General features: G+C 38.7%; 7 protein-coding genes, 1 long non-coding RNA gene and 1 pseudogene across 12 annotated transcripts; 4 read left to right on the forward strand and 5 right to left on the reverse strand.

Moving 5' to 3' along the window:
• Nucleotides 1–47,369: 47,369 nt before the first annotated feature.
• LOC132132788 (melatonin receptor type 1B-B-like) lies at nt 47,370–74,304 on the reverse strand. The gene is made up of 3 exons (XM_059545314.1): nt 74,000–74,304; nt 73,648–73,896; nt 47,370–48,375 (listed from the first exon to the last, which is right to left on the reverse strand). Exons 2-3 carry the CDS (start codon nt 73,841–73,843, stop codon nt 47,528–47,530), a joined length of 1,044 nt encoding a protein of 347 aa, XP_059401297.1. The 5' UTR covers nt 73,844–73,896; nt 74,000–74,304; the 3' UTR covers nt 47,370–47,527.
• Nucleotides 74,305–83,382: 9,078 nt separating this feature from the next.
• Nucleotides 83,383–149,239, reverse strand: LOC132132696 (protocadherin Fat 3-like). The gene is made up of 29 exons (XM_059545179.1): nt 145,960–149,239; nt 140,005–140,322; nt 130,545–130,606; nt 127,949–128,263; nt 127,623–127,833; nt 127,008–127,079; nt 126,228–126,364; nt 125,522–125,797; nt 124,924–125,134; nt 120,603–124,697; nt 119,889–120,085; nt 119,252–119,399; nt 118,330–118,563; nt 117,647–118,039; nt 116,789–117,003; nt 116,367–116,504; nt 115,939–116,082; nt 113,863–114,060; nt 112,905–113,182; nt 111,400–111,941; nt 110,523–110,654; nt 109,232–109,389; nt 108,486–108,960; nt 108,210–108,363; nt 104,618–105,420; nt 103,069–103,170; nt 101,285–101,344; nt 86,772–86,810; nt 83,383–84,077 (listed from the first exon to the last, which is right to left on the reverse strand). Exons 1-29 carry the CDS (start codon nt 149,237–149,239, stop codon nt 83,497–83,499), a joined length of 13,968 nt encoding a protein of 4,655 aa, XP_059401162.1. The 3' UTR covers nt 83,383–83,496.
• Nucleotides 90,046–92,755, forward strand: LOC132132421 (uncharacterized). 2 transcript variants are annotated; one of them, XR_009429036.1, is made up of 3 exons: nt 90,046–90,711; nt 92,394–92,535; nt 92,652–92,755. It is a non-coding gene; the product is annotated as an uncharacterized LOC132132421 (long non-coding RNA). The 2 variants fall into 2 exon arrangements; XR_009429035.1 differs by having other exon boundaries at nt 90,046–90,552; nt 90,641–90,711; nt 92,394–92,699.
• Nucleotides 149,240–150,303: 1,064 nt separating the features above from the next.
• On the forward strand, nt 150,304–153,488 carry LOC132132134 (cysteine and histidine-rich domain-containing protein 1). Its single transcript, XM_059544418.1, has 11 exons — nt 150,304–150,497; nt 150,867–150,916; nt 151,024–151,080; nt 151,169–151,326; nt 151,539–151,642; nt 151,730–151,788; nt 151,888–151,958; nt 152,078–152,183; nt 152,403–152,522; nt 152,704–152,766; nt 153,145–153,488. Exons 1-11 carry the CDS (start codon nt 150,434–150,436, stop codon nt 153,304–153,306), a joined length of 1,014 nt encoding a protein of 337 aa, XP_059400401.1. The 5' UTR covers nt 150,304–150,433; the 3' UTR covers nt 153,307–153,488.
• Nucleotides 153,489–154,678: 1,190 nt separating this feature from the next.
• On the reverse strand, nt 154,679–156,769 carry LOC132132352 (importin subunit alpha-5-like; annotated as a pseudogene).
• Nucleotides 156,770–158,779: 2,010 nt separating this feature from the next.
• Nucleotides 158,780–184,715, forward strand: LOC132132523 (metabotropic glutamate receptor 5-like). 3 transcript variants are annotated; one of them, XM_059544929.1, is made up of 9 exons: nt 158,780–158,892; nt 160,062–161,063; nt 165,028–165,277; nt 170,519–170,754; nt 171,902–172,148; nt 172,336–172,504; nt 173,137–173,263; nt 177,046–177,985; nt 182,541–184,715. In XM_059544929.1, the coding sequence occupies exons 2-9, from the start codon at nt 160,379–160,381 to the stop codon at nt 183,424–183,426; spliced, it is 3,540 nt and encodes a 1,179-aa protein (XP_059400912.1). In that variant the 5' UTR covers nt 158,780–158,892; nt 160,062–160,378; the 3' UTR covers nt 183,427–184,715. The 3 variants fall into 3 exon arrangements, with proteins under 3 accessions (XP_059400912.1, XP_059400913.1, XP_059400914.1); XM_059544930.1 differs by having other exon boundaries at nt 158,785–158,892; nt 160,325–161,063; XM_059544931.1 differs by lacking the exons at nt 158,780–158,892; nt 160,062–161,063; nt 165,028–165,277 and adding an exon at nt 166,392–166,688.
• Nucleotides 184,716–187,884: 3,169 nt separating this feature from the next.
• On the forward strand, nt 187,885–220,315 carry LOC132132353 (ras-related protein Rab-38-like). Its single transcript, XM_059544729.1, has 3 exons — nt 187,885–188,361; nt 217,849–218,129; nt 220,172–220,315. The coding sequence occupies exons 1-3, from the start codon at nt 188,151–188,153 to the stop codon at nt 220,313–220,315; spliced, it is 636 nt and encodes a 211-aa protein (XP_059400712.1). The 5' UTR covers nt 187,885–188,150.
• Nucleotides 220,316–241,044: 20,729 nt separating this feature from the next.
• Nucleotides 241,045–249,738, reverse strand: LOC132132275 (transmembrane protein 135-like). The gene is made up of 15 exons (XM_059544651.1): nt 249,538–249,738; nt 247,859–247,986; nt 247,388–247,480; nt 246,920–246,953; nt 246,651–246,716; nt 244,558–244,604; nt 244,374–244,415; nt 244,056–244,223; nt 243,144–243,213; nt 242,742–242,909; nt 242,521–242,584; nt 242,361–242,437; nt 241,594–241,692; nt 241,399–241,466; nt 241,045–241,312 (listed from the first exon to the last, which is right to left on the reverse strand). The coding sequence occupies exons 1-15, from the start codon at nt 249,676–249,678 to the stop codon at nt 241,180–241,182; spliced, it is 1,398 nt and encodes a 465-aa protein (XP_059400634.1). The 5' UTR covers nt 249,679–249,738; the 3' UTR covers nt 241,045–241,179.
• A 1,077-nt stretch (nt 249,739–250,815) lies between these two features.
• Nucleotides 250,816–260,000, reverse strand: LOC132132251 (T-complex protein 1 subunit theta). Of its 2 annotated transcripts, XM_059544603.1 has the most exons (16): nt 259,835–260,000; nt 258,786–258,876; nt 258,623–258,702; nt 258,350–258,499; nt 257,876–258,056; nt 257,713–257,774; nt 257,477–257,614; nt 257,163–257,341; nt 256,970–257,036; nt 256,749–256,836; nt 253,111–253,226; nt 252,946–253,017; nt 252,703–252,867; nt 252,487–252,606; nt 252,235–252,367; nt 250,816–251,058 (listed from the first exon to the last, which is right to left on the reverse strand). In XM_059544603.1, the coding sequence occupies exons 1-15, from the start codon at nt 259,892–259,894 to the stop codon at nt 252,260–252,262; spliced, it is 1,677 nt and encodes a 558-aa protein (XP_059400586.1). In that variant the 5' UTR covers nt 259,895–260,000; the 3' UTR covers nt 250,816–251,058; nt 252,235–252,259. The 2 variants fall into 2 exon arrangements, with proteins under 2 accessions (XP_059400586.1, XP_059400587.1); XM_059544604.1 differs by lacking the exon at nt 252,235–252,367 and having other exon boundaries at nt 259,835–259,998.
• Between the last annotated feature and the right edge of the window lie 2,736 nt (nt 260,001–262,736).

The raw sequence follows: 262,736 nt of genomic DNA on the forward strand, positions 1-262,736 counted from the left end.
AGAGAGTGAATGAAATACCTGTAAACTATATGTATTGTTCCCGTGTAGCGTTTGTCCCGTGATTTTTTAGAGTCCTGGTAAGAAACAATGGAAGGTATTATTGGTTCCGCTTAGGGTGGGAATCTACCATTTATTAATTGAGCGTGGGGGTTTCAGGGGCAACGTGGCCGAGTTGTTGCTGTTATTTCCTGTTTAATGTGAACGAATTAACATCAAAGTAGATATTTTATCTGGTGCTGCGACTTATAGTCAGGTGCGACTTATTTATAAAAATTAATTTGACATGAACCAAGTGAAATGGACCAAGATAAAACATTACCGTCTACAGCCGCGAGAGGGCGCTCTATGTTTTCAGTGTAGACTACAGGAGCACTGAGCAGCATAGAGCGCCCTCTCGTGGGTGTAGACGGTAATGTTTTCTCTTGGTTCTAAATGAATGTGACTAATAGTCCAGTGCGACTTATATGTTTTTTTCCTCATCATGACATATTTTTGGACTGATGCGACTTATACTCAGGTGCGACTTATAGTCCGAAAAATACGGTAAGTTTCCTTTTATAGAAAAAAAATATTTTTATTTCTTAAATGCATAGAATGCAATGCATACATCAAAAATAAACATTTAATTATTACCCATTGTTTCTCTGTATGTACTTGTACTGTGAACAATGACAAGAAAGTTGACAGATGAATTAAGTGCATTTAAGTGCCATTCAGTTGGGGTTTTAAATAAAGCATTTTCTGAGATGCACATTAAACATTAAACACATAAAAAATTAATTTAATTTCTCTTTTAATTATTGAAAATTAACTTTTTGGTAAACAAAGGGGATTTACTATTAAAAATAAAACATGGAAGAAATGTTGTGTGATTAAACCTTTAAAAAAATAATAATGTTTGATTTTTTTTTTTTAGTGGTAGGCTATTTTTTTTTTTAGTGGTAGGCTATGTACATTCTGCTGAACAATAGTCTTTAACCGGTCTTTTATTTTGACGGGTTGACGTACCTTTACAGTTCTGTGTATGTGATGTGATGCTAGTTTTACTCAAATCAAACGGTCAAATGCTCATGAAATGACGGTCAGCGCAGTTCTGGAGATGTTGTTCATGTGTTCACGTCCTTCTTTAGAGAGACAGCAGACGCTGAAATTACCGCGAGCGTCACGCACGCTTCAGTGTGTTTAATGAATGAAGATGCGCTTCTGCTCCATTCATTAACACAGACATGCAGAACATGCAGGATTCATATTTAAATAGATTGTTCTGGCTTAATATTTACAGATATTAGTCCATATCGTGATTTGATGTAAGTGCAATGACCTATTTTTGATTAATTCATTCAAAATTTGGCAAATTCCACGCCATTCCGCGTTTAACTGTACATTCCGTTTTTATGACTGGATTCCGCAATTCCCTCCGCATTTTCTGCATCGCGGAAATCACAGGGCCCTACTTGTGGTATGCCAGCTCTATCTTGCAATGGACACAAGCCACTACGTTCTCTTTACGTTTGCCCACGCCCTCAAATCAAAACACTACTGACTCCTTGCAGTATGTGATTTCGGACTCAGTGCTTGTGTCTCCTTCCGCTTTGTGGGTGACGTAAACGCGTTGTGTCACATTTAAAAAATCATTGCAAAAGAACCTGACGTGAGATTTAAAATAAATTAAAAGAGGCTTCGAGGCAGAGGAATTTCCCTCGATCATTTTTTGTAATCGAGTTACTCGAGGAATCGTTTCAGCCCTGCTCACCAGGAAAGCAAATTCCGCCCAAACAACGCTGACAGGATATTTGTATGCATTATACTTGCTCCTGTTTGCAGTAGCGCTACTGTGATATAGCATGGTGTACAGCTGTACTGGGCAACGCTGATAAAATGATACCTTCAGTGACACTCTGCTCATATGCTCTGATAATAATAGCTTTGTAGGACCATAAATTATTTGAATAATTAGTTCAATAAATAACTTGTATCTGATTATGTTACATAGAAGTGAATATTTAATATTATGTTATGTACCTTCTTTAATGAATCCACAGAAGTCAAAACAGTCATTTTTCTCTGGTATTCTGATCCATTTCGGGTTCCCTTTACACTCGACTTGGACCAGCATTTCTTCAGAAGGACACTCTCACTATTAAGATAAACTAGCACATTTATTAGGTCTTTTGCCACTCACCTAGATAACGCCAATATGAAAACCTAACACACACACACACACTTACACACAAACACCGTTACATCTAACTTGTAAAATAAACTTTTTAAACCAACTATGCAAGTTTCGCTTATAAATGATTAAATTGAGTGACGTTTTGGTGATATTGCTCATGTTTAACTTACATCCACACAAAAGCAAATCCTGCAGCACCCATAATAAACACCTTAAACATTTTTCGACGAGGTTTTAAGACAGGAACTCTCCTAGCTGACACATCCTGAAGCTGGTCAAGCTACATCTTTATAACAACGTGTGACATTGCGCGCCTGCCCACCAATTTATAGTGCGTCACGGCTTCATCGGCCTATTAGGCCTCAATTCTTTCAATAGTTTTTAGCACCTGAAAATTCTCCTCCTGTCCTTGATATTTTATCTTTTTGTACAACTCAGCGTTTTTACAGTTACAAACATTAAATTTGTTCTGCTCATGATCAACTGTGTGGTTTTAATCTGTAAAAGGCGTAATGTAGAGAAGGGAAGCATAAATGTCGTGGCGACAATTTAGAAATTTGTTTAATAAATTTATGATTTATTAATACGTATATTCGTTTTAGGTAAATAACGGACAGATAACTTTGTCCACTATTTTAAATCGCGTACATAATCTGAATTACTGAGGTATCAAATTAGTACAACGTGACCCCGATTTCTCTTAATGAGGAAACGATTTGATCAAAGTTGTCCTTGACATCTACTCATGTGCATGGCCCCGTGAATATAAAAAATTTACTTAGCTATTTACTAATAAATTTATTTATTAATTTAGCTATATCGTGTGAGAATCTGATTTACCTGCCTTTTCTTCGCCTTCAGCTTCAACTGAAAGAAAATGGCATACACAGACTGGTGGCCTAGCGTTAAGTGGAGGCGTGGCCTTTTACTACACTTTGGGTGAAATTTGAAAATACACTTAAATTTCACACTGACACTGTCTAACAAATAACAACAGCAGTAGGGTTGCCACCTGTCCCTTAAAATACGGAATCGTCCCGTATTTGAGAATAAAATAGCACGTCCCGTTTTGAATCAATATGAGACGGGGTTTGTCCCGTATTTTCGGAGTTGTCTTCAATCAATGAAGCATCTCATACAAAACCCCCCACCGGCGTTCTGTTGAAGACTCGTCCTATTCTTCCCATGATTGGGTAAGACTCGCTGCCATCGTTGGTTTGATTGGTTTGTTTCAGGTTCATGGCCAATCAGAGTCAGAGGAGGGCGGGTCAATTTGTCAGCGAGTGTTCTCTGTTGCGCACGGTGGCTTGTCAGATGTGCGACAGCATGCCTCGGGAGAACGCAATCATCTCCTGAGGCAGATAGTGTAATGACAGTTTTTTAATCAGCTCAATAATTTTCTGGTTGATTACATTAGATTTCATTGGCTTCCTATTTGTTAAGAAATAATGTTAAAAATGATAATAATTCATGGTATGGCATGATTTGTTGGTAACACTTTCAATAAGGTTCATTTATTAAACAATAGTTAATGTAAAATGAATTGAACTAACATGAACTAACAATGAGTAAGTAATACATTTGTTACAGTATTTATTAATCTTTGTTAATGTTAGTTAATAGAAATAGAACTGTTCATTGTTTGTTTATGTTAGTTCACAGTGCATTAACTACTATTAACAAGATTTTAATAAAGTATTATTAAATGTAGAAATTAAAATGTACAAACATGAACAATTGCTGTATAAGTGCAGTTCATTATTATTTAATGTTAATTAATTAATTAACTAACAGTCAGACAAAGCATTATTTTTATAAGAGATACGAGAGATATATAATAATAAAAATATAGTGCCTATGTGACGCAAATAAACAACTTTATAAAAAACAACTGTATAAAAAAGATTATCTTACCGATAAAAAAAAAAGTTGTGTGTTTTACATGAATTTAGAAATGTTTGTAGATAAGTTGTTTATTATGTGGTTTCACTGTTTGGAAGTTTTACTGTCTGCAAACAATTACAAATATTTTATCCAAAATCTGTGTTTCCGCCACCTTATACAATTACTAAAGTTCATTAGCAATTTCTCATCCTACTCCTTTCTAGGTTACAGCAGCGGAGTTAACGCAGGTGTACCACACGTTTAAAAGTTATAGCTGAGGTTGTGTTTAACCGTGTGGTATTTTTTATGAAAACATGTTTTAAATTGTGATTTACCATCACTGGCACGTCATCGGACCTGTGGTCATCGTGGCCCCGAGGGGTGTCCCCCCCAGGCATCCCTTATTTTTCTGTATTGAAGGTGGCAACCCTAAACAGCAGTGTTATTTTATCACCATGTAGTGTTAAAACAATGTCAACACTGTTAATTTTACACCGTCCCTGAAAATTTTACACCAGAGATTTTGCTGTGTATGCAAGTCTCAAAACCAACTCCATTGCAGAGCCAGCAAAAAAACCCAAAAGGGATTTGTCGGAGGAAGTGAAAAAAGAAAGAGAGAGTCTACTTCACGTCTGGTTATTCAAATAAAGAGGCTCTGTTACTTTACAACCTTGTATAGGCTATTAACCCTCTGGAGTCGATTAACGCGTATACGCGTTATGAAGCATTTTAAAAGAACTTAAATTACACTTTCAGTTTTGATCATACAGATACGAGCAATACGTCAATGGAATCTGTAAAGGGTGGACTTTTTTTGTACATTATGGCTGCATGATTATGCGGACAACATTTGATTCTATTATACAAATTACACCCGTTGCAAAGAATGCTACATACAAACTATGCAAGCAAAAAAAAAAAAAAAACTAGGAGAACACTACCGCTCTTTTTGTAGTTTTAAATTCTGGAGTAACAATAAATACAAATATTAATAACGTTTGTAGAACATGGTGTAGCATAGGCTACTTTACCTGGTCAGTGGACATGGTTTCGCTGGACCTCACTCGCACGATTTTGTATGATTAGTAAAAGTGTAAAGACCCCAGTGATGGGTAGGTTTAGGGACGGGGTTCACTCAGAAATTGCTAGTAAATTTCACAATTAAAAAAGAAACAACATGTAATGCACTGAATAAAACAGCATATACAGTATTAAAAAAATATATAAATTGAATAATCTGCATAAACTCTTGAGTTGACACAACTTAAGAAATATTAGTTACATTTACATTTATTAATTTAGCAGACGCTTTTATCCAAAGCGACTTACAAATGAGGACAGTGGAAGCAATCAAAAACAACAAAAAGAGCAATGATACATAAGTGCTATAACAAGTCTCAGTTATCTTAAACACTGTACACATAGCAAGGGCTTTTAAATAATATAATAAATAAAAAGAAAACAGAATTAAAAAAAGAATATAGCAAGCTAGTGTTAGAGGTCTTTACACACACACACATACACAATGTGTACAATTTTTTTTTTTTTTTAAGAATAGAATTAGAATAGAACATTTAATTTAAAGTCCGTAAAAGTGACTTTGTGCTTCTTTGGGATGGCACAATCAAGCGGCATTCACTTGGAGAACGCAAGCTTCTAGAGGGCACATAAGTCTGAAGTAATAAATTTAGGTAAATGGGTGCAGAGTCAGTGGTAGTTTTGTAGGCAAACATCAGTGCCTTGAATTTTATGCGAGCAGCTATTGGTAGCCAGTGCAAATTGATAAACAGAGGTGTGACGTGTATTCTTTTTGGCTCATTAAAAATTAATCTTGCTGCTGTGTTTGTAGTTTGCTTTAAATGGTTACCTATCAAATCATATAACATTTTAGGTCATAGCAGCTTGACATATTTAGTTTAAAGTTAAAAGGTTTGAAAATGGCAGTGCAACAGGTGGTTTGTAGGGACAAGCATCAATGACATCGCTTTGACATGTCAAAAAATCTCATCTTACACAACACGCAGGAGAGGTGTTCACTCATCTGCTTTGTCCCCACCCTCATCACAACCTTTTTTTATTTTATTTTTCCATTTCTCTGGAGGCACATCATTGTGGTTGACAGTCAGAATAACTAGTGTTACAAAGTAGATTAAAAAGTCATTTTACGACATTGTAATCTTTTGTTTCCTTGCAGGAAAAGAAAAATCTAAGTTTGGCTCACACACAAAGCCAATTATAGGCTCAGTAAAGTGACATTTTATCAGGCGGCAAAGCCGTCTATCACAGATGTAGATGGTTTGACTGGAGTCCCTGCTTCTCAATGAGCAGGACATTAAGTTACATAATGACTTAATTTTATGTTGCAGGAAAGCCAAATGTCGCAAGACAGTTTCATTTTACAAAATGAATGCTTTACATTATATCAGTGGTTCTCAATTCCAGTCCTCGTCCCCCACTGCTCTGCACATATTGTATGTCTCTCTTTGTTAACACACCTGATTCAGATAATCAGCTTCGTTAGAAGTGAGCTCCGTTCATGTACTGTGTTCCGATTGACATGGTCTCTACACAGTATTTACTGCTCCCTACTCCCTGAGCAGGGGAAATCTGTTGAAGTTTACTTCACTTCGGCACATTCATTCGCGGCACATTCAACGTACGTCTGCACACAGGGACAAGTGTGAAATCATATAACTCTGTAAATCAATACAATTTAAATTCACATCTCGCACACTTCAATGCACTTCGAATGGAACATATACGTTCGCTTCGAACTGGAGTCATGGTGGAATATCGTTTGATGTCCAAATGTCTGAAGCCATAAGAGAAACGTACAAAATGTGCAGAGCAGTGGGGCGCGAGGACTGGAATTGAGAACCGCTGCATTATATGTCCTATTTGTACCAGCTTAGCTTCTATTGAACAAAAACATTATCTTTTATCGAGTTTGGTGATGCTTGTGTCTGCTCTTGTACCCGTATTCTTTTCAATATATTTAATAAAAATGTATTATTGTACAATGTACAACCTTCAGTTTATACATAAATGCCTGTATTTTATAAAACAATTCAGTATAATTTATAGATGTAATTTATAATCTACATTAATGAAGCACTTTACAGTGAATGTGTTTGAGGGCCAAAAGCAATATCTCGTTAGTGGTGTCAAATTAATTTTCTTACTCTGACATAAATCACTTTGCAATAACATAGTGTCCTCCAAAATCTGTATCAATTTGTGTACTATTTAATGCACATGACAAATTGACAAGAAAGGGAGAGGGAAAGGGCCAGTGCAAAGGAAAGAAGGGTTTGACAAATAAATCATGACAATAAACAGCGTTGGGGGGTGTAAGTTTATTTGCTGACATCTTTGCTGATTTCTATAGTCTCCCACTCTACATTATGCAACTGTAATACTGCAGTTTTTCCTCCATTACTTGCTTAACTTTTAATCCTATCTTAAAGAATTAGATTTTAATCATCATTAATCAGTAATTTAATTAATATAACACACTCTAAATATTGCAGAATAGGGAATCTGCATCCTGCATGTTATCATCCAAATGATATAATCAGAAGTGACTCATGAGTTGATTCCTCCAGCATCTCTAAATAAAATCCAGCTGAAGTATCGACAGCTGTATGTTGATGCTCAAGGAACTTAAAGAAATTAAAGTAAAATCCTGATAAGACTTACATTCATACAGACATGCAGAGTCATCAGTTCAAGGACAGATATGATTAATCTAGTAATATATATATATATATATATATATATATATATATATATATGGGAATTTTAGCACTCAAGAAAAGTCCAACTCCATGAGAACTTAAAATAATTTTAACCTTCTGAGTGCTGAATAGTAATGCTTACAGCTCATGACAACGGTTCATACATCATTAAAGCTTTTGAAGTTTGAAGTTTTGAAGTCAAATTTTCTTATTACTTTGAGTTACAGGACTCTCTCTCTCCATCCCTACACTGTTGGCAAATGATGTAATTTTACAATACATTTTACAACAATACACTGTATTCATGGTTTTTATTGTAAATGCTAATGCATGATGGGAAATTGAAGGACAGTCCTGTAATATTATTGTAACTTCACTGTAGAAGCATTGTTTTACAGACACCACAAAGCATTGTGAGATAGCATTAAAACTGGTACTTTCATATTCTTTCTAACATAAAAAAGTCCAGTTTCCATATTAGTATAATGTTATTTTAAGGTTAGTAAAATGTTCCTGCAACATTCTCTCAGTCATTCAAACACCTGCTTTGAACAAGCAAGAAAGAAAGAGAAATAAGAACACAAACTACAACTTTCTTCAGCCACAACTCCACAAACAGCATTACCAGCTTCACTTATATTGGAAAATGTTTTTTTGAGATCACCATCATAGAGATCAGGGTTTGCTTCAGTTGTGCTCTTGACCCTCAACTTTTGCTGCAATACTTTTTTCTGCAGCAGTTGCAGTTGTTTTCAGAAAACATTTCTGCATATATAAAGCAGATTAACAAGTCTGTTTCAATAGCAACCTACTGACTGGACTAAAATGGTTTAAGTGAACCAACTGATATAAAAATAAGTAATTTAAAACACTGTTGTGGTTCGTACACTGATGTTTAACAGTGTATAAATATTGTCTTTGCTAACTTGTTGTTTAAAACATGTTTTAGGTTATTTATAAACTCACAGACATCAACATTTGGCGTATGAAACACAAAAATGGTGACATGTTTCATGCCAGCATACAAAACATGTTCATGGCTCCCAGCATGCATTGCTGCAATTTAGTTTTTCGGGATTGTCACCACTGTTGAGGATTGTACGACAACAATACAAAATACAACATTTTATTGTATTAATGCTACTGTAATCACAGCAACACTGCTGTATAAACACAGAATTTTATTGTATTAAATCAACAGTATGTTTCTTGTATATTACTCGCTGTAAATTCACGGCAATTAGTTGCCAGGAGTTTCCTGTAAAAATACAATACATTTTTAACAGTATACACATTGGCTGCATATCAGTTTGCAAACTTAAGTACTATGCATTAAAAGTATGTGCTTCACTGATTACAGGAAAGCCTTCTTCTGAGTGTGACCACCTTTCAGCATTTGTATTGGGGTGGAAGTGTTAGCATAGCTAAGCAATAGGAACTTTTAGAACCATACATCAGTAATGGGACATGTTAGTAAGTCATAAACTTGTGTCTTGATATCATAGATAGCCTTAATTTTGACATGTGTGATTATATGTGACCCTGGATCACAAAATCTTAAGTCGCTTGTGGTATATTTGTAGCAATAGCCAAAAATTCTTGGCTATTCTTTTATGCAAAAAATAATTCAGATATTGACTAAAGATGATGTTCCATGAAGATATTTAGTAAATTTTCTACCGTAAATATATCTAATTAAATTTTTGATTAGTAATATGCATTGCTAAGGATTTCATTTGGACAACAGCAATTTTCTCAATTTTTAGATTTATTTTGCAAAATTTACCCTTATGACTGGTTTTGTGGTCCAGGGTCACATACTGTATGTATTAGATGTAAGTGTACATCTTAGCATAGCTAAGTATTAGAATCTATTAAGTATATCAGTTTACAATATGATACTATGTAATAAAGCTGTGCCTTATACCACAGACCCCAATTTAATGTTTTCATTCGCATTTAAGTGTTAGGATTTCTAAGCATTAGCATCTATTACAATATTACACCAGTGCTGAGACATGCTAACAAGTCATAAACTTGACTTGATATCACAGACTCCCTAAATTTTGAGATTTGTATTAAGTGTTAGCATATCTAAGCATTAGCATCTATTAAGATAGTATTACAATACAATAGTATTGGGACTTGCTAGTAAGTCATCACAGACTATGTTAGCATAGCTTTTAAGTGGTTCCAGATAATAAAGTTTTTCTGATACCACAGACCCCATTTCAATGTTTGCATTTGCATCTTAGCAGATACAGTAGTATGGGACATGCAAAAATTTATGCATGGATATATGAAAATAGTGACGATCTTTGGCATACTAACATACCGTGATTTAGAATATGCTAATATTCTCACATATATAATGTGTCAATGACTATGACCAGACAGGGACATCCATAGAGCAGCAGGAGACGAGCTTTGGTTTCGTTGGTGAGGTGGGTTTGGAGGTCTGACAAATTCTGTTATATGTGTGCTGTTTCACAGACGTTTGATGACATTGCGATATTTGTAAAAGAGAAGATCAGAAGATCAGTACAGGAGGACTCTCTCCAGATGAAAAGGATAATGAGAGAGATCAATCACTCTCTGTTTCTCAATGTCTCTCTCTTATACACACAGATCACCCATGCATTCCAACGTCGGCGTGACCCATGAACGAGTGCAGTGCACATTTGCGACCAAACTGATGCCAGGCCTGCCAGTGTCCATTTGTCAGTGCATGTGAATAATGAGTTTAATCTCTCCAGAGACTGTGCATTTATATGCTGTGATTGGGCCTGAGCCACGTCAGCTACAGGATCTTAATCCCAAATTGGCCTTTAATGTTTAAACTAATTTATGCAACAGCATGGAAGATGTACCCGTGCTGTTCCCACCTTTATCTTTGTACCTCTCTGCTGAGGAAGCCTTTGGATTATTTATTTATTTCCAGCAGATAAATGATACAGAGAATGGCCATCTGCGAGAGTAATGTTTCTTCTTCAGTCAGTAAAAATGTGAAAGATGCCTGGTTCCAGGAAGAAGTGTAATGACCGGCTAATGTGTTGAGATGCACACATTCATGCATGAACTCACAAACACACACTCCTCATTCCAATTATCTTGCACCTGTCTGACTTTCAATATGAGAGACTTTACTAAAGTAATGTTCCCAGCATGGGTCTATTTTTAGATCCATGCTGACACAGCCTGGATGGCCCTACTAGGTCAGATAGGCCTGAATGGCACATGCTGCAAACTAATGAGCTCATTCCAAACCAAATATAGAAAATATATGATCAATCCATCACAGATATTAGCTTTCTCATATAGACCATTACGAGCATTAGTTCACTTCTGAATGTGCGGGTAATGGTCAAAATTATTTGAATATGTTCATCTGGATGTATTTTACATAACCATAACAAATCCCAGATATCCATATTTATGTACTGTATACATTGTTCAGACATGAAATGTGTGGCAAAGTAAATATTTAAAAAAGGCCCTTGATGCAAAGCCAGCAGGATGAATATACAAATCTATCAAGAAAGAGTTTACAAATGTAGACGGATGATTAGGAATGGAAATCCAATGGCAGGACAAAGTAAATTAGCACAAAAAAATGGCATAAAAGAGCAGTGACATTTTAATTAAAACTATTTTAAGCGGCTTGGTGACATTGCAACTATGTTGATTGAATTTTTGGTTTCACGTTATTTTGATGGTCCCTTTAACACATTCTGTAAAGTTGCACCTACAGGTACATGTCTACTTATAAGTCTACATGTAGACTTGTAGGAATAGGGTTAGAATAAGTTGACATGTACTTGCAAAGTTACTTATAGTCAATAGAATGTCTGTTGGGAGACCATGAGAATAAAGAGTTTGCAGATATTAAGCAAACATTCTACTTGTACTTTGATGAGAGTTAGTAGACATATAGGTGCAATATTACTGGTCAACAGAGTGTTCAAAGGGGACCATCAAAACAAAGGGTTACCAATTTTTTTTTTTAATGAAAGGTTCCCTTTGTGCACTATATAGATGTTGTGCAACATAAATGTTAAATGTTCTTCATGCAGACAAAGGCAAATGACAATAAAAGGCATTTATTTTTAAGAGAGTATGAGGAAAAGAAATTCAGTCCTTGACTGTTGGGACTCTTTCAAGAAAGCAAAAGAAATGTAAGTAATTTCTTATAAAGATAGGTTGCTAAATAATTCTGAACCTTTCTTCAGCGCACTATTCATGTGTAAGTGTCAAAAAAACTCTCTCTTTCTTTATTCTCCAGAGTATATGCATTGAATAGTTAAACCTTGGATTGCCTTTATACTCCATTTACATTGTGAATGTGTTCAGCAATGTTTTTGATATTCTGAACATGTTCAAAGAGCTCAAAATATTGAAAGACATTAAACATTAAATATCAGCTTTTGCATAATTAAACATTTGATCTTGCACTTTAAATTGTTGCAAAGGCTTACATTTTTTTTTATATCAAGATTATGTAAGAGGTGTTTTGTGGCAAACTACTTTTTAATCAAAGAAGCTTGTGCATGAGAGAGCAAACAGAACAAAAAAAAAAAGAAAGAAAGAGAGGGCGCATAGAAATGTCCTCTGGATTGACAGATTAAATGATAGTTTTAAGATAACTCTGAAGGATCTGAAATTACAGTTGTTAACTCATTTGAAACCAGGTTGATCTGCAGATCTACAGCTTAGAGATTAAACGTGTCTGATATGGTAATCAGGGTATTTCATCTTACCATCGAGGGCCACTCAGTCCACATGTACGTAGGCTGTAGCTTTACTTTACAGAACATCATGTCATTTAAGTATTGAGTGCTTTTTGACTTGAACCATTTGAGCCTTTGGAATATGCAAAATAGCCTTCAACTTTTTAAAGATTCACAGATTTGCATAATAAATAAAAAGTGATTTAGACCCTACAAAAAAAAATTGTTTAATAACTTTTTTTTTAATACATTTGTTTAAAAATAAATGAATGGTTGGTAAGGGTTGTTTATTTAAATATACATACTTTATGCACATAAATATGTTTTCTGCCTTTTTTAAGTTAAAATGGCACTGAAAATATTTGCAAAAACTCCTTATTTGTGTAATAAGCAGAGTGTACATGCATTGTTCACCCGCCTTTAGGCACATATTACTAACATGCTCTTTAATTAACAAAAAATATATTGCACCATTGACTTTAGACCAGGTTTTAGTTGGTCACTGGTGCAGTTCAGTTGCCTCAAAATAGCAACGAGCCAACAATGTGCCTGAACACACCTCATTTTCAGACCAGCATCTCTATGGGCACACAAATTCATTGGCTATTTAAACAACATGGCGCAGGGCATGAAAATGATAACTGCACTGGGCTGAAACTAGCCAAAAATACTTGCGTCTCATCTGGTGTCGCATTGCGCATAGATGTATGATAGGGCCTTGTGTGTGTTTTTTGTGGAGTCATCAGGCATTCAGTGTTGTCATGGTATTTATCCTGCGCTGAGCACTAAAGTCCTGCCTCAAAATTAATATGTTGTCATGTGTAGAGTTTTAGCTCACACTGACAGATCTAACACACTTTTAAACTTGGATTAGTGACTTGAACAAACTTGCGATTTAATATAATAATTTAACTAATATGTTACACTCACTTGAGGTTTTTTTTTTTAGCGTAACTTTTGTTTAAACTTTCTCTTCTGTTTTTTTCTATTCCATTAACATGGACACAAGTGCACTTCAAATACTCGAGTCCCCTCTTTCCCTTGCCACTGTGTTTTCTTTTATCCTCTCAGACACAGAGGACACAAAGCACACACCCAGACAAACACAGTATCTGACAGAACCAACCAGCTTAGGTGGAGGCATCATTTAGTATTTATAAAACAAGTCTGTCGGAGTGTGTTTGTGTGCATCCGTGCAAGCGCACGTCTGAGCAAACACATTGCCTTCAAATGCACCTCAATGAGGACAAGTAATCCTTTGTTAGCAAGACATCACTCCCCAAGATGGGCTTCATTGGTGTGTAAATGGACCTCATTACTTCCCAGCTGGGACGATTCTGGCAGATGGACAGTCTCAAATCACCATCTGGACAGGGACCAAAAGAAGTCTGAGTGACCTTAGAAGCCTCTTTTTCCTCTTTGTCTTCCTCATGGCATTTAATTTTGTACAGTTTCAAACCTAGGCAATGAGTGATTCTTGAATATGCATTCTCACAATTATGCTGTTATGCTGGAGGAAAGTAGAAGAAGTGCATGGATAATGATTAGGTTGAGACATTTGGCATAACATATCACATAACATAACAACAACATATCTGTCTGTCTGTCTGTCTCTTTTGCTCTGTTTTTACTGTATTTTATTCACTATTTTTTTATTGTTACTTCTTGTTATTTATTGACCCCTTTGCAGCTCAGTTGAGACAAATCTTAGTTTTGCTTTTTTTCAAATGTACAAACTGAAAATGACGGCAGTGCTAAAATGATTCAGGAACCTTGGCATACAACTTGTCTAAAAAAAGCTGTTTACTTTGCTCTGTTGAATTTATCAAGTGTTTACAGAGCTCTAGCCTAAAATATTTTGCCAATTCTACTTCCACAAATTTACAAATAGCATCATCACACTTTTCTTATGTTTTAGAGATTAATTAGTAATGAGAAGTCTGGCTCATATCTGTAAATTGGTTCTTTTAGAAGAAGTAGTTTTGATGAACCATTTAAAAAAAAATGATTCAGTTGTTCTTTTGCATCACTGTTCCATGTTCCCTGACTCCTGGTGTGCCAAATTAAATGTTCTTACAGTACACATTCTCATACTGACATTTTAATGCACAGATTGTGGCTTATTGTTTTTTTTTTTTTTCTTTTTTTCTGATTAACCTAAATTAGAGTGTTTATTGTAATTCCATGCATTCAAGTTCAGTTTAAAGCCCAGTCTTAAATGGAGATTAGTCATCTTGCCACATAATATCCTGTTACATTCAGTGCTTTGCCTGCACATTGATTATGTTTGATTAAATATATTGATTAGGTCTTTCATATGTGCTTAAACCCAGCAGCACAACTTGTGAATGCATGTGAATTGGGTCTTAAAACATATTAAAAGAAGAATTTTCCCTAATCAAATGTGCATTTTTACAGCAGCCACGATTTAGCTCATAATATCTTCCAGACATGTAGTCTGCATTTAAATTAATCAGTCTTTGCTATATGCATTAATATATATATATATATATATATATATATATATATATATATATATATATATATATATATATATATATATATATATATATATATATATAAAACACTGTCTTTTTTAATGTTTTTAAAATATATTAACTTAATTTGTTATTTTATTTTACATATTCAGCCAAGAGAATAGCCATTCTATTCAGTTTTTTATTTCATTTTCTTTTTTTCTATTTAACTTTTAATTATTTTTATTTTTATTAGTTAAAATTATTAGTTAGTCAGCAAGGCTTTTAATGTTTATATTTTATTTAAGCTTTATTTCAGTAACTGAAACCAGTTTTTAATAGATTTACTGTAGTGGGACTTATTTGGTTTCATTCATGAACAAATCATTCAGATGGGTTTTGTGAACCATGTGAACTGATTCAGTAATAAGACTCAGTGAAGAATCATTTGTTACCAAACTGCACACTGATCTGTCAAAATTTTCTTTTGTGAATGGAGATTTTCATTCATATTAACTGTTTAAAGATGTTTGGGTGTAATTGCAATGGTTTTTACACTTAGACTAAGCGTGTGGAAAACTAAGCTTGATGGGACTGATGTGCTAATGTAGCTAATTCATGCTAAATTAGCTTAAAATTTGTCAAATTGGCTGAGAAGCACAACGCCTGTGGTTTAAGTGCTTATTTCATGGAGTTCCCTCCCAACCTGTTTCACGCTGTCAAACTTGTGCATTACAGAGATGATTTAGATGAAAGAACTGGTGTTTAAAAAAAAACACTGGTAACAACATTCAGTGTCCTTCAGTTCAGCAAGCGCTCGCTCTGTCATTAACCTGACAGGAGATTACTCTGAACTGCCAGAGGCTTCCAAGGGCATTTGAGTATGATGAACGTACTCAGAAATACTCCATCAGAAGCCTCTGCCTGACCTCCAATCATTGCCCATTTCAGATAAACTTGGTTTAAAAAAGTCTCTCGTTTCTATTCCAAGGTCTTGCATCACGTAATGGCTTTGCACTTTCTCTTTGTTTAGAGTGGGAGAATGCCAGAGGAGAGGGAGAAAGTGACTGTGAGATATGTGTCCGTTGCAGTATGTCATGAGGGCATGACAGGGTGATCTCTGCACACAGGCATCACCGAGACATTTTTATTGTGCGGTTTTAATAGAGGCAGGAACAGTAAGGATACTAACTCATGAAAATATATATTGAATGGTACCATGTTAGTAGCCTACTACATTTCCTTTGTACCATGGAGTATACTGTTAATACCATAGTACTTTAAAATTGTCATCTTATAGTATCTCAGAAGTATAGTATATTTAAAATGAAAACTGTAAGCAGTCTTGTCTGTCTTCTCTGTAAGCAGACTCCTCACAGTCCTGGATGAGGTTGATGACTGTTGGGTTGTCTGCAAACTTTGTGGCTGTTTGACGTGTGCTTCCCCAGTTTCACTGGCTATCTGTCAGAAAGCTGGTGATCGACTGGCAGATAGAACTAGGAACAGAAAGCTGGGTTAGTTTGGTCTGGAGGAGTGTTGAGATGATGATGTTGAAGGCTGAACTGAAGTCGACAAACAGGATCCTCACAATAGTCCCCAATTTGACCAGATTCTGCAGAATGAAGTGCAGTCCTATGTTCGATCTTTGCAGATTACATAATAATAAGAGTTTTGTTTTTGATTTGAATTATTTTGTATGGAGTCATTTAAAGCTTTCTATAGATATATTAATTTTATCTGCAAGGAAAATATTTGGTGGAAAATAGCCTATGTTTCATGCATTTTTGTGAAGTGCTCCTGTTTAAAGACCGAGATGGCAAGCGGATCCTATTTGTTTTCTTAATTTACAAAAGCACAAAGTTTTCTTGAAATTATGAGTGCAAACAAATAAAAATAAACCCTTTACAGTTCTGAACTACAACCCGAATTCCGGAAAAGTTGGGACGTTTTTTTAAATTTTAATAAAATGAAAACTAAAAGACTTTCAAATCACATGAGCCAATATTTTATTCACAATAGAACATAGATAACATAGCAAATGTTTAAACTGAGAAAGTTTACAATTTTATGCACAAAATGAGCTCATTTCAATTTTGATTTCTGCTACAGGTCTCAAAATAGTTGGGACGGGGCATGTTTACCATGGTGTAGCATCTCCTTTTCTTTTCAAAACAGTTTGAAGACGTCTGGGCATTGAGGCTATGAGTTGCTGGAGTTTTGCTGTTGGAATTTGGTCCCATTCTTGCCTTATATAGATTTCCAGCTGCTGAAGAGTTCGTGGTCGTCTTTGACGTATTTTTCGTTTAATGATGCGCCAAATGTTCTCTATAGGTGAAAGATCTGGACTGCAGGCAGGCCAGGTTAGCACCCGGACTCTTCTACGACGAAGCCATGCTGTTGTTATAGCTGCAGTATGTGGTTTTGCATTGTCCTGCTGAAATAAACAAGGCCTTCCCTGAAATAGACGTTGTTTGGAGGGAAGCATATGTTGCTCTAAAACCTTTATATACCTTTCAGCATTCACAGAGCCTTCCAAAACATGCAAGCTGCCCATACCGTATGCACTTATGCACCCCCATACCATCAGAGATGCTGGCTTTTAAACTGAACGCTGATAACATGCTGGAAGGTCTCCCTCCTCTTTAGCCCGGAGGACACGGCGTCCGTGATTTCCAACAAGAATGTCAAATTTGGACTCGTCTGACCATAAAACACTATTCCACTTTGAAATAGTCCATTTTAAATGAGCCTTGGCCCACAGGACACGACGGCGCTTCTGGACCATGTTCACATATGGCTTCCTTTTTGCATGATAGAGCTTTAGTTGGCATCTGCTGATGGCACGGCGGATTGTGTTTACCGACAGTGGTTTCTGAAAGTATTCCTGGGCCCATTTATTAATGTCATTGACACAATCATGCCGATGAGTGATGCAGTGTCGTCTGAGAGCCCGAAGACCACGGGCATCCAATAAAGGTCTCCGGCCTTGTCCCTTACGCACAGAGATTTCTCCAGTTTCTCTGAATCTTTTGATGATGTTATGCACTGTAGATGATGAGATTTGCAAAGCCTTTGCAATTTGACGTTGAGGCACATTGTTTTTAAAGTTTTCCACAATTTTTTTACGCAGTCTTTCACAGATTGGAGAGCCTCTGCCCATCTTTACTTCTGAGAGACTCTGCTTCTCTTAGACAAAGCTTTTATAGCTAATCATGTTACAGACCTGATATCAGTTAACTTAATTAATCACTAGATGTTCTCCCAGCTGAATCTTTTCAAAACTGCTTGCTTTTTTAGCCATTTGTTGCCCCCGTGCCAACTTTTTTGAGACCTGTAGCAGGCATTAAATTTTAAATGAGCTAATTAAGTGGATAAAAGTGTAAGATTTCTCAGTTTAAACATTTGCTACGTTATCTATGTTCTTTTTTTTTCAACTTTCATCTTTATTGGAGTTTTATGACAGCCATAACAAGAATAAAATTAAATAAACAATAATACATTGAACCAAATCAAAGGAGGACAAGGAGGAGGTATCTAGTACATTGAAGACAGAAATAAGTCAACTTGTAGTCTTTGGAAATACTGATAAATGAACCACCCATCTACCTGAGTTCTACCATCTTTTGTGCAAGTTTACCCAATCACCATCCGTAGAGTCTTACAAACTTAAAACACACCGTACAGTCATATTGGGAGAAACAATTAAGCTGATTCTAATGTCAGAAAATTGGACCACTTTTCCCATTTTTCTTTAAATAATGAATCCTTTAATCGTATAGTGTAGGTTAATTTTTCCATTATAAAAATGCTTTGAATTATGCTTGTCCATTGCTGATGATCTGGGATGCTTGGTTTGAGCCAAAGTCTAGTAATAGCCTTTCGTGCCGCAGATAACAAAATCTTGGTTAAATAAAGGTCCTCCTTCCGCACGCTTTCTGTGATGTTTCCAAGGAACATAACTTTACAATCCTTTGGGATCGTGTATCCCAGCACCTTCTGTAAAGAATTGTTAACCATAGTCCAAAATGGTTGAATTTTAGGACATGTCCAAAAGATGTGGGCGTGATTTGCCTTACTACTACCACAGTTCCTCCAGCAGTCTTGAGGTATCCCAAGTTGTTTACTCTTCAGGTAAGGAGTGATGAAAAACCTTATACTACACTTCCAATTAAACTCTCTCCACTGTTGGGAGTTCGTCGAGGTCTGGAGTAGACTGCATGTTTGATACCATTCCTCCTCTGTGAGAGCAGTTTTTAATTCACACTCCCATTTTGCTTTTACATAGAGTGTAGTGTTTTTCAAGTTCTCCAGCAGACTGCGATAGAGTTTAGACACAATCTTGTTAGTCTTTTGTTGATAAGCACCACACATTGTTTCAATAAGAGGGTTTACCACGTCGGAAGAAATCCCCTTAATTTCCTTGCAGTAATAATCTCTCAACTGAAAATACCTGAATAGATCATGGTTATTTAGATCAAAACTATCCTTTAGCTCCTGGAAACTCTTCATCTTGTTGTTTTTGATAGCTATGCAGAAAGCCGTCAGGCCTCTATTCATCCAATCCTTAAAAGTCCTGTCATAAGTACCCGGCTTAAATCTATTGTCCATTGCGATCCATCTCAGTATTTTTTGATCATTTTTAAGTTTAAATTGCTTAATCAGAGAGAACCATATCTCAAGGGAAAACTTAACTATCGGATTCAGACCCTTCCTTAGATTGTCGTCTAGGCCTTCCTCCCCCAACAGGGTTTGAACATTATAGTCTGGTACATTATAAATCTCAATATCTTTCCATCTTGCAATATAAGAGTTATCACACCAAAGGCATAAAGGTCGTAGTTGTGCAGCTTGAAAGTACAGTTTTAAGTTTGGCAAAGCCATCCCACCTTTCTCTTTTGGGAGATGCAATGTAGAGAGACGTATTCTGGGGCGTTTCCCCCCCCATATGAACCTTGACACCATTTTGTCCCATTGTGCAAATTGTTGGAGTGGTATTTCGACTGGGAGCGACTGAAACAGGTACAGGAGCCTTGGCATAATATTCATTTTAATTACATTTATTCTGCTACTAAAATCTAACGGGTAGGTCGACCATCTCTCCAAATCTTTTTTTATGTTATTATTTATTGGCTTATAGTTTGCTTTGTATATCAGCTCAGGGTTCTTTGTTATGTTTACACCTAAATATTTCAGTGTTTTTGTTTTCCAATTTACATTTAATTTATTTTTAATTTCTTCTCCTGGACAGTAATTAAAATGAATAATTTGAGTTTTTGTGATATTTAGTTTATAACCAGAGCAAGCATGAAACTGTTCAATCACCTCTAAAAGTTTAGGGAGAGAGGTGTCCAAGTCCTGCAAGTATAGCATAACGTCGTCAGCAAACAATCCTATTTTGTGCTCCATATGTCCCATGGTGATACCCTTTAATCCCTCCTCTTGTCTGATAGCCTGTGCCAGTGGCTCAATATACAGAGCAAAGAGGATGGGGCTCAGACAGCAGCCTTGCCTCGTTCCTCTGCTCAAATAGAAACGATCTGCTAGAGACCCATTTACCTTGATTCTGGCAGTAGGCTGTTGGTAAATTGCCCTAATAATTTTTATTGAGTCTTGATCGAATCCAAATCTTTCCAGCGTCTGATACAGAAATTCCCACCCCACCCTGTCGAATGCCTTTTCAGCATCCAGACTTATAAGAGCTGCACTTAATTTATCTCTCTTGATTTTTCCGAGTATGTGTAGGGTTCTTCTAATATTATCCTGTGTTTGTCTCCCTGGAATGAACCCACTCTGATCTTCATCGATCAAATCTGTAACAAATGATTCCAGTCTTTTAGCAATAATTGAAGTATACAATTTATAGTCCACGTTCAAAATGGAAATGGGTCTGTAATTAACACAATCATCTCTATCTTTCCCCTCTTTAGGAATCAGAGACACAATGGCCTCTTTCCAAGATGGTGGAATGCGGCCTTCCTTTATCGTCCAGTTAAAAGATCTTAATAAAATTGGGTTCAGATTGTCACGAAATTTTCTGTACCATTCCGCAGGAAACCCATCACCACCCGGAGTTTTATTAGTCTTCATTTTACCCAGCGTTTTATTTAATTCTTCTAGTGAAATCTCTTTGGTGATTGTTTTGTTCTGTATCATCCCAATGCTAGGTAAATCTAATGAATAGAGAAAATTCCTTATGTAACACTTGTTCACGGTCTCGTCTTGTGAATAAAGTTTTTGATAGTAATCTCTAAAAATCTTTTCAATCTCCTCAGGCTTAGTTTCAATTTTCTGTGATATTGGATTTTTAATTTTATGAATTGCAGTATTCATTTGTTGTTTCCGCAATCTACGAGCAAGTAACTTTGCTGACTTGGGACCAAGTTCATAATAACTTTGCTTGACGTATCTTGCCTTTTTTTCTACTTCTTGATTAAGTAATTCTTCTATTTGTGTTTTTACTTCCATTATCTGTTTTTGTGTATCTAATTCTCTATTATGTTTAAATTTATTTTCTAACTCTTTCAAAGTATTCATCAATTTTTCATATTTCTCTTTTCTAACTCTCTTGAGTTGTGCATTTATAGCTATTAGTTTTCCCCGCACCACAGCCTTCAACGCATCCCAAAGAATTAAAGGGTCAACTTCCCCATTATCATTTTCTCTAAGAAATGTATCAATTTCCTGCTTAATATCATTCACAATTTTTTCGTTGTTAAGAATACCCACATTGAGCCGCCAAACAGAGTTTTTGGGTGCAACGTCTATTTGGATAGTTAAGAAAATTGCATTATGATCAGAGATATCAGCGACTCCAATTTTACAATCCAACACTCTGTAGCATGTTTCCTTTTGCATTAGAAAATAATCAATCCGCGTATGTACAGAGTGCGGAATAGAGTAATGTGTATAGTCTCTTTGCGTGGGGTGTAATAGCCTCCATACATCTACAAGTCCTGTTTCTTTAAGTGTATTGTTTACAAATTTTCCAATTGATTTTTTATTTCTGGTTTGACTAGTTGTGTCCAGATTATAATTCAGTATTACATTGAAATCCCCACCACAAATACAAATTCCCTCAGATTCTAGGGAGATCACATCAAATAAGTCTTTAAAAAAAGATCTATCACTATTTGGAGGTGCATATATACAAACTAAAGTCAATATGCTATTTCCAACTTTGCCCTTCACTATAACAAAGCGCCCCTCTTTGTCTTTTATTTCTTTATATACGTCTAGTTTCAATGACTTCGAGATGAGGATGGCTACACCTCTTTTGTGGCTTTGAACATGAGAGCTGTAGTATATTTCCTCATATCCAAATTTTTTTAGTTTCTTGTGCTCTTGTGGTGACAAATGGGTCTCCTGCAGAAAGATAATTTTGAGAGATTTTTGTCATTACCTTTGCTCTTTTGATTGCATTTCCAAGACCGTTTACATTCAGTGACAATATTTCAAGTTTTTGTACCATCACATAATAATAAAATAAAATGTAGTTTTTCCTTCTCCCAAAGCCTCCAAAACAAAAAGCAACAAAAAAAAAAAACTAAAAAACACACCGAAGTACATTTCAAGTGAACACAATGACTTCCAAAATGAGGTACTGAAAGTACACTCAGGGTTATAATCCCAACATTAAGTGAGGGGGAAAAGCCTTGCACAAAGCGAGGGCCCCCTTCCAGAACTAGTGATAACGTCCAATGAGTTTCACTCATTCCAGCTCGAGCTTGTCATCCTCAAAGTAGGGTAACGTAAATATATTCCTAAAGCCTATAATAGAAACTTTATAAACTACAATTGTAGATCTAATCAGCAAATGCTTTATGTGTGGGATATTGGTCCCAAAATAAACAAGCGAGAAGTACCTGTAGCACATGTCGAAATTTAGTTAACTGCTAGGGCGAGGAACGTTGAAATTCCTGCAGTCGGCCGCGTACGCGTTTGATTGTTCCGTTGTCTCCGTGACGAGTAACGGGTTGCCATGGTGACGCGCTCTCCAGCTGATCCAGCAGGACAGCCGTGTCAAGACCTCCGCGATCCCGGGGCTCCTCCACCTCGATTCCCCGATCTCTCATCTCACGCATAGCCTCCGCCGGGGTGTGACACAGCCGTGGGCCCGAGTCCCAATGGATTCGAAGGTTAGTGAAAGGTGATTGAAATCGGATGCCTTTGGCCTTTAGCGCGCTCTTTATATGTTTATAAGCTCGGCGCTGTTGCACCACAGCCGTGGTATAATCATGGTCAAACGTTACGGGCTTGTCTCGTATGAATATCTTCTTCTGCCACGCGTTTTTCAGTACAGCCTCCTTGATCTTAAATTCAAGAAAGTTCACGATGATGGATCGTGGAGGGGTATCCGCGGTGGGTTTGGGGCCGAGGGAGCGATGAGCTCGTTGTATTTGCGTGTCAGTACCCTCGTTGATCAACCTTTCACTTCGAAGTAAGTTTTCAACGAAGGTTATTGTAGAGTTGCCCTCTTCTCCTTCGCGGACCCCATAAATCCTCAGGTTATTCCTTCTCCCTCTTGATTCCAGGTCATTAATCTTGTCTATCATCTTCTTTTGTTCCTTTAGTGATTGTTTGAGTGCGTCATTAGCTGCCGTTGACCAAGCCTCAAGCCCTCCTATGCGATTTTGAGCTTCTTCGAGTTTTTCACTCTGTTCCTGCACCGCTAGCTTTGTCACTGTTAGTTGCTGGTTGATGTCATGTTTAAGAGTATTCATCTCTTGTTTGATGTCCGCTTTGAATGCATCCAGATCCGATTTTAGCTCCGACCGCAGGTCACTTATCTGCTTGCTAATACTTAGCATCGTCTCGTGTAAGGTCTGCGTTGATGCCTCGCCGTCGCCATCTTCTATTTCTGCGTTCGCATGTGCTTCGTCTTCGTCATCTTTTTGCATTCTCCTAGGCCCTTTCTTGCTTCCCCCTGGCATATTTTCAGACAAAATTTGTCTTTCAACTGTAATCAACTTGAATTTCAGGGGAAAGTACAACCCAACTTTGAGGAGCTCAAAGACTAATCCGCCATACTAATCAGCCGTCAACCGGAAGTCCCGTTATCTATGTTCTATTGTGAATAAAATATTGGCTCATGTGATTTGAAAGTCTTTTAGTTTTCATTTTATTAAAATTTAAAAAACGTCCCAACTTTTCCGGAATTCGGGTTGTATGTATTATTCTTACCTTTATGAGCAAAAATGACGGCATATTTAGTATTTAGTGATATGCTTTAAGTATTTTATATCTATAAATTTTATTTTCGACATCGTATGACATAGTCTAATATGATGCTCATAAGTTTCTTCATATTGCGTTTGTATCTGATAACACCTTGTAACGGTGGTGGCCGCCCTAGCTTAAATTTTTAAAGAAAATGTTTGGGCGCCAGACAAGATAAATCCTGTCAAATTATAAAATTAACCCAGGATAGCAAACTAAGAAACCACCTGTTACAATAATAATAATAAACAGTCCAAGGAACATTTCATAAGAGAAATGTATTCCATCAGTCCATGAAAGAGGAAAAAAAAAAAAAATCATGACAAAAGATCATTAAAAAAAACAAAGTTCACAGCTTTTCACTTCACACGTGAACTTAGCTTGCCGTGTAGAAAACGTACTCGGTTACTAAACGTAACCTCGGTTCTCTCTAGAAGAGCAAACGAGTACTGCGTCTTAGCTAAGACGCTACGGGAAAAGTCTCTTTTCACGAAATACTGAAGCAAAAAATTATCCTTAATTTTGTATTTTTGTAAAGCGCATTAGCAGCAGTACACAGCCATAGGCGAGACGGCTCGTTCGCTCATTGGCTTGTTCTGCGGCAACTGCACAGCCTATCGAGCGCAGGCTGATGCAACATCAGACCAATAAGCTTCTTGCCACTTCCCGCCGAAACGGGTGTGGCCCAACCTATAAAAGGAGCTCGAAAAGGCTGACTCACCTGATTTATTTCATCGCCGAAGCGAACCAGAGTAAATCGTCGACGGCAGAGAACGCAGTACTCGTTCGCTCTTCTAGAGAGAACCGAAGTTACGTTTAGTAACCGAGTATGTTCTCTTACGAGAGCTCTCTCGTACTGCGTCTTAGCTAAGATGCTACGGGAACCCCATACTAAAAATGCCGTGCGCGCAGGGATCACACCAATAAACCTGAAGCAACGCCCAGGATTTACAGTGCACAGTCACCTGAGGGACTCACAGAGAGTCCAGGACAGAAAGGGGGAAAGCCCTCCGTCCCATATCTAGCAGCATCCGTAGATGCGGCAATATGACATCACACAGCCGAGGCAAGGCCTGACCAAATGTGGAAATGCGGGTCTTACCCAATACTGCCCATATAACAGTCGGCATCGCATAGCGTTCGTGAACTCAGAATTCCCCTCAGGGCCCTGATTCGACTATACCGACAGCAGCCTTGCTTGCAAGGCGGGAACCTCCAGGTTATAGAACCTGATAAATGTAGACGGCGAGGCCCAACCTGCCGCCATACATATATCCTGCAAGGAGATCCCAGTAGACCACGCCCACGACGAGGCGACGCCTCTTGTGGAGTGTGCTCTGACGCCCAACGGGCACTGAAGGCCCCTGGAAGCGTAAGCTAATGCTATGGCGTCAACTATTCATCTGGATAGAGTCTGTCTCGAAATAGCCATTCCCTTGGAACGTCCACCAAACGAGACAAACAGCTGCTCCGTCTGCCAAGAGGCAGCAGAGCGAGACACATAAGCTCTTAAAACCCTGACAGGGCAAAGAAGACTCGAGTCTTTATCCTCTCTTGACACCGGCAAAGCAGACAGGGCAATAACCTGAGCCCGAAACGGTGTGTTGAGGGATTTCGGCACATAACCGTGCCTAGGTTTGAGTATGACCCTTGAGTCATTGGGCCCAAACTCCAAGCACGACTGGCTCATCGAGAGTGCGTGCAAATCACCCACACGCTTCACCGAAGCAAAAGCCAACAAGATTATTGTCTTGAACGACAGATGCTGAAGGCTAACCGATTGGATAGGCTCAAAAGGGGGACCCTTCAAGGCCTCCAAAACCGCCGCGAGGTCCCACATAGGGACTGACGGAGGTCTGGGAGGATTCAGCCTCCTATATCCTCTAAGAAACCGGATGACTAAATCATTCCTTCCTATTGACTGACCGAGCGCCGTTTCAGAAAACGCCGCGATGGCCGCCACATAAACTTTGAGCGGGGATGGGGCTCTGCCCTTATCCAACAGCTCCTGTAGGAAGGAGAGGACCTCAGTCACCTCACAACTAAGGGGTGAATAACCTCGAGCTGTGCACCAGCTGGAGAACACCGACCACTTCGAGGCATACAGACGTCGTGTCGACAGAGCTCTAGCCTGAGTGATGGTATTTAGCACTCCCACTGCGAGATCAGCGGGTAACCGTTGAGCGCCCACACATGGAGGGACCACAACTCCGGTTGAGGGTGCCAAATCGAGCCCCTGGCCTGCGAGAGGAGGTCCCTCCTCAACGGTACAGGCCACGGGGCGATATCTGCTAACTGCATCAAATCTGGGAACCATGGTTGGTTCATCCAAAGAGGTGCTACAAGCAGTATTGAACATCTCGTTTCTCTCACCCGTTCTATCACCTGCGGAAGGAGGGAGACGGAAGGGAAAGCATAAAGCGGGCAGCACGGCCATTCCCGTGACAGCGCGCTTTCGTTCTTGGAAAAGAACGCAGGGCAGTGAGCGTTTTCGTGGGACGCGAAGAGGTCCACCTCCGCCCTGCCAAATCTCTCCCACAACAGCCGGACTGTTTGCGGGTGTAGAGACCATTCGCCCGTAGGAACATTGCCTCTGGACAGCCTGTCTGGACCCAGATTCTGTAGCCCAGGCACATGCACTGCCCTCAGCGAACGCACGTTGCGCTGAGCCCAAACCAGGAGGCGTTCCGCTAGCCTGTACAGGTTTCAGGACCCGAGACCGCCCTGGCGATTTATGTAGGACACCACAGACATGTTGCCCGAAGGGACTAAGACGTGGTGATCCTTGATTTGGGGACAAAAGCGCATCAGCGCGTTCTCCACTGCCAGCATTTCCAGACAGTTGATATGATGGAGCTTTTCCCGTTCTGACCATAGGCCAAAGGACGGTCTGCCCTCGAGCAGCGCTCCCCATCCCGAAGTGGAGGCATCCGTCGACACCATCTTCACATTTCGGGGAAGTCCCCAGGCTTACACCTGATCGGTACCAGCCGTTCGCTGTCCAAGGTGCCAGAGCTGTGACACAGCTCTGATTGACCTTGAGATGCCGCCGGCCAGACGCCCACGCTCTGCGCGGCACCCGCGTCTTCAGCCAGAACTGCAGGGGGCGCATGCGGAGCAGGCCCAGCTGCAGAGCCGGAGATGCTGAGGCCATGAGGCCCAGCATCTTCTGACAGTGTTTGAGCGACACGGTCGCGCCGCAGCGGAAAGAACTCGCTGCGCGCTGAATGCCCATCATGCGCTGTGGTGACAGCCGCGCCGTCATGGAACACGAGTTCAGAACTATACCCAGAAATAGAATCGTCTGACTGGGGTTCAGCGAACTCTTCGCCCAATTGACACTGAGGCCGAGCTTCTCGAGGTGATCGAATAAAACGGCCCTGTGGTCCACGAACTCCGCTCGTGATCGGGCCAGAACCATCCAGTCGTCCAAATAATCGTAAACGTACGAGGAGCCACGGAGGACTGTAAACTGGTATGCCTGGCCCTCGAAGGCGAATCTCAAATATCGCCTGTGGTTTGACGCTATCTGTATTTGAAAATACGCGTCCCTCAGATCTATTGACATGAACCAGTCCCCTCTGCGAATCTGCGCGAGGAGTTTCCTGGTCGTAAGCATTTTGAAACTGCGTTTCATCAATGCCTTGTTCAGCTGTCTTAGATCCAGTATGGACCTGAGACCCCCGTCTCTCTTGGGCACCAGAAAGTATCTGCTGTACAGCCCCCCCTCGCTTTGAGCTTGAGACACAAGCTCTACAGCCCCTTTGCTCAAAAGTTTTGATATTTCGGCCCGAAGTATGTGTGCTACTTCTGTTTTGACCGTAGTTTCGATGCGCGCTGAAAGGCGCGGAGGGTGTCGAAAAAACTGTAGCGAGTAGCCTCTCTTGTGAGCCCTGTGTGAAGGACTGTGCTTATATGTGGAGATGGGCACTGAGCAGTGGGCATCGTCACTACATTTATAGCACCATCGGCCGTGGCCGGGACACCAGAAATTACACCTTTTCGGGAAATATCTGGGTAGCCGTGATAACGGTTTTTGTGTGCAGGCAAGCGGGCAACCATACAGGCTTGCGCATTGCAAAAGACGCTGAAACAGTCACAATCTCTGGAACTGAAACAGCGGCGCGCTTAGGTGGGAGCCCGGCCACAGCGGAACTCGTACACCGGCGCTTCGATGAAGCAGCCATCGTGTGTAGTGCAGACGCAGCGTCATGCAGCATGCATAGATGGCTTTCCTAGGATGGCTTCGGGGCTCCCGGCCTCACCGTAATCCTCTGCCGCGGTCCCCGCGGCGCGGGGCGATGGCCGGTAGAGCAAGAACGGGGGTCTCGAGCTGCGTTGCTGAAGCTGTTGTGATAACGGCTTTTGTGTGCAGGCAAGCGGGCAACTGTGCAGGCTTGCGCGTTGCAGAAAACGCTGAGACAGTCACAATTCCTGGAACTGAAACAGCGGCGCGCTTGGGTGAGAGCTCGGCCACAGCGGAACTCGTACACCTGCGCTTCGATGAAGCAGCCATCGCAAGTAGTGCAACCGCAGTGTCACACAGCAGGCTTTAGATGGCTACACCGCTTTTGCCGCCGTCCAGCAGAGGGCGGACAAAGGTGCGTCGCTATCGCCTGTTCCACCAGCGGAAGTGATTGGTAGTTCCTGATTTTTAGCATCATCAGTGTGGAGAATGCTAGTGAGACAGACGAACGAGTTCGCGCTGAATATGGAGCGTTCCAAGCCTTCGCCACCTCTTCGTGAAGCTCAGGAAGAAATGAGGCGGGCTTTGAGAAGTATGCTCATCCGAAAGGGAAATACCATCCAGCCGGGAACGAGAGGGGGGGCGCTGGTGCAAACCACTCGCGGCCGAGACTCGTCGCGGCCAACGCGAGCATTCGCCCCGGCTCCTTCTCGATGTCAGCTCGTCTGCTGGGCTTCTGAGCAGAAGGCGCGAGATCCTCGGAGCTCGCCCAGCCCTTACTGCCCGAAGCTAGCAGAGAGCGCGTGTCCTCTTCCCATGACGCGGCCCTGAGATCGACTTCCTCGGACGACGCGCCGGCAAACAGCGGGCGCTGCCCACCGGGAAGCGATGCAGGGGGGGGCGGTGAAGCAGGGCGAACCGGCGAGCTCGGTTGAGCTGAAGACGGTTCCGGAATCCGCTGGAAGCGATGCTTTTACGGCGCCTCAGCGCAGCGGAGAATGCAGGCTCAGAGAAAAAGGCCAGGCGAGTCCTCAGAGTCACCATGGCAACAGCTCGCAGTGGGGGCATCCGCCGTCAGCGAGCGAGCGCTGCATGATCTTCACCCAGGCAGGAGACACAGATGACGTACCGGTCTCCCTCGCTCAGAAGCCCAGCAGACGAGCTGACATCGAGAAGGAGCCGGGGCCAATGCTCGTGTTGGCCGCGATGAGTCTCGGCCGCGAGTGGTTTGCACCAGCGCCCCCCCCTCTCGTTCCCGGCTGGATGGTATTTCCCTTTCGGATGAGCGTACTTCTCAAAGCCCGCCTCATTTCTTCCTGAGCTTCACGAAGAGGTGGCGAAGGCTTGGAACGCTCCATATTCAGCATGAACTCGTTCGTCTGTCTCACTAGCATTCTCCACACTGATGACTAAAAACAGGAACTACCACTCACTTCCGCCGGTGGAACAGGCGATAGCGACGCACCTTTGTCCGCCCTCTGCTGGACGGCGGCAAAAGCGGTGTTGCCATCTAAAGCCTCCTGTGTGACGCTGCGTCGGCACTACTAACGATGGCTGCTTCATCGAAGCGCAGGTGTACGAGTTCCGCTGTGGCCGAGCTCTCACCCAAGCGCGCCGCTGTTTCAGTTCCAGGAATTGTGACTGTCTCAGCGTTTTCTGCAATGCGCAAGCCTGCACAGTTGCCCGCTTGCCTGCACACAAAAGCCGTTATCACAACAGCTTCAGCAACGCAGCTCGAGACCCCCGTTCTCGCTCTACTGGCCGTCGCCCCGCGCCGCGGGGACCGCGGCAGAGGATTACGGTGAGGCCGGGAGCCCCGAAGCCATCCTGGGAAAGCCATCTACGCATGCTGCATGACGCTGTGTCGGCACTACACCCGATGGCTGCTTCATCGAAGCGCCGGTGTACGAGTTCCGCTGCGGCCGGGCTCTCACCTAAGCGCGCCGCTGCTTCAGTTTCCAGAGATTGTGACTGTTTCAGCGTTTTTTGCAATGCGCAAGCCTGTACGGTTGCCCGCTTGCCTGCACACGAAAACCGTTATCACGGCTACCCAGATATTTCCCGAAAAAAGGTGTAATTTCTGGTGTCCCGGCCACGGCCGATGGTGCTATAAATGTAGTGATGATGCCCACTGCCCATCTCAGTGCCCATCTCCGCATATAAGCACAGCCCTTCACACAGGGCTCGCGCCTATAAAAGTGACTCAGGTCGATTACGCGCACTACATAGTAGACGTGCCCACTCCTCAGTGCCCACAATCACTATGTCACATGCGTCATGTGGTTTCTGTAAAAACGAAACCCGTGCACGTTCGTCCGGCCACGGCCGATGGTGCTATAAATGTAGTGACGATGCCCACTCCTCAGTGCCCATCTCCACATGTAAGCACAGCCCTGCACACAGGGCCTGCGCCCATAATGTCGACTCAAGTCGGTCGCGCACACTGCATAGTAAACGTGCCCACCCCTCAGTGCCCACAATTACTATGTCACACGCGTCATGTGGTTTCTGTAAAAACGAAACCCGTGCATGCTCGTCCGGCCACGGCCGATGGTGCTATAAATGCAGTGACGATGCCCACTACCCAGTGCCCATCTCCACATGTAAGCACAGCCCTGCACACAGGGCTAGCGCACATAAGATCGACACAGATCGGTCGAGCGCGCCGCATAGTAAACGTGCCCACTTCCCAGTGCCCACATACACTATGTCACATACGGCGCGGGGCTTCTGTAAAAACGAGGCCCGTGCACGTACATTCTGCACAGGCAGACAGCGAGTTGAAAGTGGTAAAAGTGCACACATGCAGCCCACGGTTACTTGCAGATATATATCGAGTCCCACGGGACCCGCTCAGCCTCCCTCCAGTCGGTTAAGCACCGGAACGGGGTCGAGGAAGAGCGATCTGCCCGCTGTGATCAGCGTGCTCCCCGCCTCAGATGCGCAGCACACTCGAGCGCCGCCGTTGCCCAGTCAACAGAGCGCGTTTCACATCCAGCCCTTAGCCATTCATGCAGATGCATGGTCAGTGCTTCCAGGGGTTTCGGATTGGGTGCTAGGCATTATAAAGAGAGGCTACTCGCTACAGTTTTCTCGACGCCCACCGCGCTTTTCAGCGCGCGTCGAAACTACGGTCAAAACAGAAGTAGCACACATACTTCGGGCCTATAAAAACGACTCAGGTCGATCACGCGCACTACATAGTAGACGTGCCCACTCCTCAGTGCCCACAATCACTATGTCACATGCGTCATGTGGTTTCTGTAAAAACGAAACCCGTGCACGTTCGTCCGGCCACGGCCGATGGTGCTATAAATGTAGTGACCATGCCCACTCCTCAGTGCCCATCTCCACATGTAAGCACAGCCCTGCACACAGGGCCTGCGCCCATAATGTCGACTCAAGTCGGTCGCGCACACTGCATAGTCAACGTGCCCACCCCTCAGTGCCCACAATTACTATGTCACACGCGTCATGTGGTTTCTGTAAAAACGAAACCCGTGCATGCTCGTCCGGCCACGGCCGATGGTGCTATAAATGCAGTGACGATGCCCACTACCCAGTGCCCATCTCCACATGTAAGCACAGCCCTGCACACAGGGCTAGCGCACATAAGATCGACACAGATCGGTCGAGCGCGCCGCATAGTAAACGTGCCCACTTCCCAGTGCCCACATACACTATGTCACATACGGCGCGGGGCTTCTGTAAAAACGAGGCCCGTGCACGTACATTCTGCACAGGCAGACAGCGAGTTGAAAGTGGTAAAAGTGCACACATGCAGCCCACGGTTACTTGCAGATATATATCGAGTCCCACGGGACCCGCTCAGCCTCCCTCCAGTCGGTTAAGCGCCGGAACGGGGTCGAGGAAGAGCGATCTGCCCGCTGTGATCAGCGTGCTCCCCGCCTCAGATGCGCAGCACACTCGAGCGCCGCCGTTGCCCAGTCAACAGAGCGCGTTTCACATCCAGCCCTTAGCCATTCATGCAGATGCATGGTCAGTGCTTCCAGGGGTTTCGGATTGGGTGCTAGGCATTATAAAGAGAGGCTACTCGCTACAGTTTTCTCAACGCCCACCGCGCTTTTCAGCGCGCGTCGAAACTACGGTCAAAACAGATGTAGCACACATACTTCGGGCCGAAATATCAAAACTGTTGAGCAAAGGGGCTGTAGAGCCTGTGTCTCAAAGCGAGGGGGGGCTGTACAGCAGATACTTTCTGGTGCCCAAGAGAGACGGGGGTCTCCGGCCCATACTGGATCTAAGACAGCTGAACACGCATTGATGAAACGTAGTTTAAAAAAAAATCACGACCAGGAAGCTCCTCGCGCAGATTCGCAGAGGGGACTGGTTCATGTCAATAGATCTGAAGGACGCGTATTTTCAAATACAGATAGCGTCAAACCACAGGCGATATTTGAGATTCGCCTTCGAGGGCCAGGCATACCAGTTTGCAGTCCTGCCATTCGGCTTGTCCGTAGCTCCTCGTACGTTTACGAGGTGCATGGATGCAGCGCTCGCTCCTCTCAGACTCAGAGGCATACGAGTGCTGAATTATTTGGACGACTGGCTGGTTCTGGCCCGATCATGAGCGGAGCTCGTGGACCACAGAGCCGTTTTACTCGATCACCTCGAGAAGCTCGGCCTCAGTGTCAATTGGGTGAAGAGTTCGCTGAACCCCAGTCAGACGATCCTGTTTCTGGGTATAGTTCTGAACTCGTGTTCCATGACGGCGCGGCTGTCACCACAGCGCGCGATGGGCATTCAGCGTGCAGCGAGTTCTTTCCGCTGTGGCGCGACTGTGTCGCTCAAACACTGTCAAAAGATGCTGGGTTTCATGGCCTCAGCATCTCCGGTTCTGCGGCTGGGCCTGCTCCGCATGCGCCCCCTGCAGTTCTGGCTGAAGGCTCGGGTGCCGCGCAGAGCGTGGGCGTCTGGCCGGCTGCATTTCAAGGTCGATCAGAGCTGTGTTGCGGCTCTAGCACCTTGGACAGCGAACGGCTGGTACCGATCAGGTGTAAGCCTGGGGACTTCCCCGAGTGTGAAAATGGTGTCGACGGACGCCTCCACTTCGGGATGGGGAGCGCTGCTCGAAGGCAGACCGTCCTTTGGCCTATGGTCAGAACGGGAAAAGCTCCATCATATCAACTGCCTGGAAATGCTGGCAGTGGAGAACGCGCTGACGCGCTTTTGTCCCCATATCAAGGATCACCACGTCGTAGTCCGTTCGGACAACATGTCCGTGGTGTCCTACATAAATCGCCAGGTCGGTCTCGGGTCCCGAAACCTGTGCAGGCTGACGGAACGCCTCCTGATTTGGTCTCAGCGCAACTGAGGTCCAGACAGGCTGTCCAGAGGCAATGTTCCTACGGGCGAATGGTCTCTACACCCGCAAACAGTCCGGCTGTTGTGGGAGAGATTTGGCATGGCGGAGGTGGACCTCTTTGCGTCCCACGAAAACGCTCACTGCCCCGCGTTCTTTTCCAAGAACAAAAGCGCGCTGTCACGGAGATGGCCGTGCTGCCACGCTTTATGCGTTCCCTCCCATCTCCCTCCTTCCGCAGGTGATAGAAGATTGAGACACGAGATGTTGAATACTGCTTGTAGCACCTCTTTGGAAGAACCAACCATGGTTCCCAGATTTGATGCAGTTAGAAGATGTCGCCCCGTGGCCGGTACCGTTGAGGAGAGACCTCCTCTCGCAGGCCAGGGGCTCGATTTGGCACCCTCAACCGTAGTTGTGGTCCCTCTATGTATGGGCACTCAATGGTTACCCGCTGATCTCGCAGTGGGAGTGCTAAATACCATCACTCAGGCTAGAGCTCCGTCGACACGACGTCTGTATGCCTCGAAGTGGTCGGTGTTCTCCAGCTGGTGCACAGCTCGAGGTTATTCACCCCTTAGTTGTGAGGTGACGGAGGTCCTCTCCTTCCTTCAGGAGCTGTTGGATAAGGGCAGAGCCCCATCCACGCTCAAAGTTTATGTGGCTGCCATCGCGGCGTTTTCTGAAACGGCGTCCGGTCAGTCAATAGGAAGGAATGATTTAGTCATCCGGTTCCTCAGAGGAGCTAGGAGGCTGAATCCTCCCAGACCTCCGTCAGTCCCTATGTGGGACCTCGCGGCGGTTTTGGAGGCCTTGAAGGGTCCCCCTTTCAAGCCTATCCAATCGATTAGCCTTCAGCATCTGTCGTTCAAGACAGTATTCTTGTTGGCTCTCGCTTCTGTGAAGCGTGTGGGTGATTTGCACGCGCTCTTGGTGAGCCAGTTGTGCTTGGAGTTTGGGCCCAATGACTCAAGAGTCATACTCAAACCTAGGCACGGTTATGTGCCGAAATCCCTCAACACACCGTTTCGGGCTCAGGTTATTGCCCTGTCTGCCCTGCCGGTGTCAGGGGAGGATGGAGACTCGAGTCTTCTTTGCCCTGTCAGGGTTTTAAGAGCTTTTGTGTCTCGCTCTGCTGCCTTTCGGCAGACGGAGCAGCTATTTGTCTCGTTCGGTGGGCGTTCCAAGGGAATGGCTGTTTCGAGACAGACTCTATCCAGATGGATAGTTGACGCCATAGCGTTAGCTTACGCTTCCAGGGGCCTTCAGTGCCCGTTGGGCGTCAGAGCACACTCCACAAGAGGCATCGCCTCGTCGTGGGCGTGGTCTACTGGGATCTCCTTGCAGGATATATGTATGGCGGCAGGTTGGGCCTCGCCGTCTACATTTATCAGGTTCTATAACCTGGAGGTTCCCGCCTTGCAAGCAAGGCTGCTGTCGGTATAGGCGAATCAGGGCCCTGTTGGGAATTCTGAGTTCACGAGCGCTATGCGCTGCCGACTGTTATATGGGCAGTATTGCGTAAGACCCGCATTGCCACATTGGTCAGGCCTTGCCTCGGCTGTGTGACGTCATATTGCCGCATCTACAGATGCTGCTAGATATGGGACGGAGGGCTTTTTCCCTTTTCTGTCCTGGACTCTCTGTGAGTCCCTCAGGTGACTGTGCACTGTAAATCCTGGGCGTTGCTTCAGGTTTATTGGTGTGTGATCCCTGCGCGCAGGGCGTTTTACATTGGGTTCCCGTAGCGTCTTAGCTAAGACGCAGTACGAGAGAGCTCTCGTAAGAGAACGTACTCGGTTACTAAACGTAACCTCGGTTCTCTCTAGAAGAGCGAACGAGTACTGCGTTCTCTGCCGTGCGCACGATTCACTCTGGTTCGCTTCGGCGATGAAATAAATCAGGTGAGTCAGCCTTTTCGAGCTCCTTTTATAGGTTGAGCCACACCCGTTTCGGCGGGAAGTGGCAAGAAGGGCGCGAAGCGCCCTTATTGGTCTGATGTTGCATCAGCCCGCGCTCGATAGGCTGTGCAGTTGCCGCAGAACAAGCCAATGAGCGAACGAGCCGTCTCGCCTATGGCTGTGTACTGCTGCAAATGCGCTTTACAAAAATACAAAATTAAGGATAATTTTTTGCTTCAGTATTTCGTGAAAAGAGACTTTTCCCGTAGCGTCTTAGCTAAGACGCAGTACTCGTTCGCTCTTCTAGAGAGAACCGAGGTTACGTTTAGTAACCGAGTACGTTTTCATTCATATTCTGACTATTGCTGATGATCGCATTATTTATCATATGTATCTGTCTACAAGAGATCGCTCGTTTCTCTGTCCTGTTCATGTGTGTTTTTGTTTGGGAGGTTTTGTACTTGTTCAGAAGATGTGTAATAGCGTCCCTAGTGTATAATTGTGAAAACACGAAAAGCCGTAAAAACTCAATGGTGGGGAAGCGTTGTCTTCTAAATGATGAAATAACTCGTCAATGGCAGGGAAAGAGTCAACCATAAGAACACTGTAATGAAAAAATATATAAACAGCTTACATGTGCTTACATCTCTTTCTTTCACTGCACATCTTGATTGAAACTGATTTATGTTTTTGGTCTTCAAAAGTCCCCCTCCCATCACACTGTCCTTCCTCACAAGCTTTGAGTGCAATTACTCAAGCCTGGTCAAAGGTACAACAATAATATCCCAAGGTCATCGGCAACGAGCTGAGCTGACAGTTGGCAGGTTGCACAGATACACAGTAATTTACTCTGTCCTTCAGGATATCTGCCTTTCAAGAACCTGCCTTGCCACCAGAACAAATGCTCTGTCATTACGAGCAGCTTCTTCTCTCCAGAAGAACCCAGCTGAGTTCAGAAGTGTGTGCTTATTATTTTATTACTGTGCAGATGGCTTGCTAGTGCACCTGTGGTTTTGCATGTGCACTTATGGGCGTTGTGACTTCCGGGCATGTTAGAGCTCTGGGTTTTTGTTTGGGTTTGTGAGGTCACGGTTTGCGAGAGGATATAAAGTCGCTGGAGGACGTGAGGTTTATGATTTGAGGCTGCGGTTTCACACTTTATTACTTGATTAGCTTGTGAGTTTGCACATACAGTTAACACACACATTCCAACGTGCACAAACACACAGTGGATGCAGAAGGCATTTGTACTAGTCTTACTGTCAAAAATGGTTAATGCATAATATTATAATGCTTTATAATTTAGTACTGTTAATGTGTTAATTACATTTGACATTGCAACTTAAGGGATAGTTCAGCCAAAAAAATTTATGATTTCATGAATTACTCATTCCAGACCAGAATTAGTTTCTTTCTTCTGTTGAACACAAAAGTAGAGATTTGAAGAATGTTGGTAACTAGGCAATTTTGGTGATTTTATTGTTAAATAAATTAACAAAAGAAATAAAAATAAGCTGACACTGAGACATTTTTAATATCTTGTATGTTCCATATAGGACAGAAAGTCATAAAGTTTTTAAAATTAGTAATTAAATTTTTCATTTTTGGGAGATCTATCATTTTAATGCTCACTGTGAAATCTCAAAATCATACTCTTCAATAAATGTACACCAAACATCAAAATAGCTTCTGAATGAACATTTCTTGCTTGTGGAAATTTTTAGCTTTATTGAGGACATAGTCTTGCACAATAGAAACTAAAGAGAAATATTGTTATTGTAAACTAAAACTATTAAAGTTTTTGTTACTTGAAATAAAGCTGAAAGAATATAAAATAGAAATATTAGATGAAAAACAACTGCCAGAGGCTAAAGAAGCTGCAAGAAGCTAAATAAAATTGTTCTTGTAAACTAAACCTATTAAAATATTTTTGTTCATTGAATTATTAAAGCTGAAATAACTTATTATTAGATGAAAAAAGTAAACTTAAAAAAATGTGAAATGTTGCCTGGCAACTAACTGAAATAAAAGAAGTTTAACTGACAAAAGCAGACAACATAATTACTAAAATTTAAACTAAAATTAAAATAAATAAATAAAACAATAAAATCTAATAAAAATTAGATAAAGATAAAGTTAATAAAGTAATACAAATACAGTTTAATACAAAATTTTAGATGGTATAATAGTATATAAATAACTCAGAAATGAAAAGAAGTGTTAAAAATGCACATAAAGCTGACACAGCTAATCTAAGTAGGCAGACATTTACGCTTTTATCAAAACCAATTTGCAATTCACTTGTCAGGTTAGGTGTCTTTTTTTAAGGACACAATGGTGGGAACTAATGGATCACCCCTCGTGGGATTTGGAGCTAGAACCCAGCCAGGAAGCTAAATTAAAGCACATCCTCATGATCTGCTCCGTGAGATCACTGAAATAATCTCCAGCACACTAATTAAGAACAAACAGCAGCAATGTGTGCCACGTCCAAAACTTTATGTCATGAATTACGCCTCTTTAGTCATTAGAGTGAAGAAGCATGAGAGCAAAATTATTCTCCAGCAAGAAATGGCTTTGTATAGAAGCTGAGGAGGAAGCTTTTATCATGTCGTTCAAGATTCAGATCAACATTTGACAGGAACGGTGCTGGAACCCAGGGCGATTCGTGTGTGTGTTTGCTTGAGTGTTTTGCTTATTCATGCATGCATGTGACATTTCATGAGAAGCCAGTCTACATCAGTGCCTGTCTGTGGCCAAACAATGTTTTTCCTGTTTGCAGGTTGGCGATTCGTTATCGCATTTTCACAAGCCCAAAAACATCTTTTGTGATTCTGGAAAGACAAGGTCATGAAATGCAACATCTGAAGTTTGAGAGCGAGAGCTTACGGATGTCATTATGTGTCGTAAGCAGTTGCTGATCTCTGTCATTTCTGACACTCCCTTCCATGCGCCGTGCGGGACAGTGTGTCTGTTTGTGTTTGTTTATCCTTGTACTGCATAGCGTCACCCTGAGGCAACATAAAATCTTTTGTAAGCAGTTGTTTTCTAGATTTTCTTTAATCCAAAGTGGCACACTCATGACCACTCGCGTAGCTACGGGTGGGCCTGGGTGGGCCTGGGCCCACCCACCTGTCAGTCAGGCCCATCCAGTCATTGGCCTCACAATGTAGCCTAACAATATTCAACAATAATGTATTTTTGACACGAACATTAGTAAGTTGCTCTGTTTCATTTTAGTTTAACATACTTAGCTAAACTTCAGTGTCCCTCTGTGAAATGTGCTCGTCGTTGTGAAGGGGGGATGGGCTGTTCGCAATCTGACGCGGGCATTTCATCATCACCATGACAACCAAACACGAATCAAGAAACATTAAGATTTATTTTTATAGGTCAAGTGTTGTGATAATCGCAACAGAAGGAGTAAATTATGTTGCAATTATCACAATACAGATTGCGAACAGCCCATCCCCCCTTCACAACGACGTGGTGCACATTTCACAGAGGGACACTGAAGTTTAGCTAAGTATGAAAAATGAAACAGAGCAACTTATTAAAGTTCATGTCAAAAAGACCACGGCCGCCGCAGGAGGAAGATGATGCAGATGTTCAGGAGCCCCAGCCATCAGTCAGTAGTAAGGAGCTGAACAGCTCTGCTTGTGATTACATTAATTCAGCCATTTCTCCATCACCAGCAGTGCTCCATTCTCTAACATCTACCTCACCTACACGCCAGTATCAAATGGCAGGGCATTTCCATCACTTGTGGAGGTGCTCGATGCATGCCCATGCGATATCTTTCCAAGAATGAACCGTCTCCTGCGAGTCCTCATCACACTACCAATAACACGCTGTACTGTCGAACGTTTCTTTTCCACTGTAAATCGGATAAAAACTAGTATCAGAGCAACAATGTTGACACATAGACTGAACTCTTTGTCCCTTCTCTCATTTGAGAGAGAATTGAGTGAATCCTTGGACTATAACGAAGTCATTGCAGTGTTCAACTCAAAGCCCCGTCGTCTCCTGTTATAAGCGCATCAAAAGTAAGCCAATCTACGTTTACTATGTACACTAGTTGCCTAGTTAATGTTGTTATATAACGTGGTTTATGTGGCCGCTGAGCCAGACCAAGCATTGTTTTTACACACTGTCCACTACTGTCCTGCTGATTTAATGATGGTGTTTTTTGCATCTGTCAGATGCGCGTGTGTGTGTGGTGTGGCCACGCGCAGTGGAAATGCTTAACGTTATGTTCTTAACACTGCTTATGATGACATGATACATGCTTGTGCTCTCATTAAACTGTGGTGTATTCAAGAAGCAGGTGTACTGTAGTTGTGTTGGCCTATTTTGATAACAGATGCATTTTAGGCTGTGCCCACCTGAATTTCTCTGGGCCCACCTACTTTGTGATTCCTGGCTACGCTACTGCTCATGACATGGACAGTCTTTCTGTAGCGAACTGGGGTTTAGTGTCAGGCACAAGAATGCAAAGGTGATTGCTAATGACTCGCTCTTTTTTTTCTCTCTCATTTTTGCTTGCGACAAAGAAATCTCGCAAGCAAAATGACAAATAGTTTTATAAACTCCAAATTAATGTTTTTTTTTTTACAAAATGCAAGTTCAAAAAAATTAGATTTTTAAGTTGAGCTGAGTATTAATATTAACATTAATTATGATGCAGAAATTTCTTGATTCTAATTTGTGAGTCAGTTTGTGTCACGGTTGGTAAACCGCGATCTCTGGGTTTTGCACTTTGTGGGTGAAGTCTGTGTGTTACGCGTCAGCACTGATTAGTTTGTGGGCGTCTCCTTTAATTGTCATCAGCAACAGCTGTCACTCATTACTCATCCCTATATATTGGCTTGTCTAGCGTCTTGTGTTCGTGAGAGCGTTGTTTCATGTTTATGACCTATGCTTTGCTTTCTTGTGTGTTTCTGCGTTGGATGACAGTCCACTTAAACCAACCCACCACCAAGCAACACCACTTACCTTCGGCTCACTTCCCCGCAGTTCCTGTGTCACCCTCTCTTGCTGCCTACCAGAGGTGGGTAGTAACGAGTTACATTTACTTCGTTACATTTACTTGAGTAATTTTTTGGGGTAACTAATACTTTTCGGAGTACATTTAAAGATGGGTACTTTATACTCTTACTTGAGTAAATATTGGGGGAAATATCTGTACTTTTACTTCGTTACTGTGGGCGAGGCTCCTCTCGTTACTTTATCTTAATGCAATAAATGTTATAAATGCTTCAGTTTATTCCAAACGCGCTGTCTACTTTTCTCTGGGCAATGAACGATGCCCATTCGCGAATGATTCATTCTTTTGAGTCAATTCTGTTCAAAGGCTTGATCAAACCAATTGGCAAACGAGTGAATTGGTTCATGAATCAGTTTGAATGAGTCATTCAGTTCCCTGCCGCGCGCGCTGAGCATCTGAAGTGGTTCACTCGGAGTTGTAACGTTTAAGAACATCAGCAGCGTTGAAAACGTGGCTGGAACTGCACTGAATTGAAAGCAAATCTGCAAAGGCTATTATTTGCTAGCGATGGAGATCCTTATTAGATGAACACCGCGTGTGCGGTCTACTGTTCAACAGGTAATAACTTGGGCTACATTCGATTACATTACACGATACCACTGTGACATTAGTTTGTTGTATGTGTGTGGCTTATAACAGAGGGGAGTCATGTTGAATGCAGCTTCCAAAAGACAAAAAATAGCCGATTAAGATTTTATTAATTGTAATACAGTCACACCGCTGCGAGTACGATCAGCAAGTCCAGCTGCTAAATTCAGATCTGTGATTGCTTGCTGGTGCTGAGCCAGAGCTAGATGCGTTTATACAGCGCTGCGCATTATAACCAATCACACATGATTCTTTTTGAGCTTATTAAAGCATTGGCCAATCAGAGGTGTTCCGATGAGTCATCGCTAAAATGCCGGTGCTTCCTTCACTCGCTCCTGACTGAATACCTCTTTCTGGCGAAATGGCGAATTCTCTCGTCAGAAACAACAAAGTGCAGATGTGTGTACGAATCTTTAATTAAGATATTGATTTCACAGTGTTAACAGATTCAGTGATTTTTAATGGGAGTTTCTGAGAGTGATTGAAATCTAGACTGTCAGTGAAAATGATCTTTAATAATGTAAATGTTATTTGCTCTCTTTCAGAACAATGAAAGATTAGTAGCAATATTTATATCACATTAACTTTCAATGTTAAATTCACATTTAATATAAAGTCAGTCGTATTAAAAATGTTATGGCATGACACCTAAATCTGTTACTTGAGTAAACAGACAGGGTTTTATAATAAATTACATAAATTGGAGTAAAGGCTGATGAAATATATACATTTATACACGCACACATACATTACATACATTTTATCTATATATCTAAATAAAAATAGGCTCAGTATATATGACCCAAAGTAACTAGTAACTAACTACTTGAGTAGATTTTTTTTATCCGATACTCTTTTACTCTTACTCAAGTAACTATTCAAGACTAGTACTTTTACTTTTACTTGAGTAAATATTTCTAGAAGTACTTTTACTTTTACTTGAGTACAGTTTTTGGGTACTCTACCCACCTGTGCTGCCTACTCACCTCCGTTTTCCGGATTCGTCACTCATCACCACTATCTTGGACTGTGCATTCCTCCCAGCATTGTTTGTGTCTCAAGTACTGTCTGTATCATTGTCTTCATTAAATATCATTAATCTCACACTTGCTTCCTGCCACTCCTTCACCCAGTCGTTACAGTTGTTGATCAAACTGACAAGGCTATTTAACTTTGATATCAGAATAAGAAAGAGCTTTATTGCCAAGTATGCTTGCGCATACAAGGAATTTTTTTTAGTGACATAAGCTTCCAGTACACAGAGACAACAACACACAGGCAAAAAATTAAAAAAAAAAAAAAAAATTGCAAATAAATAAAGTCGCGTTTCCACCACAGGAACTTTACCCAGTAACTAGGGACTTTGGGCTGGCAACGCAGGAACCAGGAACTAAATAAAGTTCTGGGTAAAAAAAATGCCCCTCAGAAAGTCCCTGCTGGCGAGGTGGTACTTTTTCAAAGTTCCGGAATTTTGGGGGTGGGACTTGGGCGGTAAACATCCTGATTCGTTGAGTTCACGCAGCATTGGTTGAGTTCAACCACCATTTATTCGGATCATTTTCAAAATATTACTGTTATTGTGTCATGAAATGTAATTTTAAAAGTATTTGAGGCGAGAATGTAGTTGTTTAAAACTCAAATCTGTGGCTTATTTATAAAGACAGAGCCTATTTAAAAATGTGTTTCACCGATTTCGGAGATGTCAGCTCCACGTGTTCAGCTGGAATATATTTTAAACATAAAATATAATTTATTTTGGGTAAATCTAACAGGTAATCTTTGGTCTGTATTCAATTTATCTATTTGTTAAAATGAAAATAAAAAGAGGCAATTGATCTAATATTTCATTTCATTGTAATGGCTTGATATATACACATTTCCCTGAACTAAGTACATTTCTGCGGCTTTTATAATGTTTAAATGAAAAACGAAAGGAGGCAGTGGTATTTGATATCCTTTTTCGTTTTGTTGTAAATATACAGTGTGGAAAATTGCAGCAGCCAAGGCGAGCTGACAGATGTTATCAAGTACGCTGCTGTTTGCAGAATTACCGGATTTGCGTCATCGTAGCAGTCCGAACCGTTCTGTGTAGTCTTCTGATGTCTGATTTTTTTTTTAGCTGAACCAAACCAGACAGTTATTGAAGTACACAGGACAGACTCAATGATGGCTGAGTAGAACTGTTTAAGCAGCTCCTGTGGCAGGTTAAACTTCCCCAGCTGGTGAAGGAAGTACCTTTTTAACAATGGAAATACAAATAGAAATGCAAGAAACTTTGCAGAAGAGAACACTACTCAATGGTGACTTAGTAAGGCCCTCACCACCAAACTTGACAAGTTCTTGCTGTTTAATATTTATAAGGTCTGCATATTAAAATGCCCTATAATGTTTTTTGTTTTTTTTCTATGTATTGTCAACTTTTTCTACATTTAATAGCTCAATCAACCTTAACAATATAGTTTGTCTGACAAAATGGAAGTTGGATTTTTGGTGTCAGTAAGTTTTACATATATATATATATATATATATAACACTTTTATTCAGCACGGATGCATAAAATTATCTTTTGTAATGTTACAAAATTAGAATTTTCATCCAAGTGTATCAGTCTACAAACATGCATTGCCATATTGTGTTTACGTGTGCGTAAGTGAGGTGCACTTGTATTGTTTTAATGAAAGCGACTGTTAAATGGAAAATTTTACATTTGAAAGTGTGTTACAAAGTAATGCGTACTGAATAATACAGTACAAACAACATACATACAAAATTACATACAAAAATGTGTATTAACCTCCCCCATAAAGAATCAGTTTAACTCAGTTTTTAAATAAGGTTTCTGTATGAGTGTGGGTAAGTGTTCATACACGTGTTTGAGAAATGAAATCAAGAGCAAAGGTAAATTAGAAGGGCTTGTGGTGTGATTATTTACCCACAGGGCAGTTTCATATGCTGAGGGAACCATTAATTCTCTCACTTAACGCTGTGCTATATGGTTTCATTTGAAGTTAAAAATGACTTGTTACAATATTTATTTATTTGGGGGGGGGGGGGCAGAATAGCTGTCTGTATATTGCATTTAACAAATCCCTTTTATCTGTGCAAAATCTGCCATGAATTTAAACTGTTGTTGTGTCCAAGATCCATGATCTGATTTTACTGAATATTATATAATACATGTGATAAACCAAAGTGGAAGGTGAAAATGCAGCACAGGGTTGCCATTATACTACTATTAAAGGACTCAAAGCTTTGTATCTGTGTGTTGATTCATGATATATGAATCAACAAACCAGATTACCGTGAGTATTTTTGGTGCAGAACAGTTTTATTTTTATCTTTTTTAATTCCGTGTGTGTGTCTGCTATCTTTCTCTTTTTTTCACCCCCAGCAAGTAGCCATATAATGCATCTAAATGCTGCATATTACAGTATATACTGTATAGTACAATACAGCTCAAAAGTTTAGTCATTAAGATATTTTAATAAAAATAAATTCTGAAATAAATATCTTATGCTCACAAATACTGTTTATTTTCTAAAAAGCACATTAAAACAGTAATATTGTGAAAAATAGTTTTTTAAACTGTTATGCAATTGAATAAAAAATGTATTGAATGTTCAACATAACAGTGTTTATTTGAAATAGAAAATATTAATTTCCTATAGTATATCATGGGTTTTAATAAATTTAGAGTTGACACCCATTTTTATGTAAATGTATGTGGCCATTTGATGATGTCACTAATTAATATTGGTTATTCATTTATCAACTATTTGTTTTTTGTGCCTGAAAATTTTCCTCTGAATTATTATTTACAGTATATAATTAGATTAGTAGATATTGCCCCCTTAAGTAACTTTCAAATTAGTTAGCCTCTACTATATATGTTAGTAGAGAGCTAGGTACCTTGCTTGACTGTACATGAAACACATTAAATCACGAGTAACTTGTCTCAAAGTAGCTTGAAATTGCTGAAGACATTTATTTGCCTCACAAATAATATTCTGTTCTCCAAAGCCTTGACTGGGACAACCCCCATTACATTTCTGCTACAGTTTTCAACCAGACTCCCTCCCTGCAACCCTTCTGAAAATGCATTCAGCAAATTGACGACAAGATTGTTCTCAATTTGGCCAAGTGTTTATGTTATCAAGTACCTCAGTCCACCATCTGCTGGGATGCCAGCCACACATCCCCCATAATTCCCTGTGCAGATGTGGCCATAAGGAGCAAGCTCATCTCAATCTCCCCATGTAATCCCTCTGCAGCCCATTCATACCAGAGAGAGGTTGCACAATCACCAATAGAGTTGGCTTTCATCAGTGTGGTTCCTTTCTTTTATTCAGGTCAATGGTGAAGCATGTTCTCACACAGTACAATCCCACTGCATGGAATGTTTCATTATGGTCGGAGGATTAAATCGCACATTGTCAAATCATGTGAGGACAAGCACAAAAAACAATAATACACTCGAACCAGGTCTCGGAATACTTTCCCTTTTTGCCAGTAACCTTCATCTTAATCAAAATCCCTGATGCGTTTTACTCACAGATCACTCGTTGAAGAAAATATGTGGTTTCAGAGTCATGCACATTTCCTGGCAAAGTAATAACCCCAAAGTCATGAATGTCATTTAATATTTGAAAGATAACAGGTGAACACAGATTGAAACTGATGACTGACTGACCACACGCTGTCACCGTTCACTTTGAAAAAGCTAAATTTCTCTTTTTTTTTTTTTGCTTTATCTTGCTGTGCTGATAGCTCTTCACTCATTAAAGCTCTGTTGATGTTGCATTTAAATGAGGATGCTTTCAGAATCTCATTTGGTTTGAGATGACAAAATGATTTGGTATATCAGATACTTACTGTCAATGCATTAACGTTTGGCACCTTGAATAAATATGATTTATACATATATATATATATGTATATATATATATATATATATATATTTCAAGTTCTAAGAGTAAGGCAGAAGTTCTGAATTGAAAATGACTAAAATATGTGATGCATACTGATTTATACAACATGCATATATATATATATATATATAACAGACCCACAAAATTTTACAAAATGTCTTCAATAAATAGTCAAACAGATGCTAAATAAATGGATTAAAAACTTACTTCATTTATTATTATTATTATATAAATTGTGAGTTAAATATTTCTTAATAATGAAAGAAATGGATCACCTCAAAAATTAACAACCAATACTTATTGGAAATATGTGACTTCCTACATCTCTGCTAAAATTTACCTATACATAATACAGTTCACTGTAGTTTTCAGGTGAAATGGACACTAGAGACAGTAAAACGCCAACAGCTTTTTCCCTTTCACACAATTTATGATTATGGAGCATATTGATGAAAAAAAAAATACTAATTTCTGCACGTTTCCTTCCATATCCATAATACTATGTTATGACCTCGAAACACTTTTACCATAGTGCATTATTTCTAAATTAATATGTTTTAATGTTTGCATCACATGATTTAGTCCATTTAAATGGCTTTTCTGATATAGTAAACTTGCGTGGTAGCTCACCTGGTACATTTGCGATGTGGTGCACTCTGGAATAAGTCCTGTAAAACAAGTCATGACACTCCACAAAAGAGCTCAAATCCTTGTAAAGCCTTGAAGCTAAAATGGCATGGTTGTTTCTGCAAGTGTGTTTTTCTTACATTCGCTTAAATTTCTTAACACTTTCAGTAAGGTTTAATGTAGGTGGTACATTCATTTCAAACACAATGGAGCATAAAATTTTTTTGCACCACTCACCTGACATTTTATTTCTGAATTGCTGCATTACAAACATTACATAAAAAACAAACATTAGCATGTTCATGTTCAATAGTTTTAGAGAAAAATTAAACACGCCAGAAACTTGCTTTGAAACATGCTACAAGGAAAGTGATATTTTGCAGTTATTTTGTACCCACAGGAATGCTATTTGCATGGCACTGTACAGTTTAATAAACCTGCATCTCCAATGCAAAATCATATAATGAAATGTCTTATAGCGTTTATAACGAGGTATCATCTGGAAGGTGTATGTAACACATTTCAGGTTTTGCAGAAATTTAGGCAGTCACATATTTCCAATTTGCCTAGGTTAAAAATAAAACAAGCACCCTGAGTTGTGCATAATGGTTCTGTAGCATTAAAAAAGAGGTGTTCAGTTCAAAGCATGTAAATTTGCTTCATGCATCCATATTGTTTTTCTCTGAACAGTGATTGGTTTAAAACTAAAGTCACTCATTGTTATTGATGGCCGGTGAGGGTTTGCTCCTCATCCCATCTGTGGCAGCCCTGGAGGTCTCAGTCACAAACCTCCGAGGAATCCACACCGACGTCATGATCCGCACGTACTCCTTTCGGAAATTCCGATTGAGGAGTCCGTAAATTATGGCATTGAGGCAACTGTTGAAATAGGCCATAAAGTAGCTGACCACAAAGAGCCACTCTGGAATACGTGGAGCCATAATCTCTGGGTCAATGGCCACAACAAGGCCGATTAGATTGAGTGGAGCCCAGCAGATGGCAAATAAAACGAACACCACAAACATGGTGACAAAGTTGCGCAGGTCGCTGGGTCTTACCCTTGAGCGTTCCTCGCTTTTCACCTTTCGCCTCACCTGTATCACCAGAACCCAAATCCTCAGGTAGCAGAAGGTAACCACTGCAATGGGCATCAGGAAGTGAACCACCACCACCACCACAGTGTAGGAGCTGCTGGCAGTCTGCGTGAATGTGCAGGAGTAAACGCGGGGGTCGTAACTTAGGGAACCCACAAAGAAATTGGGAAGAATGGCCAGCACAGTGAGTGCCCAGATCAGGGCCACTAACAGCAGCGTGTTACGGAAGCTGTAGAGACGTCCGTAGGCAAAACTGTGACAGATGTAGCAGTAACGGTTGATGGCGATGCCAGTGATGTTGAAAACAGAGCCAATCACACTCAGGCCCATTAGGAATCCGCTGACTTTACACTGGGTTTCCCCCAGAGACCAGCCATCATGGAAGATTGCATACAACACCACTGGGTAGGGATAGAAAGCCACCACCAGGTCAGCGAAGGCCAAACTGACAACAAACACATTCCCTGTGCAAAACAGAGCAAGAGAAAGAGGACTTGTTAATAATCTCATATCTACTAGCATAGTTTGATGCTCATATGATAGCACAGTGCTTGTTATGACTACTGTGGCAAAATCGAAAATGTATTACCTAGGTCCCCCGTCCTCAAATCTTGCCATGGAAATCCAATGTGCTGCAGAGTTTAGCTCCAACCCTGATCAAAGTCACCTGCCTGTGATTTTTCTATTGATCCCAAAGACACTGATTGTCAGATTAGCTTGCTCAGGTGTGTTTGATTAGGGTTAAAGCTAAACTCTGCAGGAAAGTGGATCTTGAGGTCAAGATTTGAGGATCCCTGACCTAGGTATTCAGCCCTGCTCCTAGTGCCCATCTGTTCTGCAAAGTTTATTCCAAACCTGCTTCATCTCACCTGGCCTGTGATTTTTCAAGTGATCCCTGAAGTGCTTGATTAGCTGGTTCAGGTGTGTTTGAGGGTTGGAGCTAAACTCTGCAGGACAGTGGGTCGCCAGGAGCAGGGTTGAAGACCTAAGTTATTTTATGTGAATACATTTCTTTTTTTCACACTGTGGCCACGTCAAGATGTATCACAGTTTCCACAAAAATAAAAAGAAGCACAACATTGTTTCACAGGAATAAAATATATTTTATAAATATGAATTAAAATCAAAAACAGTTATTTTAAATTGTAATGATTTTTTCAATAATACTATTTTACGCAAATTTTCATAAACTTAATGCAGTTTTGGGTAGCATTAAAGGTTTCAAAGCCATTAAAAAAATAAAACATTTAACAAAACCCATACCTTATTTTTAGTTTGGATGTTAAACTTTTCTGTTGTCGCCAAAAAAAAAAAAAAAAAGGTTTCAGTTGTGCCTGTCCTGTAAGTACATTTATGTTGACTATGCCTTAAAAGCACCTTTTCGTAGTATACCTTTCACTTTTGATGCCCTGCTTCCTGCTTTTGCCCCTCCAAGCCTGTTTTATGTCTTTTAAGTTGAATTGGGGTAAACTCATGTGAACGACAAGCTGAGAACCAGAGAGCAAATAAGAGAGGAAACAAGAATCAAGAATGACAATGCTACAGAGTGAAAAGAAAAGACAAAGAATGAATCGCATCAGCTTCAAAAGCAGGATCCCCAGGGAGTGTTAAGCCTTTGATACTGTGACAACAGAAAACTATGTGCTCTCTTCAAGCCTCTGCCCTCTCAGATTAATCTCATGCATGGTCTGCTGCGTTAAAAGTTCTGTCGACCAATCCATTTACTCACTTTCTCATGTTAAACTGTCACCGTTTACAGCCCATGTAGAATCTGTTGATTGAGCCATCTAATTAATTCAGATAGCCCTTCATTCCGTGATACTGGTGGCAAATATGTGCATACAGACAAATTTTCTGTCTGCAATTTGGAGTGCAATTTTGAGGACTTCCCAGTTATTTTCCCAGGTAGAATAATCAAAATGTAAGGAAGTGGAAAGTTCAACACCCCCACCCCAAAAAAAAAAAAATTATAATAAATGTCCAGCTCACATTGTACCCCAAAATGTTATAATCAATTTCACATTACATAACGAGTCTATTTTTAGGCATTTTAATTAAATGATATGAATACTAATACAATTATCATGTAGGTAAAACTTACAAGATCTATAGCTACTCTAAAATACAATAAATATGCTGCGATGAGAATAACATTTGCTTTTTTTCATGGTAATGATAATTTTGGGAAATATGTGTAAATATAATCTTAATAAAAATTAATCTTTATGAGGCTAAAACTAAGATTCTTTTTTTTTCTTCTTAGTGAAATGTGATCTTGACATTTTCTTGCCAAAATTATTCATTTAAAAGAATAATTGATTGTATGAAAGTCATGAGTGGTGAACAGCTTCAATGAAGCACACATTTTCCTACAGCTTTTTAGACATCCAGACCATTTTAACATTCAGTCAGTGTCTTTTCTCCTCCCAGCCCTGAGACTCTGGATGAAACATGTAATGTTTAAAGTAAAGCAAAACATTTCACATGGATTTTGCCAGATATCACCAATAGCAATGCATATACAAAGCTATTTTTCCCATACTTTTCAGCAAATGCCAAAAAGTATTCCCAGCAACCCTCAGCATGACATTAGAGAGATCATAACACAGTATTATCTGCTGTTTATCACAGTGGCTTTTTAAAATGATACAAAAAGCTAAAACCTGTTTCAGCCTCCCGACACTGACTACTCTTTTCAGCTATTCCCTTTTCTTAGCTTTATTCAGAGGATAAAGCTACAATCTATGAAAAGATAAACACAATTTCTCCTCTGAGCTTTCTTCTCTTTTCATTAGACTTTTAACCCAAGCCACTATAATTAAACCAGAGATGAAGCACATTCAAGCTCATATACATGTAGCTGCTCTGTAGACAAATATGTTGTGAAATAACGTACAATGTCAACTGTTATAAATGGCACTTTTGTGTTCACGTATGTGAAGAAGCCATCCTGTGTGTAAAATTCATATTTTTAAAGATGTCATATGACGTTGCTAAAAATAAAATTATTTTGTGTATTTGGTGTAATCCAATGTCTTTATGCGGTTTAAGGTTCAAAAAACACATTATTGTCCACATAATGTAAATTATTGTTGCTCCTCTATGCCTTTCTGAAACGCTTCTATTTTTACAAAGCTCATCGTTATGAAAAGCGAGGAGTGCTCTGATTGGCCAGCCATCAAGTGCGTTGTGATTGGCTGAATACCTCAAGCGTGTGATGGAAATGTTATGCCCCTTACCACAGAGGTTCCCAATCTCAGTCCTCGCACCCCGCTGCTCTGTATATTTTGCATGTCTCTCTTAGTTAACACACCTGATTCATATAATCAGCTCATTAAAAGTGAGCTCCTTGCATGAACTGCGTTCTGATTGATATGATCCCTGCACCGTGTGCATTCCTCCCTACTCCCTGAGCAGAGGAAATCAGTTGAAGTTTACTTCACTTCCAAACATTCATTCATGGATTTGCGCTGAGCCGCTGCCTGCAGCATCTTCACAGAACACAGAAACAGACACCAGCATTGTAGGCTGCTCTCACAGGAAACAGCCTTCTTTCTTTGCCTGAACATTTGGGCAGCATTATGCAAATATTCCAACATCATGATGTAGACATGTGGGGCCGTGTTAGAATGAGCTGTTTGAGGAGGGCATGGTCGAGTCTTAACATTGATAAAGCATATCTCTTTGAATTTGAGACTTTAGTCTTTGCAACTTTACAGATATTCTTTATGCCCTAAGGGCTTGTAACACTCAATGAGAAAGGAAAATTTAAAATTGCATCACATGACCCCTTTAAAATCTCTAATTCTAGTTAATGTGTTGACTTCACAGTATAATCCTCTTACTAAAGGTAACTTTAAAGGTATAGAGGTAGAGGTAAAAGCTCCTGTTTGAAATCAACTTTTTTTTTTTTCTTTCTTTTTTTTTTCTTTATATAAGCATCTCTGAATATTTGAAGCATTATCGAGAGATAATTATGCAGAATATTGATGTGGTTCCAAACGATGCTAAATACATAAATGCTGACCACTGAGCAAGAACAATAATTTAAAAAAAAACCTAAGTCAAGTCACCTTTATTTATATAGTGCTTTATACAATTCAGATTGTCAAAGCAGCTTTACAATGTTAAACAGGAAAAAAATGTGCTGATGATGATGCAATAGAAAATAGAATAGCCAATAGAAAACAGTTTATCAGTTAGTCAGTTCATTGTTAATTCAGTGATGTCATCATCCAGCTCAGTTCAGTTCTCTTCCAATAGTGTCTGTGCAGTCAAGTCAACAAATACAACAATACAGCATAAAAAAATAAAATGATTGATAATATATTAACATGTACATAGCAACTCTCTCTGTCTTAAATATCAAAATATGATAGCTACAAAAGCTGACAATAAGAACCTAATGAGTAATGAGCCTGTGTTTGATTAATGGTGTACTGTGTGTGTGTGTGTGTGTATGCGTGTGCGTGACAGAGTGAGACACAAAGCAATCTAGTTTGATGTGAATACATGCACGTGATGTGAATAAAGTCTAGGTGAAGTAAGAATAGAAAATAGTTTTAAATTCCCATTCAGCTGGGCTCATACACTACCACATTCAAAATCATGCACCAGGGTTGCCACACATTTTTAACAAAATATTTCCATGATTTTTCTATGACTTTGTCTATTTGTAATAGCTGATAAAAGCTTTTAGATCTGAGCATATTAGAAAAATGAATGTAAACCTACATGATAGAGATTATCTAAAATTTCCTAATAATTGCAGAGAGTGACATTAAAGAAATAATAGTTCAACCAAAATTGAAAATTAGCTGAAAAATGTACTCTCCCTCATGCCATCCAAGATGAGTTTGTTTCTTCATCAGAACAGATTTCAAGAAATTTAGTATTATATCACTTGCTTTTATTATTATTATTATTATTATTATTATTATTACAAAAACACAGCTTTACATTTCAAAAGACGTTAATTGATGAACTGGAGCTGTGTGGATTGCTTGTGGAATTTTATAATGTTTTTAGCAGCTGTTTGGACTCCCATTCTGTCTGCACCCATTCACTGCAGAGGATCCATTGGTGAGCAAGTGACATAATGCTACATTTCTTCAAATCTGTTCTGATGAAGAAACAAACTCACCTTGGTTGGCCTCTGTGTGAGTAAATTTTCAGCATTTTCAGCATCCTTTAACAGCATATGAATGTCACATAGAGATACGAAGAGGAAAATGCAAATAAGGACAAGAAGAAGATGATAAAGAGAAATGTCTTAGTTATTTCCTATTTAAACCAGTTAGAGTGCAATGGAAAACCTGACAGAGGAAGCTGGGGAAAGATTCTGAAGGGAGAACAGAAGGCAAGGGTTCTTATACCATGTCTAAGGCTCATTATAAAAGCACTTGAACAGGGTAAGACAGGGTTCTCTAGAAACCCCCAGAGTATAGTATAAAATGATACGTGCATGCTATGGTCACCTGTCAAAGACTTTATGCGCAAAAAGAAGAGCTACAGCTGTAAGAGACACAGACACTTCTGCTTCAACATGCCCACAAGACAGGTGGCCTTTTTTGCTTTTCCTTACGGATCTTGACAACCTTTGAAATTTTGTGAAGCCATGCCAAGCACGATAATACATCTTGACCCTGCATTTTCTAATGATTTCTGAGTACATCCTTTATTGGGTCTAGGCATTGTGTCCACCAAGGTAAAGGATCTCTTGAGAATGAATGACCACACAAATCAACAGAATATAAGTGAATGAGATTGAGTATGGAGCACTAGTGGGTACTCTCATTTAAATGGCTATTTGACCTTTTCTTTACAATAAATTAAATCAATACTATGATAAATTCACTGTATAAAAAAACTGCGGAGTTTTAATCATGAACGTATAATAAAACGTACTCGGTTACTAAACGTAACCTCGGTTCTCTCTAGAAGAGCGAACGAGTACTGCGTCTTAGCTAAGACGCTACGGGAAAAGTCTCTTTTCACGAAATACTGAAGCAAAAAATTATCCTTAATTTTGTATTTTTGTAAAGCGCATTTGCAGCAGTACACAGCCATAGGCGAGACGGCTCGTTCGCTCATTGGCTTGTTCTGCGGCAACTGCACAGCCTATCGAGCGCGGGCTGATGCAACATCAGACAACATCAGCTTCGCGCCCTTCTTGCCACTTCCCGCCGAAACGGGTGTGGCCCAACCTATAAAAGGAGCTCGAAAAGGCTGACTCACCTGATTTATTTCATCGCCGAAGCGAACCAGAGTGAATCGTGCACACGGCAGAGAACGCAGTACTCGTTCGCTCTTCTAGAGAGAACCAAGGTTACGTTTAGTAACAGAGTACGTTCTCTTACGAGAGCTCTCTCGTACTGCGTCTTAGCTAAGACGCTACGGGAACCCAATGTAAAACGCCGTGCGCGCAGGGATCACACACCAATAAACCTAAAGCAACGCCCAGGATTTACAGTGCACAGTCACCTGAGGGACTCACAGAGAGTCCAGTACAGAAAAGGGAAAAAGCCCTCCGTCCCATATCTAGCAGCATCTGTAGATGCGGCAATATGACGTCACACAGCCGAGGCAAGGCCTGACCAATGTGGCAATGCGGGTCTTACGCAATACTGCCCATATAACAGTCGGCAGCGCATAGCGCTCGTTAACTCAGAATTCCCCTCAGGGCCCTGATTCGCCTATACCGACAGCAGCCTTGCTTGCAAGGCGGGAACCTCCAGGTTATAGAACCTGATAAATGTAGACGGCGAGGCCCAACCTGCCGCCATACATATATCCTGCAAGGAGATCCCAGTAGACCACGCCCACGACGAGGCGATGCCTCTTGTGGAGTGTGCTCTGACGCCCAACGGGCACTGAAGGCCCCTGGAAGCGTAAGCTAACGCTATGGCGTCAACTATCCATCTGGATAGAGTCTGTCTCGAAACAGCCATTCACTTGGAACGCCCACCGAGCGAGACAAATAGCTGCTCCGTCTGCCGAAAGGCAGTAGAGCGAGACACATAAGCTCTTAAAACCCTGACAGGGCAAAGAAGACTCGAGTCTCCATCCTCCCCTGACACCGGCAGGGCAGACAGGGCAATAACCTGAGCCCGAAACGGTGTGTTGAGGGATTTCGGCACATAACCGTGCCTAGGTTTGAGTATGACTCTTGAGTCATTGGGCCCAAACTCCAAGCACGACTGGCTCACCGAGAGCGCGTGCAAATCACCCACACGCTTCACAGAAGCGAGAGCCAACAAGAATACTGTCTTGAACGACAGATGTTGAAGGCTAATCGATTGGATAGGCTTGAAAGGGGGACCTTTCAAGGCCTCCAAAACCGCCGCGAGGTCCCACATAGGGACTGACGGAGGTCTGGGAGGATTCAGCCTCCTAGCTACTCTGAGGAACCGGATGACTAAATCATTCCTTCCTATTGACTGACCGGACGCCGTTTCAGAAAACGCCGCGATGGCAGCCACATAAACTTTGAGCGTGGATGGGGCTCTGCCCTTATCCAACAGCTCCTGAAGGAAGGAGAGGACCTCCGTCACCTCACAACTAAGGGGTGAATAACCTCGAGCTGTGCACCAGCTGGAGAACACCGACCACTTCGAGGCATACAGACGTCGTGTCGACGGAGCTCTAGCCTGAGTGATTGTATTTAGCACTCCCACTGCGAGATCAGCGGGTAACCATTGAGTGCCCATACATAGAGGGACCACAACTCCGGTTGAGGGTGCCAAATCGAGCCCCTGGCCTGCGAGAGGAGGTCTCTCCTCAACGGTACAGGCCACAGGGCGACATCTGCTAACTGCATCAAATCTGGGAACCATGGTTGGTTCTTCCAAAGAGGTGCTACAAGCAGTATTGAACATCTCATTTCTCTCACCCGTTCTATCACCTGCGGAAGGAGGGAGACGGGAGGGAACGCATAAAGCGGGCAGCACGGCCATCTCCGTGACAGCGCGCTTTCGTTCTTGGAAAAGAACGCGGGGCAGTGAGCGTTTTCGTGGGACGCAAAGAGGTCCACCTCCCATGCCAAATCTCTCCCACAACAGGCGGACTGTTTGCGGGTGTAGAGACCATTCGCCCGTAAGAACATTGCCTCTGGACAGCCTGTCTGGACCCAGATTCTGCAGTCCAGGCACATGCACTGCTCTCAGCGAGCGCACGTTGCGCTGAGCCCAAATCAGGAGGCGTTCCGTCAGCCTGCACAGGTTTCGGGACCCGGGACCGACCTGGCGATTTATGTAGGACACCACGGACATGTTGTCCGAACGGACTATGACGTGGTGATCCTTGATATGGGGACAAAAGCGCGTCAGCGCGTTCTCCACTGCCAGCATTTCCAGGCAGTTGATATGATGGAGCTTTTCCCGTTCTGACCATAGGCCAAAGGACGGTCTGCCTTCGAGCAGCGCTCCCCATCCCGAAGTGGAGGCGTCCGTCGACACCATTTTCACACTCGGGGAAGTCCCCAGGCTTACACCTGATCGGTACCAGCCGTTCGCTGTCCAAGGTGCTAGAGCCGCAACACAGCTCTGATCAACCTTGAAATGCAGCCGGCCAGACGCCCACGCTCTGCGCGGCACCCGAGCCTTCAGCCAGAACTGCAGGGGGCGCATGCGGAGCAGGCCCAGCCGCAGAACTAGAGATGCTGAGGCCATGAAACCCAGCATCTTTTGACAGTGTTTGAGCGACACAGTCGCGCCACAGCGGAAAGAACTCGCTGCACGCTGAATGCCCATCGCGCGCTGTGGTGACAGCCGCGCCGTCATGGAACACGAGTTCAGAACTATACCCAGAAACAGGATCGTTTGACTGGGGTTCAGCGAACTCTTCACCCAATTGACACTGAGGCCGAGCTTCTCGAGGTGATCGAGTAAAACGGTTCTGTGGTCCACGAGCTCCGCTCATGATCGGGCCAGAACCAGCCAGTCGTCCAAATAATTCAGCACTCGTATGCCTCTGAGTCTAAGAGGAGCGAGCGCTGCATCCATGCACCTCGTAAACGTACGAGGAGCTATGGACAAGCCGAATGGCAGGACTGCAAACTGGTATGCCTGGCCCTCGAAGGCGAATCTCAAATATCGCCTGTGGTTTGACGCTATCTGTATTTGAAAATACGCGTCCTTCAGATCTATTGACATGAACCAGTCCCCTCTGCGAATCTGCGCGAGGAGCTCCCTGGTCGTGAGCATTTTGAAAACTACGTTTCATCAATGCCTGTTCAGCTGTCTTAGATCCAGTATGGGCCGGAGACCCCCGTCTCTCTTGGGCACCAGAAAGTATCTGCTGTACAGCCCCCCCTCGCTTTGAGACACAGGCTCTACAGCCCCTTTGCTCAACAGTTTTAATATTTCGGCCCGAAGTATGTGTGCTACTTCTGTTTTGACCGTAGTTTCGACGCGCGCTGAAAAGCACGGTGGGCGTCGAGAAAACTGTAGCGAGTAGCCTCTCTTTATAATGCCTAGCACCCAATCCGAAACCCCTGGAAGCACTGACCATGCATCTGCATGAATGGCTAAGGGCTGGATGCGAAACGCGCTCTGTTGACTGGGCAACGGCGGCGCTCGAGTGTGCTGCGCATCTGAGGCGGGGAGCGCGCTGATCACAGCGGGCAGATCGCTCTTCCTCGACCCCGTTCCGGCGCTTAACCGACTGGAGGGAGGCTGAGCGGGTCCCGTGGGACTCGATATATCTGCGAGTAACCGTGGGCTGCATGTGTGCACTTTTACCACTTTCAACTCGCTGTCTGCCTGTGCAGAATGTACGTGCACGGGCCTCGTTTTTACAGAAGCCCCGCGCCGTATGTGACATAGTGTATGTGGGCACTGGGAAGTGGGCACGTTTACTATGCGGCGCGCTCGACCGATCTGTGTCGACATTATGGGCGCAGGCCCTGTGTGCAGGGCTGTGCTTACATGTGGAGATGGGCACTGAGGAGTGGGCATCGTCACTACATTTATAGCACCATCGGCCGTGGCCGGACGAACGTGCACGGGTTTCGTTTTTACAGAAACCACATGACGCGTGTGACATAGTGATTGTGGGCACTGAGGAGTGGGCACGTCTACTATGTAGTGCGCGTGATCGACTTGAGTCGCTTTTATAGGCGCGAGCCCTGTGTGAAGGGCTGTGCTTATATGCGGAGATGGGCACTGAGCAGTGGGCATCGTCACTACATTTATAGCACCATCGGCCGTGGCCGGGACACCAGAAATTACACCTTTTTCGGGAAATATCTGGGTAGCCGTGATAACGGTTTTCGTGTGCAGGCAAGCGGGCAACCGTACAGGCTTGCGCATTGCAAACAACGCTGAAACAGTCACAATCTCTGGAAACTGAAACAGCGGCGCGCTTAGGTGAGAGCCCGGCCGCAGCGGAACTCGTACACCGGCGCTTCGATGAAGCAGCCATCGTGTGTAGTGCCGACGCAGCGTCATGCAGCATGCGTAGATGGCTTTCCCAGGATGGCTTCGGGGCTCCCGGCCTCACCGTAATCCTCTGCCGCGGTCCCCGCGGCGCGGGGTGACGGCCAGTAGAGCGAGAACGGGGGTCTCGAGCTGCGTTGCTGAAGCTGTTGTGATAACGGCTTTTGTGTGCAGGCAAGCGGGCAACTGTGCAGGCTTGCGCATTGCAGAAAACGCTGAGACAGTCACAATTCCTGGAACTGAAACAGCGGCGCGCTTGGGTGAGAGCTCGGCCACAGCGGAACTCGTACACCTGCGCTTCGATGAAGCAGCCATCGTTAGTAGTGCCGACGCAGCGTCACACAGGAGGCTTTAGATGGCAACACCGCTTTTGCCGCCGTCCAGCAGAGGGCGGACAAAGGTGCGTCGCTATCGCCTGTTCCACCGGCGGAAGTGAGTGGTAGTTCCTGTTTTTAGCATCATCAGTGTGGAGAATGCTAGTGAGACAGACGAACGAGTTCGTGCTGAATATGGAGCGTTCCAAGCCTTCGCCACCTCTTCGTGAAGCTCAGGAAGAAAAAAGGCGGGCTTTGAGAAGTACGCTCATCCGAAAGGGAAATACCATCCAGCCGGGAACGAGAGGGGGGGGCGCTGGTGCAAACCACTCGCGGCCGAGACTCATCGCGGCCAACACGAGCATTCGTCCCGGCTCCTTCTCGATGTCAGCTCGTCTGCTGGGCTTCTGAGCAGAAGGCGCGAGATCCTCGGAGCTCGCCCAGCCCTCACTGCCCGAAGCTAGCAGAGAGCGCGTGTCCTCTTCCCCCGACGCGGCCCTGAGATCGACTTCCTCGGACGACGCGCCGGCAAACAGCGGGCGCTGCCCACCGGGAAGCGATGCAGGGGGGGCCGGTGAAGCAGGGCGAACCGGCGAGCTCGGTTGAGCTGAAGACGGTTCCGGAATCCGCTGGAAGCGATGCTTTTACGGCGCCTCAGCGCAGCGGAGAATGCAGGCTCAGAGAAAAAAGGCCAGGCGAGTCCTCAGAGTCACCATGGCAACAGCTCGCAGTGGGGGCATCCGCCGTCAGCGAGCGAGCGCTGCATGATCTTCACCCAGGCAGGAGACACAGATGACGTACCGGTCTCCCTCGCTGAGTGGGGCTCTGACGAGCCGCAGGAAGGCATCTTAAAAAGACGCGAGCTCTTTTACGAGTGTGTGTCGCAGGGCGAACACACACACAGACATAAAGAACAGCTTGGATATAACAGGATTGAAAGGATATAGGCGCCGGATAGCGCAGCAGGAACGGCAATGGAAGGCGGCGATGCCAGCAGCTTCAGAATGGCTCGTCCTGCTGATGTGCTTTCTCAGACGGCGCTTGCTTCCTCCGTGATCCAGCGATGCGTGAGCTTCGCTGAAGAGATGAAAAATCAGGTGAGTCAGCCTTTTCGAGCTCCTTTTATAGGTTGGGCCACACCCGTTTCGGCGGGAAGTGGCAAGAAGGGCGCAAAGCGCCCTTATTGGTCTGATGTTGCATCAGCCCGCGCTCGATAGGCTGTGCAGTTGCCGCAGAACAAGCCAATGAGCGAACGAGCCGTCTCGCCTATGGCTGTGTACTGCTGCAAATGCGCTTTACAAAAATACAAAATTAAGGATAATTTTTTGCTTCAGTATTTCGTGAAAAGAGACTTTTCCCGTAGCGTCTTAGCTAAGACGCAGTACGAGAGAGCTCTCGTAAGAGAACTGAACCTTGGGAAAATAAAAAAGGTCAATATATATACCAACAGAATGTAGACAGAAAATTAAGCCAAATCATCAGCAGAAATCCATGAAGTCCTTTCTGACTGATACATAGTAAGTCTTTAGACCATAAGGGCCCTATTATACGCCTGGTGCAATGTGGTGCAAGACAAAGGTGTTTGCTAGTTTCAGCCCGGCGCAGTTCTCATTTTCCCATCCTGCACCGCGTTGTTTAAAAAGCAAATACATTTGCGCCCATCTATGCGCCCATGGGCGTGCTATTTTGAGGAACTGAAGACTGCACCATAGACCAACTCAAACCTGGTCTAAAGTCTGGCGCAATTTTTTTTCTTTGTGAGTGGGTTAATATAGTAGGGTCCACAACACGCATACATGCTGCTTATTACACACACAGAGACGCACAGCAGCACACAAACATGCCAAATATTATAAATTAAAAAAAATATTATTGTGTAGGCTACATAAATATAAAACTTTCTACATGTCATAATGGTTAGTCATCGCATGTATGAGAATTAGGCTGCCGATTTGCTCGCGCACAAGCAGCTCCATTCCCTTTCTGGGCATGCGTTCTTTTTTGTGCTTGCAAATTTTGCCAGATAAATAGCAAAAATGTCATGGCACGAGTGCAACTTGCTCTTAAAGGGAATGGGAGATGAGACTCTGATTGGTTTACTGAATGTTACAACCAAAAAAAACCTCATTAAGAGAATAGGGACAACCCATTTAGACCATGCGCCTAGGTGTGCCGTCAGTTTTCCCATTATTAATCTAGCAAAAGTGTATTCAGACATGCCCTGAGTGCACCTGCGCCTTGCTCTTTAGACCATGCGCTTACATCGTTAAAATAGGGCCCTATGTGTTTCACTGCACTGTCCATGGTGCAGAAGCCAAACTAGCTAAATGCACACTAACATTAGAAGTTTTGTAATCTTTTAACTTGTTTCAAGTCTCTTATGCTCACCAAGGCTGCATTTATTTGATCAAAAATTCAATACAAATTTTCAGCAGTCATTACTCTGCTGATTTGGTGCACAAGAAAGAACTGACCAATCGGTAAGCCCCACCCCCCTTAATTACTGTTGCGAACTCGGACAAACAACAGAGTTGCTACCATAGACAGTAAAAGAAATGGACACGGCGACCCCACTGGATTCAGCGGAGACATGTGAAGTCAATTAGAAGCACGCACTTCCTGGGGGTCGAGCTTACTGCGCAGACTCAAACTGAGCTTGATGACCTTTATGTGACGTGAGCAACCTGTCTGACAATTGTTAGTCTTCTAATAGCTGTGCCAAGAGAAATCTGAATCACCCACTGAATATTGCAGAAACGGCGAGCTTGAACAGGAGCAAATTTTGGTAAGTATTCTGATTAATTATTTTGTCATTTTGCATAGTATTTATTTATTTAAAAATTTAACATCAGTATGCCATATTAAGTAAATGCATAATATTAAGAAGTTATGATATTCAAGAACTTGTGATAAGAATTCTGATTAATTATTTTTGTAATTTTGCATAGTATTTATTTATTTTAAGTACGCCATATTAAGTTAATGCATAATATTAAAAAGTTATGTAAAATGATATTCAACTTGTGATATGAATTCATAAGTTACCCAATAGGTACATGTAAGGAGATAACCAGATAACATACTAGGCACATGCTTATTATTGCTAACTAAATGCTAATAAATCAATGTCAAAAACAAAAACACTTGAACAGAAACGGTTTTCTTTATTACACATTTGGTTATGTAGGACAGGACATGTTGTAGATGGCTTCCGACAAGGATGAAAGGGATCACATTCATCTTCAAGTGTATCCTATATCGGTCAATAAATAAAGGAATAACGTTAACCGCGATTGACATTGAGATGTTTTTTTTTCTTCTTCCATAGAGCATCACAGTCCCGCCCACAGCCCGAGAGAGCTTTGGTGCTGGAAGTAAATTTCCCATTCATTTCTCCCATTTGACTTTCGGAAAAATCCTTATCTAAAGAGTTTTAGAGCATGTGTGAGGATAACCAGCTACGGCTGAACTCATAAGCATATAACATATCATTTCGAGTGAAAAAATTAAGAGAAAATCCAAAAAAAGTCAAAGGTACAAGACTGTGTACATATTTTAATTTCGAGCAAAGTAACTACTCATCCCATAAACCACCACGCCTCACTGAAGTCGACTGAAGCCACAACCGCGAAAGAGCCTTTTGAGCGACTTCCAAATCTGACGACGGCCGCTCAAACGTTTTCCACTAGTGAATTCTATTTTTATATAGTGAATGTGCAGTAATAGCAGTTCTTTCAGTATTAATCGTGTAAATAAATAGTGTTTTATATAGGTATTGTGTATTGATTTTTATATTTATCATCGTGTATTTTATATATTGTGTGCGTGTGTGAAAGCGGTTAACGATAACGTCAGCAATGGTGCAGTGCTTTGTACCTGACTGCAATCACGCCATTACACAAATGTTCAGTAAATGCACAAAAAGGTATGCCTAGGCTAAATATTGACAGTGGCATTATAAAATGCTTGATATGATTCATACCATATGAAGGCTACAGTAGCTAAAGTGGACGATAATGCTAACTAACGTTACCAACCTCCCTGCAAAACTCACCAAAACTTTGTAGGTCTTCTCCCTCGTGCTGGCCCTTACAAAACCCACAAGCTGACCCTCACACACGCTACACTCAACTAACGTTACATGACCCTATCTGAAGTGGTTTTCACCCCTTTAAACGCTTTTGTTTTCCTCCTTGAAAAAAGTCATCATGGCAGCCAAGGAGCACATGATTGCACTGATAAGTCTACCGTGCAAAAATGTAACACAGGTTTTTATTTTACTTTAATTTTTTTATTAATGATCTTCAGTCTTCACAGACCTTTGCGGGGTTTAACCAGATGGTTACACGAGTTCCACCAATCAGATGCATCACTGTGGGATTGTGGGATTGTGGGTAATGAAGTACTTATCCAAGACATTGCGAATAAAAGGCATTTATCTCAAAACAAGGTTAGTGCCCAATGAACCTTTGCCGTTTATATGAGCATATACTATCGCTTAGTACAGCCGTAGCTGGTTTTAAGTCTACCATGTATGGTTACGTTTTTATGGCTTATACCCCAACTGTCAATGCAGAAATTGAATTTTTTATTGAATTTTAACTTCCGGCACCGGCTCTGGGCGGGACTGTGATGCTCTATTGCAGTGGTCACCAATGTCGATCCTGGAGGGCTGCTGTCCTGCAGAGTTTAGCTCCAACCAGCTCCAACACACCTGTTTGAAAGTCAGTATGCCTAGTGAGATCTTGATTAGCTGGTTCAGGTGTGTTTAATTGGGGTTGGAGCTAAACTCTGCAGGACAGCGGCCCTCCAGGACCAAGATTGGTGACCCCTGCTCTATTGCATGTATAATTTCATGATAATTTCCCCATCCCCCGTTAATATAGATACCCCATTACCCATACTTCATTATTTAATAAAGTAGATAAATTATTTAAAGTTTGTGGATAAATGTTACTTCTACGTAGTGAATACTTCATACTTGCCACATACCGAATTATTTCCAATTCCTCGAAACGTTGTTGAACAATTTTGTCCCGTTGCTTTTATGGACTTTCTATGGGCTTCTCCATTGACTTTATGCCTCCACGGCCCCCCAATAGCCTCATAGACAGTAAAAGATTACCTGCGAGCTTCTCCTCCTGTCCATACGGTAATTTCTCTACTGTGCGACAGAGAGTCGCAGGTTATGACACAATCGTTAGCCTATTTTTTACAAAAACTGCTTCTACGGGGCCATAACGTAAGATACAAGGTAATGGAGCTATTTATACATTTATGTGTTTCTTTAGAAATAATTAATGGACAAATGGAGTCTTTAAATGCCTCAGATGTAAAGTTATTCGCTGTCAAAGTGACACCAAAATGAATGGGAGTCAATGGAATGCCAACAGCAGGTGAGGGTCCGCTAATCAATGGCGGCACATGGGGAAGCTTCAATAAAATATGAAACCCTGCCCCCCTGGTTGCTAGTTGACTTACAATGATAGCTGTCAGTGTGAAATCCTTTTCCCAAGATGTTTTTGAACATTTCTGGACAGAGAAGGACCACCATTCAAGTGGAACTTAAATATGCCATAGAGGGATATTTAAAAGATTTTAAAATAAATATTGTGAGTATTAATTTGTAAGCGAGGGTTTACAGATAACAACGCAAGTTACGGTCGTCATGATCATAAAGGACAGCATCCAGGATCGACACTATTCATGTACCGAAGGGTAACATTAAATTAATTTACATTTAACTAGTTCTATATGAATAGTCACTGAAATGTAGACCTTCGTTTACGTGTTTTTGACCTATGCTGTACATGACGTGAGAACAGTTAGCTATTTAGGTTTGTACGTTAGCATGGACTCACTAACTTTAACATTAGCTAGTTTTAACCAGAGATACCTTGATGAAGCACAAGGTGACATTAACGTTCTGCTTGAGGAGATGAAAATAGTAACTTAATGAGAGTATGACAACCAAAAAATTAATGTTTTCTTCTTCGTTGGGATTGGGGTTGAATGCTTAGGTACATTTTGCTCTGTTTTGTTTGGGTTTAGAAAATCACCTATCCTCTCAGGATACCTGCAATCAGTGTTACAAGTAACCCAGGTACATTGTTTTTCCATTTTTGTGGCATAAACACCAAAAAACGATGAAAGCTTGGGATCTTCCAATGTTTCTCTATGGCACTGAAACCTAAAGATTTCATGGTCCCTGTGCAGCTGATACTCAACTGCCATTCACTCATCTGCGTTCGATGGGAGGGGCTTACCGATAGGTCTATTATTATTATTGACAACTTTGCAAACTGCTGCTTAATATTTTTGTGGAATGATATGCATTTGTTCCTGTATTCTTTGATTAATAAAATAATATAACAGGATTTATTAAAAAATAGATTTTTTTGGAACAATCTAAAAGTCTTCACCTTTACTGAATTTAATGCTTCCTTGCTGAATAAAAGTGTTAATTTCTAAACACACACACACACTCTCACACACACATATATATATGCAAACATTGTGTTCTGACTTGTTTCATGTTCCTCTCATTAAACCCGAAAAGAAAAAAACCTAACTTTGAATGATTTTGCCCCATCTGGCAGGGATTATATTATTGATATGATTGGTTCTTTACTACATATACACATACAAATTTGTTTTTCATAATTATAAAGACAGAATGAGGTATATATAATTTGTTTTGATGTATCATATATTTTTTATTTATTTATTACAACATTGTTTCCATTTAGATGTTAGTGGGTGAGCTCTAGAAAAAATAAATACTTGTTCAGAGCAGTATGCAACAAGAATGATCTGCTTTATTACTCAAAGGTTACTTTCTGATTCATGAGAGAAAAATTACCTGTTTTGATCACAACCTTTTTTCATTTCAAAGGTTCTGCCAGTGAGGAGCTTAGCATTTAAAGTGTAGTTTAAATGTTTAAAGTATAATCCTTGATCCTGAAAGGTTAAAGCACTTTTTCGATATTAACACTGTTGCATGTATAGTATACTCACTCCAACAGTTACATTTTTATACATTTATTACAACAGGCAGCAGGGTGAAGGACTTGGGTCAAGGCAAATTACTGAGGAACCACTTTTCTATTCCTCTGGAGTGATATATTCACAAGGTCATTTCATTCTAGGTAAAATATGTAAATCACATTTTAAGGCTGTTACAACTATTGGATTATGCAGATGAGTACAATAACATGTGTTTATTTTATTATTATATATTTTTTACGGTTGCAAATTGTGACGGGGTCCAGTCCTTGGGGATATGAGAACAAGGAAAGATGAAAACCTGGACTGAGGACCAAATAGAGCAGCACCAAGGGCTAATCTTAATTTGTACCCTGAAGCATGCACTCTCAGTAGCACCAAATGACAAGCACTACTATTGTGCCCTTGAGCTATGGTCACTGCAGCTTCAAACAGCTGTCCTCACTTCCAAAGGATGTGAATGTCCTGTGATGCCATTATGACATGCTCTTTATTTAATGACCAATTAATGAAATACATTTATTGACATTAACTGGCATGAAATAACAGTAGAAGTAGTTAAGTTATTATTGTTATTATTAACAACAACAAAAATGCAATGATGATATTATTATTTCAATAAAACAACAGCATAGTAGTTAAAAATAATAAAACTAATAATACAACTAATATCTAGAGCCTGTCCTCCAACAAAAAACGACCATATAGGTCGTTTGTGCAAGCACCTTATTACGACCTATATTTACGTTTTAAAGTTAAGCGCCCTCTAGCAGGCGTAAAAATAATGACAGTATCGCGTTGCGCCTGTCGTCATGAAATGACATATAACATCATTACCAATCAAAATGCTTCGAATGACCACACCTAACCCCACCCCTAAACCTAACCCTCACAGAAATCATGCTAAATTATGATTTATTGAGCATATACATTTTCGTGCACATCCGTTCCCTGGGATTGAACCCATGATAGCATGATTACATATCAAGGTATAACGCAATAATCTACCAACTGAGCTACACAAAATGCAAATCAGAGTTCAAATAAAAGAGTACAAAACATTAATATGAAAACGACCTTTTGCCAATAGGGGCGCAATTGTAGTATACGCTCTGATGGGTCGTATTTCAGGGATTTGGACAAACGACATATGCGAGCATATTGGTTGGAGGACAGGTTGTTCTGCAAACACAAATTGAAAAAGACTATATTCCACCTGTCTGAAACCACACCGGCTTCCCTACAGTCCACCCTGTGATCAGCCCACTCTGAACCTAAGTGTTCCTTCCAGCCAAACACTATTACATCATTCAGCGCTCTGAACAGCCACATAAAAAACTATATCCTCGTTGAAGGCCTCTGTCAAAATGTCAAACATGTTGACCTTTGACTCCTTCAAAGTGAATCAGATGAGTAATGTAAATAAGATTGTTATGTAACAGCAGCATAATCGTCACAGTGGTGAAATCTTTGGATGATATACGTTGCATTGACTGCTTAATTTTTCTCTTTTTACTGAACAGTGTGTTTTTTTAATACTGACGTTGAAGTAAATGAAAAAAAAAGTTTTTAAAATGCTTGAGGTATGCAATCTTTGATTATATTAAAATTGGGGTTCATGAAATTCAGATTGTGTGCATCAGCCCACTATTCCCAATGATCAAATGATACAGTCCAGAGCTCTGCATTATCATCACTGGTTGTAGGGTATAGATTGGTGGATTTCATTAAACTAAAGTGATCAGATAATGCCTCGGTGTATGCATACATAAATGGATCTCAAAAATCTTGACACGTAGGCCTTTTGTGAAGCCTTTTCTGGTTTGTGAAATCAAGAAAGATGGGTTTAAAGATCATGGTGATGCCTCAGCCTGCCTGTCCAGGATTTTGCGGTTTTATCTTGTGCCAAGGAACAGTCAACATGCAGCATTCAAAAGAGAACATCTGCATAGAGAGCTAAGTAAAGTTCGCAGAGCTACGAAACCCTTCAGATTCAATTTAGCTCAGTGTAATTTAACATGCTTTATTATGGGCACACTTTTTTGGCCTTTCCACAAAAAATTATCTTGGTTGAAAGAGGCCAGAATGATTTTTTTATGTTTTTGAAAGACATCTTTTATGCACACCGAGGCTGTATTTATTTGAACAACAATACAAGCAATATCATGAAATATTACAATTTAAAATGACTGTACAGGCCACCTTCCGAAAAAATGAATGTGTTTTAAAATGTGTTTTTAAATTTCTTAGTTTTACCAGTGCGTTGTGATTGGCAAACAGTTTAGACGTTGTTTCAGTACGGTCGCCATGCTTTTGCCAAGTAAGACATGTTGCTGAATCAACATCTTTTGATGATCTTGGATCAACATTATTGTCCAAAAATATAGACTTAACACAATCCCTACCCCTAAACCTAACCCTACCTATAATTTATTCCTAAAATCAGTGGGAAATGATGGCTGATTAACAAGGGTGTAGAAGCACCTTACCCTGACTGTAAGCCTAAAACAGATATTTCCTGAAAAGTTAATATCTCAATTCAACAAGGATGTGATCCAGGAACATGTTGTACTTGGTGAAATCACGCTCGCCGTCTCAGTACTGTCACAACCCATGCCAAAGCAGCAAGTTCCGTCTGCTTCAGTATAGTAAAGGATGGTGTCAATATTGCCATATCAGTTTGAGCCGGATTCAGACACCAAGAAGATTGAACAAGAGGATAGCGAGGAATTTTTGAGCGCACAGATATTGTTAGACATTAGGATGGTAACGTTATTGTTGTTGTTGTTTTCTTGGCTAAATCATGTTTTAAATATGATGTCAACAACAGCTTATAAATAAGCTAAATAAGTGCATTTACTATGTACAGATAAGTGCAGCTGTAATATGTATTATGTTTATTGTTCTTTAATTCTAACATTATAACAGTGAAAACCGTTGAATTTATTTATACTGTAGTCTCATAATTGAATTTAAAGTGTAAATTCTTTAGATTACATTATTGTCCAGTATTGTACTGTTGTACTGTCAGCAATTTATGAAAAAAAAAGCATTTCTTCGACATGGCGAAAACTTGATGCTTCAACAGCTTATCCTGGTTTCCTCTGATGCACTAAATCTGCAGCAGCACTTCTTTGTCGTCGTCTTGTCTGATGCACTCAACCAAGTTATCTAACCACGACCTCGACCATCCCCAACCCCCAGCCATTCAAATTTTTGTAGGCGTTGTAGTAAATTTTGTAGAATTATTTTTATGATATTCTAATGGCCTACTTTGTGACATCATAATACCCTGGAAAACAATGCAGTAGTCCAAATGAGCCATTCATTGTAGTTCTTGAATTTTTTCACTCCCTTTTTTGAGTGGACTTCGAAACTTTGTTTTTTTTTTATGCCCAAACATACACACTACACACTGACTAAAATTTAAAAAGTGAAAAAGCATAATAGGACCTCTTTAATATATTTAAAAATGTAATGTATTTTTGTTATAATAAAGCTGAATTTTCAGCATCATTACTCCAGTCTTCAGTGTCAAATGATCCTTCAGAAATCATTCTAATATGCTAATTTTATGCTCAAAAAACATTATCAACATCAATGCTGAAACAGGCATACTGCTTAACATTTTTGTGGAAGCTTTTTTTTCAGTATAGTCCATTACTGTTCTGTTTGTCTTGACATAAATTGAATTTATTAACAAATATTCTATTTCTTTTTTATTGGCAATAAAGGTTATTTCTGCAAATCTGTACTATTCTATAAATATACAACTACAACTCAAGTATATAAATTTTTTCTGACTTTTAAATCTCAAAAAGTACTGTCTAAAATAAATATATTTACTATTTTAAAAACAGTAGAACAACAGCAAGGTTGACTTCTTGCTCTCAAGAAAAATCTCAGAAAGCGCAGCTAATCATGTGATACATGACGATCTTAAAGGCGTTGTATTTAAAATCCTTGGTACTGACTTTCTTTCAAGTGCCTTAAAAACCATGTGATGCTCGTCTCAGAGTAGACATTAGCCACATTAAACTGCCCTGTGAGGAGGGTTTCTAGGCACTAAATAACAGCAGGTGGACTGTTCTCTCCCTCTCTGAACAATGTACACACAAACCTCAACCTGCAATGTGCATTAAATTCACAGCTCTCTAGCTCAAACACACTTCTGACAGTTACATAAGTTTCTTCTAAAAGATTACAAAGCATTCAAGACAGATATAGTAAGTATTTGGATTTGAATGACTGATCTATTGCTGTCCGTGGTGCTGAACTGGCAGACACATGCAATGGACTCACATTATCATCTTCGTGCTTGTCTCTGAGGACACGGGATGCAGATTGTGCCAACTGCTGATGTTGCTGATGGCATTGTTTCTTTGAAGGACTCTGTTCTTCCTTTATTTCCTGCTTCCTCTAAATGTCAGACAAACAAACAACCATCCTTTTTGCAATTGGTGTTAATTTTTTTGGTCTCTTCATGTGTCTGTTTGCGTGACAGGCAGCGGTCCTTCTATACTTGTGCAGAACATGAACACCCTGGGAGGTGGTGAGGACAGCAGTTCACTTTCACAAGGTTTAAAAGCCGAGATGAGAAAAATCAACAAGGAATTCAAAATCATACACACTCACAGAGAGAGAGCAAAAGCAGATATACACCTTATATGGAATAAACCACAGATGCTGAAAGGCTTTGACAACTCTGCGGATGGACACTGACCTGATTTAAGTTTAATCATGCATAGCCCTGAGGACAACAGAAAAGCAAGAGGGCACAAAATTCCCATAGAACACAAATAGAACAAGAATCAAACAGAATATTCTGAATAAACAGAACATAATCAAAATATTTCTTAAAGTAATAGTTCACTCAAAAATGAAAAACAACTGTTTCATTTTTGTTTCAGACCTTCATTCATCTTTGGAACACAATTTAAGATATTTTTGATGAAATCTGAGAGCTTTCTGACCCTGTATAGACAGCAATGCAACTGAAACGCTTTATGGCCCAGAAAGGTAGTAAGGACATCGATCAAATAGACCATGTGTCTGTGACATTAGTGGTTTAACCGTAATTTTTTGAAGGTGCTAGAATACTTTTTGTGCACAAAGAAAAAAAATAATAATGACTTTATTCCACAATTTCTCCTCTTCTTTGTCATAAGAGTACCACAACTCATGGCACGTCCACAACAGCTTGTTGTCTAATTTTGAACGGTCTCCCTGCTGCACTAATAGTAGTAAGCCGTTCCTCGGTGTATACATATCCTTACAAGCAGAACCGATCCTTAGTATACGCAAAGTACGCAAGCTGCGTAGGGCCCTGAAACACCAGAGGCCCCATTGCTCTTAAAGATTATTTAATTTAAGTTTCAGTTTTGAATTTGGCCAGCGGTCATGAAAACCCCTTATATCGTTATTTTAATGTGGTGCGCTGTCTCCCTTTCTACATAAAAATCTGTCAAATCATGAAACATGAAGAACGTACAGTGTCTTACTTGAGAAAAAAAAAGCCATTCATTCATTCACAGTTTTGTGTAGGGTACCCAGAATTCTAGGATCAGCATTGCTTACAAGTACAATTTTAGCTGTATTATTTGTTAGCTGTATTTTTTGCCCCTTCAAAAATTGCTCTTGAGAAATGTTATGTTCACCCCCCCACCCCCAACTTTTAGACGAAATTTACGCTGCTGCACTTTCTATCTTCAATCATTTTTATGCTCTCCTGTGGTTTACAATGCCATTGCCACCAAACACATACCTCAGTGCACACAAACACGTGCTGACAGTCACACTGGCCACTGTAACATCCATACTCATGTGGCAGAACAGAGTCTACCAGGAATCTGACAACAGAAGGACTTGACACTCACCCCCCTTTCTAGACACATGATTGCATAACAACACAGGGGACAGTGCAAGGGAGAGGGGCCACTGGACAGTGATACTCCAGAAGCCCTGATTGCCATGTGTCTTCAACTGACAGCTGTTAAGAGTATTCCTGAAAGAAATATTTCACACAAAAATACAAATTTGCCAAAATATTTACTCACTCTCAGGCCACCCGAGATGTAGATGAGGGAATAGGGAATAGATTTAAAGAAATTCAGCACTACATCACTTGCTCACCAATGGATTCTCTGTGTTTGGGTGCCATCAGAATGAGGGTCCAAAACATATGCTTTAGAATTTAAACCATCGCTTCTAGCCAAAATATGAGTCCATAATCAATAGTGAAAAGGTCCAAATACCCTGTAGTCCTCTCACATCAAAATCCAAATGGTGCTTGATCTGTGCATATTTCTCTCCTGATTCAGATGAGACAACTTTTTCACCATAGAAAGCTATTTTATGGATAAAGGACACATATACCCACCCTTTCATCAGAATGTGCCTCATTATCATAAAACACTGAGATATTTACCAGTCATAGACCTTTTATCTCCACGCTCCGCATGGGGGTGTTTATGCGGTGAATCTGCAAACAGGATTCTGGGAACATACAGTTTTCCTTCCGAATACACTTGTTAGGAGAACGAGGCTGTGAGTTTCTGTCATTTCTCAGCTCTCTGCCCTTGTTAGTTCACACGGCACACACCACTAAAGATCCGTGTGCCATTCTTGTGGTAGTGGGATGGACCACACACAAAATCTGACAGTATTCATACTCAATCCAATGAGCCGTTGATGCCACCTCCATATGCTCAAATTGCTTTGGAGAGGGAAGGCAGAGAGAGTCAGCAGTGTCTATTAGAAAGACGGTGATATAAGACTGTGAGTGTGTCTTTGAAGCAAACAGGTCTGGCTCTTGCTCAATGCGTAAAAAGCATGAGCTTTGAAGTGCGCTCTTGTGTGAGAGCTCTCCACACTTATGTCCCTGCAGATGCACAAACTGTCAAGAGGTTCTGAATGCAGTCCCACTCAATTGAGTCAGCAGTGTGTGGAACAACCCCTCAAACACACGCATGCATATGTACAAACATTGTCACAGGCACTGACAGCGCTGAAATCTGTCTCTCCTCTGAATCTTTCAGAGTCACACATTACAAGCCTAACAGCACTGTGACATAATACTTCAATAGTTGTTCCTGTTGTTTTAGACAGAATTATATGTAATCACAATGTGCAGTTAGGGGTCATTCAAGTGGGTAATTAGATTTAACATCTATTTAAAAACATCAAACACATTAATTTACAATCAAATTAAGGGTCTATTAAGGCTCAGGTGGATGCCAGATTTTCACTGATGTACACGTCCAATTATGCTAAACTACAGTTGAAAGTCTTTGAAGCCCTTACTGTTGAGAGCGATAAGCCGCTGTAAATTATTCATGACATGGTCAAAGTGAAGTGATCTTAACTCTACCAAAAGCTTAAACTCAAATAAAAATAAAAATAAAAATGCTGAAACAAAGAGTTTCTCCACAAAAACGATTAAAATCTATTGATATGGTTACTGGAAGCCCCAATTTCGGCATGCATGAGCATATTCAGTGCTAAAATGTTGCTTTTTTTATTAAAAAAAAAACTTTTAGCTGTTCGTTTAAAATTGTCTACTTCCTAAAAAAAACATAGGTTTGCTGTTTTTACGAAGTGGTTACATAATGCTTTGCCAATTCCAATGGTTTTTTCTTTTTGTTGTTTTTTTTTTTTTCTTTGCTATTAAATTAATCGTTCACTAACACTACATAGGCTATGCAATACGGTGTTAGCAAACTACTCCATAAGTCGAAAGTGAGGTAAATAAATCCATTCAAATGTGAACAGTTTGTATTTAACTAACTCAAAATAAGCACGTTTTTCACCATGTACAATTTACATTTAAGACAGTAAGTTACGTCAAATAAGATTCTTGTCAAGTAAGAGGAAAGACGACTATTTACTTCATTCAGTGCATAATTCATGATCTATCCCCATTCAACTCTCGAGCCTGGTGGCACGTTAAGCGCTATATCAATGAAGATAAATAAAAGCTCACCAGCATTTCTCAGTTTCCGATTCCTGAACACCGAAATTATGACTAACAGGTTACCCAAAACATCCACTACAGTGGTGAAGATCAGCACGCTGGCCAGCACCGCTGTTGCCCAGGCGGGGCGCGCACTCGAACTCAACGCGCGCCCGACGTGCCCCAGTTCTGTGCTGTTCGTCAGAAATGCGATGTTGTCTGGCATCCCGGACCAACTTGTTCTCCGAGGTTTGGTCTGTTAAAGGTAAGTCACGCAACCTAAGGTCGTAAAGAGAAAATAAACTTAAGCATTTAAAACTAAAAGCGTACATATTTAAACATTTACAATACTATATATTCTTTCTATTTGTATTTTATGTACTTGTAAAAAGAGAGTAATTCCAGCTTGCCTTTCAACAGAAGTTGTGGATAGTTCAGCCATAAATTTCTGTCGCCTCTTGTTGATCCGCGCTGCTCTCATTCCTCTCTCCATAAATACAAGAAAGAGTCCGCGTCAACATCTCCAGCACCTCAGAATCATTTCTGTCTTGTTTCAGTTGTCCGTCTAGCACCTATTTTCACCTTGCTCCCCCCTCACCTCAAAAACACTAAGGAACAGGGCAGCCTTGGCACCGTTTTGCCCCATGGCGACCGTTACGCTCTCTCCAAGTTATTTTTTAAACCAGCTGCTCAGAATTGTAAATCCATCGCGTGATCAGAAGGGAATCTGCCCAGATGATTGGCTCGCGCTTCGAGCTGAGTCAAACGCCGCACAGTGTTTTATTTGCGCGGGAGTTGTCATAACCCCTGCACGCCTCCAACCTGAGGTACAAAAGTGGATGTGATTACACCTCGCGCGCGTGCGTGCATGTGTGTGTTTTATATAATGAAAAAAAACTATGAACTAATGATGTGTTGAATAAATGTTGTCTGCTAAAATGTACATTCTTTGAAAAAAACGTTTTCAAATGAATAGCAGTGAAAATGTTAAAACTGAACAAAACTGAAATCACAGCTCCCATTTTTACATGTAGTCAATTATGTGGAGGTTAAAGTTACTTTTGAAACTATAGCAACCGTTGGCAAATGTATTTTCTCTAAGGATCATTATTAGGCGGCTGAAAGCAAAATATGTTCCATACTTCTATAACAGTAGCTATAGCTTATAATATTTAAGAAACATTTGTATAATAAAATGTTTAGTGAGAATGCAGAAATAGTACAAATCAATTTTGTTGTAGCAAATCTCACACTCACAAATACACTGATAGCTCTTTGTGAATAGTTCAGTTGGGTAATGAATGATAGCAATTTAATATGATTTTTTTTATATCCAAAAAAGCCTTTGTTGTTCTACTTTTACTTTAGTACTCCTTTACTTTTGAAAAGCTTGAATCATGAAAATCACAACATTTTCGGTATTATTCTTCTATTAAAGTGCCCCTATTATGTAATTTTTAAGGTTGCTAATATTGTTTTATGAGTCTCCTAAAACAGGTTTACATATATGCAAGGTCAAAAAACACTTTGTTTTCTCAGAAAAAAAGATTTAATTTGACCTCATTTCTAAATGATTCATAAACGACTAGGGCAAAGCAGTTCAAAGAATCAGTCTCTATAAACCCCTCCTTTCCGTGAGCCCTTACCGCTGTGGTTGGTCAGATAGCGCAGTTCTTTGTGATAGGTCCAGACCCGTAGAGAGATTGGGTCTGGATTGGTCTACCGCATGCAGCACGTAACTATGAGATGTGATAAAACAAATTTACTCTCACAGCGTAGGATACAGTGTCTTCTCGAAATGATGTTAACCACACAGAAATTTTTACTGTGTTTATGAGCAGGCAAGTTGACGAAGTAAAACGTGTTCAAATGTGTTACTTCGTGACATAGAGCCATAACACTTACCTGGGGAACACATAGCACCAGGATGCATTATGGGAAGTCTGCAGCTATGCAACCCCATATGCAACAAACGTCGCACTGTGTATTCTGACACCTTTCCATCTGAACCATCATTAACTTCTTGAGCAATTTGAGCTACAGTAGCTTGTCTGATAGATCGGACCATACGGGCAAGCCTTCACTCCCCATGTGCATCAGTGAGCCTCTCACCGGTTCACCACTGTTCCTTACTTGGACCACTTTTGATAGATACTGACCACTGCAGAACACGAACACCCACAAGAGCTGCACTTTTGGAGATGCTCTGACCCAGTCGTCTAGCAATCACAATTTTGCCCTTGTCAAACTCACTCAAATCCTTAGACTTGCCCATTTTTCCTGCTTCTTGCACATCAACTTTGAGGAAAAAATGTTCACTTGCTGCCTAATACATCCCACCCACAGGTGCCATGATGAAGAGATTAGAACAGACTTCTGTCCTCCTTGTTGAATCAGGCAAACTGATGAGAGTTTTTTGCAGTACAAAACCCGTAAATGAGGATTATAATTTGCATTATAGCATTTGAGATTCCATTGTCCTAAAGTCAATGTTTTTTTTTTAATAATGCCTAATGTAAGGTCTGTGGTTAACACAGATCAAGATATTATAATCTTTTTATCCTACATCATAAAATATTATGTGGTTTTAAAGATTTTAAATCTTGAAATAGGTGGAGTTCAAATGCCATCATGCTGAACATGTAAACTGATCTATAGTCCGCTTTAAAAGATTTGTAGTGTTTAGAATTCCACTTTGAAAAAATATTTTAACTTATTTAATTTGATTTTTTTTATTTTTATAATAAAGACAGAAAGCATTGTCAGTGACTGTATTTAGGCTGTAAAATTCATAAAGGTTACTGAGTTCAGTAATACTGGCCGTAAGCATGTGTAATTACTCCGCATTGATCTAAGCCTTCTCACCCATGGACACTCAGGTCTGTTGAGAATATCCTCAGGGTATTTTCTACATTCCCACTACAAAGTAGCGTAAAGACTTGAATTGAGACAGTTTGGCAAGTGGTATAGTCAAAGGAAACATGGGAAACTGGAAGAGTAGAAGAGATGTGTCTGAACTCTGCTCTATACTTCACAAGCTGTTAAAATAGAGAAAACAAGGCAGCGCTAACATATGAAATTCACAGGCATAACATATGAAGCAACTGTTTCTGCTGTGCTTTGCAACAGTGCCGTGCCTTTTAACTCAGCACAAGCATCTGTTGGAGTCTTTTTCACATTGTAATGTATTAATTAAGCATTGTATCGCATAAACACCAAGAGCTGGCTGCACTACTGTACCTACATTTTTTCAGTATAATCATCAATTGTTTATAAGCCCAACCCCTAGAGACTGATGAAATGCATTGGATGATAGGGATGATTAGACTCTGGCCGAATCACACTGGCACATGAATCTCCATCACTGCAGGAGATCGGATTAATGAGAAAACTGCTATAAAGGACTTTAACATAAGAGCAGAAAACATGTACTCTGATCCTATTTACATTAATCAAAAAATGAAAGACAGATTTTTTTTCCAAAGAGAATTTTATATCTCCTCATGCAAAGGCTGTTTTAAATGCATACAGGAGCTGTTCACACACTACACTGCTTTTCAGTTTCAATGTATGAATTGTTTTTGTGCTTTATATTGTTTTTCTATGTAAACAAATCACATGTAAACAAAATCTTTAGATCTTGCTTTTTTTTTTAATTCCACTTACTAGCATTTTGTGTTTTTGCATTCTACTATGCAGCTTTTCTATGCAAACGTGTTTGATGGCAATCATGATTTTTGCACATCTCATGATATAAAAATGCTGTAATTTAGTTAAAAGTATCTAGCCTTTGTGATTTTTTTATTCCATTACCCTTCTACTTGCATTTTTGCATTTCGCTATGCTGTTTCTCTATGTAAACTTGCTAGTCGGGCGTGTTTGACCGTTGTTCTTATGTTCTAAAAACATGGTACTTTACCATTTAAAACAATGCATCTCTAGACATCATAGAGTGTTTGTTCCATTCCGCACTTTTAAATCCAAAAATGTCTTCCGCGCATAAATGAGGCTCTATGCTGCATGCCTTTAAAGATATTGTTTGCCAAACTGTAAGGCAAATGAATTATCACTGAGTAAGCAATCCCATAGTTCACTGTGAGAAGCGTGGTGAACAAAGTGAGAGATTTGTGTCACTATAGTAGTCAAACTCTATTTTAAATCCAACTTCTAGGCACTTCATGTGAATTGCTTATAGTGTGTTCAAAATGAGTCTTATATGAAGTTCCATTTCAGCTAAGATGCTACCTGTAGGGAGTAGAAAGCAAGGTAGTTCACTATATTTTGGAATAGAGCCAAAGTGTTAGAAGTGAATTCAGATCTTGACCCTCACATTCCATGAGCTTAGAGCTGTCCTTCCTTTGAAGTAAACAGGAGCTTGTAGGAAATCCATGAGTGACACTAATAACCTGCCACTTATTTATAGATAGACTGACTAAATGGGGGGAAATGGGAAATTGGTGTCACAGACTCTCAATCATTGCAATGCAGTTCTTTTTTCCAATATCAATCCCAAACCTAGCTGTGAAGAGCAAGTCAGGACAACTGCTTTGTGAAAGGTAATGGGCTGCTAGTAAGTTTTGCTCTGCAATCTCCAGGCTTTTTGTCAAAACTGCTGTTCAGAAAATGCTGTTCACAAACAAGTGAATGCATACAGTACATCCTGTCATAGAACAGGACTATGCTTTACTGGACACATCTGGCCAATTTGCCAATAAAATTGATTGCAGGCTGTGCGTATACTAGTCTAAAATAAAATAAGCATTTGGGCTAATAAAATATGATTATGCTTGTAATAGGCAATTGCTATGTATTTTAGGTTGGTGATTTAAGGACACCAAGGAGTCTCATTTAGAGCATTCTGTTATTGATTTAAATTGGATTCGTTTGTATAGCTGAAGTTATTTACAAGCTGGAACATGGCTCCAAGCTAAAAGTCAATCATCAGGTTCAACAGACAGTGTGAAACAAATAATAAAATAACAATACAATCCAAACTAGCCTCAAGCGTGCCTTAATCCAGTAGATTATTTATTTTGACAAGGTGTGCTTAGTCTTTGCCCATGGAATTATTCATGATCTGATGATAATTTGAAACAAACCGATATTATGTAACACCATTTCCCAGTCTGAGCGCTTATAATGCAGCTTAAAAATAATCATTATCTTAAACTCTAACACAATATGAAATATCAGTTTATGCTTGTTTACTCTTCAGACATTTGGTAAGTTAACTACAGTTTATGACATACTGTAAGCTTAATGTTTTCTTGATTTTTGAATCTTGTTAAACAAAATGTACAAATCAATATTCAAGTAATTTTATTTCTTTTAGCAGTTATATTAAATATTCATCCACATACACAATACATTTAATGGAGCCAGAGATATGAGAAACATAACTGAATAGTTCACCTCCGAAATTCATTTGCTTCTGTGCAGCCTGCTCTAACAATCATATAGTAATTATCCTACCAATATAAACATTTACATTGACTTTGTCTTAAGTTTCCTCAAGTTTTGTTGTTGTTTTCTGAAATGTAGGAGAAACTTTTCCCAATTATCCCCTTATAACAATTTAAAATGTCTGAGAAGGCTTTTCTCTACACGCATCAGCAAAAGACAAAAAGGGAGCATTTGGCACAACTGAGCGCTCTGCAAACATGCCTGTGTTGTCTGCACGTCTCTGTTTCTGGCGTGTGGTGTTATAAGCTTGTGACGTATTCCAGCAGCATCTGTTCCAAAGCAGTGTGTTAAGCATTCACCGTGCCACAGTGCAAATGTGTATGTTTGTGTGTGTGTGTCTGAAGCAAAAGCAGATGTTTTGCGTGGAGATGAGGCCTGGTTAGTGTGTCTAATCTGGGTATTATTCAGTAGTTTATGTGGGTATAATCACCCCTAACTCTCTCGTCTCCCAGCAGAAACGGGAACAATAATCCAGCAGCTTTCCCACACCCCTTATATAACCAACTGTCTTTCTGTCAGTCCAGCCTGCTTACACTTGTTTTAAAAGTCAAAGGTAATAGTGCTGAAGGAGTGTGGATTCTCTAGTGGTTCAGTATACTTAAAGATGTAAACAGCAGTATTCAGAGGGATTAAGACCAGCTTTATTTCCCCTGAAATTATCCTCTTTGCTTTCTGCATTGCACATTTGATTTAGTGGAACTCGACTCAGCTGGGAGATTGTGTCAGTTTGACCTTGCAGATCCATTGTACTGTTCCTAAGCTTAATTACCCATCAGTCTTTAGTACTGGAATGTGATTGGCATAATTTTGGAAAGCAAGAGACAATGGAAAATAGTGCTAGCCTATTGAGAAAAGGTGGGAATGAAACACTTAACATTTTAATGAAGCAATTTTGAGAATTATTTGTGAATTTGCAAAATAAATTCTATTTGATTAAACAAAAGTATCCAACCCAACCTCATGAAAAATCCTTACTATTTTATGAGCCATGAACTGGGAATTGCAAGAATAAGTCAAAATTCTGAGTTTACACCTTGCAGAGTTGTTTTAAAAAACAACGTGAGAATTGGGAGATAAAAAAAAGTTGCAGTTATACTTTCATTTTTTTTATTCAGGGGTGGCAATGGGCTTCCATATACAGTAAATCAGTTCTGAATTACCTTGATAGTGTAGAAAGTATCACAGTGTGAATGCATATTCAGCTGGCCATCTAACCCATTTTTCTAACCCCCCACCTCCATCCCTATACATTTAACTAACTCGGGGCCACAGTAGTTCATGAATAAACAATACACTAAATATTTACACTGTGCTTTTGAACCGTATACTTTCAAACTTGAAAAGAAAAAGCATGCTCACTTATACATCCAGAACATAAAAGCACAGAAACACAGTGTTTACAAAACCTCATCTCTGATGAAACCAATGCATTCTTGGAGAAGACCCCGAACAACAAAGTGAAAAGGCACAGAAATGAAAGCATCATTATGTTTCGATCATATAAGCTGGATTCCTGGAACTTTGCCCGTAAACAAGCTTTGGATCATGCAATCGGATTATGTTGTCTCCTGTATAGTTGTCTCTTTAAATGCACAGATGCTGCATTTGGAAATTCTACAGTGTCTTAAATAGTTTGCGTTCAGCAAAAGTGGCCTTTTGTGCACTTCTTCCACAAAAGATGGAACACAAACAATGATGTAACTACTGTATAAAAAAACTGGAACATTGTGTATAATACCGTTATCTTCAACTGTACCCTTGTGGCTTTCTGTCATGCACAGGGAAGATTGTCTTGTGCAAAGATTTGTTTAGTTCATTATGCATGATATCTTCAGTCTAACTGTTCAATTAAGTGTCAATTAGGAGGATTTTAATAAGAGTAGAAATTTTCATTCAACTGAAAAATCACATAAATTTGCATAAATGAACTAGGAGAAAAGAAGCTTCTTTCTTTTTTTACACTGGACAAAAGCTTTTATTCATACATACAAGGTGATTTCTACACATTAAATGGACAATAATCACATTTATAAGTACAACACAGGCCATCAGAACCTCTGACCAACAAGTTCATCCTGAAAACCTAATTAAAATAATCAGATTTTATTGCTTTAATAAAATATTATCTGGTTTGTTTACACAAACAAACTAAATATAAAAATAAAATAAAACTTTCCTCATATTATTTTCCTATTTGGGTATGGACTCTACAAAAGGCGCTATAATAAATTAAATAATACAAATAATAATAATTCCATAAGTCTATGCATGACTAAAATGAGGTAGTAAAAATATCCAAAATATTTTCAAGGACACACAAAACAATATTTATTTCATAATCTAAGAAAATCTTTATATTTCTATTTTTTTATTTTTATACTGTATATATTATTTGGGCAATTGCTACTGGGGATGAAGGAAAACAGATACAATAAGCATAAAAAAAAATTCAGATTCAGATTCAGAAAAAAATCCCATTTCTAGCCAAAATCTAATAGCAACCTTAATGAGAACTTTTTTCTTGTTCAAAAAGCCTATATGCTTCAACATACAGTATGTCTCTAACATCCTAAACAATTAACAGATGTTATTGAAGTGTCAAAGTTACTCCCTCCTAAACTAAATAAAAATCACAAATACAGCACCATAAACAGCAAAACACTAAAATGCCAGGTGTGCGATGAGTGAATAATATGTACTTGTCATGTCTACAAACAGCTCTACTTAAACAGCTCTTTGTAAAGAGCTCTTCATAAAGAGCTCTTTATTTATATAAATTGCACCTGTGTGCTTTCATTCCTGGAATCATTTTGATTATGCATACATTAGAGCCTTATAAACCTTAAAGCTTCAACAAAAATGTAATTACATGGTCTTGTTTTTCTCTACAGCTTCTATATAGTCCATGGAATAAAACCAGTTACCTTTCTACTTCCAACTGTTGTAATGGCAAAACACTGGCTGTCCAAGGGCAAACCTGGAAGATTTGGTCCTCCTTGGTCATAAATATAAGCAGTTCTTAACCTTCTTGACTCCAAGGCCACCCATTGTCCATAGGAATTTTCAAATTTTCAGAGGTCCACAGCAATTTTGTAATTTTCTAATTTTCAAAGGCCCTTACTTTTTTTTTTTTTACTATGTTTTATCAAATTAAGTCTTTATATCCAGCTTTTTTAAATTGTTTTACTCAATTTCTACCTGATAAATAAATATTTTATAGCATTTTAAGCATTTACTAATGTCCATCAATTTAGTATTCCACGTCTTGAAATGACACTTTTTAAAAAACCCTCATAAATTCATGTTTTCCAAGACTGTAGGAATCCTGTTTTTACAATTAAAAAAAAGATGTTGAGGGGGGAGTCAAAAAACAATATCTTCATTTTAAATATTTTCAATTCCTCTTGAGGCCCCCTTGGCAAGTTTTCAGAAGCCCCTTAGTGAGCCCCAGCCTCCTGGTTGAGAACCACTGCTGTATATGTAATCAATAAAATATGTGATTTCTCAATAAACAGTAGCATACCTACACAAACCTGTTTTTCAGATGCATCCATGGGAAAGTAATAATGTTAACAATGTCCTCTCGCATGTCTAATAAAGGCATAGTTCAACCAAAAATGACATTTTACTCACTTTCACATCATTCCAAACCTGTATGACTTTCTTCAGTAAAACACAAAGGAAAATTTAATGTCTAAAATGTCATTCTTCGAAATAAAATCAATGGGATCCATTGAATTTTGGACCTCCAATCCAATTGTTTTGGACCTCATTTACTCAGGCCCCATTTACACTAGTGCGTTTTCTTTTTAAAACACTTAACTTTTGTTACGGTTATGGTATCGTTTACACTACTCCAGCATTTTCCACGTTCGAAAACTGAGACTTTTGAAAACGCAGCTGACCCCGTTTTAGTTTGAAAACTCTGAGGTTGCATTTCATTGTAAACAGACCAAAACGGAGACTTTCGAAAATGACAATGGCATGGCTGCCCATGTGATCTCTACATATCCTTGATGAGCATGTAACCATATCATGAACAGTAATCATGCTCATTGTTGAACATGTCAGTGACTAGCAACCGACTTCTTGTTTACACTTTTAAGCGCATGCCAAGTGTGCATGAATGGTCACGTGACATGCATTTTCGGTTATGTAGTGTAGACGGAGATTGTTTCTGAAACGCCAGTGTAAATGCGGTTTCAAATGAAAACTTTGTATGGAGAAAAACTGTTGAAGAATAATGAATAACATATAAATAAAAATGAAGAATAACACTAGTGTACAGTATGACTGTGGCTGTGAGAGTACTGACGTTTCCATTCCCGACAGATCAGCACACTTGTTCAGGCCCAGTCCTCAGTTGCATGATCACATGCATTCACTATAATTAAGGACTTTTTGTCCTGTTAATGGTCAATAATACTCTCTCATTCTGGACAAAGATGTCTTTGGGCTCTGACTATGCAAGCGTTGAGCCCGAAGCGAAATTCTGCCCAGTCTGTCGATCTCCTGCTGGCTGCTGAAAGGGTGTGTGACCTCCCAGACATGTGGACGCTCCTCCCAGTCCAGTAAGGGAGGGTGAGAGAGAAGGTACTGGCTGGAGTGATGATAGAGGGGTCTGGATCGGCCCTCTCTAAAACCCAGAGGGTGAACATTATCATTGTCATAGTGATCTGGGTTACCGTATTCTTCATAAACAGGCGAGTTGTCATCATCCAGCGTTAGAGATGTGCGGAAATCGTTTGGGCCCTGGTTTTGTCGTAATGGGTAGCCAGTCTGCAGTGACAGGGTGCTGCCATCCAACCGGACACTGCCGCCCAGGCGGGTCAGGGTGCCACCCAGGCGGGTCAGGGTGCCACCTAGCCGTGTAGGGGTCAGGGGAGGTGGGGGAGCAGGAAGGGGTGGAGGTGGTGGTGTAGGGGTCCAGTCTCGAGGTGGTGATTCCAGTCCTGGGAGACGCGTGTCAAGCCTTTCTGTTGTTTGCCATTGGTAGGCTGGAAAATAGATGCAGAGTATCAAAAAAAGTGTCTGAGCATATGCAACTTTCTTTATATTCAAATTTATATATGCCACATGTAAATTCAAGAGGCATTTATTAGTCATTTGCATAGTTAACACTGGGGAAAACTGGGCATTGAAATGCTTGTGACGAGGCTCAGACATACAGTGACAATAACAAGACATAAGACATAGACGTACGTGGAGAGCACTGAGGTTCTTGAGTGACTACAGTGCCCATAGACAGAAGGACATGGACAGAGCATCATATGCACATAAGTGGAAGTAACAGGTACAATAAAGGTAATCAGTGTTAAGAGTTATAGTGTTCATAAGTAGTCCTGAGGTAATATTATCATTACTGGGGTAGAACGGTGTCTAAAATGTCATTGTAGGGTGACGTAGAGCTACATGGAGGAAATTAAAGTGGCAGTGCAGATGCAATAAATAAACTTAAGAACAGCACACATTCAGATGTCTTCCTGAGTAACTAGAGTGTCACAGAGTAACATGAAGGAATAGAAAAAGGTGGCAGTGCAAGTAAAATGAAAGTAAACATAAGAGCAGCATGTATTCCATTTTTTTTTTTTTTTTTTAGATGGAGGACAGCTGATTGTTAAGTAGTCTGATGGCTTGAAGTTGGAGCTGTTCTTCAGTCTGGTTGTCCGTGATCAGATGGATCGGAAGCGTCTGCCAGATGGCAGTGTGGCAAACAGGTGATGAACAGGGTGAGTGCGGTCCATGATGATGCTGCGAGCCTTTCTCAAGCAGCGAGTCTGATAGATGTCCTGTAAGGCTGGGAGTTTATGTCCAATGATGAGCTCTGCTGTTCTCACCACTCCCTGAAGAGCTTTGCGGTCCAAAGAGCAGTTGCCATACCATACAGTGATGCAGCTGGTTAGAATGCTCTCAATAGTGCAGCGGTAGAAGTTTGACATGATGTTAGAGGAGATGCCAAACCCTTTCAGGCTCCGCAGGAAGTAGAGACGCTGACGGGCTGTTCTCACTATGGTCTCTGAATGAAGGCCTTAGGAAAGATCCTCAGAGATGTGAATGCCAAGGAACTTGTAGCTCTTAACTGTCTCTACTATCTCTTCATTGATGTGAATGGGAACGGGACCCTCTCTCTGTGACTTCCTGTAGTCCACAATCATCTCGTTGGTCTTGCTGACGTTTAGAGAGAGATTGTTATCAGCACACCATGCTGTGAGTGCATTAACCTCATCTCTGTAGGATGTCTCATCCCCATTAGTGATGAGTCCTAGGATAGTAGTATAGTCAGCAAATTTGATGATGATGTTGGAGCTATGCTTAGCAGAGCAGTCATATTGTGAACAGAGAGTACAAGAGAGGACTGAGTACACATCCCTGTGGGGCACCAGTGCTGAGTGTAAGTGAGGATTGCCAGTTCTAACCACCTGGGGTCTGCCGGTCAGGAAGTCCAGGACCCAGTTACATAAGTGACTGTTAAGACCCAGATTTTTTAGTTTGGCTATAAGTTTGGTAGGGATGATGGTGTTAAATGCAGAGCTGTAATCAACGAACAGCATCCGCTCATAGGTGTCTCTTCCCTCCAAGTTTTCTAGTGCAGAGTGTATGGCCATTGCAATGGTGTCATCAGTGGATCTGTTAGAACGGTAAGCAAATTGTAATGGGTCCAAGGTGTCAGGAAGAGAGGAGCAGATGTGGGATTTGACTAGCCGTTCGAAGCACTTCATGATGACTGATGTCAGTGCTACAAGGCGGTAGTCATTCAGGCAGGAGACAGTTGTTTTATTGGGAACAGGGATGATGGTGGTTTGCTTGAAGCATGGGGATCACATTAAGTCTCAAGGAGAGGTTGAAGATGTTTGTTGAAGACATCTACTAACTGGACAGCGCAGGCCCTCACGACATGTTCATGTATGCCATCTGGACCTGGAGCTTTGCGGCTGTTACTTTATGTATGATTTTATGTATGATTTATATATTTAAAAAAGTACATTTTCAGCAGCCATTACACTAGTCTTCATAAATCACATGATCTTTCAGAAATCATTCTATCATCACCCCCCCCCCCACACACACACATATTGAACACTGAGCTTATACTTGAGATGATCTCAAACGAGCTTTAAATAAAAAAATACTAAAATAAAAAAATGTTTTATTATTATGAAAAATATATTATATATATATATATATATATATATATATATATATATATATATATATATATATATATATATATATATACACACATACATACATACATATATATATATATATATATTACTTTTTTTCATTCGTTTGGATATGAGCTATTATCAAATCTGTATTTTAGTACAGTGAATGAAGATATAAGCTCTTACAATTTCTAAAATATTCTTTGACGAATTCCACACAAATCTCATCCTCACAATTGAGGTGTGGGCTTGCTGTGCAAAGACATAAAATGGAAAATGTTTCAGGCAGAGTTTTTTAATGACTTATGAGATGAAAACAAACAACAAAGAGCCAAATCAAAAACAAAACAGTCAGAACAATAAACTTGTTCGTGCTTAGTGAAATATTAATGATGGAATATTTTAGTCCGGGATGCATGTAAAGGTTTATAAATTTGTCTGACCAAGTGAAAAAGAGAGAAAGATATCAAAGTAAAATAGAAAAAAAAAAAAAAAAAAATAAATAAATAAATAAAGTGGACTCACAGGTGGTACTGTGAGGCTGCACGTCACCCTGACCTGCAACTGTCAGGAGAAGAGGAAAACACATGACGTATCACTGCGTATCACTGCTTATGTTTAATTACTAGATTTAATTATATCGCATGGAATCGATCTTACTGCTATAGATATCGTACCTCAATGTGATGATATTACAGACCATTTCCTTGTATCGTGCATGCTGCATATCACTGATATTAACTATATGTCTCAGCGTTACCGTCTGGGCAGAACTATTGTTCCAGTCACCAAAGACAGATTCGCAAATAACCTGCCTGATCTATCTCAACTGCTATTTGTACCCAAAAATACACATGAATTAGACGAAATGACTGACAACATGGGCACTATTTTCTCTAATACATTAGAAGCTGTTGCCCCCATCAAATTGAAAAAGGTTAGAGAAAAACGTACTGTGCCATGGTATAACAGTAATACTCACTCTCTCAAGAAAGTAACTCGTAGTCTTGAACGCAAATGGAGAAAAACTAACTTGGAAGTTTTTAGAATTACATGGAAATACAGTATGTCCAGCTATAGAGAGGCTCTAAAAATTGCTAGGGCAGAGCATATCCACAAACTCATAGAAAATAACCAAAACAATCCAAGGTTTTTATTTAGCACAGTGGCTAAATTAACAAATTACCAGACGCCACCTGATTCAAATATTCCACCAACGTTAAATAGTAATGACTTTATGAATTTATTCACTGATAAAATAGATAACATTAGAAATACAATAGCGAATGTAGATTCTACAGCGTCTAACACTTCAGTTTCATCCATCGCAACCAAAGATAAACTGCAGTGCTTTACAAATATAGGACAGGAAGAGCTAAATAAACGTATCACTGTATCTAAACCAACAACATGTTTATTAGATCCTGTACCCACTAAATTACTGAAAGAGTTGTTACATGTAGCCGAAGAACCGCTTCTCAATATTATTAACTCGTCGTTATCTTTAGGTCACATCCCAAAACCATTCAAGCTGGCGGTTATTAAGCCTCTTATTAAGAAACCAAAACTAGATCCTAGTTAACTGGCAAATTATAGGCCTATTTCAAATCTTCCATTTATGTCTAAAATTTTAGAAAAAATTGTGTCTGCTCAATTGAGCACAAAAATGATTTGTATGAAGAATTTCAGTCAGGTTTCAGGCCCCACCATAGCACAGAAACTGCACTTGTTAAAATTACAAATGACCTGCTTCTTGCGTCAGATCAAGGCTGCATCTCATTTCTAGTTTTACTTGATCTTAGTGCTGCGTTCGACACCATAGATCATGACATACTCATAGATCGATTACAAAACTATGCAGGTATTCAAGGGCAGGCTCTAAGATGGTTTAGATCCTACCTGTCCGATCGCTACCATTTTGTTTACTTAAATGGGGAATCATCTCATTTATCATCAGTAAAATATGGAGTGCCACAAGGATCCGTCCTAGGTCCCCTTCTATTTTCAATATACATGTTGCCCCTTGGTAATATTATTAGAAAATACGGAATTAGCTTCCACTGTTATGCTGATGATACTCAGCTATATATCTCAACGAGACAAGATTAAACCTCTAAATTATCTAAGCTAACAGAGTGTGTTAAAAATGTAAAAGATTGGATGACCAATAATTTTCTCCAATTAAATTCGGATAAGACAGAGATATTAATTATTGGACCAAAAAACACTACACAGAATCGTGTAGATTACAATCAATGCAAATTAATGCAACTAGACGGATGTACTGTTACTTCTTCTACAGTCAAAAATCTGGGTGTTATATTAGACAGCAACTTGTCTTTTGAAAATCATATTTCCCATGTTACAAAAACTGCATTCTTCCATCTTAGAAACATTGCCAAGCTACGAAACATGTTGTCTGTTTCTGATGCAGAAAAGCTAGTTCATGCATTCATGACCTCTAGACTGGACTATTGTAATGCACTTCTAGATGGTTGTTCTGCTTCTTCAATAAACAAGCTACAGGTAGTCCAAAATGAAGCGGCTAGAGTCCTTACCAGGTCAAGAAAATATGATCATACTACCCCAATTTTACAGTCTCTGCACTGGCTACCTATTAAGTTCCGTATCAGTTACAAATTATCATTACTTACCTATAAGGCCCTAAATGGTTTAGCTCCTGCGTACCTAACTAGTCTTCTACCACGCTACAATCCATCAAAACGCTGGACTTTTAGTAGTTCCTAGGATAGCAAAGTCCACTAAAGGAGGTAGAGCTTTTCCACATTTGGCTCCCAAACTCTGGAAAAGCCTTCCTGATAATGTTCGTGGTTCAGACACACTCTCTCTGTTTAAATCTAGATTAAAAACGCATCTCTTTCGCCAAGCATTTGAATAATGTATCTTAAATTGTGAGTATAGTTGTATCTGGTCAAATGTGCATTCTTATTCTTTAGCTTGGGTTAAACTAATTAATTTTACTTTGTTGGAACACCAGCTATGCTAATGATGTCTCTATTTGTTTCTATGTTTTGCCACGGGATGTAACTAGGATTTACACAAGCTCCAGTCTGGATCCAGAACACCTGAGAAGAAATGATGCTGACCCTCAGAGGACCCCAGATGATGCTAACCCTGAATCAACAAAAGAAACAACAAATATTGCTACAAGTGTGACTGAATCATATAATAATTATTAATTATTAATAATATTAATAATGTTCATCATCTGGCTGACTACAACTTGTATAAATTTTTCTACAAATCCTGTCATATGTGCACAAACTGATAGTCACCACTTATAAGCTATTACTAAATATTGTAGAAACATAATTTTCTGTAAAGTTGCTTTGTAACGATTTGTATTGTAAAAAGCGCTATACAAATAAACTTGTATTGAATTGAATGTTTATCTAGTTTATTCATTTATATATCCTGAGCAATTATCTGGAAAAAATAAGATAATGAACCCTCATTCTTTAAACAACCCATATTGATTCTATGGAAACCAGGAGATGGCGTTTCTAAGACACGGCGTGGCAGGAGCCATTCTTAGAACTAAAATAAAGCGACCTAGTTTTTATACATTTAATGAGTTTAGTTCCCTGATCAACTTTACTGCGCTTCTTATTAATTTTTACAAGTCGAAATATATGCAGAGATATTTGATCTTCGGATATATGTTTGCCCTACTTTACGCTTCTGTTCAGTGTTGTTAGACTACTCGTGCACATAATAACGAGACCCAGTCGCTAGTTTGTCTAAGTAGACTGGGTCAGTTTGCTAAGTATTCGAGTAACCCCAGAGTGCAGTCTGGACGATGGGGCGGGGCGACACTTCTAGGCCCCGCCCATATTTGTTTTCCCCGCCTTTGACATTTTGATCCGAGCCAGCAGGGGGCAGTTTGCGTTGAAATAAACAGAACGGTGGCAACTGCAGCAGCAGAGTAATAACGCTATTCCACGTTGATTGCATGAGGTGAGTAAAAGTGGTTGTGTAAATATCTTATAATATTAAATGCGATGTTCGATCATTTATTTATCCATTGTACGTTCAATTTGAATAATTATTGTTAATAATTGTTATAAATTGCTCATTTTATTGTTCTTTGTGGATTGTAACAGTACACTCTGTACATGGCTTTAGTTCTTAGGTTTGATTTTACAGAGGTATGCCATTACATTTGTCAAGTTATTTGAACAGACATGCATGATTATTGTGTGTATATTATTATTATTATTTTTCAGGATGACATGATCAGGAGGTGGTGGTGTTCTGTTCTCCTGGACAGCTTCACTCCGCAAATGTATGTAGCTGTTTGAATGTTGCTACATGAAACATTACTCTGTACTATATCTAGCAATATACCTACCTCTTGACATTTGTTCTTTTAGAGCTCAACCACTGAGGGGAGGAACTTCACCATTCAAAAGACAGTGTCTTCAGGCAGAGTCCAGCAAAGCAGGTTATTTGTGCACATACATTCATTAAGAACTAATCATTACATGTGTGTACATACAGAGGTATTTTAGTTATTACAGCTACATAGTTGTTCAGATATGAAATTGGGATTATGTACAAGTACTATATTGGTCAACACCGTGGATTATTTCATATATAGCTATCAGTTAACATCAGCATCAAAGACATTTAAAAACATTTCATCTTAATTCATTTTCAGACAGCAGCGAGTGTTTTAAATAACTTCTGTTTGCGATCTAATGTGGATTTTGTTCACCATATAAGACAGAAATATTTATATTCAATGTAAAAGATCTTCATGTGGATCATGCAAACAAATATATACAAATATCTCACTGGATTATTACAAATAATGGCAAAATGAATGTGTGGAAATGTAAACCAATATATCCTACTGACACACTACAGCAAAAGATATAAATAATTGGCTTAAAACTATTTTTTTCAATGTGAAAATACTAACACGCCTAATACTTCTGCACAGTACTGTATATATTAACATTTTATTAGTGGTATTATAAAAGAATGAGTATGCAGTTGTGACAACAATCTATAGAGTTTGTTTAAAGCAAGGTTTTCTGTAGTCAGTGTTTATATAATGTTTAATAACTTTTATATACATGTATAAATAAACCTATGTATGTTTTTGATTCAACAGCTTCCCCTGTCTTTAATAATAATAATCTTTATTAGATTAAATGTACCCACTAAAAAACAACAACAACACTTGTTTTAGCTTGCAGTGCCTGGCAGAAACAGTAAAAACTACGAAAAACTTTAGGGCACTTTAATTCTAATGAGTAGATCAGACAATGTACTATTTTACTGTTTAAAATACAAGATATAAGTATGCATAATGTAAATTTAAATTAGCATGATCTGAATATGGGCATTCAATTAAATGTATTTAGTTTTAGGGACTTGTTGTGGGGGATTTGTTAGTAATAATAGTAATAATAAATAGTACTAATAGTTTGTTAATAATACGTTTTGTTATTGTTGTATTTGTTACAGGTACCATTTCTCCTTGACCATTATTTCTACATTAATATTTGTATGACACACTGTTATCCATGTTTTCAAACATTCATTGTCTACCAAGTTCAATTTACAATGCGTTATCCAAGCTGTACAGATATCTTTCACATTTTAATTATTGTTATGATGACGTGAGAGATAGTCTTTAGTGCTTATAATGGTTTTGCTATCCTTGTGTAAGGGAATTTATGATGTGATTTAGACCTGTGACAGCCATAATGGGGTACCTGAGTCATGAGAGGATAAAACTCTTATCTTAAAGATATAGCACCATATTAAATAAATAAAGACAGTCTAAAAGCACACCAAACACTGTGCATATAGCATATAGTGCATGTTAACAGCATAGTGTACAGTGTTCATCACCTTCATCATCATCACCTCCTGCTAGCTGATGGCCATTTACAAAAGAAATACCTCTCCAATGTCAAACTCTATTAAAATTCTATAAGTTCCAATGCAAAGAGCACAGTATTACATTTGCAACCATTTTCAAGGAATAAGGCAGATTAACAAAACTATGCACGTTATTTATAGTCAAAATACATCCTGAAGCATGCCTAAAAAAATAAGCACATTAAAAAATCAAGACAAAAAGAAATCCTTTTTTCCCCCTTGATTCAACAGCTTCCCCTGGAAATCCTCAGGGAAGTTATTTTGTCAGCGGGTGACTCTGCATATTTGACTCTTTCTCTGGTTTGCAGATGGTTTAGGGATGTGGTCACTCAAGAAGTTTTCCGGAAAGCAGCACACTTTGCCTGGCTAGACAGTAAGATTTCCCCCTGTTTAATGCTCATTCTCCAATTGAACTTTGTAGTATGAGGCTGTTAAACTTTTTATTATTATTATTATTATCTTTCCTGTATTTTGTCTTTACACTATAAGTTGTGGCCAACTGGAAGAATTGTCCTCCTGTCTACCAGAACGAGTTCAGACGGATGAACAGCATCAGGGAATGCTTGCAATGCAGAGCCCTTTTCAAGTTTAACCCACCAGGGTACAGGGAAGAGGACGGCGTGGTGATCTTCTGGGCTTTTGTTCACAGGATTTGGTTCCAAGGACTGTTTTTTTTTTTGCGGCATGAAACACATTTGTGTGTTCATTGAAGGGAAATAGAGAATGAACTGAGATCAACTGGTTTAATGTATTAATTGATGTCATTTAAAGTGCAGTGTATAATGTTTTAATAAAAAAGCTATGGCAAACATGTGCATGACAACAGGTTTCAGCCATTTACATCAGTCTATCATTCTTTAAGGTTTCTCATATTTGATGGTAACATCATTTGCTATGCATTGCTCATAATGAATTCTTAATTTAGTTGTGACCATTCGGTGTAATTTTTCAATTACCAATGATTTTGATAAACAATGAAGTGTTTAAAGGGGTGATTAAATGTATTATGTTTTTATATAGAAGCGGGTAACTAAATAAATTCAGGATTAATGAGGTTTTCAGTAGTGCAGTTCAGAAAACAAATAACAGAAAGTGACGAGTGTTTTTGGGCAAGTTCTTTAGAACCTGTATAGTTCCTTCCTTGCAAAAAGTAACCATGGATTTATTGTATTAAAAATATTTGTTGGCATATTAATTACCATGAGCTGTAATTATAAAAACACCATAGTTTAACTAGTTTTTGTAGCAGAACCATGGTAGATTTTCGTAGGGGCTAAGGGAATGTTCAGTTTGTTATTGGAGACGTTCAGAGACTGGTGACAATTTGTTACACACACACACACACACATACATATATATATATATATATATATATATATATATATATATATATATACAGAGGTGGGTAGTAACGAGTTACATTTACTTCGTTACATTTACTTGAGTAATTTTTTGAGGTAACGAATACTTTTCGGAGTATATTTAAAGATGGGTACTTTATACTCTTACTTGAGTAAATTTTTGGGGAAAAATCTGTACTTTTACTTCGTTACTGTGGGCGACGCTCCTCTCGTTACTTTATCTTAATGCAATAAATGTTATAATGCTTCAGTTTATTCCAAACGCGCCGTCTACTTTTCTCTGGGCAATGAGCGATGCCCATTCGCGAATGATTCATTCTTTTGAGTCAATTCTGTTCAAAGGCTTGATCAAACCAATTGGCAAACGAGTGAATTGGTTCATGAATCAGTTTGAATGAGTCGTTCAGTTCCCTGCCGCACGCGCTGAGCGTCTGAAGTGGTTCACTCGGAGTTGTAACGTTTAAGAACAGAAAGAGCGTTGAAAACGTGGCTGGAACTGCACTGAATTGAAATCTGCAAAGGTTATTATTTGCTAGCGATGGAGATCCTTATTAGATGAACACCGCGTGTGCTGTCTACTGTTTAACAGGTAATAACTTGGGCTACATTCGATTACAGTACACGATACCACTGTGACATTAGTTTGTTGTACGTGTGTGGCTTATAACAGAGGGGAGTCAAGTTGAATGCAGCTTCCAAAAGACAAAAAATAGCCGATTAAGATTTTATTCATTTTAATACAATCACACTGGTGCAAGTACGTTCAGCGAGTCATATTATCAGCTGCTAAATTCAGATCTGTGATTGCTTGCTGGCGCTTAGCCAGAGATAGATGCTTTATACAGCGCTGCGCATTACAAATCACACATGATTCTTTTGAGCTTATTAAAGCATTGGCCAATCAGAGGCGTTCAGATGAGTCATCGCTAAAATGCCGGTGCTTCCTTCACTCGCTCACTGACTGAATACCTCTTTCTGGCGAATTCTCTCGCAGGAACAACAAAGTGCAGATGTGTGTACGAATCTTTAATTAAGATATTGATTTCACAGTGTTAACAGTTTCAGTGATTTTAATGGGAGTTTCTGAGAGTGATTGAAATCTAGACTGTCAGTGAAAATTATCTTTAATAATGTAAATGTTATTTGCATTAACTTTCAATGTTAAATTCACATTTAATATAAAGTCAGTCATATTAAAAATATGTTATGGCATGACACCTATATCTGTTACTTAAGTAAACAGACAGGGTTTTATAATAAATTACATAAATTGGAGTAAAGGCTGATGAAATATATACATTTATACACGCACACATACATTACATACATTTTATCTATATATCTAAATAAAAATAGGCTCAGTATATATGACCCAAAGTAACTAGTAACTAACTACTTGAGTAGATTTTTTATCCGATACTCTTTTACTCTTACTCAAGTCTTATTCAAGACTAGTACTTTTACTTTTACTTGAATAAATATTTCTAGAAGTACTTTTACTTTTACTTGAGTACAGTTTTTGGGTACTCTACCCACCTCTGTATATATATATATATATATATATATATATATATATATATATATATACGTATATATCATTTGAATATATAAATCAAGGTACTCCATGACTATCTACATAACCATACTTCGCATTATATTGCCGTGTCATTTTCAAAAACCAGCGAGTAATGCTGAGGTAGCGTCTACAACCGTTGAGGGAGTAATTGTAAATTAGACCATTTATTTCTGTTCTGTTCGTCGTAATCCAAAACTCTTTGCATTTATACGGGATGTTGTGGAAACGCAACAATAAATGCAAAAACACAACATTTATATTCGCTTTTTAATTTATATTAAAAGTGTATTCATCTGAGTGTCTACTTCCGCATTCCAATCCTGCTCACAGTGTCATAATTCTTTATACCAATAAGCTGTAAAATCGTCACTCATCTGTACACCAATAAGCTCATCTTAATCATAAACCAATAACCGCTGAGGTGGGCGGGGCAACACGTGTCGCTCCGCCCCAACGTGTCGCCCCGCCCCATCGTCCAGACTGCACTCTGGGCTACTACAAGAATTCCGTTGTCTTAAAACACGGAAAAGCGTTAACACCATCTGTATCGAGAAGTCCCGCACGTGAGAGATCTACGCGGCCTGAGAGAAAGGTATTGCTTTACCTGATAACGACGCTTCTCCTTGCTGGTGATTTTCAACTCAGCACAGGCCCCGGCGACACTGGATGTGCTCAGCGCGTTGTTTCGCCGGTATGTGTTGGTGATTTGCCTGGGCTTTCTGCGACAGCTGGCGGTCATCGAGCCAGGGTTGAATACGGCTGGGAGGCGCAGTCGGAATGTCGCCGTGTGTCAGCTGGCAAGCATTGTAAGATGGTGTATTCCCGGTCGGTTGCTGGTCTTCAGGCTGGGCCCGGGGCTGGCTATGGTCCAAGTGTAACTGTATCGACTGGTCATTGTGCTTTGGCCGGAGCTACATCGACTCACCATCATGGAACGGCCGGTGAGAGGCATCGGAAACTGCATTACTTTCAAACTGTGAACCATTCTAAAGTAATCTGGGACCACGGGTCAAAACCGAAGGGTATTTTAGGAGGACATTTAAATATCCTAAGTGTGTCATCAAAACATGAACAAATTGAAAATCTACTTTTGGACTTAAATCTAGATTTCTTGTGTTTGTCTGAAACGTGGTTAACTAAAACTTCTCTTAGCGCTGCTTTGGCAATGCCTGGGTATAAATATTACAGACAGGATAGGAAAATTGGTAAAGGGGGAGGGCTTCTTATTTATGTTAAAGATTATTTGACAAGTAAACAAGTCCATCTTGAGTGTTCTAATGAATTTGAATGTATCGCTGTTTTAATTACACTATCTCCGCAAATGTCTTTTATTATAGTTGCAGTGTATAGACCGCCCTCATCCGATATCTCATTCTATGATCATTTAAAAAACCTCTTTAAAGAAGTGGATATACGTAAAGAGTGTATTGTTATGGGGGATTTCAATCTTAATTGGTCTGATAAAAAGGCCAAAAAGAAATTGAAGGAGATAACTAAATTGTATGATTTTATACAAATGTTTAAGAGCCCCACACGTATTACAGCTACTTCGCGAACTATAATAGATCTTATCTTTACTAATAAACCAGATAGAATTACTAAGACTTTTAACTTTTTAACTGGATTATCAGATCATAATTTAACTCTCATATCTAGGAAGTTAAATAAAAATAGGGTTTTTTATCACGAAACCATACAGAATGAACAGAATTGTTCTTTTAGAATACCAAAAAAGGATATGAGTGCGTTAGAAGAAGAGCTTGGACAGATTGACTGGGAACCCCTTTTATCTACTGAAGATTTGGAAACAGGGCATAAAAAGTTTATAGAAGAGATAAGAAATATAAAAAATAAATATACAAAATTTATCAGAAATAGGCATAGAAAGAACAACCTACCATGGATTTCGGAAGAGGTATGGATGCTCATGAAAAGGCGTGATAATGTTGCTTAAGGAATAAGGTGGTTAAGACATTACGGCAGGCTAAGGCAGAATATTTTATCAATATTTTAAATGAGGCTAAAGGAAATGGCAAAGAGATGTGGCAAACTATTAATCAATTGATAAAGAAAGAATCTAAATCATATACTAAATGTTCAGAATTTAATCATGAAGGAAGAATACTTAATAAACCCGATGAAATTATAGATACTTTTAATAATCATTTTGTTGACTCAGTTCAAAGATTGACTGATAAATTTGGTATCAGACATAGAGAACCTAACTCTGTTAACTCAGAATGTTATAAAAACCTTGAAAAACTCATACGCTGAAGATATAGACGGTTTAAATTGTAGACGGTTTAAATTGTAGTTTTTTTTTTAAATAACTGTGAACATTTTTAAGTACCAATTACACACCTTGTGAACTTATCAATTAAGAAATCAATTTTTCCGAACTGCTGGGAAACTGGGATAGTTACCCCAGTTTTAAAAGCAGGTGATCCACTAAACGTAGCAAATTATAGGCCAATCTCAATTTTGTCAGCTGTATATAAAATAACAGAAAAAGTAGTAACTGAACAAATTGTAAAATTTTTAGAGACACAAAATAATTTATTGTGCCCTATGCAATTTGGGTTTCGTAAACAGCACTCTACGGAAACTGCTGTATGTTATCTCATTGAGCAAGTGCGATTAAAGTTAGATAAGGGTGGGGTTGTGGGTGCGGTATTTCTTGATTTGCAAAAAGCATTTGACACTTTAAACTAGTGATCCTCAAATCTGGCTTGCGAGATCCACTTTCCTGCAGAGTTTAGCTCCAACCCTAATCAAACATACCTACCTGTGATTTTCTAATGATCCTGAAGACATTGATTAGCAAATTCAGGTGTGTTTGATTAGGGCTAGAGCTAAACTCTGCAGGAAAGTGGATCTCGCAAGCCAGATTTGAGGATCACTGCTTTAAACCATAATATTTTATTATCTAAATTAACACATTTTAATTTTTCTGTGCAAACAATGAAATGGATTGAGTCTTATCTTACATCAAGGAAACAATGCACCCGGATTAAAACATGTATATCTTCAACAAGACACTGTTTAACAGGGGTACCTCAGGGGTCCGTACTAGGACCTCTACTTTTTAGTTTGTACCTGAATGATTTTCCAGATGTTTGTTCTGATGCATTTATTCAAATGTATGCAGACGATACTGTGATTTATGTACATGCTAAAACAAACGAACAGGTATCAGAAAAACTATCTGCTGTTATGACCAAAATCACAGACTGGTTAAATCAGTGTTGTTTATCGTTAAACATCCACAAAAATGCTTGTATGTATTTTAAGATTAGAAAGATGGAGGAGGTTATACCAGATATATTAGTAAATGGTGAAAGATTACAAATTGTATCGGATTTTAAATACCTTAGAGTTATTTTAGATACTCAATTAACATTTAAAAAACATGTAAAAAAATTGTTTGTACAGTTACATCCCAACTTAGAAATTTTAAATTTATACGGAGTCAACTTTCAGCAGAAGCTGCAAGAATCTTTCTGCAGTCTTTAATCTTTCCTCACTTCTCTTACTGTTTCACTTCATGGTCCCAAACAGGAAAATCTACTCTTAGACCTTTACATAGTTTATACAAACGTGCTATAAAAGTGTTTGATAAGAAACCTGACAGACATCATCATTGTCTTATAATTAAAAAACATAATCTCTTTACTTTTAAAAACTTTGTAATATTTCACGAAGGTAGTTTAATGTATAAAATTGTGAAAGATCTTGCACCTCCACCTTTAAATATGTTTGTTTCATTGCGCAATGACAGCATAAGACAGACAAGAGCCTCGTTAAAGGCAGGGTAGGTAATAAATGTATAAACAACTTTCTTCCAAATTTGTTTAAACTTTCTATATATATCAATGCATAATTAAAATGTAAGTACTCTGATAAAAAGAGTATAAAAATCGAGTGACTCTAGACCGTTTAATCTGTATTAAACACAGCTCATTATTTCCATTTCGGGACGAAACATAGGATTAGCTTAGGCGACTGTCACTCTCTCGCAACCATGGCAACCACCCTTTTGCCACACATGACCGGCCCCCTTGCGCGTGCACGTTTGATTTGAGGAATTCAAGAGGCACGGATCCTAGGAATACCAAAACAATGGCAGAGAAACAGCAAACAAAATTCACAGTACCAGCCTATGCAGTTAGTGAAGGCAAACCAGGCAAAAAAAGGAAGACAGTAACAGTGCAAGAAAAGGCAATGAACAAAAAGTCTTTGGATAAACAAAAAAATAAAACTCGAGTTAATATCGGCGTGGTTTTCCAGCGATGGCTAGAACTGAGGGAACTCAAGGGGCTGAAAAGTGACTCCTTGATGGCTTATTTCTGCTGGACAGGTAAATCTTTCTTTTTGTATTTTGATCATTCATATTTTTTTGTTTATTTTTTCATGAAGCATGTGTCATTAGCACACGTAGCTGCGTAATATAGCTAACATAACATTACTTAGCGAGCCGTAGTAGAGACGATAAAGCCCAGAAGGGAGGGGGTGGAGTGAATGGAAATAATGAGCTGTCTTTAAAACAGTCGTGAGAGGTCTACAGACACTCGATTTTTATACTTTCTTTTTCAGAGTACTTACATTTTAATTATGTATTGATATATAAATAAAGTTTAAACAAATTTGGAAAAGAAGTTTTTTATACATTTTTTTTTTTACCTACCCTGCCTTTAAGAGGTGACTGTGAAGCGCATTTTAGAAAAACTGATTTTGGACGATCAGCTTTTTCTGTAAAAGCTGTTAACAATTGGAATAGTTTACCAACTGATATTAGACAGTGTACAAACTTTGTGCAGTTTAAATTACATTTGAAAATATTTTTAAAGGCAAGTCAGGTTTGTGATCATTGATTATACAAGGTAATGACTTTTGAATATGTTTCTATACTTCTTGTATTGTACCGTGTTTAATTTGTATGTTATTGATAATTTGGTTTTCTCCTGCACAGGGACAGCAGATGAAATTTAGCTTTATTGTCCATTGTCCCTGTCAAATAAAGAATAAATAAATATAATTATTATATAACAATTATATATAAATTGTTAAATTAAAAAAAAAAAAAGTTTTTTTTTATTTTTTAAATATAAATTCTATTCAATTTATACATTTAAAATACACATGCAAAATATATTATATATTAATTTGAACGTGGCTACATTAGTTTACACCAAAGTTATATAAAAATAGCAATGAATAAAGAATAATGGCAATAAATATAATGAACAGTATAATAAATAAAAATAAGTAATTCAAATAAATATTTTCTCGAGGTCACAACTGAAAATTTACTAATTTGTATAAGAGTAAATTAATTAATTAAATAAAAAATTATTCATATTTAAAAATTATAAAAATAAAAAACGAAATTTAGATAGAATTAATTAAAATTAACATTAAAAATGTTACAAAATATTTGATTGTAAGATATAAATTGTATTAAATGTATAAATTCAAAATACACACACACACGTTTAATATAACTTACAAACAACCTGACTACATTAATTTACGCCAAAGTTATTTAGTGATATTAACTAATACGAAAGTAATAAATAGAATAATAAATGAGTAATAACAGAAATATTTTCTCGAGGCAACAACTGAAAGTTTACACATTTTAAAGTTCAAGAATATTGGTCCAAGACCCCAAAAAGTTGATCCAGGAACATGTCCTACTTGGATAAATCACATTGTGCTGTTTAGCATAACCAACAAAAACAGTCCACTTTCATCCAGAGCTCTGAGAAAAAAGGTGGAGTTCCTCAGACGGCAAAAATTTCCATAGTGTGTGTGTAAGACTTTCAAAAAAAACAGCTTGTTTTTGCACTGATTGCAATCAGCTTTGGTCTAGGGAAGGTTTAATTAGACTGGTTCTGGAATGCCTCAAAAACAGGTCACTGCAGCCTAACCACAGAGTACAGGGATGCTGTTCTTACAATATTTAAACAGAAAATTAACAAATAATTTAAATAATTTTGAAATAAAATCATTCAAAACATAGTAAGAAAAAAAAATCTCCAAGAAGATAAAGACATGTATTATCTGCTAATAGTTTATTTTGTCAACATTTAGCATTACACTATGTGATAAAGCCACACATCTTTAATTTTGATTTTGTTGATAATTGCTTGATTTTGGTCAGTAATATGAAAATTGAATCATACCTTCATTTTCAATGGTGTCCACTGCATTTTTTACCAGTTGTATTACCGTCACTATGGAGGCTATGGCATGAACAAAAGTAAAATGTCAGGCAACATTTGAATAAAGGATCAAACACTTCAACAAAACATCAAACACTCAATGAAAACCTTATATAAGTATTTATATAAATCACTTTGTTCCATTCGTAATCCTCCAGCACATGAAATCTGCTAAACAAAAGCAAACGGACTTCTGATGTGTCAGTCTGACGTCTATTTTGTACAGCAGAAGTGATACTACACTACTGAGTCATGAAAGCAATCACGTTTGGAGAGCATATCAAAGGCAGATGGATTGTAATTACTGCTCTGACCCATTCAGGCTGCCACAAGGTTTAAGCAGGATAGGGTTATTACTAATCCTCATGATTTCCTTTTGGAAAGATCAGACAACGCAAGTCATCTTAATTAGGTGAATGGAATAATCAGTTACCTCTGCTTGAGATTAGGTCATTATAATAGATGTGGGTTCGTGAGAATGGATAGGTTAATGTGATAATCTTGCATGTGTTTGTTTTTTTAACAGGTCTTTTCGGTATACAGTATAAATGCTGGAAGTGACTCAAATTGGAGTTAAAGGGGAGGTCTAATGCTATTCCATGCATTCTGATTTATTTACATTAAGTATATTAGTTTAGGCATATTAAATGTTTACAAGTATGGCTTTTAATTATTCTATAATGCTGAATTGCTATAATTTCTGTATTTAACCCTAGAAATTGAATTAAAAAATCTCAATTAATAGTGACATCGGTATCAGAATTAGTAACAGTGATACTGGCCTTCATTCATAGTACTTAGTAAAAAGATGCCATTAAAGGGGTCATGAAATTGACACATCTTGGAGGTTACTCTACAATTAAAACATACTGCAAGTTCCAAAACTCAAAACAAACTCCGCGAATTTTAAATATGTATTATTCTTTTCTATTCTTCTGAAATGGTGTATTTGAAATTGGTAGAATCGTGATGTCATAATTTGCCATCAACTCATAACTTAACATGCGTCATTGTCATACAGTATGTAATTAATGTAATTAACAACTCATGACTGTCCATCAATCACAAGAGTTATACTGCTGTTTATGGAGCAAAAAAAAAAATCTCATCAAAATTCTGAACTAACCTTGAGAAACACTAGATTCTGATCGGTGTAATATGTAAGGCTTCATGTACAGATGTTCACTGTCACAATGTGGTTTACTGCTGTTTATGCATTAGTGAATCAAATCAGGGACTAAACTATCAACTTCACACTGTTCCTGTTTCCTGTTAGTCAGCAAACCATCTGTTATTAAACCATCATTATACAAAAAGTGATATATAAAAGTATTAAATTATTGATTCGTTTTTTTTTATCAACTGACAGCACTATTAAGCATTATCAAGAGCTGACGAAAACAAAGAGATAATGAGTGCAAAGAGACCAGGCTTATACAACAAGGAGAGAGCAAACATCAATGCAAAATGTTCATTCAGTGTGTTATCTAATTGCTCTGTGGTTTATTCAAAGGTTGCAGTCTTGGGATATTGATTTGTATGGGATTGTGAAATGTTTATGTATAGTTAAAGTACTGATAAAGTAATGGTTAAAACATACTATAACAGGATACAATACCCTAAAAAAAACTTAAATACTATTAGTTGAACTTTTCCTGGGTTAAACTTTGAATATTCTTTAAGGTGAGAAAGGTTGTTTGGAGGGTATGTTAAGGACTTTGGGTCTTGCAGAGCATGTATCTCACCGTTGTCATCGCAGGAATCGGACTGGAAGGACCTGAGGGAGTGCGCCTCGCTCGTGCTGCTGTCTGAGAAACAGGTGACCTCCTCTGGTGTATTTCCAGCTTCTGCAGGAGAATACAAAACAGATTCTTATACAGACATACACACATGCAAATGCATGCAGTTGTACAAGACATTCACACAATATATGCATATATAAAAAAAAATAATATATGATAAATGTATACACTACCGTTTAAATGTTTTGAAAAGTTTGGGGTATGTAATAGGTTTAATGTCTTTGAAAGAAGTCTCTGACTGCATTAATTTGATGAAAAATACAATAAAAATAATATAGTAACAAGTAATAGTGTGAAATATTTGAAAAAAATTTAAATAACCATTATTTATTTGAATATATTTTAACATATTATTTATTCCTGTGATGGTAAAGCTGAATTTTCAGAAGCCATTACTCCAGTCTTCAGTCACACCATCCTTCAGAAATCAGTCTAATATTATGATTTGGATTTATCATTATTATCAGTGTTGTAAATATGTGTGCTGTTGTGGAAACTTTGATCATTGTAATGAATAGAAATGGCAAAACATTAACAGTGTGTGTCTTTATGGTCACTTCTGAATTCATTTTAAACAATGTCTATATTACATTTAAACAATGAAATATTACCATGTCAATTCTGAACTACTAGCCCATTTGCATTTACAAAACACATCTAATATCTAAAAACCAGACAGCTTTTAGAGCTTAATACTCTCTACGGCATGCAAATCTTTCAAATCTGCTTAAGTGAAAGAGCAATAATATTTGTTCTATATTTGTCGAGATTCTGCTTGAAGCAAACACTAAACAAGACCGAGGTCACCCATTTTAGAACACAATGTGCAGAGAAAACATACACAGGTAACGCAAGTGTAATAATCACCCTTCACAAATGTACTAGCTGCCAACATGGCCAGACTGTTAAATATTTTATGAGAAGAAAGGCTCCTTTTGGCCTATTTCAAGCTACAATACAGCACAGCAGATGGTTCTGATTACTATAATCTGGTTTGTTGTCCCAGGTCATTTTTCAAGATGGAGCCAATATTGAAAATCGCAAGAATGCTAAATATAAAATCATAAAAAGAAACTCATTGGGAAAGGAGATTTGATTAAAACAGTTTTTTATATATATAATCACAATAATATATATATATATATAATATATATATATATATATATATATATATATATATATTATTGTGATTAATGCCTTTTGCATAGCATTTATCACAGTGTGGATGTTTCTGTTTGAATCTTGAGGATAGACTCTAAATGCTTTACTTCACTTTCTCCTTTTGTGTGAAATCCTCGTGTTATCTCTAAGGTAATTACATTCCATCACATATTAATGATGGAAACCGGGGCGCATATGTATAATCTCATCCACACAAAGACTGGCATTTAATTGGCCGCGGGGAGTTGTGGAGTCACACTGACTTCGCTGCAGTTTTGTCAACCTCTGTTTGATCTGTGTTGAGCAGAAAGTGTGTGCAACAAATAGTCACCCTCGGTTCTGTATGCTTCCTCTCCGTCCGCTGGATAACCCCTGTCTTCCCACTCCAGAGCTTGGAACTGATGATCCATAGCACTGTTCTCATCATCTTCCTCTTCCTCTTCCTCGTCCTCCACTTCCCACGGAGGCTTGCGGATGTGGCTGCGTTCGGACGGGTTCGGGGACATCGACGGGGGAAGATTGGGTGCCACGCTGCAGACGGCAATACCTCTTCGCGGCATCCCGAGGATGTGTGGTGGATCTGCCTGGAAGGTGCTCATTTGCGGAGGGCAGGAGAAGATGGCCAGCCCTCCCTCTGCCTTTTCCGTTTCCCCTTGAGGGATTCCCTGGCAGTGGGGAAGCGTGTAGGCTGTGGGCCGCACCATGACCTGCGGCGGCCCTCCTGCGCTGTCGTTCCGGTAGAGGCTGGCGCGACACTTGCTGCCGACCCGTATGGCTTTGAACTCGATGCCCTCGGCTCCCATGCCCGTCTTATGCAGCATGTAGTTGGTCTCAGTGGAGATGCCCACTGCCTCCCCACGGCTCCAGTCCTTCCGGAGGACTTTTTTACGAAATGCGGCCAGCAGGGTCAGCAGGACCAACACCACAAATAGCAACACACCAATGCCGATGATCTCTCCTGGTCCAATGTATGACAGGGCCTCAGCCTGAGTGTCTGGGCCGTCCAGAGGCTGGCCACAGAACTGACCCTCGAAGCCCATAGTGCAGTTACAGTAGAAGCCTCCGAACGTGTTCACACACGCCCCTCCGTTCTCACACTCCTCCCTCTCACACTCGTTCACATCCTCGTCGCATCTGTGGACAGAAGGACTGTGTTAGGCTCTTTGGGATTTAAATACTAACTTACTATTTACTGTATAACCTTGCATTAGATGTGACAGTAAAAAGTGACAGTCCTTCAGAAACAATTGTTTGTAGTTTAAAATTTTTTTAAAATAGTAGCATTTTTCTCACATGCAACTTCTGACACCAATTTGTTCATTGGGACCTATGGTTTGTAAAATGTCCACTTTTGGGTTGCAGCCTTATGTCTCACATGGGACAAAGATGATTAAGATAACTTTTGGGTTACTATCCACTTGCAGTATATGGACTCTTAGATGGATTACTTTCCTAAAAAATTTGTTTGTGTTCATCTGATAAAAAGCAAGTCATATACATCATAGATGGCTTGAGGGTTGAGAATTTTTTGGTGGAGTTTCCTTTTAAAAATGCATGATTTTGTTTTAAACAGTTGCATTCTACATTGTGAAAACAATTAAAATTGTTATTTAGCCTTGTTCAGTTAAATTTTGCATTAGAAAAAAATTACATAGTATTTGTCAGTCCCCAAAAATATTTAAGAGAGTCACTCAGCAGCTGTAATTAGGTTCATTCATCACATCCGAAATGAATGGTCACGTCACATGCATTTGAGAAACAGTACTGGGATACAGTTCCAACTATTAAGTATAGGAAAAGCAGTACTCCAAATGTTCGAATTTCTAGAAGAGTTGATGATGGATGACTGATTACTTCTGCCAAGACTCCGAAATGCACATCCAAAGGACACTATTGCTAACACATGAGGCCAAAGGAGAGACTGCACTATATTCATACATGGTGGAGAACTGTAAAATTGTGATTACGTACCATAGATCACATAACAATGCCAACATGCCAGATGTAGTATGACCAGATTGAATTCATATTACACACACATATACTTTTTAAGTGTACTTAAAATTCTTCTTCAGATGTAGAACCTTATTTGACAATACTCACTTTCAGACACAGGAGGCAAATGCAGCAGGTCATCTAGGTGTCTACACTTGTGGTCAAAACATTTCCATACACTTTGTAGCATCTGCAAAATGTTTATTATTTTACCAACATCATACAAAAATGGCATCACACGCATCATACAAATAGCTGGTTATTTTTTATTTAGTACTGACCTGAATAAGACATTTTTCATAAAAGACATTTACATATATATTCAAAAGTTTACATACATTTTATTTTTAATAATGTGTTGTTACCTGGATGATCCACAGGTTTTTTTTTTTTCATGAGTCCCTAGTTTGTCCTGAACAGTTAAACTGCCCGCTGTTTACACAGTATTAAGAATAAAACATAGGTAAACTTTTGAACATGGTAGTTTTTATAAATTCGACTCTTATTTTCTTTTGTGGAAGAAATATCTTGTTCATTTCAGTACTAAATAAAAAGTAACATGCATTTTGTATGATTCCTCTTATTTTGGAAAAATAATTAACATTTTGCAGATAATTAACATTTTGCAGATACAATTTTGACCACGACTCAACACTATTGTTCAAACGTTTGGGGTCAGTAAGAATTTGTTTCTTTTATGCCCAGATTTCCCACCGCAGTTGCATTTATTTGATCAAAAATACAGTAACACAGTAACATTGTGAAATGCTGTTTTTGTATTTAAAATAACTATTTTCTATTTTAATATATTTTACTATTTAATTTATTGTGATGGCAAAGCTGAATTTTCAGCAGTCATTACCAGTTTTCAGTGTCACATGATCCTTCAGAAATAATTTTAATGTTGAAAACAGTTGTGCTGTTTATTATTTTTGTGTAAATGGTGCTTCTTTTTTAAGGATTTTTTGATGATTCAAAAGAACAGCATTCATTTGAAATAAAAATCTTTTGAAACATTACAAAGGTCTTTATTATCACTTTTGATGAATGTTATGCATCCTTGCTAACACACTTTAAACTCTAAACACTATAAACTGCATGAATAATAAGAATATTGTTAATCTGAACACAGCCTTAGTGTGTCTCTCATTAGCTAATTAGTTCTCAGAAGCAGAGAGAGAGAGAAAGAGTTTTCTTGTTGCATTTAAAGATTCATAAATGTTCACATTTAGCTGAATTCCCCGCTGTGCTGCAAACAGCAAATATGTAATGATGTGTTGCTCAGAGAACTCTTTATAAATACTCCAGAGTACAAGAAAGTTCAACAAATCTCTCAAGTGAGCATAAGAGAACATAATGAGGGGATTGTTTGTATTGCGTAACGTAATGACACAGCTGGTAAAGCAGAGAAAGTAGTTATATATAGAAGTTAGATTTTCATATACTTTCTCCTCTCTATATAAAATGAGTAAAGGACAGAGAAGAAAAGGGCACATTATTCAGTTTTCTCAGACAGTTGTTCATGTGTAGATTTAGGCTTGCTTGGAAAACATAACAACAGCATCCTCTAGTGGAAAAATAACTTCAACTCATCTCACTCCGAAAAAGAAATTACAGAAGCTTTAGTTGGATTTTTGTGATGGATTGCTCTAAAATCTGCTCATTGTTTAAACGATTTCAGTAATTAGCGAGAAAGGTCTAATTAACACAATCAAACAACAACCCATATATATATATATATATATATATATATATATATATATATATATATATATATATATATATATGTATCAATGATGGTGTCTCATTTACCATCTAAATGTCTGTGGTGTGACATCTTAAAAGCCATTAGGGTCTAAAACGTATGCAAGATTAATGGTTAATGGTACCAAATCAGCAATAGTATATACTGAAATAAAGTGTCTTACATGTTTCCCATAAAGCCTTTGAGGCAGCCGCAGAGGAAGGTGTTCCCCACAGCCTTACAATCACCACCATTCTGACAAGGTGAGGGCACACAGGACGTCACCTCCATCTGACAGCGGGACCCCGTGAACTGTGGCAGGCAGCTGCATGAGAAGTCTGGGGACAAATACAATGAGAAACAAGACTTATAAGACAGAGCTAATACAGAGCCAATGATTAAAATCTGAACGACTGACTCATGTACATATCGATGCTTATATGCACTTTCTATTTCTCACCTCCAGAGGGCAGCTTTGTACAAGATGCTCCATTCTGGCATGGGCTGCCGAGGCACGAATCAGGATATAAAACACATCCCAGCTTAACATCACTCAGCCCAGCTACTTCTGCATACCGGCTCCTCTTATTCTGAAGTGGGAGTTCATTTCCATTGAGCATGATGGACCCGAGGCACCCCTGGAAGCCTTCTTGTGCCTGTGGGGGCCTCTGGCTGCCTCTGCCCACTGGTCCGTGCAACACCTGAGCCCCGAAGAACAGCGATCCGTCTGCAGCCAGGGGCCAGATGCGGACAGGGGTCCGCGCAGAACGCAGACGCTCCACGTAGCTGTCGTCCAGTGAAAGGAAAGTGTAGTTACTAGAGAGCTCCAGGGTCAGGGTGTGCCAGGACCCATCATTGATTGGACGCTCAGAGATGCCCAGAATGTCCAGTCTGTTGTCACAGTCCATCTGGAACCACAGACGCCCTTCTTCTATCTGATAAAACACAGACAACAGGGGGTTTGATATGGGTGGGGTTCTCAAATTACAATTTTCACCTGAGATTCGAAGCCAAAACTACATTCGAAGCCAAAACTACTCCTAATATGTGTTCCCTGAGATTCGAACCCCCAACCTTGCGCTTGCTAACGCAATGCACTATCACTTGACTTACAGGAACACTATCATATAAAATCTGTATAATAATATATAATCTAATGTAATAATGTATAAAATAAAATAAATCACATCTCTGTACCCATCTGACCTTGAGCAATGTGCAGGGGTCAGCGCGTGTGTACATGATGACTCCTTGGCTCTGAAGCGTTCTGATTCTCAAGCCCAGCTTCATGTCTCCACTCCAATCACTGTCCGTCACTCTGTATTTGATGTAACTGTTTCCTGCAAAGCTCAGAGATGTCTGGCCTGCCAGCACAGATATGGAAATCAGTCAGTCAGTCAACAACACATTTAAAAATCTGCTATTTATACACACTTTCACAAAAGATTTTCGAAATTACGATATACAACCATTTGAAAATTTTGAATCTGAGGGTGAAAAAAAGTCAAAATACTGAGAAAATCGCCTTTAAAGTTGTCCAAATTAATTCTTAGCAATGCATAATACGAATCCAAAATTACGTTTTTATATATTTACGGTAGGAAATTTACAAAATATCTTCATGGAACATAATCTTTACTTAATATCCTAATGATTTTTGGCATAAAAGAAAAATGTATAATTTTTACCCATGCAACACAGGATATTCTACAGAGGAAACCCTTATTTGAAGAGAAATCAATGTTTATAAAACGTTTGCCAACCATATCAAGCTAAAGAAAAGTGCATTTAGAATTTTTGTCTTTTGTGTTTGTAGTGACACACTTTGAGCTGTCTGAGAGGCTCAAAATAAAAATATCTATATGCTATCACTTGTATTATATACCACGCTACAGGAGCTTTTCCTCAAAGTAAAAGGGTGTTTTGGTATGAATAAAATGTCTGTAAACATCCGTTTCATACATATCCAATGTTTCATGCATACATGACTCTCCATATGCTTTAATATGATTACAAATATTGTGCAGTTCCAGACTTTTTCGTATGTTTTTAATTCTCGACATTAGTAAAATCTAATATTTAAATAAATGCACTTGAATTTTAAGAAAATATTTATTAGGAAAAATTCTATTAAGATATCAACTAAATCAATAAACTATATAAAATAAATATTTGTACAATGAAAATCAGCAGTTCTCTTTTATTTGCAATATTACCAGACGACCTTTAGGGACAATATATACATATCTCTTCCCAGGTTTTTAATGTATTTGCAAACACAAATCCATTTTTAACATCCTTCCTCATATGCTGCAATTAAACACAAAAAAGCATTTAAATGTATTTTTACCAGCTCACAAGTCACTGCCACATTCTCCTTACTGAAATTGTTGCAAACCCCATTTTTGAAATATGAAATGTTGCTTTATCCATCATTACAAATGGTCTTAAGCCAGGGTTTAAAAGTAGCAGTGTGAAAAGCCTATGCGAGTCTAACCTGCGCACTTGTTCAGCATGTCAGGCAGACACTGGCAGAGAGATGGTGCTGTGCGGCCGCTGCGCACACACTGCATGTCTGACGGACATGTTTGGCCATCACAGAGCTCCAGAGAAGAAGGACATATTCCTCCTGCAGTGGGTGCAAAAAGTTAGAAAACAAGCAAATGGAAATTCTGCCACTCAAGCTATTGTTGGAACTTAATCAACCAGGATAAATAATGCATACTATGAATATGAAATGCATCCTAAAATAAACAGGGTTGCCAACTTTGGTTAACTGGTTGGAGTAAGACCTTGATGGCATGGGCAGATCAATTAGAGAAACCTATATGAGGTTTTGAGGAAGCAATAATTCATTTTTTATTTTATCTTAATATTTAAATTCAATGTTGTACAATATACAGTTTTTAGAAAATGTTCAGTTCTGAAATTCATTGCTGTTTACCTACCTAATATTACCAGCAAGTAATAATAATAATAATAATAATGATTAAAACATACTTCAGAGGTTCAATAAATATTTGATTAAATTTATAATACTCAATCTAGATTATCACACATTTGTTTGTTGCGGTCTCTCTTATTGATACATTTTTGAAGTTTAAATGTGCTTGTACTCGCTTGCTCTTACGACTGTTTCGCGAAAAGGAAATATGTGCCTGACTTTGCAGTCATAACTCTTATAAAGAATATGACAGTATAATGTAAGCAAAGCGCATTTAGCATTTGCTTGTTACTTGCCGGGAGATTTAGTAAGGTTAGCATGAGAGTCTGAAAGCATGTCTCATGCCAGATGTTTGAGAGTTGGCAACCCTGGAATAAATTTGAATCAGTTTTGCCATTTTTATCAACTGGGACGGAAGCAGAGCACTAACCTGGGCATGTGCACATCTCTTTCCTGCTGAAGCGTGGAGACACAAAGCTCACTTTGGAGGTGGTGTAGGTGACCAAGCCAATGGGGTCGAGACTTAGCGTGAGCTCACAGACTCTCTCTCCGCACTCAAGTTCTTCCGAGCAACTCTGATCTAGGATGTTGACCACTCTCAACGCTCCCTGTAGGAAACCTTTTGCTTCTTCCAGCTTGAGAGCCAGCTCTCCTGGACCCATATAACCCCCATCTGGTTCCTCCACGGCAAGGAGCACCTCCAGCTGACTGGAGCGACCCAGTGGCTGCACTCCCAAGATGTGGAGGGGGTCTGGTCCATCCATTACACCAGTCTCATCACCAACCAGTGAGGTACGGAGCACCTTCTTCAGCTCTTCCATGTACACACCCACAAAATCCTCTGGGGACAGGTCTTGGAAACGTAGAGTCACGGCATTCTGCACCATCTCATCCGTGGCTTGCTCCACCTGGACACTAATGCCCACCGTCACAGAAAACTGCCCATCGCTGACTGTAGCGTTTAGGGAGTATCTGAAAAAAATAAATAAATAAATGTTGCTGATCATTAAGCAGCAGGCAGACAAGCACATAAACATAAACAGAAATGTTTAATTATGAGCCAATAGTATTGATATTTGCCATTTATATCTGCTAATTGCAGATTATTATACAGTATATCTGCCATATATTGCGATGAAAAAGGGAGATAATTTCAAAATAGACATGTGGATTTATTACTTTTTTTATGTATGAAAGTCTCTTTCCATGATGGAATTAAGGAAATAAAAATGTTAATTGCAATTTTTTTTCTGGATTCTGTAAAAAAAAAAAAAAAGTAGGAAAAAAGAAAGCTGGTTTCTACTAAGGAATAAAAAATGAAAAAAAGGTAATTGTGACTTTTATCATGCAATTCACAATTTATCATAAGATATCAATTCAATATCTTACAATATTTTTCAGAAATGTGAGATGTTAATTCTGCAATTCTCAGAATTGTGAGAAAAAAGTCACTATTGTCAGATATAAACTAAAGTTCTAATTACCTTTATTTATTTATTTTAAATTATGAGGTAGAAATAAGCTTCCATAGTTATATAAAGTAATTCACATTAAAAATTAAATGTTAAAAATTAAAAAAATGCTTTTTATATCAAGATTTAAAAAATTTTATGGTAGTCAATGAATATTATCTGTTAGTTTTTTTTAAACTGTGATAGTCTAAACAAAGAATGAAATAAACCTTTTATTGTGAAAATTATTTACATCAAATTACACAATTACTGACTATAATTATTATGATTAATTAATTAATAAAATGGCATTAGGACAAGTTGAACATTATTCCTAGTGTAACTAAACTACTTAAATAAAACAGTGAGAGTGTGAAAGGGAGTTTTGGGAGACTTTCATTTTATATTAATGTCCACAAGCCAAAATAGCCCATAATTGAAGAAATACACATTTCAAATTATGCCAAATTTGCCTTTACTTTACCTTCCAGGCTCCAGGCCATTGAGTGCCACAATCTTCCCGTCCTGTCTGCTGATTTTGAAAAGACCCTTTGTTTGTGATCTCTGACTGAAAGACAGAACATCATTCTCATCTCGGTCTGTGGCATAGATCCTCCCTATAATCCCGCCAGGAAACACATCTGCTGCCATGACTATGTTGATTTCCATTGGGAAGGCCACAGGTTTGAAGAGGCTGTCTCCAATGGCACGCACAAACACAAACGATGTGGAGGACAGACGAGGCTTCCCTGAGTCGCGCGCCTTGTTGACAAGAACAAGATCACAGTACAATTCTAACATTTTAAAGCTTCCTCAAACTAAAGAAATGAATTCAATCCCTTAGAAATGTCAGAGCAGCTACATGGGCATTTCTTGCCTTGCCTTGCATTGCCTTAGAACCTTTCCTCTATTCATTTAACTATTTAATTATTTCATTTTCCAATTATTATTATATATAGATTTTATTGTTTTATCCTTGTCCTAAACCTAGACTTTTGTCATAAAATATGAAAATCCATCATAAAAATATAATTATATATAAAACTAAGAGTTAAATAAAACCCTTTTATTAAACATTAACAATGTCAGTGAAGTGCATATTTGATATGACATAGGGGACCTATTATATGTGGAAAAAAAGAGAAATCAAGGAAAATTTAACTTGTGAACCGTATATTGTTATTTATGTTCACTATAATTTGGTCAAATAATTTAAAAGTAAAAAAAAAATTCACTATATGAATTATTTAGAATTCATTTAATATACTTAAAACTTGTTATGAAATTAGCCTTAGAAAAGCAAAAGAGTCAAACATTTCATTCTAGAAAAACGTGTTTACAGAGGCCAGAAGTGTCCATAGTTGAAGGAACACCTGCAAATGAATTCAGTCATTCTGAATTCACTTTTAACTTTTTCAACCGTTTTTTGGAGTTGCACTAACCTGTATCTCAAGCTTATACTCTCGTGTTGCATCAGGACCAAATACTCGGCTTGTCCGTAATTCTCCATTCTGGTCCAAACTGAAGGTATTGCCCTCATTTCCAGATACAATCCGAAACTCAAAAGGTGCACCATTTCTAGGGGAGTCCTTATCAGAAACTGATAGCGTGAGGATTGTAGTTCCTGCAGGCTTGTTCAGCTTGAAAAAAAAAAATTAAATTGATGGTAATTTTGAAATTCAAAAAAGGTCTAAATAGCAAGATCTCAGGCACTTTCTTTAGAGTAAGTCTACACATAAGTCACATAGATCATAAGTCACAGCACACCTCTCCTCTTCAAGCAGTACAATTAATTTCCATAATATATATGTGCCAAAACGTAACACTTAAAAACTGTTCTTCTGAACTTTAAATTTATCAAAGTTTCATAAAAAAAAAAAAAAAAAATTTGTTTCTACGAAAAAATTAGCAAATCTGTATATTAGAATGATTTCTGAAGGATCATGTGACTCTGAAGACCGGGGTAATGATGCTGAAAATTCAGCTTTGCAATCACATTAATAAATTATACATTATAATAAATGTAATAAATGTATAATATAAATGTAATAATATTTCACATTATTAGTGCTTTATTTAATGATTTTACTCTATTATAGATCAAATAAATCCATCCTTGACCATAAGAGGCTTCTTTGAAAATCATTTTTAAAAAATCTTACCAACCCTGAACTTTTAAACAGTAATGCATATTTTTCTAAATCATTTAAATAAATATTAAATGTAACACTTTGAACATTTCAAGTTCTGAATCGATGCAGTTTGAACTGGACAGAAAATGTAAACTCATTCACAAAATAAAAAAGATTTAACTTACAAATTCTAAGACTGTGCATCATGTTGTTTCACCACAAAACTAATCTGACACATTCTTAATGTTAAAAAGTATGCATAATATATATATATATATGTATATGTATATATATATATATATATATATATATATATATATATATATATATATATATATATATATATATATATATATATATATATACTGTATATATCATCCAGTTATCCATCTCCTCTAGTACAGAATTCGCTAAAATCCGTAACAATCCGTACAATGTCTATTGTTGCAAATGTGATGACCCTGAGTCTCCTCCCCCTGATTCCATTGGTGCTGACCATGGGAGTTCCCGATTGGTTTTCTCATTGTTAAGTGATAATTAGTTAGAGTATATGAGAGTGCTGTGCTTCATTTGGAGCAGGCACTCTCTGGGGAAGTATTCCTCCGGAGTGTCTCTTTCGTATGTTTTTCCTTACACATGTAGCGTCAATTTTGTTATAGTTGTTTGTATGTTTCTTTGTTTTCTCTTATCCCTAGACTTCTGTTATTATTATTATTTGTGGCATATGTTTAAATCAATAAACAAATTGTTGATGGAACGTTTTGCATGATCCCTCTTTCATGTTGCGATTTAAAACGAGCAGGTCGTAACATGAAATTGGGCGCTCGTCCGAGATTGCTGCATGTGTAAATAAATGCATAAGGTTTTCTGTCTGTTCACCTTTTGTAAATGAGTAGACTTCAGGTTATTTAGAGTGTTCTCAGCTGGGTATACAATCCTTCCATCGAAACACTGTGTTTTTATTTTTGTTTGTTATTTTGCCTTTCTTATTTTTGAAGGTTATTCTGGGCGGAGGTTTTAAATCTCTGTCGGGGGTACGCTTCAGACTTTTGGTTTAAAAGCCAATTGTTCTTGAGTTCAGCGTTTAAATGCCGCCCGAGTCCGGTACACCTTTGAAGATTAGGTAGGTTTAGTTAGTTTCGCTTAGAGTTAGGAACTGGAGTCTCTCATTTTCATTAAGGGTGACACTTTTTTGTTTTCTGTATCTGTGCTTGTGATGCCTGCTGAAGTATGAAGATAATTTGAGGAATGACTTGTGGTAAGTTATTTTTTATCTCATAACTAAGCGGGGTTTGCACCCGGAGCGTGTATGTGTGACAATTCCGGGCAAAGTGGCTGATGGGATTTGTATTACTACTGCTCAAAAGAGTTCAACTTTGCTCCCACCTGAATAACAGCTGAAGCATTAGCGGGAGAGAAGATCGGCGGGTTGTCGTTCACATCAGCAATCTCGATATTGACATTCACAGTGCTTGACTTGGCAGGTGACCCACTGTCAAACGCTTGCACAGACAATAAGTAGCTGGAGACCTTAAGCAACCGAGACAGGAGGATAAATGTCAGGCAAAAACAGTTCAGAACGACTCAACTCTCGACAAATGTCTTTTTTTTTTAAGAACAGGACTGTTTGGTCATCCACAGTCAATCAAAAGCCTCAATTTCAGCCCTACATTGCCTTATTAAAGACTTTATGGCTGATATAAAGATAATTGGCCAAAATCATGCAATGTCTCAGGAGAGTGTCTCGAAGAGCCAAAGCGCAGGGATGTCAAGATTCATTAGCCAAAGTAACAGAGCTCATTCCAAGGACTAACCGTCTCTCTGTCCAGTGCCTTGTTAACTTTCAGAAGCCCGGTGACAGGGTCGATCCAAAACTGATTTCCACGGTCCCCTTTCAGAATGGAATAAGTGATTTGCCCATTGATCTGACTGTCCAGGTCTTCTGCGAACAGCTGCACATAACAAACAAAGATAACTAATCTATAAAATTGTAGCACATTTGAGAGTAAAGAGGCTAAAACTCCCTGAATTTATATGGATCATGTAGCAAATTACACCCTCCTATGGTAAATTATATTACAGCTCAAGTACAAAGTGCAAATTAATATCTAATGCAAGTTCATTAAGGGGATTTATGCGAGCAATAAGCTTAATTATGTGCTAGCTGTGAAATTGAAATTATGTCTGCAGCTAATTAAATGCCAATGAGATGGCGCGGCTAATGAGAGAACTTTACCCTCGTGACCGTCTCTCCGATGGCTATGTCCTCGCTGATCAGAACATTGTAGATGTCCTCGCTGAATGAAGGCGAGTTGTCATTGATGTCCAGAAGCTCTATGGTCACTATCGTTGTAGCTCTCAAGGGAGGAATTCCACCATCAAAGGCCTCGACATTCAAGAAAAAATCTTTGCAGAGCTCATAGTCAAGATCATCTGCCACAGAAATGATGCCTGAAATCATACAAGATATGAGTCAGGGTAAAGCCAATTCATTTATATGACAATGACAGACAACACACTTACATAGCTTACATACATACAATACAAGGCTTCTTGGGAAGCATTAAAAGCTTGAATATGTAGTTCATGCACAATAGCAAAAAGAAAGTACTTCACAGCTGTGCCTTAGAGCTTAATTCTTTTAAAGTACAGGTTTAGACTAAAGCTTTTGTCAAAACTGAATGCATGGAAGGGATATATGTTGCTTTATTTCAGGGTTTCCACTGACTGCCCACATCTTTTTAGGAGACAAAGAGTTCTCTCAGTAACCGTTCACATGTTTTCTGCATGTTAAGCACTGTTATTAGAGTTTTGTGGAGCATTCATAACTAATTTTCCCATTCGCTGCACTTATATTGTGCTGTTTTAATAGACACAATTTATCAAATCATAATGTCTTGTCTACAGTCAATAGAACTTCTTAGATTTCTTTCAGTGATTCGTGACAAAAGGAACGATAAATGAACTGACAAAAAACCTTTGTCTGTATTAGTCACAAGTGAGCTCCCAGAAGAATTCTAACTATTCTAACAAAACATTTTCAGTCCAGAAATAAATGTTTTATTTGCAGAAAATGTGCGTCTATCCGCCTTGCCTGTTGATTCATCGATGGAAAACTTTCCCAGCTCATTTCCAGACAAGAATCTATAGTAGATTTCTGCATTCACTCCAATATCTCTACTCGTGGCAAAGACACGTAGCACCTTGGTTCCTACAGTAACATCTTCAGGCACTGTGACCGCGTAATCTTGCTTTTGGAACACAGGTGGATTGTCGTTCACATCCAGAACAATGATGGTAAGGTCCACCTCGGTGGAGAGCGAGCCAGCGCCCCCTGCTCGGTCAGTAGCCTTGAACCTGATCTGATATGAGTCTTGTACCTCTCGGTCCAGAGGCTTCTCCAGGATCACCATACCAGAGGATGGGTCAGTGGAGAACACACTACCAGCAGAGTCAACAAGTGAGTAAACAATCTTCCTGTTTAGACCTGGGAGAAGGCATATTATTTTATTCAAATTTTGCTTAAATGAAAAGTCATTTTAAAAAATACATCAAACCTGCATTGATGATGCTTCCAAATTTTATGATGCAAAAAGGAACTTTTTAAAATAATTATTAGGGTTTTTTATGAGCTGATATTATAGTTTTTAAAATCACATTGCAGGACTATTTAAAATCAAGTGATGAATGCAAAATGGTCGGAAAAAAATCAGTCACAGGACCCCTTATACACTCATATAAACTTGAACCTAAATGTTACACATGTGAAACACTTACCTTCATCTGGATCATTAGCCCAAAGGCGTGTGACCAAGGCCTTGGGTGCCGCATTCTCGTATACACTCGCCACAAACCGTGTGAAAGCAAATGATGGTGCATTATCATTAATATCCAGAATGGTCAGAGAAATTTCAGAGCGGCAGAACAGCCCTCCTCCATCTGTAGCCTGTGCTATCAACTTATAACTTGCAGTTCTCTCACGGTCCAATAGAGAGGCTGTCTTCAGTTCACCTGGCACCAAAATAGAGAGAAAAGTACAAAGCCTCATTAAGTAAAAACTTCAGTGAGATAAATAAAAGATATTGTAAGTGACAGATGATGTGCCAAAGTGCCAATTACTGTCATACATTTTTCATTCAATCAAGCCTAATGATGTCAATGAAGTAATTACTAAATCACTGCCATCTCTCTAAAGATGCTTTAAACTTTTCTGCCAATCTGGGATAACAGGCAAACTTGTATTAAAGACATCTGAAAACTAAAAAAAAAAAAAAAATGTATTAAAATGAATTAAGGCCTGGAACCCACTACAGTATAAAACTTTGCCAACACATGGTTACAGAGAAAAAACGGGCATCATCCACTAAATCAGATACCACTTAATACTCGCAAGTCACTGCTAACAACAAACTTCTGCATAAAATTTCTAAACTCAATCAAACATGTTTGATATGCTCAGACATAAATGAATCATAGTCTGAAAGTAAATAAATTATATATATATATATATATATATATATATATATATAGGTAAAACTGTAAACTCCAACTGCCCAAAATCTGCAGACAAGCTCAAATTAGGGAAAAAGTCTGGATAAAAGTTATGTAGTGTATTCATTCAAGCCTTAAGAAACTAAAAAAAATTAAAAGTCTCCACAAAGTATAAAACCATATGTCAAAAGAGTTTGTACAGAAATACCAGTTTTTGCATCCATGTAAAAATCTTCAACGCCAAACAGAGAATACTGAATTTCTGCATTGACACCACTGTCCAAGTCTGTTGCTCCAACTGTCAGAATAGCAGTATTAATAGGCACATCTTCTGGAAATGAGCCCTCATATTGAGCCTAAAAAAATAATGATGAAGATTTGCATCAAGATTTGCTTTTGCATACCAAAACTTCATTAACATCAGTATGCAAGCATTAAAGGGGTCATATGATGCAATCTCAAATTTTCCTTTCTCTTTGGAGAGTTACAAGCTCTTGGTGCATGAAGAAGATCCATAAAGTTGCAAAGATTAAAATCTCAAATCCAAAGAGATATTCTTTATCAAAGTTTAAACTCTGCCATGCTCAGAGCAGACTAAGCTTGTCAGAAGGAGGGACTAGATAATTATCCGTTTGAGACAGGTGGGACATAGAGGACCTACAATAATGCACAGTGTTTGACAAATAATGTGTTTTTTGAACAGTAAAGCATGTCAACATATTATGTTACTCCAAATACACAAAATAATGATCTTTTAAAAAAAGCATCATATGACCCCTTTAAGCATGGTAGTTAACTTGGGCTGTATGAAATGACAAATGGCAGCCTAAATCAATTGCTCAGACCTGATTGCAGATGGGGCTGTTGTCATTGGCATCCATGACAGTGACCTCCACGCCTATGCGGGTTATAAACAGGCCATCGCTGGCTGTGATATTGAGCAGGTATCGATCCTGCTCCTCTCTGTCCAAAGGCCGCTTCACGAAGACCTTCCACTCCCCCTGAATGGGAGACAGCGCAAATACACCCTTGGGGTTTCCTCCTGAGTCAAAAAGATGGCAATAGAATTGAAATAAATGAGCAGGGTAGATTAAAAAACTCTGTGATGGCCTGGACAGAGACCAAACCATCATTTCCATAAACACATTACAGTGTTTATATACTGTAAGGTATTATTGTTCCTTATGTTGAATAAAACAAACTGCATATACTGTATTTCATAAACTGCACTGAACACACCAAATTATAATGTGCTAACACGCATCAAAATAACTCTAAGAGCATGGTAATTGAACCAGAACACTTAGGGAGACTTTTGGATAGGGTATATACAGTATCCCAAGTTATTGGAAACATTAACTGAGCTTAATTATACCAATCTGTTCACATCCCCAGATGGGCTTTAAACAAAGTAATGTGACACAAAGCAGATGGCTGTTTACTCATATAGCTTTTGCACACTTAGTTCATTAAATTAAACCCTTTCAATGTGATTATCTTTCCAGGAGAGCCTCTGTGTGCCATTAAGCCACTGGAAGATGGCGTAGTTTAATACGCACCTGTGATATGGAAGCTGACTAGACGATTCTGATCAGAGCTGTCCCCATCACGAGTGCTCAGCACGGAAACCACCTCTCCCAGAGGAACACTCTCTCTCACAGTACCTCTGTAGTACTCCCTCTCGAAGGTAGGGGGGTTGTCATTAACATCTGTGATTGCAACAGTCACTATGGCTGTGGAGGAAAGTGAGACACCCTCACCTAGATCAGATGCCACCACGTTGAAAGTGTAAGATGGACACATCTCATGATCCAGGTCACCGAGAGTGGTGATCCAACCAGTTTTGCTGTCAATAACAAACATAGCACCAGCGGCAGATTTAGATTCACTAGCTTTGTCCTGCTCTTGATTTAGGGTCGGGCCAAGGTTGTAATAAACCTGTCCATTAGAGCCCCAATCAGGGTCAAGCGCTCGTACCTGGATAACCCGTGTACCCCTAGGCATGCCCTCCATAACCATGGCCACATAAGAGCTTGTTTCGAATAACGGTTTGTTGTCATTCACATCCAGCACCTTGACTTCTACATCCACTTCAGACATGGACTCAACCATTGCCTGTCTCATGGTGGCTGCAACTTTGAAACGGTAAATGTTGATGAGTTCATAATCAAGGGGGTTAACAAGCCTTAGAAGTCCAGTTTCTCTCTCAACCAAAAATGTCCTATGCTGGTTACTCTCCCCAGTCTCTCCATTTACCACAGAAAAGAAAGCAGTCTGACCAGGACTTAAGTACACTGATCCCAAGACTGTCCCAACAGGTGTGTCCTCTGGGACCGTGTAAGAGTACTGAGGTTGGGTGAAGGAGGGAACATTCACATCAGGTGGCAAGACATGAATAAATGCAGACACAAGGGAATGTTTGGCTGGAATGCCTCCATCAGTAGCTTTGACAAAAAAGGAGAGGACTGTTCCTCTAAGATGTGCCATGCTTCCCTTTGTGACCATCCAGCCACTATCAGGCTCAATTTCCAGCACATCCACTAGAGGAAGCCTTGTCTCACTGTACAACGAGTAGCTAACTCTGCCATTATCACCGAAATCTGGGTCCTGAGCCTGGATCTGAGTCACCAGTGATCCCATTGGCAAGTTAGCCTTTATGCTAACTCTATACTCTTTAGCCCTGAAACGTGGAGCATTATCATTTTCATCAGCAAGTATTACCCTAACAATGCAGAAGGATGCTCTTCCCCCACCATCGAGTGCCATTACAGTTAGCACAATGTCTCTGTTTACTGGGTTCTCTCTGTCTAGTTTCTGAGCTGTAGTTATCAGGCCATCGGCTCCAATGTAAAACTGAGTCTTTCCAAGATCACTGATAAAGGAATACATGATCTGACCAAAAATCCCAGAGTCGTTGTCTGTGGCACGCACCTGAATGACTCTGGTCCCTGCAGGTGCATTCTCGCGGACTTCTGCCAAGTAGAACCTTTGACTGAAGACAGGGCTATAAAGGTTGGCCCCCAGGACTCGAATGTTCACCTGTGCAGTGTTGGTGAAGACCCCATCTGATACAGACACATTGATGTTGTATGCTGGCCGTATCCCCTGTCTGCGCTGTCCGGACAAGGAAATTACACCTGTCTGAGAGTCTATAATGAAGTTAATTTTCTCATCTCCTGAAAGTATGCTGTACCTCAGACTCTCGGCATCTGAGCTGTCTACATCAGAAGCCTGGACACATGTCACAATGTGCCCTCTGGGAGCCAGTTCGCTCACAAAAGCTTCATAAAGTGGCTGGCTGAAGGATGGTGGGTTGTCATTCACATCACTCACCAAGACGGTGACCGTAACCTCACTGCTTTGGGATGGGGAACCATTGTCTGTTGCCCTAACGATAAAGCTGAAGCTCGGTGTAAGTTCACAGTCTAGTAGACGGGCTGTTAACACAAGTCCACTAGTGCTGTCAATTTGAAAGTAGTCTGTGCTGTTAAATCCATCAGAGAGGATTTGATAGCTAATTACACTGTTTTTTTCAGAATCCTTGTCAGTCGCCCAGAGCTGTATCACACTAGACCCAATCATTGAATTTTCTGGCAAAGTGGTGGTGTATGATACATTACGAAATGCAGGGCCATTGTCATTGACATCCACCACAACTATGTCCACATCTACTTCAGATCTGGCTCCAGTTAGAGCGTCTGTAGACCTGATGCTTAACCTGTAGTAGGGTGTGATTTCATAGTCTAAAGGATATATGACACTAATTACACCACTGTCAAACCCAATGTCGAATTGAAAGGCGGGATCCCCTTCCACAATAGTGTATATAATGTTTTGGCTCTCTGGACTGGTGGCATTAATGCATAATATGGGAGTAGACACTGCAATATCCTCTCTAACTGATATCCCATAAAAAGACTTGTCAAACACAGGCATGGCCTTGTTCACAACTGTAACTGGAAGCTCTACAACAGTGAAGAGGGAAGGGTAGCCTGCATCACGTGCAAGGATGACCAGTGAATATTCAACATTGGACAAGTCTGCATTAAAGGCCTTTTTAAGAGTAAGCTCTCCAGTAAGCTTGTTCACCTCAAAATGTGGATGATCCTCCTTAAGCTCGTAATATAAAGCTCCATTTATCCCTTTGTCCAAATCTGTCGCAGACACCTGGAAGATGGATGAGCCAGGTTCTGCATCAACCTGCACAGCAGCATAATATGGAAGGCCAAGAAACTCAGGGGCATTGTCGTTAACATCCTCAACTTCAACTCTTACGGTTACTCTTGCAACTCGCAGCTGGTCATATTCTCTACGCGCCTCTACCACCAGCTCATACAGTTCCTGTTGTTCTCGATTGAAAGGAACTCCTGAGGTTTGAATGACTCCTGATGTAGGACGAATTGTAAAATGTGTCCCTGCATTCAAAAGTGTGTACTTAAGTGGTTCATTTAAGCGGTTTCCTACAGCATTTACAATGCTCACAGTAGTAATGTTCACACTGTTCTCTGGTACAGAGGAGGAGTATATGGTTTGACTAAATAGGAGACCACTGTCAATAGCCTCCCTGACTAACACAGTCACGAGTGCTGTGCAAATGTACCGCCCATCTGACACTTTGACATTGAAACGATAACGGTCTTTGGAGAGTTTATTGTTTTTGACTTTGAGTATGCCTGATGATGAATCCATTTCGAATTGCTCCAAGTTGCTATCAGACAAGGAATACATCAGGTCAGTGGTCATATCTAGATCAGTGGCCTCTACTCTCAGAAATTCAACCCCAACATATGTTGGAAGAAGCAAAACAGTGTCATAAGCTTCCTGTGAGAACTGAGGCGGAGAGTCATTGATGTTCATAACCCTGATTTGGACCTTGGCTGGCTTCTCTGCTGTTAGTTGAGGCCTGCCACTGTCCCTCACATTAACAGAAAAATAAAAAGCACTGAATGTTTCATAGTCCAGTTTAGCTATAGTTCTGATGGAGCCTGTCCCTGAGTCCACAGTAAAGAACAGTTTTGCTGTGTCCTCCACAATCTGGAAGACCAGGAGGGCATTGTGATTCTTGTCAGCATCAGTAGCTTCAATTACCAGGGGCTTTCCATCCTCACTTATCACCACACTATTGATGGGGGCTGCCTCACTGATAGTTCCTGTATATGAGAACTTCTGAAAAACTGGAGGATTATCATTTTCATCAACTACTTGGATACAGACGGTGACACTGGAGGCAATCTTAGCCATGTTTATGGCCTGGATGACCAGCATGTATGAGGAGGTTATCTCAAAGTCAAAGTTCCTTTGAGTTGTGATGACACCTGTGTAACGGTTTATTTTAAACCTCTTTTCATCATTTCCCTGTATAATGTCATAAATCAGTGTGGTTCGGCTAATTGCACAGACCAATATGACAAAAGTCCCAATAGCCACATTCTCTGTGATCTCAGCCTGGTATTCTTGTTGGGCAAACTTTGGACTTGAGAAATCAGACAGAGAGATGGTGATCCTAGCAGTAGAGGTGCTACTTAATGCTGGAGTACCTCCATCTGTGGCTCTCACGGTGAGGGTATAAAAGCCCACAGTTGTAAGGTCTAGCTCTCTGGCTACTGAAATTATGCCAGATAGTGGATCGATTTCAAATATGCCACCAGTGTTGCCTGTGAAAGGGGAAAAAAATGACAGATGCCGGTCAGTTCATGATGAAAAAGGGCATGTTGGGTAAAGGATACATCAAAGATAAATCTTAAGTTTTATGACAGGTTAAAGAAATGAGCTAATGCATCACACTCTGTTGAACAGACAATCAGTTTTACTCAAAACAGCTGAACAATGGAAATGTTATCAGGAAGCATAATAAATTCAAGAGCTGAGAACAGTGTTTACCTGCATCAATTGAGTAAACTATCTCCCCATTTCTCCCGGAGTCTTTGTCTAGTGCGAGCACCTGCAAAGCTGATGTTCCTGGAGGGGCTGACTCAAACACTTTACTGTCATAAATAGTGCGACTAAAAAAGGGAGGCTGGTCATTGGCATCCACCAAGGTTACAATAATCCGTGCCAAATCTCTATAATAGGGAAATTCTTGATCTTTTACCTAAAAAAATAAGACGAGAGACAGATTCTCTAAAATAATATATACTGTAAAGAGCAGATACAGTGGGTTTTATGAGTACACACTGATTAAAAATCTAAAAAGCTTTTCATTTTGTTCATTTTTCATGAACACTTTCATATTTATTTATTTTTGTTATTTATGATGTTGATAATATACTTTAAAAAAGTATAAATGTAAAAAAATATATTTATAATAATACTTGACATTTTTATTACCTCATTAAATTCGAAAAATGCTAATAGACAAGCAATTTTATTAGTGACCTCGGACCTTTGGACCCCACTGTCTGACACGTGAAATGGTAGGTTTCAGCTTTGAAATCACTAATCAAAATACATATTTAATAATACAAATGCTATTTCTCACCATAATAGAAAGGATGTGGTGAGTGCGGGTCTCATAGTCCAGTCGATCTGCTGTGTACATGACACCAGTACCAGGATTGATCCTAAACATCCGCATGCTTGCCGGATCAACGCTGCCATGGATAGAGTAGCTCAACTTTGCCCGTTCGTCCTTGTCCCTTGCCCGGACACGCAAGACCTCAGTGTCGGCTGGCGTATCCTCAGACACCAAGACTTCATATGTACGCTCAGAGAAAATAGGACTGTTGTCATTGCTGTCCAAAACCTTAATGTAAATCTGTAGATAGAGCAGACAGAGAGACATTTTTAACTTTTCACAGAGATAATGATCTCATTTAAATAGATGCATGAATAATCTACATTGCTGCAATAGGTACTAATGTCAAAACAGCTTAAATAAGAATTAGAAAAAGCACATGCTAGAGTGACAATATAATGTGTGTTTCTGTGACACTGGAATACTCACCAGCCCCTGGCATATCTGAAGACATTTTCAGAGAAGATTTTATAGATATCTCTTCCACACAGCAAACTTGTATTGATAAAATTAGATAAAAGCTAGCACACTGCTAAAAGTCTTACAGACATTTATCTCTTAGATATTTCAACCACACCAGCCTGTGTTACTCTTTATGCTTGTTTCTAGCAAAGTTAGCAGACATCTGTTAGGAAAAGTTTCCAAGAGGCTTGTATAACTACATATATACCTGTGTAGTAGCGGTGTCTGTCCCATCTGTCACCTGTACCGTCATGTTGTATAGTGACTGTGTCTCTGCATCTAGAGGTCTGGCTATCACTATGGTCCCCATCCCTCTCTGAATATCAAATGGACCATCATAATTGCCTATTACACCAAGAAATCACAGTCAGCATGAAAAAAATAAAAGTGACAGAAAATGCTTTGCATGCACTTATTTATCCAATGAAGAAGTAAAGGTATAGCAGAAAATCTCAAGGTAAAGAAGATCAAGGTAAACACTCTACAAATCGAACTGTAATGCAGTTTGGCACATCTGTGAGTATTATTTTTTTTTATGTTTCATAGTAATTCAAAGTTTCACAGTGATTCAAAGTTTCACAGCTTTCAAAACATTAATGGCTTTATGTTGGGATCTTTTCCATCAGCCTCCGGTCTCTTATCTTCAACTCCCACAAACATCTGTGTCAAGTTCAGGCGTCTCCACTGCAGATTCCCAAATCATTAATTCAGGTCCATTCTGACGGATAAGGGCAAACTTTCAGAGCATCTTTAATATGCATTGCATGCATCTGTTCCAATTCCACTCAATTTCCACTCCACTTAAGTGAGATCAGAAGACCCAATGTGTAGAAGGTATATCAGCACTCAAAGTGTTTACAGGATTGAGCGCTTCACGTTTGCCCAGCAGCAAATGGAGTTTTTAAAGCGAGTATCTAAAAGTATCAGATAAACAAGCCAACCCTTCACGCTTAGGAAAATAACTACAAAATACTGACAGTTAGCCTACCACTATCAGAGGAACAGTTTCCACCACAGGAGCTCTGTGGGATATAAAACATCTCCCGGGACATTCTTCCACCTTCTCAGAGACAGATCCAGATGAATGGACAGAAAAAGAAAACAGAAAACTGACATTGTCAAAACCTCATATTAAGCTAAACAAATTCAAAAACAACTATTTTAAAATGCTTACTCATACAGGAATTTTCTAAATTTACACAAGTGATTCCACCATGTGGGACAACATCTGCAAAGCTCAGCAAAATCCCAAATACTCAGTGGGTTTAATCAAAATGACCATCTTTAAATACATTTTAATTGACTAACTTAACCATTCATGCATCTTCAACTAAGAGTAAACAGTATAGGTGCAAATGATAAATATGTAGAAGAGCTGTAAGCAACAAGCAAATGGAGTAAATCATTGTCAGAATAGTTTACCACAGATGTCCACTCCTTTAAATTACATTTACATTTACTCATTTATACGCACTGTTTTATCCAAAGCAGCCGAGGAATGCTACAAGACAAGCAATTCATCCAAAGCAGACAGTAACATCAGTAATATCAGGGACAACCTGACTTAATTTATAACTGGTACTGCTGCATTATTGATGCTCACCAATGATGTCGAACCATAAAGGAGTTTCAGTCTGCCAAACCGAGACCACTCCAACCGACTCATACACTTTGGCATTTTCCGCCACTGTGAAGTTGTAAATGGCTGTAGTAAATCGCAAGGCTAGTGGCGAAGGCACAGGCTTCCGAATCCATTCAATATGCAAACGGGCTGTCGACCACTTCTGAGGGGTCCCATTGTCAATGGCTTTTATCTGAAAAAATATGAAATAAAAAAGGCTGAAAACTTTAAACTGTTTAAGCTGCATATGGGAAAAAAACATTCATTAATATCCATTGACTGAAGTGCCCATCTGTTTGATACTTTACAGTGAGTATATCATAGCCACCAGCTGTGACCATCTTCCTGGAAGACACCATGGCTGTCTTAGCATCGATTACGAATTTTCCGTCATCATTTCCATCCTCGATGCTGTATGTGAGATCTGCATTAGACCCTTCGTCTCCATCATAAGCAAATACTCTGTAGACAGGATCACCGCGTTTGTTACGGTCCCGCTCCGGAAGTCTGATGCGGTAAACAGACTCTTTGAATTCAGGCGTATTGTCATTCTCATCCTGAACATGCACTATCACCCAGACAGTGGACTGCCTGAAGATCCCTCCTCCATTCATAACTGTAACCTAGATAAACACATATAAACAAAATTATGGTGAAAAATGCACAGCTTTTGAAGATAAAGCAGGCAGTGCATTTTCATTTCAGTGCCAATATATTCAATTTTAACAGGCCAAGGAAGCTGCAAATAGAGTTTTTACTCTGCACGTATGTTTCCTTCTCTCTTCATACGTTCATTCAAAAGATTACCCTTCAAAAGTTTGGGGGGGTTTATTTGAAAGAAATTAATATAATGATGAATTAAATTGATCTAATGAATAAAAACACATAATGTTACAAAAGATTTATTTTTCAAATATATGGTGTTCTTTTTATTATTTTTGTTCAAACACATTATGGTTCGCCACAAAAATATGAAGCAGCACGGCTGTTTTCAAAATTTTTAATAAGAAGAATTTTTTCTGGAGCAGTAAATCAGCATATTAGAATGATTTTTGAAGGATCATGTGACATTGGGTTATCATGCTGAATATTCAGCTTTGCCATCATGAATGTATTACAGTTTAAAATACATTAAAATAGAAATTGTTATTATAATTTTTAATAATATTATTTACTACTGTTTTACAAAAATTTTGAGTTCAAATAAATGCTGCCTTCACAGCAAATCCACATCTCTCTCTCTCCATTATCCAGATAAATAATAGAAAAAAATACTAAAATGTCTATAAATAAAACTGTCCCTATTCAACCTCTATTTTAAAATAAATGAATAGAAAAATACATCAACACAGACGTATTCTTTGGAGCTGGAGATTCTCAGAACTTGATCAGACACTGGCCACAAAATAGGCGCCAGGGGCATTTTACACCACCGCAAAACTCACAAGCAGCAGATCATGAAAGCCTCTAAAAACTAAATATTTAATGGTCACCATCCACTACAGCGGCACTCGCCGGAGACACTGATGCCTGGGCCGCTGTCAAAGCAGGTGCCTTCAGGCGCTAGATGTAGGATATGAACTTTGAAACTTGCTGCAGAGTGAATCATCATTTAGTGAACACAAAAATCAATGGCCCTCATTCCACTCAGTCCATGTAGAGCAGGGATCACAGGAAGCCACACCCATCCCATTGATCAGTGTTACTGTACTGCCTTTATTGTCTGATCAGTAATTTATTAGCTGACAACCAGACTGTATGAATTTTGGTGATAAAAAAAAAGTGTCCTTGGTCAGTATATCAGTATAGTCACTCATAACGCAAATATAGACAAGTCATTTGCTGTACTGCACCTTATTATAAGACATTAGGAATAAAAAAGCAGACATCCTGCATGTGTAGATCCATTCCTCACTCAATATTACAATGATTCTCCTTATTTCCAATGACTCCAATAGTGAAAAGTGACAAAATGACATACAGCCTAGTATGGTGACCCATACTCAGAATTCGTGCTCTGTATTTAACCCATCCAAAGTGCACAAACACACCGTGAACACACACCCGGAGCAGTGGGCAGCCATTTATGCTGCTGTGCCCGGGGAGCAGTTGGGGGTTCAGTGCATTGCTCAAGGGCACCTCAGTCATTGTATTGCTGGCCCGAAACTCAAACCCACAACCTTAGGGTTAGGAGTCAAACTCAAACAGATCAATAAATAAGTCAGTGTGTATCCTGTATGACAATCAATAAAATTATTGAGGCTGCTGATGGGTAATCATTTTAGCCTGTTCTGTAGTTACATCATAGTTACATCATAGTTTCATTACTACTTACATGACTTAATTTTATGAACTAATAAAACTGCCCTTGAAAATCTATGAATCAACGCATTTGCTCACCCAAAATTAAAAACTATAACTTACTTGCATTCATGTCATTCCAAACCTGTATGTTCTTATTTATTTATTCAGTTTAATAAAAAGGGGGAATTTTAAAGAATGGACATGCTCTTCTTTACCATACACTGAAAGTTAATGGCTGTCAAGCTTCACGTCTGTTTTTTTTAAGCTTGTTTTTTTTTAAGCTTGTTTTGAAGCTTAAAAGCAAAATGCAAATACAGTATACTAATCAGCACAAGTCTTAAGCATTGATAATAATAAGAAATGTTTCTTAAGCACCAAATCAGCCTTTTTAGAATAATTTCTGAAAAATCCTGTAACACTGAACGCTAATCAGCTTTGTCATTACAGAAATAAATTAAATGTTAAAATAAAATGGCGATATCAAGATGGAAGAACCCAAACTGAACTTCAAATGGAAAGCATCATTAATGGCAGTTTTTTTTTCTTGCTTGAATTACTACTTTTAAGGTACTATCTGACAGGTAAAGAAGCATTTAGTACCTCTAGGAAGTGCTCTGCTTGTTGCTCTCTGTCCAGTTTCCTTGACGTGGTGGTGATGAGTCCTGAAAACATAAAATATATATATAAAATGTAATAAGCAACAAAATTCCATGACAACTATGCAATGAAAGAGCTGCAACAATCAGCATGGAAAGCTGCTCCACTCGACAATGATTAATAACATGTCAGAAAGGATGCATAAATTTACACAACACCGTTTGTTTACTGCAGAAAAAAAGAGCAGCTCACGACACAATGGCCTTTGGCGTAAACCCACAGATGGCATGTGGAGAATGCATAGGGTTGTTTTTTAAACCCAAGGTTGTTTTAAAAACACTTCAGTGCAGACATAACAGCAGAGATAGGGAACAGGAAGACATTCCTGAATACGAATGCTTACTTAAGGCACAAGACATCTGGATCCTGGAATCTGAAGGTAAATAATTTTAAGTAGGTCTATGGGTTTGATGACAATTCCTGCTGTGGACATATTGACAAGCTGTAGAGAAGAGGGCTTGAAAATCTCTAAAAGAAATATAGAAAAAAAAATATTTACCCATCCTCATCTCGTTCAAAGCCCATATGGCTTTCCCTCTTCCATTGATCATGAAAAGAATAGTTATATCAAGAATAGTTTTGGACTATAGTGTACATCAGTAATATGGATGAACTTTTTTTTTATCCTTTTTGAAGCTTGAGAGTGCATTTCTCCTTCTGTGTTCCACAGAACAAAGTAATAAAATGATATAAAGTCATTTTCTGATAATCTGTTTTTTTAAATAATATACACCATGTACAAATGTATTCCAAATTTCATAATTATGAAGAACAACTGCCACCGTTTTAGCACAAGTTCCCATTATCTACCTAACATAAATCTATTGTATGTGCTTTCTGAGCCAGTGATTCTCTGTGAAATATAACCATGGCAACAAAAGAACTCCTGATGGCACAGGTTGCATTGCACTGGAATCCACAGTATTCCCTAATGTGTGTCATCCAGAGAGACACAATTAGAGAAATTAGAGGAGCTAAGAACTCACAGAGCTGATGAGGGACTGAAGCACAAAGAGGAAAGTGTAGAAAAAGGATTTTCCCTCATAAGCCACACATTTAAATACAGTATAAAGAGATTGTTGGGAGGTCATTTGTAAGGAGTAGAATTTGTATGACTCTGAGATATGACTCTGTTAGAGGCAACTGCTCTAAACTAATCATCAAACATGTACTCTCTATTTTCAGGGTGCAGTAATTGGTTGCCGGCTTAGTCACAGCAAATTTGTTTTTATAAAAGAGCTCACAATGCAATTTATCTTAACACTTTAGGCTGAGTTCAACAGACAATCACAAAAAGAGAGCTAGATAAGTGGGGAGCAATTAATATCAGCTTTTTCCCAGCAGTGGCTGAAGCTAAAGTAGAATCTATGACTGCAGTCCAGGGTCAAACTATAAAATGTTCAAGGATTAATACTTTTGAGTTGATTCGACCATACTTTCATTTCCTTCTGCATTTTGCTTTTCATATATTTCATCCTTGAACATTCATACCAGTTCAAAGGCTTCCACATGAGTGTATTACCTCTCGGCTCACTACATATCAATGCATCCACACACTCGCTTACATCTCATTATATATAGAGTTAGATTTATTGAGCTTAAACCTCTGTATTCCAGTGTAAATATGTGGTGCTGCGTGCTAACTTGGAGGGATTTGCTGATAGTAGAATAAAAAGCTTTCCTGCTGGCAGCCAAACCTTGTTTAATGAATTCACTGACTACAGCTGCATACATAAGCTCCCATTACTCACTTCTCCAATGACAAGGAAAGCAGCACCTCAGTGTAATCAGCAGTCCAGCATGCACCCAGCATGCCATGAGATCAGAACTCTGCATGTGTGTTAACACTTCACACTAAAATGTCCTGACACTTATTACAGTCTGAGCTGCTCAGTTTGTTTAGTAGTACTTGTGAAAGCATTCGTGAACATGATGGAGAAGTTGGACTGGAGGAGAGTGCACTGAAATTTCAAAGGAAAATATGATCAAAGATTATTTGCTCACAAATTCAGAGGGAAATAAAATTATTATTTATTATATATTTATATAAAAATGTACATTAAAAAAAAATATGTAGTATAATCACATGTATATATTACTAAATTTGCATTTTTATATTAAAGATGTAAATGTTTAAATGTTAATGATACAAATTCATGTGGTATAATCTCATATATATATATATATATATATATATATATATATATTTGTGGCAGGGGAGGTGTGGTTCAGCGAGGTCTGCGACGGGAGAGAGAGTGAGGAGATCAGCGGTGGTAAGTGAGTTAAGTGAGAAACAAGTGACACCTGCTTCTCATTGCAGTGATTGGCGTGGGGAAGCAGTATTTAAGCCGGCTGGGAACCAGAGGAAAGTGAGAGACCTGAGGACTCGTGGGAGAAAACGACCGACAGAAAGCGAGAGCCTGAAAGTATCAATGTTATGATTTATGCGCATGTGGCGCGACTGTGTGTTTCGTTCATTTTGATTCAGCATAATAAAGTTCCCACGAGCCTCAGTACGCCGACCCTGGTCTCCTTCCTTCTCTGCCATACGAACTTTATCACACTGGTACCGAAACCCGGGAAGGAAGGAGAACGACGCCGCCATGCAAACCCCGTCAGGAACATCGGGAACGCCGTTTGCGGAGCTCATTACATCGCTCGCGGGCCTGCATCAGGAACAACATCAAGCCCTGATGGAGCTGCGAGCCGACCACGAACATCGGTTTCAGGCAATGATGCAGGTCCAGCGGGAGGACCGCGAGCTGTTCCGGAGCATGCTGGACCGGGAGGTTCGGACGAGGTCGGCCTCCCCCAGTTCCAGCCCTGCTGCCCACATGCCTCTTACGAAGATGGGGCCAACAGATGATCCGGAAGCGTTCCTCGATTTGTTTGAGAGGACGGCCGAGGCGTGTGGGTGGCCGGAGGACAGCTGGCCGGTCCGGATAATTCCGCTGCTGTCAGGGGAGGCCCAGAAGGCTGCTCAACAACTGCCCGTCCAGAACCTCCTGGTATATGCAGACTTAAAAAGAGCAGTGCTCCAAAGGGTCGGCCTCAGCCCCGAGCAGCACCGTCAACGCTTCCGGTCGCTAGAACTGACCGAAGTGGGCCGGCCCTTTGTCTTAGCCCAGCAGCTCCGGGACTCCTGCCGCAAATGGCTGTTGGCCGGAGGAAGCGACGCCGAGACCATTATCAACACCGTGGTGCTGGAGCAGTTCATCTCACGACTCCCGAAGAGGACTGCTCAGTGGGTCCAGTGCCACCGGCCGGCGTCGCTGGATCTGGCCATCCAACTGGCGGAGGATCAGCTGGCGGCGTGTTCCGGGGTCGACGAACCCCTTCCATCTGTCTCTCTCTCTCTCTCTTCCCCCCCCCCTCTCTCTCCTCTTCCTCCAAAGCCTGTCCCTTTACCCAGGTCTCGGTACACGGGGCCACCGAGGGCCGCACCCCGTTGGAGAGCAGGGACGGAGCCGGCCGCCATGTCACGGGGTCCGGCCAGGGGAATGGGGCCGCCGCACGGGGAGGGTCTGGCTGAGCGACCAGCTGCTTCCCCACGTCAATCACCTGACCCACTTCCAACCACTAGGGTGGCGGGGAGGCCTGGGCCGGCCTGCTGGCGTTGCGGGGATCCGGGCCATTTTGTGGACCGGTGCCCGGTTATGGAAGTGGGGACGTGGGTCCGGATCCCGGACGACCCGCAGGCTGCCCCCGATCAAGCCGGGTTGTACCAAATACCCGTGAGTATTAAGGGGGGTACCTATCAGGCTTTGGTGGATTCAGGTTGTAACCAGACCTCCATCCATCAAAGCCTGATACAATCCGGGGCATTGGATACGGGCCGCGTGGTTAAGGTGAGGTGTGTGCACGGGGATATAGTGGAATACCCCATAAAAACCATAGGCATCAAATTTAGGGGACAAAAGCATTATGTGGAGGTGGCCGTTAGTCCGCGCCTCCGGCATCCACTAATCTTGGGTACCAATTGGCCAGCTTTTGAACAATTATTGGGGTGTTTAACAGTGGATGCCTCTGGGAAAAAGAGAGGCCCGGTTAGCGGGGCGTGCGCTCAGGTGGGAGAGTCTGTACCCGGACCCAGTGGGGAAGCTTCAGGGGAACCGAGCGAGTTGGTGAGGCTAAACCTTTCCAGCCGCGATGACTTTCCCCTGGAGCAGTCCCAGGATGAAACCCTTAAACATGCATTCGAGCAGGTCCGTTCCATCGATGGGCAGGTCCTCCATCCTGACCGCGCGCTCTCTTATCCGTATTTTGCCGTTATTAAGGACCGGTTGTATCGAGTGACCCATGACGCTCAGACAAAGGAAGATACGGCCCAATTATTAGTACCTAAGAGCCGTCGGGAAATGCTTTTCCAGGCGGCACATTGCAATCCAATGGCGGGGCATTTGGGTATGACAGCCACGCTAAATCGTCTAATGACCCGATTTTTTTGGCCGGGCATTCACGAGAACGTCCGCAGATGGTGCGCGTCGTGTCGGGAATGTCAGTTGGTGAACCCACCGGCCACCCCAAAAGCGCCGTTGCGCCCTCTACCTCTAGTGCAGGTCCCCTTCGAACGAATTGGTATGGACCTCATCGGGCCATTAGAACGATCCGCACGGGGACATCGTTTTGCGTTAGTCATAGTGGATTATGCAACACGATATCCCGAAGCAGTGGCGCTCCGCAATATCTCGGCGAAGAGTGTGGCGGACGCCCTGTTTCGTTTAATCTCCCGCGTGGGAATCCCAAAAGAGATTCTCACGGACCAAGGCACCGCGTTTATGTCACGCACGTCACACGAATTATACGAATTATTGGGCATTAAAGCGGTACGGACCAGCGTCTATCACCCACAAACAGACGGACTGGTCGAACGATTTAATCGCACTTTGAAAACAATGATTCGTAAATTCGTACAAGAAGACGCGAAAAATTGGGATAGATGGCTAGAGCCCCTCTTATTCGCTGTGCGCGAGGTCCCCCAAGCCTCCACGGGGTTTTCCCCCTTTGAGCTTCTTTACGGACGCCAGCCCCGCGGGGTGCTGGACGTCCTAAAAGAAACTTGGGAGGACGGACATTCGGATAGCAAAAATGAAATTCAGTATGTCATGGACCTGAGAGCAAAACTCCATACACTGGGGCGGCTCTCAATGGAGAATTTGCTTCAGGCCCAGGGCAGACAAAGCCAGCTGTATAACAGGGGAACTAAGCTCCGAGAATTTGCACCGGGAGATAAAGTGCTCGTATTACTGCCAACCTCCAGCTCCAAATTATTATCAAAGTGGCAAGGACCCTTTGAGGTCACACAGCGAATAGGCGATCTCAATTATGAAGTAGTACGAACAGATAGAGGCGACTGCAGGCAAATTTACCACCTCAACCTCCTTAAAAAATGGAGCGAAGAGGAGTCAGTGTTGCTAGCGACGGCAGTGAGCGGAGAGGAGGATCTCGGGCCAGAGGCGATCATTAAAGAAAAATCCCTCGCCCTGGCCCCGGGAGGGGATCACCTCTCGCCCTCGCAGCTCACTGACATTGGACAGTTACAGTCCGAATTTGCAGACGTGTTTTCGCCTCTACCTGGTCGTACTAATCTGATTCAGCACCATATTGAGACAGAGCCGGGCGTGGTGGTTCGCAGCCGGCCATATAGATTACCTGAACACAAGAAAAAGGTGGTTCAGACAGAATTAGAGGCGATGCTGGGGTTAGGAGTAATCGAGGAGTCCCACAGTGATTGGGCGAGCCCGATTGTTTTGGTCCCCAAAACGGACGGCTCGGTGCGATTTTGTGTGGACTATCGCAGGGTGAACGCAGTGTCAAAATTTGATGCTTATCCAATGCCACGGATTGACGAGTTGCTCGATCAGTTAGGTACAGCTCGCTTTTATTCGACATTGGACTTGACAAAAGGATATTGGCAGATCCCCTTATCTCCCATGTCTAGAGAAAAAACAGCCTTCACCACGCCGTTTGGTTTACACCAATTTGTGACGCTTCCGTTCGGCTTGTTCGGGGCCCCCGCTACGTTCCAGCGTCTCATGGATCGAGTGCTGCGCCCGCATGCTGCATATGCCGCCGCCTACCTGGATGATATTATCATTTATAGTGGCGACTGGCGGCGGCATATGGAGCATGTGAGGGCTGTCCTCGAGGCGCTGAGACGGGCGGGGCTAACGGCCAACCCGAAGAAGTGCGCGGTTGGGCGGGTGGAGGTAAGGTATCTGGGCTTCCACTTGGGTCACGGGCAAGTGCGTCCCCAAATTGACAAGACGGCAGCAATTGCGACTTGCCCCAGACCCAAGACCAAAAAGGAGGTGAGGCAGTTCCTGGGGCTGGCGGGATATTATAGGAGATTTATTCCTGGTTATTCGGACCTCACTAGCCCCCTGACTGACCTCACTAAAAAGGAGGTACCAGATACGGTCCAATGGACGGAGCGGTGCCAACAGGCCTTTACCCGAGTCAAGGCTGCCCTGTGTGGTGGACCGCTCCTGCACTCTCCTAACTTTTCTCTCCCCTTTTTGTTGCAGACTGACGCGTCGGACAGGGGGCTGGGCGCGGTCCTGTCCCAGGAGGTGGGGGGGGAGGATCGCCCGGTGCTGTACATTAGCCGGAAGCTCTCTAAGAGAGAGGCTAAGTACAGCACCATAGAAAAGGAGTGTTTGGCCATCAGGTGGGCGGTCCTCACCCTTCGTTACTACCTCCTGGGCCGGGAGTTCACCCTCTGCTCGGACCACGCGCCCCTCCAGTAGCTCCACCGCATGAAGGATACCAACGCGCGAATCACCCGTTGGTATCTAGCTTTACAGCCATTTAAGTTCAAGGTGATTCACAGGCCGGGGGCGCAGATGGCTGTGGCCGACTTCCTCTCCAGGAATGGGGGGGGGGGCTGCAGGCCGGATGGCTCCCCGGCCTGAGTCGGGCGGTGGGGGTATGTGGCAGGGGAGGTGTGGTTCAGCGAGGTCTGCGACGGGAGAGAGAGTGAGGAGATCAGCGGTGGTAAGTGAGTTAAGTGAGAAACAAGTGACACCTGCTTCTCATTGCAGTGATTGGCGTGGGGAAGCAGTATTTAAGCCGGCTGGGAACCAGAGGAAAGTGAGAGACCTGAGGACTCGTGGGAGAAAACGACCGACAGAAAGCGAGAGCCTGAAAGTATCAATGTTATGATTTATGCGCATGTGGCGCGACTGTGTGTTTCGTTCATTTTGATTCAGCATAATAAAGTTCCCACGAGCCTCAGTACGCCGACCCTGGTCTCCTTCCTTCTCTGCCATACGAACTTTATCACAATATTACACATTTTTATTTGTATATTAATGTAATTGACAAGTTTGTGCAGTATAATCTCATATACAGTATATGACAACATGTTTGTTAACCTGTTAACCTGCACCCAGATGCGTGCATCCTCAACTCCCCGTGTTCACACATGTCAATGTTTACGAATAGATTAAATGAAACGGGACAAATTTAATCTTGACAAACTATACTGTATATTATTATAAAGATCTAAGCCTCAAGCATCGACGACAGATCGCTGTTTTTCAAATTTGTGTAAGCAGTACACATCAAAGCATGAAGAATGAAAACGCAGTACATATCAGATTCGTCGTAATAACAAGCCATAAACACATTCACAGCTGTAAATCCCGGTTTAGTTAGAGAGGTAAGGGTCCACAGAACGACATCTCATGGAGCACGTTTAGTCCAACAAAGCAATAAGGTTGTAATATGGATCATAATTCCTTTGTTTACGTTTCAGTTCTTCAGCGACAGAACTGTTTGTGTTCGTTATGGAATAACTCACGCCCAGAAACTGCATCTTGGTAGTAAAAAATGGCATGGTTTTGTAGCGTACATTGTCACAAACAGAATGAGACGATCCACAAAAAAAAAGTGAAAGATAGTTCAAAAGATAGTTTATTTGAATTCTGGCGCTCTCTCGTGACGGCTCATGACGCATGCTCTGACGCACCTGTCAGCTAATGGAGGCGGAACTTAGCGATCACCCTTTTCTTTATTTGTCTACAGTTTTCATATATGTGTGAGTGTGTTTTATGTTGAATGTGCCTATATCTGCATGATTACCATCTGTTTTAATGCAAATCAGCTCGCTTTTACTGTGTAATCACAGCTATCAATGTAAACGGCATCTATATGAATAGAGAGTGGATTATTGACTTTATGGCGCATTTGTTTTATTACCATCTCTATAACTGGCCATCGGCACATCAGCACGTATTTTCATTGTAATTCATTGTAAATGCTGCATTTCTAGCAATCTCAGGATGTTCTGTAATTGGCATAAAAAGTTAAATAGCTTTTTATTTTTCTTATTTTTCTTACTAAAATTATTCTTATTGTATTTTTCTAGTGCCCAAATAAATCACTTATACGATGTCTAAGTTTCTGTCTAGTGTTTTATAATTGAAAAAATATATATATGCAGTGGTATGTTTAATGACTAAATAGTTTGTTGAAGCCTTCAATACAGTTGGTAAATATTTTTTTATATGGGGGGGGGGGGGGGGTTGACTAGACATAGTCTCAAAAAATATTAGCAGGAATCTCATTTTTCATTATATCTTCTTCAGATTTGAAATAGAAACTCAGGAGACATGTGTCTTTATACCCATTACTTTTCTAGATTGTTCCAGGACTGGTTTTATGCATTTTTATATCAATTAAAAAAAATTCAGTGTTGTAAAAACATTTTCAAAGGCTCTTCAGTATCTATAACTTTTAATATTTTTGAGCATTATCAAATCTGGTTGATAAAACGTAAAGCCCAAAGGGTTTTCTTTCCAAAGACACCAAAATGCTGTGTGTAACACACTGAAGTAAGGAACTGTTACAATCTTAAGATAGGTAGGGCACTTTCAGCTGCGAGTCCCATAATGGGGGGTGCTGGCTAAAAACAGGTTAAAAATGTAAATGTCAACTTTATAATGACAAATTCATACTGTACATACATTATATATATATATATATATATATATATATATATACATTATATATATATATATATATATATATGTATGTACAGTATGAATTTGTCATATATATATATATATATATATATATATATATATATATATATATATATATATTATCTTATACAGATCACTTATTAATTCCTAAGCAAATATATTATGTTGATTTAGTGATTACATCAAAATAATAAGTGATACATTTATCAGACATTTACTTAATAAATCACCTTTAAATTATCTTCAGAATTTAAATCTTTATAATTTCCAGCAAATATTGATATATGCAACTAAATGATTTGCCCAATTAAGCTGCAATTAACTTGAATCATGAAAAATATGGGATATTATATAATATAAGATTTTATGGGTTTTCTTGTTTCTTGAAAAAAAAAAAAACAACTAACAAAAATTACCTGTGTTGGAATCAATGGAAAAGAAGTTCTGAGGATTCCCAGCAGTGATTCGATACACGAGACGGCTTTCCGAGGCAGTAACGTCCGGGTCCTGGGCTTGGATACGGACCACAGACACATCTCTGGGAGAGTTCTCCATGACATATGGGTGGTAGATGGGTTCAGAAGTCAATGGTGCATTATCATTCACATCCTCCACCTGGATAAACACCTCAACAGAGGCAGAGAGAGGCACCACGCCACGGTCCACTGCAAATACCGTTAGCCAGTAGGAATCCTGAGTCTCACAGTCCAGGCTGCCAGAGGTGTAAATCATTCCTGTAAGAACAGAGAAAAAACATATTTAATATCACCTGTTTGATGAATTCAACAAGAAGTATTTCACAAAGTCTGTGAGCTCTTATGACATTTTTTATGACACATCAATCAGCACTCTGGCCTGAGTCAGCTAGGAACATTAACTTATTTTACGAGCAATCTATAACTTGGTATGTGATTCAACTATACTTTAAAAGCGTTCAACCCTACCATGAGTCAAACTTTGGTGTCAAACTTGATCAAACTGTGATGTGCCTAACATTTTGAGGAGATTACAGTCAAGCTGAAAGATTTTGGACACACACTTCCAGAAACCAGAGTCAGTTCAGCAGAGTATTCAAAACCAGAGCTGGTGTGGTCTGCCTAAAAGTGTAATTTCTCCTCAGATTTTCTCTGGGGAAATTTACTCAACAGTCAACGATACCTGAGACCAACCCAAAGCAATTCAGAGAAAATTCTTTTTTTTTTTTTTTTTTCAGAGGTTCATTCTCTTACTACAGTCTATTGCCCACAACTCAATTGTGAAACGATTAGATGCATATAAAATCATCAGCAGCAATAAGTGATTCATTGTGGGAGTGAGCTACACAGAAATCATTGTTATAGGGGTCAAAGGGGCTAGTTGTCACAAAAGGTTTTCTACAATTTACAGTAGTCTTTCTACATATTGTCTGAATGCAGTATTTCCTGTAGATTTGCTTATTTTGTGTAGATTAAAAATGTAAATTACATTAATGTATTCATTATTATAGTGCTGTCAATTTAATATGCTAATTAAGTGATTAATTCTAATATATATGATAAATTACCAGATGATTAAGTCTATAATCAGTGCCTCTTAATTTTGCAAATTAAATCCTCATATAATTTTTACCAAATATTGATATGTGCAATTCAATGTGATTCCTTAGCCTAATTTAGTTGTAATTAATTCCATACAAATTTTAAATAAATTTGGAGCCCTAGTTATACAATGCAAAATGTAACATGTTTTTTGTTTTTCATAGGGGAAAAAAATACTATGGTAATGCAATACATGAGATATGTGATACAGAAATTTACTGAAGTAAGAAGTGTGACAACTAGCCCCGGTCTACTCTTTATAACATTGTGTCTAACAGTCGGTTTACATTTTTGGTGTAATACAGTTACACTTTGCAGGGGACATGTTTGCCAAGCAGACAGATTTTTAACTGGTGGTGTCCAATCCGAACTGACATCTTAGACATACCACTAAGTTTAGATGGGCTGGGAATCCCACCGCGGGGGTACAACTGAGCTCAACTCAGAGACTGTATGACATTCAGGTGTACAGCACAGCACATCTAATCATTCCTGACCAAAGTGCTGTCTCTGTCATTCTGTGTTCAGGAGCACTTTGACACTGCATCAAGGGCACATGTAAATACGATCACTGATAAGAAGGGGTGTCACTGCCAGAATGACCCATTTTGTGGCCATGCAATGCGATGTGTTGATCAGTCAACCATGGCAAAGAACAAAACCACCCGGCCGTGAAGTGATTCAGCCGAGGGGATTCCGACTCTCACAGCCAGCATAAGCTGGGGAAAAAGAGGAGAACTCACACAGCATTCAGGTCCCTGATTCTTACTAAAACCTTAAAAACACTGAGAAGTAGGACCCCGGAGAGGACAAACACACAAAGGATATGGGTGAAAACTAAACAGGGACATCTGAAGCTGACTGAATTGTTGCTCAGTGAACTAACACAGTGTGACAGTACATTTTGCCTGGAGGAAATCTGTTATATTCACAATACACACCTTCAAAGAAAAACAAAACCATTTCCCCTTATTTTACTTTTAATCAACCTGTTTAAACAGAGAGCGATGCCACAAAACATATATACGAGGCAGACAAAAAAAGTACTTTGGCCTCATTCACTAATAATTTTGTGTATGTTCTCATGCAAAATTTCAGATGGATTCAGAACAGATGTATGCGCAGATAAACTTACTCTAACCCGCATTCTAATGAATCTAGATTATAATGAGGCAGCACTTGCCCACAGCTAGTAATTTGCATAAAATATGCCCAAACTATGACCTATGACCCAAACTATGTCAGTGTGTGCCAAAAAAACTCACAAGGGGTATTACTAATGTATTTGAAGTCATGGAATAGAATGTGAAAATATCTTGAGCTTGTGAGAGACCTTATTTCAGGCATTTAACCAAAAACCAATTCAAAAATCCTATCAGGAATTGGAAGTGATAAAATGTTTACTCATTGCTGGGTTTTGGCCTACAAAAATGTCACCCCTGCAGCAATCCATTATCAAACCAGTTAAAAACGCAATAAACAGTTTTATTGTGTTTTACATGATTGTGTTTCAGACCTGTCATTTGCCAGCTGCTCTTGTGTCAATTCAATCTCACTTTTACTTTATTTATACTAAATTACAAAAAAAAACTGTTTTTAGAAAAGTTATTACATCAACACTAATGTATTATAAAAAAAAAAAAAAAGTTTTATAAAAAAATTCAAATATTAAAAATTTAAAAACTAATTGTGTGAAAATGTCGTTCATATCAAATATAAAGAGCATATTATACATACATATACATATATATATATATATATATATACAATTACTGCATGTCTGAAGTCCCAGAGATTCTAAACATGTAAAAATATTATCAATGAAAATAAACTTCTTATTAACTCTTCAGTCTTCCTTTGACTAGTGTTCCTGTAGCTCAATTGGTAGAGAACTGCGCTATCAAGCGCAAGGTTGGGGGTTCAATTCCCCGGGAACACATGATAGGTAAAAATTGATAGCCTGAATGCACTGTAAGTCACTTTGGATAAAAGCGTCTGCTAAATGCATAAATTTAATTTACATTTTTTAATTTAATTTAATTTTAATTTAATCAAAACCCAGCAGAAAGAAATTAAAACTTTAATTCAGGACATAAATAACGTTAAGACATGAAGACTTTCAGATAGGCACTAAATAAGATTGGTCCATTTGAAGAAGGTTATCAAGCTGAAAGGTTTCTTTATGATCAGTTGTCATTAGATCAGCAAAAGTCAACACGTTTGAACCTGGCACTTAAATAAGCATTTTGAGCTAAAAATGGAAGCCTTTCAGACCGAAAATGAGGGTCAAATAAAAAGCATACCAATTAATCTAGATAGTTCCAGTTAAAGTGAATTTGATATATGATAGCTCACTAATGAGCCATTTCTTCTGCTTTTAAACATGATTTATTTATTTAACTGCAAAAGGAGTAAACTGGGGTGCAATTCAGTCTGAAATCTTATTAAATCCACATAACATATCCCCGAGTAAACAACCTTTGAAATTTGTAAAGATGTTAAAAATGTTTGAACTTTTTTTGAAATCATACATGAGAAAGAAATTCTACAAAACACGAGGCCTCAAATGAAAGAGAAGCAGATCTACATTAAGTGCCCGATTTTGTAAAGCATTTGAACACAAGAAACTAATTTGCTGTCGCAAAATGGACTAGAGCAATGCAAATTATTTTACACACTGCAATTGGCTTTCAGCTGATTGTGAATCTCAAACCACTGATCATGTCATTGAAAGCAGCACTAAATCCATCTGCTTAATTAGCTTTACAAGCCATTGCTTTTAGCATTTATCATTATTCATGAAAGTCAACCAACAGGTGTGTATTATAAACATCAAGGACTGCTTATGGATCTAGAGAAAAAGTAGAAAAATCAGTGCCGTGTCCTTCAACTGCAACAGACTTAAAAGGTTGATTATGTGTTTTGTGGTTAGCAATATCACAAAGAGGACTCAATTATCCTCTAAGAACTTGCAAATTACAGAAAGTAACCATATCAAATGCAAGTCACATTGACATGCATGCTATTTAGTTTAATAGCTGATGTTTTGCTGAAAGTAAAACGGTACTCATAATGCAATTTCATTACATTCATAACATATGGTGTCACCATTTTAATTTCAAATTCCCTGAGAAAAATTGTAGTACATATTTTAAGATGTAAACAATAAAATATTCATAGTTTGTGCTGAATTTAGAACATAATCAAGCAGAACTAAGCCATCAACTCATCCTTCATGTCTACAAACAAGATCAAGGGCAGTTCTTTTTATACCAGGTGTCTTGATTTGGAGGAGCTCACAAGCATTGTGCCTAAACATGCTGAAAAGGCATTTTTCTCGTTCAGCATAAATCTTTTCCCTGTCTCTTTCACTCTACTCCAAATCTGCATCTTTGTTATGGTCTGAGAGAAGTTTCCTCTGTATGCCATGAAGGAATCAATAGGAAAACCCTTGATATCTCCCCTGAATTACAATCAAAGTTCAAGAAGTTTGTAAGAGGAAGCGGGCTTGTGGTAAAGATCCTCGAGTCCCATATGCTCCAAAAATATGTTATCTTTCAAAAAGCAAAACATCAAACGTCTTGTGCATTGTGTGGGAATGTTCAGCACAAGCAGCCCTTTGCATAGGTGTCAGAGATTTTGACATAAAGGACTTAACCTGACTCTGGAGAAAAAGAAGCCAAAACTCAAATTAGAGCTGAACTTGTTTCTCGACAGGCGTCTGAGTGAGAGTGCACTCTGATTTATTTCCCAAAGTGTGGGCAGGAATACCAATGCCTGCTCAAAGCAGCAGAGCTCTCTGCCGATAAGGCCTTCATAAATCCCACCAGCTTTTTTAGTTCACTCTTGCATCTGAGCAATGAGACTTTGTATATAGGAATCACTTTACATACACACAACTTCAACCCAACACATCTCAACTGGGGACCAAGATCAAGTGGCTTTGATTTCTGCGTGTTTAGAAGTTTCTGCATGAACTGCCCACTTTCAATCATTTCAAAAGTCCAGTGACAACGACAAAGACTCATAACACACCATGCAATATGAGACCTGAATGGATCTCGGTAGGCGGATATGTAGTAGGCATGAGCCAATGACACTGTCCCTACTTGTCCCAGAGGTTTTACTTTGAAGATGAAAGACAACACTTGTTCTCATGTATCCGTTTCCCTACAACTTGTATGTTGCTGCTGGTAGGGCATTCAATTCTCTGTGGAAAATCCATGCCCATTTGAGGTTCTGGCACAAGCATGCACCACTTGCTTACTTTAAACAGGGGCCTGATTAACAAGCTCAGCCTAATTAGCTGACATGTGAATGGAGGACCACAGTCACATCCTACTGCCTGTTGTAGTTCTCTAATCAATAGTCATTAGTTGTAATTAATAGTGATGCTGGAACCACACAAGAATCCGTAACTAATCAACTAAGCATTTTTTTCTTCTTCAATATTCCAAATATCAGATCTCACAGCAAATGCCAGCTCTCACAGATTTAGAAAAATCACAGACTGTGAAAAACACTGTTTCAAACCACACAGAGGTCAAGTCCTACCTTTCTAGGTCAGTGGTCTTTTCCAGTGGCTGCAATTTCACAGGTAATTGTAGACTCAGAGCACAAATTCATTGCCAAGAGAAATAACATCACTGTGACCTTAAACCATTCAGTCAGCACACTGCAGTAAAATGTTACGACATAAATTCACAACCATTTTCACAGGTTTTGTTTTATTGTGCGAGCATCTACAAAGAATAGCACAACCAAAATGCACATAAAGAATCAAACTATAGATACCTGTTTCTTCATCAATTGAGAACCTTCCAAGACCACTTCTAGCATTGATAGAGTATCTGATAACTCCATCTCTGCCCTTTTCATCATCTTGAGCAGTCACCTGCAGGACACTTGTTCCATGCCGAGAGTTTTCCTTCACAGTGCCCCTCACTGCGAGTTCTGAGAAATATGGCTCATTGAGGTTCTCATTGACATCAATGACTTCCACTTCAAGATAAGACTCGGATCGAAGCTTGACTGGGAAACCCAAGTCCTCTGCAACCACAGATAGATTGTAAAATTGTTGCTTCTCATAGTCCAGGTCTTTGGCCACCTTAATGGTACCACTTTCAGCATGGATCTTAAATGTTCCATTGAAATCATTGGGCAGGGAGTATCTCACCCAGCCCCCAGATCCAAGGTCAGGGTCTTGCGTTTGCAGCCAAGCTATTACCGCACCTATAGGAAGGTCCTCCAACACACGGCAACTGTAACTCCTGGGAATAAACATAGGGGCACAGTCATTTACATCCTCAAGGTAGACTCTCAGTGTTGTCTCTGAGAACATCTGATTCCCTCTTTCTGCCTTATCCCTGGCCAGAATTGTGAGGGTGAATTCCGAGATGGACTCCCTGTCCAACTGACTAGACACATAAATTGAGCCAGTCTCGCTGTTAATAGTAAACAAGTGGGTGCTTGTTAACAAGGTGTATGAGACTTCACCGTTCTGACCGAGATCTTCATCTGAGGCTGTGACCTGGATCACTTCCGTGCCGATAGCTGCGTTCTCTGGTATAATGGCAGTATAGCTCTCGAGGGAAAATTTTGGGTTGTTATCATTCACATCATCAATGTTAACTGTCAGCAATCTCCAGCTGGATCTCTGTGGAAGGCCCAAGTCATATATAGTTATGTTAAGGAGGTACCGATCTGATCGTTCACGGTCAAGTGGCTGATAGATATATATTAGGCCACTTTCCATGTCAATATTGAAGCAGCTGTCAACATTACCATCTGATATGGCATGCAGAATGCGACCATTAAAGCTTGTGTCATCATCATTTGTGTTCACTTGAAGGACACTTGTTCCCATGGGCATGTCCTCACGAACTATAATGTCTGAAGGAAAGGATTCAAACTGAGGCGTCTGTCTGTTGACAGAAAATAGATCTGTGTAGCCTTCCTCCAGTTTGGATTTGCTAATGGCAGTGGCTCTTTTCAGAAGTTTCTCAGCTAACTTCTGTGCAACTTTTGTGTCTCGACAACTGAAACTTCTTGCTGGCATTCTCCCTTTAACCAATGATATATTTACAAAGGTAGGTTCGGAGAGCAGCTCACCATCTGATGCAGCTATTTTCAAGTTGAATTGTTCATTCTTCACACTCGTTGCCGATAGTGGTCTTCTCAATGACAACATCCCCGAGTCCGGGTTAAGAGTGAAGATATCTTGCTCATTTCCAGACAGAATCTTATATTTAACCAACCCAAGCTCATCAATATCAATTGCAGACATTATGATGATCGTTTGGCCCACAGGAAAATCAAGTCCTATTGTTCCTTTACATGACACACGCTCAAAAAGGGGTTGGTTGTCATTAATGTTTAACACTTGTACCGTGACATTGACTTCACCTTCTCGTCTGTAAGGCAATCCCCAGTCTGAGGCTCGGACGGCAAACACGTACGTCTCCAAAGACGATTCAAAATCTAGTTCTTTGGATGTCATCAGTTCTCCTGTATTTTGGTTGATAATGAATGGAAGGGACTGAAGGCTGGCTATGCTGTATGTTATGCACCCATTATCACCTTTATCATCATCCATCGCTGTTACAGTAAGAATGATAGTGCCAATGGGAACACTCTCCTTGATAGAGACTTTGTAAGATGTGCTGGTAAACACTGGGTAGTTGTCATTAGCATCCTCAACCGTGATTTGCACTTTTGCTGTCATGCCACTTACGGTCTCCATCACCTCTAAATCAAAGACCTCCTGGCTTAATGTGGTAAACTGCTGTGCTGATGATATGACACCAGTGAATGGATTAATGATAAAATAAATTGAATCTGAGGTCAGGCTTAGAGCATAGCTGACGATGGGTGGTTCTGGAGATATCCTCACAGTCTCTATTATGGTGCCTTGTGGTGCAATCTCAATAATTGAGTTTTTGTAAATCTTCTTTTCGAAACTCACCTGCACAGACTGTGGTTTTTCCACCAAGAGCTGAACAGACTGAGTGTTGGAGAGTCTTGGTGGTGTTCCTCGGTCTTTGGCTTGAAAAGTGAGATTGCAACCATAAGGAAATTTGTCCCAATTGACTGGTTCAGACATTTTCAGCTTGTACTCATTTCCAAGTGGAGCTCGGTCAAAGACAAACTGCTCCTGTGGGTCACCTGCGATGATGGCAACCCATTCAATTTCTCCATTGGGTCCCTCGTCCAAATCTTCCACAGTAACAATGGCATAAACTGGCTCTTTGTCTGATATTAAAGGGTAACGTGTGACTGCAGTAAGCGTTGGAGCAAACTCATTGATACGCACAACACTGATCACTAGTTTGGCTGTACTGCTAATACCACTGTTCCCATAAACCTTCATTCCACGATCCACTGCTAAAATCTCAAGGTCAAATCTGCTGTTCATATCTGCATTTAGTTTGGCTGTGAGTGATACCACCCCACTGGTTGGGTGGACTGCAAACTCATCCACGTCTTCTCTAAAGAAATAGTAAAACTCGCCATTGGAGCCGATGTCTGCATCAGTGGCGGTCACCTGAGCCACACTTGCTCCCAGTGGAGCACTTTCTGAAATATCAGTGGCATAGGAAGTGGGAGAGAACAAAGGTCGAAGGTCATTCATGTCAATAATTTGCACATTAACTGTCACGTAAGCCTCCAGCCCTCCTTTACTGGTAGCCTTCACCATTAATGTATAATTATTCTGTACTTCACGGTTTAGGATGGCTGCACTCCCACCATTAGTCCATATGCGGAGAAAGCAAAAGTCCCCCAACACAAAATTCTCAGCCTGAAAAAGCCCCTCGTCGTTTCCAGATTCAATGGAATATTTGATGTCCAAAGGACCCAACTTAGAGAGAGGAATCCCCATTTTAATCTCAGTCCTAATGAATGTCCGAGCAGCAGAGTTCTCATAAATGGTGGCATTGTAGATGGAGTCAGTAAACTGAAAAGAGGAGGACCCTGGCTCCATCAGTTGCCCCAAACAAGGAAGCAGGTGGAGGAGTAATAAGGAGACACTGGTGAGATGGATCCTCATACTCCTTCCAGGGCTCCTTATAGCCATGCCATCATCCAGTTATCCTGCAAAAAAGAGATATGCAGGAAACAATTTCAATTTGGGACATTCATCTCTCAAAGACATGTCCTATTGCTCATGTAAGGCAGTTATTTATTAAGAAGCCATAGGTTTGGATTAAATTGTCAAAAAATAAATAAATACATGACCCTGTTCTCAATGGACTCAGTAATTACCTTTCATAAAACACTGACAAGCGAGTTAGAAGTGAGTTAATCTCACTGCAACATTGATAACAGCAACGAAGAGCAAAAATCATATATAAGTAAAGTGCAACATAAGAAAATGTGATTAAATTACACATAACATACAGTTTGGCATTACACCGATTCTCTCCAATGAATGCAGTATCCATTAAAATGCAATTGTAATGAAAGGAAACTTTCAACGCTGTGGAGTCTAGTAAAATACATTTGTTACTGAGACCGAGCAGTCATTTGTTCTCCGATATTTAGTGCATCAAAATATGTGAATGTGTTCTTACCTCTGGCTTAGGGAGAAATAAATCCCTGCGCTGCAGACATCCAAGTGTCCGCTCTGAAACTACATCCTTCACTTCTTTGCCATACAGGACTCGCTGCCACTCACAGTTGACTGTAATCAGCGGAGCTCGCGCCTCCTAATGCGCGCTCACGAGTGCACGTTATCCCATAAATGCGCAAACGAAACCGGGTGTTGTTGCTGTCCGATATAACAAAAAGATCTAAACCGTATCTCATACAAACATTTGACAATTAGATTAATGTGTTTACGCTTAACAGAGCGAGCAAAACAATACTGGTGTTATTTAGAATACCTTTCAAAACGCAATTAAGATTGTTTCAACATAAAAATAAAATATGATAATTATAATTATTTATTTTTTATTTGGGGGGGGGGGTAATTTTATCTGACGGCGTGAAATAGTATTGAACAGGGCTCTGTGTTTTTTAATTCACAACTCCGTTGGGTGGTGCATCCCATCTCTCACTCTTTGATCCCATCATTTCAACTAAATCCGAAACATTCCGGAAATACACGATTGAAGCCGAGGAGCTGCACGACAATTCACGGAAATTGACGAAAGGTCCCGGAAGCTACCTCACCACGGGAAGCAGCAGGCAGCAGCAAGCTAGTCAAGTCTTCGGATCCTTCCCCTCTTGACCACGTTGTACAATATTCGTTTTATTTCTGTCGTACATTATGTCTGTACTGTGTTATAATAAGGGATGTGGACAACGTTTTGATCCCGACAAGAATTCAGATGGTAAGACTTAACAATCAAAACGATAGCCGGATTGCTATGGTAGGTAACGTTAGCAGGATAAAATCTGAAACAAAACCTCTTGTCTTTAAAAGCATTTATTGATATATATGTATTAATTAACAAAGCATGACCGCCTCTCGAGCCATATTTTAATTTGATGTAAATATCTTTTAGCAAATTAATTTAGTGAGGCATCTACAGTGGTGGTCCTTAACGTTTAAATGATGCTTAATCAGTAACGTTAGATTGGATTTCGAAAAGTATTATGTAGTTTACAGATTGCAGTTGTTGCAAACTTAATCTACACTAACATGTGACTATATACTTTTGACGTCACATTTCACGCTATCAATCTCTTCTCATTCATAGATGCATGCACATACCACCCTGGAGTGCCAGTGTTTCATGATGCATTGAAGGTGAGGACATGCAAGAAGATCAGTTTACTTAATGTGAAATTTAACCGTTCCATTGTTACGTTGCTCAGAGTTTAACCCATTAAATCATGTCTTACATTGCTTCCCAGGGTTGGTCTTGCTGCAAGAGACGAACAACCGACTTTTCGGATTTCCTCAGTATTGCTGTGAGTGGTCATCTGTGATGAGACTAAATGAGCGTTTTCGTAGACAGATTTGTTGCAAGAGTCTTAAAACAGTTTATGAATCTCTTAGGGTTGCACTAAAGGCCTTCATAATCAGGAGAAGCCATCTGAGCCTGTTAAACCAGAAGTGAAGTCCTCTGTGGACAAGAGCGTGAATGATGTGAAGCCAAAGTTTAATGAGTGCATCACCCAAGCACCAAAACCTCTGGAGTCTATTCAACGACCAAGGTAAAAGCACACTTGAAGAAGACAGGGTCTTCCCATTTGTATTTTCTGGCTCTTTAGTTTAGATGTTCAGGAGATGAAAGTAATGCAAAATGAAATCTATTATAGAAAACAAGTTCTTCTCATTAACAGTTCACCCAGCCAAAACCCACATTGATGGTACAACCTCTTAAGGATAAATGACTGAAAACAGCCGTTTTTAATTGTCTTTGTAGTCCAGATGAGCCTTTCTCCATTCTACAACAGAAGATCTCTCCTTCGCTCAAACAGGCTTTAGAAAAGCTTAAATTGACTGAGGAAAATGACCAGGAAATAAAGGGTAAGAATATCCCAACCGTCCTTTTCCCCCACCTTTCTGTGTTTGACTGTTACTCTGATGCATTTTATTCTCTTTCTTGTATTATAGAGGAGGAAAGTGATGAAATTAAGATAGGGACGTCCTGTAAGAATGGAGGCTGCAGTAAGGTACGGTTCTCTCTGCCTGCTTTCCCGATTAGAAACCATGGCACGTTGAATCTCTTTAGTCCATTATAAACATTGGATTCTCATTATTCTATTTTTCAGACATTTAGCGGACCAGCCAGTGATGAAGAGACATGTTTGTATCATGCTGGTGTACCTATCTTCCACGAAGGGTAAATTAGCGCCTGGTCAAAACTGAATATTACTACTAGAAAAGTCTAAATGCAGAAATTTCTGATAAATCTGTGGACTCTGCAATTAAGTCCTCTTTTTTTATCCTTCCTCATTAAAGGATGAAATATTGGAGCTGCTGTAAGAGGAAAACCTCAGACTTTAACACATTTCTGTCTCAGGAGGGCTGTACCCAAGGAAAGCATCAGTGGAAGAAAAAAGATACAGTAAGTGTCTACCATGAGATTTAAAAGCCAAAGCAATATATTAATTTAATTAGTTTTTTTTTTTTCACATCCGGTCCAATAATTATCTTTAGAGCATCTGGCCTTTTGCAGGCCCCCGTTCTAAATGAACAAATAATTTGTTGAAAGCCATAATGTTAAATACATTTACAAGTGAATCCCGTTTTAAGTGGAGGATGACTTTTTTCTATGTTTGCACAGGGAAAGAAGGTTGTGCCATGCAGGTTTGATTGGCATCAAACAGGAAGTCAAGTCATCATTTCAATTTATTCCAAAAATTCAGTACCAGAGCTGAGCTTAGTGGAGGGGAACAGCACTGTGGTAAGACACCAAGGTCCCTTCTGGTGGATTTTATGCTGACATTACATAGTCTCATAGGTGTGAATTTATTTTTGTTTTTTTTTTACCACTAATTCTGGTGCTCAATATTTTACTGTATAATTTTCCATTTATTTGAAAGATTCTGTATAGCGGTAATTTAAAATGTATTTTATTCTTGCAGCTCAAAATCCGTATTATATTTGAAGGAGAGAAAGAATTTGAACAACAGATCAGTTTGTGGGGGGTAAGTATAGACTTGTAAAGTACTTAAAACTTTCATTAAAGCTGAAGTGTATACAATATGTGGCATATAAGTTAAAATAAAAATATGAAAAAAAAATTCAGATGGGTCTCCCAAAGTTATGTCTGCTTATGTAATTGGGTAGGAGAATGTATTTTAATATTACAGTTTTATTATGAAATGGATAGTTCCAGATCTTGGGGTGGGGGTTCCATGTGCGTCATGCCTAACACCACCACATAGCTGTTTAAAATCAGTGTAAACCACAGCTTTTTGAGGCTTATTGTTTTAACAAAAACTTCACCACCACAATACAAAAAATATAATATATAATAATAAAATATATAATAAAACTTTTGTCCATTTTGCTTTTCATTTTAGGTAATTGATGCAAGTAGAAGTTTGGTGAACATGATGGCTACCAAAATTGAGATTGTGTTGAAGAAGGCAGAACCAATGACATGGGCCCGACTAGATCTTCCACCTGTAGCTCCTCCAAAGAAAAATGAAAAGGAAAAGGATGTTGACAGTGAGGATGATTAAATTAAGAGACTTTAAGAGAACTATCATACTCTGAATAGAAGTGGGAATCCTTTTCTCTGGTTCTAAGATTTGATACATAATGAAGCATGAATGTGTTATGTAAATTCTGAAAGCTCTTCATGTTTGTCCAAGATAATAGATTTATTGTACAGGGCATGTTTAGAGGGCGTTTCTAAAAAAAAAAAAAAAAAAAAAAAAAAACAACCTTTTACTCAAGGAACCAAGTTACTCTTACAATATTTTGATTCAAACCAAAATGAGTGCAGTCCTAGTAAATGGATGATTTTACATTTCACTTTTTGTTTTTGTGTCATTGCAAATAGCTGTTGAAGCTGCGTTCATTAATAATTGTTTATCCAGAGTAAGACTTCATACTGTGATGTCAAGGTGAAAAGTGCAGCAGAACCTGCAGCAGAACATCTTTGTTGACCCTGGAACAACATTGTGATTAACCAATCAGATTTGACAAACAAGTTTATAGATTTTGTGAAGTTTATGCTTCCCATCACTGTTTGGTGCTTGTACGTCAGTGTCAATCGTGTATAATTTCCTCTGATTTTAGGGATTACTCGTGGTTAAGGTTAGGTTTAGGTGTAGGGATATGGTCAAGATTACATTTTTGGAGTAAAATGTTGTTCCAGGGTCAACAAAATATGTTGACCTAGGAACACATCTAACTCGGCAAAATCAGGACGTGCGAAAAGTGCACAATTTCTAACTTAATATGGAGGTTAATTCTCTTTGGTTCACTATCTTCTTTAAAATCTCTTATGTTCCGCAGAATGAAACCCATAAGGTAACAACTTGAGTAATGGAAAATTTAAAGGGAGTTAATGTATAGCACTCTCTTCCACCTTCAATACCACGACTAAGGTGAGACCCATAAGCAAGGCAATGCACCCCTAACTGCTCCTCAGGTGCAGCAGCAAAAATGGCTATTGTTACACTACTCACTGCTGTGCATGAGCACTTGGATGGGCTAAATGCAGAGCACAAATTCCAAAAAAGTATGGGACATCATACTTGGCCACACGTCACAAATATAATAAAATAAAATACAAATCAACAAACAGGCCATTTGTGATGTCTCATCACATTAAGGTTACTCTGGTATCTTCAAGTCTTAGACTGCGCAAGCATGGCCATGTTAAATTCTTTTGTACACATTTTAACATCCACTTTGCTCTGAAATCGGAACACAAGAAACAGGCCAAAATATATTGGAGAGAAGACTTATTCAGTTGAAGCTTTTTATACTTGTATAAATCTTTTTAAATAATAATAATAAAATCAATATTTTAAGTTTGGCAAGTTCAAAGTGCATTTGCATACAAAAGTATTACAATAAGTTTTGACAAGAAACCTCTGCCTCCTAACAATCACTTGACACACCAACCTCACTGAAATACTTCTCAGTAAGAGCTTGAGCCACGTGATAAACACCATTGTTCTCATGGTTTAAGGAACTCAATTTGATCCAGCCCTCCCAGGCTCCCACTTCCTCCAACAACAAACAAAGCTTATCAACCTCCCCACGTTTCTCAGCAGCCTGCAGAATGCACACAGTTAATATTTTAACACATCTCTCATAACACAAAGCACTGGGAGTTGCAGTAGGGTTTTTACATGCATGTATTCTCTTTGAAACCACATAGGGGACTCACCAAGAACATGTTATTTATGGCATCCGTGACCAGGACAGGCTTAGTGTCTTTAACTTGAAGCAAGTTAAAGATTACCTCTTAAGCACTGCACTTGACCAGATAAACAACTTGGTCCACAGTCCCACCACTTGAGTAGTTGGTAACTGCCCATACTGGCTGTGTTTTGAAGTCACCCTGCAAAACAGTTTGAAGAGATAGAAAATGAGTGTCCCAAAGTGACATACATCCTTGGCAAACAAACACAACAAAGTGGGTAGACTTTGAGGTTGCATTGGCCCATTTTGTCTGCAAAGTAGACAAGTTATGAACCTAAATTAGCTGCATTTACAAATTAGTAAAAAGATGCAAAATCAAAGACTGCTAGCAGTTATCGGAGTCAAATTATGATAAAACTGCAAACATTAGAAACAGTCAGAAATTATTGCACAAGACCAAGTTCAGTATAGCCATTTGCTTAAACACTTTTCCATATAATTACCTCAAAAGATTTAACAGAACATGTTACGCTATACTTCTGCCAACTGGAAATGCAACTACATTTCAAGAAGCCCCAGGAGGGTCTGCTTGCATAATTGGCCGCATTTTATGCCCAGCTTTAGGAGAAGCAAGCAATCAAGCAGAAGCCAGGACATTTTATAGGCAACTGCGTGGGCAGAAGATACTCAACATGCACACAAAGCATCAGTTATGACATACATTACTTAGATCCAATAGAGGAGCCAATAATCCACACAAGCTGTCGGATCTGATGGCAGGGTCCAGCTGCAATGTTGGACATCGCCCAAGCTGCCTCCTTCTGAACACTGATCTTAGGGTGTAGCACCAGATGGGGTAAGGCATTATACACACCTGCATCAATGGCTGCTTGTTGAATCGAAGGTAAGGCTGGTGTCTAGAGCATAGGAGAAACTCCCCTTAAGCTGTTCAGCTTCAACAGCAAAAGAGATCAAAACACTTGAGTACGTACCACCACAGTTCCTCAAATCCAGTCTTGATGACAACATTAATCCGCTCATTGAGTCCTTCAACGAGGTACGAAATGGCCCAGCATGCATCAGACAGGATGGATTTGTTACTAAGGTGGTAGCACCTGGATTGTGGAGGGGACCATTTGTTGGACTGCACTGAAACCAGGGAAGGGATTTGTTCCTACAAAGGTTTGACTGGGTCCATGCAAGATTGCAAAAGGTATCTCTCCTGCAAAATTATTTTGTGGATTACATTATGCATTTACACTTGCAACTCCATGGGTGTAGGGTGTCCAGAAGAAACTCACAGGAGCATCTGGCATGAGTCGTGCCAACAGAGCAGGGATGACACCTCAGTCATTCAGGATATCTTGATATGATGGACTATAACCTAAAAAGCAAGAAAGAACATATTGGCAAACTAGAATCCTAGTTTCACCAATCATTAGAGTACAAGTGCCATATTCTTTTAGAATTCAGAAAATACCATGAAGTTCAAAGTATCCTCACCTGCAATGTTGCCTGAAGCCCAGACAGCCTGTCCAATGATGTTAGGCATTGGTGCAGCCAGCAGGGCAATGAAGGTTGGCACCACACTGTGCTCTACTATCTGCTGTATGCCAGATCTGACAGAAGGTGCAACGTTGGTGAGAGACCAGGCAGCCTCAAACTGCAGCGTGGGGTCATCATGCCTTCCTAGAAATATCACAAAACGAGTCAGAAGTCCTGGAGTTTCAAGAGTACTGTATACATGCAAGTTCTACTTAAAGGTGTAACTAGCAAACACCTGTTAGTTTTCAGTGTTATACTCTGGTGACGGAGGCTCCTCATCTCCCACGGGAGGAGATATTTCTTTTCAAAATACTTTCAACCTTAAGAGCTTTTCTAAGCTCAACACACTCAGCAATTCTACAATCTCACATTTTTTCTGCAAGCATAGATGGGGTGCAAAGAAATCAAGAGATTTTAAAGAATGGACCGTTGGATGCAAAGAATGGATGCACAGCTCACTGTAGGCTCCTTGCCATTATTTTTTTAACTTGGACATGCGTTTATCAGACAGATTTTTAGTTGGCATTTTGACACTCAATGCACTAGCCAAAGCCCAATCAATTCTAACAAACTTATACAAGAAGTTTTTTTTAGCTCAAACGTTACAATAGCTGATAAAAAATAACTGAAAGGTGAAGTTAGTATAAAAACAGATCTCTCAATTATCAGACTATACTGCAATTACAAGCGATTAATTGCAAAGGGCATTAAATAGACCAGCACAATTAGAATCTGGTGAAAGTAATCCTGTAGCCTTACTGCACAACCGATCAAAAGATTTGCACTTTGTTTGGTATAAAAAAAAATGTTATATGTTTTGGATCACACATCTACAGTATAATAATGAAGCTAAGTGATAACCAGCCAATGCCACTACCTGAATAAAATATGACTTTTACATTTATTTATTTATTTATTTATTTTTTTTTTATTTTTTATGTGCTCTATAAAATAAAAAAGTATGTTGTTGCCATCTAGAGGCCAATAGTGATAAAGTAACATGTAGAGGAGCTGCATATCCCTGTATGGCTGTCCTTTCTTATATATGTCCTACATGACCTTGCAAATTAATTGTATTGTGTGTGTGTATATATATAAAGTATTCATAAAAGATACTAGACATTTCATAAAAAGTACATAAAATATGCAGATTATTTATATAAAATGTACACAAAAATAATACTCATATAAGTTCACTCATATAAGTTACATATTATTAACAATACATGTTTGATAACACAAGTATTCACAAGTATTCACTTGGATTTGCGCCAAAAAAAATAAAATAAAAGATATTTGTAAGCAGTATATTTTTTACCATTAAATATTTTATGTTAGCCTGTATTGATATGTGGTCTATATTATTATCTATAGCAGTAATTCCTGATAACAGGTACAAATTAATATGTAAAAATTTGTTTACACTTGTAGTAAAATACAGATATTTAAAAAAAAATTATTTCTCTCTTCTTTACACCAAAACAATGTCAGATGGACTGGGTACAATCCTGAAACTTTCAATGCTTCTTCTTTAAAAGGAGTTAGTCTGTAAGTTTGTTTTTCATTTACAGTATAATCAACTTTTAGTTTAAAAGGGAATCACTTTAATAGTTTAATTATTTTTATTAAGTGATATTAATAATAAAACTACATGTAAATGATGAGCTATTTCTGGGTACGTGACACTAAATGTAAAACAAAAAGGTGAGAAATAGCACTAATCTGTAATAAAGAATCTAATATTCTGTGTTACCAGATGATGGCGCTGTGCCCGTGTGACTAGAGGTAAGCAGTCAGAAATTGTGCATCTGCGCTGTTACTATCACTGAAAGAAATACTTAAGGGAACATAATTCTAATAAAAGCGTTTTACAGTCAGTGAAATACCAGATTGTCGAACCTTTACAACTTTTTTCATTCGGACCTTTAATTAAAAAATATTTATCTCAACCAATCAGTTGAGCTGTTCAGGAAAAGGTAAACCTTACAACACAGGGCGGGTACTCCAATAAAAAAGAATCCTTGTAACGATAGTTTTTAAAACATATCTTAGAGGTTTATGTTTACAAAAACGTCTAATGATCAACGTCTAATGATCAACGTTATTATATAATATATATATATATATATATATATATATATATATATATATATAACATATTTAGACCTTTCTTTTACTTTTCTTTTAAGAGTAACAGATTACTTCGATATGGTTTCATCGTCGTCATGAACTACGAGAACGAGATGTAAATTTGATGTTTTTGAATGAGATGTTTTTTTTTAAAGGTCACGTGACGCGCGCGAGAATTTTCGCTGAAGTGAACGCGCATCGCAAGTGCACCTACACCCAGAGACACCTCGGTTGTGAGAGCAGGAGTAATGGACCAAATTAACAACCGAACGGTAAGATGTGTTATCATTGCTGTTTCTATTATTACTAACGAAGGTATTTAACACTTTTTCAACAGAAGTCTAATGCCTCGTGCTTAAGTTCGATGTCATGTTTTTGTTGGTTTGAACGGTCGTATACTTTATTTGCCCAGTTCCTAAATATGTGTTATGGCGATAAATGAAGAGGTATTTCGCCACATTATTGCCATTCATTGATTCAAATTCACTGGTTTGTGTTTGACGCTCCAGACTGTATTTCAGCACCACGGAGAGTTCAGAAGACAGCGAATGCTTCAAAGTAATTCATTTTTCTCTAACTTCTTGTATAAATTAACAATCACATAGATCAAATAATGTACAACTGCTAAGAAAAGAAACACATAAACTATATAGCACGCGTTCTATGCGGTATGTATTTCTCTGTTATGTTAAATAACTGTTGGTGGTTTTTCACGGATCCAACTTAACAATGCATTTTACAAGTTTGTCCAACAATTTTGTGTTAGAAAAATTCGGAGTTTTCATCCTAGTTGGAAAACTGAATATATGTAAGTCTGCTGTTTAAAAATGCATCGTAGCTCCTTTTAAGTCAGAGCAAAACCAATCAATAGAGAAACATAAATAGTGCGTCTATGTATCAATACCAACTCTGCATTTTGAGCATAGAGGTGAGTATGAAGGATCAATCTTATTAAATATACATGGGGTTCTGTGTTCATACAGTGGGTTTCTATCAGTCTATTGCATCTGGAAGTAGTATAAATTATGGATAGACATCAATAACAATCCCCAAATCCCTCTCCCATGTTTTCTTGGCTTGCAATGATTTCCCCAAGTGATCTGTAAAAGTATAAAATATAGCCCTCAGACCCTGTAAACTGAAGGAAACAGCACAATATGTTTTATGATGTAATGGCTCTCTTATAAGTAACCAAAATCATTCTGGGGAATTTTTTGTATTTATCTCTCTAAACTGATTTTAATGAAATTAATAATTCATTTACATTAATGAAAGGAGGTTAAAGAGGCCATGTAAATATTCAGTGGCTGCAAATCTGCATAAGATCATTATATTCCGGGTCTCTGTGTTGTGCAGAATCTCTGAGGTTTTGATTCTGAATGAATACATAAATCAGAATCAATACATATTTTAAGATTTACGTGCTCTCTGTTTCTAACAGGTCATTGTTAATGAGGCATCTCATTACTGAGATCTACCAAGCAAAAGAACTTCTTCATGTGCATTTCAACTTTGTTTTCCTCCTGATCTCAAAATATTTCAAGGAAGGCAGAAAAATCCTCACACTTTAGAATAAGACGTTGCCCTGGCGACAGCTCATCCTTATCACGACTCTCACAAATATGCACCTCTGTGATTCAGTGGGAGGTTGATGATCTCCAAGGATATTGTTCTGAAGATTTCTGCTTCTTGTGACTCTTTCAGGTGCCCAGAGGAACCTACCAGTATTTGACACTCTGATCTGAGAGGGTCGAGGAAATGGGGATTTTACATTTTCTGGTGTTTGTGCTGCTCGGAGACAGATTGGGTCCTACACGTTCGGACATTTTAGCGAAGGCCCAGGCCAGCGAGCGACGTGTCTTGGCACACATTCCCGGTGACATCATTATCGGGGCTCTTTTCTCTGTCCATCATCAGCCACCAGCCGATAAGGTTCACGAACGCAAGTGCGGCGCTGTACGCGAGCAGTATGGCATTCAGCGGGTGGAGGCCATGATGCACACCCTGGACCGCATCAACGCGGACCCGCACATCCTACCCAACGTCACACTGGGCTGCGAGATCAGAGACTCCTGCTGGCATTCAGCTGTGGCGCTGGAGCAGAGCATCGAGTTCATCCGTGACACTCTAGTCTCAGCCGAGGAGGAAGAAGGCATGTCTAAGTGTTCAACTGAAGATGGAGGGACTCCCATGAAAGGGAAGAAGCCCATTGTGGGCCTGATCGGGCCCGGATCCAGTTCTGTGGCCATCCAGGTTCAGAATCTCCTTCAGCTCTTCAACATTCCCCAGATTGCATATTCGGCAACCAGTATGGATCTCAGCGATAAGTCTTTGTACAAGTACTTTATGAGGGTGGTGCCCTCTGACGCCCAGCAGGCCAGAGCGATGGTGGACATCGTCAAAAGATACAACTGGACCTACGTATCTGCCATTCACACTGAAGGTATGTGTTTTCTCCATGCAGGGAAACATATTTTCTTCATGGTTATTATGAGATTTTTTTTTACAGTTAGTAGAGAAAAGTTTCTTAAAAGAACTAAATCTTCCATGAAACTCATTATCATTCTTTTCTTTTGAGCAGAATTCTTTTTTTTCTTCCTCTCATTAGTATTTCACAAGTCTTTTTTGGGATTTTATTAGGTGATAATGTATCATTCTGTCTGGTTCACCTTTATCTTGGCCTAAACAGTGAAATCTCTTTATTATTCATAGAGGGAAATGTCACATTTTTGAGAGTCCTTATAAAGAGTTTATGTCTCGGATGCAGTATATGCCATGTGTAGTCAAGATGCCATCTGCTAATCATTTTTATGTATTTGTTTATTAAATTACACTTGGTGACAAAAATGTAACACCATTTAAACTGCATTAAGTCAGACTTTATATCTAGAATGTGCATAGCAATGTTATTTTAGTACCAGTGAGATACTATTGTTGTTCTTATTAGTATGTAAGGTTTTTTATATTTCTCTTTTTTGTTACGTTTTAGCAGTTGTGCTGTGTTTTTGTTATTTTTTTGTTTTAAAAATATTTAAATATATAGTTTTTATTTCATTTTTAGTTATTTTGTTATATCAAGTTACATAGAAATGAGAAATTCTGCTTTGGCAATTACAGTAGCTGAAAATAAAATAAGGTTTTTTATTCAGTTAACATTTATTTATATCATGGAACAAAAATGTTTTTCTGCTTTTAATTTTGTTAACTGTTAAATATTAACCTTGGTGGATAGCTTACTGAAAAAATTATAAACTCAAGTAGTAATTTTTTTATTTATTTAAATATTTAATTTAACGTTTATTTCAAGTAACAATACATATTGTTTATGGTTTTAGTCAACTATTAATATTAACAATGATAAATAGTTTACTGACACAGTTCACAGACAGGTGTTAATTGATGACCTCACATCACAGACATGTGTTAATTGACAGCTGGTAGTTAAATATGGAGCCCACCCCAGTTTTCACCCACATACAGAACAAGGACCTGTGAAATACTCCATGTTGATTCATCTGCTTGCATATTCTGTAGCTCTTTGTTTGTATCATATCATAATTTGACATTTGTCATTTGTGTGCTCATTTGTGAGCTCTAGGGATAAAATAGGCCAAATGTTTGTAGTCACATTTGATTTGACTTGGGTTTAACCAGCTTCTCAATCAACATGCTAAACACCAATGGAGAAAAGGAGTTTTGGCTTGTTATGAAAATTGCCAGTGAAATTGCTAAAGAAGAATGTTAAAGGGATAGTTCACCCGAAAATTAAAAATCTGTGATTAATTACTCACCCTCATGTCAACTGAGAGCTCTCTGACCCTCCCATAGACAGCAAGGCTCCTCACATGATCAACATCCAGAAACTTAGCAAAGAGATCAGTAAAATAACACAAGTTTCCTTTCAAACAAAGACCATTCAGATGATGTGTCAAGCAGCATCATACCTTTCTGCAGATTTGTCTGTCTATGGTTTCATCATGTTCAAGAGTGTCTTTGATGTTTGAAAACACCCCCATGATGCTTTGCATACAGCGTACACAGAGTGAATGGTTAATAGACATGCTCATGTATTGTGTTGCTGCTGTGCTTTTGTTTTGGCCTTTTTTGGCCTCATGACAGACCAATCAAAAAGAAATCATTAGCTTAAAGGCGATCATGATGATCATTTACATCTTTAGCTCTGTTTTCAGTGTCAGTGGGTATTAATGAGTTTTCCTGTTTGAGTGAACACACTGTTTAAAGATTGTCGCTTGTGCAGCGTCTGTCTCTCTGTAGGAGGGAAAGAGACAGTCGAGGTCATCAAAAGTTTTCTGTTATTATGTGCAGAGGTCATTTTACCCACATTTGTTATTGCTTCTTGTGACCGACCTATTGAATTGCAGAGACCACTTTTTTTCTGCCTTTTATCATTGAAATGCCAGTAAAATATTATGTAACTCAAATTTCTTTTAATTATATATCCATTTTTATCTGAGACAGAAGGTTCTAGTGAAGTCTGAGCGCAGCAAGGGAATTAATTCACAGAACTGGCACAGACGAATGGAGTGAAAGATTTGAAGATCTTCCCTGAGGAAAGAGATTAGAGATTTGGAAGTGCACTTCTCAAATCACAGAGATTAAGAATGAGATGCATTTGATAGTCAAATTTTTGCATAGGATATGCTCTTAGATTTGATTAATTACCCCTTGATTATTTACACAATGTCAATAAAAAAAAAAAACTGGATTTTAAATTCAGTAAATATCGCTCAGTAAAAGCTTTATTTTTTATTGACATTTTTTAATTTTCTTTTTTTTCACATTTTGATATCATCACACTGATTTCTGCCATTTTAGCAAAGAGTTTAGGATGTTCTAGAGTAAGACAAAGCACAAATCATCACAGAATCCATCAAATCCATCGCTATTTCTTAATGATAATTGTTTTTTGTTTTTCCATCAAAAGTGATTTTACAATTATTAATGGAGGGTGATGTCATTAATTTGCATCTGTTAGTTAACAGATTACAAAATAATATTCAAAGTTAGACAACGGTTACAAAACAATATTTAAAGTAGTTTAAGTGTTACAGTAATACTTAATATTAATATTTCACATTTTATCTTGCTGAGATTTCTTATGCTTACCAGTGCTGCGTTTGTTTGATTAAAAAAACAGTAAAAACAGTGATAGTATAAAATTTGATTAGAATTTAAAGTAAATGTTTTCTGTTTTAATATATTTTCAGCACCGTTACCTCACTCTTTTTTGTCACGTGATCTTTCAGAAATCATTCTAATAATAAACAGTCGTATAAATTATTAAAATATTGAGACTATATGATGGGTACATGAAAATGCACTGCATACCAGGAATGATCAATATCGATATCGACATTTCTCACCTTGTAGACCTGGGGTTAAGTGTTTTCCTCTGGGACAGGATGGTGACGGGGGTCTCAACGACCTTACAGTTAACAAATCATCTCTTCCAAATTTAAACCTGCAACCTGTGACAAAACTATGAGTCCAGACTGTGAACCACTATGCCAACTCCTAGGGTTTTTTTTTTTTTTACTGGAATGACCTTGTGAATAATGTTTAATCCTCATAATCTCGGGTGTAAGTAAGATGTCAGGCATTGATTTGGAAAAACGTGAAAGTAGATTTATTTGTGTGAAATGAAGGTGTTGGTTTGTTCTTTATCAAGACAAGACATCTTTGCAATTGTGTCAAATCCGTACCTCATGAAATGTGTGAAGGCTGGGAACATTCCTTACACAAAAGGTAGGTGACCTGATTTTTATGTAAATTGGGGTAGTTTACCCCTGACGCTTTGTGAAAGAAGGGCACCATGGCCTGTTTTTCATTAGTTTTCTAAGCATGAAAAAGTGAAATCTATCTTTATTTTTTACTGAATGTATCCAAAAAGCAAAGCACAGAACATGGACACTTTTATGGAATATAAATGATGATTTAGGAAACTTTGCCATAACCATGACGTCTTAATTCATGTAGCTTTTAGTTCAGCAGTAATGGCAATGGCAATGGCAATTTAATTTATATAGCACTATTTACTACAATCAGAGTTGACCAATGTGCTTTACAACAGAATAGCTAAAAACATCAATAACACAATGAAAAATAAAAACAGTAAAACCAAGAAAAAGGAGAGAAAAACATCATAACATGCAGCAATATATAAAATCTAGAACCAGGATAAAAAGAGTGCTTCAGAATGAAAAGCCTTATCGAACAGATAGGTTTTTAATTTAGACTAAATGGCCAGGTGAAGCCATTCTATTAAAAAGTACAGGGTCATTTCATGAGAAATCAAAATTATCTTGAAATGAGTGTACAATCTCCTATAACGAATGTTTAACTACTTTTATAATTCAATCAAAATCATTCAATCTCTCAATCTTCAGGGAACTACGGTGAGAGTGGAATGGAGGCTTTCAAAGACATGGCAGCAAAGGAGGGCATCTGTATCGCTCACTCTGACAAGATCTACAGCAATGCTGGAGAACAGAGTTTTGACCGTCTTCTCGATAAGCTCAGGAGCCACCTGCCCAAAGCTCGAGTGGTGGCTTGCTTCTGCGAGGGCATGACCGTACGTGGCATCCTCATGGCCATGAGACGGCGCCGCCTAGTTGGAGAGTTTCTGTTGGTTGGCAGGTGAGTTACCCAAAAACATGGACTCTAAGCACATGGATTTATATTTTTGTCTGACATTTCTTATCAAAAAAACATTCCTGAAATTGTGCCTGTGAGCTGTGGCAAGCACTTTAGGGAGGTTTAGAAAACAACAAATCTTTTCTCTCTCTCTCTCTCTCTCAAAGTGTAGGTGTTGTAAGCTTACTATACATCTATAACACTTACTTCTGCAGAATAAAACAACAACTATGCAGCGCACTTGGGAATTATTGTAGAGGAGACAGAATTGCCACATGTTTTACTCCAGTGACCAGTTCTCAAGAGTATAATGTGTTTTGTGTATATATATTGTATTAATTTATTTTATATTCTGTTTAGATGCATATACCATAGAGTCATGACTATTCAGTTAATATATGTGTATTATAATGCTGCGTGTACTGCGTTAGGCTAACCAAGACTTGTCATTTGCACTTACATATTGTTGCTCTTTTGTTAGTTTTTATTGCTTCAGTTGTCCTCATTTGTAAGTCGCTTTGGATAAAAGCTTCTGCTAAATGACTAATAAATTGTATTAGTAAATGTTACTAAAAGTAATATTTTTCTATGCAGTTTCCTGCTGTCGTTAAGTTTAGGTATTAGGTAGGATTAGGGATGTAGAATATGGTCATGCAGAATATGTGCTTTATAAGTATTAATAAACAGCAAATATATTGATAATAGGTATGCTAATAAGCAACTAGTTTATTGGTCTCTGTACTAAAGTGTTACCCTGATTTGCTGCTCAAGAAACACTTCCTATTATTATCATTGTTGAAAACAGTTGTGCTTCTATTTGTGTAGAAACTATGATACATTATTTGATGAATAGAAAATTTATTTGATGAATAGAAAATTTATTTGATGAAACAAATCTTTTGTAACATAAATGTATTTTCTGCAACTTTAATGACTTCGCCCCAAAAATAGAATTACAGAAAACATTTAGACTAACATTTAATTTAATTAATCATTTGTATAAAATGATGCACATATGACAACTTACCCTGACCACAAATTGAGAACCTTAGAGTAAACATACTGTATTTGTGTTTGGGCTTTTGATTCAAACCTTATTGAGGTGTACCTCATAGTGTGACAACCAGCCCCAGTCACCCATGTCTTCTGTATCTTTTTACTGCATGTTATCTTGTGTTCATTTAGTGTTTAGAGAGAGGACCACGTCATCAGCCAATTCTGTAGCCATTTCAAAGATACCATGCCTGTTGATCATCATCTGCAACTCTTTGCTTGTATGTGTGTGTGAGAGCGAGACAAAATCAGGATGGATCAAAACATGGAAGCAAGGCTCATCTTTCTATCTGTTATCACCACTAATGTTGCCATCACCATCATTGTCATCATCATCACAGTCATCCACTGCTGAAGCCAGGTATGTGATTTATGTTCATTTCAGTGATAGGCACTTGATTCATGTTATGATAATGTCTACTCTTGAGTAAGCCTGTTGATTCTGTAATTAGGACTTGACAGGTTCAGTCACCAAACTAATTCTGTAATGCTAGATCGGATTTTACAGATGGTACAGTACAAATGGTCTCTTAAACACTCTTACACGCATCAACTTTACCAGTAGCTCCCCTTCCCATCTAAGAAAGACATCAGAAAAGCGTCAGCTGTTTGTGAAAATTGACTAATTCACCATTCAATGACTGACAAAAAAGATAATTGTACATGACACATCCTGCGAGAATAATACTTTAAGAGTTGGATTTGGCATCAGCATCTTGAAAAATGTGCACGTGCTATTCATAGTGTCAAATGAAGAAAGAAATGGTTCTTCCCATTTTTAATCTCCTGGAGTGTGACATCTAAATGATCTATTTTTATCTTTACCCCCAATTCAGTTCTGGCTGTTCCATTAATAAATCGCTTGTGGATATTACAGACTGAAATAATGTATTATGTCTTTGAGATATTAAACTAAGAATAATCCCTCCAATTTCTGCTTCTGTTCAGGAGCTTTTCAGTTGGATAATTAGGTGTTCGCTCATTGGTGGACATGAGGACTGTTTTATAAACTCATAGATCTGAAGTTTGTAATTTTTTTAAAGTTAAAATGCTTTCTCTTATATGAGTTTTATTTACAGAGACAAACATATGGCAAATAAATAGCATTTGTTGGTGTAAATTTGATATTATTTTCTGTGCTTAAGACAGCAGCTTCCATGTGTGTGTCATTCCTCTGTGGGCTAATTGTTAACAGATTAAAACTGATTTGTGTACAGTAGATTCCAAAACATGAAACGCCCACACTGATGTATAAATCATAAAAACGTTTCCTTATTAATTAATTTGTTTTTTAAATTGAATAAAAAAAATTAGGTTTCAAAATGTTTGGGAGAAAACATTTGTTTTTGCTTTTGTTTTTTTAAGCATGAGATGTTAATATTTCTTCTTTTCTGAAGAAAATTGTGAGGTTTTGATTTTTAATCCATCTGCAATTTATGAAGTGCACTCTTTAAATGATTTTTTGGGTATTTTTCCAGTGCCCAAACGAACTCCATTATTTTGAGATCAGCTCTTTTAAATGAGATGACATTAGATTGCGTGCATCTGGAAAATCTTTGTTTTGGTGAAGTTTTACAAGCTTGTTGATTTGCTCTGTGGTAGGGGCCTATATTTTGCTTATTTATGTAGTTTCTGAATATTTGAAGAGGATCTATTTCAGAAAATGGTGTCATGGTCTTTATTCTGGGCCTCTGGGCATTTCACACAGCCTGGATGTGCTGAGAGAAGATGCCATGTTTATGGGGGTGCCAGTGTGTGTGTGTGTGTGTGTGTGTGTGTGCATGAGCGGATGACCGAGTTTGTGTGTGTGTGCTTGCTTGATGAGGTGTCAGACACCAGCTCCAGGGAAGGTAGCCGAATGTTGTTGTTGTTTTTTTTTTTGGTTCAGTGAGAATATGGCCACTGTGTCTCTGTTCCAGTTTCTTGATCTCTATGTGGCTAAAAGTGATAGTGTGTCTCAAAACATTTTAAAAACTCCATGTGCTTTCTTTGGTATATTGGTTGCATTCTGATTTCATTCAAACACATAATGCTCCACATATGCATGTTTGATTTATTGGCATTAATTAATTGATATATATATATATATATATATATATACAAACACAGACACACACACACACACACACACACACGTTTGTGTTTTTTTGTTCGCCTATATATATAATTGCTAAAATATATTTCTATATATTTTCTAAAATATACATTAATCGAAAGTGCAATCTTTTGCTTTATAATATATTTTATTTAAACTTTCAAAGCCAAAATATATTACAAAATGTACTTCAAGGGGTTTCTGTTTTTGTTTTGTTTGGGGTTTTTTTTTATCTTAAAGGGTTGCACCGCCATTGGTTGTTTTGTAGGCAAACATCAAAGCATTGAATTTGAGGGTTTTTTAATCTTACATTATCAAACAAAATTGGCAATGTTTATAGATTTTGACATATTTACATAAAAAAAAATCTATATAGGAATTATTTTCTTCTTTTTTTTTGGCATGCGTTACTGCAGTACAAGTTGATCCTTATAAAAAATATTGTTACCAAAGGTTGTTTGTCAACATCCACTCTCAGCAGCCTATTCACAGCCATGGAAACAGTGATGTGCAGGCTCCTCCGTCTCTGAACGACTTTCAATTATTTACTAATGAGAAGTTTGCAGACTGTGGCCAGCCATCTGTCTCTACTAGTGAGTGTGAGAACAGTATTGTATTGTGTTGTATTATGTGTCAAAATGTTTATCAGTGAAGTGTGCACAAGAGCTGATCCATTGCTGATGAGGGCTGATCTGACTCCCCCCGCCAGGGATGTACTTGTTTTCTTTTAAATTTTTCTGAAAAGAAATTTACTTGACCCTCTAACACTAGCTCTGTATATTCTATCTCTTTTGTCAATTATTTTTATTTATAATTTAAAAAACTGGCTATGTGTGCATTAGACTAACTGTGTCACAATACTTATATATTGTTGCTGTTTTTTTGGTTTGTTGCAACATATTTGTTTCAATGTTTATTAACGTTAACAGTTTATGAAATTACAACTGTTCATTGTTAGTTGATGTTAGCTTAGGTCCATTAAATCATTTTAACAGGTACAACTTTTTGATTTTAATAGTGTTTGTAAATGAAAGAATTAACCTTGACTAAGATTAATACATGCTTTAGAAGAATTTTTATTGCTAGTTCATGTTAACTGGTGTATTTAACTATTGTAACAAATGTAACTTTTTTGTAAAGTGTTACCAAAAAAAAATCTATTTTCCATTAACATCTTTGAGTGCCGACACCAGTAAATTACTGATTCAGTATTTTGAAACAATTCATTCAAACTAACAATCCACACATTTTTAAATAAGATGTACTGATAAAATATCTCTCTTTTAGTGCTCTCATACAAAGAACAAGCGAGATATTTTCTACTTGTTGGTTAATATAGGCACCAAAATAATATCAAATGCATATAGCAAATATTCACCTTACTGTAATTTTGTAATATGTTTTAATGTGCTGCAAAATACTGTCAGACATCTTTTTTTAAAGGCAGTGGCACCTTTGCTTTGGCATTTTTGTCTTTTTTTGTTTTCCTGCAGCAGCAGTGGGCAGAAGGAGGCTGACCTGCTGGACTCAGTGTGTGGGTTTACTGAGCTGAGCTCTTTTCCATGAGATGATTCAAGCTGCTACTAACATGCTCCTTGTATGCTATTGCTTTTGCCTCCAAGGACAAGTTATGAAAGCCTCTCCTCACCTACCATGAGAACAAAAATGATACCTCCCACACACTGCTGAGTTGTGTAACATGTAGCGCTATGAGTTTAGGAAGTGTTCGAGAACATATAGATGGAGTGGACACTGTAGTTAATTTCTTTGTGTGTTTGTATGAAAAAGGTATTAAGGAGAAGTCAAGACTCCTCTGTTGTCATCCAAAGAGACCTTTGATGTTTAATGGCGAAGCCTTGGAGCACATACATCTCATGCCGAGGTTTATCACGAGTCTGTCACTGTACTGTCGATTTGAAATACTGGCCAGCTGTGTCCTCAAGACCTAATTCTTAGGGGAACCTGGTCATAACTACTGGGTTTTGCCTGTTATGTGGGTCAGTTTGGACTGGGAGGCTCCCTGACTGTCTCTCAAGGAAGTTTGTTCTATTAAAAAAAGCCATTCATTACTCACTTGTCTCTTGCACACTTTGCAGCGATGGTTGGGCAGACCGCTATGATGTCACTGACGGCTTCCAGAGGGAGGCAGCGGGGGGAATTACTATCAAGCTGCAGTCTGCTTACGTCACGTGGTTTGATGATTACTATCTGAACCTGCAGCCGGATACGAACCTCCGGGATCCCTGGTTCCTTGAGTTTTGGCAGCACCGCTTCCAGTGTCGGCTGAAGGGATATCCTCAAGAGAGCACCAAATACAACAAGACCTGCACCAGTGAGTGGAAGATGATCTCACATGATCTCCCATGTCACCCACAGCTTACACGAGTTTAGGGCAGTTTATCCGGATGTCTGTCTTTTCATCGGTTCATGTTTACATTCATTTGTTCTTCCAATACTTTGACCAATGGATGGATGGATAAAAAAGAGACAATCTTTAATTCCATCATTCAGTCTATTTATTCATGTATACATCAAACATATATTAATCTGTCAATATATTCATCCATCTATACATCTGTTTGTCTTTCCACTGCATCTACCCATTCATACATCCAAATATCTATACATCAGTCTTCCATTCCATCAATTCATCTGTTCATCATCCGTCCATCCATTCAGTCACCCATCCCTCCCGCCCTCCCTCCCTCCATCCATCCATCCATCCATCCATCTGTCCTTGCACTTCTTCATCTATTTGTCTGTCCATCTATCTGTCCTTGCACTACTTCATCTATTCGTCCATTCATCCATCAATCTTTCATTCCATCATTCAGTCTATTTAGTCATGTATACATCATCCATCCATTAATCTGTGAATATATTCATCCATCATTTATCTTTCCAGTACTTCGTCTATTCACACATCCAAATATCTATTTATCAATCTTTCATTCCATCAATTAATCCATTCATCATCCATCCATCCATCTATCCATTTATTCATCTATCCGTTTGTCCTTCCACTACTTCATGAATTTGATCATTCATCCATCCATTCATCCATCCATCCATCCATCATTCCATAATTTCATCTATTCATTCATGTCTACATCATACATCCATTTGTCCTTTCACTGCTTCATCTGCCTATCCGTCCATCCATTCAAATGTCTTTTATACCATAAATTTATCTGTTCATTCAGGTACTCATAATTCATCTTGCCATCCATTTGTCTTTCCACTTCTTCATCTATTTGTCCATCTAACCATTTATTCAACTATCTAATAATGTATCTATAAATTAACAAAAATTTAATCAAAAGAATTGCATAATATCAGAGTATGCTGAGAATAGCCCCTAAATGAGGATAAAAACATTACTGCAGCAGATTATAGCACTGAATAGATAACACAGAAAAAGACTTAAGAACTCAATATATTGTTTGTTCTATTGCTTGTTTTTACTACACATCTCATAGAGAAAGAGTCGCTCCGACACCAGTATGCTCAGGACACGAAGATGGGCTTTGTGATCAATGCCATATACTCAATGGCTTACGGACTGCACGCCATGCAGAAGTCTCTGTGTCCCGGTTACGCCGGTCTGTGTGAAGCCATGCGGCCGATTGATGGAGGTAAACTATTAGAGTTCCTCATGAGGACAAACTTCACTGGTGTCTCGGGAGAACTGGTGCTGTTTGATGAGAATGGAGACTCCCCGGGGAGGTAGGGTTCTTTCATATTCTGCTCCATACACAAGTCAGAATGTGCTTCTAAACTCCTTTTAAAGAGAATGATTGTGATTTTCAAAAAATATCTTCCTTTACACTGAATGACTTTATGAGCAAAACATGAATTACCCTGGGTTAACCGTTTCATGCCCATAACAGTGAATGTACGTCTGTTTTTCTAGATATGAAATCATGAACTTCAAACAGATGAGTGAGGAGGACTATAGCTACATCCACGTGGGCAGCTGGGACAACAGTGGGCTGAAGATGGATGACGAGGAGATTTGGGCCAACAGCAGTGCCATCATCAGATCAGTGTGCAGTGATCCTTGTGAAAAAGCTCAGATAAAGGTGAAAAAGGAATCATTTTCAAAAATGGAATTAAGCTATTTTCTGTGAATGTGTGAGATTTCCGGTACATTAGCTGCTGTAGGGAAAAAAACAAGAAGAAAAATAAAGTTCGGTAAACAGTAAAAATAGCTGAAAGCGGATGAAACCTGAAAGCCAATCAAATGAAATTTACAAATGGTCATGCCTGCTCCTACGGGAAAAAGCCTTAAACCAAAAGTTTTGATAAAAACAGTTATCTCACAGCGTGTATCTTAATGGGGAGAGATGTTTTCCAAGCAATCAGACATGGAAATTTCTCATAGTGGATGATACATGTTTGAAAAAATCCCATTGATTTAGACTCATACTGAAGCCTAAGCCATATTTAGAGAGCAGATTATCATATAAACTTGGAGGTAAGATGTTAAGCACAAACAACACCTTAGCAACCACATGGCAACCACTCAAAACACCTAAGTAACCACATGGCAATGCACTATAAACCACTTGGAACACTGTAGCAACCGCATAGCAGTGCACTGCAACCACCCACAACACTTTTGCACTGTGGTGGCAGCTTTGAGAGCTGAAGTATTTTCTTCACAGAAATCTATAGCTTACATAACTTGACCTCTCTGTTCTGACCACCTCAGGTTATCCGTAAGGGTGAGGTGAGCTGCTGCTGGACCTGCACTCCATGTAAAGAAAACGAGTTTGTGTTTGATGAATACACCTGTCGTATGTGCGAGCTTGGATTCTGGCCTACAGATGACCTCACAGGTGAATTTACATCCACCTTCAGAGCAAAATGTAGTTCTTCTAGTAGTTCATCCAGAAGTCATAACCATTGTTTACCCATGGTTCTAAACTTCTTGGAGCAGCCACATAAGCTTGTCATCTCATACAGCAGTGTATGATATAAGTATCTGGGTCACTGAATAACATAGGAGACCCATTTATCTCTTAGAGCGTTATTTGAAAATCTGGACCATGGCAACTTAATGCCAAAAACAGAGATTTGGACTTGGCGGGGGTCCCCATCAGAATGTTCCAGAATTGCTGTCAAGCGTAAGCCCTGAAGCAGCAGTCTCTCAGCATGTAGTGCATTACTGAGAGCCAAGGCCACTCTGCTGTTCACGCAAGAGCCTTAATGCCAATTTTCGACATTTAGTAGCAGGTGGTTTTGAGTTTGACTACCTGCAATTCTTTTTTAATTTAGTAGTTTTTGGATTTTATACTAGTGTTTATAGCATTTATGCACTGTACAAAGACTCTATAACAGAGATGGTGCACTTTTATATATATAAATAGGAGAAATTAAAATGTCCACAAGTCCCAACAATTAAAATATCCAATCACCTTATTTAAGTTTAAATCATGCTAAAAACTGTTTTTTTCCAATTATGTGCATATGCTAATACTCATATTGAAGAGCAAACAGTAACACTTTATAATACTCTTCAATATTTTAACATTAGTTAATGCATTAGATATCATGAAGTATCAATAAGCAACATTAGTAATTAAAAAAACATTTACTGATCTTAGTATATGTAAACATTACTCTATCAGGGTTTCCAAAACTGGGGATTCATGAAAAGCTGACAAATCATGAAATAATTAAAATGGAGATTAAAATGAATAATTTATTTAAAAATTAAAACAAATAAAAAAAAAAAAAAACTTTCTTATGTACTGAATATAATTTGTTTACCTGCATGTCATACGACCATTAACAATATCAGATTACTGTGAACATGCAAATATGTTACATTATTGAAATATTAACAAGAAAATATCTGAGGTCAAAGGTGTAAGCCTAACAAAAAGTTTGGGAATCCCTGATCTATATTAATAAATGTAAAAATGGTTGGTCATTGTGTGCATGATACATGCTTCTATTAAATCGAACTAATTCTGCTGATTGACGAATTGAAACTTATTGTAAAGTGTTAACATTTATACTTGAATATGAGCATTAATGCATGTGCTTTAGCTGGACCAGTCTCAAAAATAAAATTTTTAGTGCTCAAGTATCGCAGCTTATGGTGCAGCTGGTATCATATTTTATTTCTGATTGAAACATGTAACAGAAGTGTAATGTTGACAAACATTTACAGAGATTTCAAAGCATGATTAAAAATAGCTGTCCAGTGACATTACAAAAGATTGCTGCCAAGTACGCCCCTTGCCCTAAAGGCACTTTGACAAAAGCCTTTGACCTCACTTTCCAGAGTAGCTCTTGGTGTTGCTAGTTTGTGAATCTGAACTGTGAAAACCAAACCTTCAGTGTCATCTGACCAACCTCATTAAAAGCTCTCCAAATCAAGATTCAGCTTCATCCTCATTCACTGTCTGCTGATGCAAATTGCACATGCTAAATATATCAGTGCTTGTTGCCAGCCTCTAATGCATAATGCATGGCGCTTGGTTGAACGGATGGTTTTGTTTGTTTTTGCACATTTTCTTTTTCTATTTTTTTTTTTATATATAAGTTGCACAGTAATTCTGCATAATGATGGATGTTCTCTGTAGGTGGGCACTATACAGAATAGCTAAATTATGATAAATATTTTTTGCACTGCACATAGATCTTAATGTGATATTGCAACCCCTTAAGTGGAAACATTTTATTTAAAGTTCCAGGGGCAACTCGCAGTAATGCCTTATTTCTAGGGCGCTTGAGTGATTCAGTTTTTTAAACTAGTTAATTACATGATTAATGTAATTAATTGCAAATTAATCGCACATCAAATTTGACAGATAATTTTTTTCTCCTAAAAAATCATTAAATATTGAAATATGAAATTATAAATAGGAGACTAAAACCACCAGTTTTTTGTTTTTTAATGGGTTAGTCATTCAGTGACCCATCCAGTCTTTATGGATTGTGGATTCATTCAGTATCAAAACTGCTGTGTATTGCTGAAAAAATGCAAAACAGTTCTGCAGTGGCTTTGTTTAGGACTAATGTATTTCCTTTTGCAAAACTGAACAAAACAGACAATATTGTGTGTAAAATGTAACACTATATTACTTTGTTTATTGTATTGTTGTATAAAATCAATTGCAATCATGCAGATATTTAAAGGGGTCATATGATGCTTTTTAAAAGATCATTATTTGGTGTATTTTGTGTAACAGAATATGTTGACATGCTTAAATGTAAAAAAAACATTATTTTTCAAATACTGTACATTATTGTAGGTCCTCTATGCCCTGCCTCTCTCAAAGTCATCTATTTCTACAGAGTCCCTCCTTCCAACAAGCGCAGTCTGCTCTGATTAGCCAATTGACTCAGTGCATTGTGATTGGCAGAACACCGCACTCGTCAGAAATGTAACGCCCCTTTCCATAATCACGAGCTTCATCTTTCAAAATAGTTTAAGCGCGAATGAGGAACATGTGACGTGTGACGTGACAGACACAGTTTATATGTGTTTGCAGTACACAAGCCAAGGATGGTTAAGACAGCTGACTCCACTGTGTGCCCCTCTCTCTCTCTCTCTCTCTCTCTCTCTCTCTCTCTCTCGTTCTCAAACACACACACATACACACACGCACGTGCGCACACACGATGTGCAAAACTCGGCATTTAAACACTCAATAGGAAATACTTAAACTAACAATAAAGCATACTTACAGTACCTGATTCAGAAGTGACAGATTGTCGTGGCAAAGTCAGAATTTCCTCCTCAAGTCAAGTCCATCTAGCTCTGAGTAAACTTTGCAGTTTTTCGTTTGTTTTACTTTCGTTTGTTATTTTGTTGTCCTACATGTTGGATGTTGTTACATGCTTCTGTCGTAGATCATCTCTTAGGTTCACGAAATGGCATTGCTGTTCTGTTGTAAGTAATCTAAAAGATTACTAAATGCATCTACTTTCAGAAAGCCAAATAAATTGCTTTTGCTTTCGCCTAGATACACATATCATCTCCTGACATTGCTGATTCAACACTTACTGCGTTACCACACCTTCTTTCTTTGCGTGAACATTTGGGCGGCATTACGCAAATATTTCCACATAGTGACGTAGACATGTGGGGCCGTGTTTGAATGAGCCGTTTCAGGGGGGCTTAGCCTAGTCTAAACTTTGATAAAGAATATCTCTTTGGATTTGAGACTTTAGTCTTTGCAACTCTACAGATCTTCTGCACCAAGAGCTTGTAACACTCCAAAGAGAAAGAAAAAATTTAAATCGAATCATATGACCCCTTAAAGGAAAAACATTCTTGCTTGTGTAATATTGCTAAATTACATCAAATGATATAAATATAAGACAAAAACCTATGTGGCCATTTTTGCCCTCATATTTTTTATTTTAGCGACATATAACTGTATTCTAATAGCTTACATCATGCAGTCAGTCGTCAACCTGCATCATGTTCACCACATAATTAACAGCATGCAGTGTAAGATTACATAAAGGTCTGGGACAGGGTGTTGAATGCATTTATAATTGTAATATTTTTTTTTTCATAATAAATCGCACACCAAATGAATGTGTTAAATCAACAGCCCTAGTTATTACATTAACCTCTTTTCAAATTCATGTCCCTCAGGCTGTGAGCCAATCCCGGTGCAGTTCCTTCTGTGGGGAAATCCTGAGCCGATCGCCGCTGTGGTCTTCGCTTGCCTCGGCCTGCTCGCCACCATCTTCGTCACTTTAGTCTTCATCAGGTTCCACGACACACCGGTGGTTAAGTCCTCCAGCAGAGAGCTGTGCTTCATCATCCTGGCTGGCATCTGTTTGGGGTACCTGTGTACGTTCTGCCTCATCGTCAAACCACATGTGGCCTACTGTTACTTGCAGAGGTTAGGAATAGGGCTCTCGCCTGCCATGAGCTACTCAGCTCTGGTCACCAAAACCAATCGCATTGCTCGCATCCTTGCGGGCAGCAAGAAGAAGATCTGCACCAAAAAGCCTCGTTTCATGAGCGCCTGCGCCCAGCTGGTCATCGCCTTCATCCTGATCTTGATTCAGCTGGGCATCATCGTAGCGCTCTTCATCATGGAACCTCCGCAAGTGATCTACGACTATCCGTCCATACGCGAGGTGCACCTCATCTGCAACACTACCACGCTCGGAGTGGTGGCACCGTTGGGCTACAATGGGTTGCTCATCCTCAGCTGCACCTTTTATGCCTTTAAGACCCGCAACGTCCCCGCCAATTTCAATGAGGCCAAATATATTGCGTTCACCATGTACACCACCTGCATTATCTGGCTGGCTTTCGTGCCAATTTATTTCGGTTCAAACTACAAGATAATCACCATGTGTTTTTCTGTTAGTCTCAGTGCCACCACTGCGCTGTGCTGCATGTTTGTGCCCAAAGTCTACATCATGTTGGCCAAACCTGAGAGGAACGTACGCAGTGCTTTCACCACGTCGACGGTTGTTAGGATGCACGTGGGTGACGGGAAAGCTGCATCAGCCGCTAGCCGGTCTAGCAGCTTGGCTAACCTGTTCAGACGACGATGCTCTGGCACAGACACAGTCAGGTCAGTATGGGGGCAGTGTTATTTTAGTATGATTTATATGCTATTCTAGTTGTATGATTTGTTTAATAATTTAAGTTAGCTGGTATTTTTATATTTTCAGTTTTAAAATTAAATTTTTAGTTGTTTTCTTATATATAGTTGTCATTTTAATTCGTAATTCAATTAAATTAATTTAGTATTTAGGTATAATTTATTTTAAGTTCAGTGTTAGTTTTTATTTACTTCCAGTTGTGCTTTAGCCTAAAACTTCTTTCAGTTAGTTGCTAAAGCAACATTTAGGTTTTCATCTAATATTTATTTTTAATTAGTAATTGTATGTATTAATATTTAATATATTTATATTGAATTTGATTTCGATATTTATTTATTTATATTATAATATTTATTTTAACATTAATATTTTCTTTTTATATTTTATTTGAGCTTTTTTCTATTACCAAAATTATTTGGGTTTTAGTTAATGATACCTTGTATGAGATGTTACAAAAAATGCTTGGTCATATTTTCAGAATTGAGATTGTTTTCTTCAGCTCTCTAAAGTTGAGGACTGACAACCATTTTTTTCTTACTTTTTCTTTGAAAAATAATTCTTTGGTTTAATTGGATTCACACTGAATGAATTAAGGATAATGGTGCATGAAATATCAATTATTTTTCATGTCAGTTAAAAAAAAAATCCTTATTTTGTACCTTTTTATAATAAGATGATGTGCAGTTACTGCTCTCAATTGCAGAAAAAGCTGCTTCTGACAAAATAAATAAATATATAAATAAAGCTCACATTAAATCTGTTTATCTCTTCGTAATGCCTGCCAAAGGTTTGCTTTTGAGGATGAAAATGAGTTTAGACTGAAAATGAATCAACTACTCAACTGAGCATATTTTAGAGCACATAAAAAAGCCAGTATTCCCCTCGAAAGAGAAAAAAAGAGCCCCAACCAATTACCCTGTATGCCTGTGAATCATTCCTGGAGCAACCCCGGAGTTATGCACATTTGGGTCGATGGGTCCCAAGGTGCATTAGGAGAACTGAAGATTTCCTGTCTGACATACAGGATTGGATGAGAGTGGTAACTGCACTTGGAATGGCTGGATTGGGATGTCTAATGACATAGGCTGTAGGGTTACACACTAGCAAGGGCATAGCAGCAGTAGGGGTAAGGTCTCTCTTCACTGTTTTGAAAAAGGTGATTCTGTGGCCTGAATAAATCTATACTAAGTCCATGAATGCAGTCTAAATTTCTGTGTTGGAAAGGCAGATAGTTTCTCAATTGATATATACTGGCATGTTTTTTATAATCATTTACATGACAGTCAAGTCACTTAATATCATCACAGAGGCATAAAACCCTCTATTCATTCTTTGTGTTACATAAAACCAGGGTCACCACACTCTGTCCTGGAGGGCTGGTGTTCTGCAGAGTTGAACTCCAAACCTAATCAAACACACCTAAACCAGCAAATAAAGGTCTTCCAGGCAGGTGTGTTTGATTAGAGTTGGAGCTAAACTCTGCAGGACAGCGGTCTTAACAGGACCTGAGTTTGGTGACCCCTGCACAAAACACCCTGTTGTTATGTGGGTTTCTAAACAGTGTTTTGCAATAAATTAACAATTTGCTAAACAATTTTCTCACTTTTCCTACTTGTATCTCTTGGTGATTATTATTAGTAGCCATATCAGCTAAATTTTTTTCCAGACATTTTATATATATATATATATATATATATATATATATATATATATATATACAGTACAGAGCAAAAGTTTGGAAACATTACTATTTTTAATGTTTTTGAAAGAAGTTTCTTCTGCTCATAAAGCCTGCATTTATTTGATCAAAAATACAGAAAAAATTTAATATTGTGATAGATTATTACAATTTAAAATAATTGTTTTTAAATTTATTATACTGTACTTTAAATTATCATTTATTTCTGTGATGCAAAGTTGAATTTTTAGGATCATTATCACATGAACCTTTAGAAATCATTCTAATATGATGATTCATTATCAAAGTTTATTTATTTAAGTTTAGTTTATTTAAAATATTTTTTCAGAACATGTGATACTTTTTTAGGATACTTTGATGAATAAAAAGTAAAAAAAAAAAAAAAGAAGCTATGTTTTTAAAATATAAATATTTTGTAATAACAATATACACTACTTGTCAGTAGTTTGGGGTCAGTAATTATTTTTTCTTTCTTTTTTTTTTTTTATAAAATCAATACTTTTATTCAGCAAGGATGTGTTAAATTGATAAAAAGTGATAGTAAAGAAAATATATTATAAGAATATATATTATTAGAATTTTTTTTATATTTTGAATAAATGCAGTTCTTTTTAACCTTTTATTCATCAAATATATTAGACAGCAGAACTGTTTCCAACACTCATAATAAATCAGAATATTAGAATGATTTCTAAATGATCATGTGATAGACTGGATGTTACATGTGACACTGAAGGCTGGAGTAATGATACTGAAAATTCAGCTTTGCATCACAGGAATAAATAATTTTTTTAAAGTATATTCAAATAGAAAACTATTATTTTAAGTTGTAATAATATTTCACAATATTACATTTTTTTCTGTATTTTTGATCAAATAAATGCAGGCTTGATGAGCAGAAGAAACTTCTTTCAAAAACATTAAAAATAGTAATGTTTCCAAACTTTTGGTCTGTACTGTATTATATATATATATATATATATATATATATATATATATATATATATTAGGGGTGTAACGGTGCGTGTATTCATACCGGACCATTTCGGTACAGGCCTTTCGGTACGGTGCACGTGTGGCTGACCGAATGCAATATTTTGTGTGCAGAACATATACATTTTCGTGTTTCTAAACGAACATATTAAGTGGCGGAAGTCTCCGCGTTCAGCGCAAATCCCGCCCTGCAGCTGGTTCTAAGGCCGGTATGTTCATATTAGTTTTGTTCATATTACATTGAGTTGTATATACACATTATTTGAATTAAATTAATTTGACAGACAGCATTCTGTCAACATCATTGGTCAACATCAGACAGCTGATGTTGACCAAGCTAGCGCCAACCAACGTAACCAGAGCTGCCAACTCTCAAGCATTCACCGTGAGACACACGCAATTGACTCTTTTCACACGCTTTCACGCCACACATCAATTTTCTCACGTACAGAAAAACCACGAAGCAAAGAGGACACGGAGACCAACAGACTAGACAGAGCAGGTTACTTATGATATAAAAAAATGGGTAAGTTATAGCTAGCTAATTATCAAACGCAGCTACGGTTAGCCATCGCTAACATTAGCACGTTTATAGAACAGCCTTCGACACATTTCTATGTTATAACTTCCCGAAAAAAAATACACAAACATATAAAACAAACTTCTAGCGAAATACTAACAGCATCTAACTTACCAATCGAAAAGAAATGTTGCAAGTTCGGTGTCGAACCTCATTTCTTTCAGGTCCATCAGTTGTCTCCAGCGATTGAAAGCAGTGCCGATGTTTACTCTGGTTCGGCTCCTTTTCTTATCGGATTTGATTTGTGGTGGTGGTCTCTTGCCAAGAGCTTCAGTCGCTCTCTTCCCTGAACTGAAATGAAGTAGTGGGCTGTACTTTCCACACGATTGACATCAGGTATAAGTACGCCCACAAGCCGTGCGAGTTATTTGTGTATTGCAGGTTGGCTGGTGGTTATGTTGCCCGCATACCGCCTCCCGAAACTGGTATTACGACACTTGTCGGGCCGGGGCTAGTAATGCTAATGCTAATTAAGGTTGATATCTCTGCAGCACTATAACTTGACATTTTTTTTATGACATCATCGCCCTTATTTCTTCTCATTCTTTTGATGCGTGTAGGTCATTTTTGGGATATTTTTACCTCAATTTTTGCACATGGAACCTTTAAAGGGATACTCCACCCCAAAATGAAAATTTTGTCATTAATCACTTACCCCCATGTAGTTCCAAACCCATAAAGATTTAATTCGTCTTCGGAACACAATTTAAGGTATTTTGGGTGAAAACCAGGAGTCCATCTGCCATCAGTGATTCAACCATAACGTTATGAAGCGACAAGAATACTTTTTGTACACAAAGAAAACAAAAATAACTACTTTATTCAACAATCTCCTCTGTTTCTCTCCACATCACTGTAGCACCATTTTGGAGATTATGAGCTGAACGCAGGCAGCGTACACTCGTGTCAGCCTCACCACAAGGTACAAAAATGATTCTCGTCACTTCATAATGTTACAGTTGAATCACTGATGGCAGATGGACTATTCTGACATGTCTTTCATACTTTTCTGGACTTTGACAGTATAACTTACTTGGCAGTCTATGGGACAGTCATAAGTCTCCCGGTGTTCATCCAAAATATTTACATTGTGTTCCAAAGACGAACAAAGCTTTTACGGGATTTGAAACAACATGGGGTTAAGTGATTACTGAAAAAATTTTCTTTTTGGGGTTGAGTATCCCTTTAACATGTGTATTTATGTATAATTAATCAATCATATTTAATATAAAGTGTTGTTTTCTTTCAACAGTTCCAACGGCAAAACAGTAACTTGGGCACAGAATGAGAGAAGTTACAGACCAAACCTGTGGAAGCGGATCTCAATCCACATTAAGAAAAAGGAAGAGGCCAACCAGACTGCCATTATTAAGCCCTTCTCAAAGGGCTGTGATCGTCCGCCAGACACAGGGGTGAAGCTGGCATATGACGGGTCTCAGAAAAACCAGCGCTACCCTGTAACCTACTGCCCCCAGACCCCTTCGCCACTTCCAACCGTGTGCCAGCGGCCTTCGATGCAGAGGCGCGAAATGGAAGAGCGTGTTGTTGAGCGCACATCAGTAGTGGCTATACCCTCCTACCTGACGGAGCGCTTACAGCACGGCAACCCACCCCAGACCTCCATCATGGATCAGATCAGCTGTGTGGTTGGTCGATTCACGGCCAACATCAGTGAACTCAACAGTATGATGCTGCCTGGTTCACCGCCAGGGGCAGGTGAAAACGTCGCTGCCGCCGCCCCAGTACCCAGACCCTGCTCTCATACTTTCCATCTCCACCCGCAAGAAAGGCCGCATCCAAGCACTGTCACCACCTATGCTGACGTGGTGGCCACAGTGAACACCAACGCTCGCTCTGCGGTCGGTATCACTGGGGGCATCATCACCGGTGGGAGTAGCAGGGCTTCACCCGCCAGTCTTTTCGAATGCACCTATGACTCTTCGTGTGCAGTCAGGACCACTGATTTTGAGGACCTGGGTGCCTTGACACCACCTTCGCCATTTAGAGACTCCTTCGTGGACTCGATCAGCGAATCTCCCACATCGCCAGCCTCAGAGCTGCCATTGTGTGAACCCTGCTCTCCAATATACGACCAGCTGGTGCTTCGGCACTACAGCCAGAGCTCCTCTTCACTCTGATAGATTATTCGGAGCACAGGAGCGAAACAGAGAGGCAGCTACTGAGATCGTGCATTTGTTTGATTGCAAAACCCAGCTGTAAATGTCAAGGAGTGTAAACTCTTAATATCGAAGCACTCTCTGAAGACATTTAATGGTGCTTGGAATCCAGCCCGTCCTCAAAATTCCAATCTTCGTAGGGGAAGGCACTTCACCAAACTGCTTTTCAGGTCATTAAGGATGTACTTGATATGCTTTCGGCACTAGAGCACTCTGACAAGTTTATGGTCCTTCTTGGCAAGAAGTTACTGATGTTGGTCAGTTGGTGTTCTGCAAGTTTCCCTGGATTTAAAGCCACTAATAACATTCCAACGACGTCAGTCTACACAGGTGTGAAAAACTACAAGACTAACGCTCCAGGATGTCATTTTTATCTCTCTTGTTGCCTGTCAGAATGTCTTGCACGGTTCTTCACATACAACGGAAGTGCAAACGGTTGAATGTAGGACCAAATTAAGCCCTTGAGTGGAAAGTAGTTTGTTTAAATATTGGTCATTTTTGTTATTTTCCTAGTTTAGAGGTTGCATGTTCTGCCACTTCATATAACTTAATATTAAATAATATTTATTATTATATTTTTCATAATAAATCAAATAGAAGGGATGTGAAAGCAGGTTTATTTAGATATTGAACAAATCTAACACTTTAATATAGACAATATGACTTTCAGATGACTGGGTATATTAATTTATTTGAACATGTCCCAGTATTACTTGAAATATTTAATAATAAATCACTTTCATTTGAAAGATGGAATTTGCGAAAATTATACAAATTAATAGGTTTCACTAATTGGGTTCAGTAAGTTTTCTTTTTAAAGAAATTAATACTTTTATTCAGCAACGATGCAATAAATTGAACAAAAGTGTCAGTAAAGAGTATAACATTGTTTTTTAATCAAATAAATACAGCCTTGAGTATAACAGACTTATTTTAAAACATTTAAAGTGCCCTATTATGCCATTTTTACGATTCCTAATATTGTTTCGGGAGTCTCCTACAATAGGATGACATGCATGCAAGGTCAAAAAACACTTCCGTTTTCTCAAAATATGCATTTAATATCACCTAATTTTCCAGCGATTCTCAAAGATTCAATCTCTCTAAACCCCTCCTTTCCTGAGCCTGCTCTGCTCTGATTGGTCAGATGGCCTAGTTTGTTGTGATTGGTCTACGGCGTACAGCGGTGTCAGAAACGATATGCCTATTTCCATAGTTCTATATTTTGAATGCTCTATAGAAAATATAAACATCTGTTATTTATCATACTTACAGGTTGTGATTCAGTGGAGCAGCTGGTCCAAATAAACAGAATACTGATCCATTTTTCAACAGCAAGAGTTTTTTGAATCCCGCATTGAACTCTCCGAGATTAAAGAAGCAGTCGTCAGTAGAATGACGTGTTTGTGGGCGGGGTCAAGTTGTTCTTGGCAGGCCAACGTAGAACATAGGCGTGCATTATGCAAATGTGTTATCCCATGATGTGTAGCCGTCAAGGAAGTGGGATTTGAATTACTAACGACTCGTTTCAGTTGTACAGAGTCAATTCTTTCTATTGGGAGACAATAACTTTATTTATAGTGCACTTTCAGCTTTACTTTGAAGACTGCTTACACTCACACAGCTACATTACATACTGCATGAAAAGCAACCTTGAAAATGGCATAATAGGGGCACTTAAAAAAAAAAAAACTTCTTGACCCCAAACATTTGAACAATGATGTAAGTAAACAGGTTATACACAAAGCAATAATGCAGGGTCTATTCCAAAAATATTATTCCATTTGCAAATAATTTCCTTTTTTAAACCACTTAGGCTTTTGTTCCAAATCCATACATAGATAATATGATCCAAAAAAAATTCCCATTGTTATTACACTGTGGACATGATTCTTACACAGAGGGCATTACAATTGTCATTGACAAAGCCTATAAACCACATGAAAGTCTCCAATTAAAGATAGGATTTTTGTATGAACTTTATGAACTTATTTAAGTTGAACTGTTTAGACTTAGTAGGAAAGCACATTGTACCTACCAACCAGGGCTTGAAAACGAAAAGAAAATTCAATCGGTTCACTCCGAGCAGAATCGATATTTTAACGTTTCTGTTCCTGCGTTCCTCTGAATTATTACTGTTCCGAAACCGGTTCGGATGGAAAAAATATCGGTTAATAACGTTATTTTTTAAAAACAATATTATGTGTCTGTAATTTGCCTAATTATAATGTAACGCGTGTCGTTTCTATATGCAGGCTTTACAGTTCTTACCGTGCGCGCTAGGTTGTTGGCTTTGTTGGAAGGAGGACACCGACAGGGAGCTCGGCTGATTATAACACTTGATTTATTAAACATGAAGAGGTGAACATTAGGAATTAGCCACATCTGATTACACAGCGTGCGTCATCTCTCTCTCTCTATCTACCTCTCATAACTGCGCGGAGTGCGCGCAGACTAGTCTATCCCGCGATTCTAATGGCGGGTCTCTGTTCTCGCGATATTACCTTCATATCTTATTTAAAGTTATAGAACATTAATTTTAACCTTAAATTTCACTCCCTACAATAATAGTAATGTAATAATAATAAAGTACAGCGTTTTATTTACTCGAAAAAGAAAAAATAGAGATCCTAGTCAATAACTCGCCGTGGTTAGTCATCTTTTCTAGATTTAGGCCAAATGTAGGCTACTAAATATATATATATCAACACTTTAAAGGCATCAAAGTTTTTTTTTAATATTTAAAAATATTTGCTGCATTTAACATTTTATTAGCCCTATTACTTTACGAAATAATGAAAGCTAAAATGCCTGTAGTCTAAAGCAAAATGTTTACAAACATTATAAAAACAGCTATTAGTTTCTCTCGAAAACAAAACAAGTTTAGGTTATAAAAACGTCAACCCAAAAACAAATTAATTTAAGCTGAAGCTGATGCCTACCTCTCTCATTCAGCACGAAACCAAATGTTTCCATGTTCCTGACGTATCTGTATGCTAAAATATTATTTATTTATATAGTGTTTGTACTTTTATCTACATAAAACATCATCCTTCAAATCGGCTTTATCAGCACAGTGAGGCGCGGTCACTCTGAACGCAACATGTACAACGAGCAGTCTAACTTTTTATTTGTTTCTTTAACTCTATTTTATTTTGTTAATGTACAGGCTTTAATAAAGCAAAATGATGTTGTGTCAGCGCGATGGTCATACCAAAGCTGGTTGATTATATAGAAGCAAGACATTCAAAGCTGTCAGCTTTTGCAAAATAATTAAAACTGTAAAGCTTTTGCAAAATAAAGAAAACTTCTCCCTGCAGTTTCGTTTTCCTTTCCGAAAACTTTGGACAGTGTCACAATGAACCGTAATTTAGCACACTTTTTCTTTCGTTGCGTTAATCTGTCAATATGATTTAAGTGAAATATATTTAGTGTATAGCCTATGCCTATATTCCTCTTTTATGTAAGCCTATATGGGTTCGTTGTTCAGTTTTCTCCATTCACAGAAGTGCTGCAGGTGTGTGATCTGTTGAATTCATCTCACACTATCCTCAGATAAACTCTATGAGCGGTGCATTGCCATTGCGACTTGCCTATGATGAGTTCACAGCTGAGTGGACATTTAGTCAGTGCGTACTACTGGAATTTGTGATTCATTGACAGCAAATTTCAAATATTAAATGGAACGATAAAATAACATTATTAACCGGTTAATGGCCATTTCAAATTTTCGATTCTGTTCAGAACTATAAAATTTGATTTCGTTTCTGTTTCTGGTTCTGTTCCTGTCAAAATTTCGTTCGTTTCCGGTTTTCTTTCCGTTCCTTGAACCGGTTCAGAGCCCTGCTACCAACAGACATCTATTCTTTTAATCAATGTGCAATATTCTTCTTGAATAGGTGTAATGTACTAAGGTCACATGTTTGCATGCAAAGCAGTGCCATTAGCTAAAATAAGTGCTTAATGTTCTTTTGAGAACTTTTGTACATTTTCTAAAAGTCTTTTGCATTTTTTTGCTCTTTGCCTTTTCTGATAAGACATTCGTAGAATGTAGATTTCAGCCTTGTGTGTGTGATGTATTTTTCTACTAACGTTTTGTGCTGGTTCAATATGATGGTCATAGTGGATTAAGCTTTGTTACAGGGGGACGAATGTAACTTGCAATATTTCTGTTACTTCGAGGTTTTATTTATGGTGTGGATAAGCCTTTTTTATTTCTCTTCAAAGCGTGTAAAAATATTGGTTTTACCTGAGTGTTATTAAAGGGGGTTCAATCACAAATGTTTTTTTTTTTTTTACTTTAATCATACAATCATATAATCACAAAATAAGGTCTTTGGAGATGCTGTGTTCCAAGACTGGAGTTTGCGTGGTTGTGTTATTTTCACAGTTTTCATGATTAAGTGTGGAATGTAGTTCCACCCCCTCTTTCATCTCCTTTATGTACTTCTCTCTTTTTCTCTTTATGCAAGAGTACATACACATGACAGACAGACAGACAGACAGACAGATATGTTGGATTCTGTCATCAGGAGTAAACAAACTCTGAATGGCAGGTAATTTAGTGCACATGAGCAAACAGAATTTGTCTGACAGCTGGTCACAAGTTTTCCCACGCCCTGGGCGGTGCCAGTTTAAGTTCAGTGACAGATGACTAGTTAGTGTGATGAACTCTGAATACATAAATGTCCTCATTGATGCATAACAGTCAGAAGGAGCATTTTTACAAAGTCCTAGTCATCGGTGATTTGGGAGTGGGAAAGACCAGCATCATCAAATGCTATAAGCATCAGACGTACTCCACTAACTACAGAGCGACCATCGGAGTGGATTTTGCGCTCAAAGTTCTCAACTGGGACTCAGAGACGGTCTGGCTGCAGCTGTGGGACATCGCAGGTAGGAGAAAGTAGGCTATAGCAGTGTGTCAAAGCCAATACATATCTGTGTCAGCATATATTTAAAAATATGCTGAAAAGCAAGATGGCAACAAGTGCTTTTTTTAACATAATTTATGGAATTTAGTCACTAAATATTAATGTATAGTATATATAATGTATATAACAGTTACCACGTTAACCATAGATTCAGCCAAAATGTAATTGGTTACAGGTACTTCTAAAGATGAGAGGTTAGCCACAATTGTCTAAATAAAAACTCTTCCACTTAAAACTTAAACTGTAAAAATATTAGTCATTTGAATGGAAAACACTGTTAGTTATCTAACCATATAGGTTAAAAATGTATATGCCTTTTTTTTAAGAAAATGTAATTCTGAAAAAATTTAATTTTTAATTTAAAATGTAAATTTCATTGCATTGGTTTTATCATTAAAAGTTTAAATTTGACTATACATTATAATTTACTAAGACATTTTTTTTCTTTGTAATGTTGTTTAATAAGGCATAATTTATAAGGTTAAATGTAAAATATTATTAACATATTGTTGGGGGGGGGGCTACAATGGTGTTTCATGTATTCAGAGTTGTTCACAGTGTTAAAGAGATGGATTCTCATGCTAAACATGGCCAAAGTAAAAAAAAAATAATAATAAAAAAATGAACGAATGACAAAGAATTTCTGTGCTGAAAATCTTACTTCTGGGTAGGGATGGGACGATAACCGGTTTTATTGATAACCGTGATAAAATGTGCTGAAGGTTAGTAATATCGTTTAAAAATGAATTATCATTAAAACCGTGTTTGATTATCACGGTTTTAATAACTCACTATTAAATCATGTCCAGCCAGCAACAGTCTGACGCAAGCGCAGCGCACAATGTTTTTTTTGTTTTTTTTCGAGAAGGAATGGCGAAAGTCAGTGACTTTTCTATGCTTTTCTATGCTTCTACACTTTTCATTGTAAGGAAGGAAATTCCACAGAATTTAATCTTTCTTTAAATTAAGTGCATAGAGTTGCTTGTTTTATTAGTTGTTTGTTGATTATTAAATATAAAACTTGCTGAAATGTTTTCAGTGTGAGCATCAACTATTTTTGAACACTTTCATCTCGTTTCAACAAAACCGTGATAATATTGATAATCGTGATAATTTTAGTCACTATAATCGTGATATTAAATTTTCATACCGTCCCATCCCTACTTCTGGGTTGGTACAAGTTTCAGCAGTTTTTTTTTTCGATCGTGGATCTAATGACGTAGACGATGGTGGAACTCCTTGTATGAGCATTTCTCTCAGAAAAGCTGCCAGCGCACACGTTGACCAGAGGAGAGCGAGACCGCGCACATCAGCGTGCTTCATCAGGAAATCGTCGGCAGCGCTGCATAGGATTCATTTGAGAATGTCCCCAAATAAGTGTGTTTTTGGATATGAGGGAAAGTTTTCCGTGTTCAGCTTCCCAAAGAACCCAGCGTTACACGAATAGTGGATGCAGTTTGTTTTTCCGGGGCAGCAATGGAGTGTAGCAAGTGCGTTTGTGTGTTCTCCTCATTTCAGTGAAGGCACGCCTCCAGGAGCTCGGCTTTTTCCGGAGAGAATCGGAAAGCTGTATTTTTCATTTATAAATATGATAAAACTAAAGACTTTTTGGAGATATGAAGGATGCAGTAGGCTACTACTCCATAAGTACTCAAGATTAACATGAGATTAGGTGAAACTGTGTATGTTATGTACCCTTTAACATTATAATTATTATAAGCATAAATCGTGAATTCCCTGGCGTGACCTATTTGTTAAGATCAAAGAAAACATTCAACAATTTCTAGTAGCTTAAACAATTAAATATTTTGTTGACACAGAACATAAGTTTGGAACTTTAAAATATAGCCACTAACATGCTCATAGTTTTTGAATTAGATAAATAAATAACAGGGTAACCACAAACCGCTTTGCCATTTACAAATTGTAAAAAAATCTCTAAACAAACCACGGGTAGGTATTTCCAGCAGTTACAGTTCTCAGTCCACAGCTACGGTAGATTTTAGATAAGTACAGCACACCTGCTTGAAACAACACAAACGACTTAGTAAGGTATCAAGGCCCATTACAGAAGTAAGTTATTAAACCGCTCATATTCTAAACCAGACTAAGAAATTTAAGGGTTTGTTCTTCATCATTAATATACTTTACTTGTTATGTTAAACTCTCATCCTGACATGATTCAGCAGTCATACACAGTCATAAACTCCTCGTGGGCTTCATAAACTCCTCATTTGCTACTCAGGAAGTCATCTGACATACTGTTTCATGAAGTTAAACATGCCGAGTTCAGTTTTCTTGTTAGTGACTGATAAAAGCACGCACATTTTGCCAAGTTATCAAGTTAGGTGACTTTAACAATTTCTGTAACGGGCATTCCCCACTGCTTCATCAAATGTCAGTAAGTGATTATCAGCAAAAACTCTTATTCAAACCTGAAAGTTGAATTTTGTTCATAAACACATTAAAGGTGCCATCTGTCATATCTGGCAAAAAAATCAAGTCATACTCCACATTCCATACCAGATGGGGGCAGTATGCCTCAATAAAGTGAATTGGTCTACTCTAGAGTAACAAACGAGAAACGGCATAGTCTCTATGCTCCGCCCCTACCTTCACAACAACACTAGAGCATAGCTGAAGCCTATAAGACAGCGGTTCTCAATTGCAGTCCTCGCGCCCCACTGCTCTGCACATTTTGAACGTTTCTCTTAGCGCTTCAGACATTTGTTCTATTCGAACATAAGTGCCCTGCGAAGTGGACATCACAGGATATTCAGCCATGATTCCAGTTCGAAGCGACCGTAGCTATATGTTCCAATCAAAGTGCATTGAAGTGTGCAAGACGTGAATTTAAATTGTATCGATTTACAGAGGTATATGATGGTCACAGTTGTCCATGTTTAAAGACGCTGCACAGCACAAATCAGTGAATGAATGTTTCGATGTGAGGTAAACTTCAACAGATTTCCCCTGCTCAGAGAGTAGGGAGCAATGAACATTTGAAAAACAGTTCATGCACGGATTTCATTTCTAACGAGCTGATTATCTGAATCAGGTGTGTTAACAAAGAGAAACGTGCAAAATATGCAGAGCAGTGGGGCGCGAGGACTGGAATTGAAAACCGCTGCTATAAGAAGACGGAACATTCATTGGGTGATGTCAAGTGATTTTGAAACATGACTTCAAGCTACTCCCCTTCACCTTTACCAGTGAATATGTTCATATTCGTTTTGTTCAGATTACATTGAGTTGTAAATACACATTATTGGAATTAAATTAATTTGACAGACAGCATTCTGTCAACATCATTGGTCAACATCAGACAGCTGATGTTGACCAAGCTAGCGCCAACCAACGTAACCAGAGCTGCCAACTCTCAAGCATTCACCGTGAGACACACGCAATTGACTCTTTTCACACGCTTTCACGCCACACATCAATTTTCTCACGTACAGAAAAACCACGAAGCAAAGAGGACACGGAGACCAACAGACTAGACAGAGCAGGTTACTTATGATATAAAAAAAATGGGTAAGTTATAGCTAGCTAATTATCAAACGCAGCTACGGTTAGCCATCGCTAACATTAGCACGTTTATAGAACAGCCTTCGACACATTTCTATGTTATAACTTCCCGAAAAAAAAATACACAAACATATAAAACAAACTTCTAGCGAAATACTAACAGCATCTAACTTACCAATCGAAAAGAAATGTTGCAAGTTCGGTGTCGAACCTCATTTCTTTCAGGTCCATCAGTTGTCTCCAGCGATTGAAAGCAGTGCCGATGTTTACTCTGGTTCGGCTCCTTTTCTTATCGGATTTGATTTGTGGTGGTGGTCTCTTGCCAAGGACTTCAGTCGCTCTCTTCCCTGAACTGAAATGAAGTAGTGGGCTGTACTTTCCACACGATTGACATCAGGTATAAGTACGCCCACAAGCCGTGCGAGTTATTTGTGTATTGCAGGTTGGCTGGTGGTTATGTTGCCCGCATACCGCCTCCCATGGCCGAAACTGGTATTACGACACCTGTCGGGCCGGGGCTAGTAATGCTACTGCTAATTATGTTGGCTTGGCAAAGCCAACATACTGTTATGCTATTTAAACTTCTCCTTCTTCTTATTTTTCTGAGACTAAATTCCAAACGTATCTCCTCCTAGGGCTTTAAAGCCACAAGCCCCAAACTCGGCAGACACCTGCGGGATAGAGCGGTGGTGTGTGCTATATCTTTTCAGAGTGATCAGACTTAAAGTTTTTTTTTTTATTAATTTTTTAATGTAAAAATACATTACCCATAGACTTACATTGTCTGAGAAAAATCGCGCCCCTACAGTTGCAATAGCCGAGAGAGATTTAGGGGAGGAGTCGGGTTTCGTTTCACTTTTAAACCGGTTAAAAATACAAGTAAATAATACAATTTCCCTCAAACTGACAAGCTAAACCAACATATCTGATTATTGCAGGGGTCAGGGCTCATTAATAATTGATTTCTCGGCAGAGAGCAGTAGGAAAGACGAGAGAAGAATCACTGCTGGTCAGCTGAAGCATGGTCTCCACGGAGCTCACAACGAGCGAATTTATTCTTATTTAAGACCTTTTTAAATTAAATTATATCGGCGATTGCACGCAATCTACCCGTTAGAACACACCAATAGCTAAATTCAGATGTTTCTGAACTGTTTAATTTAATAACATGATATATTCGCGGCAGCCAACTGGCCGCGAGCTCGCGATGTATTCTCTGAACACTTGAAGTCCACATAGAGGAATTACAGCCTTTCACATTAAAACACTGCAGCGAAACGGCACAAAACAATTAGAAGAATATATTATACACATGAAAATGAGTGTTTATATGTGCTTGTGAGAATTCTCACTGCGGTCAAGCCAGCCGCCAAGTAGAAAAGCACGGTCAATCTAGCCGCCACGTTATTTCTAGGGTTGCGTATAAACTGCGTATTACGGTAATACCGATCTGAATGCAGTGCTCTTCCAGCGAACGCTACTTTTTTTCCCTCAACACACAGTCCGTTACTGTCTGATGCTGAATACCAAAATAAAAACCCTCTAATACTCATATTACAAAATAAGAACAATAATATATGCTTACATTCGAAAAGCTATAAAAATAAAAGTTCTAGAATGCACAGACTGGTTCCACATCAGACAGGAAGTACAGTGTCAACTGCATGCTGCTGCATCTACTTTCAAAAATCTATAAAAATAAAAGTTATAGATTGCACAGGCCACTATCACCTCAGATTGAGAGTACACCTTGCCACAATGTCAGCTGCATCGTTTCAGGACTGTCTGATGTGTAATTACAGAATAAGAGCCCCCCAAATATCATAAATGAGATGCTGCATCTCTACATTCAAAAATCTATAAAAATAAAAGTTATAGATTGCACAGGCCACTTTCACCTCAGATTGAGAGTACACCTTGCCACAATGTCAGCTGCATCTTTTCAGAACAGTATAATGTGTAATTACAGAATAAGAGCCCCACAAATATTATAAATAAGCTGCTTCATCTCTACATTCAAAAATCTATAAAAATAAGTTATAGATTGCACAGGCCACTTTAACCTCAGATTGAGAGTACACCTTGCCACAATGTCAGCTGCATCGTTTCAGGACTGTCTGATGTGTAATTACAGAATAAGAGTCCCCCAAATTATCATAAATGAGATGCTGCATCTCTACATTCAAAAATCTATAAAAATAAAAGTTATTGATTGCACAGGCCACTTTCACCTCAGATTGAGAGTACACCTTGCCACAATGTCAGCTGCATCGTTTCAGAAAAGTCTGATGTGTAATTACAAAATAGGAGCCTCCCAAATCTCAAAAATAAGCTGCTGCATCTCTACTTTCAAAAATGTATATTAAAAAAAGTTATAGATTGCACAGGCCACTTTCACCTCATATTGACAGTACACCTTGCCACAATCTCAGCTGCATCGTTTCAGGACAGTCTGATGTGGAATTACAAAATAAGAGCCTCCCAAATCTCATAAATAAGCTGCTGCATCTCTCCTTTTAAAAATGTATATTTAAAAAAGTTATAGATTGCACAGGCCACTTTAACCTCATATTGACAGTACACCTTGCCACAATCTCAGCTGCATCGTTTCGGGACAGTCTGATGTTGAATTACAAAATAAGAGCCTCCAAAATCTCATAAATAAGCTGCTGCATCTCTCCTTTTAAAAATGTATATTTAAAAAAGTTATAGATTGCACAGACCACTTTCACCTCAGATTGAGAGTACACCTTACCACAATGTCAGCTGCATCGTTTCAGGACTGTCTGATGTGTAATTACAGAATAAGAACCCCCCAAATATCATAAATGAGATGCTGCATCTGCATTCAAAAATCAATAAAAATAAAAGTTATAGATTGCAGACGATTTTCACCTCAAATTGAGAGTACACCATGCCACAATGTCAGCTGCATCGTTTCAGAACAGTCTGATGCGTAATTACAAAATAGGAGCCTCCCAAATCTAAAAAAAAAAAAAGCTGCTGCATCTCTACTTTCTAAAATGTATATTAAAAAAAGTTATAGATTGCACAGGCCACTTTCACCTCATATTGAGAGTACACCTTGCCACAATGTCAGCTGCATCGTTTCAGAACAGTCTGATGCGTAATTACAAAATAGGAGCCTCCCAAATCTAAAAAAAAAAAAGCTGCTGCATCTCTACTTTAAAAAATATATATTAAAAAAAGTTATAGATTGCACAGGCCACTTTCACCTCAGATTGAGAGTACACCTTGCCACAATGTCAGCTGCATCTTTTCAGGACAGTCTGATTTGGAATTACAAAATAAGAGCCTCCCAAATCTAATAAACAAGCTGCTGCATCTCTACTTTCAAAAATCTATAAAAATAAAAGTTATAGATTGCACAGACCACTTTCACCTCAGATTGAGAGTACACCTTACCACAATGTCAGCTGCATCGTTTCAGGACTGTCTGATGTGTAATTACAGAATAAGAGTCCCCCAAATATCATAAATGAGATGCTGCATCTCTACATTCAAAAATCTATAAAAATAAAAGTTATAGATTGCACAGACCACTTTCACCTCAGATTTAGAGTACACCTTGCCACAATGTTAGCTGCATCGTTTCAGGACAGTCTGATGTGGAATTGCAAAATAAGAGCCTCCCAAATCTCATAAACAAGCTGCTGCATCTCTACTTTCAAAAATCTATAAAATAAAAGTTATAGATTGCACAGACCACTTTCACCTCAGATTGACAGTACACCTTGCCACAATGTCAACTGCATCATTTCAGGACAGTCTGATGTGTAATTACAAAATAAGAGCCTCCCAAATCTCAAAAATAATCTGCTGCATCACTACTTTCAAAAATGTATAAAAATAAAAGTTATAGATTGCACAGACCACTTTCACCTCAGATTGAGAGTACACATTGCCACAATGTCAACTGCATCGTTTTAGGACAGTCTGATGTGTAATTACAAAATAAAAGCCTCCCAAATCTAAAAAAAAATCTGCTGCATCTGTTACTTTCAAAAATGTATATTAAAAAAAGTTATAGATTGCACAGGCCACTTTCACCTCAGATTGACAGTACATCTTGCCACAACGTCAGCTGCATCGTTTCAGGACAGTCTGATGTTGAATTATAAAAATAAGAGCCTCCCAAATCTCATAAATAAGCTGCTGCATCTCTCCTTTTAAAAATTTATATTTAACCCTTTCATGCATGAATTATGATAACCTCAGTCAGGATTTTTTCCCTATGTGTTTTTATTGCTCTTAGGGCATGAAAAACAAGAATTGATTTTTATTTTATTTTTTTACAAATTTTTCAAAGAGATCTTCAGATGTCCACTTGAGTGGACAGCATGCGGATGGTTTAAACTGAAGATATACTGTATTAAATATAAGACAATAATCAAACAGATAAAGTATGTGAATTTAACAAACTAATCAATGCAATTATATCAAATAATGTGAAAACTATAAAATATATGCAAAAAATATAAATGCAAAATATTTCAATGGCTTCATACAACTTCATACAAGTTGCACTTCGCGTATCTATGATATCAGAACATGAGGACGTGATTCCATCAGAATTTTCTACAGCCTGTCAAGGTACAACTGTGGAAACCACTCAGATGCTCCCTCCAGTGCACCAGAGTATGGAGATTTACCCTTATTAGCTGATAATTATGATTATGTTCAAGATGGACATGCACATTTATATCATAGCCCTCCTCTGAGAAAACCTAGCGATACGTTTTTTCAATCTCATCTGAAATTATCAGTGTTGGGGGTAACGCCTAACAAGTAACATGCATAACCCATTCAGATTACTTTTTTGATGTTACAAGTAAAGTAATGTGTTACAAGTAACATGCATTACCTTATCAGATTACTTTTTGATCTAACAAGTAAGTAACTACAAGTAATGTGCATTACCTAATCAGATTACTTTTAGATGTAACGAGTAAAGAAACGCATTACAAGTAACATGCATTACGTAATCAGATTACTTTTTGATGTTATGAGTAAAAAAACGCATTACAATAACGCACATTACATAATCAGATTACTTTTTGATGTTATGAGAAAGGAAACGCATTACAAGTAACATGCATTATGTAATCAGATTACTTTTTGATGTTATGAGTAAAGAAACGCATTAAAAGTAACATGCATTACGTAATCAGATTACTTTTTGATGTTATTAGTAAAAAACGCATTACAATAACATGCATTATAAAATCAGATTACTTTTTGATCTAACAAGTAAAGTAATGCATTACAAGTGTCATACATTATGTAATCACATGACTTTTTTCGATGTCAATGAAAATTACATTCTAATAATACAAATACATTTATTTACAGTAGAAAAAGTCAATGCATATAAAGTTTTTAAGTTTTAAATTTCAAAAACAATATTCACATTATAATTATGAATTGTAGCTGAAATATAGCCATTGCATGCATGACGTCCACTACAGTGGACATGTGATTAATCAGAGTTTTCTCTCAATCTAAAATCAAAACTTGGAAAATTTTACTGTGATATGACTCATTAGATATTGCTTTATGCTGCAATATTTTTTTTTACCTACAAGAGTCTCCTAGGATAGAAGGAATGGGTGGATATTCTGGAGCAACTTGGCATGTCTGACTGACCCTTGGCCATCTTGGTTTGGAGGGGGAAAAATCAAAACACAAAAGCTTGCCACTTGGTTGCAATTTATAGGATGATGCACCAGGGTCCAATGAAGAGATTGATGTGCAACTTTGCCATAAAAACCCGTGCAAATTCAAGAAAATGCTTTTTTAATAGCTGTCCACTGTAGTGACCACTATGCGTGAAAGGGTTAAAAACGTTATAGATTGCACAGGCCACTTTCACCTCAGATTGAGAGTACACTTTACCACAATGTCAGCTGCATCGTTTCAGGACTGTCTGATGTGTAATTACAGAATAAGAGCCCCCCAAATATCATAAATGAGATGCTGCATCTCTTCATTCAAAAATCTATAAAAATAAAAGTTATAGATTGCACAGACGACTTTCAACTCAGATTGAGAGTACACCTTGCCACAATGTCAGCTGCATCGTTTCAGAACAGTCTGATGTGGAATTGCAAAATAAGAGCCTCCCAAATCTCATAAACAAGCTGCTGCATCTCTACTTTCAAAAATCTATAAAAATAAAAGTTAAAGATTGCACAGATCACTTTCACCTTAGATTTGGCAGTTCATGGGAGAGATTGGCTTTATTAAAGTCCCCAAGAATGATTAAAACAGAGTCTGGGTGTTGTTGTTCTGTCTCTGTGATCTTATCAGCGAGTTTCTGTAAAGCCAGACCTACGTGCGCTTGTGGAGGGATGTAAACATTCACCAGAATGAACGAGTGAAACTCCCGCGGCGAATAGAATGGCTTTCAGTTGAAAAACTGCATTTCTAGATCTGGACAGCACATCTTCTTTAATACAGTTACATCTGTACACCAGCGTTCATTGATGTAAAAGCATGTCCCGCCGCCGCGCGATTTTCCCGTTGATTCTGCGTCGCGATCCGCTCTAAACAGCTGAAAGTCCGGCAGATGGAGCACGCTGTCCGGTATGGCGTCATTCAGCCAGGTTTCCGTGAAACACAGAACAGCAGAGTGTGAGGAATCCTTATTTGTCCGAGAGAGCAGAAGGAGTTCGTCCGTTTTGTTGGGTAGAGAGCAGAGATTTGCCAGATGTATGCTAGGCAACGGCGTTCAAAATCCACGTTTCCTGAGTTTGACAAGCACTCCTGCTCGCTTTGATCAGCGCCGCTGCTCCTCCGATAACAATGTTCAGTAAAAAGTCTGAATAATTTAAATCCGGTAACAGATCTTGTGGTGTGTTCTGCCGAATGTTCATCAGTTCATCCCTGATGAAACTGATTGTGTTTGTTAAACAAAAAACAGGAAAAACGAACAAAAACAGTATAAATACTGGAGAGCCAAGCACTGAAGCAGCCGTGTGCGGCACCATCGAGTGACAGACTATGACAAGAATTCAAGAATTTGAGTGAACTTCACAGGGAATGGACTGAGCCTGGGGTCAAGGCATCAAGTGCCACCACACACAGACGTGTCAAGGAATTTGCTGAAACACGGACAAAGTCTTAGCCGGGCTAAGGAGAAGATGAAGTGGACTGTTGCCCAGTGGTTAAAAAGTCCTCTTTTCAGATGAGAGCAAGTTTTGTATTTCATTTGGAAACCAAGATCCTAGAGTTTAAAGTAAGGGTGGAGAAGCTTATACCCCAAGGTGATTGAAAACTGCTGGTGTTGATTCATTGTGTTTTTTTAAAACCAAAGACACTGCACCCCTTTACCAAGAAATTTTGGAGCATTTCATGCTTCCTTGTGCTGACCAGCTTTTTGAAGATGCTGATTTCATTTTCCAGCAGTATTTGGCACCTGGCCACACTGCCAAAAGCACCAAATGTTGGTTAAATAGTGTTGGTCAAGTCACTTTTATTTATATAGTGCTTTAAACAAAAAAAGATTGTCAAAGCAACTGAACAACATTACTTAGGAAAACAGTGTGTCAATAATGTAAAAATGACAGTTAAAGGCAGTTCATCATTGAATTCAGTGATGTCATCATTCAGCTCAGTTCAGTTAATTTAGTAAATGAAGTGTCCCCAACTAAGCAAACCAGAGGTGACACCGGCAAGGAACCAAAACTTCATCAGTGACCGAATGGAGAAGAAACCTTGGGAGAACCCAGGCTCAGTCGGGGGGGGGGGGGGGGGGGGGCAGTTCTCCTCTGACCCGATGAAGCCAGCAGTTCAATTACAGGCTGCAGCAAGTCAGATTGTGCAGAAGAATCATCGGTTTCCTGTGGTCTTGTCCCAGTGGTCGTTGAAGACAAGGTCTTTACAGGGGATCTGTCTCTGTGGCTCATCTAGTTGATCTGGTCTCCGCTGTCTCGCAGGGCTGTAGAGGTCCTTTCTAGGTGCTAATCCTCCATTTGTCTGGATACTGACTGAATGCGGGTGACCCTCTGATCTGGATAAAGACTGGATCTGGTGGCTACGGTGACCTCAGAATAAGGGAGAAACAGACTAATATTAGCGTAGATGCCATTCAAATACTTAGGTGCTAAACCATTCAGAGCTTTATAAGTAATAAGCAAGATTTTAAAATGTATACAATGTTTGATAGGGAGCCAGTGCAGTGTTGACAGAACCATGCTAATATGGTCATAGTTCCTGGTTCTATTAAGAACTCTAGCTGCTGCATTTAGCATCTAGGACTAGCTGAAGTTTGTTTATTAGGCATGCAGCACAACCACCCTATAAAGCATTACAATAATCTAACCTTGAGGTCATAAACGCATGGAATAACATTTCTGCATTTGATATTGAGAGGATAGGCTGTAATTTAGATATATTTTTGAGATGGAAAAATGCAGATTTACAAATGATAGAAATGGGTTTTTTAAAAGAAAGAATTGCTATCAAATAGCAAACCTACGTTCCTAACGGATGACGAAGAATTAACAGAGCAGCAATCAAGTCTTAGTAAGCGTTATAGGCTATTACATGCAGAGTTTTTAGGTCCTATAATTAACACCACCTTTTTTAAATCGTCTATGCATTCCGTTTTTTTTTTAATTGGTATGTTTCGCCGGGCAGTGAAGAAATATAGAGCTGAGTATCATCAGCATAACAGTTAAAGCTAACACTGTGTTTTCTGATGATATCTTCTAAGGGTAACATGTAAAGCGTTTAGAGTCATGGCCCTAGTACTGAGCCTTGATGTACTCCATACTGCACTTGTTATTCATATGATACCTCTTCATTCAATGCTACGAATTGATGGCGGTCATATAAGTACGATTTAAACCATGCTAATGCACTTCCATTAATGCCAAAAATGTTTTCTAGTCAATGCAAAAGAATGTTGTGGTCAATAGTGTCTTGCACTAAAATCCAATAGCACAAATAGAGAGATACAACCACAGAGATCGGTCTATAATTAAGTAGTTCTCAACTTTGGGATCAAGTTGTGGTTTTTTGATGAGAGGCTTAATAACAGCCAGTCTAAAGGTTTTGGAGACATACCCTTATGGCAATGAGGAATTAATAATAGTCACAAGAGGATCTATGACTTCTGGAAGCACCTCTTTTAGTAGCTAAGATTGAATAGGGTCTAACATATATGTTGTTGGTTTAGATGATTTAACAAGTTTATACAATTCTTCCTATCCTATAGTAGAGAATGACTGGAACTGTTCCTCAGGGGATCTATAGTGCACTGTCTGATGTGATACTGTAGCTGAAGGCTGCATTGTTACAATTTTATCTCTAATAGAATCGATCTTAGAAGTAAAGTAGTTCATAAAGTCATTACTGCTGTCATGTTGGGAAATGTCAACACAGTGTGCTTGACTTCCCAGCAAACTCACAAGACCTGAACCCCATAGAGAATCAATAGGATATTGCCAAGAGGAAAATGAGAAACCCCAAAAAAAATGCTGCTAAGCTGAGGGCCACTGTCAAAGAAACCTGGGCTTCCATTCCACCTCAGCAGTGCCACAAACTGATCACCTCGATGCCACGCCGAATTAAGGCAGTAATTAAAGCAAAAGGAGCCCCTACCATTTATTGAGTACATGTACAGTAAAGGAAAATTAAGAAGACCAACCATTCACAATTTTTCTTTTTATTGTTCTTAAGTATAATAACTTGTTGAGATTCATCACAATTAAAAGGACCAAAGACTTAAACTACTTCAGTCTGTGTGCATTGAATTTAATTACAATACACAAGTTTAACAATTAGAGTTGAATTACTGAAATAAATGAACTTTTCCATGACATTCTAATTTACTGAGATTCACCTTTATATGAAAGTTAGGGGGGGGTTGGCTTTTATTTTGTAATACCACATCAGACAGTCCTGATGTGACACATCTGACAATGTGGGAAGGTATACTCTCAATCTGAGGTTGAGCTAGTCTGTGCAATCTAGAACGTTTATTTTTATTGATTTTTGAAAGTAGAGATGCAGCAGCATATTTATGAGATTTAGGAGGCTCTTATTTCGTAATTCCACATCAGATAGTCCTGAAACAATGCAGCTGACATTGTGGCAAGGTGTACTCTCAATCTGAGGTGAAAGTGGTCTGTGCAATCTATAGCTTTTATTTTTATAGATTTTTGAATGTAGGGATGCAGCATCTCATTTATGATATTTGGGGGGCTCTTATTCTGTAATTACACATCAGACTGTCCTGAAACGATGCAGCTGACATTGTGGTAAGGTGTACTCTCAATCTGAGGTGAAAGTGGTCTGTGCAATCTATAACTTTTAATTTTATAAATTTTTGAAAGTAAAGATGCAGCAGCTTGTTTATGAGATTTGGAAGGCTCTTATTTTGTAATTCCAAATCAGACTGTCCTGAAACGATGCAGGTGACATTGTGGCAAGGTGTACTCTCAATCTGAGGTGAAAGTGGTCTGTGCAATCTATAACTTTTATTTTTATAGATTTTTGAATGTAGAGATGCAGCAGCTTGTTCATGAGATTTCGGAGGTTCTTATTTTGTAATTCCACATCAGACTGTCCTGAAACGATGCAGCTGACATTGTGGCTAGGTGTACTCTCAATCTGTGGTGAAAACGTTCTGTGCAATCTATAACTTATTTTTATAGATTTTTGAAAGTCGAGATGCAGCAGCTTGTTTATGAGATTTGGGAGGCTCTTATTTTGTAATTACACATCAGACTGTCCTGAAACGATGCAGCTGACATTGTGGCTAGGTGTACTCTCAATCTGAGGTGGAAGTCGTCTGTGCAATCTATAACTTTTATTTTTATAGATTTTTGAATGTAGAGATGCAGCATCTCATTTATGATATTTGGGGGGCTCTTATTCTCTATGTACACATCAGACAGTCCTGAAACGATGCAGCTGACATTGTGGCAAGGTGTACTCTCAATCTGAGGTAAAAGTGGTCTGTGCAATCTATAACTTTTATTTTCATAGATTTTTGAAAGTAGAGATGCAGCAGCTTGTTTATGAGATTTGGGAGGCTCTTATTTTGCAATTCCACATCAGACTGTCCTGAAAAGATGCAGCTGACATTGTGGCAAGGTGTACTCTCAATCTGAGGTGAAAGTGGTCTGTGCAATCTATAACTTTTATTTTTATAGATTTTTGAAAGTAGAGATGCAGCAGCTTGTTTATGAGATTTGGGAGGCTCTTATTTTGTAATTGCACATCAGACAGTCCTGAAACGATGCAGCTGACATTGTGGTAAGGTGTACTCTCAATCTGAGGTGAAAGTGGTCTGTGCAATCTATAACTTTTATTTTTATAGATTTTTGAATGTAGAGATGCAGCAGCTTATTTATGATATTGGGGAGGCTCTTATTTTGTAATTCCAAATCAGACTGTCCTGAAACGATGCAGCTGACATTATGTCAAGGTGTACTCTCAATCTGTAGTGAAAGTGGCCTCTGCAATCTATAACTTTTTTAAATATACATTTTTGAATGTAGATTCAGCAGCTTATTTATGAGATTTGGGAGGCTCTTATTTTGTAATTACACATCAGACTGTCCTGAAACGATGCAATTGAGATTGTGGCAAGGTGTACTCTCAATCTGAGGTGAAAGTGGCCTGTGCAATCTATAACTTTTTTTAGTATACATTTTTGAAAGCAGATACAGCATCTTATTTTTGAGATTTGGGAGGCTCCTATTTCGTAATTCCACATCAGACTGTTATGAAACGATGCAGCTGACATTGTGGCAAGGTGTACTCTCAATCTGAGGTGAAAGTCGTCTGTGCAACCTATAACTTTTATTTTATAGATTTTTGAATGTAGAGATGCAGCATCTCATTTATGATATTTGGGGGGGCTCTTATTCTGTAATTACACATCAGATAGTCCTGAAACGACGCAGCTGACAGTATGGTAAGGTGTACTCTCAATCTGAGGTAAAAGTGGTCTGTGCAATCTATAACTTTTATTTTTATAGATTTTTGAAAGTAGAGATGCAGCAGTTGTTTATGAGATTTGGGAGGCTCTTATTTTGCAATTCCACATCAAACTGTCCTGAAACGATTGTGGAAAGGTGTACTCTCAATCTGAGGTGAAAGTGGCCTGTGCAATCTATAACTTTTTTTAATATACATTTTTGAATGCAGATGCAGCATCTTATTTTTGAGATTTGGGAGGCTCCTATTTTGTAATTCCGCATCAGACTGTTCTGAAACGATGCAGCTGACATTGTGACAAGGTGTACTCTCAATCTGAGGTGGAAGTCATCTGTGCAATCAATAACTTTTATTTTTATAGATTTTTGAAAGTAGAGATGCAGCAGCTTGTTTATGAGATTTGGGAGGTTCTTATTTTGTAATTACACATCAGACAGTTCTGAAACGATGTAGCTGACATTGTGGAAAGGTGTACTCTTAATCTGAGGTGAAAGTGGTCTGTGCAATCTATAACTTTTATTTTTATAGATTATTGAATGTAGAGATGCAGCATCTCATTTATGATATTTGGGGGGCTCTTATTCTGTAAGTACACATCAGATAGTCCTGAAACGACGCAGCTGACATTGTGGTAAGGTGTACTCTCAATCTGAGGTGAAAGTGGTCTGTGCAATCTATAACTTTTATTTTCATAGATTTTTGAAAGTAGAGATGCAGCAGCTTGTTTATGAAATTTGGGAGGCTCTTATTTTGTAATTCCAAATCAGACTGTCCTGAAACGATGCAGCTGACATTGTGGCAAGGTGTACTCTCAATCTGAGGTGAAAGTGGTCTGTGCAATCTATAACTTTTATTTTTATAGATTTTTGAATGTAGAGATGCAGCAGCTTATTTATGATATTGGGGAGGCTCTTATTTTGTAATTCCAAATCAGACTGTCCTGAAACGATGCAGCTGACATTGTGGCAAGGTGTACTCTCAATCTGCAGTGAAAGTGGCCTGTGCAATCTATAACTTTTTTTAATATATATTTTTGAAAGCAGATGCAGCATCTTATTTTTGAGATTTGGGAGGCTCCTATTTTGTAATTCCGCATCAGACTGTCCTGAAACGATGCCGCTGACATTTTGGCAAGGTGTACTCTCAATCTGAGGTGAAAGTCGTCTGTGCAATCAATAACTTTTATTTTTATAGATTTTTGAAAGTAGAGATGCAGCAGCTTGTTTATGAGATTTGGGAGGCTCTTATTTTGTAATTACACATCAGACAGTTCTGAAACGATGCAGCTGACATTGTGGTAAGGTGTACTCTTAATCTGAGGTGAAAGTGGTCTGTGCAATCTATAACTTTTATTTTTTATAGATCTTTGAATGTAGAGATGCAGCATCTCATTTATGATATTTGGGGGGCTCTTATTCTGTAATTACACATCAGATAGTCCTGAAACGACGCAGCTGACATTGTGGTAAGGTGTACTCTCAATCTGAGGTGAAAGTGGTCTGTGCAATCTATAACTTTTATTTTTATAGATTTTTGAAAGTAGAGATGCAGCAGCTTGTTTATGAGATTTGGGAGGCTCTTATTTTGCAATTCCGCTTTAGACTGTTCTGAAACGATGCAGCTGACATTGTGGCAAGGTGTACTCTCAATCTGAGGTGAAAGTCCTCTGTGCAATCAATAACTATTTTTTTTTATAGATTTTTAAAAGGAGAGATGCAGCATCTCATTTATGATATTTGGGGGGGCTCTTATTTTGTAATTACACATCAGACAGTCCTGAAACTATGCAGCTGACATTGTGGCAAGGTGTACTCTCAATCTGAGGTGAAAGTGGTCTGTGCAATCTATATCTTTTATTTTTATAGATTTTTGAATGTAGAGATGCAGCAGCTTATTTATGATATTGGGGAGGCTCCTATTTTGTAATTCCAAATCAGACTGTCCTGAAACGATGCAGCTGACATTGTGGCAAGGTGTACTCTCAATCTGCAGTGAAAGTGGCCTGTGCAATCTATAACTTTTTTTAATATACATTTTTGAAGCAGATGCAGCATCTTATTTGTGAGATTTGGGAGGCTCCTATTTTGTAATTCCGCATCAGACTGTCCTGAAACGATGCAGCTGACATTGTGGCAAGGTGTACTGTCAATCTGAGGTGAAAGTGGCCTGTGCAATCTATAACTTTTTTTAATATACATTTTTGAAAGCAGAAATGCAGCATCTTATTTTTGAGATTTGGGAGGCTCCTATTTTGTAATTCCGCTTTAGACTGTTCTGAAACGATGCAGCTGACATTGTGGCAAGGTGTACTCTCAATCTGAGGTGAAAGTCCTCTGTGCAATCAATAACTTTTATTTTTATAGATTTTTAAAAGGAGAGATGCAGCATCTCATTTATGATATTTGGGGGGGCTCTTATTCTGTAATTACACATCAGACAGTCCTGAAACTATGCAGCTGACATTGTGGTAAGGTGTACTCTCAATCTGAGGTGAAAGTGGTCTGTGCAATCTATAACTTTTATTTTTATAGATTTTTGAAAGTAGAGATGCAGCAGCTTGTTTATGAGATTTGGGAGGCTCTTATTTTGTAATTCCAAATCAGACTGTCCTGAAACGATGCAGCTGACATTGTGGCAAGGTGTACTCTCAATATGAGGTGAAAGTGGTCTGTGCAATCTATAACTTTTATTTTTATAGATTTTTGAATGTAGAGATGCAGCAGCTTATTTATGATATTGGGGAGGCTCTTATTTTGTAATTCCAAATCAGACTGTCCTGAAACGATGCAGCTGACATTGTGGCAAGGTGTACTCTCAATCTGCAGTGAAAGTGGCCTGTGCAATCTATAACTTTTTTTAATATACATTTTTGAAAGCAGATGCAGCATCTTATTTTTGAGATTTGGGAGGCTCCTATTTTGTAATTCCGCATCAGACTGTCCTGAAACGATGCAGCTGACATTTTGGCAAGGTGTACTCTCAATCTGAGGTGAAAGTCGTCTGTGCAATCAATAACTTTTATTTTTATAGATTTTTGAAAGTAGAGATGCAGCAGCTTGTTTATGAGATTTGGGAGGCTCTTATTTTGTAATTACACATCAGACAGTTCTGAAACGATGCAGCTGACATTGTGGTAAGGTGTACTCTTAATCTGAGGTGAAAGTGGTCTGTGCAATCTATAACTTTTATTTTTTATAGATTTTTGAATGTAGAGATGCAGCATCTCATTTATGAGACTTGGGGGGCTCTTATTCTGTAATTACACATCAGATAGTCCTGAAACGACGCAGCTGACATTGTGGTAAGGTGTACTCTCAATTTGAGGTGAAAGTGGTCTGTGCAATCTATAACTTTTATTTTTATAGATTTTTGAAAGTAGAGATGCAGCAGCTTGTTTATGAGATTTGGGAGGCTCTTATTTTGTAATTCCAAATCAGACTGTCCTGAAACGATGCAGCTGACATTGTGGCAAGGTGTACTCTCAATCTGAGGTGAAAGTGGTCTGTGCAATCTATAACTTTTATTTTTATAGATTTTTGAAAGTAGAGATGCAGCAGCTTGTTTATGAGATTTGGGAGGCTCTTATTTTGTAATTCCAAATCAGACTGTCCTGAAACGATGCAGCTGACATTGTGGCAAGGTGTACTCTCAATTTGAGGTGAAAGTGGTCTGTGCAATCTATAACTTTTATTTTTATAGATTTTTGAAAGTAGAGATGCAGCAGCTTGTTTATGAGATTTGGGAGGCTCTTATTTTGTAATTCCAAATCAGACTGTCCTGAAACGATGCAGCTGACATTGTGGCAAGGTGTACTGTCAATCTGAGGTGAAAGTGGCCTGTGCAATCTATAACTTTTTTTAATATACATTTTTGAAAGCAGAAATGCAGCATCTTATTTTTGAGATTTGGGAGGCTCCTATTTTGTAATTCCGCTTTAGACTGTTCTGAAACGATGCAGCTGACATTTTGGCAAGGTGCACTCTCAATCTGAGGTGAAAGTCCTCTGTGCAATTAATAACTTTTATTTTTATAGATTTTTAAAAGGAGAGATGCAGCATCTCATTTATGATATTTGGGGGGGCTCTTATTCTGTAATTACACATCAGACAGTCCTGAAACGATGCAGCTGACATTGTGGTAAGGTGTACTCTCAATCTGAGGTGAAAGTGGTCTGTACAATCTATAACTTTTATTTTTATAGATTTTTGAATGTAGAGATGCAGCAGCTTATTTATGATATTGGGGAGGCTCTTATTTTGTAATTCCAAATCAGACTGTCCTGAAACGATGCAGCTGACATTGTGGCTAGGTGTACTCTCAATCTGTGGTGAAAACGTTCTGTGCAATCTATAACTTATTTTTATAGATTTTTGAAAGTCGAGATGCAGCAGCTTGTTTATGAGATTTGGGAGGCTCTTATTTTGTAATTACACATCAGACTGTCCTGAAACGATGCAGCTGACATTGTGGCAAGGTGTACTCTCAATATGAGGTGAAAGTGGTCTGTGCAATCTATAACTTTTATTTTTATAGATTTTTGAATGTAGAGATGCAGCAGCTTATTTATGATATTGGGGAGGCTCTTATTTTGTAATTCCAAATCAGACTGTCCTGAAACGATGCAGCTGACATTGTGGCAAGGTGTACTCTCAATCTGCAGTGAAAGTGGCCTGTGCAATCTATAACTTTTTTTAATATACATTTTTGAAAGCAGATGCAGCATCTTATTTTTGAGATTTGGGAGGCTCCTATTTTGTAATTCCGCATCAGACTGTCCTGAAACGATGCAGCTGACATTTTGGCAAGGTGTACTCTCAATCTGAGGTGAAAGTCGTCTGTGCAATCAATAACTTTTATTTTTATAGATTTTTGAAAGTAGAGATGCAGCAGCTTGTTTATGAGATTTGGGAGGCTCTTATTTTGTAATTACACATCAGACAGTTCTGAAACGATGCAGCTGACATTGTGGTAAGGTGTACTCTTAATCTGAGGTGAAAGTGGTCTGTGCAATCTATAACTTTTATTTTTTATAGATTTTTGAATGTAGAGATGCAGCATCTCATTTATGAGACTTGGGGGGCTCTTATTCTGTAATTACACATCAGATAGTCCTGAAACGACGCAGCTGACATTGTGGTAAGGTGTACTCTCAATTTGAGGTGAAAGTGGTCTGTGCAATCTATAACTTTTATTTTTATAGATTTTTGAAAGTAGAGATGCAGCAGCTTGTTTATGAGATTTGGGAGGCTCTTATTTTGTAATTCCAAATCAGACTGTCCTGAAACGATGCAGCTGACATTGTGGCAAGGTGTACTCTCAATCTGAGGTGAAAGTGGTCTGTGCAATCTATAACTTTTATTTTTATAGATTTTTGAAAGTAGAGATGCAGCAGCTTGTTTATGAGATTTGGGAGGCTCTTATTTTGTAATTCCAAATCAGACTGTCCTGAAACGATGCAGCTGACATTGTGGCAAGGTGTACTCTCAATTTGAGGTGAAAGTGGTCTGTGCAATCTATAACTTTTATTTTTATAGATTTTTGAAAGTAGAGATGCAGCAGCTTGTTTATGAGATTTGGGAGGCTCTTATTTTGTAATTCCAAATCAGACTGTCCTGAAACGATGCAGCTGACATTGTGGCAAGGTGAACTGTCAATCTGAGGTGAAAGTGGCCTGTGCAATCTATAACTTTTTTTAATATACATTTTTGAAAGCAGAAATGCAGCATCTTATTTTTGAGATTTGGGAGGCTCCTATTTTGTAATTCCGCTTTAGACTGTTCTGAAACGATGCAGCTGACATTTTGGCAAGGTGCACTCTCAATCTGAGGTGAAAGTCCTCTGTGCAATCAATAACTTTTATTTTTATAGATTTTTAAAAGGAGAGATGCAGCATCTCATTTATGATATTTGGGGGGGCTCTTATTCTGTAATTACACATCAGACAGTCCTGAAACGATGCAGCTGACATTGTGGTAAGGTGTACTCTCAATCTGAGGTGAAAGTGGTCTGTGCAATCTATAACTTTTATTTTTATAGATTTTTGAAGGTAGAGATGCAGCAGTATGAAGATAAAATTATGCCATAATGAATTGCAAGCGCAAGGTAAAATTTGTGAAAGTGTAAATAAGATTGCAAGCGTAAATCAAATTTGCATGCGCAAGATAAGATTTGTAAAGGTGTAAGTCGACTTTCAAGTGTAAGAAAAAAATATTTGCAGCATTTTAGTGTTATTCGTAAGTGTAATTCATGTATTGTGAAACTGCAGCTTCATGCTAACGCAAAATAATAAGGATCTGCATTCTTCTGACTTCCATTTTTCCGCGTGTACACTTTTGGCACTGTTTCAGCGCACAGATGCGGCCAAAAGTACTGCAGGTCTGTGAACATCAATTTGCAAGCGAAAGCAACAGAGTCAAGAACTGCAAAACAGATTAATTGCGTAAAATCAAACTTTGTTTAAAAAATAAACTGCTGCAAACGTCTAAATTACTTGTTGGGTGCGTAGGATAAACGCTCCCGAAATAACCTGGTTTGCACAGTTCGTCTTTCTGCGCTTACAGTTTTGGCACGATTCTATCACTGACTTAGCTTTGCAAGCGTGAAAGAGGAGGGCGGGTCCACCTTCTTCATGTAGCCAATCAAATGAGCTTCTTGCTGACTCTCGATTTACTCTTATCTGATTGGTTCAATTATCGCGCCAGTCACCAGAAGAGAAACAAACTCCTTCGTGAGTGACTTTCTGACTTGGCTCAGCATCTTCCTCGCCGCCGTTATGGTACTTTTAACGCACACACAAATATATAATAATAAACAATTGTTGTAGGCCTATATTTAAATAATTTATAAGTTGTGTAGGATACTATTAAGCCGACTTCCGCCTCCCGTGTGTTAATACTGCATACTATGACATTCTCGGTGTTAAGAAAAACAGATTCGGCTGGTTTGGCATTTTCATTGAAAGGATGTATATGTTAAGCATCAGCTCAAAGGTCTAAGCATATTATATGGTGTATATCATATAATCTGCTTAGAGCTTTGAGCTGATATCCAAATCTATAATTTAAACACAGTGTGTGTCCATTGCTCATTTATTCTACTAACGTTATTCTTTCTGCAGCAGATTGAGCTAGTTCTCAGTATATCATGCAGTGCTCATCCCAACAATCCCAAAGCAATATTCCCTATCAAAGTATGCATTGTTAGTTGTTTAGATCCTGCTGTTATGATTATGTGTGAGGTAATAAGAAAGGCAGGTTGAGTACTGAAGCTCATTTGATTGGCTACATGAAGAAGGTGGACCCGCCCTCCTCTTTCACGCTTGCAAAGCTAAGTCAGTGATAGAATCGTGCCAAAACTGTAAGCGCAGAAAGACGAACTGTGCAAACCAGGTTATTTCGGGAGCGTTTATCCTACGCACCCAACAAGTAATTTAGACGTTTGCAGCAGTTTATTTTTTAAACAAAGTTTGATTTTACGCAATTAATCTGTTTTGCAGTTCTTGACTCTGTTGCTTTCGCTTGCAAATTGATGTTCACAGACCTGCAGTACTTTTGGCCGCATCTGTGCGCTGAAACAGTGCCAAAAGTGTACACGCGGAAAAATGGAAGTCAGAAGAATGCAGATCCTTATTATTTTGCGTTAGCATGAAGCTGCAGTTTCACAATACATGAATTACACTTACGAATAACACTAAAATGCTGCAAATATTTTTTTCTTACACTTGAAAGTCGACTTACACCTTTACAAATCTTATCTTGCGCATGCAAATTTGATTTACGCTTGCAATCTTATTTACACTTTCACAAATTTTACCTTGCGCTTGCAATTCATTATGGCATAATTTTATCTTCATACAGCAGCTTGTTTATGAGATTTGGGAGGCTCTTATTTTGTAATTACACATCAGAATGTCCTGAAACGATGCAGCTGACATTGTGGCAAGGTGTACTCTCAATCTGAGGTGAAAGTGGTCTGTGCAAACTATAACTTTTATTTTTATAGATTTTTGAAAGTAGATGCAGCAGCTTATTTATGAGATTTGGGAGGCTCTTATTTTGTAGTTACACATCAGACTGTCCTGAAACGATGCAGCTGAGATTGTGGTAAGGTGTACTCGCAATCTGAGGTGAAAGTGGTCTGTGCAATCTATAACTTTTATTTTTATAGATTTTTGAAAGTAGAGATGCAGCAGCTTATTTATGAGATTTGGAAGGCTCTTATTTTGTAATTACACATCAGACTGTCCTGAAACGATGCAGCTGAGATTGTGGTAAGGTGTACTCGCAATCTGAGGTGGTCTGTGCAATCTATAACTTTTATTTTTATAGATTTTTGAAAGTAGAGATGCAGCAGCATGCAGCTGACACTGTACTTTCTGTCTGAGGTGGAACCAGTCTGTGCATTGTAGAACTTTTATTTTTATAGCTTTTCGAATGGAGAGATACAGCAAGCATATATTATTGTTCTTATTTTGTAATATGAGTATTAGAGGTTTTTTATTTTGGTATTCAGCATCAGACAGTAACGGACTGTGTGTTGGGAAAAAAAGTAGCGTTCGCTGGAAGAGCACTGCATTCAGATCAGTTCTCTGACGTAATACGCAGTTTATACGGGACTCTAGAAATAACGTGGCGGCTAGATTGACCGTGCTTTTCTACTTGGCGGCTGGCTTGACCGCAGTGAATTCTCTGTCAGGCTGAACGTCACATCAATCGTCACAACATGGTAAAGTCATTTATATATATTTTTAAGAGCTTCTTAAAAATAAATATTGATGCACACAATCCACTCATTAGAACACAACAAGAGCAAAATGCAGGTGTTTGTTGAGCCGTGCAAAACGAAATTTTATTTGACATCGAGGGAAAAAAGTCACATGACAGCCGCGTTTCGGGGCGAGATCGGATAAATAAATACACATTTCATTCACACTGCCAAGCTAAACCAACATATGTTATTATTACCGGATCGGATCTCATTAATAAATTATGTCTCTGGCCAAAGAACTGAGAGAAAGACGAGAGAGAAATGAGCGCTTCATCAGCAGCCCATTTGACAGCGTGATACAGCTTTATGAAAAAAAGTCACGACAGCCTTTTAAATTAAAACAGTGCAGCGAATCAACACAAAACAATTAGAAGAATATATTATAGATATAAAAATGAGTGCTTGTGTGATCTTTTTGTCTTAGGTGAAAATAACATTCATCTCTCCAGCTTCAGAGGACAGTGATTCTGGCTTTTCGTCGGTAGATCGGACAAATCAAGTACACGATTATTTCAAAATTCATAATAGCTTGGCGAATATAAACGAAAACAGCCACGTGAACATAAACTGTTGAGAAATAAATTGAAAATGGGTATTAATGCTGGATTCAATATTAAAACCCCTTTACTTGCAAACATCGCCGACGGCCCCAGTTTATTATTGTTTCACTTTTACAGCACGTTAAACATCACTCTCTTACTTGATCTGGACAAACTGTGCATCAATTGAAAGTTTAAAGACTCAAGCTTCGATATTTGACCAATGTTTTGATAAAACATTGTTGCAGTGACAGATATTTAGTAATTTATGTCAGGAGTGCAAAATAATAAATCCGTATTATGCCACATTTTGAATAGAAATTCACCACTCATTCATATTCAGTCACGTCTGCAGCGGTTTATTTGTGTTCACATAGACTCACTGAACAGCGTCAATAAGGATTTATAGACCAAAAATGCATATCCGCGGAGATATATGGATATATTTACTGATGTTTACTTCATATTTCTTCAGACAGAATAGTAATTTATATTCATTTTCCACTGATTTACGCGATCTGATGATAAACAGCCTCTCCCAGCGATCTGTGTGTGTTTGCAGTGCTGTGAGCTCGTGCTGTGTGTCAGTCAGACTCCGATTGGTCCTTCCCCCATGTCAATCTTAGCATGTCATAACTGGACACCGCCACATCGTGTCACATGCTTCCTGTAAACTTCCTGGTTCATATCTTACCATAACACTGAAACACCTCTGTACACACGAAATTTCCGAATAATAAACCCGCGATTACGATAGTAAAACTTGGTATGAGATTTTCTTGAGATCTGGGGCGTTTTTATATAAAAAAATCGAAAATGTACATCGGAAATGCTAACTTGTGCAGCGATGAAAAAGGCTACAAATAGCACGACCAAATTCCACCCCTGATCGCTAAATGAAGTTATTACAAAAACTCGATCGGGGTTTAAAGTGAGTTTTTAGTAAAAGTGTACTAATAATTTAATAAATTTTCTTATGTAGCTTGATGCTAACGTTAGCTCTAATGCTAATAATAGCAGGTGCATTTGTTCATAATGCATTTCTGTCACAATCATTTTTATAGTAAGACTTTTGATAAATAAGGGCTAAATGCATACTGAGACTAAGTGAGATAGCAGTTTAGTGGATTGTAAAGCTTGAAATAACCACAACAAAGGCTGATAAAGGTGTAATAAAAGCAAAATAATAATGATAAAAGAATAATGCGGATAATGTGTCATACCTGGCGGAGGTTCGAAAGACCCATTCGGTGAGAACAATATAATTATGAAATGGGGAGTTTTTAAAGCCAACACACATACAGAGAGCACAGGAATGTTAACATGTGAGATCTTACAGAGATGACAAGTGCCATAAATCAATCTGATTAGCCTTCTCTAAAAACACACATGACATGGCCTTAGAGAATATTTCATAAAATTCACAGTTTTACAGATTAGATTATGAAATTTTCATATGAAGCTTTGGTTGACTTGTGGCTTTAGCTACACTGTGTTGCTAAACTCATATCCTACATCAACAATTTTTTTAATACATTTAAAAAATATGTTTTTAATATTTTTGTTTTTATGTTTGAGCTTATATATCTCTATTATCATAACAGTCTGAGTGATTCTGATTCCTGAACAGTAAACTTTGAAGTGTCAGCTTTGTGGACAAATGTTGATTATGTATCTAGTCAGAAAGAATCATGAGCAAAAACATTTTTATTTTGGGTATGTCATTTCTGTCTCCATGCCAAAAATGGGGGGTGACTGGTAAGGGGAGACTGCATTTACCAGCTGCTTTTAGTAAATTAGATTTTAATGGGAAATGAAGGCCACATTGCTTATGTTGTCCACACGATGGCGCCACAGGATAAATACTAAATACTTCAAGATATATTCAGAGACAAAGCAGTTGGTAAATGAAATCACTTTAATATTCAAATCGAGTATCATGATCAACTTCCAATTTATTTCTCAACAGTTTATGTTCAATAGCCAATTCTGTCGAAACTATTGTCATAGCCTAGGCTTTTTATTAGAACAGAAGACAGCAAGGGTCCATAGAAAATTGCTTGGTGAATAGAAACAAAAACAACCATGTGTACTTAAACCTTTGATATATAAATCGGAAGTTGATAATGATACCGGATTTGAATATTAAATTAACTTTATTTATCAGCGGAGCACAGGATTCTGCCTTAGTTTCACTTTTAAATCGGTTAAAAATACAAATGAATACATAAATTGCCTCTTTTCAAGTAAATTATGAGTCCATCTGTGAGTACTATTAAATACACAATATGAAAATAGATAACTAATATAGTGTCCCCTCTTTAATTTTTCAGTAATGTGTGATAACTTGAGAAATATGTTGTCAGTACTATTAAAATAAGATCAAATTGAATGGTATTTAGGAGATTATAGTTGTTGCATTATTACTATATTGGGCCTTATTGAAATTTATTTAAAAAAAAAGAATATTTATACATTTTTTATTTATGCACATAAATAAATTAGAAATATTACATGAGTTTGAATTAGTTTAAATTGATTAGAAATAGTTCATAGAAGCAAAGTTTGATTGAGTCTAATGGGATTTGGAGCTTGGCTCATCTGAACATTCTGTCAATTAAAGTCTATGGGATTTTTATGATTTTTAATATTTATTTTTATGAAAACCGTAAGTCCAATCAGTTAGAAAAGATATAGCACACCTCATCTGTTCAAAGACTTGAAAATGTTTCATTTATGTGCATAAATAAAAAAAGAATAAATATTCATAATTTTTTATAAACTTTCATTAAACCCAATATAGTAATTATGCAAAAACGATCATCTCCTAAATACCATAAATTTTGATCATATTTTAATAGTATTGCCAATATATTTATCAAGTTATCACAAATTACTGAAAAAGTGAAGAAGGGACACTATGATTGTTATCTATTTTCATGTTGTGCATATAATAGTACTCACAAAAGGACTCATAATTTACTTGAAAAGATACACGTCCATTGTGCAACTGCATCATCTATACAAACCATTGTGCTTGGACCCCTTATGATCACCTTGATTTAAACCGCATTGTTTCAGTTATCTTGTGTGTCGTTGCCCACAACGCGACGGTGACAGGACTGTGAAATAGCAAACATGAAAAAAAATAGGCATGACTTATTTCGCATCCAGCTAGACAACTCTGTCATAGCTGTTATCATAGCCTAGGCTTTTTATTAGAAAAGAAAACATCAAGGGACCATGGAAAACGACAGGTGTATTTTGCAGGTGTATTTTGTTTTTGTTTTTTTGCAGCGGGGCAGCTCAAGAATGTTGGGCACACAAGTACTGTGGCCCTTTTGCCCCATGGCCAAGCCAACATCAAAGTTAGTTCACTAACTTTTAATTCTAGTTATGGTTGATATCTCTGCAGCACTATAACTTGACATTTTTTTAATGACATCATCGCCCTTATTTGTCCTCATACTTTTGATGCGTGTAGGTAATTTTTTGAATAGTTTTAGCTCAATTTTTGCACATGGCACCTTTAAGCAAATGAAAGATTCATTTAGATTTGATTGATGGTTTACAGTTTAATGCATTGTTCAAATTTCGTTGTACAACACCTTTGCAATATCTCAAAAGACCATTATTGATAAAAAAAAACAATAAAGCATTTCTTGTTTCTTGGTCCATCAAGCGCGAAGCAGGCTGCTGTCAGACAGAGATCAACACACACCTCCTGATTCTAATTTTGAACAAATACTAGAACAAACTGAGAGAAACAGCTGTCAGCTGTCCTTGGGAATGTTGTATAATGCTGGCAGCCCAGATGAGTGGTTGCATTCAGAATCTGACAAGAGAAAGGCGCACAGACAGAATGTACCATTAGCTGGAAAAATCAGTAGTAACTAGTAACAAGCATATTTGATTGAATAAGAAAACAACAGGAAAGTTTGCTGTGGATACTGGTCAGGACAATGTTTATCCACACTATGCATGCACAAAGAAATGTAAAGAGTTCTGTGTTTTCACCAGTAGATTCATTTTACTAAATGTAATCATGCCAAATTTATCCTGGCACACACTTTTTCTTAGAATTTGAGACCATGAGCTGCTACTTAAAATACCTTAATATATAAGCAATTTATGCATGCAATATATACTAGTGTTTAAAAGTTTTTTTTAAGAAATTAATAATTAAATTCAGTAAGAGCGCATTAAATTGATTGAAAGTCACTAAAGATTTATAATGTTACAATTTTTTTTTAATGCTGTTCATTTGAACCGTTTATTCGTTGAAGATTACTCAAATGAATAATGTAAAACTGATAATAAGACATGTTTCTTTAGCACCAAATCAGCACATTAGAATGATTTCTGAAGGATCATGTGACAAAATGCAGCTTTGACCGCACAGGAGTAGATTCCTTTTTAAGTAGAAAACAGTTATTTTGAATTGTGACAATAGTTCACAATATTACTGTTTTATTGTATTTTTAACCAAACAAATACAGCTGTGTTGAGCATAAGAATCTACTTTTATAAAAAAAAATATTACCTACATCAAACCTTTGAATGGAAGTGGCATTTGGCTTGTTGTGTCATGCTTTTCTCAGTTGTTTTTACCTTTTTTTCTCCGTCTCCATCTGCACTGGAAGGTCAGGAGCGGTTCGGGAACATGACAAGGGTTTATTACCGGGAGGCCATGGGGGCGTTCATTGTTTTTGATGTTACCAGACCCACCACGTTTGAGGCTGTCTCCAAATGGAAGGAGGATCTGGACTCAAAATTAATACTTTCAAATGGCCAGAGTATAGCCATAGTGCTCTTGGCCAATAAGTCAGACCAAAATAGAGACTTTCTGTCTAACAACAGCCTGAAGATGGACCAATACTGCAAGGAGAATGGATTTGTGGGCTGGTTTGAGACATCTGCTAAGGTAAAGCATGACATTTATAATATATTTAGATGATATTTAGATATACAGCAGTCTAACAAATATTTCTTGACAGAACTTGTATTGTCAGAGGCTTTAGTGCTTGATTAAAGCTTCTGATTGAAGGTTATTTATATTTACATGCTAATTAGACTTGTTTCTCACATGCAGAAACAGTTGCTGAGGGAAACATTGGAACATTGGGGCCATCTCATTAAATCCAATAGAGATGTTTCAAAGGGATTTATTATTTATTTATTTCAGGACCTCTGTCCATTCATCCTTATTGAAGAGCCCAATCAGTCTTAAATTAACCTCCATCTAGTAGGATTTTCATGGGATTTAATAATTCATTACTGTTCCCAGGTCAGGTTCAATGGCAGATATTATCAAACACAATCCTTATCCTGAATGATCAAGGCCCGGTTCCCCAAAACGTTCTTATCGCTAAGTAGTTCTTAACTTATTCCTTAACCTCTCTCTTAACCTTATGGCACGGTTCCCGACACGTTTGTACGCTGAGTATATCTTCTGTAAGTCACACTTTCGTAAGGTTGGTCTGGACCATTCGTAGCTCTCTCTTAGCGTTATTTGAGCTCATGACGCTACTGTACAGCAGTCTTTAGAAACCAGCGCAGCGAAGTACAAGTCAAACTATGGTATGATGACAATTTTGTGGCTCAACAATGATTTTCTGTTATTTTTTAAGACTCATAATAAATTATGTTTGCAATGGATACAGGCCTATTTATGAAGTTGACTTTATGTGGTATCAGAACTAATATGGTGGTAATTAGCCTAGGCTTTTTCGTAATGTAATTAAAGCGAATTGGCAATCATTTTTTTGATAATTAAAATCTGGCAAACAATATGGCTCTAAATGGCTAAGATCTATAAATGGGTAATCCTGGTGGTGTCCAGAAAGCGACCAACTATGGCAGCGATCCAACGTGTTCTTGTATTGAATCAAAGACGGACCCGGACGCGGAGCCGTTTAGCCCATGTCAATTTTTTTATTCGGCAAAACCTAAGCCCTTTTGACATTTTGCCTGACGTGGCTATATTAAAAAAAAAATCGCCTCCGAAGACAGCTCATTATGGAGCTGTTGGACCTTCCCAGACCTGTGCTGGCCAGGCTAAAGCAGCGGAATTCTGCTTTAAGCCCTGAAGCCCAGCGCTACTTTTTTTTTTTTCTTTTCTTTTTTGCTACAGAGAGATTCGTCGAGGTCGTGGGAGAGGGCTACAGCCTAATCAAGACCACAGTGTGGAGGTGCGTCCAGTTCCTCTGACGAGAGGCTTTGTGCCCTTTTTTTACGTTGCTTCCCCAGCATATTCTGTATCTAACTCTCTCTCTCTCTCTCTCTATCTCTCTGTTCATTGTAGATAGGTTGCTTTTTATTAAAAACATAAACCAATTGCAATCAATACCGCATTAAACAGAAGTAACTGCAGCTGCTTGCCAATCCATTACCATTAATATACAAGTGTATTATATAATTTTTATGAGTCGTTAAACCCATGTCAAGAAGCGGCACAAGTCGCACAAACGGTATAAGGAGGGTGGATGATTAGCGAGGGATTCACAACATATCGTGTGAACATATTACTGACCATTTGATAATTTAATCTATAGTCTATATTTACTGATAACGTAAACTATGTTAAAATAAATGTTACTGTAATAATTTGATGAATGTTTCATTTGCATAGAACGTGTTGTCTTTCTTAACGCTGTATTGCACCTTCGCGTGAAGTGGAAAATCGATTCATGAGCAATCGATGCCAACTAATTCAGCATTTTCACTCGGGACAGCGCTCTTGTAACGTCGGACGTAAGAGGCAGCGTGCTAAGAAGCTTCCTAAGGGACACTTCGGGGAACACACTTAGGAACATAAATAACTTTGGTAAGATATATCTTTCGAGGTCTTCTTAGCGCGCTAAGAGTGAACGTTATCGGGGAACCGGGCCCAAACCAAACATCTGGAAATCTGAAACCTGGTCATCTAAAAATGTTTCATGCATGTTCTGTCTCTCTAAATTTTAGGAAAACATCAACATTAATGAAGCTGCCAACTTCCTTGTGAAACACATAATTGCCAGCGAGAATGATATCTTGAAATCAGTGGTTCCAGATACCATTTCTCCTCAGCTCAACTCAGATAAAGAACTGGGCCCGGTTCACCGATAACGTTCACTCTTAGCGCGCTAAGAAGACATCGAAAGATATATCTTACCAAAGTTGTTGATGTTTCTAAGTGTGTTCCCCGAAGTTTCCCTTAGGAAGCTTCTTAGCACGCTGCCTCTTACGTCCGACGTTACAAGAGCGCTGTCCAAAGTCAGGGTGCTGAAGTAGTTGGCATCGATTGCTCATGAATCGATTTTCCACTTTACTCGAAGGTGCATTACAGCGTTAAGAAAGACAACACGTTCTATGCAAATGAAACATTCCTCAAATTATTACAGTAACATTTATTTTAACATAGTTTAAGTTATCAGTAAAATATAGACTATAAATTAAATTATCAAAGGGTCAGTAATGTTCACACGATATGTTGTGACGGTAAGACAAACCGGGTATCCCTCGCTAATCATCCATCCCGTTGTGCCACTTGTGCCGCTTCTTGACATTGGTTTAACGACTTATAAAAATTATATAATACACTTTTATATTAATGGAAAGGTACTTTACAATTAGAATTGATTGGCAAGCAGCTGCAGTTACTTCTGTTTAATGCGGTATTGATTGCAATTGGTTTATGTTTTTAATAAAAAGCAACCTATCTACAATGAACAGAGAGATAGAGAGAGAGAAAGAGTTAGATACAAAATATGCTGGGGAAGCAACGTAAAAAAGGGCATCAAGCCTCTCGTCAGAGGAACTTGAAGTGTTGCTGGTCCTTGCCACCAGGTAAGATATCACACCCCTATGGTCCACTATAACCTGCACATTTATGGCCGCGTCTTCCTTTCGCGATAAGTAGCCTACGCCTGATCATTCACTGATGGATTGGCGATAGGGATGAGTGCCATCCACCAGGATGCAATCACCGGCATGGCGCAGAAGGGCGTTGGTGACAGTGTGGACGCACTTCCACACAGAGGTCTTGATTAGGCTGTAGCCCTCTCCCACGACCTCGATGAAGCTCTCTGTAGCAAAAAAAAAAAAAAAAAAGGAAAAAAAAAAAAAGTAGCGCTGGGCTTCAGGGCTTAAAGCAGAATTCCGCTGCTTTAGCCTGGCCAGCGCAGGTCTGGGAAGGTCCAGCAGCTCCAGAATGAGTTGTCTTGGGAGGGGATTTTTTTTAATATAGCCACGTCAGGCAAAATGTCAAAAGGGCTTAGAGGAACACTCCGACTTTTTGGGACTTTAGCTTATTCACAGTATCACCCAGAGTTAGATAAGTCCATACATACCTTTTTCATTTCTGTGTGTTCTGTAAGTGTTATTTGACGCACCCACCTCTAGCCTAGCTTAGCACAAAGACTGGATGTAAATGGATACTGGTAGCATAGTAATCCCAATAAGTGACAAAATAATGCAAACATTTTCCTATTTACATGTTGTGATCTGTATAGTCACAGCGTGTACAAATAACAAGGCTATATGAGACAGAGACCATTTTTAATCGTATAAATACTGGGAACTATATTCTCACTAGGCGTAGGAGCACAGCTAACGTTACTTGGGCGGAGTGGCAACTTGGGCGGAGTGATTAGCGCTGCACACGAGACGCCCTGTTGATAGTTCCGTAAACAAAACAAATGTGACTAACTAGCTAGACGTGACTTGTGATCATGGCTGACTTTGAGGAATTGTCAGACTCAGAGGAATTTTACTGTGTATCAAACCAAGATCCAGAACCATATAGTTTTGAGCCAGAATACACAGACGAGGAGTTACAAACTTTGGAAGCTGTAAGACGAAGGGAGAATCAGAACGAACATGGACTGGTGGTGTAAATGTGGAACATGACAACCTATGCCGACAGAAACCGAGTGCCTTTGTTGTAATGAATTGGACCGGGTATTACCATCAATGTCAAGGCTTGATGACAATCAAAATATTTGCGTCAATACCACGGAAGATTTCTCTGCCCTAATACACCCGGCAGTTGTCTTTTTTTCCCCATTGTGACAAGATCAACTGGAAGAAACGCCCCATGCCGAGTGAACCTAATGGTCAGCTATCCACCAAGTAAGTGGTTTTGTTATAATGATCATTCATAGTTCAATGAAATTTTAGTATAGCCATTGCATACAGTGTGTCACAATAATAACAATAAAGGGGATACACGGAGCCCCTATTCACGTAATAGTGTCACTACTAGGTTATATTACATTAGCATGGCACTGTTACAGTATGGCTAATGTTAGTCATCTCAAAACATAACGGAACACTTACCGCAGTAACAGGTGATCCAATTTGTCCTGTCTTTATTATCGATGGGATGGCTGTATCCTGTAGCACACGTTTCATGGTCCGTGTGGCAACTTTCATTTTTCAAAATAGTCGTCTACAGTAAAATGTTCAGAGCAAACGAAATACTTAGTGATGGTGTTTACAGGTGTGTTTGGATCAGGGCTGTAGTACTCGAGTCCGGTCTTGGACTCGAGTCCGGTCTCGAGACCGTTTTTTTATGGTCTCGGACTTGTCTCGGACTCGCTGTCATTCGGACTCGGACTTGTCTCGGCCACTGGTCTTGCCAAATATGGTTTTGGTCTCGACCGAGTCCAGGTGTCTTTATTATGTTCCCAGTAAGCACACATTTTAAACTTTTTTCATTTTCATTTTTCCATTTCACCCGTCCGAATTTAATTAAAATATTATTTTTCGTCACATCATCCGCCCGAACGACCCATCACTACCAATAACCAATCACAAAAAAAAAAAAAAAAAAAAAAAAAAACTAATAACCAATCACACACTAGATTATCTTCGCACGGTACGCTCTGCATCTGCGTGCGCGTGCCCTGCTAACGTTCATTTTCATTGATTCACACACAAACGAGAATGTCCACCAATTCTGCCATCATTAAATTTGCTTATAGAAATCACCAGGAATTTCTCAGCGCTGCACTTAAAAAGAAACACAGAGCAGACTGCAAATTCTGCAAAGCAACAATTTCGGAAACCTGTGGGACAACGTCAAACTTCGTCAGACACCTGCAGAGGAATCATACATCGCGTTAAGTTAACTGCAGAGCTGGAGCTGCTAATCCTTGACTATGTGTTAACGTTAACATTGGCTAACATAGCATAACATGTTAACGTCTTCTGCTATGTTAACATCTGTTAACATAGCAGAAGATAAAGGTAATGTTCTTGGACATAAATTTATAATATGCTCTTCTCCCTTATATTTCTCAAGTGTAACAAAACACTTTTGTAAAACTGAATAGTTTTACTTACCTCACCTGCAGACAGAATGCTACACTGTAAAAGTTGATAATTTACTCAGATTTTTCTTGTTTTTCTTGTTATAGTTCATGTTAAAAAAGCTTTTGAAGAATACACCGTTGTACAAATGCTTGTACTGTTAAGTTTACTGTGAAAAAATTATTCTTATGAATTTCTGAAACACCTGATGAATTTATTTTAAAATTTTGCAGTTAGTCCTCAAATAAAAATAACATATGTTAAATTACACTGTGTTCATTGTTGTTCTACAACCAAACTTGAATGTTTTCTGAAAATACAATGTCTTTCCTATTAACCCACGTCCAAATAACAATATAATACAATACAATATTTTTTTCAGGGAACCAATATATATATATATATATATATATATATATATATATATATATACCAACCACAATATAGCTTCACTGCAGATGTACAGTAGTGTAGAAAAGAAGTGACCAGTATTACAGAGTGTACCCCCTCTGTAATACTGGTCACTTCTTTTCTACACTACTGTACATCTGCAGTGAAGCGATATTGTAATTTAGTTGCTTAAATGCTCAGTACTAGTACCTAGCATTGGTAACAGAAGTGGGTTGGTGTTTGTATATCAGTTCTAACAATGCTATTATGAGGTATCACTATATAACATCATTCTGTTTTCTTTAGATTAATAGATTATATGATATCAAGGGGAATGTCTATACTTAAAAATCCTGGGTGTTGTGACACTGTTTTTGCTTTTAGATCAACAAATAATAACCCGAAGTCTTGATAATGTCATGCATAAGACTTTTTTTTTCCTGTCCTGGACTCGGTCTTGACTCAGACTCGAACTTTTTTGGACTCGGTCTTGTCTTGGACTCGAACCTCTTTGGACTCGGTCTTGACTTGGACTCGACTAGTCCTGGTCTTGGACTTGTCTTGGACTCGACAAAGGTGGTCTTGACTACAGCCCTGGTTTGGATCTATGTCGTTTATGAGCGTTTTTGGTTGGAATTCTATGAAACATCATAGTAATACCTAGTCTCCCCTGTTTATTGTCGCAGTTCTTTACAATACAGCGAACACCCATGATTGTACACTATAAATCTACTATCTAGTAATTGCTGACTCTATTACTCCAGCTCTGAGCGAACTCTCTTCTCCTCACCACGGCGCGTCTCGGGTGCTGCGCTAATCACTCCGCCCAAGTTGCCACTCCGCCCAAGTAACGTTAGCTGTGCTCCTACGCCTAGTGAGAATATAGTTCCCAGTATTTAAACGATTAAAAATGGTCTCTGTCTCATATAGCCTTGTTATTTGTACACGCTGTGACTATACAGATCACAACATGTAAATAGGAAAATGTTTGCATTATTTTGTCACATATTGGAATTACTATGCTACCAGTATCCATTTACATCCAGTCTTTGTGCTAAGCTAGGCTAGCGGTGGGTGCGTCAAATAACACTTACAGAACGCACAGAAATGAAAAAGGTATGTATGGACTTATCTAACTCTGGGGAATACTGTGAATAAGCTAAAGTCCCAAAAAGTCGGAGTGTTCCTTTAAGTTTTGCCGAATAAAAAAACTGACATGGACTAAACGGCTCCGACTCCGGCTCCGTCTTTGATTCAATACAAGAACACGTTGGATCGCTGCCATAGTTGGTCGCTTACTGGACACCACCATGCTTACCCAATTAAAGATCTTAGCCAAAATTGTTTGCCAGATTTTAATTATCAAAAAAATGATTGCCAATTCGCCTTAATTACATTACGAAAAAGCCTAGGCTAATTACCACCCCTTATTAGTTCTGTAACCACATAAAGTCAACTTCATAAATAGGCCTGTATCCATTGCGAACATAATTTATTATGAGTCTTAAAAAATAACAGAAAATCATTGTTAAACCACAAAATTGTCATCATACCATAGTTTGACTTGTACTTCGCTGCGCTGGTTTCTAAAGACTGCTGTACAGTAGCGTCATGAGCTCAAATAACGCTAAGAGAGAGCTACGAATGGTCCAGACCAACCTTACGAAAGTGTGACTTACAGAAGATATACTCAGCGTACAAACGTGTCGGGAACCGTGCCATAAGGTTAAGAGAGAGGTTAAGGAATAGGTTAAGAACTACTTAGCGATAAGAACGTTTTGGGGAAACGGGCCCTGTCCGTTAGTTACAGCATTAAACTACAGACACTCTGAGCTTGCACACAAAGTAATTGTATTTATGTTTGAAGCTGCAATTTTTCCTGGTCTTTTTTGTTATGTCTAACAAAAACCTGGGGAGTTCTGGACTGGCATGCTTGACTGAACAAGGTGAGAGATTATAGAACTACTTTCTGTCAGACACACAGACAGATGGCTGATTATACTTTCAGAAACAGGAAAGTTTTATTAGTATATACACACTAATATAGTTATTTCTGGTTCTGGTGGACTGAGTTTTAATCCCCAGTGTTAAATGAAAAATAACATTATACTTTTTTTGACTGTCTTTAATGTGCAACACCCCTGTTAAGACATTTTCAGAAGTAATTTATATCTGCATCTCATTTATATTCCTGATCTAAAATCACTACATTTTTTAAAGATGCCATAAATTTGCTTTAAAAGCAGGATTTTTTTTCTGCTTTGACATTTTTACTTTTGATACGGAAGATTTGGCTTATACATTTCTAGTTTTGAAACAGGTTTGGGTTACACATTTTTACTTTTGAAACCGGTTTCGCTTTAGTTCAGGGGGTCTCGCCTGCTCCTGGAGAGATACCATCTTGCAGATTTCTGCTTCTGTAGGGTTGGGACTTAAAGTCAAAGACACACTGCATGATTTTAGCAATCCTGGAAGATCATTGCAAATCACACTTGTATTGGATCTGATAAACTTGGGTAAAACATGCATTTAGACTGTATAATGATGAGATCTATTGACGTTACTGTAGAAAAAGAAACGTTAGCATACAATCATGGTAAACAAAAAAGCATGATGAATCACAGTTTGGCAGTTGTATTTTTTACATGTTCTGAACAAAGTCGAAGAGGCGAAAGAGGAAGGAAAAATAACTTTGAGGAGTTTTATGTTTTGGGGCCATGTCATATTGATTTCATGTCACATTTTTATTGGCTGGTCAGTAAACGTTGGTCATAGCAGCAAACAAACACACAATCATGATGCTGAATTTCTGACACTGTCAGAAAATGATCATAGGCAGAAATTGCCATGCTTGTTTCATGATGCCAATCTGGGACAGCCGTGCAGTGTATAGAATACTTGAAGTCTGACAGTAGCTCTCCAGGATCAGGGTTGGAGATCAAGTCATCACATGAATAAACCAGGATTTGCTAATTGGTGGCAGGTGGTAATAGTGGGTGGGAAATTCTCACTCTAGAGAGCATTTGATTGGACAAAAATCAGTGTAGTTCAGGATGGCTCATCAATATGTTGCTTTGGTTTTCTCATAAGAGAGTTAGTTTATAAAAGCTGAAAGTTAATTTGATTAAAGTTTACATGAAATTAAGAATTCACCCATTTTCTAAATGCAACTTATTAACGATTCTTCCATGAATATGTTTCATTTAAAAATTCAGTATGCCTTCATCTAATGAATTTAACCTCTAGAATAAAACCAGTTTACTATTATATTCTGTGGTATGCATATTTTACCATATTGAAATGTATTAAATGACTGTCATGCTTAGATAAATACAACTTTATGGGCTTTTTTATGGTTTTAATTTACAGGTTATGAACAAAAGTTGTGTAATAACGCGTATAAAGTATTTATAATCAAGTTGAACATCTCTTAATTGTTTGCACAAAATAGATTTCTCAAACTATATCTGTAAATGGAGAGCTGCCAACCTCTTTCCTTATCCACTCTGTCTCCTTGAACATCTTGGTCCTTCTTATCATCCCTTTTTTCACTCCAGTTTCACTCTGCATCTCACAGCTCCTTTGCAGTGATTCACTGTATGACTCATTGACATTATATAAATCTCCCATGATTCCCTACATCACCATGTGCTTTATTCAAATCCTTTAATGTGTATATTGATCTACTGCCTTTCTATATCCATCTACACCTGCTGCAAACAGTTTTGTATTATTAGAGATTGTATTGTAGCATATCGTTAATATGTTTTTGTGAGCTATACTGTATTTAGTTGATATGTTGTCAAGGTATAAAGAAGCACTTTGAAAAATGAAAATCTGTTTTGTTTTGTAAGGTTTTACAATATAAATGTAACAAAGAAACATTTTTATGCTAAATATTCAATGAAAAAAGTAACCTTATAAAATTTATAATATAATCCTGTGAGCCCCGGTTTAGAAGAAATTTCGAACATTAATTCTGATCATGGCTTGTCTTGAAAAATAAAGATGATAGCCATGATTTGGACATCTGAGACAAATTTTGCAAATCCTCAAAGATTCCTCAGATCGGCTAAAATCTGTAGTCTTTGATCGTTTGACATGTGCACCGACAACCGATTAAAGAATCAAATTTGACCTCAGACGAAATTCTGGCAGTGTCAAAAGATTTGGTGTACAGTCCTGCAGTGTGACTTTTACAACAAATGTCAGCTTGTATTCGTTAAACATTTATGTGTTGATAATGTAAAACTCTGGACAAGTTTTCTTACGTGCATCCTTTCCATGTAATTCTTCAATAGTAACTTCAATAGTCGTAGTTTCATCCTCATACAGTTTACATAGATATACCCTATATCGTACCCAAAATGATCAGATCCATGTTGCACATTGTGATTTGTAATGCTCTCATAAGATTGCTAAAATCGTGCAGTGTGTAGAAGCCTTAAGGGGAATTGGGGGTTGCTATGGTGGGAACTTAGTAGTAGGCGTCAGTAGGTGGCAAAAATTAGTGTCTTTTGTGTTATGAAGACATAATGAGTCACTGAAAGTCTCATTGTTTAAATAACATAGGCTAATTGTAATTGCATATGACAATTAAGCATTTAGTGCGACTGCAAATCTCATTCAGACTCAAAAACAGCGACTCTTTAAGTGAAGTGGGAGTATTCGTTTAGAAAGTCAATCAGTGTTTATTTTTAATAATCATGTTAAAATTAGGGATGTGCACGGATAGTCGAACATTAGAATATTCGTTATGCTCTAATTATTCGATAAATACAAATTATATTCGAATTTCGCAAAAAAAAAAAAAAGTTCACAATAAAACCTAATTTGGTCACTTTCTGTGATTCTCCACGGCATATTTGAAGGTGTATGCAAGCAAAAAATAATTAATGAATGATTAAGGGGCCATTCACATATCGCGCCTAATAAGGCGTGGAAAGGGCTATGCGAGCCGCTTTCTCCTTTCCAAAGCGCTCGGGCAGAAGCGCTCCTGAGGCGACGCGTTCTCTCCATGAAGACGGAAATTTCAGCAAAGGATAAATGGATTTGCAGCACAAAAAAAAATCGCTTTCAGTAGCTCTGCTGCTAAATTTATTTCACAATGGCAATCCATATACAGCTATGATCAGCTGTTCCTTCATCTTGGCTGAGCTTTCAACGTTGTTACAGGAAAGGATGAAGCTGAATGTTTAGTTCTTGTCACATGACCTGCGGTGCGCTTGTAGCATTCTGAAAGTTGAGATGTTTTTAACTCGATGCTGTGCGGACGCGCCTGGAAAAAACGGGACCGCGTCGCACCGCGTGCGCATCGCGACCGCGTCGCTTCCATTATGAGCGCGCATAACGCGCGCCTAAATTGGAAATAACGAACTTGAGCGTGCAAAAGACGCGATATGTGAACGCCCCCTAAAAGGACTGCGGTCTTCTACAGTACTTCAAATATGCCGTGGAGAATCACAGAAAGTGATCCAAGAACATTGTTGCAGCATCTCTCAAGCAACGAATAAACACTGCTAACTTGGAGAATGCAGTGAAAACTCCTCTTCTCGCGTCTGTCCTAGACCCTCGGCACAAACATCTCAGGTTTCTCGATGAAAACATGAGAGAAGTAAGAAAAAAAAACTTTTTTGAACATTATCAGAACATTTTCCTTGATGCGAGTGGTGCGGATGCAGTCGCCACGATGAAGAAGATGCAATGCCCACTCGTCGGAAAAGGCTGAGCCAGTTCTCCAGCGATGATTACAGAGAGTCCAGCCGAGACGAGTGGGAACAGTTCTTGCTGGAGCCATGTATTCGACCAGATAAGGATCCAATTCAGTGGTAAACGAAAACACGAAGCGCTTCACAAAACCTATTCGCTTAGCACACCGTTATTTGTGAGTCCTGCCAACATCTGTGTCGTCAGAGCACGTTTTCTCCGCGGCCGGCCTTAGTGTTAACAGACTAAGGAGCCGACTTTCCCCCTATCATGTTTACATGCCCGTATTTCTTAACAAGAACATTTGAAACAATAGAAAAAAAGCAAAAAAGATTTGCTGACAGTTTAAAAGTTAAGTGTAAGCTACATTCTGTACAATAGCCTAATTGCTGCAGGCTGCTTTACGTTTTTTCTTTGTTCACTTTTTTTTTTTTTGCTTTTAATCTGTACTTTTGTTTGTTTGCACGCATTGTTAAAGGTTTTCAGCTACAAAACACGATGTGTAATGTTCAAGCTTATTGTAAGCTTGTTCAAAATGACGAAAACAAATGTTGCTGAAAAATAACGTCTGACTCATTAAACTTAATTTAAATAAACGAATATTCGAATATTCGTTTTTTGTGAGCTCAAATATTCGAATGTGATATTTGTGGAAAACGCCCATCCCTAGTTAAAATATTCTATGTTTTATGAATTGGATTATCTATGTATAAGTTTAGTTGAAAGTGTAGTCAAGTGAGAGCGCACCCACACTCACTTCTGATTTTCTGTCATTTTTGAATGATTCTGTCAAGTAGTATTGATGTCACAGGAATCTTATGGCGTTGCCGTTTTTATACAGTCTATGGTTGCGTCCCTTTTCGCAAATCTAACTAACTAAATTTAGTTAATCAAGTTTAAATTGGTCTTATAGATGCAACGTGATCTGCACTATTTTATGTTGGACTCATTAAATATAAATAGCCTACGTATTACTCTTAATTAGATATGTTTAAGTAAATTGAACATCATCTATGAAGGGCCGAATAATTTTTTGAGTTCATATAAAACAAGAATAATTTGCATAGAACTCATTTTAAGGTGTTTCTAAGAATTCATTTTCCTTTAAACAGGCAATGTAATAATGATGACATAGTTTAAGTCATGAAACATGACATTTTAGGTCCATTCAAAACATTTAGCCTACCAAAAATAGTTCTTCATTTTGAACAGTGATTTCAATAGCTGAATATAAACAAGCTAAAATAATTTATGCACAAGAACTAGTTTCGGAGGCAGACTGCTCGTTATAAGCCTCGGATTCCAGCGAGTGAGCGAATGAAGAGGCTTGTGGGGGAGAGAAAACAAGTGAATGTGACTGAGGGAGTGAAGGTGTTACTCCTCTCTCTCTGTGACAGATACCAGCTGCATCAGTAGCAGCAGATCCCTCCTCTGCGCTTTATCAAAAACTGTCTAATTAAACAGCCAAATTAATTTGCTGAAACATCCCCGTGCCTTTGTCGATTTCTGCAAATCGTAGATACGCAGAGATAAAGGTGAAAGCAGAAAATTGGAAGGGTGAAATGCACATCCTGCGCAGGACGTTTTTAGATCAAACAAGATGCTTAATGACATAATTGGCATTCAGGTGATGCTATTGAAATAGAATGGAAGAGCTTTAAATGTGGCAGTTATGGGGGAGTGGACATTAGTATGGCTACCTATGTTTATTAAAAGCTCTATGCGCTCCTCGAGCCTCTCTGAACACTTCACATTAGCTTTGCCGGAGAAGGCATCCCACACACAAACACCCACGCAGCCTGACACACAGCCACTGATTCTCTCTCATATAGGGCAGAATTCACTCACTCACACACACACATCCAAACAGTTAGATGGAGATGAGCACACATAATCATCCTCCCACACATACTTTGCATTGTTCAGACTTAAGAGATAGAAATCGCTTTTCCTTTCTCGTAAATTTTCTGTGGCAGAACCGACCACAGGACATGATGTAGGCTACTCAAAGGCACTTCAAGGATTATGATGGTACTGCCATGATATGCCAAAAAAAATAATGAACTGCTATGGATCGCCCTAAAAAAATTGTGTTTTATATCCTACAAATCAAACACATGATACCTTGACTAGTGTTTTTGTTTGTGGTTTGTCTCAGTTCTCTGCATTCATGTTGTGCTTCTGCCAGAAAATAAGATTTTGATGTGCCTATATTACAGCTATAAGGAACAGTTTTAGATTAAAAAAGATTACTGGGTATCAGATCAGACTAAACAAGCAAGATTTCCCAAAAAGAGAATCAAGACTTAAAATGCTGAAGTTAGTTTTGTGGTGATACATAAATACATGTACATATATACTGTCGAGATATATTGCATATAAATAAATTATACAGTCATGGTCAGTACAGTTCTTAAAATGTCTTTCGCAATTTATATCTGAAATGCCATCCATCTGGTAGTCAGTAGTGCAATTCAAAACCCTGTAGGCACACAGGCAGACTCACAAAGTGAGAGGGAAAATGTTGACAGAGAGATAATGCAGCGAGAGATAAAAGATTAAAACTAACAGAAAGAGAACTCGTGTCCTGAGTGTCGCATGCACCAAATGTGAGAAATTAGACAATTTCACAGGAAGTTTCATTGACAGAGACACCTTGTGAGGGAGAAACTATAGAAAGATATCAGATGTGTTTAGAATAGCATTCCATCACACTTTTTTGCATTATGTACTTAATGTTCTGTATGCATGCAAAACATATTGCATGGAATTCTTAAACCCACACAGCAAAAATGAACCAATATCAGTATGTTTTACCATCAACATCTTGATTTATTATTTGATCATACTACCAAAAAAAAATAATAATAATACTTTATACAAAACTGGATTAAAAGTAAAAAACAACATAATGCTTATAATATCTTGACACTTACTGAATTTACCACAATGTCATGTGACAGCAATGCAAAGAACAATTTGTTGATTTTATCACAACACAAACTATTTTTGTAAACTGAGTGCTGTGTGGGTTTAGTGTTTAAGAAGAACCCGGATATTGTTGATTATGATGCACATTCCCTTCTTGGGAATGAGACAGTTTCTCATGTCTGAAGCAAGCACTTTGACTGGTATTAGCAAGAAAAACACATTGACCTAGTTAGTGGGTGGATGTGAACTGGGCTGATGGCTATAAAATGCTATTTTAAAGAGGATCACTCATTCAGCTAATTAGACTACCAATGTTAAGTCATTATCAGAGTCATTAACAGTATTTTGTGATATCTAACGTTATAAAATTATTTCATTAATGAATTTTAAAATTCATTGGTACTAGCATGTTGCTTCTGATGTCACGTCCCTTTTAAATTATAATTAATTTGTGGTGGTCTATACTAAGATTATTTTATTTTGAGATGATTTCTAAGCAATCTTTTCCAAGGCTAGTGATTTTTCACCTTGAATATATATATATATATTGTGTATACCTAAAATGAAGCCGGAACTGATCCATTTCGAGACCAGAATATCATCTTTTACTTGACTTAATACGTAAGCATCTAGCAAGAACACTAGCAACCACACAGAACAACCTAGAAACCACTTTGCAGCCCTACAACATTTGCAACTGTATAATAACCCCAGCATCTGCTCACAACACCCTAACAGTGACACCCTAACAACCACCCAGAACACCCTAGCAACTGCACAGCAACCCTAGAATCCGCCCAATGCATCCTAGCAACCTAATAGCAACTGTACTATTTAATCAGAACCCCATAGCAACCATAGCACTGACTCAGAACACCCTAGCAACCACATAACAACCCTAGAAACCACTCAGAACGCCCTAGCAACCATATACAAACCATAGAAACACCCTAGCAACCATATACAAACCCTAGAAAAACCCTAGAAACTGTATACAAACCATAGGACCCACACACAACACTCTGGCAACTGCATGGCAAGCCTAGTATCCACCCAGAAGACCATAGCAACCACTCAGAACACCATAGTAACTACATAGTGACTATAGAATCCACCCAGAACATACTAGCAACCTAAAAGCAACCATTGCAACCACCCACAGACCATCATGGAATGGAGATGGACCGGAAATCTATAAATCTAGTTGAACTATCTGCAAATGTGTCAAAGCGTCCATCTTCTCGTAAGTTTGGTGAGTCACTCCTATGGTTTAAATGGACGTAGATGCGGAGGAAATGGATGGAGTCATGATGCAGGTGTGATATTAAATCAACTCTCGGGAACACATTTCCTGTCTGCTGTCTGATGTGACTTCTAAATGTATGTCAGTCAAAACATGCTGCTAACACTTAAAGTGCCGCGCTGGAGGATGTGTGGTGACATCAGTCAAGCGATCAGAGCACAGGACTTGATTTAATTCTTTATTGCTCATGTGTGTGACATGCTTCTGGTTTCCTGAATGAGATCTAACGACATTAGGTAAGCCCTTCAATATATACTTCAAGGATTAAAAATCCTTTGTTAGTTCAGAAAAAAGACATATTTGGTTTCAAAGTGAGGCATTCATATTGTCAGGCTTCATGTTTTGCATCTCACTGATCATTTTCAGACCACAAAGTTGCAGGGATCTCTAATGTGTGCCGGTATTTTTTTTTTTTGTACTTTTTTTTTCAAACAACAGGTCTGTCATTTTATTTAGGCAAGACTAACACACCTCCTTCCATCAATAAGTGGGACATTTGAAATAGACCCGGAGTGGACTCTCAGTGGACCTAGAGTGAATCAAGAGCAGCCAGAGCTCAGAATATAGATTCATGTTAAATGAAGTACAGACTTGTCAGTATGCCTGCACACCCCGACAGAGCTCAGAGAGCACATCTGTCTAATACAGGCTTGCCTGTTGAGAATTACAGCAGCTCTGAGGCCAGTTTGCTATGCAGTTACTAGATTAAGGGTAGAATGTCTTTTAAAAATAATAAAACAAAATCAACTTCATCAACCCAACAGAATATAGAGCTGGTGGCATTGTTGTTTTAACTTAAAAATAAATAAATTACAAATAATATTACAATTTTTTTTTTTGACAAATTATTACAAATAATTTTCAATAATATAATATAATATAATAAAAAGTGTAAAAACTTAAATGAAAATTGGCAACTAATTGAAATCATGAATAACTGTTGAAAACTGAAATTAAGGTTTAAGTACTAAACATACTAAAACTGAAATAAATATGAATCAAAGCTAAATATAAGCATAATTATATATTTACATAGATTTTTACAAAATAAAATCATTATAAAACTGAAAAATTAAATAAAAAAAACGCCAATTCGAAATATTAATAAATACTGTAGCATTAATAAAACTAAAATAACACTGCCTTGGAAATTCAAATAAAACAAAATGAAAAAATAAAATAAAATAAAATAAATAAAATGAAAATGATTGTATTTGTTTTTATTTTATTGTTTATGTTATATATAATCATATTTTCATTTTTTTTTTCAAAAATGAAGCCACATCAACAAATATCCCATCGATTTGCACATGCAGGCTATGATAGGTTTTGCTTTGTTTTTACATAATGCATGGTTAATTAAAAGGCCCATATTTGTGGACCTATATCAATTAAAGGTCCCGTTCTTCATGATCCCATGTTTTAAACTTTAGTTAGTGTGTAATGTTGTTGTTAGAGTATACATAATATCTGTAAAATTCTAAAGCTCAAAGTTCAATGCCAAGCGAGATATTTTATTTAACAGAATTCTCCTACAAAAAACGATCCGTTTGGCAGCAATGACGTCACTAAAACAGTTTTTTGACTAACCTCCGCCCACATGAATACACAAAAAGGGGGCGTGGTCTTGTTGCGCTCCGACGGAGAATAGGAAGAGCTGCGTTTATGTTTGTCGCCATGTCGTCGAAACGCTATTATTTTCATCTCGGAGTCCAATCACCTTTGTTTGGCGTTCCCAGGGACGCTGTACTTGGAGATTAATGTTTACAATTTATGTTTAACTCACGAAAATGATAATCCACATGTAAAACTATGTGCAGCACATTTTGCTGAGGACAGATTACTCAATCTCAATCAGTTTAATGCTGGATTCGCACAAAGATTATTCTTGAAAGATGGAGCAGTTCCCTCTTTGTCTGGAGAAGGCGTTGTTTATGGACCACAACCGATAAATGTATTTTATTATTTAAGTTGGTGCGTTTAACAATTTCTGTAACTTATTACACAAAGGGCAACGCTGTTTAGCTTTGTGAACTAGCTGTTAGGGCTGTGCAAAAAATCGAATGCGATTTTCATGCGCATCTCGTCAGTAAAAACGCTCCTGTGATTATAAGTACATCTCCAGCAGTTTTCAAAACAAATCCTGCCCACTTGCTCAAAACTAGCCCAATCGCGTTTCCAGGAGGGCAGCGTGCTCTAAGCTGGTGTCGAATCACAACACAGGATCTGCTGGCACAATCAGAACTCTTTACGTATTTATGAAGGAGGGACTTTATAGAATAAGGAAGTCATCAGCCCGTTTTTATCACAGTGAAAACACCGGTATACAGATAGGTGAATTGTGTGAAAAATAGTGTTTTTTTTTACACGCGAAACATGAACACATGTTATATTGCACACTGTAAACACAATCAAAGCTTCAAAGCGCGAAAAACGGGACCTTTAATGTAATGTTTGAATGTAAGGATTTTTTTGTTACATTTTGTGTGGTAAAAAAATTTTGTACTCAGTTGCCACCATTAAATGTCCAGTGTAAAATCCAGGTCCTGAATCAAAACCTGATTGTGACAGAGACAGTGAGACTACAGTCAGACCCAAGTGTCCAAGAATAGACCAGCTTTTTCCTCAAAACACAAGGACAGTGTCATGGCCCGAGATAATCCTCTATATTGGCTGCTCTAGTGACTCACTGGCTCAAATAAGCTGATTCCTGTCTGCCTTGGCCTCTTTATCCACTCCACGGCTCCAGACAAAGTCAGTGGGGTGACATTCTGTCCTAGATTTTATGGTTATGTTGCAGGTTTATGGGGTCCATACAGCAGTAATGTGTAATGTTTAACTCCGTTTACGTTGCTGAGGGATCAAAAGACTGCTAAAATGTCTTGATTCGGTGTTCATCCAAATGATTATGAGAGAAACCAGAACTGTCTGCAGTTAAGGTTTAGTGGATTCTGCATATAGAGCAGAGGTGTAGTAAACATCTCTTTCCTGATTAGACAGAACATTAGACAGAATGAGAGAGGACATTGTGTGTCCCGTTCTGTTCTGTTCGGCACTCTTGGGCCTTGCCCTCCAGACATGTCTAATAGGAAAAGAGTGTAATTAAAAGAGAGAAAGAATGATTTTGGAAGTCTCTGAGATAAACGAGCTACGGAGGGGTGATTGAATATTGAGTAGTGATGAGATGAGTAGTGATTGAAAATGTTTGGCTTTTGATTCGTTCACAATATTTTTCTCATAAAGTGAAAAAGTTTACAGATTACAGTCTCATAAGAGATACTAAAACTAAAAGCCAAAAGTGTTTTTTAAACTGGAAAATGGTAAAAAAAAAAAAAAACTCAAGATTATGAGCTATAAACTATCAATTCCTTGAACAATTGTTAAAAAAAATCATTATTAAACTTTTTTATTCCATGGCAGCAGGAAAACAGAATTGGGAGATTAAATTGGGAACAAATCAAGACTTTGTTTTTGAACAAATATTTGAAGTGAACAAATCACTTACTTCAGAATGTGACTGATTTCTTGCCTTCAGTAACTGACTCTAGCAAGAGCCAATAACAATGAAGTACGGGTTTTGAAGCAGCATTTCATTGGTTGAACTTACTTGAACAAATACGTCCCCTTTACTGAACAAGTTGCTGTTTTGAGACTCAGAGCAGAACGTTTTTATGTTTAAAAATGTGAGACACAGGCTTGTGGAATAGATAAAAAACAAGCTCTTGAGACACATTTTAAAAGTTGAACAACTTAACTTAAACACCCATCATCTGCCACGTTTACACCGAAAAACAATGGAAAAGCAGCATAATGGAAATGTAAAAATGCGTTCTGTGTGAACAGCCCATAATTGTCTGCGATACTATTTTTGTTTTTTTATTCTTGTTGCATTCACTCTATGTTGTCTCTTAGCAGATTTTTGCTTTGTTTAAAGTAAATGTCATTTGGATTGGTTATTTTAAATTATATATATAAATATATAGAGAGATATTAATGTCCAAATACTTTAAAAAAAAACAGACATTAGATGAGCGAGGGATTATGAGTTAATGAATGTGGCGAGTAGTATTAATCTTCTCAACAGTCTGCCTGCAGTATTCCTCACTCGATACCTGCCAGACTCATTAACATCTCGGGTCTCTTATAATAAATGTGTTCAAATAGGCTCAAGTAGATTAGATTTTATTATAGATTTTGTGCGGCGGTCCATATATTAAAATCCTTGCAGGTCAACCAGCCCACTCAATACAGATTTCTGCGACAGTAATAGCTTGTGAAATATTTTCAAGCCGAATCAATCCAAAGTCTAGCGACGACTACACCGACATCAATACAGTAAGTAGTAAGCAGACATAACGGTATCACTTTGATCAGAGCATTTGTGTGGCCTCATTCTGCCACGGATCCTGACAACCCGGAGGCAGAGGCAAGAAAGGACATGCCATGCTTAGGTGTGTATCTGAGGCTAACCACAAACACACACACCTCTCGCCGGTTTCTAACAAACATGACAGCTTGACATTGCACCTGGGCTCGATTCGTCTGGACCAGTTCCCAGACAAGTGTGAAGAAGAGGGACAACACGGGAACTGAGACAAAAAGAGTTTGCAGCCCTCCTATAACCTTGTAAGGTGAAACGCTGCAGCTTCTACACATTTTGTAGTAGTGCTCAGCTGCTGCACGTACAGTATGATTTCCAATAAATACACACTCTCATCCTCGGAGGTACTTCACACTGTTTGATGAGATTCAGTTGCCATGGAGACAGCTGAAAATGATTGATTGGCCAGCACCTGAAAAGTGCTCGCCGAAACTTCTAGATCAACCGGTTATTTTTAAAAGGCCCTGTGGGAAATCTCAGCATGAAGGATGTGGATCAAGAGAAAGTTTGCTACATCTACCACGTGAAATAAGCTGAAGGTCATAGTAAAAATCCTGGCACAGTTAAAGACGGTTTTACCATTAGATGAAATTAGACCACAAAAGACATTTAGGGGATGAGTCCTCAATCAATAGACCAAATTGTAGCTTATAATATTTGATAATGATGCTCTGTTTGTTGTTTACGACAACGTTTTAAAAGTTAAATGTTTAGGCTTCTCTGTCTCAGAGGTCTAACAGCACTCATCAATGTCAAACTGACTGGGATGGCCAATCAAATCAAAGAGGGCAGGCTTTAGGTTTCACAGAAGCCGAACATGAATCCAGCACAACGCTTGTGAGGAAACATGTTTTATGATAGAAGTGTAAATGACAAGCAGTCCTGTGATGCAAACTACTGTACATTTTGTCAGATTTCTGGATATCCGTCCTTCAGATGACATCTGTCCTCACCAGTTGTTTCTGCGGTTAAAAACAAAGTAATCATTAAGAGTTATTAGATATCAAATTAATATTTCTCCTTGGAGATGCGGCAAGGGCAGTCTTAAATGGATCTCACATTTAATTCTACTCCTTTTCCATCATCAGCTAGAGCTAGAAATGGAAATTATTTCTCAAAGAATGCGATTTTATTACTATACCTAACTCAGCTGATGACGTCAGCAACGTCAAGGTCACTGGTTCGATTCCAAAAAAGAAAAAAAGGAAAAAAGAAATGCTCTTTGAATGCACTGCGAGTTTGAAAGCCTGGCAAACGAATAAATGTACTTTGGAGGTCAAGTATCTTTTTTGGGGCGGCTCTGAGATTTCACTTCTCTGCCAGTTCGAATGAATCATTGTTCACTCCCTTGTACGCAGACATTAAGCAGATCCTCAAAGGATCTATATCGCTCCGATAGACGGAGACTGGACAGAAACAGAAAGGTGAAGTCTGAGAAACATTTCACACCACGACTCTCTGTTGACGAAGACAATGAGAAAGTAAGAGGACAAGATAAAGTTTGGGCTGCGTCAAGATCATGTGAACTAAACACTAAGGGCAACGAGTAAAGCCTCTCCTCAGTGGACAGTTACAGAATATTGTCCTCTAATGTCATACATTAAGATGCGATTAATATGTACGTTTTAAAAAGTCTGTACTTTTGGATTCATATAAAAAAGATTCAGTATTAAGCATTCAAACCTTGGTGTAGATGCAGTTGTACTACAAGTAGTAAAGATACTGCTATTTTAAGCTCTGTTTACATGGAATTAAGCACTCTTATTGTTTGTAAACGGTTTAGATTACTGATGGATTGAAGTAGTGGATGAACTGCGATTTAATCACAGTATAACATCGCCCTCTAGTGGACATTTACACAAATCTGTTACATTTGCAATGCATCTCTCATCTAAATAGCATTTGTGTCAAACTATCAATTCAATCCAAAACAAAACCTAGGAGGGACAAGATGTAAAACATTCTTACAAGAAAATGCCATTGTAAAAAGTGTGTTATTAAAATTTTTTATATCTATATATCTATATATGTCAATTAGATTGTCATAATGCGAGATGTAATTAAATAAAACACACTTAGAACCTTATTTCATTGGAATTTATTTAATCTAAAGCTTTTGCTTTTATACAAACATCGAAGACATAGGGGTTTCTTTTTACATAAATTAAAGTTCAAATACACAGCAACACTTCGATTATATTGTCAGATTTTACTTTAAATTATTATAGCTAATTTTAAAAAAAAGCACTCCTTCTGAAAGTCCATTAAGAGGAGTTTAATCAGCTTTTCTCTCTTCAAAGAACATCTGTGACTATTAAATCTGCAATAAATGTGGGTAATAAATGTTAAATTCTGTACTAATAACTTTCCATAAAAACCTGTACTTATGAGAAGCTCTCAATATATTCCTATCTGAACAAGAACACACTAAAGACAAGGAAGAGATCATACACAACCCTGATGTCAGGAAGGTCTTTTTACATGGCTTAACCTGCATATCCTGACTATGGCATACAGTTAATTACGGATTTGATCATTTTTGGTAGGATTTAAAATGACAATGACCAAAAATAATCCAGCGTAACCTTCTGAGGTGCCCAACTGTCTCTGTACTTTCCTACATGAAAACGTTGCAGTTAAACATTTTATAAGCCAATTAGTTAATGTTACAGACTATGAAACAGAGGTCTCAGGTCAGATCATTATCCATGAACTACAGATCATCTTCAGACAAACTGGTGATATTGTGTGTACAGTACATAGAGCTCACATTTTACCTGTGGTAATTACATTGGAAAATGTTTCAGATCAACATAAACATAACTGCCTTCACACTTTCACTTCACATTTAATGACATGAGCACCAGGGCGAGAGAATATAAGAGAGAGATCATGTGCAACAGCTTTCCGTGCCTTTGTGTCATTGTTGGTCAATGGGAAGATATTTCGCAGATACCCACGGGCCTGTCAGCCCAGCTGCACGTCCATGTCGATGGGACACAGCACGTATCTGGGGTCAAGTTTAGGTGTGAAGTCCCCAAAGTGTTTGGAAGCCTCGGTCCCAAAAACATCAAGCACTTTTCTGTTCATCAGAGCAAACCTGGACAGAGAAATCAGTAACTTGATGTGTTCAAGAATTCATATGCATAATGAGAATTCTCATTCATATTTTCCATTATTACACACCTGCCCTTCGTCAACCGCAGTAGAAACTTCCAGTATGATGGTCTCAGATTTTGCACTTCCATAACCGCCTGAGAAATCCACCCAGGACATATGAAACAAAATCATTCGTTGTATTTTTTCCCTTGGTGTAAAAGTGTCCTTGGTATGCAGAAGATGCTTTTAGTTTGGAAGATTTTACAAACATTTTAAACTTACCGCTTGAAAGCAGATGGCAGTGGAGATGGCATAGATTACGGTGTCAGCGTGAGGGAAGTACGGAAACCTGCCTGCCTCAATCCCTTTAAAATACATTGTCTAAAGAGACAGTCAACAGATTATTAGTAGACTATACATACACATATATTATGTATAAAATTTTTTATTGCAACCCGTATAGAAAATCTTTTTGAAATCAGGTTATTTATTGAACCTTGATACGAGTATAAACATGTTTTCCCCCCATGCATATTTAATATGGCTTTTTCATATAAGGCTTTTATGATCACAAAATATATATTTAAAGGAACTAATATATAGCTTTGAGGTAGTCAAAATACAGCTTCAATACTAATAAAGGATTAAACCTTGTTATAAAATTTGTGTGTGTGTGTTTTCATTTGTTAGTAAATCATATTTAAAGGGAGAGATCACCCAAAAATGAAAATTAGCCCATGATTTACTCACCCTCAAGCCATCCTAGGTTTATATGGCTTTCTTCTTTCAGACTAATACATTTTGGAGTTATATAAAAAAATGTCCTGAGCTTTATAATAGCAGTGAACGAGAGAGAATATGCTAGTCTCATGAGAACCAAGTTTTGTTTACAGGCACAAAAGAAGTAAAGTGTCCTCTGTTTAGCAAAGGAAAACCAGTCTTCTCTTGGCTTATATCGAAATCCTCTGACATTTTTCTTTACAAATCCTCGTTTTGGTCAGTTATGCATCTTCACATGTCTAGTGTTATTGAATGAAGAGAATCATTACCTCCACCAGTTTGGAGAAGAGGTACATGGAGATGGAGGTGCTCTTGTAAAAGAACATCGAGATGCCAGCAAGAAAACCTGAAAAGATAAAACGTAAAAAACGGTGAGTTGAGAACCTCTAATGGCTGTGCAAAGGGAAAAGAGTTCGAAACACTCTTTACCTGCTATGAGAGCATGGAGCTCGTCATCCAGGTTACGCACCCATCTCAGTAAACAGCTTGTGCCCTTTCAACAAATGGAAGGGAGATAGAGAGAGACAAATTTCACAACTGAAAAAAATGTTACTGAGAAAGGTGAAGAATACAAATCCCCCTAAAAGCTGCAGAGGAACTTGCCATCTCGTAGGAAAAACCAGCGCTGGATCTTAATGGAGATGAAATACCTTGTATATACTGACAAAAGATCCCAAGAAAGCTCCAAGCTGGAAGTTCTCTTTGTTGTAGAGCACCCAGAGCAGTCGAGAGGGTTTTGTAAAAGCCTGTCTGAATGCTGATGGAACCTTCAAACAGCACTGAATGAGGTAACCCACACTGAACATTCGGATGAAACCCTTCAAAGACACAAAGCATCTCAGAAACTGCTCTGCAGAAAACATCTCACAACTTCACATCAACTGTCAGTTAGTGAGCAAAGGGCACTGCTATATCAACAGAGCCTTTTACCCAGATAAACGCAACACGTGTATGCACTCTCATACGGTCTCTCTCCCATTCAAACACAAACGCTCAGAACTAACAGATGAGTGGTTTGAGAGACGGCAGGTTAGGACGTCTCAGACTCTTACTTTAACACAGTAGGAGATGCAGTTGTCTTGATAGTGTTTGCAACATCTATGCCTGGGTCCATGTCTGCATCTAAAGGGGACACACACATGATGAATACAGACAATGTGTTATGAGGCAGGTGAACATTCATGCATGAAAATGAAACTGAATGTTAAACAAGCCGGACCGTACATTAACTCCAAGTGTCAAATGCAACTCAGACACTATTTTTTGTGGTCACACTATTGTGGTTATATACATTAGGGGTCACAATTAAAGAAATTAATACTTTTATTTAGCAAGGAAACTTTAAATAGATTACATTGAATTAAAGTGACATTAAAGAGATTTATAATATGCCAAATGATTTCTATTTTGAATAAAACACTATTAATCTAAATGTACCACTGTTTCCACAAAAATATTAAGCAGCACAATAGTTGTTAATGATAATAAGAAATGCTTCTTGAGCACCAAATCAGCATATTAGAAGGATTTCTGAAAGACACTGCAGGAGTGGAGTTATGATGCTGAAAATTCAGCTTTGCCATTATAGAAATAATTACATTTCAAAATATAATAAAATAGAAAAAAATATATATTTAAAATTGTAATACGTCACAATTTTACTGTATTTATGTACAAAAATCAACTTTTGAATAAGTGTTGTGTAGTTTATATCTAATTTCCTCCCAAATAATATATGTGGAGATTTGGTTTTACATTTTATTACAGTGTAAAATAACATTGATCTCACATTTAATAAAAATTAAGTTACATTTTTTTTTTCATACTTAGAAAGCCCTAAAAATAAAAACTTATTAAGTTATGTATAATCCTTTAAGAATTTTTTTATCGTTTTGGATAGAATAAAATTTTCTATCACAAATACCATAGTCTTATATGTTTAATGGTATATTTGTCCCACTCACATAGAGTCTAGGAGTTTGCGTGTAAACGCTCTGATGCAGCTCCTCCTGGAGGCAGGCGTGTGCTCCGGTCTCTCATCCGGTGACTGCGTGTCTCTCTCCGAACCCTGTCCATACGTCTGCTCAGCCACACAAGGGTGTGTTGGGATCTCCTCCTTGCCAACTATAAATCTGCAGCAGCCAGACAGATAATCTCCTTTAACAGTCTGACGAGCTGATTACACTCTAAACAGAGTGTTTCATAGGGCCTTAGGTTTAATGACAAATCCTTGGGAATTTAAGAACTACGTAAAGTCATGTAAATCGATAAATAAAACTTACTTTAAGGCAGAGAATGCAAAGCCATTCAGTCCATCTTTACATCTGAAGACAAAACCAGAAATCTGTTAAGTTTAAAAGGGCCACTGTTTTTAATTGAGCAACTAGGTGTTGAAGAAATAAAAAGATAACCATGACTGGCACCCTTTAGGACCAGTATTGAGAGGCAGTAACCTGACAAACTGACCTGAAGAAAAACATGAAGAGAGATGCAGTCAAGCAGAAGAGAAGAACCTGGAACAAAAAAAAAAAGTGGAAATGATGAGACAGACATCACATGAAACTTTATGATCAGGTCAAGCTTAGTTCAAAGCAGGGCTCTGAACCGGTTCAAGGAACAAAAACAAAAACCGGAAACAAACGAAATTTTGACAGGAACAGAAACAGAAACTAAATCAAATTTTATACTTCTGAACAAAATCGGAAATTTGAAATGGCCATTAACCGGTTAATAACGTTATTTTATTGTTCCATTTAATATTTCCTTTCAACCAATCACGAATTCCAGTAGTACATCTTATGCAAATGTGACGCTGAAGCCAACGAGTGAAATGTCTGCTCAGCTGTGATCTCATCATAGGTAAGACACAATGGCAATGACTCTTAGATAATAAAACTTTTATAGAGTTTATCTGAGGATAGTGTGAAATGAATTCAACAGATCACACACCTGCAGCACTTCTGCGAATGGACAAAACAGAAAAACTATAGGCTGACATAAAAATTAATCTAGGCATATATACTAAATATATTTCACTTAAATCATATTGACAGATTACCAAACGAAAAAAAATTAAAAAGTGCTAAATTACGGTTCATTGTGACACATTCCAAAGTTTTCAGAAAGGAAAATGAAACAACAGAGAGTAGTATTCTTTATTTTGCAAAAGCTTTACAGTTTTAATTATTTTGCAGAAGCTTGACAGCTTAGAATAATGTCTCGCTTCTGTATAACCAACCAGCGTTGGTATGATCTTACGCGCACACACAACATAATTTTGCTGTATTGAAGCCTGTTCATTATCAAAATAAAATCGAGTTAAAGAAACAAATAAAGTTACACTGCTTTGTTGTACAAAATGTTGCATTCAACGTGACCGCGCCTCACTGTGCTGATAAAGCCGATGTGAAGGATGATGTTTTATGTCGATTAAAGTACAAACAATATATAATAAATAATATTTTAGCATCCAGATACGTCGGGAACATGGAAACATTTGGTTTCGTGCTGAATGAGAGAGGTAGGCATCAGCTTCAGCTTAAATTAATTTGTTTTTGGATTGACGTTTTTATAACCTAAACTTTAGAGGATTTGTTTTGGAGATAAACTAATAACTGTTTTTATAATGTTTGTTAACATTTTGCTTCAGACTACAGGCATTTTAGCCTTCATTATTTAAAAAAGTAATAATTTTTATTAAGAAGTAAGTTTTTGTTTTTTCACTCTCAAAACGCAATCTTATACAAGTGTTTTTTGTTTTTTTTTAACAATGCAGCAAACATTTTTAAATATCTTAAAAACACTTTGATGTCTTTAAAGTGTTTATAGATTTTTTTTTTTTGTAGCTTACATTTGGGCAAAATGTAGAAAGGATGATGCTGTATTGGCTGTGACTAAGTGCAGCGGGTTATTGGCTAACTTTAGATCTCTATTTTTTCCTTTTCTTTTTGAGTAAAGAAAACGCTGTACTTTATTATTAGGCAAATTATAGGCAAAGAATATATATATAAAAAAAAAAAACCTTATTAACTGGTATTTCTTCCACCCGAACCGGTTTCGGAACGGTAATAATAGAGGAACGCAGGAACAGAAACGTTAAAATATCAATTCTACTCGGCGCAAACCAATTGAATCCGTTTTCAAGCCCTGGTTGGTTCAAAGTAATGATGCTTTTGCAAGCATGTAAAGTGGGGCTGCATCATTAGCACTAAATGATCTCAGTGCATGATGTAATAACATTAGTTTGGGCTTAGTATTTTTGATTTTGTTTTCGAAAGTCTCTTATGCACAAAAAAAAATTGCATTTATTTGATAAAAAATACAGTTAAAACATTAACATTGTGAAATATTATTACACTTAAAAATATATTATGAAAACAGTTGTGGCTGCTTAATATTTTGAAACCATGATTCTTCGATGAAAAGTTCAATAGAAGAGCATTTATTTGAAAAATAATCTTTTTAACATTATAAATGTCTTTACTGTTACTTAGGATCTATGTAATGCCTCTTTGCTGGATAAAATAAAAACTTAACCCCAAGAATGAACTGTAACGTACCTCGCCGTGCTTCATAGGCTTAACAAGACCCCTTGTGACAGCCATCCGGAAAATCGTCTCCGTCGCCTGGAAATGACACTTTAGTTTAAAATCACCCGAGATCTCCTTGAAATAAACAGTTTTGATCACAGCTTTCCAGAAAAAGTAACATAAGTGACAGATAACAGATGTGATGTTGACAACTGCCAGGAAATGGCCATGCAACTGTGAAAGAACTGTCAAGAAATAACGCAGCGGAACTGAAAAGCAGCAATGCTGAATCATCTTACCAGGTTCGCCATGTAAATTGTTAGGAGTCCTCTCCTGAATCAAAAAAGACAGAGCTAATTGAGGTTTTGCAAAATCATTTTGCACTATTAGCCTACTTGTTCACTGTGTGCAAGCATCACAGCAAGGACGGAAACTATAAAAAATAACAAACTCGGTTTACAACACAGAGGAACAATATAACTGGAATCACATTCAGAACGTTTTTTTTTTCCAGCTGATGAACGATATAAACATTGACAGCTAATCAGAATCCACCTGACTCCACGCAGTCTTCTGTTGGTGTGGACATGAATATAGTTATTGTTGTAATTTTCATTCTTGGTGTCAATAGGCCTTAACTCTTTTCCATTAGAGTACATTTCCATATGCAAGTTCAGTGTAAATTTGGTTTAAATTTTGGATCATTTGTATAAAATTCATAGAAAAGAAAGGCCACAGGCAATCAGTGATGAAATGTCAGGGCTAACCTGCTTTTCCGCTCTATTAGTATGGCGATGTATGAGGCTGGCAGTGCCGCCCCAAACCCAGCTGACCAGGAGTAGAAACGTCCCAACAGCTTCCTGATTAAAAAGTGAACAATGGATAGATTAGCTGGTCATTTATAATCATAAGCTAATGGACGTGCTTTCAACCGAGGACAATATTACGGTTGAATATGTGTCTTATTTAGAAGGGAATAAAATAATCCATAATCCTAATAATTCATTCACAAATTAGGTGAGTAGACCAGTCATGCAGAATGCCATTCATAAATCCCTGTGCATAATGTAGTTGATGTGTCAAAGGTCTTTACAATCCTATTTGGACAGATATGTACGTAGACTTTAAACGGCTGATAAGGACAGGGATTCAAAGGTTGCTCGTGGTCGAACGGCTGCACACGTGGAATGACAAATGTTTCCAAGAATTGCTTGTTAGCAGAATTTTGTTCAAATTACCGGAGAATGCAGAAAAACGCAATGTAGAGGCCTCCATTTGCGGTCAGGAAAGAGGTGGATTGCAGGATCTCGGGAAGCAGCCTTTTCTTGTAATAATCTTTTTTCCTTCTCCTTAAAATGGCTGCAATCTGGAACTCAGAAAAATATCAATTGCATGTTAGGGAGATCCATTTCAGACTTTACTCAAGCTCTCAGTGCATTCGTTTTTTCTCGGTGTTAGAAAATGACATTGGCTGTAACTCAAGCAACAGATAGGTTTCCTTAAGTAGGAGTCTATGGTTTGTCACCCACTGACCGCTGACCTACTGTCTAATGACAGACTGAGCCATAGTTTCTGCGGAACTATATCGAATGCCAATTCTACAACAAAACATTTCAGGTGTTGCACAACTTTGAACTGCAGTTTTGTAATGGAAGCTAAATGACACACATCCAAATTGGACACAATGATGATCCCTCTGTCAGATCTATAAAGACTGAAAGCCAGTCATACTAAGTCATCACAGGGAAATAAATACAAGATAACATTCTCTGATGAATAAAATCACTAAAGTGGCATTTAGCCAACAACTTAAGTGGAATAGTGGTTAAAACTCAGGGCTCATAAGCAGAAGGTTTCTGGTTTGAGTCCATGAGACATTACTGTGTCCTTAAAAACAGTGCACAAATTTGGTTCTTCTGAGCAAAACTGGTTAAAGAATGCCACACACATTTTTTTAACATGCTATAAAATATAAAAATATAATGAAAAATAACTGCTCATCGATGTTCAGTCAAAAGATCAGTTAACCTCATATTTTCTACTCTTAATTCACTCATCAGTTCTAGATTTGATCATTATGAAGGGGATAGGTTTCAATAGCCTATACAATATATCAATAAATTAAACCAATACAAAAAAAAAAGAATAATAATAAAAATATATTATATATAATAAAAAAAAAAAAATATATATATATATATATATATATATATATATATATATATATATATATATATTATATTATATTATATATATATATATTATATTATATATATATATATATATATATATATATATATATATATATATATATATATATAGTTCTTAACAGTACATTCAAGAATGAAACATTTTGAAAAAAATTATGTTCACGAATTTGGCATTACTACCAAGTAGTTTTAATGTGAGCCAGTGGAGATACATGTCACATAAAACATCTCGTTTTAAATCTATTAGTAAGCTTCGGTTACGGTTCGGTTATGGTAAAGAGTTTCGGTTTAATGAGAATGACTGTGCAAATCTACTAGACAAACCAGGCAGTTTATCATCAAATTAAGTGCGACAGGCATAATTTTAATTCACACCATTATTCAAAAGAACGAAACAAAAAGCAAAATTAAATGTCATTTGACAGTTTTATGACTAACGTTATTATTACCAGCATCTCTCTGTCGGTTTGCTGACCGTGTCATCAGCCTAACGACATTTTGTTTTTACTTTGAATGCTAGTAAATGTAAAACACGACGGGTTGAGACCCACGTCTCTGTGTGTTTTTTACTTATTTCTTTTCTCTCTAAATAACTTGTCAACTATCACGGGCCCTTGCATCGTCCTGCAGTACTCCGACGTAGCTGCCAGGCTAACTGTGCCCTTGCCCTGGTAAATAAACGGATAGATCCGCGCTGAGACACTCACCAGATACAGAGGAGCATATATCTTGAAGGAGACCTCCAGAGCGCCGGCTGTCACCTGCAGGGTGGAGAACGTACATGAGGGATTCCAAGTGTGTCCTAACTCATAGCAGCTGTGCGGTATGGACTTGCTGAGAGCAGCCATGTTTAGCAGCACCACACCGCGGGAGCGCGCGTCCACTGTTTCTTGCAGGCTCGTTCCCGATTGATGCGCGCTCCCGTTAAGGGCAGATAATGGATCTTAGGAGGATTGTTTCCACAGTAAATAGATTCATTTATAGATCATAAATAATTTAATTATATTGTAATTTAATAATTCAGCAAATGAGAGAAAAAACATCTTCACATTGACTATAAAAATATGTATTTATTTGTAGATGGAGGTTTTTTTTTTCGAATGACTTTGGCTTTAAAATATAAACCAATGTCATAAAAAACAATGTAAATGTACTTCTATGCATTGCTATTATTAGTGTGCGCATTCTCTTGAAATTCTTCTTGCACAATTTAACAAATAATGACACATATTGGCTGTAATTTAGCAAATAAACTTTCTATACATAATTATAAAAATATATATATAAACCAAAGTCATAAAACAAAACGTAAATTACCTTGTACCTGCTTTGCTACAATTGGACTTTGTTGTTAAACATACAAAATATTAATTTAGCAAATATATCTATCTGTCTGACATCAAACATAAAACTATGTAATAAATACAATTTAATCTATCATATTATGTAATCCGACCAACACTAACCCACCCATAATTTACAAACGTATTTTTTCATTCAAATAATCTATATATTAGAGCTAAAGTGAAGTGCTCCAAAAACAACAACAGAGGGCGATGGTGTAAAGTGCACACATCTCTTTATGTGGATGCTCTCTTTGTAATATTACTAAAACCACGGCAAGAAAAAAAAAATGGTTGTCAACACTTAATTGATATCAGTACGTCATTTTGAGGAAGAAAGGGGTGAATTAACACAGCACAACAACAACGTCTACAGAAAAATGCTGCTGCAAGAATTCCCATCCCAATACACGGTCATGCTGATGTAACTACAGAAATAATAGCTGCAAGTTTTGCTAACTACTAACTACAAGTTTTGCCATTCTTTAAGTGAACTGTAGATAATCTGTCACAGTTTGTGTATAAATGTTGTAACTCCAAGTTTAATAAGCAAATTTAATGTTTTCAAGAAGGTCAAACTGTAACAATTACACTGCATTTTGCTGTACACCAAGCATTATTTAAAATAAATCACAAAGATGCTGACAGCTCAAGTGCCTTTATTGGGACCAGAATAACAGCTCAGAGCCACTCATTGTTAACGTAGATGGCTTCTCCTTAAAAAAAAAAAAACAAATACAAGAAGAATTGGGCAAGATATTAAATACACAACACTTGAAAAGCTAAGACGGTGAGACACACAGGTTAGTGATATCATTCATCCTCATCCCAGTCCTTCTTTCCTTGTGGAGGTTTGGGCCCACCAGCCGGCTTGGCCATTATAATCTGTGGGAGAGAAGCACACATTATCAGACACTTACAGAGTAAAAGACAGTCAGTTGTGCGCAGTGCAATATCCTGTGAGGAAAAAGTGCTTTTAATGCATGCAGCATGCAAGTAAATTGTGGCAAAAACTCAAATGACATTCAAACTGTCAGAATTAAATAAATTAGTGAGCTTGTGAAGAAAACGAGATCTTAAACTTAGTAGGTTTAGGAGACAACCATCATACTCATTAGCTCTAATTAAAAAGTATCAAAACCATCCGAATTAATATTCATGACATTGGACAACAAAACCTTAGTCTGAAGTGTGAATTTTTCAAAATTTAGATTTATACAGCATCTGAAAGCTGAATAAATAAGATTTCCATTGATGTATGGTTTATTAGGATAAGACAGGATTTGGCCGATATACAACTATTTGAAAATCTGGAATCTGAGGGTGCAAACAAATCTAAATACTGAGAAAATCGCCTTTGAAGTTGTCCAAATTTTGATTACTAATCAAAAGTTAAGTTTTGATATATTTACTGTAGGAAATTTATTAAATATCATTATGGAACATGATCTTTACTTATTATCCTTATGATTTTTGGCATAAAAGAAAAATCAATCATTTAGACCCATACAATGTTTTTTGCGCTATTGCTAAAAATATACCCCAGCAACTTAAGACTGCTTTTGTGGTCCAAATTCACATTTATCAGTGTGTTAAAGGAATAGTTCAACCAAAAATGAAAATTCTGTCCTCATTAACTCACCCTCATGTTGAGCCAAACCTGTATGAATTTCTTTCCTCTGTTGAACAGAAAGATGATATTTTGAAGAATGTTGGTAACCAAACAGTTGCTAGTAGAGGTTGACTTCCATCAGCTACTGTTTGGTTCAAAACACATTCTTCAAAATATCTTCTTTTTGTTCAATAGAAGAAAAAAAACTCCAGGTTTTTAACAACTTGAGGGTGAGTAAATGACAGCACTTTTCACTTTTGGGTGAGCTATCCCTTTAATGCAAACAAACGGTTAACAAATGCTTCTCAGCTCAATTTAAACAGTAGAACTATTTTATCTGTGAGGTAACGACAGGCTAGACTCATTCGTGGTGAATTTCCACACAGTGTTCATGCAACCCAGTTCCTCCAGGGGTTAGGCACTCCAAACAGTGGCGTGTTTTTGTGCACCTTTGCAATTATTAAGGATTTCTTATCAATGATGTGTATCAAATTTGTCTGGTTCCTCGTCCCAACCGTCTTTGTCCCAGTGTCCTTGCTGTTTGGGGGCTTTGGGTCCCCCTGCTGGCTTTGCCATAATGATCTGGCATATACACATCACATTAAAACACAGAAAGAAGCAGGCTAACAAGGCACCTATACTCCTAAATATGGACAGAATAAGAAACTGAATGATACAGAATTGTAAAGTGAAGAGCTAACCTGATCCACACGGAGGACGGTCATGGCTGCATTTGTGGCCAGTTTGATGCCCCAGTGCTTGACCAGGTATGGATCGAGGATACCGGCCTCCATCATGTCCCTCACTGCAGGACCCTCTCCCTGAATGGTTTAAAACAAATACTTAGTCATCAATTACACCCAAAAATGCATGATTTAGGGTCCTACTTTCAGGTCTGCTGCCTCCTTTTCCCTCACCTCAATATCAAAGCCAGAGTTCTTGTTGCCCTCGTGATGGGCGGCATAGAGTTTGGAGATCAGTTCATTGCCCTTGACACCAGAGTTTTCTGCCAGAGCACGAGGCAGTACTTCAAATGCCTCTGCGTACTTCTTGATGGCGTACTGCTCCAGGCCTGGGCAAGTCTTTAGAGGACATGTTCAAATTATTTACACTGTTCAGGTTGCGCCAACAGCAAAATGCAATTGGATCGATTTTCTTACTTCTCCATAGGAGGTGATGTGTTTCGCCAGCTCAATTTCAGTGGCACCAGCACCTGGACAAAGACGTGCATCCTGAGGGGAAATGGTTCAGTTTGGTCATGATTGTCATGATTTAAAAGACTTTCATTAGAAGTGTTTTGGGGGTGGAGTTTTAAAGTAGCTCACCCTGACAAGGACTTTAAAGGTGTTAACTCCATCGTCAATGGCACGCTCAATGTCATCCATCAGGTTGTCTGTGGACCCACGAATTACTAAAGTAGAGATGGAGCCATCCTCTTTATCTAGAAATAAAAGGATTGAGATGCCATGAGTGCCATGGATACATCACTGCCAGACAGTATCAAGAAAAAAAGGCACAAAGACATCCATCTACATGATATGTTGGTAAGTGAGTGCCTTAGTCACATTTCACCCCAATATAATAATAATGATGATGATGACAGGGGTTAAAGTGGAAAAAAATCCTGAGCCAGAACTTTGGGGGGGGGGGGGGGGCAGACTTAATTCAAATATTGACGATAATAACAAAAATACAGTAACAAGAGCTTAAAGTGCTTAAAAAAAAAGGTAAACAGACTGAGATAGACATGAATATCTTCAATGATTATGTTTGGCACCATTTATGTAAAAGTACTGTCAAATAAAGTGATTTCTTCTAAAAAAATAACAAGTGCTTAAATAATTAAGTGCTCAAAGTGCTAAAGAACTGAACTGCTAAACTGAAGATTAGAAGTGAAATCAAGGCTATTATCACTTTTTTTTCTGGGATGTAACTCGCATGTTGATTTGAAACCAACAGACTAGTAAACGCTTTTTTTTGTCTTCTGCCAGTTTTCTACACAGGGCGACCAGTGGCTGCGAAATTCTGAATGACAAATCATGTTCTGGTCTAAATGTGCACAAACGTATTTTTTAAATCGCAGACATGGTCAGTCATAGACAACGGTGTGTCAGCTAATAGTTGCTCCCGGCTAGAGACCTGCTCTCCCGCGGGAGTACCACAAGACCCAGCGCAACCGATTGCGGCGCGGGACAATATTTGATTGGTGAATGCGGACGCTGGCGGCTAGATATTATTGTGTGCGGGTTGCGGGAAAATAAAATTATTGTAAAATTATTTTATTTTAAGTGGAAATATCTAACAAAATAAAATAACTAGAAACAAATAGACATTTATTTAAAATAAAATAAAATAGACTTTGCGGAATGGGAGGATGCGGATGATACCATAGACAACGACGTGTAATTCGATTCCGAAATAGCGATATATTTAAATGGCAAATTGGATGGATTAGAAGCACACAGACCGGATGATGTCCTCCAGTGGCGGAAAAGACGAATTTCCGAGATTAAGCAAACACGAATACTTTGCATTCCAGCTAGCGCAGGGCTTTCAGTATTTGCGGTCGCATACTGGAGCAGAGACGGATTAAACTGAAGCTCTCAACAGTGAACGACATGCTATTCCTGTATGGGCACAAGAAGTCGTACAGGTTTTTTTTGTCAATTCAGTTTATTTCTATTTATTTGTTTAGCTAAATATTTAAAATTGGTATTTTTTGTTATTGAGGAATAAGGATATTTTTTGTTAAATGTTTGAAGGAATTGCTCAGGCCCCTAAGCTACTTTTCCTTTGAACATGAAATAAATCCAGGTTTATTATTATTATATAATTTATTAGGCTATATAGCCTAATTATTATAGGTATATATTTTTTATTTACATTTCTTACTTTTTTTACTGTATTTATATGTTCTAAGTTCCTTGTTCATGTTCACGCTTTTAATTAAACGTAAATAAAACGAAACATTTGTTTATTTTCCGTTTATTATTTACATTTATATTCAACAGGGGAGCAAGTGAAAAAAAAAAGAGTAGCAGGTAGAATATGCAATGTATTTAAAAAAAGAAAAACTACTATACGTTTACCCGTGGGATTTTGCGGGCAGGAGCGGGAGAAAATAACATTTTTGCGGGAGAGGGAAGGAAAAATACCTCCCGCGCAGGTCTCTACTCCCGGTGGTTAGCTTGAGTGCACGGGCAGCGGCTCTATGACCGGAGTCTGGTGCTGCATTCCAGGCAGGTTTTTGAGCTCGTAAGTCACTATTTCAAACCACGACTAACGACTTTGTACCGTTCCAGGCAAGTCATGCCAAACTTTCTGAGCGCAAGGAAATTTAGCTAGATTATTAATTTTATTGCAACGTTACATTGTCCTAAAATCTATTTTTCAACGTGTACCACTTGCATAAACACTGTAGCCCTGTACTTTAAGCCCTGTACTTTAAGCCCTGTACTTTAAGCCCTGTGATGATGATGATGATGATGATGATATTAACAAATTAAAAAAAGTTAAATTGAAAAAGTGAAAGTGACGTGACATTCATTTTTTTTGCAACGTCATTTTATTGCAACGTTACATTGTCCTAAAATCTATTTTTCAACGTGTACCACTTGCATAAACACTGCATCCGTAGGCAGTGTTATCCGTAGGGGCTGTCACTGTTGTTTCGCGTGTTGTGTGACGTCAGAACTCCGAGTACATCGATCTAGTACGAGTTCACGGGTGGAAAAGTCACGGGTTTGACTGCCGTTCCAGTGCACTTTCACGGGTTTAAGGTTGGAAAAACACGGGTTACGGGTTGCCTGGAACGTGACATAAATCATAGCAAGCAAGCACTTTCTTACCGCTGGTGGCATACAGAAGTTTCCTCGAGCAAATCATGCAGAAACAAGCCCCTGGTTCTCTCAGTTTCTTGCACCAAGTGCCAAAAAGCGCCATTTGTTTTTGAGTCCTTTATCTATTGCTAGGAGTCTAGGACATCATCCCCAGGCTTCATAAATTTGCGCTCCATTTTTTGGAGCTCCGTCAATCATACTGTGTTGCAAGGACACGCCCTTCTCTGCTTCTGATAGGCTTGTAACATTAGTTAAAGCTGCGTTCCTCTCATATGATTGGTACTGGTAGAAGAAATAAATTGGCTCGAAAATATTAAACTGCATGCGCAGGCTCTCAAATATTATTATATATTTTTTTCCTCACGGCCACACGCCGGAGATCCGGCACGGATAAGCCCTGTACTTTAAGCCCTGTGATGATGATGATGATGATATTAACAAATTAAAAAAAGTTAAATTGAAAAAGTGAAAGTGACGTGACATTCAGCCAAGTATGGTGACCCATACTCAGAATTCATGCTCTGCATTTAACCCATCCAAAGTACACACACACCATGAACACACACCCGGAGCAGTGGGCAGCCATTTATGCTGCGGCGCCCGGGGAGCAGTTGGGGGTTCGGTGCCTTGCTCAAGGGCACCTAAGTCGTGGTATTGCCGGCCCGAGATTTCGAACCCACAACCCTAGGGTTAGGAGTCAAACTCTCTAACCACTAGGCCACGACTTCCCAAATGTATTTACATTTTTAGTGCATTTTAGTACTGGTATACACTTAGTTTTGTTTAAATTTAAGTGCTTATTCATTTATCATATATGATCAAAATCATTTTAATGGTTACAGACAACTGTTTTCTATTTTAATGTATTTGGAAATTTAATTTATTCCAGTGATTGCAAAGCTGAATTTTCAATTTTCTGAATTTTCTGATTTGATGCTTAAAAATTTTTTTTTCTCTTTATTGTCACTTTTTGATTACTTTAGTGCATCCTTACTGAATATAATTGTTCATTTATTATTTAAACATTTCTTGGGATCTTACTGGCCCCAAACTTTTGAACAGTGGTGTAGATACATTTTATGTACATGTAAACATACAAGAGTAGTGTGTTAAATTTTCCTTACCATGTTTAAATACCACAACCTGCGTATCCCCAACCTCTGACAGATACACACTGTCACAGTGTCCCATCTCTTCTGGGGTCGGGGGAGTCTGTTTACCCAGAGAAAAAAAACAAAAAAACAACGCCACTGAGACTAACACAGAGTGACCATAATGATGTCATCTAGCTTGTCACCAACTCACATCACACAAAGTGCCACTAGTAAAACTCTAAACAACTCACCAGTCTGGGCAATGCTGTGGCTCCCACAGTTTTGCATAGTCTTCTGAGGTCCCACTTTGAATTCAACCTGGGTGAACAGTGTTCATAAATATCCGATGTCACTTACTCTCATTTAACAAGGCAACACATAAAAAACACTGAAAAATCAAGCAGTACAAAGACAAAAAAAAGAAGGGATTTGCTTCTGTCATACCTCACCACCATGAGCTTGTACTTGTTGGCGTAATGAAGGGCCATATCAGCAACTTTGCCCCCAGTCACAACCACACTGGCCCCTGAATCAGCGATAGACTTCACCTGGGCCTCCATCAGGTCCTCTTCTCCTTTACTGAAATTCACGAGCTCCTCTGCATTCTTTATAAGTACTGTTCCCTAAAAAACATCAAAAATAAATATTGAAGGAAGACAGTCCAAAAAAGCAAAGGAGAACATTTTTAACATCACACAAAGGAAATACTATTTCAACCCATAGAAACGTTTAATCCAATTCACTGAGCATTTCCCTACCTTTGTTTCAGTAACCATGCAGTCAAACGGACAGGAGAACACTGCTATCTTTGCGTCTTTCACTGATGTGATGTTTCCTTCAGTCTCTTTCTTAAATACCATCCCATGAAGCATCATAGAAGAGTTCAGTCCACAGCCCTACAAAAGAAAGAGAAATAAAGAACTGAAACTGACCCACAGACACGCATTCCTTTCATTTAAAACAAAGCCGAAATTCAATGTCACTTTGTACTTACCAAAATTTTGCACACTCTGACATTATCGACATTGAAATTGCCGGACTCGGGGAAGATAGAGACTGAAAAATAAGTAATAATAAGAATAACATTATTCAAATGAAACATCATCACAAAATTAAACTGAATTTTCCCAGAGTACACAGAAGCAGTCATGTCTTACCACAGGCCTGTGCGATAAGGTTGGCCAGGAAGTCCTCATTGCCGTACTGTTTGCTCATGATGGCCGAGCGGATCATGGCTGTGGCCTCATCCAGATCATGCAGGTTCTTCGCAGACGTACAGACGCAATCGGGGAGAATCTCCAGAGCTTTCTTACATGCCATCTCATAGCCCTCAATCACCTGGGAGAAACAATTAACATCATCAACAGCTCAGGCAAATATGTCATTCATAAGGCAAATCATTTATATAGCAGGTCTCAACATGAATTAGCAGGGATTAATCATACAATTTAACCCTCATATTGCACTCGGGTCTGATACATAATGAAATGCTAAACAAATGCGTAGTTGTAGCATGGGAAACCAAACTTTGGGTCCAAAAAAAACTTTGGTTTTTAGATATAGATATAACCATACATTGCAAACCTCTTTCCTGACAGTGGCATACTGCATAAGTGCCGTAAATTACTGACCTCTGAAACAGACAGGCCCATTCTCAGCAGCTCCTCTGCAAGCTCCAGCAGAGCACCAGCAAACACAAGCACAAAGTTTGTGCCATCACCTACTTCCTGCTCTTGCATGTGGGATGCCATCACGATCATTTTGGCTGCCGGGTGCTGAACCTTGTGGGAAAGAAAGAAAAGAGAAAAAGAGAGACGATCAAAACTAAATAAAGAAAAAGAGACATATATTTTTCCAAATGATAGGCATTCATTCATGTTTTTATCACAATTGTTATTATCTACCTCCAGCTCTCTGAGAATGGTGGCAGCATCATTTGTGACAAAGAGTTTCTCCAAGTGGTTGATGACCATTTTGTTCATACCTGTACAGAATTAAGTGATCACGTGAAGTCCAGTGATGTCACTAAAAAGGCCTAATATATCATAGCGAACAAATAAGCCTCACCATTGGGTCCGTATGCAGTTCTTGTGGTCTGTGCCAGTTCTTTGCATGCCTGGATGTTCCTGTAAACAGCCTCCTCAAGACCTGAATAGTGCTGATTGTGGAAAACAAATAGCAACCATAAGACAAAAGTCATTTTTATATTTTGAAAATGTAAAACATTTGTGGCTGGTTAGTTGCTTAAATATTCAAAATTGTGTAACATGGTTGTTGAAAAATATTTTTCAAAATTAAATACTAGGCAGTGAAATGCTTCATATTAAGAACCGTTACAAAATAAATTAATTGGTAAAAAAAATAGGAATGGGGAACTGCCCTTTTATGGGAAACTCTTGATTGTTCAATTAGTCATATTATTTTTACAGACGTTAAATAAAACAGTACATTTAAATAGCTGGGACTCCACAGTTTACCAAAATCAACTTCCTAGTTCCTTCCTACAGTATGAGTGATGGAGGGGTCTTCAGCTAACATGCTAACGTCATTCATCCGTTTTTTTCTTATCAAACCCAATTACTGTCAAACCCTAGACAGATTTGAATGTGAATGTGAAGTGACATTCAGCCAAGTATTGTGACCCATAATCAGAATTTGTGCTCTGCATTTAACCCATCCAAAGCTCACATACTCAGAGCAGTGGGCAGCCATTTATGCTGCGGCGCCCGGGGAGCAGTTGGGGTCCGATGCCTTGCTCATGGGCACCTCAGTCGTGGTATTGAAGGCGGAGAGAGCACTGTACATGCACTCCCCCCACCTACAATTCCTGCCGGCCCGAGACTCGAACTCACAGCCCTACGATTGCGAGTCCGACTATCTAACCATTAGGCCACGACTTCCCTCATTTCCCCATCTCATTAAGACCTAATGGTAATGGCATTGTACAAAATATTATTCTTCAGCTGAAGTGTGTGTTGCTTTTACTAGCAACTTAACGTTAGTCGGACGGGATGAGGCCCGTGTTCTAGAAACCTCTAACATGTAGAGTCACTGTGTGTGCGCTCTAAAAAAAAAAACACCACAGCACGAGCAAAACACTGCTTCAACAGCCCTACCTTCGCACCATCCTTTAACATCTGAGCAAATCCCGGAGCTTTGGGGACGTGAAGTGCCATTTTGACCAGATAAGAGAGATATTGGACTGATGCTGGATGAGGCTGCAGCGCACGAGAAGCATGCAGCTATGAAAGAACAGGCGTTGCTGCAGAGAGCAGATACACGGATTACTAGTCCTGACAGGAGAGAGAGTGGAGCGCCGATTGAGTCGATTGATCCCCACCCAATTACAGAAAAGCTCTATTAATATTTATTTATTTATTTATGAGTATTTAATCAGTTTTTCATTAGCCAAATTAATTAATAAATTACATATATATATATATTACATTTATACATTTAGCTGATGCTTTTATCCAGTGACCTACAAAAGAAAATAACATTTTATTTTATATAAATAAAATAGTTTATATTTATTCATTATTCAGTGTGTGTGTTTAAATGGCCGTCAAAAGCCAACCACCACCTCCTCGCGGCGTCGGCTGGAAACGAGGACCCTCGGGGACTCGGCTAACGGTGGCTCTGGTCCCAACGACAGATGAGGCGACACATCGGCTGGGTCTCCTTGGTCGCATCAAATGGCAGCAGCAAACCAAGAAACCGATCAAGCTAGGGCGTTCCCCCTAGGCGACGCGCGTCATCTACGCCCGGATGGTGTGAGAAATGGACGAGGGCTACCTGCTCAAGGACGGGGCAGGCTAAAGAAGAGAGTCCACCGAATCCGATTAGCCACACTTAACATCGGAACCCTCACTGGCCGTAGCCGTGAATTGGGTGATACTCTCAAGACCAGACGCATCGACATCGCGTGTATCCAAGAGACCAAGTGGAAAGGGAGCAAGGCAAGAGACATTGGAGAAGGGCACAAACTCATCTATCATGGTGTCACGTCGAGCCGAAATGGAGTTGGCGTGGTCGTCTGTCAACAACTACGAGACAGCATTGTCGAAGTCGAAAACATCTCTGACCGCCTAATCTCGATTAAGATTGTTTCCGGCCCAACCACCCTCAGAGTCATCTCATGCTACGCCCCTCAAGTCGGCTGCACCGAGCAAGAGAAGGATGAGTTTTGGGAAACCCTCGGTGCTCACCTACAGATAATCACCACAGACGAACACATCCTGGTCGGAGGAGACCTAAATGGCCATGTTGGCGAAGATCGTGGAGGATATGACCAAGTCCATGGAGGACAGGGGCTAGGTACACGCAACGACGAGGGAGCCCGCATCTTGGATTGCGCGAAAGGCCATGACCTCGTCGTCGTCAACACCTTCTTCAAAAAGAGATCGAGCCACCTGGCCACCTACACCAGTGGCGGCCACAGAACCCAGATTGACTACTGGATGATCCGACGCGGTGACCTGAAATTGGCGCTCGATGCCAAGGTGATCCCCTCAGAGAATATCGGCCCCCAACACCGGCCACTCGTCCTCGACTTCCAACTTAATCTGCAGCGACAACCCAGACCGAGAATCACTGGGCCTGAGCGGGTCAAGTGGTGGAAATTGAACAAACAAAAGCAGCAGCTTGAGATGGCCCTCCAAGCACTGGATATCAATTTCGACCAATCAGTTGAAAAAATCTGGGACGATATCTCCTACAGCATTCGTGATGCCGCCACCGGTGCCCTTGGCTCGACGAAGTCAGGACGGCGATTTATGGACAAGCAAGTCTGGTGGTGGAGTGAGGACGTCAAAGAAGCAATCAAGGCAAAGAAACTGGCGTTCATGACCTGGCACCGCACACGGCTGGATGATGATTTCCAACACTATCGGGCACTTAAATCAGCCGCAAAACGGGCAGTGGCCAAGGCGAAAGCCGTGCACTATGACGATCTATACGAGAGGCTAGGCACACCTGAGGGAGAAAAGATGATCTACCGCATTGCTAACTCCCGCCACCAAGGGACCCAAGCCATTGGTCGAGTCATGCACATCAAGAACGCCGATGGGCAAGCCCTGCGAGACCCGTGTGCTATACTCACCCGCTGGAGCGAGAACTTCGCAGCCATCTCAAATGAAGAGTTCCCGCATCCGCCTATCCACAGCCTGGATCCCACCCTTGGACCTGTACCGCCAGTCACCATCTCTGAAGTCACGAAGGCCGTGAAGAGGATGAAGAATGGCAAAGCCACCGGCCCAGACGACATTCCTGCTGAAGCCTGGAAGTTGATGGGGCACAGAGGAGCCGAGGTCCTTTCCACCTTATTCAACAAGATCATTATTGAGGGCAAAGTCCCACACGCTTGGACGATCAGTACCACGGTGCCGATCTGGAAGGGCAAGGGGGACGTTGCTGAATGTAAGAACTATCGGCCGATTCGACTCCTATCCCACTCCATGAAGATTTTTGAACGCATCCTGGACAGCCGCCTCCGCAGCATTATTAAAATCAGCCAAAATCAATGCGGCTTCGTCAAAGGACAAGGGACCACAGACGCCATCCACGCTGCCCGCCTACTGATGGAAAAACACCGGGAAAAGAACAAGCCAGTCCGCATGGTCTTTCTGGATCTGGAGAAGGCTTTCGACCGCGTTCCCCATGATCTCATCTGGGCCTCCCTCCGACGTCACCACGTACCCGAAACCTACATCAGCTGGGTGCAACTCTTATACCAAGACGTCAGGAGCGTGGTTCGATGCACAGCTGGGATATCACCTCCTTTTAACATCAATGTAGGAGTCCACCAAGGATCGGCTCTTTCGCCCTTGCTTTTCATCACATGCATGGACACAGTGACACAGGACCTCCAGACGCCCCATCCATGGTCCTTACTCTATGCTGATGATGTGTTCCTTGCCGACAGGGAGCGGCAAGACCTCCAAGACCAAGGGCAGCAGTGGAAAGATCGCCTGGATGCAAATGGCTTGCGACTCAACCTCACAAAGACGGAGTACCTGG

Source organism: Carassius carassius, chromosome 49, assembly GCF_963082965.1.
Source record: "Carassius carassius chromosome 49, fCarCar2.1, whole genome shotgun sequence".
Taxonomy (NCBI): domain Eukaryota; kingdom Metazoa; phylum Chordata; class Actinopteri; order Cypriniformes; family Cyprinidae; genus Carassius; species Carassius carassius.

Excerpts from the sequence above, each read along its gene's own strand:
- LOC132132788 (XM_059545314.1), bottom strand. The coding sequence starts at position 73,843 with ATGCCAGACAACATCGCATTTCTGACGAACAGCACAGAACTGGGGCAC. Across the intron at positions 48,376-73,647 it reads TCGGAAACTGAGAAATGCTG|GGAATGTGTTTGTTGTCAGT; the intron begins GTGAGCTTTTAT and ends TGTTTTGCACAG.
- LOC132132696 (XM_059545179.1), bottom strand. The coding sequence starts at position 149,239 with ATGGCTATAAGGAGCCCTGGAAGGAGTATGAGGATCCATCTCACCAGT. Across the intron at positions 118,040-118,329 it reads GGCTAATGATCCAGATGAAG|GTCTAAACAGGAAGATTGTT; the intron begins GTAAGTGTTTCA and ends GCCTTCTCCCAG. Across the intron at positions 109,390-110,522 it reads CATGCTGAACAAGTGCGCAG|GCCAGACATCTCTGAGCTTT; the intron begins GTTAGACTCGCA and ends CTGTGCTGGCAG.
- LOC132132134 (XM_059544418.1), top strand. The coding sequence starts at position 150,434 with ATGTCTGTACTGTGTTATAATAAGGGATGTGGACAACGTTTTGATCCC. Across the intron at positions 150,498-150,866 it reads TCCCGACAAGAATTCAGATG|ATGCATGCACATACCACCCT; the intron begins GTAAGACTTAAC and ends TCTCATTCATAG. Across the intron at positions 151,081-151,168 it reads CGGATTTCCTCAGTATTGCT|GGTTGCACTAAAGGCCTTCA; the intron begins GTGAGTGGTCAT and ends TGAATCTCTTAG.
- LOC132132523 (XM_059544929.1), top strand. The coding sequence starts at position 160,379 with ATGGGGATTTTACATTTTCTGGTGTTTGTGCTGCTCGGAGACAGATTG. Across the intron at positions 172,149-172,335 it reads AATGGAGACTCCCCGGGGAG|ATATGAAATCATGAACTTCA; the intron begins GTAGGGTTCTTT and ends CTGTTTTTCTAG. Across the intron at positions 177,986-182,540 it reads TCTGGCACAGACACAGTCAG|TTCCAACGGCAAAACAGTAA; the intron begins GTCAGTATGGGG and ends TTCTTTCAACAG.
- LOC132132353 (XM_059544729.1), top strand. The coding sequence starts at position 188,151 with ATGTCCTCATTGATGCATAACAGTCAGAAGGAGCATTTTTACAAAGTC. Across the intron at positions 188,362-217,848 it reads GCAGCTGTGGGACATCGCAG|GTCAGGAGCGGTTCGGGAAC; the intron begins GTAGGAGAAAGT and ends CTGCACTGGAAG. Across the intron at positions 218,130-220,171 it reads GGTTTGAGACATCTGCTAAG|GAAAACATCAACATTAATGA; the intron begins GTAAAGCATGAC and ends TCTAAATTTTAG.
- LOC132132275 (XM_059544651.1), bottom strand. The coding sequence starts at position 249,678 with ATGGCTGCTCTCAGCAAGTCCATACCGCACAGCTGCTATGAGTTAGGA. Across the intron at positions 247,987-249,537 it reads TATATGCTCCTCTGTATCTG|ATTGCAGCCATTTTAAGGAG; the intron begins GTGAGTGTCTCA and ends TCTGAGTTCCAG. Across the intron at positions 241,467-241,593 it reads CTGCCATCTGCTTTCAAGCG|GCGGTTATGGAAGTGCAAAA; the intron begins GTAAGTTTAAAA and ends TGGATTTCTCAG.
- LOC132132251 (XM_059544603.1), bottom strand. The coding sequence starts at position 259,894 with ATGGCACTTCACGTCCCCAAAGCTCCGGGATTTGCTCAGATGTTAAAG. Across the intron at positions 257,775-257,875 it reads CCTTATCGCACAGGCCTGTG|TCTCTATCTTCCCCGAGTCC; the intron begins GTAAGACATGAC and ends CTTATTTTTCAG. Across the intron at positions 257,037-257,162 it reads TACAAGCTCATGGTGGTGAG|GTTGAATTCAAAGTGGGACC; the intron begins GTATGACAGAAG and ends CTGTTCACCCAG.